General features: G+C 40.4%; 2 protein-coding genes and 1 non-coding gene across 4 annotated transcripts; 2 read left to right on the top strand and 1 right to left on the bottom strand.

Annotated features, from left to right (window-relative positions):
* Positions 1-48,906: 48,906 nt before the first annotated feature.
* Positions 48,907-123,079, top strand: AAGAB (alpha and gamma adaptin binding protein). Of its 2 annotated transcripts, none has more exons than XM_036736989.1 (11): positions 48,907-49,010; positions 66,801-66,991; positions 67,132-67,228; positions 67,612-67,701; positions 72,739-72,822; positions 96,731-96,813; positions 98,808-98,901; positions 104,981-105,085; positions 108,667-108,716; positions 109,382-109,473; positions 122,770-123,079. In XM_036736989.1, the coding sequence occupies exons 1-10, from the start codon at positions 48,938-48,940 to the stop codon at positions 109,457-109,459; spliced, it is 945 nt and encodes a 314-aa protein (XP_036592884.1). In that variant the 5' UTR covers positions 48,907-48,937; the 3' UTR covers positions 109,460-109,473; positions 122,770-123,079. The 2 variants fall into 2 exon arrangements, with proteins under 2 accessions (XP_036592884.1, XP_036592883.1); XM_036736988.1 differs by lacking the exon at positions 122,770-123,079 and adding an exon at positions 111,656-112,689 and having other exon boundaries at positions 48,909-49,010.
* Positions 96,041-96,147, top strand: LOC118830441. Its single transcript, XR_005009076.1, has one exon. It is a non-coding gene; the product is annotated as a U6 spliceosomal RNA (small nuclear RNA).
* SMAD3 (SMAD family member 3) lies at positions 117,613-280,413 on the bottom strand. The gene is made up of 9 exons (XM_036736986.1): positions 279,688-280,413; positions 150,422-150,615; positions 150,093-150,227; positions 147,780-147,854; positions 142,440-142,490; positions 131,569-131,781; positions 129,121-129,258; positions 125,202-125,346; positions 117,613-122,676 (listed from the first exon to the last, which is right to left on the bottom strand). The coding sequence occupies exons 1-9, from the start codon at positions 279,891-279,893 to the stop codon at positions 122,553-122,555; spliced, it is 1,281 nt and encodes a 426-aa protein (XP_036592881.1). The 5' UTR covers positions 279,894-280,413; the 3' UTR covers positions 117,613-122,552.
* Between the last annotated feature and the right edge of the window lie 7,945 nt (positions 280,414-288,358).

Genomic DNA, 288,358 nt, shown 5'->3' with positions numbered 1-288,358 from the left:
TTAAAGAGATTTTTTAGAGGAGTTGATTTGAGCAGGATATTGTTCTAAAATCAAAATATTATATATGACTTCAAAATATATATGATTCTCTTCTTTTCCAGTGGAAACAGTAAGAGTACCATGTAAATGGAAACTATTAGATTAGGAGTCGGGAGAGCAAGGTAAAAGTCCTGGCTCTACAATCAGGACTGATGGAGTCCTAATAGAGCTGCTTCCAGCCCCAATACTCTAACTTCTTTATAGCCAACTGTACCTACCTAGCCCCCTGCCAATGTCTTAACTTCTTCATATATGTCTCACTGCTCACTAGAACAACAGGTTTGTCCCTGAACTCACAGTTCCCCCAGAAACAGCAGGTATGTCCATGTGATGGGAACCCAGCCACTGCCTCTACTAGCTACTGCCCCCAGACCCACTCCCATATATTTGAACAGATGTGCTCTTCTTGTATTCAATCACAATCACATCATCCATCTATTCCAAGACAGGACCACAATACCTAACTATATCTTGACCAGACAGGACCACAATAGCTAGGCAATTGGAGGGGCAGCATGGCCAGAATGCTTGATCACCAAACTGTAGAAGGGACCCACCCTATGATAGTGCCTGCGCAGTTCCACTGAGGCTAGGACCCCTCCTCCATTACCTAATCCCTTAACAAACTCCTCCTGCCTTTTTAATATTAATCATATTCCTGTATTCTATGTAAATTTCTGTTACGTAATTGCGTCTTACCTTATAAAAATTCATCTTGCTTTTTCTGAAGCTGCTGGTTCCTCTTGGAACTTAGCCCATTTCATGAGAGGCGTCAATCTCAATAAATGCCTATACTTGAATTAGAGGTGGTTTGACTCTGAATTCTTTGAGACGGTTCCACCACAATATATCATGAAAACGCAACAGTTTTTGGCCCTAGGTGGGCAGAGACTAATGTATGTAACTTCTTATGTATTGTGAAAGACCTGGCTTAACAAGGCCAAAGTCTCCCACTGCATCCAGGTCCATTGCCAGTTGTCCTGACCTATATCTTGCCCCAGACTCCAATTACTCCGGAGGAGAGAGTAAAGCTGATGACCTTGCACAGCTCTGCCTCACTCAAATCCAATTCACTTGCAAGTCAAGATATCTCCCTCCTGATGCCATTTCTTTGACAACAACAGGGGACTTTAGATTGTGAGCTCCTTGAGGACAGAGCATGTATTGCATCTCTACTCCTTAGTACTGTGCTTTGCACATAGTCAGTTCTTAGTAAATACTTCATTCATTCATTCCATCTCACTTAACTTCTCTGACCCTCAGTTTCCTTACCTGCAAAATAAGAATAAACTTTGCACAACATTGTCTGTATCTGGAATGTCATGAAAATAAAAAAAACTTCCCAAGCTGTAAAATTTCATGAAACAAGGACTTGGAGGCAGTTCAAGCTTCTACTCCCAGTCCCTCAATCATAGAATGCTGTTTGGAAACACAGCCTCAGTTGATCCTGAAGGTCAACTTGGCGCTCCTTTCTGACTTTTGGTGTTAATGGGAAACACTGAAGGAAAAAAAAGAGATAAGGACTGGAGCTCTGATTTCATTGGTATAGCAAACTCTCAGATAAGGAAATTCCTTCTACCAAGACAGATCAGCCCATTCTCTGTAATTGTGGTCTTCAAAAATTTCTCCTCCATGGAGAAATTAAATGACTTGTCCTGCATCACATAGTCAGTATGTATCAAAGGCAGGCCTTGAAACCTAGGCTTCCTGACTTCAAGGAACAGCTCTTGATCTACTCAGGGGTGGGGAACCTGTGGCTTTGAGGCCACATGTGGCCTTCTAGGTTCTCGGGTGCAGCCTTTTGACTGAGTTATAGAACAAATGCTTTTATTAAGGATATTTGTTCTGTGAAGTTTGGATTCAGTCAAAAGGCTGCCCTCCAGGACCTAAAGGGCCACATGGGGCCTCAAGGCTGCTGGTTCCTCACCCCAGTACGCCAACCTTAAGAAAAAGGCTACCTTATAAATTTAAAGCAAAACCCAACTCAGAATATGCAGACCATGTCTAATTCTTCAAAATGTAGGCCTACTTTGACAATTCTCTATGTGATTGAAATGGAAAAATATATCAAAAGGACAATAATCCCTTGAGGACCTAATAATCTTTATCATCTAGTGAAAATAGCCTGGACAGCAAAGGCTGTGGTGCAGCTACCACATGAAGACAATAATTTAAGTTATTTGCCTGTAATGATTAATATTTTAGTTGCATCCCCAAGAGACTGGGAGAAATATACAGTAGTACCTCAGTGGGTCTTTGAAACTACATATCTTTCTCCATAGAAGACCTAATCTCTAGTGGAAACGTTGCTGTGTAGCCACAATGGTTTATCTCTCCTATTCACTTCTTTTCTTTATTACTTTCAGTATCCTTACCTTCCTCTTTCTTTCTTCCATTATTGCTGTCCTTCATCACCTTTTTCCTATTACTTCAATTTTCCACTCTCTTCAATTTGCCCTTTCCCTATTCTAGTTAATACTTCATTATTTTCTCATTCAGTTCAATTCAACCCAATGAGTACCTTTTTTGTATATCCTACACGTCAGACTCTACATTAAGTACCAGGGGGAATGCAAAAGAAGTAGAAATCAAAGCCTCTGATTTCAAAGAGTTTATAATTAAGTTGAGGAAAGGTAAGGTATACAAGCAGGCATTTGAAAGTTGTCGTTGAATCAAACTGCATACAACAACTAGAGAACAGAGACAAATAACAAGCAACATAGTTCAAATTATAGACATAAATGCTGAAAGTCTACAAAGTATGGGATAGCTAGGATGAGGCAAGGAGGAACATATTATTGAATATAAAAAAAAATTAACTTTTTCTATTCTTGTAAGGTGAGTTTGTTCAGCAGGCTTCTCTCTGACCGATTTCATCAACATACTTCTCCCTCCAATAGTACCAGCATGCGTGTATATTTGTTGGCTCCTTCCTGAGGGGGCATAGTCAAATCCTGGTTGGTTTTCAGTAACTGGTGCTATCCCACTTTCAAGGTGGCCAGGACTCAGAAATAAAGTTTCATGTCAGAAGATCTGCCTTTGTTGTGTTGGCCTATTAATTTTTTTCCTCCTAACTTTTTCCTTGTACCTTTCTTCTCAAGGAGTCTTGAGGAACAAGGGAACTCTGCCTCCCTCCAGTTGATGGTGACATGAGAAAGAAGCATAGCTCTCCCCTCCCCCAAAATGGGTGAATGCTTCCAGAAAAAAGGCATGATGCAAATGGCAAAACAGGAAGGAAAAAGGGTTGAAAGCAATTTGTCACTTTCTTTTAGAGGCTGACAGAGGGGTGGCTTTTTTGAAAAGCGTCTGTCCTCCTGAGTCCCATCCAACTAATTGTCTTGGGGATAGCTCCAGTCCACTGAAAACCAATCAGGAGTTATCTACGTCTTCTTAACAAGATGCTAATAGACATATGGGTAGGTCTATATTTAATAAGGTAAATGCTTTTGTGTCCATGTTTCATAGGGGAATAGATGTGCTCAACAAATTGATTGGGCAGGTGTGGGGGGAGTCTCTTGATGAATCCAATTATGTCCTTGTCTGTGTTTGGCATCAAAGCTTTTATTCCTATGTGCTTATGACTTTGGGGGAGCCAATGAAAAACAAGTGCCAAGGGATTATAGACTATTAGAAGTCTCATACCTCTACATCATGAATAAAGTGAGTCATAAGGTGCTGGTCATGGCAAGATTCTAATAATAATATAAAAATTAAAATGGAATCATTTCAAATTTCAAAAAATTGAAATTGATTCTGTTCAAACAGACAGGATATGACTAGCTGCCAATGTGGGAATCATTTCCGAACCAACTGTCTGTATACAATGCAACTTGTTAGAGCTAAAATAAGTACCAAATTAGCAGAATAAAAATGTACAGATGATATGAGATAACTCTATGATTGACTGAGACTGAATGAGACAATTCTAATTTGACATATTTGACCAAGCTGCTGATACTAAAAACATGGGATATGGACGAAATAACAGACATTGGCAACCTATCTCCATTTCCAAAGGAATTTTGACTATTATAAATCTATTAATACAAAAAGGAAACTTAAAGCAACTACCTCACCCAGCTAATACTTTAATTCTTCGTCAAGCAAATATATATAGCAGTCAATGTTAACACCAGTTTTAGAGTATAAACTCTGTTGTAAAAATTTAGGGAGGTAGATGACAGAAGATTAGGAGCAATATCATTACATAAAGCATCAAGAAGTGATAGAGGGAAAAACAATCTTACATTTGGTTTGGAGACAGGCCCAATTAAAAATAGCTAATATTTAGAGAGTGCTTTAAGGTTTGCAAAACATTTAACATGTTATCTCATTTGATACTCTCAACAACCCTATGAGGTAGGTGCTGTTGTAATCTCTGTTTTACAGATAAGAAAACTGATACTGAGAGAGAGGTGAAGTAATTACCCAGGGTCACATAGCTATTAAGTGTCTGAAACAGGATTCAAACTCAGGTCTTCCTCTATAGGTCCAGCATTCTATTCACTATACCATATTGCTACTTATTAAGCCAGGTCATCCTGAGTAGGAAGGTGGACAACAAGCACATGAAAAATGTAAAAACTCAACGAAGATTCTTATTAGAAATTCTCACTATGGATGACATGGAACCACCAAATCAATACTGTAACATTGGATACCTCCTGAGGGCAGATTCAAGATGGTGGAATGAAAAGTCATAACTGCCAAACCTCCCCCAAAACCACTCATACAAAATGACCACAGAAAACACCAAGTAGAATGCTGATTGAGAAGTTCAAGAAAAAGTTACAGTGAACCATTTTTCCAGTCCAGGAAAACTTAGGAAGACTAAGAGGTCTACAGACACTAGGGAGGAGGCTAGCTAGGACTGTAGCAAAGAAGAAGCATAGCATGGTGGAAGCTTCACTGGCTGTGGGGCTGGAAGGCAGCAGCAAAGCCCAGGGATGATAAAGGGACTGAAGACATAGCAAGATGCCAGCAGACTCGGGAATAGCACTGGGAATAGGATCAGGTGCCATTTGGCAGCTCTGTCACCCATTACCCAGTTATGGATTGCATTCCTAGGCTGTAGAGGAATGGTTACAATCATAAGGGAACAGAGAGGCCCTATTGGTGTAAGGACCAGAGTGCAGACCAGGAAGACAGTGACCAAACTTCTATATGAATCACACAAAATTGGAAGCAGCAAAAACCTGAAGGCCCCCAAATCAAGCTATGGAAGCAGAAGGTCATAAAAGATAGAAGCTCAGGCCAGTCATCCCTCCACTCAGAAGTGAGCAGAGCCCAATTCTAATATAAAGTTCAAAATCAAGTAGACTGGAAAAATGAACAAACAACAACAAAAAGAACCTGACTGTAAAAACTACTATGGTGGCAAGGGAGCGCATGAAACAAACATAGAAGAAGACAATTACTTGAAAACATTTTCAAGCAAAGCCTCAATAAAAAGGCAGATTGCACACAAGACCAAAAAGAATTCCTAGAAGAACTAAAGAGAGATTTTTTTTTAAAAAAAGCAAAAAAAAATTTCTTAATCAAATAAGAGTGGTAGAAGGAAAATTGGGAAAACAAATAAGAGCTATGCAAGAAAATTATGAAAAGAGAATTAACAACTTGGTAAAAGAGACACAAAAAAACTGATGAAAATAACTTTTTTAAAAATCAGAATTAGTCAAATGGCAAAAGAGGTTTGGGGCAGCTAGGTGGCACACTGGATAGAGTGGCAGGCCTGAAGTCAGGAAAACTTATCTTCCTGAGTTCAAATCTGGTCTCAGACACTTACTAGTTGTGTGACCATCAGCAAATCACTTGACCCTAATTTGCTTCAGTTTCCTCTTCTGTAAAATGAGCTAGAAAAGGAGATGGCAAACCATTCCAATACCTTTGCCAAAAAAAAACCAAACCAAAAAACCAAATGGGAGACTTCCGGGAGCCAAGATGGCAGAGTAAGAAGTAGGTAGCTCTCACTCTTCCTTATTGACCTCTGAAAGCCCAGACAATATCACCCCAGGAAACACCCTGGAACAGCTGAGCCAGCAGAAAGACGGGGTATAGCAGTCTTGTAGCCCAGGAAGTTTGGGCGATTAATGGGAAAGGTCCCTCTCAAGGCATCCCAGAAAGCCAGTTGTAGGCCTCACCTCAGCAAACTAGTGGGAGATCTTGAGCCCTGGGGTGGTGGAGCAGGCAAGCACCAACACCAGGACCCCCTGAGTGCCTTGGCATAGGCAGGGGAACCAGTAGACTCCATCTTGGAAAACCACTATGTGTGCTGGCAGGCAGGCATGCTCCAGCAGCCAAACCTCCCAGTGCTTCAGTACAACTCCAGGAAGCACAACTCCAGGAGGCACAGCTCCAGGCAGGCAGGCATCCTACAGCAGCCAAGTCTTCCAGTGCTTCAGAGCAGACCGGGTAAGCAGGCGTCCTCCAGCGGCCAGACCTCCCACTCCACCCCAAGAGCTTCAGTATTGCTGACCCCCACTCAGCACCAGGTAAGCTGCCAGACTCCTACAGCCTCCAGCTGCCAGCACCTGAGGTTCCAGCATACAAAGCCAGTGACCTGGTCCCAGGCCCCTGGCATAAGAAACTTGGGTCAGTGCCCCCTGTGCTCCAGCAGAACAGCCCAACTTTAAAAGCTAGGAAACAGGCAAACACAATGAGCAAAAAACAGAAACAGACAATTCTCACTATGGGGACGGGGAAGATCAAGGCACAAATTCAGAAGAAGACAACATTGTCAATATACCCACATGCAATATCTCAAAGGGAAACATGAACTGGCCTCAAGCCCAAAAAGCCTTCTTGGAAGAGTTTAAGAAGCATTTTAAAAGCCAAATAAAAGAGAGGTAGAAGAAAAATTGGGGAAAGAAATGAGAGGTATTCAAGAGAGAATCAATAACTTTGAAAAAGAGGGACAAAAATTGACTGTAGAAAACAAGTCCTTAAAAAATACAACTGGCCAAATGGAAAAAAAAAATTAGCAAAATCCAACATGATATTGTTAACAAGAGACACACTTGAAACAGAAAGACACAGAGGTAAAATAAGAGGCTATAACAGAATCTATTATGCTTTAGTTGTAGTAAAAAAGGGAGGGTTAGCAATCATGATCTCAGACAAAGCAGAAGCAAAAATAGATCTAATTAAAAGAGATAAACAGAGAAACTACATTTTGCTAAAAAGATACCACAGACAATGAATTAATATCAATACTGAACATGCATATATGCATAACATCCAAATTATTGAAGGAAAGCTAAAAGAGTTACAGCAGGAAAGAGACAGTAAAACTATACTAGCGGGGGACCTCAATTTAACCCTCTTAGATGTAAATTTAACCATTAAAAAAATAAATTAAGGAGGTAAGTGGAATTTTAGAAAAGTTAGATGTGACCATCCTCTGGAGAATACTGAATGGGAATAGAAATGAGCACACCTATTTCTCAGTTGTGCATGGTACCTTCACAAAAAAATTGACCATGTATTAGGGTATAAAACCTTCACAGACAAATGCAGAAAAGCAGAAATATTAAATGTAACCTTTTCAGACTATAATGCAATAAAAATAACATTTGATAAATGACCTTTGAAGCACAGATTAAAAATTAATTGGAAAAAAAAGAATGAATCAAAGAATAAATCATAGAAACAATCAATAACTTCATTAAGGATAATAACAATGAGACAACATACCAAAATTTGTGAGATGCAGTCAAAACAGTACTTTGAGGGAAATTTATATCTCCAAACACTTAAAAGAGAGACAAAGCAGATCTACAAATTGGACATGCAACTAAAAAACTAGAAAAACAACAAATTAAAATCCCTCATTAAACACCAAAATATAAATTCTAAAAATCAAAGTAGAGATTGATAAAATCAAAAGTTAAAAAATTGAACTGTTAAATAAAACTAGGAGCTGGTTTTATGAAAAAAAAACCTGGTAAAATCGATAAACTTCAGTTAATTTGACTTAAAAAAAAAGAAAACCAAATTATCAGTATCCATAATTAAAAAGGTTTGTTGGTTGGTTGGTTGTTGTCCTTTGTTCTCGAAGAGGACCAAAATGACATCACTATGCTAGAGTAAAGTTTTAGTGTGTCTGACTGTGGCTGATCAGACCAATATGAGCTTGGAATGCTCACAGGCTGGGCACAAATAGTTGGTGTGAACATTTGGGGTAGAGTCTCTAAATTTGCACATTCTGCATTTCCCTTGAATTGTTCCAATTCTGCTTTGCTAATAGAGCACCACACCTTCTTTGATGTGAACACACCATGCTGAGTGGTCCTGTGCACGTGTCTCCCATGTCACACAATCAATTGCAAAGTTCTTAAGAGAGATCTTTAGAGTGTCCTTGTATTGCTTCTTCTGACCAACATGTGAATGCTTGCCCTGGGTGAGTTCTCCATAACATTGTCTTTTTGGTGAGTGTACATTTTGCATATGAACAATGTGGCCAGCCCATTGGAGTTGCACTCTGAAGCAGAGTTTGAATGCTTGGCATTTTAGTTTGAGAAAGGACCTCAGTGTATGGTATCTGATCCTGCCAGGCATCTTCAGAATCTTCCTAAGACAATTCAAATGGAAGCAATTCAGTTTCCTGGCATGATGCTGCTAGACTGTCCAGATTTTACAGGCATACAATGAGCTCAGCACAACGATTCTATAGACCTTCAGTCTGGTAATCAGTCTCATACTTCTCTCCCATACTTTCCTTCAGAGCCTCCCAAACACTAAGCTAGCTCTGACAATGATGTGTCAACCTCATTATCGATGTGTACGTCCCTGGGAAGTACACTACCAAGGTAAGTGAACTTATCCACAGCATTCAAAACTTCTCCATTTGCTGTAACTGATGGTTCCACATAAGGATGGTGTGTGTGGTGGTGGCTGATGGAGCACCTGTGTTTTTTTGGTGTTGTTAGGCCAAAATTAGCCAAGCAGCAGAGAATCGATCCATATTTTGTTGCATCTCAGCCTCAGAGGGTGCGTTGAATGCACAGTCATCTGCAAACAGAAAATCATGCACCAACACTCTCTCCACTTTGGTCTTGGCCTGTAGCCTTTTCAAGTTGAAGAATTTACCATCAGTGCAGTAGCTGACCTTGATGCCCTGTTCATCCTCATTGAAGCATTTGACAACATGGCTGAAAACATCATGCTAAAAAGTATGGGAGCAAGCACAGTCTTGTTTCACTCCACCGGTGAATGGAAAAACACAAGAGCATTGTCCATAATCCAGAAGCCAGGCAAGCATGCCATCTTGAAATTGATGCACAATGCTGTTGAACTTCTCTTGGCGGTCAAATTTTGACTTAATTTTCCATAAGCCCTCATGTCTGACAATATCAAAGGCCTTGGTCAGATCTACAAATGTTGTGTATAGACTTCTGTTCTTTCCTGGCATTTTTTCTGGAGTTGTCGGGCAGCAAACACCACATCAATAGTTCCTTGGCTCTTTCTAAAGCCACACTGGCTCTCAGGTAGATGACCATCTTCCAGGTGAAGGATCAGCCTATTAAGGAGGACTCTGGTAAGAATCTTGCCAGCAATGACAAAGAGATAGAGCCACCTGTGATTGTCACAGGACAATCTAGTTCCTTTACCTTTATAGAGATGGACAATGGAGGCATCCTTGAACTCCTGGGGGATAACCTCCTCTTGCCATATAACTTGGAAAATTTCAGTCAGCTTTTGTATGAGCAATGGACCCATTACCTTGTAAATCTCAGCTGGAATGGAATCAATACCAGGTGCTCTGCCACATGAAAAGAGCCTAATGGCATTCAAAACCTCTTCTTCCAGCTGAAGAATTAAAAGGGTAAATGCACAACCAAAGAAAATAAAACCAAAGGAATTATTAGGAGAGATTTTATCCAGCTTTATGCCAATAAAGCTGACAATCTAAATGAAATGGATGAATATTTACAAAAACATAAATTTCCCAGCTTAATAGAAGACAAAATAGGAAATTTAAATAACCCTATTTTTAGAACAAGCTATAAATGAGCTACCTAAGGAAACAAACACCTACAACCAAATGGATTTACAAGTGACTTCTACCAGACATTTTTTAAAAAATTAATTTTAATACTATAATATTTAAAAAATAAGTAAAGAAGTTCTACCAAATTCCTTTAAAGACATTAACGTGTTTTATATTTAAACCAGGGAAAGGAACATCATAGAAAGAAAACTATTGACCAATTTCCCTACTGAATATTGATGCAAAAAATTTAAATCAAATATTAACAAAGTGATTACAGCACTTTGTCGCAAAGCTCATATACTATGATCAGGCTATATTTATGCCAGAAATTCAAGGCTGGTTTAATATTAAGAAAACTATAACTCTTCTTAACTGTATTAATAACAAAAACTACAAAAATCATATAATCATATCAATAGATGCAGAAAAGGCTTCTGACAAAATACATCACCTATTCTTATTAAAAACACTAGAAACCATGGGAATAAGTGAGCTTTTCTTAAAAATGATAAGTAGAATCTATTTAAAAACAAGAGTAGGAATTATCTGTAATAGGGGTAAATTAAAAGCCTTTCTAATAAGATCAGGATGAAGCACACATGTCCATCATCATCACTATTATTCGATATTGTATTAAAAATTTTAGCTATAGCAATAAGAAAAAGTTTGAAGAAATAGGCAATGAGGAAACAAAACTTTTTTTACAGATGATATGATACTATACTTAGAGAATCCTATAGAATCAACTAAAAAAACTAGTCAAAACAATTAACAACTTTAGCAAAGTTGCAAGATACAAAATAAACCCACACAAATCATCAGCACTCCTATGTATTACCAGCAGAAAGAAATAGAAAGAGAAATTCCATTTAAAATGAATTCAGGCAGTATAAAATACTTGGGAGTCTACATGCCAACACACACACAGGAATAAAACATTTTTTCAAACAAATAAGGACAAATCTAAACAACTAGAGAAATATTAATTTCTCATGGTGTAATGGATGAAATTTGAAATAACTGAGGAAATAAAGGTTCAAGCTTCTGACCATATCATTTTATTAAGCAATGCATGCCAACTGCATAACATCGGGACCAGACCACTGCAGCTTGGCACTGAACCCCGACTATAGGGAGAAAGAGATCTTTATGCATTAAAAGAAAACAATTAGCAGAATATAAACCAGGATACAAGTTTAGGTAATTTGATTTCTAACTGGAAAAAAGATTAGGGACTTTTCAAGTTGGAAGAGCAAGAGAGAACAAGTACAATTCCCTGATATCAGAAAAAGAGGTGTCCTATTCCCCCAAGTATCTGTTTTTAATCAAAGGAACAACAAAACTGCTTGACCAGTACTGGGCAAATTTTCAGATAAGATATATGGGTTGTCTGGGATGTATAATTGTGAGAAAACTCCTTATATCAATTTTCACATCCGAATGGGTTTCTGGTCAGCATAACCTACCCAGGTCCTTGGTTAAGCATTAAGCAAATCTGGCCTCAAAGCAACAGGCAGAGGTCATCCAACTTCCCAACCATGGAGGGCTAGGTTCAAACAATGCAATAAAGTTTCCTCACAGTTTCCACAATTGATTAAAATTTTCTCAAAAGACAGAAATTGGACTAGACTCATAATTGAACAGAAAAGGAACTCAGCTAGATCTAAAATTGAGTCACAAGATGAAATTAGTGTGGTTCACTCAATTCCTATAATTGGAAGAACAAGCCTATATAATAAAAATGACAGTATTACCTAATTAATTATTCAGTACCCAATCAAACTACCAAAGAATTACTTTATAGAGCTAGAAAAAAATAATTTTAAAATTCATTTGGAGGAACAAAAGGTCAAGAATATCAAGGAAACCAATGGAAAAAATGTGAAAAGGGGGGCCTAGCAGTACCAGAGTTCAACTATATTACAAAGAATAATCACCAAAACAATTTGGGACTGCATACAAAATAGAGTGGTTGATAAATGGAATTGATTAGGTACACAATGTACAGAAGCAAATGAGCACAGTAGCCTAGTATTTGGCAAACCCAAAGATTGCAGCTACTGGGGCAAGAACTCACTATTTGACAAAAATTGCTTGGAAAACTGGAAAGTAGTCTAGCAGAAACTAGCCAGAGACAACTATCTCACACCATATACTAAGAGAAATTCAAAATAGGTACATGATTTGGACATTAAGGTGATATCATAAGCAAATTAGGGGAGCATGGAAAAGAAATACTTGTCAGGTCTACAGATGGGGGAAAGTTCATGACCGAACAAGAGATAGAGAGGATCATGAGAAGCAAAATGGATAATTCTGATTACATTAAATTAAAAAGTTTTTGCAAACAAGACCAATGCAGCCAAAATCAGAAAGAAAGCAGGAAGCTGTGGAAGATAAGGGAGTGCCTGTATCAAGTACCGAAATTCACCGAAACACTGAAAAAAAGTCCTGTTAGAAGTGACTCTCAAAAATCGATTTTGCATTGTGCCCAACCCATCCTTCTAGAGCATCTTCTACACAGTGGACAAAAAGGATTATGGTTTAGTGGAAAGAGCAGTGGGTTTGCTATCAGGGGTCCTGAGTCTGAACCCCAATTCTGATGCCACAGGCAAATCACTTAGCCCGTGGGTCTCAGTTCCTTCATTTGAAAGATGGGAATAATAATAATAATACTTGGACTATTGCCCTCACAGCATTGTGGAAATAAAAGTGACTTGTAAACCTTAAAGTGCTATAGACATGTATAGACAGTAGTTCTCATAATAAATATTTGCTGAATGTGCTAATGAATATGCACACAATCAGCTATTCTTAATGGTAACAACCATGGCAGATCTAGTGTAACTTAGAATTTAGTGAGTCTTTTTTTTCTTTATAAAATTTGTAAATAAGCATAATAACCATCAATAAAAACATACATGCACACACAAAATAAGGGACAAAGTCTTACATAAAACCCTTAGCCATACAGCAAAGTTAAATGAAATTAGCACAAATAAACGAAAACCTGCTTGTTCTCTATTTCCTCCCAAGTTCACTTAAAAGTTTTGCTATCTTTATCTTGGTCTTTTTTATTTAACAAATATCTATAGTCATAGACCAATCTGTGTATCTGTAATTTGTTCTGGTTCTGCTGATTCTGAACTTGGTTCTGGCTTCAGTTTCCCTCTATGTATTGTGCCAAGCCCTAACCCCACAGATTACTTTGCTATGCATATCTTGCTTCTCTCTTCCCATAAATAAGTCTAACTAATTTCTAGCTCCTATTACCTACTTCTGTAACTCCAATGCCAGGTGCATTATGCCTGAATATAATGCTACTCCCTATTCTAAATCTCTATATGCTCTGTTGCTTGGTAAAATGTACAGTGTGCCTAATGGTAAACTATTTGCAAAAGAGTAACACGATCAAATATTCACGGGGTTGTATTTCTCAATAAAACTTCACAATGTGCCGATCTTCTCTTACAAGATACTCTCAACAATTTGATGTCGATGCTGAGCAATCAATTATTATGACAGTTTCTTAGAACTCAGACCACAGTGCAAAATGAAAAAGCAAATGCACAATAACTATAGGATGTTTTCTCCACTGTAACAATGGAGCTTCCGTAATTGAGCTTAAAGGCTTCTTCTACACTCGCTACTTAACAGAAATCTCTTCTTTTCCTCTCACTGCTTCTCTGCTTTGTTCTTTCTTTTCCTCCAATGCCAACACAGCAGGGAAGAAGGATGTCGATTTCTGTGCCATTCTGAAAAGTGCTGGTACAGATGTTATTCACCCTTCTAATGTCAATAAGCAAGCAATGCTTGTTAATAGTACCATAAGCTGATACCATGAGCAGCTAAATAAAGTCTGTGAAAGTTAACACCAACAGAGAAATAAAAACACTTCTTTAGCAAATGAGAAAATATTCCAAGAGCCATTTTAAAAAAAATGGAATCCTTGGCAGAGATAATAACTGCATATTCTTTTTGACAGATTGGTTTTGAAACCCAATATAAAATCATTTTGAGAATTTTAAAGATAATTTGTTGCATATGTATTTTTAAATATTTCAATTGCTATTATTATTAACAAATTGATAAAGAACCTTAGGATATGACACATAATTAAATAGCCATTCAACCTTAGACAAGTCACCTAATTTCTTTCCCTCATCTATATTTCCCTAATCTCCCTTATTTCCCTCATCTATAAAATGAGAAGGCTGGCCTAGGTTAACACTCTAAGATTGTTTTCAGTGCTAAAATTCTAAGATTCTATGAAAGTTTGCCAGAGAAATTTTATGGAATCCCAAGAAAAAGTGATTTAACCTCCTTTCAAATACTCAGGCCTAAAAGGAACTAAGCCCACGAGCCTTCTGTGATGACTTGGCTAAGGCATTTTTCACATTCCATCTGCTAAAGAAATGTGGTGCTGCCTCTGAGGCATCTTTCCCAATTGTCTCCTGCAGGTTGAGACCCCAAAGGGGCAACTATACCAGGTGCAAGGTACTCTGTGAGTCCACGCTCCTAAACTATAGCTCATGAGGCACCACCAATGGCTTTACCTTTACTAGTCAGTCAGAGGACAATTGACTCAAAACATTCCCCCCATCAGCTGGGGGACCCCTTCCCACAAATAAAGATAGCATGGACACATGCATAGGGTACACTTGTAGAGTGGCATGCACTTGGGTAATATGTGGCCAAAGCAACTCACAGCTCTGATAGTGCAAAATGCTGAAGTTCTTTCTTTATCTCAAGGTATCCTCATGTTACTTCATCTGGGTACAACTCTGTTAGGCAGCTGACTGAACTGCCTAGGTCAGCTCTTCCCTGAAGCTCTACTCCTTTCTGCCAAAGATGACTCTCAACTACTCTTGATGACTTCCAATTCACAGGTAGATTCTATTCCACTGGTACTTCCATGGTAGGAAAGCAGGGGTTCTTAAAGAAATCCCATTTCTCCCTCACCAACCTGTTCTAGAAGGCTCCTAAGAGCTAGCTGTCTCCACTGACTCCTTAGAGTGTGTTTTGAACATAGCCAACAAGTGAATTTGGTTTTCTTGAATATGAAAATTTATTACAAGTAATTTTCCCAGTGTGATGGGGGAATGGTACAGAAAATAGATTTCTGTTAATTATTTTTAAAAGAAAAACAGCCTACTTTAAAATAGGGTTGGGGAGTGTAGATTTGGAATGTTATATGCACTTTCAAAAGGGCACTCTATTGTTTGTTGTTATTCAGGCATTTTTCAGTTGTGTTCAACTCTTCATGATCCCATTCTGAGGTTTTCTTGGAAGAGAGACTGGAGGGGTTTGCCATGTCCTTCTCCAGCTCGTTTTCTAGATGAGGAAACTGAGGCAAACAGGATTAAGTGACAAGTCCAGGGTCATACAGTTAGTAAGTGTTGGAGCCAGATTTGAACTCAGAAAGGTGAGTCTTCCTGACTCGAGGCCAGGCTCTCTACTGTGCCACCTAGCTGATCCCACTTTATTATTAGATTTGCTCAGTTGTTTCACTTTGTTATAAGAGTTCTCACAGTGATCTAGAAACATTTGTAATGTTAAAACAAGTCAATAAAACTTTTTTAAAAAGTTGTTTGTTGGGGGGCGGAGCCAAGATGGCAGCTGGTAAGCAGGAACTCGTGTGAGCTCCCTACCGAGTCCCTCCAAAAACCTATAAAAAATGGCTCTGAACCAATTCTAGAATGGCAGAACCCACAAAACAGCAGAGGGAAGCAGGGCTCCAGCCCAGGACAGCCTGGATGGTCTCTGGGTGAGGTCTATCCCACACGGAGCTGGGAGCTGGGAGCTGGGAACGGAGTGGAGCAGAACCCAGCCTGAACGGCATGGACCATCCAGACCAGAAGCTGGGCAGAGGGGGCCCTAGCGCCCTGAATCAGTGAGCTGGGGCAGTTACCAGACTCCTTAGCCCATAAACACCAAAGACTGCGGAGAAGGTTAGTGGGAAAAGCTGCGGGGAGTAGAAGGAGTTCTTGGTTCAGCTTCCAGCCCCGGGGGCAGCGGAGGTGGGGCAGCTACAGCTGTTGTTACTTCCTGCTCCAGGCCCACCTGGTGGGAGGAATTAAGTGGCGGATCAGAGCAGGAGTGCAACAGCCTGCTGAAGATCTAAGCCCAGGCCGGGTTGGGGGTTGGAGAAGGAGCAGTGCTGGTGTGGCAGAGCTGGCACCTCCCCCCCAAATGTGGAACATAGAACTCTCTAGTCTACAAGCAGTCATATCCCACTGAAAAACTCAAAGGTCAAGTTAGTTGGCTGGGAATATGGCCAGGCAGCGAAAACGCACTGAGATTCAGTCTCAGACTTTGCATTCTTTCTTTGCTGACAAGGAAGACCAAAACATACAGCCTAAAGAAGTCAATAAAGTGCAAGAGCCTACACCAAAAGCCTCCAAGAAAAACATGAACTGGTCCCAGGCCATGGAAGAGCTCAAAAAGGATTTGCAAAAGCAAGTTAGAGAAGTAGAGGAAAAATTGGGAAGAGAAATGAGAAGGATGCGAGAAAACCATGACAAACAAGTCAATGACTTGCTAAAGGAGACCCAAAAAAATACTGAAAAATACACTGAAGAAAACAACACCTTAAAAAACAGACTAACTCAAATGGCAAAAAGCTCCAAAAAGCCAATGAGGAGAAGAATGCCTTGAAAGGCAGAATTAGCCAAATGGAAAAAGAGGTCCAAAAGACCACTGAAGAAAATACTACCTTAAAAATTAGATTGGAGCAAGTGGAAGCTAGTGATTTATGAGAAATCAAGATATTATAAAACAGAACCAAAGGAATGAAAAAATGGAAGATAATGTGAAATATCTCATTGGAAAAACCACTGACCTGGAAAATAGATCCAGGAGAGATAATTTAAAAATTATTGGACTACCTGAAAGCCATGATCAAAAAAAGAGCCTAGATATCATCTTTCAAGAAATTATCAAGGAGAACTGCCCTGATATTCTAGAGCCACAGGGCAAAATAGAAATTGAAAGAATCCATCGATTACCTCCTCAAATAGATCCCAAAAAGAAATCTCCCAGGAATATTGTCGCCAAATTCCAGAGCTCCCTGATCAAGGAGAAAATACTGCAAGCAGCCAGAAAGAAACAATTTGAGTATTGTGGAAACACAATCAGAATAACCTAAGATCTGGCAGCCTCTACATTGAGAGATTGAAGGGCTTGGAATATGATATTCCGGAGGTCAATGGAGCTAGGATTAAAACCTAGAATCACCTACCCAGCAAAACTGAGTATCATGCTCCAAGGCAAAATATGGACTTTCAATAAAATAGAGGACTTTCAAGCTTTCTCAGTGAAAAGACCAGAACTGAATAGAAAATTTGACTTTCAAACACAAGAATCAAGAGATGCATGAAAAGGTAATCAAGAAAAAGAACAAGAAAAAGAAATTGCAAGGGACTTACTAAAGGTGAACTGTTTTGTTGACATTCCTACATGGAAAGATGATGTGTATGATTCATGAGACCTCAGTATTAGGGTAGCTGAAGGGAATATGCATACATATATGTTTATGTATATATGGGTGAATATGTATATATGTATATATCTATGTGTGTGTGTATATATATATATATATATATATATATATAGAGAGAGAGAGAGAGAGAGAGAGAGAGAGAGAGAGAGAGGACACAGGGTGAGTTGAAGATGAAGGTAAGATATCTAAAAGAAATAAAATCAAATTGAGGGATGAGAGAGGAACATACTGAGAGAGGGAGATAAGGAGAGATAGAATGGGATGGATTATCTCCCATAAAGGTGGCAAGAGGAAGCAGTTCTGTGGGAGGAGGGGAGAGGGCGGATGAGGGGGGAATGAGTGAACATTGCGATCATCAGATTTGGCCTAAGGAGGGAATACCATACATACCCAATTGGGAATCTTACCCCACAGGAAAGAAGAGGGAAGAAGATAAAAAAAATGGGGGGGATGATGGAGGGGAGGGCAGATGGGGGTGGAGGTAGTCAAAAACAAATACTTTCGAAAGGGGACAGGGTCAAGGGAGAAAATTCAATAAAGGGGGATGGGTTGGGAAGGAGCAAAATATAGTTAGTCTTTCACAACATGAGTATTGTGGAAGGGTTATACATAATGATACACATGTGGCCTATGTTGAATTGCTTGACTTCTTAGGGAGGGTGGGTGGGAAGGGAAGAGGGGAGAGAATTTGGAACTCAAAGTTTTAAAAACAGATGTTCAAAAACAAACAAAAATGTTTTTGCATGCAACAAGAAAGTAAGATACACAGGCAATGGGGCATAAAAATTTATCTTGCCCTACAAGAAAGGAAGGGAAAAGGGGATGGGAGGTGAGTGGGGTGACAGAGGGAAGCGCTGACTGGGGAACAGGGCAACCAGAGTATACGCCATCTTGGAGTGGGGGGGAGGGTAGAAATGGGGAGAAAATTTGTAATCCACACTCTTGTGAAAATTAATGCTGAAAACTAAATATGTTAAATAAATTTAAGAAAAAGTTGTTTGTTGAATTATATCAAAGAGGCAAAGACAATAATTGAATCCCTCCACATGCCTACTCTAAGTAGTGCCTAGCCATATGCAGGGATACATTCTGGGCGTGATTGGCTGCACTCAGGGCATCAGTATGCTTGGGAAGATGGGACTCTGTGGGACAGTAAGAGTCAGAGGATGTGGCTTCAAGTCCTGTCCTTTTACTTACTTCTTGAGTGATTTTAGGACAATCACTTAACTTCTTTGGGCCCCAATGGATTCCTCAGCAAAATGAGGGTTTTTAACTCGATGACCTCTATTGTCCCAGCTCCTGATCCATGATGCTGCTGTAATCTCTCCTCAGCAAGAGCAGTCAGAAGCCCATCTCTTCTGTCCTCGAAGACTAAGATCTGAAACTGAAAAGTCTTCACAGCGCCCCTGAATCCAGGAAAAGCCCAGTACTAGACATGTCCCTGACCAATACAAGAAACTCAAGAAAAAATTACTCAAGGGCAGTTGAATGCCCACCTTAGCCAAGGAGGAATTGAAGCTTTGACTTCACTTGCGATAGCCTCCTACCCCAACCCGTGTTAAAATTCACAGGGAAAAGGGTCAGTTCTTACCCTTTACAAACACTATGGTCCCAACCACTACTCTGTAAGGGGCCTATGGAAGCTCCTTTTGAAAAGGCCAGTTTGGGCTCCTGAGCTGCCTCTAAATCCAGTGAAAGTTCCTGAACCACCTCAGGTACTGCTTGAGGGCAGTGACCATGCCAGAGCCCTCATCATTAATCTCAGAAACATGAGCCCCCATTCCCTAGTTCTGCTCAGAATGATAATAGCTGACATTTATAGAGGGCTTTCAAATTTAAAAAGTGCTTTGCAGACATTACTCTTCTGATATACACAAACTATAAGTACTGCAATTATTATCATCTCCATTTTACATTTGGCAAGGTGAGGTGACTTACCCACAGTCACATTGATGTAAGTATGTTTGGCAGAAATTGAACCCATCTACTGTGACTTCAAGTTCTATGATCTGTCCATTTTATAAGGGGGGGTCAAACATTCAGCCTATAGTACTCCTGAATGTAGCACCAGCCAGATTACAATGTCAATTGGGAAAAATTTAACAAAATCAATAAAAATGCAACAGAATATAGATGTGGACACGATTTTCTAAGTCAATATGTGGCTGCAGGGATCCTGATGTAGAGCTTGGCACCCCATTTATCTTTGAGTTTGACACTATCTGATACACCTCCTTCTCTCATGGAGTTCCTTCTCTATAGCCTATTATAGAAGCTTCACTACTTTGTCAAGTGCAGCACCTTCATTTTTACAAATTAGGATACTGAGACTTAGAAAGGCGAAGTCATTTGCCTAAACTAAGTGATAGCTAATTAGTGACAGTATTTTTCAGTCGTGTCTTTGTGACCCCGTTTGGGGTTTTCTTGGCAAAGATACCGGAATGGTTTGCCACTTCCTTCTCCAGCTCATTTTACAGATGAGGAAACTGAGGCAAACAAGGTGAAGTGACTCACCCAGGGTCACACAGCTAGCAAGTGTCTGAGGCCAGATTTGATTGAACTCAGGAAGATGACTAGAGGCCTGGCACTCTATCCACTGTGCCACTCACCTAACTGTCCCAATTAGTGGCAAAGGGGACACTCAAATCTAAATCCTCTGCCTCCAAAATGAGTGCTATTTGTACTTTCCTAAGCTGTCTCACCAAAGCCTCAAGTCAGACACTGGAGGAGCTCACAGTGGTGTAACCCAGATTTGGACCATCTACCCAAATGAGACTTCCCTTCTTTCTATTCTCTCTTTGATATATTTTCTCCTCCCTTTCCCTGCTGAAGCAATAGTCTTTCCCCCTTTTACCTGATGGTTAGTGCTGTAGTTTTGCAGGCACCCCTAGAAACACACCTGTCTCTCATCTACCAGATAGCCTAGGCCACCAGGTAGGATAGGAAAAAGGATTAGACCTGTGATTTAACTGGTAGAGGAAACTCCTACTCCCAAAGCAAGTCAGCACCTCCCCTGAAACCTATGGTCTTAAAGAGTTACCTAAAGCATGAGAGGGTAAGTGAATTGCTCAGGGTGACACAATCCATGTGAGGTAAGGCACTGCAATAGCCTAACAGACCAGAAAATCTGTGATGATGCCACTCTTTGTCACTATCTGGTATCATTGGTACTCAGGCCCTGGAGGGCCTAAAAAAAGGTTTCCAGCCTCAATATGCTACTTGTGTTAGACTTCTCACAAGCAGCTCTGGTTGACTCAATGAAGGGACACATTGACTACTCTAGTCCTCCCTACTTCCCAGACATATAGGTCCTGTTGTTGAATTTAATTTGTATCTGTAAATCCCTATCTGTAAATACTATTTTACAACCTTTGGGACTTAGCAATATAGTTAGCATATATATATATATATATATATATATATATATATATATATATATATATATAATTACAATCCCCCAAAATGGTACACATACACCCTGAGAATACAGTATTAATTTCAGAAAATATTACCTACTGAAACTGAAATGAATAAGAATACACATTAAATGGAAGAGATTAGCTAGATATAATAGAAGCCCACCCCCAAGAGATGGTATTTGAATGGGTACTTGGTGGAATTTAGAATTTCCTAAATCTAGTCAGGGAAACTAGGTTGCCCCCTAATTTTTTAAAATTTTAGTTTCATGTTATTTTTATTCTGGACTTGACAAATGCCAAATAAAATGAATATTATAAGATGAATTATAGAAAGGAAAGGATTATACATGAAACTGAGTCTCCATTAGGTAGAATAAACTGTACATTTTTTTCCCAAAAGAAATTCAATAACAAATATTGGGATCCAATCCCAATATTTGAGAAGCAGCTGGGAAAATATACAGAATGTGAGAATAGGAAGGGACCTTTGAGGTCACCAGTCCATTCCCTATATTTCACAGACACAGAAAGTGGGGTCCATAGAAGGAAAGTGACCTCACAAGGTCAGAAAAATAGCAATTGGCAGAGCAGGGATTCAAACACAGATTTTCAGATTCTAAATCCTGGGTTCTTTCCACTGTAGCACAGTCTCTACTAAATACTGCTCAACGTAATACTATAGCATTAGCGAGGGGATGGTTTACATCAACTCTGGCAATTGTGAGGATTTATCTAGTGCTCTCTAAGGAGGAGAATTCTTTTTTTCAGCCTAGTAAAGGCATGTACGAGGTGATGGGTCATGCCCTGCTGGGTAAATATATTCCTATAACGGAGATGGGTGATTCAGACGATCATGGCACGGTGACACCGTGACTAAGATTGTCCAATGCCCTTAACTCTCTTACTGTACTCCCCAAACAACATTCTATTTTTTAATCTGGTTTTTCAACTAGATTTTCCTAGTGGGAAGAGACTAGGCTGACTGGCTGATTGAAATAACTGGTCCTCTCAACAATTACATTCCTCACTGTCAGTTAATGAATTGACATTCCGGTTGATCAGTCAGTTTGTCAGCTAGGTTTATGTAAATTAATTCCCCAGAGCCTGATACCCTCTGGGTGGACTCATAAAATCGAGTTTCTGAACCTTCCAGATTGAGGGCCAGATCCTCAGTCTAAGGTGGCCCCACCAACATATTGCCAGAAAGCTGAGGGTGATAGAAAGACATTTACTTCTTCCTAAACTTATCTTTCAATTTTTAACAAACTACCTGTTAGAAAATCTCATATGCAAAAATATTTCAGGACTTTTTTTCTTGTTTTTAGTTGATTCTGGTGTTAAATTTAACTTTATAACCCTGAAAAGGTCATGTTCTATAAACAAAGTACTGCATAATTTTCATAGCATCAATGATCTGGAACTGAAAGGTACCTTAAGGGCCATCTACTCCAATCCCCTAATTTTGCAGATGAAGAAATTGAGATCCAGGGACTTAGCCAAATTCATCTATGTCTTCTGACTCTGGTGCTAATGTATTTTCCACTGTCCTCAGATCTTACCTAGTATTAACTGATCGACCTAGAAATACTGTCATCAGGAACCTGGATTTTGGCTAGTTTTGCTAAAAGTTAATATTAGTCAAACCTCAAAGCATAGCAATCTCCCAAATCATTAGAAACAAATTATGTTCTGCAAATGTGTCATCATTGATATTATTATAAAAATTAGCACAAGTTTTGCCCTAATGTTTTCTTATATAAAACACCTAATGAAATAAGTGGAACTGTGAGCAAAGCTAGGGGAATTTTGCCCCTTACACAATAGGTCAAATTTAATTACTTTGTTTTAAGTAAGTAACTTAATTACTTGTCTACCTTCCAAACACTTTGGACCAGAGATGTCCACAGTAGTGAAAGAAGTTATCTTTTTCACTATTAGATTACATTAATTTGTACTATAAAATGTCTATTTTACTTACCCTTTAGAAGGTTGTCTACCAAATATTTCAGTATCTTCAATAGGCGTAGTTAACACACGGTGACTTATGGTACTTAGATAACTCTCAACATGTATCTGTTATGGAAAAGTCAAAGTTTTGAAGATTATAGTGGACTTTGAGATACTCTACTCAGTTCATTTACTTTCATTAGGTTAACACTCTGAATCTTGTAATTAAGCCAGAAGACAGGGCATCTAATGCTTTTCACTGTGTTTATTACATGCCTAAGGTAATATTAGATGACTCAAGACCAAATGACTTTAACTACCCTCAAAAGGGCAATAAGAAACTAAGAGCCAAGCTTGGTAGTATCTTACTACACTTCAGAAATGGAATGTATATAAAAATAACTGAATTAACCACTTCTCTGAATTTACTAAGTAACATAGACATGAAGAAGTTCCTTTCCCTTAGAGTGACTCCAATATAAGCTTTGTGCAAGCATCTGAGGAAAGATTTGGCCCTTCGGTAAGATGTCCTTGATGGCCAATCCAATGTCTCCAGCTGTGTCCAGAGCCCTAACACTGTAAGGTTAATTTAGTACACAATGTATGCATTAGGCTACTAGGGCTAAAGTATACCCCACATTTCTCACAGTTAGCAAAGACTCAGGAGGCAGTGTGATCATGTGGATAAAATGGCATAGGAAAAGTATGGAGAAAGGTCAGAGTGATGGGAAATAAGAGTTCTGGCAGAAAGATGGACATATAGGGATGTCCTTTGAAAGAAGGCTTCCTTCAGTCCCTGTGTCCTTCCCTTATCAGGACAGTGTTCCTATTGCTTAGTTTTCCCAGGACAATCCTGATTGTAAGAAAAGAAGATGCTTTGCAAAGAAGGCTTTGCAAAAGGAATTTCCTTTGTCAGGCTAGATGTTCCAATTTTTTTGTTTGGAAAATATAGTCATTATACTCATAGTGGTCATGTGAAAACTGGATTCTATTCTGCCCTTGGCTCTATGGGTAATGCAGGGGGGAGCTTTACCATCTGCCTTGGTTTTCTACTTTAAATTGGTGCAATGATTGCTTCTTACCTACTTGACAATATTATTACTGTTGTTATTATATTATGAAAATGAATGAATTGTCAGCAGACTGCTTAAGCTTTTGGGAATAAAATGAGTACATAAGTAGCACTGTTGTTATTGTTTTGTTTCTATATCTTAGATGAAGCTATTGGAAACTCATTTCAGTGTACTGTAACAAGCTCTATTGGCCAGGGAACTTATGATAATTAATTACTGGGATGGAAGTTTTTCATGATGTGGCAGGGACCTAGAGGTCACCAATATTTTTAGAGTCATTACAATATACTGTGTTTGGATGACTTCATGCCAATTGCCTTGATGCAATGTGGCATATACAGGGTCAGGAATCTGACCTAAGATTTCAATGGTATAAAAAATTACCAAATGAGGAAACACCTGCTACTCTTATAGGTCAGCACTTTTTCTGCAATTTATTCTATTAGACAAGGGTTCTTAAATTAGAGAGGGGTTCATGAGCTTGTTTTTGAAAACAGCATTTTGATAACTATTTTCCAATATAATTTGCTTTCTTTATAATCCTATATATATTTTTTGCATTTAAAAACGTTATTCTGAAAAGGGGTCCATAGGATTCACCAGTTCGCCGAAAGGGTCCATGACGTTAAAAAGGTTAAGAATTCCTTTTAGGGAGCTGCCTAGAGCAGTGGTCTCAAACTCAAATAGAAATGTTGCTATTGTTCAGTCATGTCTGATTCTTTGTGAGCCCCATTTACGGTTTTCTTAGCAAACTACTAGTGTGGCTTGCCATTTCCTTCTCCAGCTCACTTTACAGATGAAGAAACCGAGGCAAACAGGGTTAAGTGCCTTGCCCAGGGTCACACAGCTAGTAAGTATCTGAGGTAGGATTTGAACTCATGAACATCCTGATTCCATGCCCAGTGCTCTATCCACTGCACCACCTAGTTGCCCCCAATAGAAATGGGGGCACTAAACTGTATAGAAGGATCCCTGCTGGTGCTTATTGACTTAGAAAACTATGTATTAATATTATCTATGTTTTATTGTATTTTTATTTATTTTGTTAAATATTTCCCAATTACATTTTCATCTGATTTGGCTTCAGTGCAACTGCTACTGGTCACATGTCGACACCCCTGCCCTAAACCATGGACATGTTTAAGTGACTTGCCTAGAAACAGACAACCATTATGTGTCAAAGGCAGCACTTGAAACCCAATCTTTATCCGTTACTCCTCACTGCCTCTCATAGTATGTATGCATAATATTAAATAGGATATATATGATATGCAATATATTATATAATGTATCATAGAATAATTATATATTATTATACATTAGGTATAGTACATAGTATATACAAAATATTGTATATATTAAATATTAATATATACACATATTTTATGCATATAAATTCATTTTTTCCAACTTTTTGTACAATTTTATTACATCTGCCTGAGATAAATGGTGAATTTCACAAATGAGGTTTTGCCAGATTCAGGATAGGGAATGACTTGCTGGCCAGTAGATGGAGCTGTGGTGGCATCTGTCCGCATTGCTTGCATTGAGTGACAGATAATCTATGAGTAAGAGTCAGTGTTCTGTGGATGGCACAGGAAAGGTTTCCTAGTCTGATCAAGGCTTGGTGGTATGTGGTAGAACAAGGAGGGAGGTTGGTATGAAGAAATTTAGGCCAAGACAGGTGACATAGAACTAGGAATGGATAGGCAGAGGTGGATTAGACAGGTGGGAATGTGTTTCACACCAGAAGTTCAAGCCATTTCACCCATCCAAGTTCTTGGCCTTGAAGATCAATCAGAAGAACCTATGTTGCTTAAGTGTAGGGGAAGTGTATAATGACTCCACCTCCACAAGACTTGTATATTATGGAAGGGAACTTGTTTATGCTGTGGTCAGTTGTGGTGCTACTCACTTGAGTGGCTGATTAAGGGCAGAAGGGCAAAGGACTTTTGGTGGTGAAGATAGGGCTGGGAGAAGAGTATATTACATCAAAGTGTAGGATATCATAAAGTAATGTTACTAGGCCTAGGTCATGGTTAGAATTAGGGTGGAGTTCTCTCCCAGATCATGTCTTCTTATTCCTTAGAGAAGAATTACCTAGTGATAAAACATGTGCAAGGTTGCAGCAGGGCTAGGTCCAATTTAGGTGGGGACACAGTGGCTTGAACATAAAGGTAGAGGGATCCTCTGTAGCGTAGGCCTTCTGGACAGCTCATGTGTCAGGTAAGGACTGGACTAGACAACTTAAGATCATAGATTTAGAGCTTCTTTATTAGTATGAATTTCCAGTGGGAAGAGTAGAATGTCTGAATGAACTCCTACCTAAGGTTGATATTGAGAAATTCTTGGAGCACCTGGGCCTTGTCTTCGGACCTGGTATATGTACACACAAAATTAGCTCATTGGCACAGTTGTGCAAGTATGAGCATATAAATATTTGAGTTTTGAATCTTATGAGTGATGTGGCCAGTCTTAAGGGTTGAATTCTTTAGCTTCTAACAATGGTAGGGTCAATGTTGGCCCTACATGCATGTTCTAGATGAGAGCCAGGTCACCTCTGGTGCAGGGCTTGTTTGTTAGCCAGGGGATGAGAGGGAGAGCAGTTGTTTCCATAAGGTCTGTCTAGGCCACAATGCAGAAGGAAATTTCTGCCAAGAAAACATTCTCTGTCTGAAGAAGGGGCTGTCATACCATTCCTAGTTGTTCTGGCTGCAAAGAAGCCATGAAGAGGTCCCTAGGGCTAGCCAGTGGGACATGACAGAAGAGAATTTCAAAGATCGGTGTCCAGGCTGAGAGTTCAGTTGACCCTCAATGTGTGGTCCCTAGAACACAGGTGCTTCTATCTTGGGTACATGTGGCCCTGACAGGCTCATTGGGATTTGTCTAGATCTAGATCTAGATCAAGATATTTATTACAGGCTAGGTGCTGAGCAAATAGCCTGAATGAACTCATATAGTATAGGACTAGTCTCTGAATGAATGAGCACTTATTAAGCACTGACTGTGTGTTAAACGTTGTGCAGAGTTGTGGGGACACAAAATGAGACACACCCTGCTCTCAAAGAGTTCACGTGCTAATTGGAAAAGAAAAAATATAAAAGGAAGTTAAGGGGCAGGGCATATGGAAAGAAAGAGAAGTCCTAAGGGTTCAACAATGGGGCAGGTAGCAAAGCCCAGAAGTCCTTCAACTACCTCAGAAGACCATGATAGAAGGCTTTGATGATCCTCTTTTGGTGGTCTTCCATCTCTCTAGAATGAAAAGAGTTGCTGACTCCAAAATCAATCAAGCTGCATGAGCAGTCAAGCATCCTTAGATGGATTCTGGGATGGCCCAGGAGTGGAGTAGGAGTGAAATAGGGGAGTAGGGTGCCCCTGATGATGCCTGGTTTCTGCTGGACCATTCATGGTCATGCTATTTTAGAATCCAGATCTGCCAGTGAGCAGCCTTCTTCCACTGAAGGTGCTCAAACATCTCCCAAAACTCACTGATGGATTCTTTACAACAGCCAAGTCAGTACGTGTAACATGGTCCAGGGGTCATCTTTTAGTTAGTTGATAGGAATTCCAAATTCAGCAGCTCTAAGCAGAATTCAGCAGGCCTTCATTCTACATCATCAATCAATCTATAAGCAATGAGAGGCACATCAACCGGGAAGCTCAGCAAGATGGCTATGATTTGATGATGCTGATTGGCCAGGATGAGGTTTTTCTAAGCACCCTAGGATCCCATGCCTATGCTTCAGTTTAACATGACCAGGCTCCAGATTCACTGCCTCCAACAGGGGTAAGAGACCATAACAGACTATGCCAGCTCCTTTTACCAGACCTTAATGTCACCTAGTATGGAATGACCCTGCTTTAGTAGATCAACTCTGGATGGTTTTGTTATGCCCCTCCTTGATGAATTATCCTAGCACAGGTAGATGCTAACTTGCCTGAGTCATCCAGAAATGTTCCAATATCCCAGCCTTTGCTTATGACTGTAGCTGTGGCAGCTCCCTCCAATGTTAGCCCAGGCAAACCTCTGTAAATGTCTTTCAAGACTTTTTGGACTAAGAGCTATTGGTCTGTCTTAATGACATCCCCATCCACTCTTAGGACCTTACCTAGCATGGCAAATTGGTCCAGGCTTTTTTATTCCAAAATCTAAACCAGTGCTACCTATCTTCCAAGTTGGAAAAGTGCCCATTTCACAGGGAGAAGACAGACTGTCTAGGGCACATGATAAATTGGTAGGGCATCTATATGAATTTCTGTTAGGTAGGTGCCTATGTTGGAAGATGAGATCCCCCTCCCCATATTGTAGACTCCTATGACCATTTTATCTCCAGGTTATATATTCTGATCTGTTCAACAACAATAACAAGCATTTATTGTACCTACTATGTGCCGGCACTATACAAGATGCTGGAAACATGTCTGGGCTTTCTCTTAGAGACCAGAGGTAGATGGTATAGTCAACAATGTTAAGAAATGGTTTAACCCAGTTCCCATTTTGATCAGTTCAGACCTACAGAAACAATTCTTTGTGAAAAGTGATAGATCTGGTGATGTTGTGGGCTACACTCCTCTCTCATTATACCTCCACCTTGTCTATATTACTGCAATATAACACCTACAGAAAGGAACCTTGTAGGAGAAGAGGAACAGACGACAGTCAAATCCATATTTGAGGCACTCCCTCATCATCAGCACTGACCTTAAGAACTTCTAGCACATTGAGACTGCCCAGAAGTTTAACCAATGCCAAAGAGTTTTATTATAAGTTTTAGAGCTAGAAGAAGGCTTTGAGAGCAGCTTGTCTATCATTTTATGGAGGAGAAAGCCGAAATGCAGCAAGGTAAAATGGTTTCTCCAATGTTGCATACTTCATGAACAGCAGAACTTGGATGTGAGCCTAGGTCTTCTGACTCCATGACAAATCCTTGCTTCATTACACCATGCTGTTACCCTTCTGCTGGACATTTTTTAAAGGAGATTCAATTTTATCATCACTTGTGTGCAAGGAAGCCATAGTATATGGGTTGGGATGCTTTTGAGAAAGCCAGAATTTGTATGCCTGTCATATATCAGCCACCCCAATGGGCCCTTGTGCAGACCCTGAGTTTTGCTACCACTCAACTTCAACCAGACATACTAAAACTGATCCATTAGTGGCTGGTCAGAGGTACCTATACCTAGGCCTAGCTGTCCAACAACCAAAACAGCAAGATTCCCACGTGCCTGTATATTCCCCTGGTTTGACGAGAAGAGCACTCCATCTCCACCATAAGAGCTTAGAAATGGACCAGGCAGGCATGCTGTGGTAAGAGCAATATCTGTCATGAAGGGTAGGATTTTTCTTAAAAGATATTAAAAATGTCTTTCAGTCCTAACTAGCTGAGGAAACTATGTCTTGGAATCCAAGACTTGGACCATTAACACAGCTTCCTTCTGACTAAAGTAAAATAGCTCATGAAGAAGCAGGAATTGCTCTCCCTTAGGCTTGGCCAGCACACCAGCATGGCCAACATAGAGGCATGGAAGTTGTAGTCAAGTGATTCAATGCTATATCCTTGCTGAGCCCATTGGGTTATTAAGAAAACTTCCTTTTGTTACCTGTTAGGTGCTCTTAGAGTGTCAACTTTCATTCCAATTCTAAACCTGAAACACTGGGCCAGCCTAAATCAGACCCAGCCTTTAACTCTTGTTTTAAATGTCCCATATGGTCACTAGACTTTACATTGCCCAGAAATATGAATCAATGTGTTCCAATGTCTATAGTGTCATGAGTTATATTATGAACAAATCCTTTATGGGAAAGCCAGGAATTCTGTTGCAACCCTTATCAACTACCCATAGTTCCTAGTTGGAAGTAATAGTAGACATTATTATAGATATGACTCAACTAGAGGGGCATGATGTCATTCGGACACCCTAGTGTCGGTATCATATGATACTCTGACCAAGATGGCTAACTTTCTTCTCCAAACTGAGCCTCCCACTACTCCAGAAGTCACCAACTCACCTATTTCTGTCTGTCATTTTCTGGTTCTTTGGCTTTTCCTGGTAAATCACCTTTAACTAGGATCCCAATTTTATTTTTGGACTATACCATTCATGGCACTGCAGATAAAGATTTATTTTTCATAGCATATTAGCCATAGTATCATTCTGCTTACCATTGAAAAAAATCTATTTTCAATAACACGGTTCATTCATCTAAACAGGTCCTTTTTTATGAACCATGAGTTCTATCTCTGGGTTTTCACTTTATTTACCCTTAAGACCACAATCCACTCAGTGACTACTTGGATGAATTCTTTCCTAGCCAATTTGGAGTACATATTGTGGGCAGCCAAAGTGGTGTACCAACAAGAATCTGACTGCTTTCATACTTTCAGGGAATCTTGAGGTGCTGGGTATCAGCCCTGGCAATTCCTCCACAATCCCCCATGAATAGTCCTTCTATTAAGGAAAACTGGGGACCTGAGTGAGTCCTGTGGTCTTACATGACTAGGAATATTCTGCTTTATTACATCATGCTTACCTTTCTGATGGACATTTTTAGTAGATAATTTAGGAGACCTGCACATGCTTCCTGGCTTCCCCAGTCCTTTCTGTGACAGGATTAGCTCAACCCTGAACTACACGGTGCCTGGAAGATACTAAGTGTTTAATAAATGCTAGTTGTTGGATGACACCCTCAGAGATCTTAGAAGATCAAGAAGATCCTGAAAATACTATACTCACAGAGGTGATAAGGCTGCTTCCAGTGCCTAGTATTCCAGTTAGCTATTTAGTCCTGAAAAAAAGACATGGGAACTCATTCACAATGTCAGTTCCATGGCTTTGGCAGAGGCCTTTCATCAGTGCTATCCTATCAAGTCATGACCTTCACTCCCAAGGAAGGATAGTGTTCTCAGTGATGTTAAAAAGAGGATATAGGAATAAGGATGTTAGACATACTGACCCACAGCAATACTAACACAACAGAAAGAGCAAGGGTCATGGATAACTTGCTAAGAACACTGCCTGGTGCAGGGACATTAAATGTGACCACCCATCATCTTGCTAACATGTACTGCTCCACATTTTAAAGCTTTGTCTCTGATAGGCCCTTTGCTGAGTCCCTGGTTTTGATATCTCCTTGTCCTTTGGATTCAGTGGTTAGATGTTTTTTAGCTTGGTTTAGTTTTTTAGCTTTTCCTATAACCTCTGGTTTACTTTTCCTGATCACAACTTGCAACTTTTTTCCTGGTGGTTGGGGGGAATTGGTATCCATTGATTCTACTGATTGTTCCTAATTACTGGTGCTCATTGGTCCCATTCCCTTGGAGGCCAGAGAGTCAACAATTCATGATAATTGGTAACTGACTGATTGGTAAGACTTTGGAGAAGATGGTGGCTGAGATCCACATGAAGATTTTCTAGGTCAACATTCAAGACAAAATAGCAGAGGTACTGAAGAGACCCAGCTGAGATAGGTGTGGCAGCACCAAAAAGGAGCACACAGGTAAAGGTTTATCGATCAGGAGGAGATGTTTTTCATATGGAGAATTTAAGCTAAGGACTAGATAGAGAAGGAAACTTAATGGAACAAGTCATGAAGCAGACAGGGTTGTAAGAAGCAGACAGACCTTCCATAGCTTTGTAACAGCAATTTGAAGGCTGTGGTAAAGAGTGTGTCTGGACTGGTTTTGGAGATAATATAGGAGGGTGTTCCAGGATGAGTAAGTTTCAGTGGTTCTCTAATGTTAGATGACTCTGCTTTACTTTTTAAAAATTCCCTTCTGAGGTTAAGTTGAAGAGTGGTGAAATGATCTCCCGATGAACTGGGGCAGGATCCCTGAATTTGGCTCATCCTTGTGGAGAAGTCTCAAGAAGTTGGGTTGCCTAAATTTCTACTGGAGGCCTTGGAATTCATAGTGGAGGGCAGTGGAATGTCTCCCACAGTAATGAGGTCAGTATGTTTTTACCTAACAGCAATATGGGCACTGGAGATTTCTTTCTTCAGATGACCCTGGGAAATATAGTTTAGATGAGGTATGGAAAACTGAGATTAGACTAAAACTACCTAGATTCAAGTCCTGATTCTACCAATTATCTATGTGACCATGAGCAAGTCACTCTACTTCTGTGGGCCTCAGTTTCCTTAGTTGTAAAATCTGGAGATTGGAATAATTATTTCTATTGGTCACTGGAATTCCAAGAAGGGAAGAAAGTGTCCTTGAGATAAAGTCAGTAATAGGAGTGGTAAGAAAGGGTGTCACTGAAGCAATCAAGGTAATGAGCTCAAGTGGCTAGAGAAGGAATGGGAAAGATATTTGTTGGTTGTTGAATAATTTAGCTATATATTAGAGAATTTATGTTTTGACCTGTTCTGCTTTTATGCGCAAGATGGCACTGCCCTGCTTTTTGTGATTACAGAATTGAATAAATCACTGAAAAGGATATCAAGGGCTTAGTCTTATCCTGAAGAGATAATCTAGGGAAGGGGTTCTTAACCTGGGATTGGTTAACTTTAAAAAAAAGTGCGTGTATTTTAAAAAATAACGGTACAATTGGTTTCCTATGTAATCCTACATATTTTATTTCATACATTTAAAACCATTATTCTGAGGAGTCCATAGGCTTCATCAGACTGCCAATAGGATCGATGGCACAAAAAAAAGAGATTAAGAACACCTTGTCTAGGGGCTTAGGAATGGGGCATTAACTATGGCACCCAACAGATAACAGAATCACTGTTCTAGAATCATTGCCTTTATGGTTTTCATTAATATGTAGTAAAATAGGGAAAAACCCAAAGCCAAGATGACAACTATTTCTACTTCAATTTTTTTTAGCATCTCTACCAGAGTTCCATAATTGTTTGATTTTCATAATGTATCTACTAAGTGGGACAGTTAAATCATTAAATTTCACAGCATAATTAGTTTTAACAAATAGCAGGATATGTTCATACAGGATTTATGGATCTGTTATGATTAGTTCACATTAGAGCAAAACTTTTTTGACTTAATTTTTATTATAGCTCTTTTTTCACAAAATTTTTAAATTGATTTTTAAAATGATTGCCTTTGCATTTAAAAAAAAGGCAACACTCTGTACCCCAGTCTTTGTTAGTGTGTACAGAGGTTCTTACATATGAACATTTCTGCATATTTGTAGTAACTATGTACAGACTGCTTTGGGTTCTCCATTTCCTATTTATATATATATATATATATATATATATATATATATATATATATATATATATATATATATATATATGTACACACACACACACACACACATATATATTTGGAGTATATATTGGAGCATACTGGGAATATGTATTATATATATTTTCTTGTTTTATTATCTAGGCATCTGTAATGTGGTAGAGAAAAAGCTGACCTCAGCTTCAGGAAGGTCTAGATTTGAATCCTACCTCTTGGGGCCCCAGGCAACCAACTCCCCAAGACCAGAAGTTTCAGGATGGAATGGATCTACACAGGTAGAGAGAGCTTCCTTCCTTAATTCCCTTTGCCAGTGAAATCATAGGTCTCTAGTCCAAACTATAGCTTACATATATGCATTTTTCATTTTTAATAATATAGTGGTTATCTTTTAAATTTTTCTCAAATCACCCTTAAAATACTTTTTATAGAAATTATTGTTAGTGTATGATTTTATATTTTTATGATAAAATATCATAAAGTGACTTAATGAGTTGTTAAGGAAGATATCAGTCAGATTAGTATACTTTGGTATCATATTGGGCCCTGGAATTATATAAAAATTCTGTTTAACTTTTTTTTAAAGGGACTGTCTTTATGATTTTAAAATTCATATTCAAAATATAGATTTACATACTCTTAACCCCATCTTGGTTCTTTCGATTGCTGTTTCAAGAGCCTGAACATCAACAAGGTCTCCTTTTCCATCATGTGCAGAGTGTAGCTCTCTCTTTAGTTGATAAAGGTCTTCTTGAACCTGGAGGCAGAGAGAAACATCAAACATTAGATGTTGAAATAATAGAACTGTTTTCCAGTTAGGACACCTCAGGTGCATGCATGCTTGTATGTATGTGTATTTAAGGTTTGTTTTAGGTAACTTGGATTAGTAGATGAAATGAAACAGCCTGTATTTTGTAATGGTGCTTAGAACCATAGTTGCCCTATACCCAGATCTGAATGAATGTTGAAATACTAGTCCTGTTACTAGAATTCAGTACTATGAAAAATGAAAATGTCCTAGCAATTGTACTTTTTCTTCCCTACCCTGGCTCTATCAAATGGCTTCCCTTGTCCACAGGTTATCACTACCTCTAAAATAGTAGATTGGAGGCCATGAGAAATTTGGTCCTTTGCAAAACTTAAACTGGAAAAATCTAGAGTTCTATCTGACAAAGATTAAGTGCCCTTTACATACAAGGCACTGTGCTATGGACTGGGGACAAAAGGACCAAAGTGCACTAATTGCTGCTTTCACGGACCCTCTATTCTAAGGAGAGATGATTTATGAAATTAGTTAAGATTAAATGACCACTAGCCTGTTAAGATAATAACTCACTTTCTTTTTACAGTGCTTTAAAATTTACAAAGGACTTTCTTGACAACACTATGAAATAGACATTGTAAATATTATTTCCTCCTTTTTACATATGGAGAAACTAAAGGTCAGAAGCTAACTGATCAATCTTACACACATGCCAAATGTCAAACTCAGCTTTTCTGACTTCAGATCCAATGCTCTTTCCCTTGTACCACCTGCCCTCTGTCATCATTCTCTGTGTCTTCACCAGCCAATTTACCAAGTAAACTATTTTGTATGAACTCTGTTATCTGATTAGGATCCTCAAAGGTTGGTTTAAGAAGTGAGAGGTAGCAAGCTTCTAGTGAGGAAAGGGAGAAGAGTCATAGGAACTCATTGAAACAGAACAAAACAAGAGGAAAAGAATAATGCATTTCAAAGGATGTTTTAAATGTATGGATGGGGCTCATTACATTTCCTTCCTCGGTGGATCTTTTCTTCTTACTGCTTGGCAGAACCAGTGCCATCTGTTGAATATTCAATGACCTGTTTTTATGGAGTCAGAAAGGAAAATGATCTATAAAAGAAGTTAAAATATTTTCCCTCTTTAATGTCTTCCTTTGATTAGTATATGCCTTGGAAAAGGTAGCCAACCTCCTCTTTGGTGTCACGCAAACTTGGAGTGAATTAGGCCCAATGGTATTGGATATCATGTGACTTTGCACATTTATATTAGAAATGAAACTTCGAATGAATAAATACAGATGGCACTAATTATTGTATGGGCTGCTGCCACAAGAAAAACATTTTGTTATGCAAATTTATGAACCTAACACCTGTTTCAGCAATAGTCACACCAACAACCTACAAACTAGGTTCCTAAAGGCATTTTGAAACATTTACCTTTTATGTATTAGTGATTACTTGATTCACATATTAAATCCAACTAATGTCATTGATTACTACCTAGTGCTCCTGCAATGTCAAGTATTCAGAAGATCTGAATTTGCCTCTTCTACCTACAGGCATCACAGACTTGGAGACACATCTGGTCATTTGTGCTCGGCACAAAATGGCATTAAGTGACACTTCAATGCACAGACTGGCACTTGTACATACCACTGCTTGCAGGCACCAAGAATGAAGGTATTAGCATCTTTTGATCATTTTAGCCAAATTGTTCCTGCTGCAGGTGAATTTACGCTCTCTGTTATGCATACATTTGAGAAATCCAAATGAGACAGTGCCAAGGCGAGTTATACCTAAGACCTACATTTTAGATGCCTCTTTTTGTGCACAAATAATTTCCTCTTTGGAGTGTACACCTTCAGGTATTAATAGACTATTTTCTTATTGCAAGGTATGCCTGTTTTATGCCCCTGCTAAGCAACCTCCTTCTCTTGTCTGATTATCCTAATGCTCTGCCATATGCTTATTTATGTACCATCCAAGAGAGTGACACAAGGAAGAGACAGTCTGAAAGTAGAAAGCAGTGAAAGGAGAAAAGAAAAAGGAAAAAGCTAGAGTTCTTCAGAAAACTTCCTGGCACATAACAACTGAGTACAGCCGCTGACTGCAATAGTAGAATGGCAGAGATTTGTTGATTGTAAATCAAAATGAACTCAATCAAATTTAAAAAAACATTTATGAAATTTCAATAATATGCAAGGTAACATATGCTAGGAACTGGAAATAAAAAGGCAAAAACAAAACAGTCCCTGGCTTCAAGGAATTTACTGTTGGGGTCACACAATGGGTAGCAGATGAGTAAATACAAGGTAACTTGAGGATGAAGAAAACCCCATCAGCCAGGGAGATGAGTGGGAAAGGCTTCATAGACATGATGGTACCAGAAATGAACAGGAAAGGAAGATAAGGATTCTGTGGAGAAAGTGAATTCTGGGTGTGGGGGCAGTGTGAATGAATACATGGAGGTGAGAGAAAGATTTGAATTCAGAGCTTGGCTTGTAGTCCATTTTGGTTAGGGAGCATGAAGGGGGGAAACACGAAAAGATAAATTGAAACTAGGTTGCTTTAAATGTTTAAATGAAGAATTTATACTTTATTCTAGAGGTAATAGAGAGCCACTCAAGGTTTTGGAATATGGTAGCCACAACTGGACCTGGGACTTAGGAAGATTGTTTTGGAGGTTGCTATAATAGATCAGACAATGATGACGTCAGTCTAAATCAAACTGTATACTGTATGGCTGTAGACTGTATAAATGGTGAGAAGAGAACAGATTCTGAAGAATGTTTTGAGCCATGATTTGTCAAATGTTTGGATATAGGAAATGAGAAAAATGGAAGACTCAAGATTTGTCTAAGGTGATGAACTTGGGGGTTGAGAACATGGTAGCTTGTACTGTATTTTAAACAGAGGTTTGTGCTGCATCGTATTAGTTTCTTGACAGAAAAAAGGCAGTTTAGCGGAGGTGTAGGCACAGGGGAAGATAATGAGTTTAGCATTGACATGTTGAGTTTTAAATGCCTGTAAGACATCCAGGTGAAGATGTGGGACTATAATGCTAGTAAGATAAAGATATATAGATTTAGGAGTCATCTGTGTAAGGATGAAAAATGAACCCAAGGGAATGAATTAGATCACCAAGGAAGGAAGTATGGGGACAGGAGAAAAATAGGCCCAAGAGAGAGCACTGTTGGACATGCATGATTAGTACATGGGTGATGACCTAACAAAGGAGACAAAGGAAGTGGTCAAGTAGATTGGAGGAGAACCAGAGAGAGCTAGTGTTTCATAAGATGAGGAGTATACAGGAAGATGGAAGAATGGACAGTGTCAGAAAGGTCAAAGAGGATGACTACTAAAAAAAGGTTAGCAGTTAAAATCATTGTTAAACCTTCATTTTTGTGTATAACGGTGGTGAAGCCACATTGTAAAGGTTTAAAAAATGAGTGGGTAGAGGAGGCAGCAAGTACAGATGAATCTTTCTTGGAATCTGGAAGTAAAAAGGCGTGATATAAGATGATAACTTAAAGGAATGTAAGGGTTAAATGAATACTGTTTAAGAAAGGGAGAAACATGAGTATGTTTGCAAGAAAGGAGACAGTAGGGGATGGAATCAAGGACAAGAGCAGAAGGTTTGTCCTTGGCAAATTAAAGAAGCCCTTCTCCTCAGAGAGGCAGCCCAGAAGAGGATAAGTAAAGAAGTAAAGGAGTTTTTGAGATTTTCTCATTTCTGATATCCAGTCACTTGACAATGGAGGAAGAAAAGGAACTCACAGAGACCGTGTTTAGGATGGTACTGGGGGCTTTAAAAGTGGAGAAAGTTTGGAATAACTGCTGTACAGAGTAAGAGAGTAAATCAGGGAAGAACAAAAGGGTTTCCATATAGTAGTTGAAATCACATAACATGCATTTGTAATGAGTCAATTGTCATGGTTGCATGACTTCCTCTAGTAATGTTTAGCAGCTTGGGAGTAAGAGCAGAGAAACTGGATAGTGGGGGTGACCTAGGGTTGAAGATTAGCAAAAGGGCAAAGGACTCAAGGATGGAGGACAGTTTTGAGTTCAACTGGTTAACTCTGTGATAGAGATTGTATAGGGAAGAAAATGAGGCCAGAGTAAGAATAATAGACCTGCAGGTCTGGGAGAAATGGAGGGAGCTGAGATTTCAGGAGAATGAAAATTAGTTTTAGGAAGAGTGAGGCAAAGAGAAAGATGCGCAAACATGATTATGATCAGAAAGGGCAGTCTTAGAGTTCAAGATTATGGAGGTAGAACATTTGGGTCTAAGGGGTAACTGCCCCCATGGGGAGCTTAGGTAGAGTGTGTTGGAGCTCATGAATGGAAGTTGATGAACTAGGAGAGTGAGGTGTTTGATGTAATATTGGAATATGGTAGGTTGTATTATATTACAAACAGAGGTTTGTGTATTGTCACTAGCTACCGAACATTACTAGAGGAGGTCATGCAATGATACCAATTCACCCAAAGTCCCTAAGTATGAAGCCAAGAGATGGGAGGAAGGACGAAGATTGTAAGCCATTTCTAAACTTGAAAAATTGGAAAGGGTGACCTGGGGGCTGGTAGATAAAAGTAACAAGGATATGTGCAGGGACTGAAGAAGAGCAGGGCTGAACTGGAAAGAGATGAGAGTACAGGGAGATCTATCAGAGGAATTTGGTAGCCACATCACAGGAGCAGTCCCAATTGATTGAGTGTTCAATTGATTGGAGAAGAGAACAAAACAGTGTTAAAGGGCACCGGGAAGTTTGTGTGGTAAAAGAGATCTCAGATTCTAGACAACACATAACCCCTTCACTCTATGGATATTCTTCACTACAGTCCCAGTTAGGAGACTGGAGAACAGAGATGGTGTTAGTGGCAATGATGACAACATCTCAGTGGGGTTGAGTGGAAAAAGTACTGGTTCTAAGGTCACAGGACCTGGGTATAAATCTCACCTCTGACACTTACTGACACATGACTACATGTCCTTGGGCAAGTTACTTAACTTTCATCTGAAAGACGGTGCAGTTAGATTAGATGGACTCAGGCCCCTTCCAGTTCTAAGTCTATGATTCTATAATGCTCAGCAGCAGCAGCCACCCTCACTTAATCTAAGCCCTTCTTTGGGACCGAATGCCAAAGGAGTTGTTTTTTGTTTTAAATGGTATTGACAGCTATGATCCAAGAAATGTAATTTGGTAAAAAGTAATGGGTAGCTAGAAACAGTCTAAAATGCCTCACTTTAGGAGCCCCAGAACAGGCCTGGTAAACAAGCAGATTATGGCAACAACTGCAAAGAACTGGCTATATCAGTTTTAGTAAGCACTGAAGAGATTATGCTTTGTGTTTCTTTTGGAATCAGTCAAAAATTATGTGTGGACAAAATACAGGTAGATCTTCCTATTGGGATAAAAGGTAAAAGGATTAAAGGCATGAATCTCCACTGTCAGAGACTGAAGAGCACAGCAGATGACACCCTAATTGGCTCTTGATTGAGATATTCCTGGGAGATTCGGGGGCAATGCATCCCAGTGGAATTGCAGAAACGAAGAGTGAAGTTGCTTCAGTAACTGAGCCACTGTCTCATGGTATGAAGGTAGAATTTACTTAGGGGATGGAAGGAATGAGAGCCAAGGATAACTGGTGGACAAAAAATTTGAAGCCATCCAGAACAAAGCCAAGAGGAAAGCCACTGGGTTCTGTAAAGGACATAGACAAGAGTGTCCAGGATAAGAAGGCATGTGTGGGTTGTGAATAATGATAATAGTAACAATGACTAGTATTTATATAGGACTTTAAGGTGTTAAAGCACTTTACAAATATCTCATTTTATGCTCACAACAATCCAGAGAGGTAGGTGCTATTATTATCTCCCTTTTACAGATAAGGAAACTGAGGCAGACAGCAGTTAAATGACTTGCCCAAGATCACACAGCTAGTAAGAGCCTGAGGCCAAAGTTTTACTCCAGTCTTCCTGACTCCAGCAATAAGTTGAATGAAGATAATAGACAGTTTAGAACAGGCCTGGGAGCTAAGAATGTTTTTTATATCTTAAAAATGAAGTAGTACAGAAACAAGCAGTGGGTCAGATCTGGGCATCAGGCCACCCTTGTTCTAGAAAGCAGGACCAAATCTAATAAGGATTTGAAAATAAGAAATTTAAAGGAGAGAAATGTAAATGGTTCTACTCCTGAGTTAGAAAAATCAACTTTACTAGTACAAGATGGAGAAGACATGGCTACACAAAAGTTCATGCAAAAATCATCTGGGGATTTTAGTGATCCATAAGCTAGGTGGCGCCATAGTGCACAGAGTGCTGGGTTTTAAGCCAAGAAGACTCATCTTCCTGAGTTCAAATCTGGCCTCACACACTTACTAGCTACGTGACCCTGACCAAGACATTTAACCCGAGCTGCCTCAGTTTCCTCATCTGTAAAATGAACTGGAGAAGGAAATGGCAAACCACTGCAATATCTCTGCTAAGAAAATCCCAAATGAGGTCATGAAGAATCAGATACGACTGAAATGACAGAACTCCAAGTTCAATATGAATAAGCAGTGTGACACGGCAGCAAAAAATTAAAGTGAGGTTGGGTTGTTGAGTAAGGAAGTTTGAACCCCAATTCTGCCACTTTCTCCCTTTGTAACCTGGGAAAAGTCATGTAACCACCCTGGGCCTTAGTCTCCTTACCAGTGAAATTAGCGCTTTGGACTAGATGACCTCAAAGTCTTTCAACTGTATCGACCTTTACATCTCTGAGCCTACACTCCCACCATCCTTTGCCCTGGTCGGATCACCACCTTTGGAATTCAGTTCTAGGTACCCTACTTTAAGAACACTGACAAAATGGAGCACATTCAGAAGGGGGAGCTGAGGATGGAAAGGGAAATCACACAATTTCATATGGAAATTCATGGAAAGAAATGGGGATCTTTGGCCTGGAGAAGAAAAGACAGGGTTATGTATTTGCTGTCTCTTAAGCATTTGAAAGGTTACAAGGCGGAAGACTTGTTTCGCTTTGACTACGAGAGCAGGTACTAGAAGCAGCTGGTGGAGAGAAAGATGTAAATTTCATCTCATAATAAAGAAAACTGACCTAATGATTAGAACTAACAGAAAAAAACAACGCGTTGCCTCATTCAGTAGTGAGTTCCCTGTTGTTGGAGTGTGTACAAATACTTGATGATCACTAATGGGGATGTCACACCTGCTCAAATCTAAAGGGACTAGATTACATTTGAGGTCCCTTCCACCTCTGTGATTCTATGATTCTAGAACATTAGAGGAGACCTTTCACTGGAATGTCACAGGGAAAGGAACTACCATGCTCTCTCTGGTCCCTTTTCAAATAGACCCTTTTACCATATTGAAATTCTTTTTGTCAGCCATTATCTGATTGTTTCAGCATGATGATATTTAACAAATCACTTATTTTGTGGAGTTTCAATATTTTTACTGAACTTAGAGATGCCTGGTTTAAAATAAAAAGCTATTATCTATAAAATCTCTATGGAATTACGTTCTTTTCTTTTTTCATCCCTGATATCCCCCTTCAGTAAAGCCACAGCCCACATAATATCTTGTTGGTACCTCTCTTAGGCACTTACCATGAATCGTAGTTTATGTGGTGCATGCATTATCTCCCTACAAAGGCAAGAAATCCAAACATTGTTTTGCCCCCCAAAAGTTTAGCGCAATACTCTGCCTTTAGTTTATAGGCACTTAATGAACATTAGCTAAATTGAACAGAACTGAATTTGCTCCAGAAGTAAACAAGGCTAAACCCCTCATTGTCAGAAAGGGCCCCCTGGCTCTATATCTGTGACTACTTTTCTACATACCATAGATCTGAAGGTGAATAGGATCTCATTTTACAGAGAAGGAAATTGAGACCCAAAGAGTTTAAGTGACTTGCACAAGGTGATATAAGCATAAAGTGACAGGCTTTGAACCCAGGGCCTAGGACTTCAAAGACAGTAATCATTTCATTGTAACACATGATTAAGTCAATAAACATTTATTAAGCATCTACTGCTTGCCAGGAGCTGTGCCAAACATTGTCACATTTCTTTTTCTCAGTTTTATTCTATTCACTTTCATTAAAGGTAGGAAGGGTATGTTTGAGTTGTGTAGCACTCACCTCTGAGAAACCTTAACCCCAGATACCTTAGCCAAATATTCAATCAATCAATAAACTTTTATTAAGAATTACATGTCAGATACTATGCTAGGGCACTGAGAAGATATTGATGAAACAATCTGTGCACATTAAAGTATAAATAGAAGGTAATTGCAGGGGGAGAGGCAGCCACAGCTGGCTGTTGTGGAGGGGGATCAGGGAAGGCTTCATGCAGAATGTACACATGAGCTAAGAGACAGAGATGAGGTAGTGTATTATAGGAATAGGGGATAGCCTGTGCAAAGACAGAGATGGGAGATGGAACATCATGACCACCAGTTTGATTGGACCATAGAATATGTGCAGGGAAGTAATATATAATAAGTTTGAAAAGGTAGGGTGAAGCTCCATTGTGAGGGGCTTTAAATGCCAAGCAGAGGAGAGACTATTGCTGCTAGTGATAAGGAACCACTGGAGTTTATTGAGCATAGGCAATGACATGATAGTTAGGGCTGTATTATAGGGATATCACTTTGGCAGCTATGGAGGAAGGACTAGAGAGGGGAAACACTTGAGGCATGGTGACCAATTGTTGCTGTAAATGAGGTGAGAGGTGATGAGGGCCTAACTGGACAAGTGGAGAGATGGAAATGCATATGAGAGATATTGTGGAGTTTGGACAGACAACACTTTATAACTGCTTAGATAAGGCAGATGAATGACAGGAATAAAGAATAAACTGAAATTGTGAACTTGAATGATAGGGGAAGATGATGGTACCATCACAGAACTAGGGATGTCCGGAAGCAGGGTAGGCTTCGGGGGGGGAAGCTGTTTGGGATATATTAAGTTTGACATATCTATGGGACATCCAGTTCAAAAGGTGTCATAGGTGGTTGCTTATGTGGGATTTGAGTTTAGGAGAAAGAATAGGACAGGATATATGTAGATGTAAGAGTCGTCTGCACCAAGATGATAAACGAAACCATGGTGGATGCTGAGATCATGAAGTGCAGAGAGAAAAGAGAAGAGGAATGAGGCCAGAACCTTGCTGATTAGCCTAAGAAGTAGAGGAATTAATCAAAATATATTCTAATAAATATTTGTTAGATAAATGCATCAAGGGGCACTAAGTGATACAGTGAATAGAGCACCAGTCCCTGAGTCAGGAAGACCTGAGTTCAAATCCAGCCTCAGACACTCACTAGCTATGTGACCTTGGCCAAGTCACTTAACCCTGTTTGCCTCAGTTCCTCATCGGTAAAATGAGCTGGAGAAAGAAATGGCAAAACACTCCAGGATCTTTGTCAAGAAAACCCCAAATGGGGTCATGGAGAATAGGACATGACTGAAACAACAACTACTAAATGCGTCTAGAGCCAATTCTTTATCAAGCCTACATTTTTTTTTAAAGATGGTAGTTTCTGACAGAATGAAAGAACTGCTTTGGATTGCTTTAAGTCAACTATCGATTTCAATATAAAGTAATTCTTTTGCAGTTGTGCTAATCCCTAGTTAACAGTTGAATGGAAAGAGCATCTCTGAGAGAAGGATATCTAATGAGAACAAAAGTGAAATCTCTCAGGATCAACATAGGAAAGTATCTGTTGAACATCAGAGAAAAGTTTAGTAAAAGGATGACCCAGCAGTTTTTCCATGATTAGACCACAAGCATTCACTATTCTACTTAATGATCTCAACATTTAAGAGCTATTGTAACTAAATTAAAATCTGACTAATTCAGACTAATTTGGAGAGGCCTGTTTAAATGAGTAAAAACTTGAATTACAGAAATTTTTAAAAGAAGTGGTTTTATTTCTTTCAAGTAAATCATTAGGTCAAATGCATGTAAAATAATATTGCCTAGTAGAGATCTATACAGGAAAGTGTTTTTAATGAACAAGAATGCTGTGTGAGCAGTGTATTGCATTTAAATGAATTTTAAAACTGTATACTTCTTTGTGGATTTTGACTTGTCATTTCATTGGTGTAGCAGGATCCTGCCCAGGATCACATAGCCAAGCCAATACCAGGACTCAAACCCAGGCCTTTCTGACTCTGAGGCCATCTCTCTATCTACTACCAAAAACTGCTTTTTATTCTTTTAAGCAATTTGGATGGTTCTTCAAAATTTTCTATGTACCCTTGACTTATATATGTATGTGTGTATATATATATAGAGAGAGAGAAAAGATTTGTTAAAAAAAATAGTAAACTTCCATTCAACCTCTCTTTGAATTTCACAAAATCTGGAATAGTAGAAATAGAATTAATGAGGTTTAATTGTATAATCTTGAATCATTTTAAGGCATCCCGGAATTCTGGAAATCAAAGAGACTTCAGAGATAATCTAGTCTACAATATATGAAAAATCATGGAAAATGGGAGAAATACCACAAGATTGGAAAAGGTTAAAAGTCCTGATTTTCTAAAACAAGGGAAGAGAATAAAGTTAGCAAACTATGGGCCAGTGAGCTTGACTTAGATTCATGAAAAAAAATCTAGAATGGATTTTTAAAGAAATGCTTAGTTAACATGTAGAAAAGAAAGCAGTGATCATAAATAGTCAATATAACTTCATGAAGAACTGTGTCAGACTAACCTCATTTCTTTTTGTGACAAGGTTGCTAATACTAGAGATACAGGTTACCTAGATTTCAGGAAAGTATTTAATAAAGTATTTCATGCTCTTCTTGTGGAGAGATGGAGATGGGCTACTAGATGAAAATACAATTAGACAGAAGCAGAATGAGTTAAGTATTGGGATTAAAAAGTAATTGTTAATAATTGTTCACTATTCACTTGGGAATGGCTCTCTGGTAGTACTTCAGAGCTCTGTACAATCCTTTTGCTGTTTAATATTTTTATCAGAGATTTTCTGAGGGCAAAAATTGTGTGTTTATCAAATTTGCATATGACACTGTAACACCAATGTTACTAGCAGCTGCTGTGGAGATATAAGACCAACAACACCAGCGCACAGGAGGGCTGCTAGCACAGGTTCTTTGATCTGCTTTTCTAAGGAAAGCAACTTTAAGGGGTTTACAATCTCACTTTAATTAAATATACGTATATCATTCACTTAGTTCAGGGGGAAAAGTCAGCACTCTGAACTTCGGAGAAAACACAGAAATTACAGGCAGAAATTACATAAACAGAGCAAATAACACAAATCAGCAGACAGGGCTTCTGTCTGTCCATAGCAATACATATTTACCAGAGTGAGAAGCACCAACATCTGGGTTTTCAAAGCCGGGAGAGTTTCTTAATAGCTACCCAGTCTTGTCTGGCGAAATCACAGGAATGCTCTTCCAATGAGTGAGCCCCCAAAGCAAAATGCTAACCTCAGAGTATATATACGCTTCTTCAGGGTCAGCCCATAGGTCACAACCATGTGACTTGAAGTCATGTGACTTAGGCTTTCTTGTGACTTAAGCAGGTCATCAAAGACTCTTGATTCAAACAAAGGCAAGTCTCAATCAAAGGTACTTGATAACCAAAAGAAAAAAAAGAGCAAAACAAAAAGTCCCACTTTGCTTGCCATTATAGACACCAAGTTGGGAAAGGAGGAGTAGCTAATATTTTGGATGACTGAATCAGGATCCAAAAAAGATTCTGAAAGGCCAGAACACTGCTGTCCGAATGACATGAAATGAAGTAGGAATAAATGTAGCCTAACATTTGCATTCTAAAAACCAACTTCAGAAGTATAAGATGGGGGGGAGGGAAGTGTGTTAGAAGACAGTAATTGTTTCATAAAAGTCCAAAGGTTTTAGTGTGCTCCATGCTTAATATGAGTCATCAATATGATGCAGAAGCCAAAAAAGCTAATGTGGTTTTGGGCTGAATCAAGAAAGATGAAGCATCCAGGAATACGAAGATTATAGTTTGTCTTCTACCCTGGTCTGACTACATCTGGAGTATTGTATTCAGTTTTAGAAGCACATTGATAAACTGGAGAGCATATACAGAGGAGGCCAATGAGAATGATAATGGCTTTTCAGTCCCTATGATTTGAGGACTGGTTTAAGGAATGGAGGACGTTGGGGTTGGAGATTTGGGTAAGACAAAACTCTTGTCAAGTATTTAAAAGGCTGCCACGTTGAGGAGGGAATAAAATGTTTTGTTTGTCCCCAGAGGGCACTCACAAGAAACTGATAGTAACTATAAAGTGGCAAATTTAGATTCATCAGAAAAAAAATTTCCCAACAATCAGAATGTTCAGAAGTAGAATCGTGTGCCTCAGGAGGTAGTGGGTTCCCTCTCGTTGAAGGTCTTTAGGTGGAGACTAGATGAATGCTTGCTGAAGTATCTTCTTGTGGGTTGATAAAACCTAGGAAAAGTCAAGCTGGGCCCCACGTTTTAGGGAGATCCATGTTGGCATATCTGAGAATAGCATTAGGTATTTCAAATGCTTAGTTATGATAAGAGATTCAGAGCTGGAAGGAATCTTCAACCAGGTCTTTTTACAGATGAGGAAACTGAGGCTCAGAAAAAGTAAATCCCTTAATCACATGGCTAATAAGTATCAGAGGTGGGATTTGAACAGGTACCCTTCCTTATCCTTAAATTCAGCACTACGCTACAGCCAAATATCAAGTTATATGGAAGCTTGTGGTCATTTCACAATATAAACATATCAGATAAACTGTTTTACTTTTGTTTTGGTCTTGTTTTTTTATTTCACTGGTGCAGGGAACTCCATGTACGGAAAATGCCCCCCACTGAAGATCAACCAGTCATCTATAACTGAATTTTACAGCGTTGCTGGGGATAATTAAATGATTTGACCATGGTCGCACAACTAGCATGTGTCAGAGGAAGAATTTTAAACCAAGTCATTTTGATTCCAAGGTTGAACCACTTTCTATTAACACTTAGTTTTATTTCAGAAAATGTTTATTGAATGCTTACTAAGTTTGGCACTTTGGGTACAAAGATCAGCTTCAGTTCCACAGGCTAACACTTGGGCAACAGAGTTTAGTGTATACAATCCTAGACTGGAAATAAGAAGACCTGTGTTCTTTCACCAGGTCTGTCACTAATTTGCTGTGTGACTTTGGGCAAATCACTCAATCTTTCTGGGCCTTAGTTTCTTTATCTGTAAATAAAGGAGTTGGGCTAGATGGTGGTTCTTAGTTTGGGGTCCATGAGCTTCAGTTTTAAAAAATTATTTTTTGATAACTATATTTCTATATCATTTGTTTCATTTATAATTTTATGCATTTGGAAAAATTACTCAAAGAAAGGAATCTATCTATAGGCTTCACCAGACTACCAAAAAGGGTGTATGACACCCACAAAAACAAAACTAATAAATTCTCAATTTCCAACTTTAAAATCCCACAATTCCTCTGACCTTGAGTTACTCATTTCTTACCCTAAAGTGACCCTTCATTTAGCCTGAGTAGTTGTAGTTTTCCCATAACTGAAGCATTATGATTCCTGCTACCAGCATAGTCTGAGCTAGATAACTGAATGCTTAGAGTCTATGACTGTGACTAAAGATTACTTCTTTAAAGTAACTTAAACTAAGTTTCCTCTACTGTAAAGTGGGAACAGTAATAGCACCCACCTGACAAGGTTGTTGTGACGATCAAATTAGATATTATTTCTAAAATGCCTAGCTAGGATAGCATCTGGCAAATAGTAAAGTGCTACGGAAATGCTGTTTTTAACTAGAAGTTATGATGCCTCCTAGGAACCTGCCCCCTTGCAAAAGTGCCTTGTATTTATTTTGAATTTACTTATATGTTTACATGTTGTTTCCTCCAGACAATGTAAGATCTTTAAGGGCAGAAACTAGTTTATTTTTGTCTTTATATTCCCAGTGCCTAGCACAGTGCCTGGCACACAAGCATTTAATATAGGCTTGTTGGTTGCCACAATAGTGGTCCTTGGCCCTGCTGCATCTAATGCTGTTCTAACTCTTCCCTCTAGACCCCTCACCCCTTTTCAAGCTTGTACACTTCTAGATGGGTAGCTAGAGACCTGCGGTAGAGGTCTAAAAACCCAGCAAAAGGGGGGATTTTTTTCAACTTTAAATATTTTTTTTTTTGCTCAATATCGAAAAGGAAAAAAATTAACCCCTTTTCTCTCTTTTCCTTTTCACCCTCGGCTGAATCTCTAAATATACCAAATATGACTATAAGCGAACTCTGTAATACTCTTTACTTTTTTCATACTCACTTTTATACAGCGCTTTGAACTTTACTAAAGCACTTCTAAGTTTATTTTTTAAAAACTAAGTTGGTTGGGTTCTGCGGACTAGGGTCCTGGTTGGAGTGCTGGGGGATACGTGCGCCGGTGGGATTGGGGAACAGGGTCCTCCAGTGTGTGTCCGTGTGTGTGTCCACACCGGGAGGCGCGACTCTGGGTGGAAGCACCCGTGGGTGGGTACAGGGACGTTGAAAACTACATAGAAAAGTCCTTAAGGATTGGAGGGCGGTGTTGGGGAAGGGGGAAAGGGAAGGATTGGAAAGGGGACTTTTTACCACCTTCACTAAGATGGTTCCGATAGGGTCGCGAGGCCCAGTTTCTTCAGCCATGGGAAAGGCGACGAAAACGGATTCAGCTTTCGAGGCGCCTCCCCAGAGTAGGGGGGGAATAAAAAAAAAAGGGGGGGAGGTGTGCGTTCGTTCCCATGGCAACGAAACGCGCTTCCTAGTCCATTCGAAACCACCGGAAGGGGGGGGGATAAAGGAGGAGCTTGGACGGTGGACTCTCCTCGCTTCCGGCGGGGGGGGCCTCGAGCCCCTGCCATTCGTTGGGCGGCTTCTCCTCACACCCCTCCCCCCGCAAGGTGGTGGAGGTGGTGCGGTCCAGAGCGGAAGTGGCTCTGTGAGCAAGGCGAATCGGGGAAGGCAGCGATGGCTGCCGGCGTACCCTGTGCGCTTGTCACCAGCTGTTCTTCCACCTTCACCGGGGACAGGCTGGTTCAACGTGAGTAGCCGGGCCGTCGGACCTCCCTCCCAGACTCCTGGGGTACAGACAGGCTCTGGGCTGGGCCCTGACTACCCCCGAGGGAACTTCCCTCGCCCAAGCCCAGGAGCCGGTCCAGGGCCCCTGACCCCAATGCCCAGCTCAGGCCGCGGTCGCCTCCCCTTGCACTCTCTCAGGGCCGTAGAGATCGTCCTCGGGGCGCTCCTCCGGCCGTCTCTGTTCCTTCCGTTGCTGGCTGCCTCGGTGCCTCGGTTCCCCGGTCCTCCCTCTCTCTGCCCCGGGGAGGGGCTGGCCTGGGGGAGAATTGGCCCCACTCCCTAGCTACCCGAAGGGGACCACGTTGCCTCCTTTGCTCCGAGCTGGGATTGGCTCTTCCTCGCTCCAAACTTCCGAGTGCGGGGTCGCCTCCTCCTCTAGCAGCAGCTCCCTAATTAATGAAGCTACTAAGTGGCCATCGATAATGAGAGCTAACAAGGCGGAGCCCTGCCTTCTAGTCCTTATCCTGAACTGCAGGAGCACTGTGAACTGGTCGAGTTTCACGGATTAAAAATATTAGGGTTGGAGAGAACCTTTCCTGGTTCTTCTAAGTCTGCCTTCGTCTTCATTCATAATCATCTTTAACATTTATATAGTGCTTACTATGTTCCATGCACTGGGCTAATAAGCAGTTTACAGTTACTGTCTTATTTGATACTTAAAATAACCCTGGTACGATTACCATCCCGTATTATAGATGAGGAAACTGAGGTGAGGTGACCTGTCCAAGGTCACACAGCTAGTAAGTGTGGTCAAATTTGAACTCAAGTCTAACTGACTCCAGGCCTTATACTCTGTGTGCTGCACCACATCAGATTAGGAAGATTGTGATTTGTCCAAGGTCACACAGACAATCCAGTTGCCCCCTACCAAGCAGTTCACTGATATCCTCAATAGCTCAAACTGTATAATAAAGCAGAATTTTTTGGCTCTGATTAAAACCAAAAATAGTTTAATGGAGCAGACTAGATGATCAGAAATAATGTAAGAGCAAACATATTGCCTGAATGGAAATGGTCAAATAATTTTTATAAAAAATAAGAGAACAAAAAGAGCTTCCTTTCACAACTAAAGTTAGAAGGAGAAACTTTTGCTTTTTTAGAGTTGGTAAGGATCAACATCCTCATTTTAAAGTGGAAAAAACACATTCAGAAATGAGAACGTATATGTAGCAGATCAACATTGAAAAAATTTAGTTGGAAGAACAAAAAAAGATCTAGATTCTCAAGGGAAAAAAATGAGAAAATGTAAAAATAAAAGCATAGCTTATTTTACTCAATCTTATCAAAGATTTAAAACTGTGTTTTAAAGAAACATTTCTACAATAAAATAATTGAAATATTAGAACGCTTTGCAACAAAGAAACCAAACCACTAGATGGAAGACACAGAACCCTGTGGCTTTATTCACACAAGACAAAACACTCAATTTAGAGGTTAATTCAAAATAACACATACACTTTCTACTCAAAATGCCTCTCAGAAGTCATAAAACTTAATTAGTTGAAATCATTAAACACGAAAAGAACATACAACTAAATTTTGTTATGATTTTGTCTAGGTAACTAAATCTGTAAATAAATTTTAGTAGTGTTCTTTTTTTGTATTTTGTGTTGACACAGGCCAGCCAAGGTACATGAATTTTTCCAATTTACATCTCCTGCATTTATTTCTTTGGAGAGTATGTTGTAGTTGCATTTATATAAATAGTGTGTATATCTGTGGGTATAGGTTAATTTCCAGATACTTTATAAATTTTGTGGGATTTTTTCCATACTATTTAATCCTGACTTTTGCTAATATGGTAAAATAGATAGTTAGGTGGTACAGTTTACTGTGCTTAAAGCACAGTTAAATGCTTGCTAGCTGCAAGTAGTATAGAAATGCTAGTGATTTTTATGGATTTGTTTTGTAACCACAAATTTACATAAGCAATTAACCAGTGTAGCTTTGCTGAATCTCTGGGGTTTTCTTTGTACAACCGTCATGTCATCTGCAAATAGAGATAACTTTGCCTTTTATTTTCTGATATTTATAGCTTTAATCTTGTTATATTATTAGAGCCAGTATTTCTAGGCCAATTATACATGGTAGTGGGAAAAGGGGGCATCCTTGCTTTACCCCTCTTTCTACAATGAAAGCTTCTAATGTTTTGCCATCATAATGAAGGCTCTTAGTTTAGATATGTGCTTTTAATTACATTAAAGAAGGGTCATCCCACCCATATCTATGTTTAAGTTTTTTTTTTAACTATTAAATGAATACTGTATTTTGTCAAAGGTCTTTTCTGAAGCTATTGAAATAATTTTGTGGTTCTTATTGTCTTTTTAAATGATTAATTGTTTTCCTGTCATTAAGCCATCTTTACCACTCTGATGTGATGCTGATTTGATTGTAGTGAATTTTTTTCTGGACATATTTCTGTAATCTTTTTGAGAAGATTGTATTTTGCATTAGTATTCAGTAGTGAAATCTGAGTTATGCTCCTTTCTCTGCTTTGTCTCCCTTGGTTTGTGTATCAGGACCATAGTTTTTCTTATGAATGGAGTTTGGTCACATATTGCCTATCTTTAATTGTGAGAATAATTTTTGTAGTGTGGGCATTTTAAAACTTGATAGAATTTACTTATAAAGTCTTCTGGTCCTCCCCTTTAGCAGTTTGTTTATGACATGCTTTGTTTCTCTTTGTGACACTGGATTGTTTAAAATCTCTCATTTTGTTCATTGATTTTATACACACACATGTACACACATATATACACGTGTGTGTATATATGTACACACATATATACACTGTGTATATATATGTGTGTGTATGTATTTTAGCTACACACCTACTTCCTTTAAATTTTCTTTCTTCTTGCCATGTAATTGTTCATAGTAGCTTCTGATAATTCTCTTCCTTTACTTTGAATTTATTTTGAATTTACCTTGTTCACTTTTTGTTTTTGTAATGTGATTTTCCCCTCTTTCTTGATCAGATTATGTACTCATTTAATGACTTTTCTTATTCTTTAAAAAAAAAAAGAAAATGACAGTCACTGGTGTCATCATTTCTGTGGTCCTTTGATTTTTTAAGTTTATTTCCCCTGTAATTTTCAGGATTTCTTTTGTAATTATTTTTGGTTTGTCATCTTGTTTATTTTTTAGTTTTCTTAACTGCATTCTCTGTTCATTGATCCTTTCTTTTTCCATTTTGTTAATATAAATTTCCAGAACTATAAATTTTCCTCTCTAAACTGCTTTAGTTACATCACATGAGTTTTGGTTTGTTACTTTATGGTACCATAGTCTTTAACATAAATATTTATTGTATCTATACCTTCTTCTTTTATTGACTCATTCAGTATGTCAGACAGTATGTTTCCTTTTTAATTATGTTTGTTATATTAAAACTTTTAAACAACCTTTATTGTTTCTGCCTTTTTTATTTATGATTACTTTGTGCCCTGATGCATGATCCCTTTTGGAAGAGGATGCTGATAAATATTTACATTCTTTAATATTCTCATTCAGAAGTGGCCATATATTTATTAAGTCTAATTTTTCCATCAGTTTCTTCAGCTTTATATTTTCCTTTTCATCTTTCTGTTGAATTGATCCTCTTTTGAGAAAAGAGTGTTAATATCTCCTACTCTTATGTTACTGTCAGTGCTATTTTGAAATTAGCTTTTCTTTTAGGAACTTAAACACTGAGCAGTTTAGGTACACATATATTTAATAATATTATTTTTTCATTGTGTTTGTGGCCTTTTAGGATAATGTTGTTTTCTAATCTCTTCTGACATTACCATTTTTTGTTCTTTTCTTATTTGAAGTCATGATCGCATCTACTTTTTTTGAGTCCTCTGAAGCATAATAATGGTTTTTGTTCTGATCTCTCATTTTTATTCTACATATGTTTGAACATTTTAAATGTTTTTCATGTACAGCAAATTGTTGGGTTTTAAATGCATTTCTCCATTCTTTTTATTTGGGGGAATTTAATTCATTAACATTTAGAGTTATAACTATCAAATTCATGTTTTCTTCCATTAAATACTTTTATATCAATTTCCCCCCATTTTAAGTCAGCTTTTAATCTTTATGTTTGTTTTTGCTTATACTCATCTGATTCTGACCTCTTCTCTAACCCCCTGCCCAGATCCAAATCCTTGAATTTATTTTTGTGTTCTTTTTTGTGTTTTTTTTTTACTTTTCCCAAAACAAGAAATGACGGTTTTAAACAATCCATTCTCAGAAGAAGAAATTGATAAAGCCATAAACAAACTACATTGCCCAATTCTTCCTGCGCTTCCATCTCATCTCTATTTCAGTTATATTAATTTGTAGTGCATCTTTCTCAGAAATGTTCTACTTCCATCCCCTGAATTCTTCATTCTTTTTGGAGCAGAGGGATGCAGTGAGAAGTACTCCATCACCCCATTCCAGAGCCCACTCCTGTTACTTGCCTTTTTTCTCATATCTTGCTCCTTTCGATGTCATACCATCCTCTCTGAACCTGTCACTTCCCTATCAGTCTTTTCTGAATCCTGCCTGTAGCCCCGTCAATATCCTCTTACATATTAAGGAGTTAGAACTGTCTCATAGAGAAGCTAATTCTTCTCCCTTAACTCTTCCTCCCCTTGCAGAGATCAGTTACAAGACCCTTTTCTCGCCCCCTTCTGCTTCCCTTGGAGCAATTCTTAGTGTTTCTAAAGTCTTCCTTTTCTGTTGGAGACTCAACTACTACGTTTTCTTCTAATTACTTCCCCTCTTGAGTCTTAAACAGTCTTTACCTGGGCCCCTACATAACTCTTTCCTTATTGGAGAATTATTCTTCCATATTATCCTATCCTCTAATGATTTACTAATGAGAATGACATTTTCTCCCTTTGAAATGTTAATTCACTTCTTCCTAGCTTCCAGATTTATCTCATTATATCTTTTACTCCTTAGATTATTTGCATTTTCAGTGTCTCTCAGCCAGTGAGGTTTTTGTTTGTTTTTAGGAAAAATCAAGTTGCAAATATAGACTTGGTCTTGTCTAGCCTCAACTCCGTGAAAACAAATATTTCACTTCTTAGTCTTTCATTTCTATCTGAAACTGTTTAACTTTGTCCTGTTTGGTCAGTTTTCATGTTGAATACCCTGCATACTTCTGGGTTCTTTTGGAGGAGTGACTCAAATTCTTCTTCTTCATAAATGTCCAGATATTTTCTTTGATGTTTAGGCTCAGCTTTTCAGAATATTCTGTTTTTAAAGGTGTCAACCAATCTTCTTTGCTTTTTTAGAATTTCATAATCCTTTTTTTCCCTTTGATTTCTTGAATAAGTAAAGAATTATTGTGGAAATTGAGGGTTTTTCTCAATAGAAAGGATATAAGCCATCATCCAGTCCAATCCTGCCATTTTACAGATGAATAAATAAAGTTGCAGACAGGTTAAGTGATTTGTGCAAGGTTATGTAGCTAGTAATGGCACCACTAAGATTAAATCCAAGGCTTTTTCCCTTTCAGTGTCTTATATCCTATGAGGAATCCCATTTGAAGATGATCCCTGGAGAGTCTTTTTTTGATTTTTTAAATATGTTGCACCAGTCCAGTGACTATAACCACTGTACATCTGTAAAAGATGGGTAATAAACCATATCCCTTCCTGTCTCAGTGGGATGCTTTGAGAATTGGTGAGATAATACATGTGAAGCATTTTAAACTCCTTAGAGATTAGAACTACATACATTCTTGGTTGTGGTGTAAGGAACCACAGTAGAGGATTCTAGAGAGATCACCTCAAAAAAGACAACTTTAAGACTCTTATCTTTAAAATGCTTAAATTTCCTTTTTCTAGGTGGTTTAGACCTTTGTAAGTATTGAACAGAAAAATAAAAGTTCTTTACCCAGAATATCCATGTTTAACAGAACAGTATTCAGTTAAACAACCACTAGTCTTTGACAACATCTGTATTTTTATTTTTACAACTGTGTAAATATAAGATAGAGGCAGCATTACTCTGAAGTACTTCTTATTGTCTAGAACTGATGTTTTAAATCATTTATAGGCGGAAAAAAATACATTGTGATACATAGCATAAAGGAATATTAAATAAAAGAGTATTAAGATCCTATCAGCTTTGAGAGCTAATAATTCTCTGTTTATAGTTTGTTAGATTAGGATATACATATATATGTATATGTATGTATATATGTGTATGGAGGTGGGGTGTGAGAGAGAGAGAGAGCTACTTCAAGATTTTCAGCTTTTTATTAGTTCTTTGTCATGGTTAAAGATGAACACAAAAGTATCAGTCCTCTTATCTCAATTATACTTAATTTACTTTTCCATAATTCAGATATGAGCTGTGTTTCGTAGTTGGTAATTTGCTTGTTTAAAACCCACAATGCATTTCCTATAGAAATAAGGTATATATTGTGATTAGGTTCCTCAAACTTTAAGACTATATGCCTGTATGTTGGATTATTAAATATTCAATAGGTTTAATAGATTTTGTGAGCTGGCCTGGAAATGTAAATCATTAATAATATTGTTCTTATGAATAAAATGTTTTCTCTAGAAGGAATACCGTTGGTTCTTCTGGATTTAGGGTGATGTTACCCTGAGTAGCACAGGCCAGCCCATCAGTATATAAACTGAATATTTGTAAACTAGGGAGTATCTCTACGTGTAAAAGATTTCATAACATTTTAACCATGGAAACCTTTTCATTTTATAGGTGGAAAAATTTTGTAATCCAGAATATGGTTTTAGCCAAGATCACATATCAATAGACCAAGGAAGAAGTCTGTGGATTTTTCAACTGCATGTCTTTGCTGATGTTCCTTTTTGTTTGCCTTGGGGATACAGAAATACTTTTTTTCCCCTAAATAAAGTATCTTATTGTATTGTGGTACTACTCCTGCCTTTGATTAATATGATTATTTCCTCCAGGACATAAAAGAACTGACCAGCATGAGAAGCCCCCAAGACTACAAGAGTTGTGGTCATGAAGTTCCTTAGTTGATGATCTAAAATATTGGGATGTTGAGCCATTAACTTTCTAAAATTTAAGAAAGGAGGGGGAATTAATTGTTTAGCCTCCTCAGGGATAAAATAGGTTTCCCAAAATGTTAGTATTGACAGTACCAATGTTGTAGGAGAGCTTTTACTGGATTCTTTGCCAAGCTTTGAAGGAATTGGGGAAAGAATCATGGAGTAGGAAGAATGCTGGAACCAGAGCACCAGACCTCCTATCCGTGCCCTCTCATTATCAATTTGACTTTACAGCAGAGACTTACCCTCATTGACCTCAGTTTCCTTATTCATAAAGTGAAGAGTTGGAAAAGTTGGCCTCTAAGTTCTCTTTCTGCTCTAAATCTGTGACCTGTGATTATGAATATCATTCATTTTTGTCTTTGTATCCCCAGTAGTTAGCACAGTGAACATAAATGCTTGTTGATTGACATTTCTTTTTAAAGGGAGATCAGGGTCTTCTACGGCAAATAGAGAGAACTCATATTTTATGTGAAATTGTTTTTGAGTATAACAGTAAGGCTGTTTGGGCTGTTTGAGATCAGCTCCCTTTTATTTTTTGGGGGGGGCATTACCAGTGAACTATATTATTGTCCTATATTAGGTGGAACCATTTGTGAGGTAGAATGTTGTATCTTGGATGACTACAAATTTGTCTAGACATAGAAGTTTATTTTTGTGCAGTTATTCAGCTTGTATTTGTGTAGCAAATGGCAAAACCTTTTAGAAAATATGTCATTTTGGTTTCAGCAACTTGCTCCCTTCTTCCTCTGTATAATTCCTCAACAAATAATGGCACTCAAGCAATGAAATCCAGTGTACAGCTGTTTAAAGAGAGGTTAAGATGCTACATAAAACTTTTCTAGCAAGAATAAAATTCTGGAGATGAGCATTGCATTTGTATTGTAGCCAGTGAACACACACCAAAAGTTATGATGCTCTTTTCAGGCTTTATGTTGTTTACGGTTTACTTGTAAATAACTTATTTTGGAGTTAACTTCATATTTAAAACTGGAGGACCAGTTCCACACAGAGATGAGAACAAGTAGCACGAGGCCTTGGATCAAAATCTACATGTTCTAAAATAGAGTAGGAAAATTTAAACGTTTTGTAGAAAAAAAAGTTTACACAGTCGTACTGATAGAAGGGAGTTGTCATTCCCATCTGTTCCCCAGGAAGAGTTATAAGATTCATATTAGAAAATGGTTTATGAATAGGGTGTTGGACAAGGTGTAAGAAACATTGAGTTCTGGTTGGTTTTGACCATAAACTGGACCCAGTGTGCTTGGGGCAAGTCATCCCATCTCACTGGGGCATCCTTTCATTAGTAAAGTGAGCAGGCTAGGCAAGATCAAAGCTGTCAGACCTGAATTAAAATGTAATTGTAAAGTGTTTAACAAAATAAAAATTCAGTACAATGTAGATAATGTTAATTTGTGTTTTTCGAACTCAACCCTGCAGCCTGTGGGAATCTATTTGAGTTTGATACCTCTGGGCTAAATAGATGATCAAGCTATAAAATTCCATGAATATAGGTCCACTTGTAGCCCTGTAATTTTATTCAGCAATCAGGGCTTTCACTGGGTGTTGACCCATCTTAGTTTCAGAGTGGTCTCTGATAAATTAAGTCTAGGGAGGGGGATTATGCTCCCAAGAATCCTTATTTTCTTCTGGGTTTGGCTCAGTTGCCATCTTCTTTCTGAAGCCTTCCTTCTCTCATGGTAGATTCTCTCTCTTCTTCATCAAATTATCTCATTTATATATCTGTGTACATATTTCATTCCCTCCTCCCCCCATTAGTAAACATTAAGTGTCTACTATGTGCCAGGCACTGTGCTAAGCTCTGGATCCACAAAAAGAGGCAAAATATAGTCTCTGCCCTTAGGGAGCTTACAATCTAACTGGTGCAATTTTTTGTCTAACCTTGAAAGGCATTGTGTACTGGCTAGATGACTGGTCTCAGAATTAGAAGATCTGAGTTCAAATTCTACCTTCAATACACTGTGTGACCATGGACAAGTTATTTAGCCATATGGTTACCTAGGCAACTTTTCTAAGGCTATAAATTGCATTGCATCCTGCATCCTGCCATGTAATTTATAGAATTGCAGTCTGCATCAATTCATAAAGTTCCTAGGCCAGGGAGTTCCCTATACCCATAATGGTAAAATCATAGGTCAGGGACCTTCATCCCTGCCTGCCCTCCCACCCCCCCCCCAAAAAAAATCCTAGTACTTAGCTTAGGATATCTTTCTTGCACAAAGATGCTTAAAAAAATTGATTAATAGTATAGAGAGAATACAGAACATAATGTTCATATTTCAGTTTGTACCACATGTATTTACAGGTTCTTTGAAGCAGTGTATGGAAATCTGTTGTAGAAACTCCTTTCATCAACCTGACTATAACCTATCTTTGACTGCTTGTTGATTTGACTTGGCAGATTAAAAGGCGATATATTAGGGAGTTTCCTGGTGTATTAGCAAGGTAGTAATCACAATAATTGTCAATATTCCTATGTGGTTCTATATTGCAAAATATGAGACTCTCCACATAGAAGGTAGAAGAAGTAAACCATTTATTCAGACACCAAAGAACCAGATCCCAAAACCAGTAAGCCCAATCCATCAGAGCCCCAAAGAATTCAATATACAATATCACAGCATGGAGCCTCGCTGAGGCCTTCCCACAAATGCACTCACGGCACACCACGTGTCTGTTCTTTCCTTCAGCTCTAACTACTGTCTCCGAATTTCCTGTGACACACTTTTCCTCTCAGCAAGCTCCTCCCACCACATGTGACTTAGGCTTCCTGTGATGTAAGCAGGTCACGTGGCCTATTAACTATACCTGGAGAACATACTTTTGAGGTTAAGTGATTTGCCCAAGGTCATACAACTAGTAACTGTAAGAGACTGGAACAGGACCCTGGCCTTCCAAACCACTGTGCCTCACTGAATTGTTGAAAAATGTATCTTAAACATGATTGACATGCTTCAGAATACGTGTAACATTTGTTACTTATATTCTTGTCATGATTGAGAAGAAATTCTTTATAAACTATTATTTGAGAAGAAATTCTTTATAAACTGTTATTTAGGTGATGATTCCTTTGTAAAAATTAGCATCAGGTTTTATGGTTCCATTTTTTTCCATTATGCTATCTGGCCTCCAGATAATCACTCATTAAGGGATCTCAAAGCTTCTAAGATGATTGTGTACACTTGTCCTCCATAGGTTGATACATTTTTACTTTGTTTTTAGGTGGATTTGATCCCTAGAAAGTGGCTAATTCATAGATGTGTTTCTAGAAATAAAACTTTGAATTGATAGTGAGGTGATGTAAAACTTCTCACTGCCCTTCAAAAATTATGTGTATCACTTTTTAAGACTAACCAGCTGAGCCTAGCTCCAGACGGCCATTGGGAGAAAGCAAGCAGAGAAACACTTGATTGGGTTTCTTGTGCTTCAGTTTTTTAAAGTTTCTACTATGGCACAGCAAGCCCAAGGGTATGTGAAAATCTGAATTCAAAGTGTGACCAGGGAGGGAAGAAAGGATAATTAAATGCTGTAAACAAAATCAAAATCTCACTCTCATTGTTAATGCAGTGTTGTGGTTGATCTTTGAGGAGTTCCAGTGTCAGGAAATTCAGTTATTTTCCCCTAAACAACTGTAATACTGCCTCATTGATTGATTTATCATACAGAGAGAAACAACATACTACATACATATGTACCAGGGGAATAGGTTATATTTACTTTGGGAATCACAGCTTTGAATTGCCTGACATTTGTCTGTGTAAAGTCCCAAGCATAACATTGCATCAAGATGGTTTGGGCTTTTAAATTTAAGTCCTATAAAGTCTCTTTACCTTGCCAGCAATATGATCTCTTCTGAGCCCTCTGGGAATAGTCTGTTAGTTAACAACTGCTACAAACTATTAGAAGGGCAAGATATTCCCAAGTGACGTGCTCATGAAATTGTAACTCTGAAGTTATGACTATGCCTGCAGTGATGCGGGTCCATTATTGTTTTTAAAGGCCTCTCTACCTGTACTAAAGAGAGTTGTCAGTTTATAAAGGATTTCAACATTGTACAGCCTTTACACCAAATCTGTATTTTTCTCCGCCTACTTCCTCTTTTCTTTTCCTCATACCTAATCTCAGATTGTGCTGCTTGGCATTTTCTTGTTTGTTTTCTCCTTTCTCTAGTCCAAGGAAAGGATTTGGGGGTAGGGAGCAGGACAAGAAGGTGTTAGCTTTGCGACTACTTCAGTGCTTCATCTATCTACTTTGTTTCTCTGCTGTACCTTCTTATACACCAAAAGCATTATGTTTTGAAATATGACTTCTTACAAACACAGCAGCTCTGCACTTGATAGAGAGGAGAATTCATGCATTAGGTAGGAGGATTGAACTATGTAGGTTCTGAGGTCCCTTTCAACTTTAAGCCTCCTTTAAGTATAATTACCTTCTTCAGTGGGTCCATCTTGAGTTGTGGCTAGAGATAACAGTCATTACTCAGGGTTAAAAATACATTTAACTTTCAGCTCTGGTCACAATAGTAGAGCAAAACAATTATATAAATTTGATTAAGATTAAACACCAGTTGATTAAATTTGTACTCTATATAAGGCATTATACTATGCTGGGGATGTAAAAACAAAAACTCAAACAGTTCCTGCCCTTTAGGAGCTTGCCTACTCCAGGAAGCATGACATATGCACAGCTTAGAAAATGCAAAGGAATTTTAGGAGTCAGGGTACACTAACAATTGAGAGCATCACGAAAGATTTCCTAGGGCTAGTGAGGGTAGAAAATGAGCTGAGCCTTGAAGGAAGGTAGGAATTCCAAGTCAATCAGTATTTTTTAAGTACTTGCTATGTACCAGGCACTGTGCCATACTCTGGGGATGTAAAGAAAGGCAAAAACGGTTCCTGCTTTTGAGAAGCCCACAGTCTAGTGAGAGAGACAGTATGCAATTTACGGTAAGCTAGAGAGAGTGAGGACTCAAGTATGACGGACAGGAGGTTGTGAGCCTAGGTGACTGGGAGGATAGTGGTAGGTATAGGAAGATGGGAGGGTTTAGGGGGGAAAGAGTTCTATTTTGAACAAGTGTGACTCTCAAAAGGCAAATTATAGTAGGGTAGTGATTCTCTAAGTGGAGAGAATTGATGGGAGAAATGTTAAGGAGGTAAAATCAACAATACTTGGCAACCGATTGGCTTTATGAATTTTTGGAGAGGGAAGTATCGAGGAATTGCCAAAAGTATGACCCAAAATAACAGCTCTTCCCAGGGTCACGTAAATTTAATTTGAGAATTGCTACTTTTTTCTCCTTGAGGGAAGTAGGTAAAAATAGATATCAGATCATGGGATTTTTTATCTAGATGAACCTTGGAGATCATCTCCTCTAACCCTGTCATTTTACAGATGAGAAAATTGCAGCCCAGAGAGTTGTCATTTGCCCAAGGTCATACGGCTAGTATGACTTTAGAAATCCTGGACAAAAAAAGGTCTTTTTACTTCTAGTCCATTTCTCTCCTCCCACATCACTTTACTTATCTATCTGTTCTGTGAATTCACTGTAATTCCACCCTGTCTTAGACTGTTCTGAGCCAAAGATTTTTTTTTTCATTTAAATGCCTGCTTGGGTGTGGGGGTGGTGGGAGCAATTAAATATTTTTGTTTAAAAGGCTTTTCTTTTAAATGAAACTGAACACTGTATAATTATAATGATCAAGCTTGGCCCTAGAGAAGAGGTGAAAAATGTACCTCCCTTCCTTTTTTGCCAAGGTAGGGGACTCAAGTTGCGTAGCATTGAATATACCAGGAGACTTTATTGATGTATTGCTTAATTTTTGGAACTGCTTTTTTTCCTCCTTTTGGTTTTTATTCTTTGTTAACAAGGGATGATTTTGGAGGGGTAGAGAAGTTGGGAGGAATATTTTCAGAAATGAAAGTGATACAAAGACATAAGACAACAAACTTTTTTAAAAAAAGATTGTTTCTAGAGAATAAGCCAAAATGAAGTACTAGAATACAATTCTCAATTTAATCTTCCTTTCTAGTCTCCTGGATTTGGGGTCTGCCTGGGGTCAACAGGAAGTAAGAAAGTAAATTGGAGTTGAAAGCAAAGAAGCTTGCATCCCTAACAAGAGCAAAAGGTTAGCTCTTGGAGACAGGGGCTGGTTTTTTACTTTGCCTTTTACATTTCCATTACCTAGCATAGAGCCTGGCACATAGAGTAGGTGCTTATAGGACTGGATTAGAGAATGACATATGGCCAAATAATTTGTTTGACCATAACTTGAAAAAGTTTTATATTTTTTGCTAAAGCCAGAACAATAATTCATTTTTTATTAACTATGCTACATACTATTTTACATGGTAGACTAACGTTTTCAGTAAGATTGACCAAGTTAATTATGACAACTGGCATTTACCCAATATTTGTCCATCAAAAAATGTGTGTGTGTATACGTGTGTGTAGAGAGAGATATAGATCTCTTTCTATGTGCGTATGTATACCCATATGTGTGTGTATATATATAATATATATATACATTCACATACATACACATATGTATGTGTATGTATATCTCTTGGCTCCACCAGGTGGCTGCCAAGCAATGTCAGATGAAATGATGTACTATCATGGAAAAGGTGCTGCAGTAGCTTAGGGTCGTGGAAATGTCCCCAATTTTAATTGTATACATCAGGGTTAACCATTCCAAATTTAATTTAGGGTAGGACAAAAGTGAGACCAGGGCATGTTTTTCTAGCAAGTCTAGTCAAAATCCTAAGAAACATGACTCATTTTAGACAGGTAAACACTAGAAACCCACAGGTATAATTTGGAAGACTGATCCCCGATTGGTAATTTTGCCTGCAGGTTCACATGTCCTGGTGTGTTGATCCTGGTTGCTATTTTGATGTGCATAGGATACCATGAAGGACATGACTTACTTTTGGATTAACTTTAATAGTTATTTTTATTAAAATTTTGTTCAGTTGTGAAGGATCTGGTCCTTTCTTACCTAAAGGACAGTTGGAAACCTGGATTTTAACCTTCACCTTGTACTAATTAACTGGGTAACCTCAGGCCAGTCATCAAAACTCTGTTATCTGTAATTTCATAATCTGAAAAATGAAGAGGATGAACTAACAGATCTCCAAGGGTCTCTCCTGGCCCTAACATTTGTGATACTGTGGTTTTATGATTCTAAGTCTACATGATCGTTTCTGACTGTTTGAGTGACTTTAATTGGATAAGAGGATTTTGTGGTAGTGGGGAAAACAAATACCCAAAACCAGTTAGCAAAGTTGACTGAGGAAAGAAAACTGTTCTTAATGTAGACATTTATGTTTGCTAAATTACACCATTCTTGATGGTATTTGGAGGCAAGAAGAAGTAAAATAAGATACTTCTCACTATTCTATCCATAGTCCTAATGTGGCACAGATGTGATCATAAAATCCATATGCAGCTTCACTATTATAAATTTCTATTAGAAAGAAAATATTAAGATAAAACCTGATTAGTAAATTAAGCTTTTAGCATGTTTTAGGCAGTACAGTGTAATAGAAACAACTGTATTTTGTGATTCCCTTCTCCCAGCTTGTTATCCTTACCATTATCTGAGTGTGTTTACAAGTATAAATAGAACTCTATAGAGAATCTATCTTTGTATTTAGCTAATGTATCTATATACATTCTGTTCTAACAGAGTGTGTATGTGTGTGTGTGTGTGTGTGTGTGTGTGTGTGTGTGTGTGATCAAGATGAGATTTCTGTAGGTCCTATATTTAAAAAATGGATCTACCAACAACCTGTGCTCTGAAAGTCATCAGTAAAACACCATTCTTAAATCAGTAGTCAAGAGTAAATTGTGCAAGAAACAGCTTTATTTTAGTGGATGGAGGATTACCTTGGAGTCAAGAAGACCTGAGTTTAAGGCCAGCTTCTGAGACATACTAGCTACATGACCAGAAGTTGTCACTTAATTTCTCAGTCCCCTGGTCAGTTTTCCAAGACAGTAAGTTAAAGACAAGTTGCAAATCTGGATTGGTGGAGATAGTTTCCATATCGGGAATTCTCTGTAGAGATGCCACCACAGTCCCAGACCAAAAATATATTAAACTAATACACCATATTGAGAGATACTAAGAACTTTTTAGTCATTACATCACTTCTAGTTACTGAATGATGTGGGCAGACTGCCAGAAATCCATTTAATGTATATGAAGTACCAGCTCAGGAAACAGAGAGTTACTGGTTTCGTTAAGTGCTGAGAAGAAATGTTGTTTTGCCAAACAGATAAGTTAGCGGGTTAATAAAAAAAAAATTACCCACAGAGGAAGATTGATTCCACTTGAGTGAGTCTTCTTTTTTTTAACCCAACCTAGGACAATTTGCTTTCCATATGTATATACTCTGAAGTGTGTATCAGTGGTGTAATAGTTATCTCTAAGAAAAACAACCACATATTGCTATACCACCTGCCTGAGGTTTGGAAAATTAGCATTGAATGTAGTATAGACTTTGATCTAGGGATTTTTTTCTCTGAGACATTTACATGAAAACAGAACCTTTGATTTTAATAACTCATCTGTTCCTACTGCTTATTTCCCACCTGAACTTGTCATAATCCACCATGAGGGACATTGCAGCTGGTTGCTGTGGAATTGATTGACACCAAATAAAACGTTATGACTTCAGATAGAGATTAAGCAGAAGGAGCAGATCATTTCTTAAAGATGTGAGGGTAAATTCTCCCTTTTCAATGCATGCATAAACCTTTTGTTGATAGTAATAGGAATCATAGCCATGGATTTAGAGAAAAACAAATAAAAATAACCCTTTAAGAATACTTGGGCTTTAACCAAGAGTAAAAAAGCAGACGAGGGAGTAAAATTCAAAATAGAATTGTTTCAGAAGAAAAGGATGTGATTTTCCATAATATACTGACAATTTAGGAGATTTTGTCATGAGTGAGGTGATGTTTCCTTATAATAAAGGCAATATAGTATTAATCCAAATGTAGAATATGCTACTTCTCTAATCCCTTTTCTACCACTGTTCTCCCCCCACCCCCCCAATCTGGCTCATGTGGAATCTTAGCATAGCCTAAAATCACAGTCTTAGTAGTAGATAGAAGAGAGGATAATAACATATGTGGAGATGGAGAACAAGAGAATGATACTTTTAAGTAGCAAAACTAAAGACAGCAGTGATATTAGAAATAAAAAAAGATAAACGAATGTACTAGTGATAATTTTATAGAATTTTTTTTAGTGTCTAATTTTTTTCTTTTCAGAGGGATCTCATTTTTGAGGGCAGCCTATATGGTAATGGTATGGACCAGCATGACATATGTAGCAAGTGAAAGAACATGTACCTTTGATTTATTCCTTGCCCCTTTCTGAAGTGTATTGTCAACATCTCTTTTTCATTCTCTCCAAATCCTTTCACACTGTGATAAAGAATCAAAACGTTAGGAGTTTTTTAAGTGCGTATTCTTATCTCTAGAATTTAAAATTTAAGTCCTGATACTAAATATCCAATATATTGGGAGAGTGAAGAGAGCTTTCTCTTTTCAGAGTTCTTCATAGCTCAGTATGGGTAAAAAGTAACAATTTTTAAAAATTACTATATTATAACTGTAATTTTTCTAATGATTCAGCTAGTGGTAAAATACTATTTCTGTGCATTCCATAACCCACCTCTGTATTTTTTTGTTCATCACTCGCATCACTGTATGTCCTGAGGCTTTTTTCCTTGCCCTAAGGGCAACACAATAAAAGTTATTTCCTCCTCACCTGTGTATTTCTGAAAGGATTTAGCTATATTAGAAATTGTTCATTCCATCTTCTCAGAGCTATATGCTATGCCAGAAATTGCACATTTAAAATTTTACTTACAGTATCTTAGTGAAATAAAAATTTTAATGAAATTTTGTTTTCAGAGAAACTATGAATGTACATAAATCTAAATGAAGAGGCATCTTATATTTAATTAGCTAAAATATATATAGGCAGTTAGCCCAAGAAATGTGGCCAGATCACCTATTTTAGTAGCAGTTCACTGTTAACCCTGTATTTACTGCAGTTTGCGAATTAGGTCAAAACATTTACAAGCTCACCAGAATTGTTACAGCCCTCCTTCCATAAAGTTCCCAAATAGTAGAATGAATGAAATTAGTGTTCTTTCTCTTCTGTTCACCTGGCATAAATCATTGTTCTCTCTGGTGAATGAACAGATGGCTGTTTGTAAGACTTCTCCTCCTATCACTGTCTAGTATGCTCATCATTATTGTTGCATCTGTAAATACTTGTTGGTGAAAAAGTCATTAAGTTAAATAACATCTCACCATTGTTACTCATTATTTTCTCACAGTATAGTGAAAAGAGAACTGGATTTAGAGACAGGGAGCATGAATTTATGACCTGATATCACTCTTTATTAACTGTATGAATTTGAACCAGCCTCTGCATTTCTCTCTGGTCTCACTTTCCTCAGCTGTAATATCCTCATTTAGACATGATGATTGCTAATGCCCTTTCCCATTTTAGATTCTATGGATATACATTAAGATCTACGCCCCTTTGAATTTATGTACAAAAAGCCCAACCAAAGTACCAGTTTGGTTAATCCAGTGAGTTTGTAAATTATAATATTTAAATGTGATAATTTGTATTGGTTTTATAATCTACATTTTAACATTTGAATAATTTTTTCTTTTTCAGATATTCTTGGAACAGAAGATCTTGCTACAGATACACCTGCCAACAATGGTGTGAGATTTTACCCCTGGACTATTGATAACAAGTACTATTCTGCAGACATCAATCTATGTGTGGTGCCAAATAGATTCCTCGTCACAGCTGAAGTCGCAGAGGCTGTCCAGGCTTTCATTGTTTACTTTGACAGCACACAAGTAAGAACTTGTATTTTCATGGTCCCTATAAGAGATCTTGTTGGCTTATTTGGTGTTCTTTATTTTTTAGTGGGGATGGGATGGGAGCCGCCTTGATGCAAACCATCTTTTAATGTGTGCTTTTTGATATTTTTCCTAAGAAATCTGGTCTTGACAGTGTTTCATCATGGCTTCCATTGACAGAAGCATGGCTACCGGAGGTGATGATCTTGGTTTGTGACAGAGTGTCTGAAAATGGTGAGATGCTAAAATAGTACACCTTGCCAATTTCTTGGTATGCAGAATATGAGCATTTCCTTAAATTAAAATGCTGCATAGTATGTTGAAGGCTTTATATTTCTGACAGTTTTTAGCTAGCCAAGGGCTTTTTCGAGAAGTATAAAGTATTTGAAAATGAACCTTTTAAAAAATTTTCATTCAGAAATCTTTAGTTTCATTTGTATGTATGTAGACAGATATATGTCTGTATAGATCTGTATCTATAAATATAGATATATATGTAATTTCCCCATTTTAAAACTTGTCATTAAGGAGGAAAATTAGAGAGGCATAAAGCCTGTACTTTGGTGGCATTTAGTGTTTTATCTTCATACACATACTATTTTTACTTCTTTCTTTAGGTATAAACCGACCAAAAGCTCAAGAATGGTGCATCCAGCATGGCTTTGAGTTGGTAGAACTTAGTCCAGAAGAATTACCTGAGGAAGATGGTAGGTGGTTATAATGTATGTCTGCTTCAGTAGAAAACAATAATCTAAGCTAGAGGCATGAGAGAATATAAATACATTCTCTCATATGGCAAGAGTCCCAATGAAAATCAGAAAGCTTTCTTCATTTTTAATCTGTTTGAAAGACTTATAATAAATAATAATTCATTCACCTGACTGTCAATAATTTTCATTTTTTTCAAAAAGTTCTCTTGTTTAGGCTGAGTTCATGTAGTGGACACTTTCTTACCCTTTTCACAAAAAATGCTGAAGTCTGCCTCTTCATAGTGGGTTTTGTTGAACTGAAGTTTTTTTGTTCTCTCATCTCAATCTGTAACAGCCGAGGACTGAATTCCTAAAGTGACCCTAGGACTGTCTTACCTACTGATTTATTCTTTTGGATCTTTGGGGCCAAGCAAACTTAGCATTGTTTCTCTGAGGTAGTAGCTCTGGTTAAAGGAAGTTCTAGTAAAAAACATGGATTCAAGGACACATAGGTTTTGGACAGTGTAGGAAGTTGGCTCTTCTTAGTATCCAAAGGAGTATTTCATATACTACTGTATCATCAGATTTTAGAATCTGTATTTTCATTATCATCCAAAAATATTTCTTGGCTTCCAACTGCATGTAAAATACTATGCTAGTTGCTGGGGATAGGAAGAGGTGCCAATGAGTAAGTTTAGCTGGGATACTAGAGTAGCATGTGCTAACTGCCAGGTGAGCAACATGGATAACAAGCACTTGAGATCAGGGCAGGAGGTACTCTTTGTGGAGGGGTCTAATAAGGCTTCATTGTGGAGTCAGGGGTTGAGCTGGACTTAGAGAAAGGTAGTTCTTAATTGGAGCCAGGGGGGAGGAGGAGATTATAGATAAGAGCAGTAGGAATAAAGGTAAAGGAACAGAAATGGTCCTGGTGAGGAGAGGACAGAGAAGAAACCTGTCTGGCTGGAATAGCTGGTCTTTTAGAGGAGCAGTGTCAAATGAGGTTGAAGAGGCAAGCTGGGGCCAAGTTATTGAGTGTTGAATAACAGACTAAGGAATATGTATGGGATCATACAAACCTCATTAGTGTTCTCGCTAGGGAGTTGGTATGAAAATAGGTGTTTCTAGAATCTCTCTCTACCCCAGTTTATTTTATGATGTTTTCCAAAATTCCCTCTCCTAGAGAAGGAAGATATTATCAGATGATAGAAGTACAAAACTGAAATGAAAGATCTAGGCTATTTTTCTCAAATTCTAAAAAATATTGAAGATGGACATTAACAAATAAAGTGATACCTTCTTTGTTCTTTTTAAAGCCTCCCTGAACATGTGTTCTGTTATTAAAATGTGAGTGTTTCTTCTTTTGGAATTTTATTATCACACTAACCTCAAGACTCAACATCTGTCTTTTCTTATTTTAAAATATTTTCTTTTTAAATTTCAGTTCATTTATACCATACCCTGTTTCTACCTAAAGCTCTGAGCTCCCAGTCACCTTAAAATTAATATCAACTCTAATATTGGAAACCAAACCCTAACTTTCTGGTTCATCCATCACATATGTAACTGAAATGACATTGCGTTTAGAAAGCTATGTAGTTTTAGTAACATAAGTCTAAAGAGAGGAGCTTCTTTAACAGGATAGCTTCGATGGGCTGGTTTAATTGTGTTGCTAAGGTTGCATCTATACTAAGCAGTAGTACTGAGACTAATGACCATCCAGGATGTTGGGGCTTTTTAGAGGGGTCATTATAAGTGATTGTATTGTCTACCTTCCCAACTTCCTCAAAACATTTATAGAAAGAGGTATAAAACAGCCTCAGCGTTTCAACAACAAGCTGAAATACCTGCCTTGCCTTTTGTGGCTATAATAATCTACTGCCTAATAGTACAAATGGCTCTCAGCTTTCAAACCACTGTGGCTTTTTGTTTCTGATTTTTACTGTTTTTGTTTTGCTAATCATCTCATATATTGGTCCCCTGGTGTACTCACTAGGTCTGAAAGTACTTACTAATGCTGAGAATGTTTGCAGTGTGTCAACTGGGGATATTATCAGACCTGTATAAACTTCTTCGCATGGTCAATTTAAGCCATTTTTTGCTACTCTCCTACTCTTCCAGTCTCCTCTAGCTTCTTGAATGCTAGGATTTGACGAATTTCACAACTACCGTGAATAGACATAAGTTTTATATTTTGTGAGATGTCTGCAATACCCTTTTCAGGAACAGATCTTTTTGAACTTTTCATTATTGCCTTCCTAGTAACATGGTACTTAGGTGTCTTTTTCTCTTGAAAAGGTAGTTTTCCCTTATTCTTTTCTAACTCTTTACATCTTTCAAACATTAACCAATTTCTTCATAGAAATAAAATATTAATAGGGATCTCAGAAGTTATTTAGTCCTACATCCTTTCCAATATAGGAATCCTTTGTACAACATTCTTGAAAGATAGCCATCGAGCTTTTGTTTGAATGCTTTTAGCTTTGTGAGGTGGTTCATTCCATTATTAAACAGCTGTTTGTTAAAGTTCTTCCTTGTCTTGGCTGAAATTAGCTTCCTCCTAATGGTCTTGAGTTTTGGCTCTGAAACAGAAAAAAAAGTCTTTTTTCTATTCCAAATGACAGTCCATCAGCTATTTGAAGACTTTCATAATATTCTGCCCACCACCCTGTTCTAACCTGAATTTTTCTTCTTCGAGGCTAATTAAGCACATTCCTTAAAACATTATTTCTAACTACTTGACCATTATGGATGTGTTCTGTTTTTAAAAGTATGGTGTCTGGCGCTGAATGTAGTATTACAGATGTGGTCAGCCTATCAGTGAGTGGGCTTATTATCTACTTTAAACTGAACAATATTTATATTGATTCAGTCTCAGATTGTATTAGCTTTTTTAGCAGCAGCATCTCTGTTGGCTTCCATTGAGTTTGTGATCCACTGAAACTTTTCTTTTTTTCCACTTGAACCACTGTCAAGCTAGGCCTCTCCTAGTCTATCCTTAAGCAGCTACTTCTTTTCAAACCTAAATAACAGGTCTTTACATTGCTCCCTGTTACATTTCATCTTCTTAGTTTGGACCCATTGTTTACATACTTTTAAGATATTTTTGAATTCTTCTAAAGGATTAGCTTTGTGTCATGTGTAAATTTGATTAGCCTATCTTCACTTGAGGCTTTGGTAAAAATGTTGGGCCAGTAACTGAACCCTTTGGCATGCCGTGCCATTAGAGATCTCCCTTCCTGGCTTCTCTTTTTGAATATGGGTCTTTAATCACATGGGAACTCTTTCAAATGTTAGTCTTTTCTTTCTACAATCATGAAATTGTAAATCACTAAAAGTATAAATATTTCCATTAAATTAGCTACTTTGTCTTTGTTATCTAGACCATAACTTCTTTTTTTCTTAAAGATATACTTTATTGATGCCTTTTGTTTTTACATCATAGTTTTTCCTATGCACACATGCAAAGTGTGCCTTCTGTTAAAACAGAAAAAAACAGTTAAGTTAAACCAACTGGCACAATGCCCACATCTGGCATACTGCTTAGTGGTCCCACATCAGTCAGTTCTCATGTCTCTCCCTACAGAAGAGCATGTGTGTTCCCTTGTCTTTTCTCTGGGACTGTGGATGGTCACTGCGGTTAGTCCAAGTTCACCTTCTGTGTTTAAGCCCTTCTAGTTGTATGGATGTTCTCTGGGGCTGCATTTTAGCCTGTATTGGTTCATACAAGTTGTCTCATGTTTCTCTGAGTTCCTTGTCTTTGTCACTTCTTATGATGTCGTAGTAGTTGGTTTACACTTCTGTGCCACAGGTTTTTCAGCCATTCCCCCAGAAACCTAATTTCTGCCAAATTGCTTTTCAGCTTTCCCAGTAGTTGTCGTAAAACAGGGGATGCTTCCCCAAGTAATTCATTTTAAAGTTAACAGCGTCCTAATGAAATGTGGCTGTGATGACTTGTCTCATTGTTTAAAACAGCATCTCTCAGTACCTTATTTTTTGTTTATTGTGTCCTTTTGTTTGTTTGTTACAATGACAGGTTCTAGTGACTTTACTTGCCATATTTTAAATGTTTATTTTCTGATCAGGAGCACTTTCCATTACTAAGTAGTGACCAGCTAGGTGGTGTGGTAGATAGAATGCTAAATCTGGAGTCAGCAAGACCTGAATTTGAATCCATCCTCAGACACCGGTTAGCTGTGTGATCCTGGGCAAGTCATTTAACCTGTCTGCCTCAGTTGCCCCATCGGTAAAATAGGGGTGATAAAAATATACCTCCCAAGGTGGTTGTGAGGATAAAATGGGGTAATATTTGTAAATTGCTCTGCAAGCCTTAAAATCCTATGTAAATGTTAGTTATTATTATACTATTATCATTTATTTCTCTGAGAATCTATTGGATTCATTGCACTATACTAGACATTTAGGTTTACTTACTGGCTGGAGGACAAAGTCCCTACCTTCAAAGACCCCTCAGTCTCTAGACAGTTTTTATTATTGCTTCTGTTACTATCTAAAGGTCCCAAAGTCCTGGGGGATAGCCGTCTTCCATAGAACATCATCGTCCATCGTGGGCCAGTGGAGATGATTATTGTTGTCGTTCAGCCATTCGTTTGTGTCTGACTCTTTGTGACTCTGTGGACCATACTGTTCATGGGGTTTTCTTGCCAAAAATACTGGAGTGGTTTGCCATTTCCTTCTCCAGTGGATTGAGGCAAACAGGGTTATGTGATTTGCCCAGGGTCACACAGCTAGTAAGTGTCTGAGACCGGATTTGAACTCAGGTCTTGGTGACTCCAGATCCAGTGGTCTATCCGCTGAGCCTTCTAGCTGCCTCACAGAGGACTATACCACATGAATCAGTTTAGTTTATAGAATAGTCTTGTCAGTAGTGGAGTAATCTCTAAATTTGCTCCACAATCAATGAAAAGTACCAATTAGATTTACCTACATATTCAGCATTTGCTGGGCACTACTATGTAGAAAGTACTTATGAAAGCTTTTTTAGTTATATGTGTAACATAATTTGAGTAAAATGTAGTTTTCTCCTCCTTCAATTAGATGACTTCCCAGAGTCTACCGGGGTAAAGAGAATCGTACAAGCCTTGAATGCCAATGTCTGGTCGAACGTAGTAATGAAGAATGGTAAGTAACTGCACTGAAAGGAGTTGTTATCTTCTATTTTTGGATCTATTAAAAAATGATGTCTTTTAATTTTTCTTACCTGTTTGGATAAGAGAAAGTTTAGCTCCACTCTGGTCCAGTTCTAGACGGGACAAAAGTAGCATTTCTAAGAGCTTTTTTGCACATGTGGTATACTTGTATGTTCATTCAGCAAATACTTCTTGATCGCTCATGTTCAAAAGTTTCTCCGTGCTGGGCCCTGAAAGAAATTCCTGAGAAATGTGAAATCGGTCACAATAATCTAGAAGCATATAGTCTGAGGAGACAAGGCATAAATATAAACAATCAAGTAATGATACAATATGGTATAAACTAAATGCAAAACCAAAAATGTTGATTGTGAATGTGGTAGTTGAGAGAAAAAAAAATGAATAGAGGCTGGAGTAGTCAGGGAATGCTTCCCAGACCTCTTGATCTGGACTTTGGAGAATAGGTGAAGGGGTGGGGTTTTTTTTTTGTCTTTTTCTTCCTTTTTCCGTCACAGCCTTTTGTCAATATCCTTCCCACTCCCCCATTGAATCTGCCCTTGTAATAAAGAAAAAGTCAAACAAGACCAAACTGCTCAGAGTAACTGAGTCTGACAGCATATGCTGTCAGTACCCTTAGTCTTTCTCTTCTTTATTGAGGGGAGAGAAGTATTGCATTTCTATTTGCTGTGACCAGGATTGTTCATTGTATTTAATCTAAGTTGAATTGCATTTTAGTGCTTTCATTTATATTTTATTGCAGTTATTGCATCTATTTTTCTCTTGATTCTGCTTTGTTCTCTCTGTATTGGTTTATATAAGCCTTATTTCTTCCAAATCTTCACGTTTATTGTTTCTTACCATGGAGTTGGTGGAATTTTGATTAGTTGAAAGGAAGGGTGAAGAGATTAAGAAAAGTCTTGGCATCAAGAAAGAGCCTAATCTGTTTGGGGAATAGAGTAGATTGCCTCTGTGGAGTTAAGGCTTCCTGCTGGGGAATGGTAGAGATAAGGATAGTAGCAGGGTGAAGATGAGAAGAGGGAAAGCCTTGAATGCCAGAATGAGAACTTTGAACCCTGTCCTAAAGGAGAGGAGTAAGGTGTTATACAGGTTTTGGTAACATGAAATGACTGTTTTAGGGAGCTGAGTCTGGTAGCCCTATGTGAGATTGAGTAGAATAGGGAGAAGCCTGTAGGCTGGAAGCATGATCCCAAAGCTGCTAAGGGAATCTGAATGTGAGTTGAAGCAGCCCTGGCCTAAGGCAGTTTTAGTGGAGATGGAGAGAAAGGGATGATTAGAGAAATAATTTTGAAGTTATGAAATGCCTGGCTTGTCTAGGGCATACCAGCCTCCTCTTTTAGTCTTCTTGTGATCTTTTCCCATCGTACTCTAGTAACCTTTTTCGTCTAGTACTGAGTTGCCTTTAAATGTATTCTGTGCTACCAATAGACACCAGAAGGGAATAAAAACCATTTTCCTTTGCACTGGAAACCCTATGTAAAAATTTAATTTATTAAAGGAGATAATCTCTTTTAGTTTTGATAAAATGTCTGCCCCATATCCCAAGGACTGCTTCTAGTTGTACAACTAGAGTGCTTCACCATGTTCTTCAGAGTGAAATGAAACTCAGGTTCTTTCAGCTAAATTTTTACATGGGATTACAGTATGCCTGAGGTCTCTTCTGTCTTCTGAATTTGTTAAAGCTCTGTCTGGCACAATGTAAGTGTATCAGGATTGAAAATGAAATGAACCTGCATCAGGCTTTCTTTATATGGAGGAGTGCTAGTTTCCTTGATAATCTTTTTGAGTTTTGAGTTGATTTTTTCCTTAGCTTCCACCTACTTTTTTTTTATACTGATTTTATTGATTTTCAAGTGCATATAAATTTTTGAGGTACTGAGTCTTTGTAAAAAAACACAACATAATTTTAAAGATATAATTGTGTTTTTCTCCCAAAATGCTCCATTCTTTTTTTTTATTATGAAAATGGATATTTGTATGAACAGTTAAAGAACAAGTTACTTAAGTAACTTCATGGAAATCTTTAACTTTGCAGTCTGAGAAAATATAGGTTCTAGAGTCCTATAAAACCAGTTTAGGCAAAGACCAGACTGATATACAAAATTCCAGTTCTATTACATACTTTAAAAACTTAATTGCCATGTCAGGTAGCACTGAAAATACAAAAATTTGAGTTTTCTATCTTTGCAGTTTATTGGGATCTTAATTGCTATTGAAAGGGAAAGTAGTGCTAAATCAGAATATTTAGAGTTAATTCAAAACTTGGAGACAAAGTGGCTTCCTGCCTACTTTCCTTCTCCTTTTCCTTGCCACCAAATGAAATATATGTTTAGTAAGACCCAAAGACCAATTACATGTTCCCTGAATGAGGATTTGTGGTTTAAGGGAGAGGCCAGCCTGATTCATTAGAGGCTAGGTCTAGTGGTTAGTTTTTTCCCCTAGATTTTTTCCTTCTCTCCTATCTCTTTATATATAACTTATATGTAAAATGCAGACCTGGAATAGAATTTAGGTTATAGGATATCCTGTTTTTTCATTTTTAGTACCATTAGCCCAGAACCTTAAGGCATTTTATTCTTAAAGCAGTGTTCTCCTTAAAATTGTCTTGTGAAGAGTCTCTGACGACTCAAGTTCTAGACCTGGTTCTGCCACTGAGTAGTATTGTGCCTTTCAGCAAATCTTAGATGAACTTCGTTCTGCCCCTTCTTTGTCCCCTCTCTCCCATCTCCCTCCCCTGCTTCTGATTTCAGATCCAGGTATGAATGTGAAGTCCCCAGTTTCATTGCTGAGCCATTTGTTGCCTCATATAGAAAAGAGTGAGAGAAGAGGGTCAGTGGTATTTGAGCTGACTGAAACCTAGAAGTTCAGGCCACTAGATCCTGCTAAGAAATCAGTCACAGCAAGAAAAGTGACTTAGAAATTTCGTTCCAGTGTATTTGAACCAAAATTCATTCTCTCATTTCCGTTTTCCCCTTCTCCTTAGTCCCAGGAAATCAAGGGACTCGGTCATGTAACAAAAGTGAAAAGAATTGGGTGGGAAGATTGTATTCAAAATTCAGTTCCATCCACGCAGATTTCTGTTGTCTAGAAATGTCCCTAGCCTCAGAGAAGTTGGAAATGAACTCTCTGATGGAATGGTGGCTTTAAGGAGCAAGGGTCTAAAACCCTTTCCAAGCAGACCAAAGAAAATGTCCACCAGTTCCGTTAACCAGTGTTCTTATGAGTTTCTTAACTGTTAGGGCTATTAATTCTTACGCCCCTTCTTGTTGAAATAGGTTAGTACCCTTCCCCTAGAAAATCTTTGACAACACATTGATCCCTGATAGTCAGGCCCAACTTAGTTTGCTTTTCAGTTTGTATGCTTTACATATAGTAAATGCTTAAGAAATGCTTTTTCATTCATCTAACCTCACATTGTTTTCTGTGAAATATCCCCCCTTCCATAGGCCATATTCTCCAGGGATCCAACTTCTAGCTCTAAATTCTCTGATCCTGTGACTAAAATAATCTAGGAAATTAACTGTTAATCACAAAAGATTGGGATTTAAAGGGATTTTTAAAAAAATTTATTTATTTAACATATTTAGTTTTCAGCATTGACTTTCACAAGAGTTTGAATTACAAATTTTCTCCCCATTTCTACCCTCCCCCCCACTCCAAGATGGTGTATATTCTGGTTGCCCTGTTCCCCAGTCAGCCCTCCCTTCTGTCACCCCATTCCCCTCCCATCCCCTTTTCCCTTCCTTTCTTGTAGGGCAAGATAAATTTCTACGCCCCATTGCCTGTATATCTTGTTTTCTAGTTGCATGTAAAAACTTATTTTGTTTTTTGTTTTTGAACATCTGTTTTTAAAACTTTGAGTTCCAAATTCTGTCCCCTCTTCCCTTTCCACCCACCCTCCCTAAGAAGTCAAGCAATTCAACATAGGCCACATGTGTATCATTATGTATAACCCTTCCACAATACTCATGTTGTGAAAGACTAACTATATTTTGCTGCTTCCTAACCTACCCCCCTTTATTGAATTTTCTCCCTTGACCCTGTGCCCTTTTGAAAGTGTTTTGATTACCTCCACCCCCATCTGCCCTCCCTTCTATCATCCCCCCCCCCTTTTTTTATCTTCTTCCTTCTTCTTTCCTGTGGGGTAAGATACCCAATTGAGTATGTATGGTATTCTCTCCTCAGGTCAAATCTGATGAGAGCAAGATTCACTCATTCCCCCCTCACCTGCCTTCTCTTTTCTTCCTACAGAACTGCTTTTTCTTGACACTTTTATGTGAGATAATTTACCCCATTCTATCTCTCCCTATCTCCCTCTCTCAATATATTCCTCTCTCATCCCTTAATTTGATTTTATTTCTTTTAGATATCTTCCCTTCATCTTCAACTCACCCTGTGTCCGCTCTTTCTCTCTCTCTCTCTCTCTCGCTATATATATATATATATATATATATATATATATATATATATATATATATACACACACACACATACATATATACATACATACACATCCACTTATAGATATATATACATAAACATATACATATATATGCATATTCCCTTCAGCTACCCTAATACTGAGGTCTCATGAATCATACACGTCATCTTTCCATGTAGGAATGTAAACAAAACAGTTCAACTTTAGTAAGTCCTTTATGATTTCTCTTTCTTGTTTACCTTTTCATGCTTCTCTTGATTCTTGTGTTTGAAAGTCAAATTTTCTATTCAGCTCTGGTCTTTTCACTGAGAAAGCTTGAAAGTCCTCTATTTTATTGAAAGTTCATATTTTGCCTTGGAGCATGATACTCAGTTTTGCTGGGTAGGTGATTCTAGGTTTTAATCCTAGCTCCATTGACCTCCGGAATATCACATTCCAAGACCTTCGATCTCTTAATGTAGAAGCTGCCAGATCTTGGGTTATTCTGATTGGGTTTCCACAATACTCAAATTGTTTCTTTCTGGCTGCTTGCGGTATTTTCTCCTTGATCTGGGAGCTCTGGAATTTGGCGACAATATTCCTGGGAGATTTCTTTTTGGGATCTATTTGAGGAGGCGATCGATGGATTCTTTCAATTTCTATTTTGCCCTGTGGCTCTAGAATATCAGGACAGTTCTCCTTGATAATTTCTTGAAAGATGATATCTAGGCTCTTTTTTTTGATCATGGCTTTCAGGTAGTCCAATAATTTTTAAATTGTCTCTCCTGGATCTATTTTCCAGGTCAGTGGTTTTTCCAATGAGATATTTAACGTTATCTTCCATTTTTTCATTCCTTTGGTTCTGTTTTATAATATCTTGATTTCTCATCAAGTCACTAGCTTCCACTTGCTCCAATCTAATTTTTAAGGTAGTATTTTCTTCAGTGGTCCGTTGGACCTCTTTTTCCATTTGGCTAATTCTGCCTTTCAAGGCATTCTTCTCCTCATTGGCTTTTTGGAGCTCTTTTGCCATTTGAGTTAGTCTATTTTTTAAGGTGTTGTTTTCTTCAGTGTATTTTTCAGTATTTTTTTGGGTCTCCTTTAGCAAGTCATTGACTTGTTTTTCATGGTTTCCTCACATCCTTCTCATTGCTCTTCCCAATTTTTCCTCTACTTCTCTGACTTGCTTTTCTAAATCCTTTTTGAGCTATTCCATGGCCTGGGACCAGTTCATGTTTTTCTTGGAGGCTTCTGTTGTAGGCTCTTTGACTTTGTTAACTTCTTCTGTCTGTATGTTTTGGTCTTCTTTGTCACCGAAGAAAGAATGCAAAGTCTGAGACTGAATCTGGGTGCGTTTTCGCTGCCTGGCCATATTCCCAACCAACTAACTTGACCCTTGAGTTTTTCAGCGGGGTATGACTGCTTGTAGACTAAAGAGTTCTATGTTCCTCATTTGGGGGGGATGTGCCAGCTCTGCCACACCAGCACTCCTCCTTCCCCAAGAACCCCCAACCCGGACTGGGCTTAGATCTTCAGCAGGCTGTGCACTCCTGCTTTGATCCGCCACTTAATTCCTCCCACCAGGTGGGCCTGGGGCCGGAAGCAACTGCAGCTGTAGCTGTGCCACCTCCGCTGCCCCCGGGGCAGTGGCCGAACTGCAAACTCCTTCCACTCCCACAGCTTTTCCCACTAACCTTCTCCGCTGTCTTTGGTGTTTGTGGGTTGAGAAGTCTGGCGACTGCTGTAGCTCCCTGATTCAGGGCGCTAGGGCCCGCTCCGCCTGGCTCCTGGTCTGGTTGGTCCACGCCACTCATGCTGGGCTCTGCTCCGCTTCGCTCCCACCTCCCAGCTTCATGTGGGATAGACCTCACCTAGAGACCATCCAGGCTGTCCTGGGCTGGAGCCCTGCTTCCCTCTGCTCTTTTTTGGGTTTTGCAGTTCTTGGCTCCGCCCCTAAAGGGATTTTTAATGGAAAATATCTAGTTTAAATCCCTCATGCAGTAGATGGGAAGCTAAAGGCCCAGAGAAAGGAAGTGGAAGAACTCAGGACTCAATTCGAGGTTTTCTTACTACAGTGTGTGTGTGTGTGTGTGTGTGTGTGTGTGTGTGTGTGTGTGTGTTTATTAGCTGTATGGGCAGGTCCCTTAACCTCTCTGGTTTCATTTTTCTCATATCTACAGTGAAGGGGTTGGATTAGAAGGCTTTAGTGAACACAGTGAAGCTAAATGATGTGCCTGGGAATGCCCAGCAGAACCTACTGATTTCATAGACTTTGAAACCCCTCAGACTTGCTGTTTAAAGAGACTGATTAGGGGCAGAGCCAAGGTGGCAGCTGGAAAGCAGGGACTTGCTTAAGCTCCCCCCCCCCAGGACCCTCTAAACACCTATAAAAATGGCTAAGAACAAATTCTAGTGCTGCAGAACCCACAAAATAGCAGAGGGAAGCAGGGCTCCAGTCCAGGACAGCCTGGGTGGTCGCTGGGAAGGGTCTATTGCATGGAGCTGGGAGCGGAGTGGGGCAGAGCCCAACACAGGCCTCACTATGACCAACCATACTGGGAGCTGGGCGAAACAGGCGTAGGGCCCTGATTCAGTGAGCTGTGGCAGTTACCAGACTTCTTAACCCGCAAACACCAAAGACACCAGAGAAGGTTAGTGGGAAAAGCTGCTGGGACAGAGTGAAAGGAGTTTGTGGCTTTGGAGGTGGTGCGGCTCTGAGGCTGCTTCCATAGCTACATCTGCATTTGCTTCTGGCCCCAGGCCCACCTGGTGGGAGGAATTAAGCTGAGGATTAGAGTGGGAGTGCAAAGCCTGCTTTGCCCTGCCTGGATCTGGCCCGCAATCCTGGTCGGTGGTTCTTGGGGGAGAAGGACTGCTGGTGTGGCAGAGCTTGCCATGTAGAAGTAGCTCTGAAAATAGCAGCACAGCCCCTCAAGCTTGGGACAAAGTACTCTCCACTCTACAAGCAGTTGTACCCTGACAAAAAGCTCAAGGGTCAGGTAGCTGGCTGGAAACATGAACAGGCAGTGAAAACGATCTCGGATTCAGACTCAGACTTTGGAGTCTTTTTTTGGTGACAAAGGATACCAAAACATACAGCCAGAAGAAGTCAACAAAGTCAAAGAGCCTATATCAAAAGCCTCCAAGAAAAATATGAATTGGTCTCAGGCCATGGAAGAACTCAAAAAGGATTTGAAAAAGTGAGTAAGAGAAGTAGAGGAAAAATTGGGAAGAGAAATGAGAGTGATGTGAGAAAACCATGAAAAACAAGTCAATGACTTGCTAAAAGGAGACCCAAAAAATACTGAAGAAAATAACACCTTAAAAAATAGACAAACTCAAATGGCAAAAGATCTCCCAAATGCCAATGAGAGGAAGAATGCCTTGAAAGGCAAAAATAGCCAAATGGAAAAGGAGGTCCAAAAGACCACTGAAGAAAATACATATCTCATTGGAAAAACCATTGACCTGGAAAATAGATCCAGGAGAGATAATTTAAAAATTATTGGACTACCTGAAAGCCATGATCAAAAAAAAGAGCCTAGATATCATCTTTCAAGAAATTATCAAGGAGAACTGTCCTGATATTCTAGAGCCAGAGGGTAAAATAGAAATCTAAAGAATCCACAGATTGCCTCCTGAAAAAGATCCCAAAAAGAAAACTCCTAGGAATATTGTCATCAAATTCCAGAGCTCCCAGATCAAGGAGAATACTGCAAGCAGCCAGAAAGAAACAATTGGAGTATTGTGGAAACACAGTCAGGATAACAAAAGATCTAGCAGCTTCTACATTAAGGGATCAAAGGGCTTGGAATATGGTATTCCAGAGGTCAATGGAGCTAGGATTAAAACTAAGAATCACCTACCCAGCAAAACTGAGTTATCATGCTCCAAGGCAAAATATGGATTTTCAATAAAATAGAGGACTTTCAAGCTTTCTCAGTGAAAAGACCAGAGCAGAATAGAAAATTTGACTTTCAAACACAAGAATCAAGAGAAGCATGAAAAGGTAAACAAGAAAGAGAAATCATAAGGGACTTACTAAAGTTGAACTGTTTTGTTTACATTCCTACATGGAAAGATGATGTGTGTAATTCATGAGACCTCAGTATTAGTGTAGCTGAAGGGAATATACATATGTGTGTGTGTGTATATATATATATATATATATATATATATATGTATATATATATATATATATATATACATATATACACACACAGAGGGCACAGGGTGAGTTGAATTTGAAGGGATGATATCTAAAAAAAAATCAAATTAAAGGATGAGAGAGAAATATATTGAGAGAGGGAGAAAAGGAGAGATAGAATGGAGTAAATTATCACATAAAAGTGGCAAGAAAAAGCAGTTCTGTTGGAAGGGAAGAGGGGCCAGGTGAGGGGGAAAGAGTGAATCTTGCTGTCATCGGATTTGACTTGAGGAGGGAATAACATACACACTCAGTTGGATATCTTACCCCACAGGAAAGAAGGAGGAAGGGGATGAAAGGGGGACAATAGAAGGGAGGGCAGATGGGGGAGGAGGCAATCAAAAGCAAACACTTTCGAAAAGGGACAGGGTCAAGGGAAAAAACTGAATAAAGGGAGACAGGATAGGAGGTAGCAAAATATAGTTAGTCTTTCACAACATAAGTACTGTGGAAGAGTTTTGCGTAATGACACAGGTGTGGCCTATGTTGAATTGCTTGCCTTCTTAGGGAGGGTGGGTGGGGAGGGAAGAGGGGAGAGAATTTGGAACTCAAAGTTTTAAAAGCAGATGTTCAAAAAACAGTTGTTTTTACATGCAACTGGGAAATAAGATATGCAGGCACAGGGCATAGAAATCTATCTTGCCCTATAGGAAAGTAAGGGAAAAGGGGATGGAGGGAAGTGGGGTGATAGAAGGGAGGGCTGACTGGGGAATGGGGCAATCAGAATATATGCCATCTTGGAGTGGGGGGGAGTGTAGAAATGCGGAGAAAATTTGTAATTCAAAATCTTGTGGAAATTGATGCTGAAGACTAAAAATATTAAATAATAGAAAAGCAAAAAAAAAGAGGAAAAAATAAATAGAATACACTTAATGTTTATTGAATTGAAAAAAAATAAAAAAAATTAGAGAGACCGATTGGGGGTGATTATCAAATCAGAGAGACTTTGAGTTTATTTGCTTATTTCCTTTAAATAAACTCTTCCTTTAAGAAAGTTTGTCTGGAATGGTGATGATAAAGCCAGACTGACTTCACCCCTTTGTCCCTCCACTTAATCCAAAGTACAGATAAGCCAGTTGAATAGTTAATGTAAGAAATATATGTACATTACTAATGAGTGATGATATGTCTTGTGATGTATAGTTTTACATTATTCCTTTAGTTGGAGCCATAAGTGATTATTTTACTATTTAATGCAAGTACTAGGATTTCCTCTCTTCCCAAACACACTTTGCTACATTCATACTATAAGAGCAAGATGGGCTCTGCAGTTTTGCCAGCATTTTTTCTCCATCAGGAGATATGTTCTTTTTTGGCAGAGATATTGCTTTGGTGGCACCTTGTAAAATCTTAGTTCTTATGCCTTGTGGCTCTCCTAATTTGTACAATTTCACAAGCCAAAGGACCCAATCACATGCTCAGTTTGTTACAGGAGGAAATCTCTAGATATCATTGTGTATTTTGTAAAGGTCAGACCTTCTTGAGAATTCTGCCTGAGTTTCCACTGTGTAATAAACAGATTATTACAAATGGTCCAGGAAATGAATCCAAGTTAGAACTCCCTTTACAACTTGACTGTGCTTTTGAAGAGAAACTCTCTACATCAACTTACCCACAGTATGACCTTCCTTTCAGATTTCCTGCCTTAAACTTCCTCCACCCAAAAGTCTTCTGGCTGCTACTCAAGGGGAGGAATGTAGATAAAATCTAAGCTGCTAAGTTGAGTGACCCACAACCACTATTTGAGTCTGTGGGATGGTTTGTGGTCAGAGGCTGTACACGAAAGCCAGACATTTGGTTCTCTGTCTTTTATAATTATGATGATGAGAATTGTTTTCACTGAATAGCTTTCACAAAAAGCCTGGGTCATAAAAACATCAAACTAGTAGAGGAGAGAATAAAGCTGTAATTTCCTGTTATTGTGCAATCCAAAGATACTTATTGATCACCCACAATATTTAAGGTCCTATTCCAGGTCCTATGCAAAGAAGTCTGAGACATAATTTCTGCCCTCAACGAACTTATAATCTAGTTTTAAAGATGGAACCAAAAAAACCCTAACAATAATGAAAAGTACCTTATTTAAGTGCTAGAATGGGAGAACCATTAGATATCAGCAGTATACAGCTGCTGTGGATCTCAGACAGCTCCCGGCCCAGGCTTCCCCTTTCAAAAGAGGAAATGTGACCCAGAGAAGGCATAACTCCCAGAGGAGCCCTGGTCAGTAAGGTCTGAGGGTATCCAGTGGAGGCTCGGAATTGCCAGCACATAGAGCAGCCAGAGAAGGCTCTGCCCTGCTAGGCATAGGACTGGAGCTAGAATCTGAAGGTTAATGATTTCAAAATGCATGTGGCAAAGGGAAAGGTAAAGGAAGGACCATAGGTGCAGAATATTAAATTCTTGCTCAGATTTGGTCACGTTGGTTTGGCTTAACTTTCTTTTTTTCTGTTACAAGGGAGCATTGTATGGCAGAAGATGGGTGGCATATCAGGAAATTATTGTAGTCGGGGTGAAAAACAAAAGGCATTAGTAAAGCTTCTTTTTAAAAATGGAAAAGGCATCACTGCTGATTTCTACTTTGTTAGACTAGTTGGTTGTAGGTGATCAGCAGCTCCTGCTGCTGATCACCATATTTTGTACTATACTTTGCGTTGCCTACGGCACCTCACATAGAGTAGGTGGTCAGTAATAAACATTTTTTAATAATTTGTCAGGTGCGTATCTTAAGATCACTGGATTTATTGTCAGTCGTGAGTCCTGGATGTAAATCCTAGCTCTGCTCCTTATTACTTGTGCTACTTGGGACAAGTCACTTGCCCTCTCTGGGCCTGTTTCTTTATATGTAAAAAAGGAAACATTTGGACTAAATCATCTCCAAGGCCCCTTCCATTTCTAAAGCCTATTGTATTTATAAAACATCATTCTCTGGATAGCATTTTCCAAAAGAGGATTGCCATTTTCCTCGTTTCTTGCTCGAGGTCACAAAACAAGGCAATTGACTGTTTACAAAAACAAGAAGACAGGATTTTAATGTCCTACCTTTCAAGGATATTATAAGGACAAATAGCTACAGCATGCTTTAAGGTTTTTAAAAATAAAATTTAAAGAGAATAGCAATTTTTAAAAATTTCATTGGTATGTTTTTTATATCACCTTCATTTCCAACCGTTTCCCTCCCCAGTCCATCCCTTATAACAAAGAATAAAAAGAAAGTTCTGTAAAACTAACCAACACGTCATCTGACTGTGGGTGGCATTATGTATAGTGCCTCACCCCGTAGTCCCCTACCTCCCCAGTGAATGGAGGAAAGTGCATTTTCCCGTCTCTTCTTCCGGTCCAAGGTTATAGACAACAATCAGTCTCATTTTTGTTGTTATTCTTTCCGTTTCCATTTGTGTATATTGTTTCCCTGTTCTTCGTGCCTTCCTTTGTATTAGTTTGTCTTTTCCCATATTTCTCTGTTCTTCATTTTTGTCCTGTTTTACTGTTCTTAGGTCATAATAGCATGGTGCCTTGTACACAGCAGGCTCTCAGTAATGATCATTTCATAGGCAAGGGGAATAAAAATGGTCAGTAGTGTGTAAAGAAGTCTTCAAATGAGGAAGTCACTTTATTGTTTCTTAACAGAGTGGCCTGTGCCCAATAAAGCCATTGATGAATGCTGTTCAAGTTCAGATCTTGGTAGATGAAGTTTTGGTATTTTAAATAAACTCCGTTTTGAAATGCTGCCACTCATGTATATTCAATATTTTTAATTGACGTGATAGAGAAACCCATCTACTCCTATTAGACTACAATGTCTACAGACTACAAGGCTTACTACACGATGTTCTCTTGTAAGCAATAATTGCAGAGTGTTGGGTTTCAAAATTCAGTTTATCTAGTATTGTTTGATCCACTGTGACTCTACTAGGTGAGGATTAAGTAGGATTTGTGTGATAGAAATGTCTGTTTTCTTACATAGTTCCTTTATTTTAGGGTTTTCTTTTGTTTTTTTTTTCAATGCTAGAGAGTTCATATTTTGTTGATATTCCATCCCTTAAGTACAGTGGCAGATGTTAATTTCCTGATCTAAGATACTCTTGTAATGGAAATATATACAGTGGCAGTAAGAAATTTAATAACAAAAAGTTCTAGTAGGCCCCTTTCCAGTACTGATTCCTCTCAGAGGCTTTTAATACTATTTTATTCAACCCCATTTTATTAACCTAATGGTTTAGCAGAGAGCTCTCATGATGTAGGGGGTTGTAGTGTCAAATGGTAACCCAGAGTCAGGAAAACCCGGGTTCAAATCCTGTTCTGTCACATACTGACTTGGCAATCCTCGGCAAGACATTTAACCTCTCAGTGGCCCCAGCAAATAAGATTCGTAAGTGACAGAGAAGATGCTGATCACACACACACTCAAAATTATATAGCATAATGTGACTATTTTGGAGGGGAAAACTTTTATTTGGATATATAAGTTCTAATAGGTTTGTTTAAGAAAAACAACCTCATTACTTCATGGTTACACCTGGTATGTCTCAAGCCAAACAAAGGCTTCTCTCCATTCCTGTCATTAAACATGCTTTGCTTATTAATGAGATGAACAGAGGAAGGAGGGTATATCATGCTTTCATGAATCAAAAATGATGTGGTACAACTAGACCTGAAAACTAAGCCTATCACTTTGAATAAAACCTTTTTTAACAGTGTTGTTCAAATTTTGTCCTTTTTGAGTAATTTTTAAAAAATAATTGGGTCTTCTTCTAATCCTCCTATGACTTATTTTTAAAAAAATTGTTTCACTTTGCCAGGCAGTATAGAATGTAGGATAAGATTTTTTTTTATGTGAAAGTATAGGATTCTCTAATGTAGTGTGCTAGTTAATTCTCTTCTGGTAGAGTACTTTATTAAAGGATTCAAAATTATACTTAAATGTAGGCCCTTTTCTTTCTCAACTAATATTTCTTTGTTATGGTCAGTATTAAATTTGGTCATAGTTATTTTGTGGGTTGGAAAAAGAACATGCCAGAGGCAACAGTAGATTATAAAAGACAACCTGGAAAGACTTTCATGATCTGTAGCAAAGTAAAGTGAGCAGAACCAGGAGAATATTGTACAAAGTAACAGCAATATTGTATGATGTTCATCCATGAATGACTATACAATGATCTAAGACAATTCTGAAGGACTTATGATGAAAAATGCTATCCATCTCCAAAGAAAGAACTGATAGACTCTGAATGCAGGTTGAATAATACTTTTTTAAATTTTATTTTTCTTGAGGTTTTGTGTGTTTTCTTTCACAACATGACTCATGTGGAAATATGTCTTGAATGACTGCATATGTATAACCTATATCAAATTGCTTGCCTTCTCAATGAGGAGGGGTAGGGTAAGAGATTGAGGGAAAGAATTTGGAACTCAAAATTTTTTAAAATGAATGTTAAAAATTGTTTTTACATGTAGTTGGGAAAAATATTTTTAAGAAAAAAGATTATAAAAGGCAGTTCGGGGAGTGGGGTACGGAAAGAGGCAAGAGGAAGAGAGAAGGAATGACTTTTAATTGTAGAAGAAGTTGAACTCCAGTTATAAGGACAGCAAGTAAAGGTAAAGATAAAATATGACTCTGGAAGATTTTATAAGATGTTGTGGGTGTGCATTCTTGATATTCTAGGCCAACATCCATTGCACAAAAATTGAAATGTAAGGCTTTGAAATTAGTACCGTTTGGTTCAACCATTCTGAAAGAAGTTTGGAATTATGCGCCCAAAGCAATTGAACTGTACATACCCTTTGACCCAGCAATATCACAGTTAGGCCTGTAACCCCTCCCCTGCCCCCCCCCAAATATATTTTTTTTTAAAGAGAGAAGGGACTCATATGTACAAAAATATTTATATCAGGTGTTTTTGTGGTGGCAAACAATTGGAAACTGACAGTATTCACATCAATTGGGGACTAGCTGAACAAGTTAGGGTATATAAATGTAATGGAATACTATTGTGCTCTAAGAAATGGCGAAGGGAATGATTTCAGAAAAACCGAGGAAGATAGTGTACACTGATGCAAAGTGGAATGAACAGACTCAGGAGAACGATTTATATGATAGCAATAATATTTTAAAGAACAACTTTAAAGACTTATGAACTCTGATAAATACAGTGACCAATCCAGAGGGCTCATGATGAAACATGCTATTCATATCTTGATAGAGAGATGATGGACTCAGAGGCCAGATTGAAAAGAGTGTGTGTGTGTGTGTGTGTGTGTGTGTGTGTGTGTGTGTTTGTGAGAGAGAGAGAGAGAGAGAGAGATTGATTGATTTTGGCTGGGTATGGGGAGACACGGCTAATGCAAGAAATATTTTTTGCTTTACTGTACGTTTGTAACAGTCATTGTTTTTCTTGCTTTCCCAGTGGAAAGAAGGAGAGCAGGAGGGAGAAAATTTGGAGCTGAAAATAAAATTGAATTGAAAAAGAAAGTAGTATAATTTAATTTGGGAAAGATAAGAAAAAAGCTACAACCTAAATGTGAATATAATGTGGTAAGCACTTAATAAATGCTTGTTGGATTAGACCAATAGAGTAAAAGTTTAATATAAGTAAATACTGCCTGTATCCTATAGCCAAACTTCAGACAAAAAGCACTCTTTACCTCTCCGATTTACTTATCATGCATTATTTAGCATGATAGCTATTTGTATAGGTGTCTTATCCCTCTACTAGAATGTAAATATCCTGAGGATAGGGAGGGGTCTTACTTTCTTAAAGTATGGAAACCTTATATTTCTCTTTCTTCTCTCTCCATCTCCCTCTGCTGTCCCCAAATTCTGCTTGTCTCTCTGGTCCAAGCTAGTCTTACATGATTATAATGTAAGGAAGAAGGGGATCTTTTGGCCCGTTTTTGATGACATAAAATTGTAATGATATTTCCTAAGCAAAATGGAGAAGGTGGCATTGTGCCCTACCTTATCTCATCATTAGGGGGATCAGGTTTCCAAATCCTTTTTTTCCTTCAGAACACCAAAGAAGGAGGTAGCTTTAGAAATGAGCTGTCTTATTTAAACAGTGATTTTCAGTACTTTTAGAGAGTGATGATCCTTTCTACCCTGGATGTATGAAGTCCTAGAAACCCAGAAGTATTTGGGGAAGTTTGCTTATTTGTTTTTGTTGGGTTGTTTTTTTTGTGTTGATGTTTTTAATTTCTGGGAACTTTTTGAGGGGTCTCAATTTAGGAGAAATACCCAAAATAGTAATTTTATAAGAAAAGCAGGTTGCATACAATGCTTCTTTATTTTCCTAAGCATTGAACCAGGCATCACAAAGACTACTTTCTAGATCCAGCCCTGCCATTAGGTCACTATGAAATGAGAGTTGGAGCAAATTATCTCAAAGGGCCTTTCCAGTTACAAAATTTTGGGTTTCATTTTTTCTCAAAACTTACCTAAAAACATCATGCTTCTCTCCCCACCTTTAGTCTACACAGCACAAAATCTTGTTTCTGACATTTTCTAGGAGAAACCTATTCAGTGGCTAGCATTATTTGATTTCTGTATTATGCTATTATATTTTTATCTGCAATTTCAGTGGTGCTGGTTTACTAGACTACCAGAACTGAATCAGATGTGTTTATAGGACCAGGGTTAAGATACTTACTACCACTTCTTCCATAATAATTTGTTTGGCATTGCTTATTGGCTTTGCCTTCCTCCAGCCCAGAAGTTTCAGAAGAATCAATTGAGGAGACTGATTCATTCCTTCCCAAGCTAGTAACCTGTGACATCAATAAAACCATAGATAGTAGAGCCAATTTCAACAAGTACCTGCTACAGAAATAAAACCCTTTTAGTAAGGATGAGATTTCCATGCCCTAAACGAGAGCACAGAGGAGAATGCTCACAAACAGGAAAAGGGGTTTGTGTAATTCCCTTTGAATAGAAGAATTGTTTTACAGTGTGTTCACATGGTTAGCACTTTTGGTTAAACATTGAGCTGATGAAACTGAAGTCCTACATAAACTGCAAGTGTATAAAATTTTGTTGGCCTCTACAGTTTTCTGAGCCTGGAGCTCCATGAGTGGCATAACATTAATGTGTAGTCAACCTGCTTTTGTGTTAAACAAAACCTAATTCTTTCTCTAATCTTGATAATTTGCAATTTTCCTTGCTTTCTTAAAATATAAGCAGTGGAACATAATGGACTGTGTCTTTTCAGTTGACTAAATTCTCCATTATTTATAAGAAAATGCTGAGAAAAGTCCTTTTGGCCTATTGTAATTGTCATGAGGACTGTAAACACTTAGCTGTCAGCGTGAGCCTGTAATGGGTTCTGACATTTAGTATTCTCCTTTTTTTCTGCCACTGTTTAGTAATTTTTAAATTCTTAAAACTATAGCCAAGGGCAGCTATTTAATTCATCTTTGCTCTACAGAATCATATATTGTTAGAACTATAAGGGACCTTATAAAATCCCCTAGTCAGTCCTTCTAATTTTATTAGATGAGGAAACAGAAGTCCGGATAAGGAAACTAATTTGCCCAAGGTCACCCAGCTGGTTGGTTAGTGGCATAGCAGCCCTGTAACCCAGACTCCTGATGCCAGTCCAATTCATTGTCTGCTGTGTCATCTTCCTATTTCCATAGACTATCTGTAGTTAGACAATAGTTATATATCATATATGTTTTTTTCATGGACATCTCTCAGACTGTTAGCTTACATGACATCATGAATTGTATCCTATTCTACCATATATGGTGAACTAGCAAATAGCAAAGGGAGAAAATTTAAGCTGCAAATGGGGAAGAACTTTTAAATTAGTTTTGAAAGTTACTCAGATTAAGCTAATTCCAACAACAGACACAAAGGCTTTCAAATAACATTTGCATGATGCTTTTTTATTCAGATAACACTTTTTAGTCTGAAGAGCATATAGTATGTTACACGAATTTTCTTACCCAAATTTGCCCTCTTTATAAAATCCCCTGAGAGTCACTGTATATATACACACACATTTTTTTTTCCCTAAAAATCATGAACAGATTATTCCAAAATATGTTGTAACTTGGATAAAACACCTTTGGGGTTTAAATCAGCAAATATTTATTAAGTGCCTTCCATGAATCTGATCATGAAAAATACTAGTCCTGGGTACCTAATCCAGCAACCTGTTTTTCAGCTCTCTGAGTATATTCTTTTGTGATGAAATTTCAAAGTGGCCTCCTTGGCTATCAAGGAAATAGGTGGTGAATTTGTTTTTTAAATTTTATTGATATGTTTTATTTTACATTACAAACATTTAGAGATTACCCCTACTCCATGAAAAGTCTCTTGTAACAAAGTAAAAGTTAAGTAAAACTTATAGTATAGTGCTCTCTTCTGAGAGTACATACATTTCACATCTGTAGCACCGTTTACCTCTCTATCTTTAAAAAATTAAGAGAAATCTACTTTATCTCCCTCCTACTCCTCACCACTTGTATAGAAAAAATGAAAAACAAATTTCTTCCAATAAACATAGATAGTTGGCAAAACAAATTCCCTAAATGTCTATCTATGTGCAAAAATTTTTCATTCTAATTCTGTACCCTGAATCTGTCACCTCTGTAATGGAGGGCATATTTCATTCTCAGTCCTCTGGAATCATAAATGGTCATTGTATTGATCTTAGTTCTTACAGTTTTCAAAGTTGTTTGGTTTTAGAGTGTTGTTTTTATTGTATAAATTAGTCTCCCAATTCTGCTCATTTTGTTCTTCATTTTATAAAACTCTTCAAAATTGTTTATGATCTAAGGATATGAACAGGCAGTTTTTTATATTTAATTTATTTAGTTTCAGTTTTCAACTTTAATTTCCATAAGTTTTTGAATTTTCTCTACCTCCCTCTCCACTCCCTCCTCAAGATGGCATGCAATCTGATATGGGCTCTACACAGTTGCATAGAAGAACTACATAACAAATAGGAGGAGCCATGAGAAAGAAAACAAAACAAAACAAGAGAAAAGAATGCTCTGCATTCTGACCCCATGGTTCTTTCTCTGGATGTGTATGGTATTTTCCATCATGAGTCCTTTGGAAAAGTTTTAGGTCCTTGCATGGCTGAGAAGGGCTAAGTCTATCAAAATCAGTCCTTGCAAGCTGTAGCTGTTACCGTGTACAGTGGTCTCCTGGTTCTCTGTTCACTTCACTCAGCATCAGTTCATTCAAATCTTTCCAGGTTTTTCCCAAAGTCCGCCTGCTCATCATTTCTTCTAGCATAATAGTATTCCATTACATTCATATACCACAACTTGTTCAGCCATTCCTCAATTGATGGGCATCCCTTCAATTTCCAGTTCTTGGCCACCACAAAAAGAGCTGCTATAAATATTTTTGTACATGTGGGGTTTTTTTCCCCCATTTTTATGATCTCTTTGGGATAAAGCCCTAGGAGCAATATTGCTGGGTCAAAGGGTATGCACACTTTTATAGCCCTTTGGACATAGTTCCAAATTGCTGTCCAGAGTGGTTGGATCAGCTCACAGCCCCACCAACGATGAATTTGTGTTCCAACTTTCCCACATCTCCAGCATTAATCATTTTCTTGTTTTGTCATGTTAGCCAATCTGATAGGTGTGGTGTGGTACCTCAGAGTTGTTTTGATTTGCATCTCTCTAGTCAATAGGGATTTTTAGAGCATTTTTTCATATGACTATAGATAGCTTTAATTTCTTCCTCTGAAAACTGCCTTGAACAGGCAGTTCTTAAAGAAGAAATTTGGGAATCTTAACAAAGGGGAAGGAGGACTGCTACTTTTTGAAACAGGGAGTAGAAGGGGCATACAGAAAGGCAATATTATCATTGATAAAGACAGTTATGGGTAGAACCTGGTAGAAATAATTCTGCAGAACTCATTGCTGCCTCACTTTTCTCTTTTACGTATCATTTTAAAGCAAAGATTTGGCATTGACGGAACAGTGAATAAGGAATACCAGGAAAACTTGCTAGAACTTCATCCTTATTACTTCAGCATTCTCTGTAAAATGGATATTCATTTGGAAGTGGACAATGTGCTTTAAGTTTTCAGTCATTCATTAAATAGCAAGCATGTTAGGCACTGAGACAAAGAGAGGAAAAAAAAAAAGCTTGGTAACCAGCAGGGAAGATATTAATAGCACAAAGGAATATGGCCTCCAAATTAACTAAAAGAATCCAGACATCTATGAAAAAATATTGCAAGACAAAGGAAAATAACTCGGCACCTAATGAGTCAGGGGACCCTGTGGATTTTCAAGAAAACAGAGAAATCAGAATTATGAATGCAAGATTTATGGCCTGGAGAAACTTGAATTCACGGTTGAAAGTCTTGCCAAAAAAAAAAAAAAGACAGGACAAAAGAAAAAATAAATGATTGGGAATGTAAAAGCAAAGGACAGTTTGGAAGAAGAGAAGAAAAAAGCAATAATGTTAAAAGAAAACTTTCTCTCTAAACAAGCAGAACATTAATCTTAAAGACAGGTTATGTAGAGTGACAACTTAGGCAGTATAGATCTCCCAGAAGAATATGACAGATCAAAAATATTGAACACCATAATGCAAGAAATAATATAAGAAAACTGCTCAGAACTTCTGGATGCAGAAAACAAAGTACTAATCAAAAGAATCCACATACAGACTGTCTCCAGAAAAAAGCCTGAGGCTTCAAACTCAAAGACACATAGTGTTTAAACTAAATAATTTCATTGACAAACAAAAAAATTCTGCATGTGATGAGAAAGAACTTCATATATAAGGAAAGGAAATGTGAATGACCAGCAGAAAGCATTGGAAGAAATGCAACGTGTTCAGAAAAGCAAAGGAGCTTGAGACACAGTCCAAGGTAACATAACCTGCAAACCTGAGGTTAACAATTAATGACAAAAGATAGGGGTTCAGTAAAAAAGATGTTCAGAGTATTTCAAGAAAAGACCTGAACAAATTATTTGCTTTTTAATTACCCCAGACAACAGATATTCAAGAAAGGCAAACATATATGACAAGGTCAACAACAACAAAATAACAGCATATTTCTTTCTAAAAGTACATAAGAAGACAAGGCTGAAAGTGGTGGTCAGATAAAATTGGTGGAGATGTGTAGTAAACCACATAACATCCCACTTAAAAGTGAATCAGTGGTTTTTTGGTAGGGCTAGATTACAGAATGAGAAGGTACATAAAAAGGGGGAAGGGGGTGGAAGGAAGATAGGAATGTGTAATGTACCCTAATCAATTGGTAGAACTCACTTGTAATTCCAAAGGCTAACAATGAAGAGAAAATATCTTCTGTAATCTCTCAGGAAGAAGAGAGCCTAGAGGACAATGGGAAAAGAAGCAAAGGGAGGGTTTGAAACGGAGAAATAAAGAGGGAAGTCTTGTTTCAGTGGTGGGAGGGGGTACCACTGATGAATACTTCCATTGGGAAAGGGAGAGATTCTGTAAAGGGATATGGGGACCTTATAGTGGGAATAATCTTCAGGGATTTAGTGCTTAGAGAAACAACTCAGCCTGCTTCAGGAGAATCAGAAGAGGAATCAGAGCCCCTGGGGTCAGCTTACACCCAGACAAGTATGAGGGAATAGAATCAGGGAGAAGATTTCAGGCCAAATGGGGAAAAAACGACCATGCGGAGGGCAACGGTTAATAATATATTTCACAATCAGGGACATAGGAAAATTTCTACCATGGGGCAATACCCTCTTTTTCACTTGCAGAAATTAGTATTTCTAAGAATGAGGTACAACAGAAAAAGTGGGGCAAGGGTCAAGATCTACAAGGCAGTAAGATAGAAACTGTTTAGGAGAGAGAACATGTAAATAAGTAAATCAAAAACTTTAATTTTGTCAGGAATACAGAGACTAAAGAATGACTAAGTAAGTACAAGGCCCATGAATAAAAGTCTCAAATAGACAGAGAAGATAAATAATGAAGTGAATGAGGGAAAGAAATGTGTTTTTAGAAAAAGGTACAGAAAATAAAATTTTAAAAACAACAAACAAAACAAGTAGAAGATAGCAAGAAGGATTTTACTTGACTACTTACTGAGAGGGGAAGAATTAATTTACTAGATAAAAGGAAGAAATAAAAAAGAATAAGTTAAGCAAAATTCTAAAACCTAGGGAAAGGGGTAACAAATGGGAGGTGTACAGCTTGAGGGTAAGGGGAAGTAAGCCATTGGGAATAGAGTTGCCTTAAAGTATATTAAGCTAAAATAACTGAGGAGATAGTACTTTGTTTACAAAGGAAGAGGTCAGAATCACAACACAGGAGGAGAAGTATTAAGAGACAAGTGGAAGAAAACATAAGCCTAACTCATAACTTTAAATGAATTGGATTAAATAGTCTGATAAAGTGAAAAGGGCTGGTAGATTGAATAAGAAAACAAAACCCGACAAGTCTTTTGCTTAGAAAAACAAAAGACACACACAGAATAAAATTAAGGGGCTGGAAAAAAAATTTACTATTCATCAGGTTAATCCAAAAACGTAGGAGTTACAGTCGTACTATCAGACAGCAAAAACAGAATTTACAAAATAAAAAGAAATAAGGGAAATATGTGAAAAGAAACCATAGACAGCAAACCAGTATTAATATTTAACTTATATGTTCCATATGCCTTAGCATCTAAATAAAGGAAAAATTAACAACTATCAGAAGAGAGACGGTAATAGAAGAGCGGCAGGAGATTTTAACGTCCTTCTCTCAGTTTTGGATAAGTCTAACAGGAAGTTAAGCAAAAGAGAAAATATAGAATTGAACAAATTCCTAGGAGTAGTAGAGGTAAAAGATGAATGACTTCTAAATAGGATTGCTTTTTTCATTACCACATGGAACTTGTACAAAACTTGACCATATAGTAAGATTCAGAGATGTAAACTGATGTAAAGGCAAATAATGAACACATCCTTTACAGACTATATTGCCCTAAAAATAGTAATCAGTTTAGGGAAAAACAAAAATTTCTGTCTTTAAGGAGTTTACATTAAGTTAATATGACATATCCTCAGATATTCAGATTGATTTGTAATCTCATAGATTTAGCTATTTCCCCTCAAAATTACAGATTGCACCTCAGCCTCCTCATGTTGTATCACTCTTATCTTTGTCCTTCCATAAATTTGCCACAGTCAGGTCCACTCAACACACTGGGGAGCCCTCCTGGTTTTTCCTGAAGTAATAAGGTTGTTCATCTGTCACCTCTCATTTCGTGTTAAGCCCATCTTCTCTTCTTACCATGTTTCCCTGATGACAACTTTTACCATTTGTACTTTAAGGTTCCTCATTGGCTATTTGGTCTACTTACACCCATCATCCATTTCCCTCCATGTATGCTTTCAACTCGTTTTCTTTGTAATCTTTGAAACAGAGAGATATGCAATATATACAAAATAAATTTTTTTGGTGGGTGAGGAGCAGTAGGGATAGGTCTTATATGTGTTGTGGCATTTGAGCAGAGGCTTGAAAAAGCCAAGGCTTCTACAAAGTAGAGACAGAAAGAATGCATCCTTCTTTCAGCAAGGAAGGGGAGGTAGAATGTAATGTAAGGGATCAGCGAGAAGGCCAGTGCAGTGCTTGCTTCAGCAGCATGTGTACTAAAATTGAAGTGATACAGAGAAGATTAGCATGGCTCCTTTGCAAGGGTGACGCGCAAATTCGTGAAGCATTCCATATTTTTGATAAAAAAAAAAGCCCAGTGCAGCTGGACCCACCTTGTGGGAAATCAGAGAGGACTATAAATGAGAGAGAGAGGAGAGAATGAATAGCAAAGCCCTTTGGGGAAGGGAGGGAAGAAGGAAGAGAGATGGAAGGGTTGCCCTCAAGAGGTTGTAAAGGCAGATAACTTTTTTTTCTATCTCGCTAGCATAGCCCATTTTCTGCCTGGATTCAAATTACTGCAATATAATGGGACCACATGTGTTCTTTTTCCTCTAGCATTTTGATGGTTTTAAGCTTAGCCTTCATTGGCAATAAAAATTTGACTTCATGAAATGAAACTTTCTTAAAAATAAAGGACCTTTCTAAATCCCAAGAAAAGCTGTTCTTTGGTATCTAGGTAAACCAAATCACCCACCATGTATTGCTTTCCTCTTTGTAGAATTGTGTGATTAATGATGATTTATGTGATTGATAGTGATTGTAGTATTCTCTCTAGTTTATCCCATTTGGAGCCTTTCAGATAATGAAATATACATTGCTACCTTTAGTTGTTTAATACCTTTAACAGTTGGAGTTTTCAGTAATATTTTTTCCCCTTTCAGAAAGAAACCAAAGCTTTGGCCTTCTCAGTTCATTGGCTGGTGCAAACTGTAACCTTGGGTCAACTGAGAACCATCACACCGAAGTAAAGAGTAATTCTTATTTCTTTTATTTCCTTTGCTCTTCCCTTTTGTTCTTTGTTGTAAGGTTATTTGTCACATTTTCTTTCTAAGAGAGAGTTGCCCATTTAAAAAGCAGTTTTGCCATTGGAGCAGAAAAGCAACTAAAGAATTCAAAGACCTAGAGATATTGCTTAGTGTTGGCCCGAATCTAGCTTGACCCTCATTAAAAAATAAGCCAGACTTTAAGGGCTCGGATTTATTCATTGGTAGTGATCTTTTCCCAAATGCAGTGCTTCTTACTGAAGGATCTTAGCTTTTCCAACTCATTTACTCCTCTTTTTGTGGTACCCTGATCTAAATTCAGCAAGCATTTATTAATTCTCTTCTGTGTGCCAGGCCTGTAATTGTATCAGTGGTGGGAACATACTCTATCAATAATTTATAATCATAGAGAGGGGCTTAGAACAGTGTTCTGTATCACAGTAAGACAGACCCTGTGCTAAGTGCTAGATAAACAAATGCAGACATAAAACATACGCAAGCTGTATACAAAGGAAATACCAAGTAATTTGGATCAGTCAACACCTCCTGTGGAAGGGGGATTTCGGCTGAATCTTCAGGAGGAAGCTAGGGATTCCAGGAGGTTAGTGGGAGGAGGGAGAGCATTCAGGTTCTCGGATGTAGCCTGTGCAAAGACAGAGGTGAGAGGGTTGGATGTCATGTGGGTTAATAGCAGGTAGGCCAATTTGGCTAGAGAGGGAGTCTGTGAGGGAGAATAACACAAACATTTGGAAAGAAAAGTTGAAACTATGCTTTGGAGGACTTTAAATGACAAATGGAGGTGGTTGTACTTTGTCCTAGAGGAAAGAGGGCAGCCATTGATGCTTTTCAAGCTGTACCTTAGGAGCATCAATTTGGCGGCTGTGTTGAGAATTAATAGGATCACAGTTTTCGAATGGGAAGAGAACTTCGAGCTTTGGTAGTTCAGTGCTTCTTAAATTTTTTCCACTCGTGACCCTGTCATTACTTCTTAAACTGTGAATGATGACCCCATTTGGGGTCTGCTGCCTCCTCATTTTTTGCAGGTGAAGAAACTAAGGCCACAGATAGTTTGGAGAAGAAAGAGGCTGGAGGCAGGAAGACCAATTAGGAGGCTATTGCAGTAGTCCAGGCAAGAGGTGGCAAGTGCTTAAACAAAGGAGGTGGCTATGTGAGTGGAGAGAAGGGGATGCTACAGATTTGTGAGTCATCTGTCTAGAGATGACAGTTGAACCTGTGAAAGCTGATAAACTCATGAAGGAAGAAAGAAAGAGAGAGGGGAAGGGGCACCAGATGGAGCCACACATAATAGGTAGAGCATTCCAGTGAAAGAGACTGAGAAGACTCTCAGATCAAACTTATAGGCCTTTATTGAGCACCTGCTATGGGGAGCTGTGGATGATACAAAAGAAATGTAAGGTGTAGTTTTTGCCTTCAGAGAGTTTACAGTATGGTTGGGGAGATTTTACAAAGGACTTACCTCCAAGATCATTTCCAACTTTCCCTGTACATATCTTGTAGGTATGTAATTTACATGTCTGCATCATTAGAATGTGAACTCCTTGAAGTCAGGGACTGTATTTGTCTTTCTTTGTATTCCTAGCACTTAGCACAGTGTCTGGCACATAGTAAGTACTTAATAAATGCTTGTTGACTTGGCTTGGCTTGACTTGAATTTACTAGAATGTTTTTTCTTTCAGTTCCAAGTTGGTCAAGTTATAAAAGATATTTTGAACATTTAGTAGGTCATTTTAAAATTTGTAATTGTCTATGTGAAGGTATTAAGAGTTCTAAATTAAATTTTCTTTTAAAACAAACAAAAAAAATTGTTTTTAGAGACCTGCATTCCTAGATATTTTTTTTTATGATTTCTCATAACCCATTCTCACCCTTCTAAGAAAGTCTGGGAATTCAGATGTGAATTTACCTGAATTTTAATTCTGAAGTAACACATTTATTTTTTAATTGTTACCAACAGCCTCATTTGCCTGTAGGAGATGGGACTGAATGCTGCTTTGACCATCAAGGTAGTGCTTCTAACACAACTGATTCTCAGGTTGATAGCATTGTAGGTAAGTCTCTTCCTTGGCTACTTATAGAAGCAAGAACCCTAGCATACCCAGGATGACCTGCTAGCATAGGTTTTTTGATCTCCTTTACTAGGAAAGACAGCTTTTAAAGGGGTCAACAATTCTACTTTTAATTATATTCACTAGTTCAGGGGAAGGGTCAGCGCCCTGAACATCAGAGAAAATACAAGCAAAGAAATTAGCGTAAAGACCAACAGACAGGTCTCTGACTCCCTGAGTCAAAGCAATATTGCTATACACTTTACATACACCACTGGATGGAGAGACCATTTACATCCGAGCATTCAGGGGGGTCTGAACATAGAGCTACTCAGAGTCTCGACCAGGAAATCAAAATGTCCTTCTCATAAGCAAGCCCCCAAAGCAAAATACCAACTCAGAATATATATACACTTCTCAGAGCCAAAAGGCATCACAACCCTCGTGACTCAGTGCCTAGTCAGCTTAATACAAAAAGATGTGAAAGCCTTCCTACAAGCAAGTCTCCCGTAAGCAAGCTTCCCTTAATAGGCTCAATGTGAGGCCTATTAACAGGCGGGGAAGATCTTCATATCCCATTAACATTATAGCTACCAAGAAACACTTCGTTTAGGTTGGTTAGTTTGGAATAGGAATATTGCTATAAATCATTGACAAAGAAGTTGATTTTAAGTGAGTAGAAGAGAAGAAAAATGAATTTAAGCCCCATTTGTAATTATTAGAATCAGAAAGAGAGGAAATTGTTAGCAAACATTTAGCTGCTGTTCTGTTGGTTTTCCTGGCAGGAGTCTAGACAATAAAAGAGACAAAGCCCATATTTTGTCTAACATTTGATGAAGTAGTATATTTCAATGTTTTTTCTTTTTTCTTAAAGTGAAACAATAGCAGTAATTCATGATTTTGTTGGTGATAACACATCTCCATAGATTTAATGCTTTGTACTTTTGTAGATACTCTTATCAACACTTTGAAGATGATGAAACTAAGGTTCAAGAACAATAAGTGATTTGCTCAGTCACATTAGCGTTAGATCTAAAGCTAGAACATGGGTGTGCTGATGTATAAATTTATTGCATATAAGCTATAGGATAGCAGGGCATAGTATGAAGTCAATTATAGGTGTTTTTTAGTTAGAGGATTTCTCATGTTCCTTCTTTCCCTTTAGAAGTTGGGAGGTACTCATGTGCTTCTTGAACTAACTTAGCCCCTCTCAAATGCCTTTAACTCTTCTCTGTTAGAAATAGAAATTTATTTCTCAGTTTGCAAATGAACTAAAATATAAGCATACCTTAATCTTCTATGAGGTGTGATTCTCTGGCCACTATGGAGAGCATGAGAATGTTGTCTTAGAGCAGGCCTGCACAGCCTTCAGCCCACCAAAGCATTTCCTGTACATACAAAGGATGTTTTCCTCTGCATTTTTTGCAGGCTGCCTGAAATTCTTTGGCATGCTGCAAGTGGCCCGTGGGCCACAGGTTGTGCAGGCCTGCCTTAGAGTAAGAAAATATAGTTCCCTGAAACGATAAAGTCCCATTTGACCCAGGCAATGTCCCTTACTCTGATGACCATTTCCTTCTGAAATTTAACCAAAATTATCTCCTGAAATTTAATAAACCTCTTTTGCTGACAAACATTTGATTTCCAGTAAAGATAGAATAGTCCAAATAGGTGGAGTTTAATTGGATGAGTGATTCCTTATAGGTGGAGAAGTCTTCCAAATCTTCCTACTGATGGGTAACATCGTACTGCCTCCATCAAGCTCTGGAACATTGCAGTGCTTTTTAACTGAGATCCATAATCACTTGAGTTTGGTCTAACCTCTCCAAGGGGAAAAAAAAAAGTATAAATATTATAAAGATTGTCCAGACATTGATCTGCAGTTAAAAGGATAATTCATAGAGTTGGTTTATCGGTATATATATTTTGGACAGCAACTGCTCATGACTGATGAAAAGGGCCAGAAGCAAATAGGAAGAAGAAAATGGGCTGAATTGTATTTGGGAAATTATACAGTGCTCTCAGTGATTACAGGTTTTTCCCTGAAACAAAAGTTCACCTCCTTAACACCAATATTCTTCCAGTAATGTACTTCCTATGAAACACTATCAGCGAATTTTGAAATATCAGACTAAAAACAATAAAAGTTGTAAGTTGCCAAATAGCAATGGAGATTCATGTGGTAGGTGTGAATATACTACAGCATATCACTCATGAGGAGCTGAGTCAAGCTGATAACCTGGGTGAGGAATAAGCTTTTAACAATCCATGTGCTCCATTGGTACTCAGTCACCACCACCACCACCGCCGCCGCCACCACCGCCACTACAGATTTATATAGCACTTTTAAAATTTTCAAAGCACTTTCCATATCAGATCAAATGAGATGATGAATAGAATGGCAAGAGATTTAGAAGAAGGCCCCTAGTATGTTAGGAGAACATGGGCAAAAGTTCCAAAGAATGCACCCTGCACCTTTGGAGGGATTAACTATGATTAGTGCATTCACAAGCCCATCAAATTATATACCTTTACATATATGATCTTTTCTGATTACGTTACAAAAAATCCAAATAGAATTTAATAGTGCATACAAAAGTCCATCATAAAATCATTCAACACTTAATCATAAATAGGCTTTTTATGTAAACGAGAAACAATAGCAAAAAAGGGAAGGGAGTGAGGGGAGGCTGTGATGAAAGAGAGAGCTTAAAAACATAAGGGCAGAAATAAGAAGAAAAGAAAGTAAAAGAACATTTGAACTGATCAGTAAAACTAGGTAGGTACTAGTTCTTTGGAAAGATCATGGGTGGGGTGGCAGGGAGGGATCATTAATAAACAATGAGAGAGAAAATTCCACTTGGCAAAATTACAGTCGAAAAAGGAAAGATCACAACAAATACAAAAGCAGTTAAGCATGTTATTAAAGAATACTACACACAGCTGTATTTTAATAAGTTAGGCAACATAAAGGAAATCGTTGATTATCTATAAAAATATAAATTACCAAAATGGATATAAGTATAAAATTAATTCAAATAGAACAACCTTGGAGAAAAACAAGACAAATCATTAAAAATGATCCTTCAAAAAACCACCTGGATCAGATAGATTCACAAGTGAATTCTTTCCAACCTTCTAAGAACAAATAATCTCTGTATTAAAAAGATCATTCATAAATAGAAAGATGGAACACTACCCTCAATATTTTTTATGAAAAAATATGGTGTTAATTTTTAAGCCATTTAAAAGGAGAATTGTAGACTAATTTACCTAGCATGATAAAAAATACTAATTAATGAAATATTAGCTAGTAAGGTATTACAGTATAGTTTTAAAAATATTCTTCATGACCAAATAGGGCTTATTCTATGAATGCAAGATTGGTTAAACATCAGAAAAACTATCAATACATAACATATAAATAAAAGCCTTCAAAGAAATTATGATTGCATCTGTGAGTACAGTGGAGTGGGAAGGGAAGGCCTGCCTTTGCCAACCATTATGAAAAGCCTTTTGGAATTAGGTTAAAAAAATGTGATTAAAATGCCCATTCCTCTTGGCCCAGTAATTGTGCTTTTAAGCATATACTTTAAGGAAGTTAACGACAAAAAGGAAGTTCCCATATATACCCTGCATCTCCATAGTGGCACTTTTTCTTGGTAGCGAAACTTGACACAAAGAAAATGCTTACCAGTTGGGGAATGGCTAAACAAACTGGCACCTGAATGTACACCATAAAAAATGATGAATATGAAAAATTCAGAGAAACATCAAAGATGTATATGAACTAGTACAGAGTGAAGTAAGCAGAACCAGAAAAAGTATATATAATGAATGTAACAATATCAACAGAAATTGAATGCTGTACAATTATAAAGACCAAGATTAGCCTTAGAGAAGAGAAAATGCATTTCCTTGTTATCTTTGCAGAGGTGGGGGGACTATGGGTTTGGGATATTGCAGAATTGTCAAATAGGATTAATGTACTGATGAGTTTTTTTCCTCTTTAAAAAAAATTTTTGTTACAAGGGCTGTGATAGGGGAGAGGGTGAGGATCTATTCTGAAATAAAAGTTATGTGAAACAAAAGATATCAAAAATTAGATTAAAGCAACAATTTTTTTAAGGCCTTGGATTTTTGTCTTTTTACCCAAACCTCTCACAGGAAGCATTTCTCAATCCCCTCAGTTTCAGTGCTGTCTCTTTTCCTGAAGTCACTTTTTCTTTATCTGTATATAGGTTGAATTCTCTAATTCACCATCCCATAGTAAGTGAAAGCTCGTTGAAGGCAAAGGTTTGTTTTTTTGTTTTGTTTCTGCATTCCTAGCACTAATAAATGTTTGTTGAATTTAGTTAGATAAAACCCAACATTCATTCATGAGAAAAATACTAAAAAGAATAGGAATAGGATTTTTCCTTAACATGATAAGAAGTATTCACCTTAAGCCAATAGCCAATACAGTACACAACGGAGAAACATTAAAAATAGGTACAAAATAAGGATATGTGCTTTTATTGACATAGTATTGGAAACTTGAATAATTGCTATAAAACAGGAACTGAAGTTAAAAATATTACTGTTTGCAGATGACATGATAATATATTCAGAAAATTTTTCTCAACTAAAAATTAGTGGAGATAATAAATTAGTATAGCATGGTCACAGAATAAAAGATTAATCCACATAAATCTTCCAAATTCTCATATACTAGCAATTAAGATCAAGAAAGCATCATGAAGAAACCCCATTTATAGTAACAGAAACCCATCAAATAGATGAGAATTAACCTGCTTAGAAATACAGATAACTTATGTAAGAACCACTGTAAAGCTATAATGATGGGGAGAAAAAGGACCTAAATAATTGGAGGAACATTCAGTGTTTATGATTGGATTAGATTAACATTATAAAAATGACAAAACTTCCCAAATTAATGTACATATTTTAATGCAGTGCCAATTAAAGTATGAAGTAGCATCTTCATAGAACTGGATAAAATAAAAATTAAATTTATACGGAAATATAAATGGACAACAATTTCAAGAGATATGTTGGGAAAATGCTGATGAGGGTGGGTCACAAACTACTAAACTTTACAACATATTATAAATTAGTAATTATCAAAACCATCCAGTGCTGGGTAAAAATAGAATAAAGATAGCACACATCCAATCAAATATGTGTTTTATATGTCTAGTAGCTAAAACTTAACACTTATATAGTGCTTTAAGATTTTACATATATGGAAAGACTTGTATGAAATACCCCTTCTACAGGGATTCTGTACTACAGCCTGGAGTCAATGGACCGCCAAGGGGTCAATGGATAGGCTTCAGGGTCCATGAACTTGAATGGGAGAAAAAGTCACATCTTTATTTTCACTAACCTTTGATTTCCTGTGTAATCCTATGTATTTTATACACTTTAAAACATTCTGAGAAGGGCTCCATAGACTTGACCAGAATGCCAAAGGGGTCTATGACACACGAAATGTTCAGAACTCCTGCTTTAATAGAACATAAGCTTCTTAATGACAGTGACTGGTTTTCTTTTGTCAGTGTTTAGCATAGTGCCCTATATGTCATAAGCATTTAATAAATACTTGTGGAATTGAATCGAAATAATGCAAAATGGGGGCAAAAAGAACCAGAACAGTTATACAAGGTACACCACTACCACCATCAAAGAAGTGAGGTGACTTATCCAGGGTCTCACAGTGGTATTGCCAGGGGTATTCACCCCAGATTACCTGAACTCAAGCCCAGTGTCATTTCCACTATAACATGCTGCCAGAAGGAAAATGATCTTAAACCTTCAGGTGACCTAGAGGTTTCATCATGATGTACTAAGGATAGCTATTAGGAAGAAATCTATTCAACATAGAGTTCATGAGACTCAAGGGAACCAGCACAACCTTTTCTCTGGAGGTTCTAAAGGTTTATTGATGTGAAAGGATATCACTCTCATAGTGCCTGAAGGGAATGTGGTGCTTTTGTTTGTTAGGAACCTTTTAGCCTTAGAATTCTGTGCATTTGCCATCCGTGAAATCTTGCATTAATATTCTCACAAACATTCCTTTCAGACCCCATGCTAGATCTGGATATCCAAGAGTTAGCTAGTCTCACTACTGGAGGAGGAAATCTGGAAAATTTTGAACGACTATTTTCAAAGCTAAAAGAAATGAAAGGTAAACAAAAATATGTTATTCTGAATATCTTACTTTTATTTATTATGAATGTACTTCAGTCCCATATGGTTGAAAGTGAATTTACCACCATGTTTCAGTCTCACAGAAATATCATATAACTGACTTTTGTATAAGACTATGGACCCTTGGTTTGCATTTATGTGTGTGAAATCCCAGCCTCAATATTGCACCAAGATGGCTTGAGACTTTAAATGTAAGTTAGGTCTTATAAAAGTCTTTCTGCCTTGCATCATTATGATCTATTCTGTGCCTTCAGAGAATAGTCTGTTAACTAACAACTGCTATAAACTCTTCCAAGGGGTTGGACCCTCCCAGATGTCATTCTCATGAAATTTTAACAATGGCTAAACAGACCATTACATGGTCCATTTTTTAAAGGTCTCTTTTTACTTACAGTTGCTGTTAATAAAAAGGTTTTGCTATTGTATCCTTTCTCCAAAATTCACATTTTGCCTCCACCAACTTTTCTTTTTTCTTTTTTACATACAGACACACACACACACACATACACACACACACACACACAGAGATAGATAAATTTTTTCCCTCAATTACATGTTAAAACAGTTTTTTAACATTTGGTGTTTTTTTTTAGTTTTGAGTTCCAAATTCTATCCCTTCTCTTCCCCCCTCCCTGAATTGGTAAGGAATCAGATAGAGGTTATACATGTGCAATCATATGAAACATTTCCATGTTAGTCATTTTGTACAAGACAACTGAAATTTAAAAAAGAAGAAAGTGAAAAATATCATGCCTCAGTCTATTCCCCTCCACTGTAAAAGCTCTTTCACATCTCTCTTATGTGAGATAATTTACTCCATTCTCTCTCTCCCTTCTCCTTTCTCCCAGTGCATCCCTCTTTCTCACCTTTTAATTTTATTTTTTCAGATATCATCCCATCATAGTCCTCACACCCGTGCTCTCTATGTATACTCTTTCTAACTGCTCTAATAATGATGAAGTTGTTACAGTTACAGGTATCATCTTCACATGTAAGAATGTAAATAATTTAGTCTTATTGAATCCCTTATGATTTCCCTTTCCTGCTTACCTTTTTATGCTTCTCTTGAGTCTTGTATTTGAAAGTCAAATTTTCTCTTAAGCTCTGGTCTTTTCATCAGGAATGCTTGAAAGTCCTCCATTTCATTAAATGTCTATTTTCTCTTCTGAAGGATTATTACTCGGTTTTGCTGGGTAAATGATTCTTGGTTGTAATCTTAGCCCCTTTGACCTCTAGAATCTTATATTCTGAGCCCTCCAATCATTTAATGTAGAAGCTGTTAAATCTTGTGTTATCCTGACTATGGCTCTGTGATATTTGAATTGTTTCTTTTTGGCTGCCTGCAGTATTTTCTCCTAACCTGGGAACTCTGGAATTTGACTATAATATTCCTGGGAATTTTCATTTTGGGATCTCTTTTCAGGAGGTGATTGATGGATTCTTTCAGTTTCTTTTACTCCCTGGTTCTAGGATATCAGGGCAGTTTTCCTTAATAATTTCTTGAAATATGAGGCCTAGGCTTGCTTTTTTTTTTTTTTTGTCATGCCTTTCAAGTAGTCCAATAATTCCTAAATTATCTTTCCTTGATCTATTTTCCAGGTCACTTGTTTTACCAATAAAATTATTTTACATTTTTTTCTGTTTTTTCATTCTTTTGATTTGATTTTATTGTTTCTTTAATCTCATGGAGTCATTGGCTTGCACTTGCCCAATTCTAATTTTTGAGCAATTATTTTCTTCTGTGTGCTTTTGTACTCCCTTTTCCATTTGGCCAGTTCTACTTTTTAAGGAATTATTTTCTTTAGTAAATTTTTGTTCATCTTTTTCCATTTGGCCAATTCTTTTTAAGAAGTTCTTCTCTTCAGTGGATTTTTGTGCCTTCTTTACCAAGCTGTTGACCCTTTTTTCATGATTTTCTTGCATCACTCTTAATTTCTTTTCCCATTTTCCCTGTCTCTCTTATTTGATTTTTAATATCCTTTTTGAGCTCTTTCAAGAATTCTTTGGGGCCTGAGACCAATTCACATTTTTCTTTGAGGCTTTGAATATAGCTGCCTTGATATTGTTGTCTTGTTCTGAGTTTATGTTTTGATCTTCCCTGTCACCATAATAACTTTCTGTGATCAGGTTCTTTTTTTTTCACTCTTTGCTCATTTTTCCAGCCTATTTCTTCACTTTTAACTTTATGTTAAAGTTGGGGTCTGCTCCTGAGTGGATGGGGGCACTGTACCAAGCTTCAGGCTTTTTTGTGCTTCTGTTTCCAGAGCTAGTTCTGGAGTCTATAAGTTTTCAGTTCGTCCAAGGTGGTATGATTTAAGGAGAGGTGTGGTCACTGCTCTCCTGGTGTGTGCTCTAGACTGTGAGTACTCTTTTCTACCCTGGAATTGTGACCAGAGTCTTCACTCCCCTGTGGCCATATGCTGTAGTGTGCTAGTGCTCCTTCTTGCCCTGGGACTACAACCTGGAACCACATAAGGGCAGTGCAGGAGAGTCTCTCACCCAGTGCCATCAAAAGGTCCCCTTTAATCTCCTGACCATTTGTCCAAACCTCTTAGCATTTGTAGGCTGAGAGCTGCTGAATCCACAGCTGCTTGATTCCTGGATTTTAGAGATCTCCTGTTTGGTGGCAACATTCTTAACCACATGGAAGTGGTCCATGATGTCTTATGCCCCAGAGAAGTTAAGGAAAATGAATCTGGGAAAAAAGATATTTGGACTTAGCAATAAAGAAGTCATTTGTGACCTTCAGAAGAACTATTTCAGGAGAAGGATGGTGATGGAAGCCAGATGGCAGGGGGCTAAGGATTAAGTGGGGGCATCAAGGTTCTTAGGCATTTGCTGTGAAGGTGAGGAGAGAAATGCCAATATAGCTTGCATTCAAGGTCAAGGAAAGATTCTGGGGAGTATAGAGCCCAGGGGAGACTTGAGTATATCTTTAGGGGAAAGATGTGGTAGAAGGAAAAATTAAAGATGCATGAGAGAGTGATTGATGGAACAAAGTCATGGAAAGGATGATATTTGATTGAGGGTACAGGTAGAGTTCACCTTAGCAAGAAGAGAGGTCTACCTCCTCCTCTGAGACTGGAGGGAAAGGTAGGATAAAGGAGAAGACTTTTAGCAACTTAGCCTTAAGGGATGGAAGGGAAGAACTGAAGGAATTCATGGTTGTGTGGCCTCAGTCTTCTCAGCAAAGCAGTCATCTGAATGAGCGGGAGTCCCAGTAAACAAAGGAAGAGCTCTGTTGCATGGAGCTAATATCTGTATCCCTTCTCTTCTTTTTTTTTCCCTCTTCCCTCGCCCACCACACACTCATTCACTCTTTCTCTCTCTCTCTCTCTCTCTCTCTCTCTCTCTCTCTCTCTTATTAACAGAGAATAAATAAGCTATCTTCATCATTACAATCTGGAAAACCTAGAGGTCTCAGAGTTCGTAGCTTTAATGTTTGCACGACAAACACAACTCAGAAAGTGGCCTTATGTCTTCTGAGGTTAGAACTTCATAGTCTAAGGGGTTTCTTGTGCTGTTAGATTAACTTCTTAAATTCTGTTTCCTCTCTAGACAAAGCAGCGACTTTGCCTCATGAACAAAGAAAGTTGCATGCAGAAAAGGTAAGATCAGGCAGCTATTTCTTAAAGCTGTGCTGGGTTTTAGGATAATAATTAAGTTACACATCTGCTTCCTCAATAGAAGAAAAGTTCTGCTTGCAGATTTTGCATATTGATTAAGAACTTATTCATTACTTGCACAATATCAAAGCATTTGTTACAGTAGTCAAATCAGTCTTAAAATATGTATCATTTCTTTGAACTTGAGTGGGTGCTGATGTAGCCTGAACAAGAGGCAAGAGATTTTCTAACTGGCTGGCGTCTTCCAGTTGTTGGATTGTAGGATCATAAAAGGGCTAGAAATGTATCTTAAAAGTCATTGAGTCCAATTCCTTCATTTTACTGTTGAGGAAACTGAGGCCCAGAGAAGTAATGTGACTTGCCTAAGATCATGCAGCCAGTAATTGGCAGAGCTAAGAAATAGAACTCAAGCTTCTGGCTCTAAATGCTTTGCCTTTTCTACTCTATCACACTGCCTCCCAATAAGGAAAGGGCTTTTTCAGAGTCACACAATAAAGTAACAGAACTGGGATTCAGACCCAAATCCTTTGACTTTAGATTTACTGATCTTTCCCCTGTACCAAAGCCTCATATCAGTTTTGAAGTATTAACATATGTATGGCATGGATTTACCTGTTAGCTGTAATTTTTAAAACTTTTCTCCACAGGTGGCCAAAGCATTTTGGATGGCAATTGGTGGAGACAGAGATGAGATTGAAGGCATTTCTTCTGATGAAGAAAACTGAGCTTCTTGTGTCTGGTTAGTCCAGATGGTAACAACACACTTTAGTTGTGTTAAGGGATGTCAAGAGCATGGGACACTGCAGAGGTGGGAGACGACAGATGCAGGTGTTACCTACGTCTAGCCCCAAAAAAGAGTTCCTCCCCATCCTTGCTGTTGGGGAGCAGTGAGGATAGAGCAGGTGATTGCAATTCCTTGGGGGACATTTAGGATCATCAGGAAGTAGCCAAAGCACTATTGTAACTGTTAAGTCACCTAGGGCCTTCCCTCCAAGACACCTTCCATGGACATGGAAACCCAGAGAGGCAAGCTCAGCTGTGTCCAGGATTCAGGTGCTTCCTGCTAGACAGACTTCTGGCCTTATGGCTCTCATCATTTCTCATACCTTACTGATATATGCTTTGGGGAGCTGAGAGTGCCCAATGCCACAAGCTCTACCCCTGAGAATACACCCCACATGCCACAATGACCAGAGCGGGAAAGAACAAGCCACGTAAGCCCCTCCCTACTGTGGCTCAAGCTCTCAGCTTTCCACTAACTCTCAGGCTGTTGCCAGACTCCTCTCACTCTTCATGCACACACCACAACTGCCTTTGCTTTGACATTCCTGCACTCACCACACCCAGGCTAGTTTCCAACTACCTTCAAGCCACATATACTTGTGTTCTGTCTGCTTCCTGATCCCTTCACCATTCCCCATGGAATTGCAATCACTCCTTCCCATCCACTTCTGGGATGGTGAGGGGTAGAGGAGAAACCATCCCATACAAAGGACAACTGTGTCTGTCTTCCCCTCTTAGCTCCACAGCAGCCAAAGCCTTGGCACTTCCTGGATGGACCCTGTTTTGTTTTGCTGAGATTCCCATCATCTTGTTGACCATCTAGCCAGTATAAAGGGTTGATTGTTGGTCTTAATAGTAGTTTACAGAAGGCTCTTCTCCCTCAGAGTCTATTATAAGGGAACGAAGAGTATGACAATTAGAAGTGAGCTTCCTCCAGATGTACTTTTTGTTCTAGAGGAGTGGGAATTAGCTACAAAAGCTCTTGCCCATGTAAATGAGTCAAGCCACTGTGGGCTATCCATTCTGTCATAGCAACAATCTCTGTATTTCTATTCAGTTAACCATTGCTCTTGAGTTTATACCATCACTTCCAGGACTTTATCTCCTCTCATTTTCTTAGCTGGTTTTCAAGAACCACGCTTACTTGATCCATGATGTCTTTCTTCCTTTTGTGAAGTGAGAAAAGAAAGGAGACCTTGTGTTATATTGGTAATTAAATGTAAGGCAGCTCTGACCTTACTAAGTGGCACATGGTTTCATCTCTTAACTGCAAATTTACAGAAATGTCTGTGGATTCTGCCTTTTAAATGTTTCACTCCTTGTAACTAAGCTAATACCAGAAAGACTACTTTGGACAGTGTGGATTTTACAGAAAATGAGCAGCTTCATTAAACACCCAAGGATGGAATAACCTTCACTACTATTGTGTTTGTGTGACAGAGAGACAACTTTCTGAAGTTTCTGAATGGGATTTTAAAGGGCATGAGAGCAACATATGAATGTCGTTGCCCCATTATCATCAGAAAGATAGAATGGGATAAGTATTTTAGTATTTCCCCATGCAGATCATCTCCTGCTACTGATGATACCCAAAGCAATGTTGTCACCTCGTATATGCTTACAGATAAGTGATGTATCCCATTCTTTCTGGCTAAGAGCCAAGCTAAGATGTAGAGTAGTGACAGTGGACGGTAGAGAGGAGATAGTATTAGGAAACTAATTTACAACAAATTCCTAAGCACCATGACTTCAGGACCTTGACATTTCCTATGAACCTTCCATAAATAGCAGCTCTTAGTGGCCTTGTGGTTTTTATCCTGTGAAAAAGGTCAATATGCACCTTTGACTGGAACAGTACTGAAGGGAAATCTCCCAGAGGAATAGAGAGTTTGTGAAAATCATTTTTTAAAAGGCTCCTTTTGTGAATTACTCATTATCAGCGTGTGAGAGTAGTGAGTCTTAGTCTACAAACTGGACTTAAGAGAAGTAGAAGTTTGCTGGTGGTGGTTGCCCAGGTTGTAGGTCCAGGCCTGAGAATGTTCCAGAGGTGAACACAGCCTGGCATCTAGAGGAAACCTAGGCTTGATCACACACAGAAGCAAGTCTGGCCCTCACACATCCTCTTACACATTCTACAGAGACTGAAATGAGGGAGCCATAAGAACAGGACAACTCCAGCATACAAGACTGTCCTGCAGCAGCACTCTCCCCAAAGTGAACTGCCAACCACAGAAGAGACTGTGACACTCTTGGTGTTTCTTTTAAGATGATTTTGTTAGCCATTCTCTAAAGAACATTGACAAAGTCCAGCATGAAGATGGGAAAGGAAGTTGGAGAATTTTTTTCTCCTTACCACATGATAAAGGGAATTAGGAAAACAATTAGGTTATATGTATTAGGGAAAATAGATTGGAAAAAGCTGTGAACTTGATTTTGTAAATTAAACATGGCTGGATTGATTAAAATGAATGTTGTTTAAGAAGTCTATTAATGTTTATCAGGTGCTTTGGGTTGGGGTTGGGGGCTCATATTGTCACTTTATACCTAATGCTGGAGCATTGCTCAAAATGGACATTTGTATTAAGGCAGTAATAAGAACACATGGATTTCCCAAGACCTCAAACATCAGAGGAAGTTTGGCTCCCTTCGGGGTATCCTGAGTACTGGTAACTTACTCAGGACCCCTTGAATAGCAATCAGGTGAAGGAGTTTGTGTCTCCATCACCTCTGACAGTTTCAAATTGCAGTTGGCATGTCCATGTGACTTTTGCCAAGTATAATTCATCAGTGATCTTAAAGTAAAAGAGCCAACTCAAGGTTCAAGTTTGGTGGCCTTGTTTGGAAAGATGAGAGTTAATAGTGTTGGCAGGGCGGGTTGGGGGGTGGCGACAAGAGGGGATCACATAGATTTTGAATGTTTACGCTGAGAACGTCAGGTTTGTAATAATTTGGAGTTAATGCAACTACATATATTTTTGTATTTTGGAACTCTCACTTGGGGTATAAGAAGATTGACGTCACCATTCTGCTTCCTTACTGTTTATAGATTTAGATGATTAAGTAACATGGAATGTAGTTCAAAGGCCTAAGCATACACTCTACTTGTAATCCTCAAAATGTACATAAGGAACACTTTGTGTTCTGTCTGGAAGGCATAAAGAACTGAAAGAAATATTTTGCAGTGACTTGACTCTTTGTATTGTCCTCTACACCTCACCTTATGCCCACTTCTGCGAGTGGTAAAAAAAAATGAAGGGATCTTCAGCTTTGCTCTCCTTGTGGAAATAGGGCTTGTAAAAACTATTGTTGTGGTAGATGAAAGCACCACGATACATTCTGAACTTTAATGTCCGCTGACGTGGAACTAAAATTAGGATACAGTTCACTGAGGTTGAGCTGTGGCACATTCTGGTTAATGAAGACTGTACCAGAAATATTATTGTCTAGTTCCCAGTTTTTTTGGAGGATTGTCATATGATTAAGTAAATATAAGACACCAGCTAGGCTGAGAAGGCAACATGGTGTAGTTGAAGAAACGATACAAAGAGAAGGTCAGGAGCCTCGGATACCAGTTCTTTCATTTGCTAGCCTTGTGGACTGGGAAAATCAAAAGGAAAGAAAGTGTGGTACGGTGGAAAGTGGGATAGATGTAGAAGTTGGGACTTGGGTTCAAATTCTGGCTTATGCTATAAACTACCCGTGTGATCTTGGGCATATCACGTAGCTTTTCTGGGCCTCAATTTCTTAAGCAGTAAAGAGGGGATAGACTGACCTCAAAGGTGCCTTCTATCTCTGAATCTGATCCTGTGATCTTAAATGTCTGTGATTTAGTGGCAGGAGTAACACTAATATGGTGGCTAAAAATGACCTGAAGCTATCTTAGACTATTTTTTTTAAAAAAGAATGTGTAATAAAAGGGAGCTGCTTTGTACTTGTGCATACAAGTCCAGGTGCCACATTTTAAGAGAAATTGATAAATTGGAAGATATACAAAAGTGCATGAGCAGGATGAAGGACATGAACCATATTACATGAGAAGTAACTGGGAATGTTTTGCCAAGAGAAGAGAAGACTTAAGGCAGACTTAATAACAGTCTTCAAATATTTAAGGGCTCTCATGTGGGGAGGGAAGGTTGGATTTATTCTGTATATGGTAGAAATTACAGAGAAAAAGAATGAGAAAGAATCATGAATATTAGTAAAATATTCTAGCAGTTGGTGCGGTTTTTTAAAAATGGATTTTTTAAAAGCAACTTCCAGCAGCAATATTGGCATTAGTGAATAGTCAACCCAATCTTACTTTCTATGCCTAAAATTAATGTACACAGTAATGACCCTAAGGCACTGTAATATCCTGCAGAGATCATCCATTCCAAGCCCTTTGTTTTATAGGTAAGGAAATTGAGAATTGTAGATCTTGTAACTTATCCAGGATCATGTACTTTGTAACAGGAGTCAAAATCAGAACTTTGGCCCTTTGGCCCAAATCCAGTACTAATTTCCAGAATCTTTTTTTCTCTATTGAAAATTGGGCTTTCCACATTCATTGCATTCATAGGGTTTTTCTCCACTATGAATAATACTGAAAAGTGAGAATAAACTTCTGAGAGAATGCCTTCCCACATAAAAAAAAAAAAAGAAAATTGGGGAATTTGACCTTCCCTGGGGTTCTGTGATTCATCATCTTCCGTGATTTTTCTAAGATGGTTGGTAGTGGTTCACTAGTGATACCTACAGATTCCTTCACTACCCCATCTAATTCTATCACTAATCCTATCCTTATCCAATTCTAATTTCTACCGTATCTAACCCTAACTAATTCTAGTTCAGGAAATTCAGTCATTTGAATTACAGAAGTAATTTCTTTCACCTCACTTATCTTGGCCTTTATTCCTCTGTAATTATTTCTTTCTATATTTTACAGTTTATAGCTTGTTCTCCTTAATAGACGAGAGTCAAGTAAAATAATTGTTGGGATTATTGGAATAGTGTTTACTCTGTGCTAAGTGCTAGGACACAAATACAAGCCAAGTAAGATGGTACCTGATGATGATAGAGATGAGCTAGTCTGGGATCTTCATTTTATAGGTGAGGAGAGCCATCTAAGCAGATTAAGTGGTTTGTCCACATTTACACAAGCTGGGATTTGAACCCATGTCATCCGATTGTGAATCTACTGCAATGTTGACTCTGCTGTCTTGTAATTCTGTCATCTGACCCTAGCAGTAGGCTTTGTTCTTCTTGTTCCAAACATTTCTTTAAAAGTCTTTTACATTTTTTTAAGGATTGTTGATCTAGAATTGGAAGGGATCATAGTGGTCTTGATCAAGTTCAACCTTGTCATGAGGAAACTACTGAAATCCACGGTAAGGAACTTGCCCAAGTTCGTACAAGGACAGTCAGAGATGGGATTTGAACCTAAGTCCTCTGACTAATGAGTAAGGGCTTTTCCATGTCTGTAGGTCTGACCATGTCATCCCCCTCCTCAGTAAACTCTAGTGGCTTCTTGTTTGTTACCTCTAGGATCAAAATAAAATGTGCTCTTTGGCTCTTAAAGTGCTTCATAACAAACATGGCCCCTTCCTTTCTAGTCTCCTTATACTTCTACTTCTCTCGATGTAATCTGCAGTCCAGTGATACTGGCCTCCTTACTGTTCTTTACACAGTATTCTTTCTCCTGACTCTTCATTTTCACTGGCCATCCCCCTGTCTCCATTTCTTGGCTTCCCTAGCTTCATGTCTCAACTAAAAGCCTCATATTCTGTAAGAAGCCTCTCCTGTTTCCTTACTGTTACTGCCTTCCCTTGAAGATTCCTCCGTCTACCCAGCATGTTTCTTGCATATACATAGCTTTCATTTTGTCACTTCAGTTAGGATGAGAGCTCCTTGAAGGCAGGGAATGTTTGCCTTTCTTTGTATGCCTAATGCTTACAGGTTCATGCCATTCTTTTTTGTGTCCTTTTAATGTTTTGTACACAGTCTTTAAAATTATGAGCACATTGGATAGTTCCCTATGAAGCCACATCAGTCTTTCTAAATGTTTCCCTTTTCCTCTCATCAGGATCACTTACGGTGGTTTTGTTAGCATTTTCGAGAGTTTCCCATATCTCTTAAATCATCTTGCCTCTTAGAGTGTCCCCAAAGAATCATGCCAAGCATTTCCCTAAAACTTCTTGAAACCTGGTTTTCTAAATTTTAGGAGAGATGCTAATAACAAAGCAAGCATTTACCTGCACATTCACCACCTTAGTAAGATGACACGGCCATTTTCTTCCAAGGCTTTCGTTCCTTTCACTTTACCACCTCTTCTTTGTTGATCAGAACTAATTCCATAATATCGGTAACTTCCTGATACAACTTTGTGGAAAGTGGGACTTTGAGCAAGTCTTGAGGAGTTTCCCCTAGCCAGCTCTTGCACACTACCTTGTTATTATTGTTCACGCATCTAGACCTTTAAATTTGGGCATTTACCCAAGCTTGTGTGTGTGTAACACATGTTTCATTCCTTGTACTCTTCTGATGCTTCCCAGTTTTAAGGAATGGATAATTAAAGTAGGAAGTAGGAGTTGACTAGCACAGTAGTAATGCCATATCTCAGTTCCAGACATTAATGATTTGCAATACTACCTTGTTTTCTCTTTAGAAAAGCAGAGTTTCCAAATCTGTACTTAGTTGTTATTAATACAGCCTTGGATTACAAGCATGGGGAAAAACAAAAACAATTTTTTTCTAAGTCATTTTTGGCTTCCTGTCTCCCTTCAAACCCAAACAACTCTCTTACCCCTTTAAAAAAAGGTGAAACATTTACAGGCCAATTAAAGCTATACCTAGCGGTCAATATATTTGGCAAGAGACTCTAGAAATCTAATTAACAAGCAAATTCTCTCAGTTTAGTATCTCCTAGTATACTCCTTGCCTATGAGATCTCTTAGCCTTTGACCTCTTTCCCCCATCCATTCCTGTTTGATCAAGTGGCCATAATGCTTTACTATGAAGGAAAGTGCAGTTAAGCCTAGGCACTGATGTATGGTGAACACTGGCATTTCATTTCAAAGGATATTTTCATCAGGATCCAAGATTATGTATGAGAATCTATGGCATCTTTGGTCTTGTGTACCTGGCCTGAGATTTATAAGGCCTCACACCCAGGTAATGGAATATCAAATCAATCAAAGCCATTAAAAGAGAGCCTACTTGGTGTCTAATGTAAGTTCTCCCCCTCCAAGTCACTAAGATCCAAAGCAGGAGGTATCATTCATCACCCAGCAAAGCTCTTAGGAGAACTGAGAAGTAAAAAGAATTCAAATATCTCTTTCCCACTCTTATTCTTTGAAAAACATCTCCTCCCCAAAAAACAAAACAAAACCAAACCAAAAAAAGGAATTCTTGTCCTACATTCTCTTGGGATGATTTAAGAACCATCAGAGTTTAAAATTCTAGCTCCAATCCTTTGAATTCAAAGTAAAACATTGGAGGAGCCAAGGGATGGTATAATAGACGAAGGTCCCATTCAGCTATATCATTCTATAAACCAACCAAAGGCCGTAACCATCACTGAAGGGTATTGGGAATATGTTCAGTGAGTTGTTTACAATGCTGTAAATGAATTTCCAGATGTAGTTTCCAAATAATTGGGTTTTTGCATACTGGAGACACATCAAAGCGCCCTACCATAGACCCAGGTGGGTCTGTCCAAGTTAGTAAACCAAAGGAGGGAAACAAGAGGTGCTGTGAAAAGCTCAATCTGCCCTTCACTGGAAGGTGTGCCTATTAGAAGTTTTCCGTACTAGGTTCATAAATGTTGAGGTGAGCAGAGGTCTTTCTCATTGGGTAATGAATGGGGATGGAAAGTCAGGCTATCATTTAAACTTCCACTGCCCAGATGCCAGGTATTTGTACCCTTAGTATATAAACATTTGCTATAGATACTGCACACAAGTGTATGACAGGACAGGACTAGGTACATCTTTATTGCTGTTACGTTTCCCCTTCTGCTTCTCCATAGCATTAGAGCACCTATGATTTTGGGCAGCTACTTTAAAACGCTTTCCAGCTAGAGATAGGGGCCCACAAAAGAATGTCATCAACAGATCAGTTTTTTTTTAATGAACAGTTTATTAGAATGACAATTAACAGTTTCATATCATAGAGGGAGGGAGAAGGCATACAGATCTTTAACAATAGAGGTACTATGCTTAACAAGCAGGTGCTCTTTTCATAAGAATAAAAAAGTTAGAAAAAAAACTCTAAAACACTAAGTACATACATGCTCTTAACATAGCTATTAAAAGGCCAGGCTTGGTTGAGAAGCAAAGGTAATGAACACACACAACCGGCCCCCAGCTCCTCCCAAGAGTCAGTCACAACTTGGATATAACAGCAGAGGTGGGTGAAATCCGACTGTGTTGGCCATCTCCAACCACACACTGATAAAAGGCTTACAATAGCCCTTCAGCATGAAGGTGGTACAAGTCATTGGGACACTTTGAGCCTCCTTCTTCCCAGAAGGCTCAGTGCAGAGGAACCCATCTAGAACAATGGCCACAGTCCTTTACTTGGGCCAGACTCCTGCCCACTCTTGTTTACTACTGTCAGTATCCAAGTCTCCTCTAGGAGGCTTTTGGGGGCACCTGGTATAAAACCACCAGACCATGGAACAAGGCTCAGGACTGTCTAAGCTCCCAGATTTTCACAACCACTACTTGTGGTAGAAAGGCCTTTTCAATTCTCTCCAGAAATTAAATAGTTATGATCCATCTGAATGTTCTAAGAAGTTACTACATAAATATGAAAATACTGATATGCTAGAGTACAGTTCACTTTATCATACAAAAAGAAAAATTAATTACTAATCACTGAGAATTTTGCAATCCAGTTTAGATCATGACAGGTCTGTTTTTACCTGATTGATAGGATTTGATTCCCAGACAACTTTTCAGAAACACATTTTCTCCATTGATTTCATTCTCAATTCAGTGACACTTATCTAGATTGTTCTGCAATTGGCAGGGGCCCCCTAACAGTAAGATTTCCTTCCTTCTGGCCCCTTCCCTCTAGAACAAGTAGTTAAGATCCTTAAAACATTTCACAGGAGCACATTTCTGAGCTTTAAAAGGGACTTGAGAGGCCATTGAGTCCAACCTAATGTACAGATGAGAAACCACTGTGCAGTGACTTGCCTTATTTCTGTGTTGTGTTTGAATTTTCCTTTCCTAAATTGGGAATACACCTATATTTTGATGTTCTCCTTTCTCAGCCTGTCCCTCCTCTCCTTTATCTATCCAAGTTCATTCTGAAGTCAAATTGCAACTTTGGAACCATTTTTATGATGGAACTAGAGTTAAAATATATGCTGCCTCTGGACAATGTAACATCTCCATGTGCACTTTTGGGGTTCCTTCCCATACCTCTCAATTCCTTTCATCTCTCAGCCTTATTATTCATGGGAAGAAAAGTATAGCCCTTTTAGGAACTCTATAAGAAGGAAGTAGACTGGCCTATTACAGATGATAGCCCTGAAAAGAGAGTGATCCATCAAAAATTCTCATAAATGTCACCTCATATTGCTGAAGCTAAGAATGAAGTCAGATGTTTGTATCCTTAGCAGAATTACATGCACACTATTGGGGGGGGGAGGGGGAATAAGGGGATTGTGGGGCACAAAGTAAATGTACATGGGACTAGAAAATAGCGAAACACTAGAAAGTGGGGTGGGGCACAGCGGCATGAATAACAGTACACACTGCAATTCAATTTATTAACAATAATTTTTAAAATTCAATTAAAAAAACAGTATGCACACAAGGACAACTGTAAAGTCTGCCAGCAGCCCTGCCCTCGTGTGTCATTAACTCCTATTATAAGGAGGATCAAAATACCTGTCATTGACTAGAGAATTGTAGCAAAAAAAAAAAAAAAGTCTGCTCTCCTATGAAGCCTGCCAAAAGGACAGCCAATTGAGATGATAAATCCAGTACAGGCCTGTAACACAAAACAGGCTGGGCCATCTACCTACATGTGTATGCTACAGGTATCTTAAGTTACAAGCTATAGTTGTAAGGGATGAGAAGGGAGTGAAGAGTGGGGGAAAAAATAAAACTCTTTGGAGATACTGACTACAACATTTTATGGCCCACTGCCCCTTTCATTAGTGTCAATATAAACTGCAGAATCGTGACATATGTACATTGAGAATATAATAGGGGAACACCATCCTTTAAAATGTTACCTGTACAAAATACACGTAAAACTGTGCAACACAATATATCCAACTGTTAACAGTCTCCAAACTGTACTCTTCCCTCAGCTCTATTATTCTTTAAAAAAAAAAAAAAAAACAACCGAAATGTGCAAAAGTCATTCACACATCAGATATTCAAATTAGGAAAACTTTTTGTCAACTGAGAAAGCTGAAAGAAGAATGAATACAAGTATTTGAGTCCCCAGGACATCCTTTACTTCTAATGATACTGTTCCCAGCCTACCTTTCTGTAATTAAATTGATTTTAAGAGATGATGCTCAGGTTTCCCCTCTATAGTTTAATCTTAAAAGGGGGAGAAATAACTTGGGGGAGTTCTTTTTTTAAAAGCTAAAGATTTTGTACTATTCAGAAGGAGTTGCCATTTGGGTTAAAATTAATGTAATTACCCCATGGTGCTACAGTTCTACTACATCCTACAGATAGTCCCCAAATTACTGTTTGGACACTTCCCATAGGTGAACTGTGTCTGAGGGCACACATGGGCTGAGAAGGTAGAGAATAGCGGTGCGAATAGAAACTAGAGCCACAAGTAAGTTGTCGGCACCTCCCTGCTAGGACAGAAGAGCAGCTGAAGAATGCCAAGGCTAGGGAGCTACATACGGCTTTTGAAAGGCATCATTGAAGCCCCGCTAGAAAATGAAATGAAAAGTACATGCCACTAATTTCATGTCACAAACACGAAGCACAAACATAAGATACCTAAGCCCCTTCCTGAATTGGTCAGAAAGCTGGCTTTCTTGTTTCTTTATCAGACATGAACCCTGATATTCTGTAGTGCCTACTTCTCTCCAATGAAGCCATTGGATTAAATCTTCTCTGGGTACCACTATAGAAGAACCTCTTCAAGATGACAGGCACAAATCTTTTTAAAAGTTCCTTTATCACCAGCCTTCCTAAGCCCTTTGGGGTCTATGGAACTCATGTGTAGAGCTGGGAACTCATCCGCCATTGGAGCCCTGTTCCTAAAGCACCCTGGACTCCTAACATTAAAAAATGGCACATTTGAGGTTTTTGCTTAGCTGAAATAGAGATTTCCCTACCCACACACCCTTACCTGCCTAAATAAAGAAGGATTTCCATAGGAAATCCTTTTTTTTTTTCCCTGACACAAATCCATGCAAAAATCCTGGATGAGACATTTAAGATGGCAATAATCAGACAGCAAAGAATAAAGTATGGATTGCAGATGACAGTTCAGTCTCCTGTGTGCTACAAAAGGTCACTGAGAGAGAAAAGGGGTTCCTTTTTTCCAGTTGAAAGCATTTATTTATAATAGTTTATTCAGCTAGGTTTCTACCAGCAAGAGTGCTTATTCCACACTCACTGCTAGTGTTGCTGCTGATCATCCACAGATATTAAGACAACAGATCCCTCTACACTAAGCTTGTTATTTTCTGAGGTGTAAGATTTCAAAGTAGCCTTTTCTATACTGATGCTCGATCTGAGATGCTAAGAGATGTCTGGTCAATTCACAGCCATGAATTAGCTTCCAAAGGGTTGGGTTAACGTCTCCCAAAGCTTGGGAAAATTTCACCTCCAACAAGTAATGGCTGCAAAAAGTTTACAGCTCCTGCCTCCTCCTCCTCCTCCTCCTCCCTCTCTCAGGGACTTTCCTGTCAATGTATGAACTGAGGAAATTTTTAAAAAATAAACATTTAAAAGAAGATACGATAAAATGTTAATTTAATTAATGCAACTGACTACATTAAACAGCAATGGCCAAATGCATCAGGATATGGAGTGAGCTCTTGCAAATGACTGGAAACCCACTCAGTGTAGTGCTGTTTTAGCCAAAAACAACTACTGCAGTATTAAAAAGTCATGACATGTGTCCTTTGCTTCATGTAAATAGTTAACGTAATTCAAATCTCTTTGAGATTAATGTGATAATATGAACTATACATCGCATATGCACAGAACCTAGACTGGTCTTTCCAACTTTTTAAAGTAAGAAACAAAAAGTTTAGGTGAGTTGTGGAAGGGGGAAATGGTTCTGACCAACTTTCCCCACCACTCCCTTGTGCATGTATCATTGTTTCCACTGCATACACTTGCCTCCTTTCAGTTAGTGTGCAGAGAGGACAGGTAAGACATCAAAGGTGGTCTGTCCACAGTACAGCGTGCTGAAGAGACAGGTCTCAGGAATGCTCAGCTGAAGTGTCCTTTTCTTGCCAAACTGCCTGGAGAGTGGGGTGGGAAAGCCGCAGGACACAGTCCCCCTTTCCACTGCAAACCCAGCCATTTCCTCCTAGCGATGCCTTTTAAAGATGAGTTTCTATTTTCCATCCTAGACAGATGGGTATTTCTAATCAGATGGTGACCCCCCCCCCCCCCACAGAAAGCCATCACTGAAGGAGGACAAAGGGGATGGGGAAAGGAAGGGAGGAGAAAGGGGGCCAATGGGGGATGCAAAATACCACCTTCCAGCTTCAAGACAACTGAACCAAAGTCTGTTTTCACCAGTATGATGAACATGTGCTTTGAATTGACTCTACAGCACCTCATGCTATGAGCCAAATTCCTAACCTTGATCTGCAGAAGTGGCCGAGTTGGATAGTTATTTTCAAAAACTACCTCTGTATCTGGTTGACTTTTTAAAAGTGTGTCAATATCACTTTGGTTGAGGAGAAACGTTTCTTCTTTGATAGCTGTCAGTTAAACAGGCTTCCCATTTTTAATGAGTCTCAGATTTTCCCACCTCCCTCACCACCCCTCCCACCACCACCACCACCAGCACCTCTACCCTCCCCATTCCCATTCCTTATGGATGTCTCTAAGATACACTAGAGCATCGGATGCTAGGGGAGCCCATCTGTGTGAGGACTTTATCCAGCCACTGGAGAGGACCATTCAGATGTAGCTCAATCCAACAGGGGGTGCTGGTCACAGTCTGTCTCCTATAAGAATAAAGGAAGGGACAAAGAAAGAGACTTTCAAAACTGAACATATCCAAGGGTCTCATCACAGTCCAAACATTTTTTTCTGCTTAGGTGACAGTCTTCTACAGGAATCCAGTCTTACCACACTTTGGACTCTGCTCTGGAGGGAGACGCCAACGAAACAGACTGAACTCCTCCAAAATGAACTGGGGGTTAGGAGGGGGAGGGGTATGAGAAGGGAAGCTCTATCTGTTAAGCTAATAACTCGGCAAAGAGCAGAGCCGAAAGTTACCTTCGCCAGGAGAATAAATTCCCATCTACCCAATAATCTCAGCAGCTGCTAAATGACAAAGGTTCCTACGTCTCTGACTTACCCCCAAACCTAGGTTCGAGACTGAGTGGGGTATGGAGGTTACATCCATCAATCTGATCCAAGTATTTCAGTCATTAAAACAAACTGCCTGTCAGTTCTAAAACTGGCACTCAAGTTCCCTATTGCACTGAAACAATTCACGTCTACTGCATTATTTTGGAAATTCTTACGAGGACTCAAGTAGAGAAACCCATGGAACAATTACTGGAAAAAATCAAGGCACGCCACACATTTCTTTTCCCCAAAGCACTTTCTAAATTGGTGCCGAGAGATGACGCTACTCTGAGGCGAGCTCCAAAAGACTTCCTCTGAGCTATAGCTGTTTGTTAGGGATTAATGTGGTTGCCAACTAAAGGTGAGAAGACTAGGAATTCGAGCCTTCAGCTGCCTAAATAAGAGAAGAGTTGTAACCTAATTCTCTTCTTGGCATGTCTACAGTAGGAAAGCAGAATTGTTCTGGGAAGGGGCCACACCCTCAGTCCCGTAGACTAAATGGAGTTGGCAGTTGGTGGTGACGGGGTGTGTGTACATGTGCCTGTAGGAATGGGTGTGCTGCCAGTGTCCTCTGTATACTAATATGCTACCTTTGAGGGAAGGGCTTTTGCTTTCCAGAGCCTTTCCCAAGTACACCGGGTTAAAGCTAGTGATGGAGCACCAACCCCTGCGAGGACTCCCACTTAGAGGCACTATCTTCCTCTCTTAGTGTGAAGCTTTGACCAAATAGAATGGGTCTGGAGAAGAACACAGATCATCAACATCCCCTGTCTGCCCCCTGAAGTCAAGCTCAGTTGTGTCTGGGGAGCTGCTGCAGACACAAGAGAAGCAAAGCTGAATTTGAGCTGGTCATTTTCTAGCCTTGTGTTATTTTTCTACCTCGCATATTACCCCATGTCCACATTTCCAACTCCATTTCATCTTCCACACAATGTTTCTTTCTGTCTTTATCCCTACAATCCAAACTGCTGGCAGCAGAGGGGTTTCACCTAGGTTAATTCTCCATCCTGGGTTATTTTTTAAACAGACCTTTGGGCATTTTGCTAGAAGAGGAGTTAGCCCATGGAATGGATGAGAGAAAAGCTCACAAGGTCTAGATACTTTGGTTGTTTGAATGGTCAATTATCTCCCATCTTGGTTTACAGAGGGACCCCAGAATCAAACATTCACAATAATCAGTTCCTTGCACAAGACATGGTTCTGTGCTCTGGGCCACTGGGGAAAAGAAAGGAACCAGCAGCTAAGGTATGGTAAACTCGAGATGAGGGATTGTACTGACTGAAATACTCTAATGAGAATCTAACTTTCCATAAGTCATGCTCATCTGGATTTCATTATAAGCTGTGGCCTAGAGCCAATAATAAAATGGGTTTGGCCAGGGTGCAGAATGACTGCAAAACAAAATGGACTCCAAACATCTGGAAAAGTGAAGAGAAGCAGAAGAATGACTTGTGAGGCACTGGCTCACAAAGCTGAAGCTTTGGTCCCTCTGCTGTCTGTTCTGAGAGATGGGGACTGGAAGGAGGAGGACGGGAAGCATAAAGAAGGGGGAGAGAGCTCTGCATATGTGGGAATGCCTGTTGATAGGCTTCAAAAAACCCATGAATTTTAGGGTCTAAACCTGAACAATCTATGGATCTAGGAGAAATGTAAAGCAACAGACTGCACACAAAGGTGACATTAATTGGCTTCTTGTCTGGAGAGCCACCTTAAGAAGCATGCAGTTCCTAAGCAGTTTTATTTCTCCCTTTGCAAATGCTAAGCCCACCTTCTTGTCACCCCTGCTTCTCACTTTTCACATCCTTCTAAGAGCCAGAGATTATCCTCTCAGTGTATTCAGTTTTCTTGACTCTAGTGCAGAGGGGCCAGGCAAGGGAAGGTTAGAGAAACACCTAACTTGTTGGTGACAGGCAATTTTAAAACATTTTGGGCAAAATGTTGTCCAAGGGGAAGGAACTAAGAGTCAGGAGGTCTTAACTCTTGTCCCACTATCTTCATGACCTTGGACAAATCCCTTCTTCTCTCAGGGTGTCTGTTTCTTCAGTAAAGTGAAGGGTAATGAACTAGGTGGTTTTCTTAAGGCCCCCACCAACTCTAACATTCTAAAATTTTACAATTCCCTCTTGGAGATGGGCAGCCCTGAAAGATAAAGCCCCAAACCAAAGAAACTCCTGACCTGTATTCAGCGCCCCAGCCTTTGACAAAGCTCATGCGAATGGTGCACATCCGAGTCAGCTGGTACACGGCCTCAAAGCCCTGGTTGACAGACTGAGCCAGCAAGGCAGCAAACTCCTGGTTATTGAATATCTTCAGGTTGCATCCTGCCAACAAAACCAAAATGTTATCTCTTTTACTCAAGACAATTGGGGCTGAATCTTCTTCCCTACCACATAAACTTTAGGACACCCAGAGTGTAGCAAAGAATGGCCTGGAGTCAAGAAGACCTGAGTTCAGATCCAGCCACCTGAGATGCTAGGTGGCCGGCAGCAAGTCACTTAAACCTTCCATCTGCCTCAGTTTCCTCAGCTGTAAAATGGAGATAATAATTAGCACCTCAGGGAGGTGGTGAGGACCAGAGGAGACACGATATGTGATACAGCATGTAACGTATTGTGCCAGCACAATGCCAGCACATGGCAGGTACCACATACACAGTTAAATCTCGGAGGTGGTGAGGATCAGATGAGACACTATATGTAATATTGCATGTAATATATTGTGCCAGCACAATGCTGGCACATGGCGGGTACTACATACACAGTTAAATCTCCAAAATATTTTACTGAAAAGTTGTTACATGATCAGTCTTAGGTTTTGTTGTGTGTGTGTGTGTGTGTGTGTGTGTGTGGAGAGGGGGAGGTGGGTGCTGTAAAGTATAAAATATAGTCCCTACCCTCAAGGATCTGACATTCTATTTAAGGAGACAAGATACATATATATATATATATATATATATATATATATATATATATATATATATATGAAACAATTAAAGAAGACATGAGAATGGAATTAAGGCAGTAGGTTGCATTGTAGAAAGCACTGTGGGGGTTCAGAGGAGGGAAAGCTCATAATGGGCTGGAATGGTCAGAGAAGGCTTTATATGGAAGAAATGGGCCCAATCTCTGATTTGGATTTGCATCAGTACAGGGGATAGGGGAGGAGGAGGGAGAGGCATCCAGGAAAATAAAATCATTTATGATGAGCTCCACTTCTGCAGAAGACAAAAACTTTGTTGCTGGCCTATAGATTCTCCGCAATATTCCATAGTTCAAATCTAGCCTCAGACATTTATTAGCTGTGTGACCCTGAGCAAGTCACTTTACCCTGTTTGCCTCAGTTTCCTCACACATGAAATGAGCTGGAGAAGAAAATGGCAAACCACTCTAGCATCTTTTCCAAGAAAACTCCAAACAAGGTCACAAAGAGTCAGACACAACTGAACAACAAGTGAGACAAGAGGTGATGAGCTTAAGACGGAAGGGGCATCTTAAAAGCTGAAATGGGCAGCTAGGTGGTGCAGTAAATAGAGCATCGGCCCTGGACCCGAGTTCAAATCCAGCCTCAGACACTTGACACGTACTAGCTGTGTGACCTTGGGCAAATCACTTAACGCCAATTGTTTTGCCTTCCAAAAAAAAAAAAGTTGAAACAGTAGTGGTGTAAAGTCCCTTCCAGGTCCCATTAGAGTGCGAGCTCCTTGAGGGCAGGAACTGTCTTTTGCCTTTGATTGTACCCTCAGTGCTTAGCACGGTGCCTGGCACACAGTAGGCTCTTAATGTTTACTGATTAATTAACTGATAAATCCATGATCCTCTGATGTTCACTTCTGGCTGAGATGCCCAAAGAAAGCTTCAGTGGAGGAGGCAGCATTTCGTGCAGCTAGGAGAGTGTGGGTGGAAATAACCTAGAGACCAGAAAACTGGAAGCATTTTTTTAAAGGGTCAGTATGACAGCTTGGCTGGTACTTACAAATTGAATTCAAGTGGCATTAGGACTTGATCCTGTGGTCCATGAGCCACTGGAAGATTGACTTAATTAAACCTTACACAAACTCAAGAACAACCAACCCTTTACCTGGTTTCCAAGGCTTAGTATGCTGACAAGAGAACCCACGAATTTCTCTGCCCTTCACAACATGGGGACAGAGAAGTGTGTAATTACACTGGAACAACTCCACTCGAGGGATAGGAACAGCAGATAACAATGAGCACAGTGAATAGGTTTCAACATCGCTTCAGCTGACAAACCAAAGCAAGTAGCAGGACCAAAGTCCATGCTGATCTAGGGGTGTACAAGGAGTAGAGGGAAAGTGAAGCTTGATGCATCGATAACTAGGAGATTTTATGCTGTCAGCAGGGAAAGCTGGCTCTGTTCATATGCAAACTAAAATGGTAACACAGGGCTCCAAATTAACAAAGGAAGAAACCTGGCAGATGGGCCCTTAGTAGCTTCTGTTTCAACACAGCGAGCTAGAAACCTTCTAGAAGTTGGCCAGACACTGGCACCAAGAGAGCAGGGATGGGGGTACAGGGTAGGAGAAGGGGTGTAGGGGTGTGTGTGTAATTCTTTAGTTAACTGAAGAAGTGCATTTAATTTATTTGCCATAAAATGAAAGATCTCTAAAAAAAAAAAAAAGCAGTTTTAAGGATGCAATTAGAAAAGGCTGAGCAAGGGGGAAGGGGAGAACTACCACTGACAAAACCTCTTTTTACTGAAATAGTCTTTTTTTTTTTAGTATCAGGAATATGTAAATCAGAGAAAGAAAAATGAATGGTAGAAATCCCAAAGGGTGAGAAGCAATGTTGTCAGACAGAACACACCAAACTTTCATCTACTAACCAACAGTATTGGGAGCCCTCCAGTCCATACTCACCCCCTTCCCCTTCAAGAGGAAAACAACACAACAACAAACAGGGGAAATAAAAACTGGAAAAAGTTCAAAGGAAAAGAGATCTGGGAGTTCTGAGTTGGAAGGTACCTGGAAAGCCCTCTACCAGACCAAGAATCCCTCTCTAACTTTTCTCTGATATGGGGAGGGGGGCACCTAGTCTTTACTAGGGATGAAGAAGGGCCAAGGGACCCACTGATTCCAATACGATCTACTCTACTTTCTGAAAGCTTGTCCAACGGAAGTCTGTCCTTACAATGATCTGAAGTCGGTATCTCTGTTGTTCAGTCATTTTTCAGTTGTGTCGTACTCTTTGTGGCCCCAGTTTTTCTTGGCAAAGATACTGGAGTGGTTTGCCATTTCCTTCTCTAGCTCATTTTACAGATGAGGAAACTGAGGCAAAGAGGGTGAAATGACACCCAGGGTCACGCAGTGTCTAATATTTTATTTGTACTCAGGTCTTCCTGATTCTAGGCCTGGCCCTCTATCCACTGTGCCACCTAGTTGCCCTTAGTACCTCTACAACTTCTGTTTTTTCCCTTCACTTCTGTTTCTGCAGTTGCCACAAATTCCAAGTTATTCTCAAATTTGCACTGCAAACATTTTTCTAACTTGCCTGTTTTCTCTGACTCCTGACTTAATTCTTTTTCTTCAAATCTGCTAATACCAGTACAAAAGGGGAGGCAAAAATATATGCCACAAACTGAAAGTCAAATATCATAGGCTGTGAACAAGGGAAACACATGGTAGAGGGCTGGGTTCAGAGGCAAAGGAACTGCGTTCAAATTAAGATGGATCTCCAGCAACCAGCCTCAATTTCCCCTGAGTTACAACCTTGTTCTCATCCAATAAGGTACGTGGCTAAGGGGCTCTTGAAGGCTAATCAGCAAAAGCCATATATATTAAAACTCAAAGTAGATTCCATATAGCCTGCATTGTCAGCAAATAATAGTTATTAAGCATCCCTGGGGCACGTGATACTGTGCAGGCCACTGTTTAAAGACAATTAGGTAAATGCCACTTCTGCCCCTAAAGAACTCCATGAAAGCAACCAAGGAGACCCCGAGAAGGTGGGATCAATGAGGAGACAGCTGCGCAAACACAAACAGCAAAGAGAGACTGAAAAGTCAAGAAATGACTCAGATACCCCAGGGTTCTCAGAATAAGGGTAGGGAGCCAGCAAGGGGCCTGTAGGCTCCATTACCTGGTGGAATCTTGCAGACGGTTGCCGGGTGCCAGCCATAGCGCTGGTTACAGTTGGGGGACTGGACAAAAATGGCACTGTCACTGAGGCATTCTGCAAAGACCTCCCCTCCGATGTAATAGAGCCGCACTCCTCTCCCTACGGAACAAACACCAGTGGAAATATTGAGGCTTCCAAACACCAGAGTTCAGTGTCCAAAGCACAGCCACTGTCCTCCATATCAGTCTGCAAGACAAACTGTGATTATGAATGTTCATGCTCAGAGTAGCAAGTGTGTGATCTCACCACCTTCCTCACCCCACTCACACATTCAATTAAAGGCCAAGGGTGGCCTGGGCACTTTACCCCCCCCCCCCCCCCCAGAATCTGAACAAGGCCCACAAAAAAAGATGGTGACTGCCCTGCAAATGTCCAGCTTTTAAGTTTCACTTCTGCCCCCTCCCTGAAAGGAGAGAAAAAGATGAGAAACAATTGAAACCATGACTGAAAAGAATGGACAAGGTGACTTTTACACAGGTATAACCCTAAAATTAACATACCACCCTCTGAAAGGTCTCAGGCAAAAGAGAAGCTCAGTTCACAAAAAATAACCAGCTCAGAAACAGAAATGGCTTTCTGGACATCTTTCCAAACTGGGCGGACCTTCCCCAACCTTCCAGGTTCCAACCCTCTGGCTTTTAGGTAGTGACTACTGAATCTGATCACATATGCCTCCCTCCCGACCCCCTGGAAACTTAAAAAGAAACTTTCCATTAAAAAAACCAACAAAAAACTTTCCATAGGCTTAACATACAATTTTCCATCTTGTTTTAAATTCACCCCAGATGGACAAACTATTTTTAAACTTGTTTCAAATCCAATTACGTAAAGCCTCTAACATGCTTTCTCTCTCTCTCTCTCTCTCTCTCTCTCTCTCTCTCTCTGTCTCTTTCTCTCTCTCTGCGCCTCTCAACAGTGATATTCCTGTAGGAAAGGGTCACTATTTGTGATTTGTGTTCCTTCAGAAGAATAAGGAAGAGATCAGAGAAGTAAGCCCTAGGCCATGTGCTGGGGCACTAAGCATATCAAAAATGATGAAAGCTGGCATAAAGTAAGCTTCATGTACCCATTCTGCCCTTCCTATTTTCACCACTCTAGCTTTGTCATTTCAAATGCACTGATATCTAGAGGACGTAGGAGATGCTGACAGGTAGGACAGTAATACTGTTATCCCTTACACGTGGAGAGAGCTAGGGGCTCGTCACCTCCATGATCTGGAAAAATCCATGTAAAATATTTTGGCCCTCTCTGTACTAGAGAAGAAGCCTGAATTATTATGGTATTAAAAGATTAAATATGTTGATGTGATACAATACTATACATATATTTTATATATTTCTGAGTTTATAAACCTTTTCTGTGTTGTCTGCTGGCCTTTGAGTGTCATCTGTGGCTTCTGTATAACTCCCCCAAGATACCCATTTAATTTCTTATGCTGATCCATGATATATATATTGAAACCACAATGGGGAAAGTCACGATGTGGAAGGGATAACTGTATAGTGGTTGGAGGAAGGCAGATGGGCAACTGTGCTGCCTGAGTTGGGAGCTAGAGAGGAGTATGGGAATAGAGATACTAAGGTCTAGAAAAATCAAGTTGGGTTTTTTTTCCCTTTAGAAATTGTGCTCACATATTAAAATGTTTTCCCCAATTTGGCTTCTTTTCTGTCTGCCTTCATATCTCTAAATATAACAGTAATTTTACAACTAAATCAAATTATACACATGCATGATACATTTTATGTTTCTCAACTAAGTGACTATGTCTGTAAAGAGTGAAATCATCACAGATTTGTAGCTGGAAGGGCCCTTAGAGGTCATCTAGCCCAATCCCCTTATTTTATAGAGGGGGAGAAGTTAGGTGACTTTCCCAAAGTCACAAAATATAGAAAGTGTCAGAGCTGGGATTTATACCCAAGTCCTTTGACTCCAAATCTAAAATTCTTTCTGCTGCAACACCATGTGCGTCACCTGCTGCTTAAAGAATAAACCCCCCAAAAAACAACCCAACCCATATTGCACACATTTACATTTTTCACCATCATCTATTTCTTCCCCCAAGATAAGTTCATTTGTTTCCTGCCTTCAAATTTTTCAAAAAAAAATTTCAAAATTTCCAGAAATGTTATATCTTTAGGTAGAAGTATCAAGGAAAAGGAGGGAAAAGAGTAGGGAGAGAGGTAGAGACAACATCAGTGAAGGACTATCCCTAGGGAACAATGGGGTATGAGGCTGGAAACATGGTCAGAGGAATTGATGTTGCTTGTACTTTCTCAAGGAAGGAACAGTGACCAGGGCATTCACTTCCCCCTGCTCCCCAGCAAACACCCCCTCTGCGCAAGCCTCCTGGGGACAGACAGCTCCAACCTACAGTGGGAAGGCAGGCAGGGAAGTGGGGGATGTATTTACCAATGTGTCGTCTGGTGAGCTCCACGGCTGCGTTCCTGTTCACATTGGACAATAAACCCAGGCAGAAACGCTCTGAGTTGGATGGGTCAGTAAAACCATCCACTGTCATGGAAGGCTGAGAGGCATGGAAAGTCTCCCCCACTCTCTGGTTCAGCTCATAGTAGGAGATGGAGCACCAGAAGGCCGGCTCGCAGTATGTGACAGGCTGCAGATCTGTACGAGATATGAAAGGACACAAACAAGTCATTGGATAGTATGGCCACTATGAATCACTAAGAAAGTAAAAAATAAAAAAAATGCGAAGACTTGTACAAAGTAATGGAAAGGGATGAAAGCAAAACAGGAATACTATGAAAATAATGATGATAATCACAAAATCCAGAGAAAAAAGGAGTTTTTCAAAAGTTCAGAAAGAGATACAGAAATTGAATGATTTTGTAACTCTTATTGAGATTAATGTGCACTTTCCCTTTAACAAACTGTATTTGGAAAGTTTAGAAATTCACAGACAATCTGTTTTATTTTTGTTTGCACGTTTGAATTTTTTTTGCTGCTGGTTATTAAGTTTATACTTAATTATGAAAGAAAGAACACTGATAATTATTTGATAAACACTTGATAATCAGGAGACCTGGGTTCCACTCCCAGACTTATCACCAACTTGCTATGTGGCCTTATATACACAGCTCATTTAAAACCCTCTGGGCCACTTTCTTCACCTGTGAAATGGGGATAAAACTTGTCTCACATAAAGTCATCTATTGTTGTAAGGCTTGCATATACTCTGTCAATACCTTTCCTGACATAAAACTTGCAAAGACCAAATGAGACAATATCAGAAAAAGTTCTTTGAAAAGCATAAAGTATGCCACAAATGTAAGGTGATATTAGGGAAAAGATATCGATCTCATTTATCAGATAGTCTTTTAGCCTATAAAGTCTCATCTGAAATAGTGCTTGAAGTATACTTAAAGGTAACACGTTACTGGTTAGAGAAGTGGCCCACCTAATCGGAGAGGTTACCAATGTGTGCCACCCCTGGTGGAGGGAGATATGGTAGTTGGTTACACTAACTACTCAATGTAGTTAGTGTAAAATTATCCCAGCCTTTCTCAAAAATCACCTCCTAGTTGTTCTTCCAAGGTTCCCAAAAGTTATCCACACTCATTTCTTGCCCAAGAAGAAATTTAACTACTCTGATGGCCTTTTCCCTAATGTAGCTCCACCTTACCTATCTCAATTCATTTCTTCCCAAATCTCATGTTAGAATCCCTGGATTTGGGGCAGCTAGGGGCCACAGTGAATAGAGCGCCAGCCCTGGAGTCAGGAGGACCTGAGTTCAAATGCGACCTCAGACACTTGACACTTACTAGCTGTGTGACCTTGGGCAAGTCACTTAACCCCAATTATCTCACCTCCCCCCTCCAAAAATAAATAAATAAATAAAGAAGAATCCCTAGAGTCTTCAGAGCTCAGCTAAAGCACCACCACATGAAGCTGTTCCCAATCACCAAAGTTGTTAGTGTCTCCCCCCTCAAAAATCACCTTGAATATTTATATATACCTATATATTTCCCAACTGTTAGTACCTTCCCTCCCTGTCTCATACTTTACCTACTTTAAAAAATATTCTATACATGCTTATATATTTACATGTTGTCTCACCCAATAGGATGTAAGCTCCTTGAGAATAGGGATTGTCTCATTTTTTTTTTTTGGCCTTTTATCACAGTGCTTAGCATAGTAGCTGGCATATGTAGTAAGTGCCTTAACAAATGTCCGTTGATTTTGATTGGCAATTATGAAATGCTTGTTAATTGATTGATTGCTTTAGCCAGGCTATCCTCTGCACTTTTCCCAGGTCACAAATGAGCAAACTACTGCCCCTGTATGTTGATTCATCCTGATCCTTCCACATGGATGGAATGTGCTTCCTTCCCCTCCCCCCAAATCAACTTATCCAAATCCAACCTATGCTTAAGAGACTGGCTCAAATTCCACATCCACCATGAGAACTTTTCCATTTGCTCAACCCCTTAATGACCTCCCCCTTCTATGAACACTTGTAGCATGAATAGTCTGAATCATTCCAATGTATCCTGCCTTAAATGGGATTGGTAAAATAATAGGAGAGAGCTGAAACAAATCTTAGCAGTCAGTCTAATGTCTTCATTTTACAGACAGGGAAACTGAAGCCCGACCTCAGTCCTACTAGAGGACTTAAGTTCAGTGACTTACTTGCCCCAAATCTTTCAACTTGTTTGCAGCTGAAGTGGTGACTGGACCAGATCTTCTGAAATCCTTCTCTAATAAGAAAATGTTCTCCAGGATAGCCTCATAGTATTTCCTCTGTGTTTGACACCGTCCCAATTGGATCCCTGAAGACCTGGGCTATATCTTACATTTCTTTTAACCTGCTAACTGTCCAGTAGCATACCTACTGAATAAAACTAAGTTCACTGAATCTCAGAGTTGGGAATAATTTCAGGGGTCATCTAGTCATTCCTAAATAAATATCCTCACTAAAACATCACTGACAAATGGTGACCATCCAGGCCTTCAACAGAAGATCTTCAAGGAGGGAAACACACTAGATTCCATGGTTTCCCATTCTACTTTTAGAGAGTTTTCACTATTAGGAAGAGTTTCCTTAAATTTGGTCTAAATATACATTTCCAAAACTTCCACTCACGGTTCCTAGTTTTATTCTATGGGGCCAAGCAAAAGAAGTCTATTCTCTTTTCTCCATGATACACCTTCAAATGCCTGAAGACAACTATCACATCTACACTTTAATATTCTCAGGTTCCTTAATTTTCTCTTAGTTCCTTCAACTGATCCCCACATGACTTTGAGGTCCTCTATCATATTCATCACCTTCCAGCTTACCAATGCCCTTTGTAAAGTGTGGCACCCACAAATGAATACCAGATTCCAAATGTGGTGTGAGTAGGAGAGGGTATGAAGCTCTCACCTTCCTAATCTGAACATTACGTGTCTCATAATGCAGCCTCAGATTGTGTGTGTGTATGTGTGTGTTTGGAGGCTGCTTCCCTATTGGACTGACGACCATATTGAGCTTTGAATCCACTAAAACGCCTGCAATCTTTTTCAGACCAACTGCTAAATCCCCACCTCATACTTGTACAGTTTTCTGAAATCAAATGTAGGACTTTACATTTATTCTTATTCAACTTCTTATTTTACTTGGACCAACACTCTAGCCTATTTTTCTCCCTCTATGGATACTGACTGTCATCCAGTGTATTAGCTATCCCTTGAAGCTTTGTGTCATCTGCATGTTGGATAAGCCTACCATCTGTGTCTTTATCCTAAACCATTGAAAAAACGTCCAACAGCACAGGGCCAAGGAAAAATGCTCGGGACGCTCCACTAAAGACTTCTTTCTAAGGTGACACGAACTGATTAACAACTATTCTTCAAAGCCAGCCATTTAGCAGTTCTAAATTCAAATGAATATATGGTCATTTGTCCTTTGACATTTCATCTTGTCATAAGGATGTCATAGTTTGATCAAATGCTTTTGCTGAAATCTAGGTAAACTAGGTATGTAACAGATTTATTCTAATCTATCAGCCTAAGGTCACTGCAAAATGCTATGTGCCATAAACAGTGTTTTTCATAAAGGTTCCATGAGAGGTTTATTTTATCTTACATTTAGGTTCTCTGTTCTATACCACCTGATTCTGTGATGGTGGCCTGGCCGTGAAAGAACAAGAGAATTTCACCCTGGCTAAGACTCAGGTACTAGCTTCAAGTCTTCTTCTCTGCCCCCCCTATAGCACATTCTTACCCTGGGGGAAATAACCAGACTAGAACATAAGCCCTAACCCCCTTAAAAGCTTTAAAAAACTAAAAAGTGTGATTTGGAAAAATATTCCAAACCAATTAGGGTCTGAGTATATGTCCAATGGTTACAACTTCATGGATTGCCAACTAAAGATAAACAATTTCATTCCTAGTGCAACCGGTGACTCCAATCCATTCTGTATACCTAAAATCTCATGACATGAATGGGAAAAAGTATATAGGAGTTAAAAACCTGGGCTCTCATTTGGGACATATTGTCTCACCTGCTGGAATGTAAGCTACTTGAGGGCAGGAATTATTTCATTTTTATTTTTGCATAGTGCCTGGCACACAGTAAGTGATAAATTGCTTGTTGATTGGCTCACTGGTTCTGACACTGACTATATGGTCCTGGGTATGTCTGTTCTTTCCATGGCATCAATATGGAAAATATAGAGTCATTCTTGTTCCATCCCTATACCTTTCCAAGGATGGAGTAAGGTGATACAGTTGTGATATGAGATGGAGATTCTTAACCCTTTTCATGTCATAGACCCCTTTTGCAGTCCGGTAAAGGCTATATACTCCTTCTCAGAAGTTTTTAAATGCATGGAATATAATACATGGAATTATAAAGGAAATCAATTATATTGAAAAAGGTATAATCCTATTCCCCATCCAAGTTTATGGACCCTCTGAAATCTATCCACTGATCCCTTGGGAGTCCAAGGACCCCAGGTTAAGAATCCCTTATGTTAAAGTAAGGCAGTCAGAGCTTTCTGATGCTGGACTCCACTGGGAACAGTGGAGGTCCAAGGAGTGGGGAGAGGCAGAGGTAGTGGAGAAAGGAACCTGCCCTGTTAGCCCTTTGGGAAGGAGGAGGCAACAGCAGCATCCTCTGGAACTTACAGCTGGTGGTCTGTCTTCCAGGGAATGGACCTAGTTGGCTCCGTAGACAGTATGCCAAACATGGTACTTGTTATTTAAGGATCATGATGAGATAAGCTACTTTCTAAGCCATGCCTTCACCAATATGTAGATTATATTGTTTTGGAAATTTAATTTAAAATGGCTAGTGATTAATGACTTTAATGCTCAAAGTAGCCCAATTCTAGGAGAACAGACACCATGGAGAGCAGGGGGAAGAAGGGGAATCCCTCTTTCACCTGACTTAGTTCTCACCCTAGCTCTGCCTCTTAGTAGCTATGTGACCTAGAGCAACATTCCGTCTCTCCAGGACTCACTTTGCTCGTCATAAAAGAAGGGGATTGGCCTTTCTAAGGTCCCTTCTGCCTCTGTGATCTTGTGGTTTTGTGCTTCTTGGCCAAGTTTAAGCATCTTTAAAACCAACCTGAAATCTCTAGTTCTGCTTGAACAGATCACCCCTGCTGGCCTAGCCTCAGTCCACTGAACCGTGGACTTCGGCCAATGGGGGAAGGGGAAGCATAATTAGTTCCTCACTGCCAATTAATTCCATTAAAGATGAAAAAGCAGAGCCAAATACACCCATTTCTGCTCCTTTGTTTGTCCCAGCACTGAAACAATGCCCCTCACCAATGTTAGTTTGAAGGACCAACAGTCTAGGACATCTCAGAATTCAGAGCTCATCATAACAGCAGCTTGAGTCAGTGGGCCCTCCCAGGCAGATCTGAGATCTCCGCCAAACATCTCTGCATCTCCCAAGGACATGTTGAACAGACAACACAACATCGTATCAAAGCAACTAGTGGAAAACATTTGTAATGCAGGAGCCTGACACTTAATTAGGAAGATGCCAGTTCTGGGGAGCTGTGTAGTTGAGCCAAAGAAAAGTTTGACAGCTGCTTTTTGAGATAGTATTATTTAGGTTAGTTAACCTCTGTTTCAAAACATGACCAGACTCCTAGAGAAGTACTACTCCCAGACACTCATGATGAAATTTTTCTTCTCTCCAGCACCCTCCTTCCTTCCCTCCAAATTATCTCCCCAGTACCTTGACTACTTATAGACTGACTTGCAGCCGACACATTTCCCCTCTCCTGGCTGCCCATTTGTGCCCCATTGATGCTAATTTATTCTGCCAAAGGAGAAGTGATGACTGGACCTACAATGTTAACAATGAACCACCCAAGCACTCTCTAGAGTGGAAATCACATGACTTCTCCACTGGGAACAACAGAGTGCCTTAACTTAGGGCTGGCCCTCTGCCAGGTTAAACTCACTGAATGACCTCAATATTGAGATCAGCTCTCACTGGCATACTCTTTGTGTTTTGTTTAAAGAAGAAAAAAAGAATAAAACCCAGAAGGCAACACTTGGCATCTGCAACTTTTATTAAAAACATCTGTAAATGAACCAAATCCAGTTGGGGCTGAGGGAGATGGAGAGGGAGGGAGAAACGAGGGAAATACACTATAAGATAAAACCCTAAAGCAACCAATGCACCAAGGACAGAAACCAAACTTGGTAGAGGAGATGGTTAAAAAAGGGGGGGGGGAGGCAAAAAGACAGGCCACTTCCATGTTCCACTTACTACTAGAACCTGGAATCCAACGCTAATCCATCTAGCAAAAGCTTGAAGAAATCCAATGACTTGATCAGAAGTAACATACTGTTTCTCCCTCCACCTCCCCAAACCCCATTTGTACCATTAAGCATCAAATCTTCTAAGCATCTATTCTCAATTATGTTTGGGGAAAGCCAAAGTGGAGAGCGCTGACCAGACTTTTCCCTGATGGGACACTGAAGAACTCTGGCTAGGTGCACGGATACCTTCACATCACTAATAAATTGCTGGTTCGGAGTATTAAATGGTATCTAAATTTGTTCAAAGCATTAATACGCATTCCTAAAGTTCCCCAGGAAACAGTCAGGGAACAACTTACTCACCTGGAAGGATTTTCTCAGGCAAGGTCATTAATCTTCCTCCTTTCTCTCCCATTTTTCTCTCCAATTATATACTCTGGAAAATCTGGATCTCTCTCTCTCTCTCTCTCTCTCTCTCTCTCTCTCTCTCTCTCTCTCTCTCTCTCTCTCACACACACACACACACACACACACACACCAGTTTTGTATGACAGCAGGAGAATCACATGCCATTTCCTCGTTGTCAATCAAATCTGACAACCCTTCACTAAGCGCCTACTATGCTTCAAAAGACTTGTTGCTAGGTTTCTGACATGCTCTACTGAGATCACCACACCTTCAGTTTCCCTACACAGTGCTGTGATGTCAGACAGTTCCCTTTGATTCAGGAAAGTAGACATGCCGGGTGGACAATTAGTGTTTGAATGGGGAGCAGAATAGAGGTGGGTGGTAGGGATGTGTTTAAGCCACCTCAAACTAGATCTTGAAAGCTGACTAAGTTTTCAGTGTGGGCATTTACCCCTTGGAAATGAGCAAACTCTACAAATCCAAGGCTTAATTTGTTGTTTTGTTGATTGTCTAGACTTAAGGAAATGGTGGAGAAAATGGTGCTAATGCAGATTAAATTTTAAAATGTTACACTTACATGTATTTTCTCTCTGAAGAGCTGGTTGTTAAACATTTACCAGCACACTCTTGAGGGGAGAGCAATAACCAGGACAGTCTAGGACAGGGATGGGGAACCTGTAGCCTCGAGGCCACATGTGGCCCTCTGGGTCCTTAATTGTGGCCCTTTGACTAAATCCAAAGTTCACATTCACAGAACAAATCCCCTTAATAAAAGGATTTGTACTGTAAAACTGGAATTCAGTCAAAAGCCGCACCCAAGGACCTGGAAGGCCACATGTGGCGTCGAGACTTAAATGTTCCCTACTCCTGGTCTAGGAAAACTGCATTTTCCCTCACCTCCTCATAAAAATAACTGACAACTTCTGGTTCTGATGGGGAGAAGAAAGCAAAGGGAAAGGATGGAAGTATACAAAGTAGGTATTTAATATATACCTACTGAATTCATGCTTTGGAACTCCTAGTAAGTAGCAGGATGGCTTTAGGTATTGGGGTGGGGGGGAATTTCATTTAATGTCCACTCTCTGTACCATGAATTTCTTTGATGACAAAAAAATTGGCACATGTTAAAGTGAACATTCAAACTTCTGTCAGACAGAGTAGTGGAGAGGGCACTGGATTTGGAGTCTAGGAGATGGGTTTTGAATCCTAATGTAGACATTTATCAGTTGTGTTACTCTTAACCTCTCTGGGCTTCAGTTTCTTTACCTATAAAATAAGGGAGTCTAATTGGATGTCCTTTAAGGTCTCTTCTGGCTCTAAACCTGTGATCTTGTGATCTTAATGCAGATATACAGGGCACTATTTTCAACCCACAAGTAGGACACACGAAGAAGATCATAGGATCGTGATTCAGAGCTGGACAGGACCTTCAAGGTCATCCAGACAACATAAAACTAATTGTTAGAATATCTTCTGTTTTTAGATCAATGTTACTCTGAATTTAACAAGGCTATTAATAACTTGATGAGTGAGAAGGATGTGTTAGCAATCAAGAAAGCGTTATACTTGAGAAGAATATTTGTTGCGACAATTCGCTCTATAAAATGCTTCATTTTCCCCTTTGCTTTGAGAAGCCAATATTTTGGGAGACTGTTCCAGTGTCCATCCAGACATCCATCAGGACACCAAGGCCTACCTGGCATATGCATCTTATCATTTCCTCTTTTACACTATTTTTAAAAATTTGGTAACATAACTATGCTGGACTTCAGAATCACTAGGAGAAAGCCCAAATTAGAAGTAACAGAACAACAGAACCCATAAAAACATATTTCCTCAGAAATTATTATATTCTCTTTGAGCCACTGTATTTATTTCATTATGAGAATACTGGTTATTAACCCTTTGCTTCCCTGTCTCTTCAACTTTCCTAAGTTCACTCAATTGACCACAGAGAGGACTAGGACAAAAAATTTTTTTAACACTTTTTTTAAAGAAAAGAAATAGACACCAATTAGTTTATAAACTCGGCTGATATGTGATGTCATGTGATGTTGCGAGATATGATATGATATGACATGGTATAACATAATGATTCTGCTTTATGCATTACTTAGGGCACTGAGTGATTCTACACCTGTAAAGAACCAACTTTTTGGTCATATGACCAATTTAGACTAATCTTTAATGTTTCTCACATAAACGGAACACACATGCTATGTGGGACTAGCTTTCAATATCACTTTTTTTATCTTCATAATCCCTTGCACTGATTTGCAGCACTCTAGGGTTCCACAGAACAAAAAGAGTTGAAAAAATATTGGACAAAATGTCACCAGGTCCCCTCCAATCCTAACACTTTAAATGATTTTCCTTCTACAATTCCGTTTTCTGCACATCGTGGAGAGAAATTCAAATTAATTCCTTCTTGGAAATGATGTGAGGAAAAAGCTAGGAAAAATGACCCTCTATAAATCACTGAGTGGGCATCAGTCCTCCCAATTTCTCCCAAAAAACAATGGCTTTTTAATTGTATTTTTTTAAAAAGTTAACAAGCACTTATTAAGTACCTACTATGTGCCAGGCACTGTGCTAAGTACTAATAAAATCCCAAACTCTGGTGAGCCAGTGCCAACTTGCTAAACTGTTTTCCCTTCTTAAAGAACTGATCTCCATGCATAGTGTTAAATATTCACGACTTAAAATTAAAACAGCAAGACTTACAGACTAGAAGCAAAGAGTCAAGTTCACAATCTCTGTCTTTAATTTCATGGGCATAAGATAGCTTCTAGTCTGGAGAGTTTGTTTTTAATAATCTTACAGTCCTTTCACATCAGGAATTTGATTTTCCCTGTGCAACGCCCAACACTAACAATGAAATCATTTGCACAAAGAAGTTAAACCATATCCCTGTCATATTTTATAGAACTCAACTTTTCAGCCCGCCTTAAACTTTTTTTTTGAGTATTTGCGTGGAGTTGGATTAAAAGAAGTACACATCTGTATTTACCTTCATTTACCCCTCCACTGTCTTCCCTTGCCTGGTTTTCAAGTGTCTTCCTCTACTCTAACTTATAAATATTAAGTCACCACACTCCCCCCATGATTAATAACATTATGAATTTGATTCCAATTGAGATCCAAAGGCCAGAGTAACCAACTTTCTAAACCTGGAACCAAAGCCTTCCTTCCTTTCTTTTTCTCCTTCTTTCTTTCTTCTATTCTCTCCCTCTCCCTCTCCCTCTCTCTCTCCCTCTCCCTCTCTCTCTCCCTTTAACTGAATAACAAAGAAAAATTTGTCTTGCTGGTTTAAAAATATCTAGTAAACTGACTCTTCTGGAACCAAACTGGTAGGATTTTCTCCCCCACCTCTAAACCTGGGGTCCTTAACCTTTCTGGGTACTCTCTAGTGAAGGCCATGGACAGGCATCTTCTCAGAAGCATGGTTATTGTTGTTGTTGTTTTAAAGTAATTGAAGGAAATGCTAAATTTTAGTTAAAGGTTAGTAAAAATAAAGATTGCCTTTTTTCTATCCAAATTCAAGGACTCCCCTAAAGTCTAAGAACCCCTGCTCTAGATTTTCAGAACCCAAACATCAGTATTCTTTCTGAGGCCTAAGTGAAGTGATATCACATTTGATTTGTGCCCGTGGATGAGATCTAGTTGAGTTTTTACTAGGCAGGGTTCCCATGTGGGATAGGCTCTATTGTGTATATCAAAAAGGATCAAGAAAAATGCTTGCACTCTGATGGAGGGAGAGAGGGCTGTTGGATTAGAGGGATTTGTCTAAATGAACCCAGAAGAGCTTCCTAACAGCTCAGGAGGAGGAGGAGGAGGAAGAGGAAAATGGGCTATGGGACTACAAACCACACACCTCTGCTTGTCTGGCTGCACCTACCCATTGTGGCTCGTTATGCCCAAGAGAAATATAACCCAACATATGGTTTTCTTTCCTAGAACCCCAGTTCTCAATTTTCCCACTTCATGTATGACCCTAGAATCACTGTAACTTGAAACCTTCACGGCAATTGATTAAAACAGTTGCACTGGCGTAGAGTACATGAGCCTTTCATCACTATGGCTCTCCCTGGCCAGTCAGTGGGGGTCGATTCATCTAAGCAGAAATCAAGGAAGGAAGAAATACTTACCCAAATTATTGTGTGCGGGGGACATAGGATTTGGAGATAAGTTTGGAGAACCTGCAAAAGCAAGACAGTGCTGTCATTTCTCTTTTCAGAGTTATTCCACATCACTCTGCCTCAAGTACTCTATATTTCAACCAAGATGGCCTGCCTGCTGCTGTTCTCCATACACGATAGTCTGGCTCCAGTCTCCATGCTTTTGTGTAGACTGTCCCCATTATCCAGAATGCTCTCCCTTCAGTCTTTTGGAACCCCCAGTCCTATTCAAGGCTTAGCTCCAGGGCCACTTTCTACAGGGTACAACAAAAGTCTTGGTGCCATTTTACAGTATCAAAGCTTCAAATGGCACTAAGACTTGAGATACCTTGTCTTTACTGATCTTCCCAACTGTTAGCATTCCACATGCCCCACCCCCCCAACACTTTGTGATATGTGTGTATAAATACATGAATATACACATATGCATCAACATATGTGTATTTATTTGTTGCAACAACTCACCCTATAAAATGCTTCTTTTTCCCTTTTCCTTACAGAAGTCAGTATTTTGGGAGACTATTCCAGTGCCCATCCAGACACCCATCAGAACACCAAGGTCTGCCTAACACAGGCATCTTGTCATCTGTGTGTGTGTGCGTGCGCGTGTGTGTGTGTGTGTGTGTGTGTGTGTGTGTGTATACACATAAGAGTATGTGTAGGCATGAAATACTTACCTAAGTGATACTTAGCTAAGATTTACTTATCTATGCATATATTCTTCCCCTCTAAGTAAAATATAAGACCCCATTGGGCAAAGACAATTTCTATTCTTGTCTGGACGTCCCCAGAATGTAGCACAGTGCCTAGCACATTGTAGATGTTTAATGAGTTACCAGCTGAATTGAATTGTTTGAGGTCAGAAAAGAGCAATCTTTGAACATTTAACACATATTATAAAGGAACTCAGGATACATGACCTCTGCAGCTCTAACTGTAGGGTACTTTTCTTACATATACAAAAGGGAATTCTTATTGTTCACTGCTGACAAAAGGAATATGAAGATTAGATGGGAACTTGCCCTCTTCTTTAGCAGCCCATACATACAGGGACCATATTTTCCAAACCAAAAGTCAGAACACATGGTCAGACAAAGGATATTCTCTTTGCAAAGACCTAGTAAAAATATACTTTTCCCTGCTTGAAATCAGGACTGTTACAGAAAATGCAGAACATATGGTCACCATACCCATGCACCCAGTCAGCCAAAGGCTGGATTAGGAGCCAGGTGGGACAGCAGCCCTCTCAATTATCCACAACCACAGCTTTTGATTGGTTGGCCTGCCTGGTGTACTAAACACTATCGACAGGCATCTGGAAATCCCAATCCCAATCTCAGGTTTCAGAAAACTCACAAACTTGCCCTAGAAGACGTATAACTGAGTGATCACACTGGAATGCGGCACATGAACTCACATGTACACACACACACACACACACACACACACACACACAGATGAACAAATCTAAACCCACTCCTCTTAACCCTACTTAGACTTCATAAGTAAAAAAATAAAACCAACAAAAATCCAATTCCAAGGTCATATCATAATAAAGTAATACTGCACTTCCAGGTCTTGAACATTGCTCATTCGTTCCTAGAATTTAGGCAAAGTTACTTTTTTTTAAACAAAATTATTTAGGACAATTTTATTCTATGCCTATTCAACCCTATGATGATCAACTGAATGTTCTTCCCTGACTTCCTAGAGTCCTTACTATACCTATATGCCATCATAACTGCCTTGGACTGTTGTTTTCCTGTAGGGTGGGCTCACCTATTTATGCCTTGAGGGCAAGGTCTGTGTTTTATACTTTTTATGTCTCCCATGGTAATGTACATAATAAAAATTAAATATCCATTTTTTGTTGTTAGATCAATAACATAATGTATGCCAACACCACCACTAGTTTAGACCATGGTGGGCTAGGGAAGAATTTGAACTTTCCTACTTAGACTTAGTATGTAAGCTCCATAATGAATACCCAGTCTAAATACTTAAGACACCCACTAAGGGAGGGGCCCTACTGTGCTCAGTAGATGTGTTCTCTCAATGTGAGTACCTCCCAAACTCTAGGGACATGAGTGATGTCCTTTGATGAACTAAGGAAGATGCAAGGGCATCATTTTCCCACTGTGATGACTCTTAAAGAGTGAAACTGATGACCAGGGACAAAGGCTTGAGATAAGAAGAAAACAAATAGTGAGCTAGTTTAAATTCTTCCTGAAACAAGGTGTATCAAGCAGCCTGAATCATTCTGCCCCAGGGCAAACCCTGCTTGGGGAAGGCTGTGAGAATGGTCTGAAATGGTTTGGATGTGGTCCTACCATGGATGGACAAGACAACTCTGGCTGAGTGTCTACCTCTTCATGCATCAACTGCCTAGAAACCAGGCCCTTGAGCAGCTAGTAACTAAAGTACCATCTAAACTGATTTTCTTATAAGCAGCTTCAAGCAGAGAGTAAAGAATGAAGGTGGGGGGGGGCGGGGGGGGGGGCAAGGAGAGGGACCTACTTTCTAGTGCTGTTTCCATACAGTCATGAAAACAGCTTCCAACTTTGGCAATCATTAGTTTTTCATATGAGCAACAGGGCCCTCTAAATACACTGAGGGAGGTGTGGGGGGTGGGGGTGGGTGGGGGAGGATGGAAGGGATTAGGAAAAAGGGATTAAGAAATGAGAAGCCAGGAAGAGAGGGCAAAATGCAACCACTACTCCCAAAAGGGATTTTTAAAAATTTATTTTTAGAAAAATAACTATTCTTCAAAAATGAAAAATTGCTTTTGAAGTACGAAGGAAAGAATAGACAGTCAGAACAAATGTGACATTTGGATATATGTTGGTTAGTGAGGCGCCTTATGTGCCAACATTTTACAGCTGTAGGCTGAGAGCGGTCACTTAGTATTTCACTCAGGGCAGGCTTTCTATGCATTCCAGATGTTGTCCACACTGCCAGGTAGGGAAAGCACTGAAAATCAATGGTGTCAAGATGCCTAGCACTAGATTTTTTCAAGTAAACCCATGCCTGTCCACCTCATCTGAGTTACTGTAGCAAAACAAAGGTAATTCTCCCTCCTCCTTCTTTTGGAAACCACACAGAAAGCCAGCCTCTTTTCAGTTGTGCGTAAAGAAGGGTGACTCGGCAATGTCTGGTCTCTGTGTGTGTGCAGAAAGCCCAGGCACGCCTGCCTTTATTAGGATATGACATCGACTTGGCTCCATCCCCTTGTATAACCACATACAAAGCAAAACACGTTATATGTGGCAGCCGAGGTTCAATTCAAGAAGTTGCTGGCTTAGAAGCCAACTCAGCCCCATTACAAATGACATGGGAACATCTGGAGACGTGGCTCAAGCAGAAGAACTGGCCTGAGCTCCTCAAGTCAGGAATACAGGAGCCAATCCAACATCTTCCTTGCTTGGTCACTACATGAAACACGGTTTGTTTAGTAACTTATCCGACCTCATCTCCCACTATTGCTTTATGGGAACTCTGCTCTTACCAAGCCAGCCTCACTGGTTCTCCCTGCTTCTGCCACTCTCGCATGTCATTCCCCTTGTATGGAATAGGTACCAACCCTCCCTGCTGACCACTGAAATCTTTTGCAGATAGAAGGAAAGGGGGAAAATCTGGAGCAGGACTAGTCTCCATCAACTGGAGAATAGTTGGACAAACTCTGTATGTGGATGTAATGAAATATTACTGTGATAAATGAAATGATGAAAGAGAAGTCAAAGAAACTTGGGAACACTTGCGTGAACTGAAGCAGATCAAGGCAGAAGGAAGAAAACAAATTACACAGTGACCTCAGCAATGTTCCAGAAAACAACTCTAAACAAATCAGATCTCTGGTCTATGAAGTGATGGGTCCTGACTTCAGAATTCTAACAAGGAAGCATGCTTCCCTCCTCTCTGTAGAGGTGGAGGGCTGCAGGTGTGAAATGGGGTGTTTATGATCAGACATGGTCAATATGTCAGTTTTTTACTCAACTGTACTTCTTTGTTATGACGAAGGATTCCATGGCAGGTAAAGGGGAAGGGAGGGAAGTGTCCATTGTGAAGTTGATAAAGTTTTTTTAAAGCATCAATAAATGTTTTGAAATTAATTTTGAAAGGAATATTTTTACACCCTTCAGTATCCATTTTAAATTTCAACATCATTCAGTCAGATCCTAGCCTGTAGTGAGCCTCCAGACTTTGAGGTTAAAACAAATTGATTTGATCAAATCCACACTTCATTCTAATGGAAGTGAAAGAGAGCCATGGCTGTGGATGATAAAAGAAAGTCAGAAAATTGAAAAATGGCTGCATTTTATTTTATATTTTACATTATTTACTTTGCATTTTTATATTCATTTTACTTTAAAATGCAGAGACATATACACCCATGCATATGCAGGTAGGTGGAGCAGTGGATGGAGTACGGGGCCTGGAGTCAGGAAGATTCATCTTCTCAAGTTCAAATCCAGACTCAGATAGTTCCTATGTGACCCTGGGTAAATCACTTAACCCTGTTTGCCTCAGTTCCCTCATCTATAAAATGAGCTGGAAAAGGAAATGGTAAACCACTCCAGAATCTTTGCTAAGAAAATTCCAAATGGAATCATGAAGAATTGGACATGACTGAAAAAAAAAAAGACTGAATACTCATGCAACTGAATACAGACATGTGTATTCCCAAATACAGGGGCTTTTAGCCTTTTTGTGTGTCCTGGACTCCTTTGGTAGGCTGATGAAGCCTAGGGACCCCTCCTCAGAATGTTTTCAAATGCACAAAAGTAAAATAAAACATATAGGATTGTAAAGGAAACCAATTATGTTGAAATAAAAATGTAATTTTTCCCACCCAAGTTCACAGACCCTTCCCCCTTAAATCTATCTACACACTCCTTGACATGCCTCAGTCAGCTTTCTAAGATGGCTATACACTAGTTACAGATTTGCATCTTAGGAAGGATTGTTCCATATTTCAAGTTCCCTATGTCAGTGAAATCTACGTCTATGCAGACCTCCTCCCTCTAAAATCTACTTTAGTAACACTGACCCAGTGGGGAGCTCCTTCACATTCTTTGGAATAGAACAATTAGACACTATGTGGCATCACTGAAAGGGTAAGAGTAACAAGACCTCAGTTGTAGTTTAGGCACTATCACTAATTCTCTATGTGACCTTGGGCATGTCATCAGTAAATGGGGTGGGGAAGAAGGCTGGATTAGCGTATCTTTTTAGGGCCTATCTAGTGCTGAAATTCTATGAAGACTTACAATCAAATTATGCAGCCAAAAGTCAAACCTCACAGTGACTGACCTGCATCCATGCTGTGGTTCATCTGGTGATCACTGGTTTCTCCATCCTCACTCAGGTAACCAGGGGGTGGGGTTTCTGGAGATCAAAAAGCAGAGGATGGGGGAGGTATTAATTGAGCTCAGTATCTTGGAAAGTCTTAGGGTTCCACATAACCTGGTTTACAATGCTTGACCTTTTAATCTAATGCTCCCCCGACTCCTAATGACAGTGGAGCCAGCAACCCATAGTGGGACCTGGCGACATACTGCTCAATGTCTTGAGCAGCATATGGCAGCTCCCAAAGGAGTGTGTGCTGAATTGCATTAACATAAACTGGCTTAAGCTACAGTAAGCTGTGTATATATTCTGTCTCTCCAACTAGATCTTAAATTTCTTGCTCATTGCTATTCCTCCTATCTTGAATGTTTAACTCTCTAAAGATCTAAACCCAAACTGTCCATCCTTCAAGGCCAAATTCAAGAACTGTTTCTTGTAGGAACCTTTCCCTCATAATCCCATCCCATGGTCTCTTCTCCCACCCTTTAAATTTGTATAGTTTTTTGGTCTGTACCCCTCACCAGGCACTTAGCATGTACTTATGTTACCTTATTCGTTATTTTAATGTTTATTCATACACATAGAAATCTTCTGATGCATCTATGTCTTGCCTCCCCAACTAGAATAAAAGATTCTGCATGGAAGGATTCATGTCTTACATGTTTCTTTGCATTTCACACAGCACCCAGCAGAGTAGGTATTCCAAAATCTGCTGAATGGATGAGGTAAGAGAACTAAGGATCTGAAAATGGAAAGCCAGAAGATTCTGATGATTTCAGTGACCAACCTGACAGCAGAGATTGCTTCACTTTTTGCCTTTGTACACCCAGGGTTTAGCACAATGTGAGGCACATAGTAAGCACTTAATAAATGCTTGTAGACTGACTGATTTGCTTGACATTGAACCAAGCCCAATGTGCATTAAAAGCAATACTCAAACCTCCCTGTGCTGAAGTCATATTCTGGTGGCTCATTTGGGTGTGGAAATGATCCTGGATTCTCAAAAGGCTGAGCCAATGAAATACAAGCTTGGGCAGGTCCTCACTAAGCTGAACAGGCTTTGAACTTGACCTGGGTTGGACTGATATGTAATGGGCAGCCTGGCTAAAGTCAGAGAGGCTTATCTGCAAAGGCTGACCACCAGGTAACAAAATGTTTGGCCAGAGTAATTCAGACATCTTGCCTACTAAGCTGCCCAGAGAGGACAACATGCATTGATATGAAATCATGGGTCTCCTGAATTAGTGAATGAGCCCCTCAAGCCTAAGAAATTTAAACTAACTGGGGGTGAAATAAAACTGGTCTGTAAAATCTAGTCCCAATAAGCCTTTCCAGTCTTATTATACCTTACTCTGCTAACATGCACTCTTCGATCTAGTGACACTGGCCCCCTGGCTGTTCTACAAACAAGACCCTCCATGTTTCTCTGGCTGTTGCCCATGCTCTCCCTCCCCTGCTTCATTTACTGACCTCCCTGTCTTCATTTAAGTCCCTACCAAAATCCCACCTCCTACATGAAGCCTTCCCTAACCTCTCTTAATTCTAATGACCTCCTGTCATGTCCTATTTATCCTGTGTATAGCTTGCTTTGTATTTATTTGTTTGCATTTTGTCTCTCTCATTAGATTATAAGCTCCTTGAGGGCAGGGACTACCTTTTGCCTCTTTTTGTATTGCCAGTGCTTAGCACAGTGCCTGGCACGTAGCAGGCACAGTTTATCGATTGATTTATTGTTCTCTTCATAGAGAATGCGGTCACTCACGAGTCCATGGAGGGGTTTTCTTTAACTCCGCTTCTTCCCGTCTCCCTCCTCCCCTCAGGCCTGTAGTTTGGAAACCACTATTACTCATCCCCATCACAGAGAGCACTTGCATGATCAGAGACACCCTGAAAACGGTTTGGCAGGAGGTAGGGAGGTAGGGCTAGAGCTATACAAATGCCGAGTTTTTCTATTTCCATTTCCAAAATAAATGACTGCAAAAAGGGAAAGGTCTATACCATTCCTCCCTGCCAAGAAAAGCATCATTAGTGCTCGTAGAGTTAAAGGGAGCCTGGCCCCTCCCAATGGAGATGTGGTTATGAGTCAGCCAGCCAGCAGGCCAAGCATTTACCAAACAGGAGAGGATCAAGTTGGGGGTTGGGGGAGAAGGGGAACTTGAGGGGAAAGAAAATTACAACTTATTTCTGTGCCATATCACCCTGGCCCATCTCCCAAGAGCTCCAGGTTCTTTCCCCAGCTGGCCAGAGCACATAAGCAGCCCTCTGGACGGTATGTACCTGGAATGTAATTGCTTTGGGGTTCAATCCCTGCAGGGAAGTTTGTATTCTCTGGAATGGAATGGCTGTAGTCATCTAGTGGAGGGAACTCGGCCGGGATCTCTGTGTGTCTTGGGACCAAAACAGGAGGTAGAACTGCACGGGAAACAAAGGAGGATCAGGGAATGAAGAGGAAAGAAAAGTGGGAAGGAGAATTTAAAGCACACACACACACACACACACACACACACACACACACACACACACACACACACGGTATCTCAGAAGTAGTTTCGACATCGTATCTGCAGGAGCAGAATTCCACAGTTTCCCCCGTCCCCTGATGGTACCTGGTGTTTCTACTCTCTGGTAATGATAGGGATTCACACAGACTTCATCCTTCTTCATGTTGAAGGCAAATTCACACATCTCCATGGCCCGGAGCTCATGGTGGCTGTGAAGGTCTGGCCATCGCCAAAGGCGGCAGTAGATCACATGGGGCAGCCCTTTGCGGTGAGACACTTGCAGTCGGCCATCCAAGGATCTGTGCAGGAAAACGAAATGGCAATTAAGACAGGCTTGGCCCTTCTCAATTTGTGGAGGTTTTAATTTCTCAAAAATCAATCAATTAATAAGGACTTATTAAGCACCTACTAATCACTAGGCTATGCATAGAAGGAGGGGGGGGGAGGCCGTAAGGCAGGGAGCATCTATTTTAAGCTGGGATAAGGACAGTATGCCAGGATAATGTAGCACAGAATGCTGGATTTAGAGTCTGGGGAGCTGGTTTCAAATCCTAGCTCTTCTACTTCCTTCCCAGGTAAACTTGCAGCAAATTATTTAATCTCTCTAGGCTTTTGTTTCCTCATCTGTAAAGTGAGAGGAGTCAACTAGATGCCCTTGAAAGTCACTGGCAGGTCTAAATCTATGATTGTGTAAGTCTATATGACACAGACACAATGTGGTTGGGAACAGACACTCATTTCACACACTGACACATATTAGCAGGAGATGGCAGTTAGGGAGTACAGCAGATGGAGTGCCAAACCTGGAGTCAAGAAGACTCATCTTATTGGCTGTGAGACCATGGGCAAGTCACTTAACCCTGCTTGTCTCAATTCCCTCATCTGTAAAATGAGCTAGAAAGGGAATGGCAAACCACTCCAGTATCTTTACCAAAAAACCCCAAACAGGATCATGAAAAGTGGGACACCACTGAAAATGACTGAAAAACAGCAGAAGGTGACATCGAGAGCACACAATTCTACAACAGCAACACTGAATGAGACTTTAGAGATAATCTCACCCAAGACTTTCATTTTACAGATAAGGAGTCTGAGGCCCAGGATTTGCCCAGGGTCACATGGTGGGTGGAGAGGGCTCAAATAAACCAAAACGATAAAAATGAAAGCTAAAATAATAATCAAAAAAAAACCTTCCACATTCCAAAAAATAATAAGCTAAGTACAAATGCTGTCTTTAAGTCCCAATCGATAAACTTTTTATTCCAAGAATTTACTGTGTGTTAGAACACACACAAACATAGGGTTTGATTCTGAGATGGAGGACAGTCAGTTAAATTTTTTTAGAATTTAAAAACATTTGCAATAAAGATCAATTGAGAATGAATTTCTGTAATCCTGCAGCCCCTAGGAAAGGCTTAGGAAGCAATGGGGACATCCTAGTGTTAAGACAGAGAACAAGGAAATCCAAACAAGACTCCATTCTTTACCCTTGGTCATTTCTGTCAGGCTAAATATCCTACAGATAACCAGCCCCCTCCTTCCTCCTGTGAGTGGATATGTTTGGTAGTTTAGCCATAAAAGCTGTTCCGACCTGTGACCAAACACTTCTGGCTACCCCAGCTGTCCAAGGGTGCATGGCTACTTTGATCTCAACAAAACAGTGGTGAGTCACTGTGCCTTTAAAACAAGATGAAACAAGGCTCTACTATCATTGAGAAGTCTGTTCTAACAACATCCAAATCCCACCCTTACCAGAAGGCCCATAGCCAATGGAGGGTTGGGGGGATGGGTGTGTGTATGTGTAGAGAAATCTTATTTTTAGACTGCAGATAACTCTTTGCTTCTGTCCTTTTGTTATTTGTGGTAGATACACATTCCTCTTACCAACTCCAAGCAAGAGACAGAGCCCACCTGAGATGGAGGACGAGGGAACACACACACACACACACACACACACACACACACACACACACACACACACTTTTAACAGCTTGAAGCTTTAATAGCTTAAAACCACACTGAGACTTTGGGGATATCCTCTCTATGTTCATATTTACTAACTTCGTGTTTATGCTGTTCATATTTCTACGTGCATTTGTAGAACATCAGCTTTCTGCAAGAAGCGACTGTTTCATTCTTCACATGTGTATCCTATCATTTAGCACGGTGGCCGGCAGGTAGTAACTGCTCATTGTTTTCTTTACCTGTTGATTGAGCTATTGCAACCCCTCTAAAGGAGATCATGTGGCTGGTAATTGTCACAGCCAGAAGTTGAATGAATCTTCTAATAGCAAAAACTAGTATTCATGTACTGTCTTTACTGCATGTACTGACACTGTACTGGTGTGGATAGGGGTGAGAAGAGCAAAAAGGATTTATGCCACCCCCTGCCTTGCGGGGTTGTTACTTGTGTAGGACTTATGTGATCCCTACCAGACTTTAAGTCTTTGAAGGCAAGAACTGTTACCTATCTTTGTGTACACACACACACACACATACACACACACAAAATATATTACATACAAGAGACACAAATAATTGTTAAATTAATGAATGAATCATTAATGGCTTTTGCTCCCTAGAAACTTTACTCTGGCTGGGAAGACAACAATAAAGTATGTGGGAAAAATGTGTGTGTGTGACAGAAAACATCAAACAACATATATAATCATATATAAATACATAATTAATAATTTATGTATATGTAAATTTTTCCAATGTCTCTACTGCTGTTGTTGTTTGGTTGTTTTTCAGTTGTGTCTGACTCTTCATGACCCCATTTAGGGTTTTCTTGGCAATGATACTGGAGTGGTTTGCCATTTCCTTCTCCAGCTCATTTTACAGATGAGGAAACTGAGGCAAACAGGGTTAAGTGACTTGCCCAGGGTCACACAGCTAGTAAGTGTCTGATTTGAACTTAGGAAGACGAGTCATTCTTCTTGACTCTTGGCTCAGCATTCTATCCACTGTGCCACCTAGCTGCTCTCTATCTGTATACAGTCTCATAGACACTCAAGCAGCTAGGTAGCATGGTGGATAGAGCCCTAGACCTAGAGTCAAGATCTAAGTTCAAATCTAGCCTCAGACACTCACTAGCTTTGCCTCAGCATCCTAATCTGTAAAATGAGGAAAACGGCATGTACCTCCCAGGGCTGCTGCAAGTATAAAATGAGATAATATTGGTAAAGCACTTTGCAAATCTGCAAGCATTACATAAATATGAGTTGCTATTGTTATCTCCTTTCAATAACATTACTGGTAGATACAACCACATGCTCCCTCTGTTGGACAATGAAACCTTAGACGAAGGGAGCAGGTCTGTGAACATTTTAGGCGTGATGACAATGGACAGACTAGGAAATGTGAACAGTGAATGAATCACAGCAGTGGAGTTCTTCCAGTCATGGAGATACATAAATGGAGTGTGCAAGGAGAGAGAGGATGGAAGTATTCAGCCTGGCCCATTCTCTTTTAAAAAGCACCAGCTCAGCATGTGGATTAGGGCAATTGACCATCACATTTGCTCTTTGGACTATGATAATAGCCTGAGAAAAGGGTTGGCTGGACAGCTGCAACCTCCCTGCAGGGGGAAGACTGATTCTTCCTTGAATGCCTGCTACCTGTTTACAAAGTCTATACAGTGAAAAAAAAAAAAAGGGAGGAGGGTGGGAAGAAGCAGGTGCCAGAGAAACAACTTGGAGGCAGAAGCTAACACAACCAGCTCCCAAAGGGGGAGGAGGGTTAATGCACCCAATATTTTGTTTAAAAATATTTTTAAAGAAAATTGTGAGAAAGTGGTGGGGAAGGAAGGGGAGGGCAAATGGATCTTGCCTTTCCAAGGGGCAGAGGGCTTGTACAACAAAAAGGGAGATCAAGCAGAGCCATCAGCCCTGGGTAAATGCTTGATATCTTTCCAATAAAGGGTCCTCAGGTCTTATGAAGGGCAAATTGGGTATTTATCTGTTTTATGGGTTCCAATGAACCAAGTTGTTCCCATGTCACAAAGGCATGTTTAGACACCAATATTATTTCAATGGTTCAATATGGCGTCATATTGTAGAATGTGACCTAAAATGTATCCAAAGTATAGGTGATCCAAGGGACAATCAAAAGATGCATTACCAGTAGGTGTAGCTGAGCTTGCTACAAATGACGATATGTATGTGATAATTAGCAAAACAACCATCATTCTGGATATATATGACCAGAACAGGAGGTGGGCCAGTCATGTATCAAGAGCTAAGGATGACAAATGGGAGTGTTATGCTTGTATCCGGGAAATGAGTGAGTGAGTGATGAATGGCTGAAGAAGCATTTATTAAGCAGTTACACAGTGTGCCAAGCACTAGATCTTAAGCCCTGGGGATACAAAAGTTTTCATGCTCCCTACCCTCAGGGAACATAGATTCTAATACAGGAAGGCAGCAGATATTTGGGAGTGGTGTCCAGGAAAGGGTATTTTGGTTTGGAAAGTTACAGAAATGGTGAGTGGAGCCCTAGGTAAGTAGATTGATCCACCCTTTCCTGTAGCAATAGAAATCTTGTTTTGATTGTAGTTCCAGAACTAGAGGTGGGGGGGGTGGGGAAGGGAAGCAGAGTAAGGCTAGAGACTAAAAAGAGTTGACTGGAGAGGGGATGATGAGAGGGTACAAAGCAAGGAGCACACCTAGCTCCAGTGCCAAGAGGCACTCCCCACTCAGCAAAGCAGGTCCTCAGGGCAGGTTGAATTCTGGAGCTAAAAGGCTTAAGTCTTTCAAGAGTAAAGGATTAAGTCTCTGGTCTGCATGGACAAGCAATGAATGGGCAGACCAACAGAAAAGGATGGACAGGGACTGAAATGGGTAAGACCGAGGAGATGAGTTATGGTATATCCCAATGGAAGTTGTACCCATGTTAATGGAATCACAGGTTATCTTATGTCTCCCCAATGCAGATCAGCAACTTGTCTATAACTTCTAGTCTCTAAGAGTTTACTGAAACATTGAGAAATTAGGTTGTTTGCCCATGGTCAACCAGCTGGTAAATGTCCAAAGTAGGATCTGAACCACTCAAAAAACAACTTAGAATCCCAGAGAGGTCCCCTAGTCCATCCCAACAAGGAGTCATACAATGTCTGTTCTTGAGAACCTCCAGTGACAGAACACTTATGACCTAAGGTGGCCCATTTCACTTTGTGAGAACTTATATCCAGCCACAGTCTACCTCGACAACTCCTACCATTCTTAGTTCTACTATCTGGGACCATGCCAGAAAAATAAAATCCCACTTCCCCCTGAGAATACCTTAAATACTCGAAGACAGGCACCATCCCAGTCTCTAGGCTGAATGTGCTTAGCTCCTTAGAGTGACCCCCGCCCCCCACCATGGTTTCAAGGTTTAAAGTTGCCCCACATTCCTAGTCACCATACTCTGGGCATGAGGTTCACATCGTTGGTGTTGTTCAGTCGTGTCTGACTATGACCCCATTTGGGGTTTCCTTGGCAAAGATACTAGAGTGGTTTTCCATTTCTGTCTCCTCATTTTACAGGTGAGGAAACTAAGGCAAACAAGGTTAAATGACTTGTCCAGGGTCACACAGCTAGTAAGGATCTGAGACCGGATTTGAACTCAGGTCCTCCTGACTCCAGGCCTGGTACTCTATCCACTGTACCACACAGCTGCCCCAGATAGAGGCAGAGACAGGACAAGAACACAGGTCTCCTGATTCCCACCCTTTCGAACAGGCTATTACACTATTTCTACCTTACATCACACAGATTGGTAATCAGAATATGTGGTTGGAAAAGTAATCATGCTTTGTATTTGTAGGGCACTTTCGACTTTTTAAGAACTTAAACACAGGATGACTTATGGTCTTTACAACAACCCCATGTCATAGTAAGGCAGGCTTTAATATCCCCATTTTACAGATAGAGAAATGGAAGCTGAAACTTGTATGGGGTTCCTCTAATGAGTTAACCACAGTGGTGTGATTAGAAATTGGGTGACTGGACTTTGAAAGCTTGTCGCTTCCACTATTCTCACTCCCAGTTGCTCCTTATAGTTTCTAGCATATGGCAGAAAAGGGGAAGAGCACTATTAATCAGAATTCTGTAACTAAGATCAAAGAACACTTCCAAAAGCCAACTAGTTTATTCCCCCACATTCAGGCAGGAATGTAAGCTAAGATGACAGGGAGAAAAAGATTTCTTTTGTTCTCAGAGTTCTCCTGGGAGAAGGGTCCTCAGGCCTCCTAAGCTAGCACCCTCCTTTTTCCTTGGGTCTCATGATCCCCGGCGACAACAGTGGTCCTGGTCCTCTCTTCTCCACATCCCCCCTCACCCATGAAACACAATAAGCACTCTAAAAAACTGGAACAAAATGGGAGTTTCAGTGACTGGATTTAATTTAATTGATGCATTTTTTACACACTCCCAGAGGCTGTAGGGGAATAAGCCCATTTTAAATAAATGCCATAAATAAGGCAATACCTTACTAATGATATTATAAACATGGTCTGCCGCAGAGATGTCTGAGTTATGACCAGTCTTCACCTCCTCATCATCCTTTCTCTAGTGAACAAAGTTTCTGGGTCTTAATAGTGATATTTCCCCAATCCTTCCTTCCCACCCTCCCACCTCCACCCCTGGGAGCTGTCCAGTTAACCAGGCTTTGGGCTTCCTGCCACTTGTGAACCAAGACCTCTTCCCACACCCAGTGGCTTCCTGGCTCGATCTCTCCTTCCAGCATCCTTCTCCAGCAACTCCCTCAAGCTCCTTTAAAAGGAGGTTTTAATCCTTCAAGATATTCTCCACCAGCCGGACCATTTCCTGTGGCAGGAAATTAGGTTTCCTCCCATTGGCTCCTACTGGGACCTGTAAAGTGTCCCAAAATGGTGGTAGGACCAGCAGCCAAGGATGTGGAAACACCACACAGGCCAAAGCAGATGGTGAAGGTGGAGTCTACTGGGCCCTTCTCCAGAGGGATTGGGGGGGGGGGGCGGTGGAGAAAAAGAACAGGGATAAAAAATTGTCCTTCAAAGCTATGTTCGGTTCCATCCTAAATCCAGCTGGCCTATGCTATCAGTGATGAAATGAGGATCATTAAGTTACCCAAGGTCGTTTTAAAGATGACTCAGTGCACTTCTTGGGTTTAATATCATGGAAAGAAAAGTGAATTTGGAATCTGAGAACTGAGATTCAAATCCCACCTATGTGACCTTGGGCAAGTTTCCTCACATCTCTGGGCCTTGGTTTCCTTATCTGTGCATACTTAAGGAAGTGGACTAGATAAACTCTAAGGTCTCTTTCAGCTCTAAATCCAGAATCCTAAAATCCTTTGGTAATGGAGCCAATGGGAAAGGCTTGGAAGCAGCTTCTGGGTAGATCTATCACCCAGGAAAATCAGTGAGAACTAAATGAATTCCTATGAGGTGTGACCACATCTCATAAAAAAAAAAATTAGGGGGGCAGCTAGGTGGCACAGTGAGTAGAGCACCGGCTCTGGAGTCAGGAGGACCTGAGTTCAAATCCGGCCTCAGACACTTGACACACTTACTAGCTGTGTGACCTTGGGCGAGTCACTTAACCCCAATTGCCCTGCCTTTCCCTCCCCCCTCCAAAAAAAATACTAGAATATTCTAATGAGCTTTTTTTCTTTCAAAGAAGCCACCTTGTGGGGCAGCTAGGTGGTACAGTAAGTAGAGCACCCACCCTGGAGTCAGAAGGACCTGAGTTCAAATGTGGCCTCAGACACTTGACACACTTACTAGCTGTGTGACCTTGGGTGAGTCACTTAACCCCAATTGCCCTGCCTCCCCCCCTCAAAAAATAAAAACAATAAAGAAGCCACCTTGGGAGTGGGGGCAGGAGGGAAAGGGCTGTGGACTTATTCCCCCAAGCTACTGCTCCAAAATGTCTTAGGAATGCCTCTTTTTAGAAACATAGAACATAGACTTGGAGCTTGAAGGGGGCACTGTTGTTCACTGTTCAGTTTTTTTCAGTTGTATCCAACTCTTTGTAGCCCTGTATAGGGTTTCCTTGGCAGAGATACTGGAGTGGTGTGCCATTTCCTTCTCCAGCTCATTTTACAAATGAGGAAACTGAGGCAAGCAATGGCTTGCCCAATGGTCACACAGCTAGTGTCTGAGGCTGGATTTGAACTCAAGTCTTCCTGACTACAGGTCTAGCCCTCTACCCACAGTGCAACCTAGCTGCCCCCTTACTATACCATGCTTACTTTTTTTTTTTAATTCAGTTTTTACTTCTTGGAAGATCAATGAATTAGCAAACAGTTAGGTGGTACAGTAAATAAAGTGCAGAGCCTGAAGCCAGGAAGATCTGATTTCAAATGTGACCTTGGACATTTACTAGCTCTGTGACCTAGTGAGTCACTTAAATGCTTTCTGACTCAGTTTCCTCAACTGTAAAATGGAATAATAATAGCACCTGCCTCCCACATATTAAATAAATGCTAGCGATTCTTTTTGGAAAGTACAGCAGACAGGGAGAATATGGTGATAATCTTCAGTTTTGTAATGTTGATGGAAACCCTTAACTATTAAGGTTTTCAGTCTTCCAGTTCATCCTGCCCTCAAAGCCTGCATATCATTCATTTGTGCATTCTTAATGTTGGGAAGTCTTCATACTTTCTGGTAGATAATGATGTTTGGCAAGAGTCAAAAGTCATTTGGACAGAGCCAATCTGGTGATCAGACTACAGAGTTCTGCCTTTGGTCCAAAAACATAAAAGACAAGAAGACTATATTTCTTATGCAACTTATAAACTCAGGTCAACAAACAAATATGAAGCACCAGCTGTATGCAAGGCACTGTTTTAAGTGATGGGAACAAAACCAAAGGCCACTCCTCCCAGGGAGATCATGTTATCCAAAACCATCCCCAGATCAGTTTAACACAAGGCAGAGTGTGATGGCAGCAAAAAGGGCTCCAGACAAAGCGATCTGGTGAGATTTAAAGTGGGAGAGAAAAGGAGACCTTTGAGGTCATCTAACTTTGCTCCCCTCCATTTTACAAATGAGGAAACCGAAGCTCCGCAAGGCTAACTTGCCTCAAGTTAAATGGTCAACAAGACCCTTGACCCCTACTGCAGGGCTTGTCCTTCCTTACTCTCCAATATGCCTCTGAACCAAGTTCAAGGGAACTGTTCTATCAAGTATACTTCCTTCACATATATTCAAGATATCCATGCTTTCATGATTGGGAGCAGCCTTTTCACCCACATGGACTACAAGTCCCCCATAACTTTATAGAATAGTTTTGATGGGCAGAAAAACTCCTCACTAGGAATGAGTGAGGAATCTCACTAAAGAGGTGCCCAACCTTCTAATGATAAGCCTCTCCACACTTAGCTAGGCCAGTTCTTTGCTGGCCATCAAGAGGCCATTTTAAGGCTCAAACTCAAAGCCTTTCTTGCTCAGCACATCCTGCCAAAACATGGGCCCCAATGGTTTAGACTTTGAGAGTCCAAGGCCACTTCCATGCCACAATGAACTATCAGATTGAGATTTTAGTCAAGGCTTCTTAATCTATAAATTTCTTGTATTATTTTTATGTTTTGATAACTGTATTTTATATAATTGGTTTCCTTTGTAATTCTGTGTATTTTACTTTATGCATGGAAGAACATCATTAAGAGAAGAGGCCCATAGACTTCACCAGACTGACAAGGACCATATGACAAAATAAAGCTTAAGAAACCCTTCAGTGTAAGGCCAACAAATAAACTTCATTTTAAAAGGGGAAAAAAGATCTGAAATACTTTCAGGAGATGACTTTCTTCAAGGAGCAAAAATATCTGGCTGTGGCTTTAAGAAATATGAATCGATACTTGTGCACTGATCCATACAGAGGCTGTGCCAATTCACAGGGCACAGAGAAAGCCATCTGTTCCAAAGGCAGGTGTGGCACGATAGCCCCTTCTATTCCCTCTTCTTTTCACTTAACACTTCTGGCATCTTAACAAGGCTAGCTTCTTTCTATAAAAGCTGGGATTCTGGAGTTTATAAAATCCCTTTTCATAGTTTGCTGACAATGGCTCATATAAGAATATTCCTGATTCTTTTCTATCCTTCTGTAAACCAAGTCTCTATTATTATTTTTAAAAGATGTATTCCCCCCCCCCCACCTCCACCTCATTCCCTGCAGAAAGGATATTCACATCATGACAGAATTTGAAAACTGGAATAGGAACTCTAGAGTTCCTCACATCCGAGTGCCTCCTGTTACAGAGGAGGAAAGAAAAACCCAGGGAGGTAGAGGCATTTGCCCAAAGATAGAGAAACTCAGATCCCCTCCTTCTGAGGACCAAAGCTCTTTCCACCATGCTTTGCTCATGTATCTTTTACCCAAGTAAAATGAACTAGCCACTCATCCATTATGAGTAATGCTAAGCTATGCGGCCCACATGCCCCTCTGGCAACCAAAGCTCAATTCTCCCTGGGAGAAAACACGTCTGTCTTTGTGACTCAGGCCTTCTAAGATGCTCTTAACTCTTTCAGACTAGTAGGGGCCCATTCAATCAACAAATATTATCACAGGGGCATAACATCATAGGTTTAGAGCTAAATAGGACCTCGGAGACCATCTCTATCAAAGGACCTAACTTTACAGATAAGGAAGAAAACTGGGTCTAAGGGAGGGGAGGTCAGTCAGTCAATTAACATTTTTTAAGCATTTCCAAGACAATTCCAAAGGGCTCATGATGAAAAATGTTCTTCCACCTCCAGAGAGAGAACTGATGAACTCAGAATGCATAATGAAACATATTTTTTCACTTATTTTTCTTGCTTTTTTTGCAACATGGGCAATAAGGAAATGTTTTGCATGACTTCATATGTATAATGGGTATTAAGTTGCTAGCCTTCTCAATGCGCAGGGGAAGAGGGGGAGGGAGAGAACTTGGAACTCAAAACCATACACACAAACACATATAACACCTTCTGTGTGCCAGGCACTGTGCTAGGCACTTTACAAATATTATCTCATTTGATCCTTACAACCCTGGGAGGTAAGTGCTATTATTATCCCCCTTTTACAGGTAGGGAAACTGAGCTAGGAGCAGTTATGTGACTTACTCAGGATCACACAGTTTATAAGTGTCTTAAGGCTGGATTTGAACTCAGCTTTCCTGACTCCAGGCCCAGAGCCCTGTAAATTGTACCACCCAGCTGCCTCTAATTGGGAAAGATGCCCTGTGAGGCTCCTTCAAGCCCCAGACCTATGATTGCTTCTGATGCTGTGTCTGGGTTGCTTTAACTGTGCACTCCCTCTCCATTATGTACAAGGTACATTGTGACCAGGGTCCTGTAGCATAATGTACTTGGTTATATGCAGTAGACTTCTCTAAATGCCCTATTTACTACTGGTAAAGATACAAAAGAGACTGAAGATACAAAAATTAAGTCCATTTCTATCCAACACAAATTTCAGTAAAAGGAGGTATTAGGAAATGTTCAACAACAGGCTTGCAAGATGGGGGATGGACATGTACTCAGACACATACTTGTGACACCTTTTTAGGTTGAATCTATATTATTAACCTTTTCTCCATCACTTTCTAAATAATCTTAAATAATCAATTAAACAATAAATCAAGCTATGATTTGTAGCATTTGCCTAGTTCTGAGGTGCTCGCACTGGAAATTTAACAATTGGATCTCAAAAGCTGGGTATGAGCAGGTTCTAGAACATCACACAACATCGCATCTAGACCATCATCAACAACATACTCAACACCAAGGCCCCTCTTACCTTAAAGAGAGCTAGTCTTTTTTTGGTTGTGCCCTCCAAGCAGTTTATGGAACACACAGTCCTTGGTTGACACCGAGCCTGATGCCATCAAGAAAGTAACTGCTGACCCTTGTTGAGCGCCCTGGCTTTTGTTTTTATCGAGCGAAAACATCTCCAGGCCTTTGGACACAATTTGGATAAAGCATGTACTTTCCCAGAATCCATGCGAGAGCTGGGTAAAAAAATGACCCTCGCACAGCATAAACTCCAAACTCAAAAGCTGAGTGTTCCATCCTTCCCCCTCTGCAGCCCCATGTGAGCTCAGCATCTTTACCTTTTCCAACCCCTTGGACACTTAAGTTCAGTTGCTCAAAGCACAGAAATAAAACTCCAGTGAAGGCATGTACACATATACCCACACACGAACTCCACAGAACACAGGCTGTTAATGATTCCTCAGTCCATACCTAGTACTGAAGCCAACATTTTGCCTTGCCCTCATTAATTATGCACTACTTTTTTTTCAGTTTTGCTTTAGAGACAAAAGAGAAATATAGATCCCCGGTTTTCCCAGAATTCCCCCACTTGCAAGACACTTGGTTTACTCTCTGTAATTTGTTACTCCTAAACTTGGTTGTCGGCCTCTTTGTTTTTTCTGGCCAAGTCCAAAGCAATGCTCAAGCAATTTCGATTTAGGGTTAAGGAATCATTTCTCACTTAGCAGACTTCCAGGAGGGCTGAACCATTCCAAAGGTACTTAAGGGGTGCTCTCCCCCTTTCACACGTGGGCCCTATGCATAGCCAGTCACTTTGGAATCTATTTTTCAACTACTATTTCTTTCTTTCATGCTACAGGGAGACAGAGGATGATTGAGGTAGGGCCTCTACATCTTTCATAGAAATGTCAACTGCCTCACTTCCATGCTTGGTGAGAAAATGCTGTCTAGGTACATAAATCCTTAATTAACCTAATGCTCAGAACAGTTCTCTAGTTAACTGAGTAGGATATAGACTTAAAGCTGGAAGATACTAGAGATCATTTTGTCCAATCTTAGTATTTTACAGATAAAACAACTAATTCAAAGTCATTACCTTGCCCTTACACACACACACACACACACACACACACACCACTACCACCACCATCACCACCACTTCAAAGCTCTAAAATGTAATTCTATGCCTGCTCCCCACCCCGCTTTAGTAAGTGAAATAATTTGAACACCACTTAGCATTCATTCTTTTGATGTCATCTGCATGACTGAAGATCACCTAAACACTGAACTAAGATTCTGAAGAGCTGGATTCTAGTTCTAATGCCACAAATTATTGTGTGACCTTGGACAAATGACTTAAATGTCTCTGAGCCTGAGTTTTTTGACTTTTTCAAGCCTAGCTGACCTAAGTTGGTCACCAGCCCAATTTGAACTATATCCTTGAGGACTGAAAGAACTACAAGAACTCAGCCACTGTTTGAAGATTTGAAAGATCACAGAGGGATAGCAAGAGCTGGTCATGCCAGATTAATTTTATTTGCTTTTGACAAGTTTATTAAACTGGTGGATCATGGGAAAGCTATGGATATCATTTCTGTAGATTTTTAGCAAAGCACTTTATATTGTATCTCATGCCATTCCTATAGAAAAAGATAAGATGCGGGCTAGACCGTAGTGGGATTTGAAACTGGTTGGATGCCTGGGAATTAATGTCACCTTAGAAGCAGGTCTCCAGTGCAGGGCTTCAGGCACCTGCTGGCCATGTGTTATTTTAACATTTTTTTATCAGTGACTTAGATAAAAGTGTAGATGACAAGATCATCAAATTTGTGTAAGACACAAAACTGAGGAACAGTTAACACAATGAATGACCGACTTAAGATCCAAAAAAAGACCTTGAGAGGCTAGAACATTGGGTTGAATCTAATAATATGATATTTAATAGGGAGCAGTATAAAGTAATACAGTTGGACCAAAAAATTGACAAATGGGGAAGGCAGAGTCAGAGGGAAGGATTTTAGAGGAATGCAAACCCTGACGGGGCAGCTCGGTGGCACAGTGGATAGAGCTCTGGGCCTGGAATCAGGATGTCAAGAAGAACTAGGTTCAAATGTGACCACAGACACTTACTAGCTGTGTGACCCTAGGCAAGTCACTTAACCCCTTTTGCCCCAGTTTCCTCATCTGTAAAATGAGCTGGGGAAGGAAATGGCAAACAGCTCTAGTGTCTTTGCCAGGAAAACCCCAAATAGGGTCATGAAGAGTTGGACACAACTGAGGAACAACAAACTCAGCAGGTTATCAGTGTGATATACTAGCCAGCCAATCAATCAGTCAGTCAGTCAAAAAAAAAGCTAATATAGTCTTGGACTGCATAAAGAGAGACATAGCTTCCAAAAATAAGATGATAATTCTGTTGTAGGAAGATGAATGGATGGGTGGATGGATAGCTAGATGGATGGACAGACAGATGACAAATGGGTGGATAGACAGACAGAAAAGACAGACAGATCTGGAGTGAGCATTTATTAAGCATATACCATATGTCAGTTACTATGTTAAGCAACGGAGACACAGGAACAAGAAAACAAGACTGTCCCTACTCTTAAAGAGCTTATGGGAAAACAAAACATAGAGGGAAGTTGGAATGGGAGAAATGGGGGAGAGAAGAAGGATACATAAGCAGGGACCAGGCAGCCAGTTAGGAAGCAGAGCAGCCCAGGGTGGTACTGGGGCAGCATGCCAGAGGACTGTTCTGTCTTGTTGGACTATATCTGGAGTGCTAACCAGTTTAGGAGGGACATTGATGAGTTGGAAGACATCCAGAGTGGAGCAGCCAGAGTGGTGAATCCTCTGCTTTTAATTCATGTCATAAACGGATTTGTTAAAGAAATTGCAGGTGTTTAGCCTGAACAACAAAAGATTTGGGAAGGTGGGAAGGGAGAGAAGAACTCAAGAATCTGCCTGAAAGGCTGTTATATGGAAGAGGGATCAGACTTGTTCTTTCTGGCCCCAAAAGGCCTAATGAGGAAGAATGAGGGGAAGTTGCAAAGAAGAAAATGTAGCTTTGATATCAAGAAAAACATCCTAATAATCAGAATTATGCAAAAGCAGAATGGAATGCCACAGGAGGTAACGGATTCTCCCTCACTGGAGGACTCAATGACTACTCATTTATCTTGTAATAGGGATGCTGGGGGAGGAGGAGTGGATTGGACTAGATGGATGCTGAGCTTCCACCGAATGCTAAGATTCTGTGATGTCCCATGTGAAACATGAAGGTAATTCCACCTTCCCTAGTCAACAAGCAAGTTTTTTGAGAGGACCAAGTGAGCCGTAACATCAAAGTGCTTTCAGAAACATAAGAGGCAAGAGCAATATAACACTGTTGTCCAAGATGGTCAACATAAAGCAGAGAAGGTGCTGATGTTAGCAGCATCCACATCTTCTATGTTGATCTAGGGGCTATTGACATGAAGAAGTCTAAAAACAGTTTTGGGAAATAGCACCTTGAGGTCAGCTGCCAATAACTGAACCTGGGACCTCTGCTGTCTCAAAGGCTGCATGTTTTACTTGATTTTCACTAGATTCCTGATTTTCATGATTTTCTTCTCCTAAAGATCAAGCAGTGGTAGAGGGGTGGGTGGGAAGGAAATCTTGTTAAAGTTTCTAGTTCAGCATGTTTTAGTTCATTGAGGTTTTATTAATATATATTTATTATATATATTTATATTATATTATATATAAATATATATTTATAATATATTAATATAATATATTTATTAATATATTTCACTGATCTAAAGCAGCAGCACATGCAAGAATGAAGCCACCAGAAATGGTGGCCATCCTATGGGATAATATGACTTAGAGGTCATCTAGTCTATGGCTTTTTTTTTTATCCATGAAGAAACTGAGGCCTCAGAAGATGAACTGATATGCTCAAAGTCTTTCATAGGATCATCAATCTAGATCTCAAAGGAATCTTTGGAGGATATCTCATTCATCTTAAAGATAAGGAAATAAAGACTTTTGTTGTTCAGTCATTTTCAGTCATTTCCAACTCTTCATGACCTCATTTAGGATCTTCTTGGCAAAGACACTGGAGTGGTTTGCCATTTCCTTCTCCAGCTCATTTTACAGATGAGGAAACTGAGGCAAACAGGGTTAAGTAACTTGTCTACGGTTACACAGCTAGTAAATGTCTGAATTAGATTTGAACTCAGGAAGACAAGTCTTCCTGACTCCTGGTATTCTAGTGGCCAGGGGTAGGGAACCTGTGGCCTGGAGGCCACATGGGGCCTTCTAGGTCCTCCAGTGCAGCCTTTTGACTGAATCTAAGTTTTACAGAACAAATCCTTTTATTAAGGGGATTTGTTCTGTGAAGTTTGGATTCAGTCAAAGGGCCACACTTGAGCACCTATAGGGCCACATGCGGCCTTGAGGCCGCAGATTCCTCACGCCTGCAAGCCAATAAAAACCTAAGGAAGTTAAAATTACTTCCTCAAGGTCACATAGATAGCAAACATCAGATATGGTATTCAATCCCAGGTTCTCCAACTCTAGAGTCAATGGCCTTATCAGCACATTACTTCAATGGTATAGGGGAAAGGCTTGATTTCAAATCTAATTACTGCTACTTCTTACTTGTGTAACCTTTGGTGGGTACTCATCTGTAAAATGAAGGGGTTTGACTAGAGGATCATGCAGGCCCCTTCCAGCTCAAAATCTTATGACCCTAAGTCACAGATCCAGGATTTAAACCTAGGTCTATGAGTATTAAAAGCCTACAGAACATTATTTTGGCTAATTTGGCCCTTGAGAACTGTGTTCTAAACAGGTTTCTAAGTGTTTTAAGCAATTTCTCCAATGCTATAGTTTTGCTTAGTCCATGAGAAGCTGAAAATGTGATTTTGTAGAAGTTTAATACTGATACTTTAATAGCTTCTATGGAAACAGCTCAACTTTCATCATGGTCTCCCACTAACCTACAAAAGCACAAAAACATAACAATCTAAGCCAGAGTTCTGTCAAACTGAAAGTAAAATATACAGAAAATTGCAAAAAAAAATTAAAGAGAATAGGTTTGAGGTCACAACTATAGCCCAGAAAGCTATTACTATCTCTGTGCCTGATAGTCTGACCTCTTCTCCAGTGCCGAGACCTGGGGTCTAGCTCCTCCTACCAACTGCTCATGTTCCTGGCTAGCGGGCTTGCCCAAGTCCATGTGAATTGTACCCAGGTGACTGCTAGGAGGGAGAAAGGGGACAGGCAGCTGCCACCAGAGGCTGTCTCAGCATGTACAACAGACCCATATGCCTTTTAGGCAGGTTCTTTGTGGAGCCTGCCAAAGTACATCATGCCTCCTCCCCCTCTAGCAGGGTCTAGCCCTGGTCTCACAACATTCTTATTGTAGCTGAACACAGGGTCTTCTCCTCTTCCAAGGGGATGGTGGGTAAGCAGGCAACCTCATGCCTTCAAAAGAGTCAAGTGAAAAGAAAGATTCCAACTTATCTGAAATCATCTTGAAACACACACATGACACTCAAGGGGTTTTCTAACATAAAGGCTATGAGCGACACTGGGGAACTGAAGTCAGGATATTCAAAAGAATGGAGTTCAAATCTGGCCTCGCACACTTCATAGCTATGTGACCCTGGGCAAGTCACTTAACCTTTGTTTGCCTTAATCCACTGGAGGAGATGGCAAACCATTTCAGTATCTTTGCCAAGAAAATCCCATGGACAATACAGTCCATGGGGTCATAAAGAGTCAGACACATCTGAACAACTAAAGAATGGTGAAAATGAGCAACAGCGAATCGGAGATCACAGGGGTATCTTACAGGTGAGAAAACTCAAGGCCTGGTGGGGGGAAGTAATTTTGTCCAAGGTCACAGAGGTGGTTTGTTGCTGATGCAGGAGCAGCAGCAGCAGCAGCAGTAACAGTAGTAGTAGTAGTGGTGGTGGTGGTGGTGGTGGTGGTGGTAGTAGTGGTGGTGGTGGTGGTGGTGGTAGTAGTAGTGGTGGTGGTGGTGGTGGTAGTAGTAGTAGTAGTGGTGGTGGTGGTGGTGGTGGTGGTGGTGGTGGTAGTGGTGGTGGTGGTGGTGGTGGTGGTGGTGGTGGTGGTAGTAGTAGTAGTAGTAGTAGTAGAAGTACCAGCAGTAGCAGCAGTAGTAGTGATGATGATGATGGTGATGAATCACACTTCTCTATCACTTACAGGTTAGAAAACACCTTCCTCATGATTTAAGGCATATAGTACAACTATTCCTATCATTTTACAGGTGAGGGAAATGACCGTCACTTTCCTCAAGCCCTTTCACAAAAGGAGTTAAAACTAGGTCTAGTGACACCAAGTCCAGTATTCTTCCTACTACACTGTAGAGTTGTACTGTATTTGGAATCGGAAAGACCTGAGTTCAAATTCAGCCTCAAGCATTTACTAACGTGGGACCCTGGGCAAGTCTCAATTTCTCTGTGCCTCTGTTTCCTCATTTGCAAAATGAGGAGTTTGGACTTAATGGCCTTCAAGGTCTCTTCTACCTTTAAGTCTATGCTCCTATGATCCTGGGACCTGAGGGACCCTGTTTCAAATCTCAGCTCAGCTTCCTACCTTCCTGGTATGATCCTAGATAAGCTGCTCGCCCTTTCCTCATTTGTAACAGAAGCTGGACTGCACAGATGTGGTATGGTGGAAAGAGAACTGTATTTGGAGTCACCGGACTTTGGGTTGAATCCCCAACCTGCCAGGTGTCTGAGCCACCCCATGTTGCCCCTATGGAAAATGCTACTTTCTTTCCTGGGTGAAAAAAAAAAACCAACCACAAAGAGAAACAAAGAAGGGAAGCAGGTCCCTGGGGCTGGAGTACAAAGCTCTGAATAGCCTTCTCAGGCTCCAAGGTTCTACTTTCCCTGTTAGAGGATGCCCCTCCCCTTTTCCCCCTTCTTATTCCTAATCCCATTGCACCCTCCCCCGCCAAAAAATAATTGGTCAAAATTTCTGGTAATTAGTGGGAGGGGGAGTCATACTTTTATTGTGCCCACGCCCAAATCAATGCCTTTTATGCACTTAAAAATGTTTTTTTTTATAATGCCAAAGAGTCAGGGGATGAAGTGAATCAATGTGTAGTAACTACTTTTGGGTCTCGAAGGGAAGGTACCACATCCAACTAGGGTCTGGTTCCACATTCGTGGAAGAAGTGAATACACTGCCTGGCCTCTTGGAACGTCTGATGTCGGCTCATCGGCATTCTGCTCAGTGGATCTGACCCTCTCCTCCAAAGCCACCTCTTTCGGATCCACACCCTAGGCTCAGTCCTGCGGCCTACGAGGATGTCCCCATCAGTTCGGGGCAAATGCTCTTGGCTCGGACTTTCATTGCATGGTCTAAAAGGGTTCCCTTCCTCTGTCACAGGTAGTCTGAAAAGCAGTAATTAAGCTCAGCTGGAACAGAAACCTGTCCAGCCCGAAGGCCATGAAACATTGCTGACACTTTACGGGGTTCTGTTGTTGTTTAGAATGAGCTTTGAGGGAATGATTAGTTGCTCTGCAGCATTGCACAAGGGCAGAGAAAGTTCTTTCTTTCTAGGTCAATATCCTAGCCTAGGGGAAGGAATACAATTGTAACTTCAGGCATGAAGTTCTCCCTGACCCTCAAAAGTTTGAATAGGAACGTTTTCACTTTGAGGGGTAAAAAAAAAAGAGGCCAGCAGAAAGGAAAAGCATCTCATAGATTTATAGAACTGGAAAAGTGAATATATATATATATATATATATATATATATATATATATATATATATATATATATATATATATATATATATCTCAATACCTTTTTCTCATTTACAGTTAAGCCTGTTTACATTACATTTACACTTAAAGCCTGGAGAAATCATGTGACTTGCCTATAGGCAACAAAACTAGTTGGTGGGAGAACCTCAGTTCCAATACAGGTTTCGTGATGAACAACAGGCCAATGTTCTTGATGCTTTTTTTTTAAAGCCCAGATGAGTCAGCAGACATGTATTAAGTACCTACTATATGCCTGGGCTGTGCTAAGCACTGAGTACTGTATACAGAGAAAGTAAATCAGCAAACAACAACCCCAGCTCTCAGGGAGCTTACAGTTTAATAGGCTAGACATGAAAATACCCATTTACAATCAAGCTATATACAGGATAGATGGAGGGAAAGTGCTAGCATTAAGGAGAATGGAGAAAGGCTTCTTGTAGGAGGCAGGGTTTTAGCTGAGACGTGAAGGAAGCTAAAGATGCTGGGAGGTCGAGAGGAGGGCGGAGGGGATTCCGAGAATGAAGGACAGCCAGTGGAAATGCCCAGGTCCAGAGGTGGAGTGTCTAGTTTGAAGACAAGGAGGCCAGTGTCTCTGGATCATACAGTACATGGTGGGGTGGGGAGGAGGGGTGTTGTTTGTAAAGCATAAGAAGACTGACAAGGTTGGAAGAGGTCATGTTATAAAGGGTTTTGAACATCAAATAGAGGGTTTTATATTTAATCCTGGAGGGAATTAGAGAGGCACTGGAACTTACTGAATAGAAGATGACATGGTCAGACCTGGGTTTTAGGAAGACCAATTTAGACAGCTGAATGGTGGATGAACTGCGGTGGGGAAAGACTTAAGGCAGGGAGATCAAGCAGAGGATCCTTGATTTTATCCATATGGGAAATTCCCAAGGTGGAAATTCCTTTCACTTTTGCAGCTCAGCCATCATCTATCACTTATGAGTTGGGGGAGAAGAGAAAGCGAGGTAATGAGAGATTAAACGATACCATCCCCACCTCCAAACTCCAAATTTCTATTAGTCACCTAAAAAGAAATCCAGCAGAACCTGAGAAATCATCTCCCTCACAGCTATGATTTCACATGGCTTATCTGGTGAAGAACTTCAATATTTGTTCACTTCCCAATGCAAACACGTCTTCTTACAAGGCTCTTAGTCATTCTGGTTTTTTGCTTTCTTCCACAAAGCTGAAATGATCATTCTGGCACTGAGCTGTCCCACTTACTCGCCCTTCTTTTCCCAGGGCATGTTCCCAGCCTCTTGCCTCCCTGACCCTAATCAGGTTTTAATGAATTGGTAAAGGGTGAATCACTTCCTGTGGACAGACTTCACGTTTGGGGAGTAGGTTTCTTTCTTCTTTTCTTTCTTCATACACAAGATTCTCACAGTGTTTCTGGGTTAGATAAATGGAACAGGGCAATGATGAGAAAGAGTTACCTCTTTCTATCAAAACAAACCTTGAAGTTTCCACAAAGAGTTAATAGAAAGTACAAGCAGGATATTCCTGTGGAGGAGTCGGGGTAGGCGGGGAAAAGGAGACAGAGAGAAGAGGAAAAAAAAAGAGGTGAAAAGGGCAGATGAGGAGGCTGTGCACTAATTGTACTGCTTCAACTTTCTTATTTATGAGTCACTTGCTGCAGCAGAGAAACAATTTCAGAAATATTATAAACAGAAAAGCAAACTGTGTACCTCAGTGACCGGAGAGCTGAGACATCAAACTTGAGGATAAGAATTCACTAAAGTTAATACTTTACAGCCACAGGAGCTAAGAAATCCTAGCAAAAAGGAGCATTTGGAGTTAAGACACCATGAGAGGAAGTAAACATCTAATGCTTATTGTTTGACCCTTCCCCATCATAGAGTGTTCCTGAAACCTTCTGAGTTCAAGAACAATTTAAGTTTGAATATAGTCAATGCCCAGATCCCTTGGATTGACATAGTATGGTGAAGAGGGTGCTGGGATTGGGCTTGGGCAGAACTGGGTCAAAAATCCCAGCTGCGACACTCACCCAGTGGGGGGTGGGATCGGGGCAAACTATGTCACATCTCAGAGACTCAGTTTCTTTACGTATAAAGTGGGGATAATATTATTGACAGGACCTATTTCACTAGCTTGGTGTCACATTATTTGTATTAAATATTATTATTCCAGAAGAATGTAAATTCATTGGGGGATGGGACAGCTTTTTGATCTTGTCTTTGTCTACAGTGCCTGGTATATACATAGTACCTATTTGAAAAACATATATTGAATTGAATGCTCATGTCCCTGTGAGTGGGTTACTCTGTTTTTGTGTATGGTGGGACGAGGACCCCAGGACCATAGGGTTAGAGTTGGAAAGCTTCTTAAGCTAAGGCCAATAGCTTTATTGTACAGGTGAAGAAACTTAGGCCCAGAAAAGACAAATGACTTGGCAAGGGTCACACGGGCAGCCACATGAGTGGAATTCGAATACAGGTTCCTGACTTTCCACCGTACCCCACTCTTTAAGACCAGTGTGGTTTTGCTGCTATAAAAAGTGATAACATCAAATGAACTTCTCTTTACATCCAGAGACCAAACCCAATAAAAATGCAACAGTTGGACCTAACCAGATGCCAACAGACACCGCTCAGTGAAATTCTGGTTCAAACAGTCCAGGATCACCAAGAGCAAATACACCTTCCAGTTTCTGACAAACTTTACATGTTTACCTAAGTCACTTTTCCATATAAGATAAAAACTGAAGCAAAAATATACTATATATTCAAATCCGCCTCTGGCATTATTATTCTGAGGACAGTTAAACAATGAATAAGGATGTTTTCTTTGTTAGTGGTACAGACTTCCTATTGTACTTGAGCACAGGCTACTGGTTCACTTAAGCGAATTCATTTTATTAACATCAAGAAAAGGCTCTTTGTAGGTAGAATGGAATCCTAGATACTGGCAAGGGGAATCAGGGAAGGAGGATAACCTGACAAGCACAAATAATTTTATTAAAGATAGGGAAGCATTTTATAATGTTTTAAGCAAGGATATTTGTGTCATTTAACCTTTCTAGGCTTCACTTCCCATAGTGAATCTTTGAATACCTCAATGTCCATCCATTGGTATATAACTCAAACAAAACTGGGAACTGCATGATGACTCAGAAAACCACAAATTAACATTTTCTATGTTGTATTATATTTTAAAATTTATTTTGTTAAACATCCTCAATGACATTATAATCTGATTCCAAAAGCACTCAGGAGTTTTGCTGGTTACTGGAGGCAAGTGTGATACCTCCTTGTCTATATCACTTATCTAGGACCTGGATTGTTGAATAACTTCTCAGCTCAATTAGATTTTAATCTGGGGAAAGTAAGGATGCTTTTTTTCCTACTTCTCTAACCTCCCTCACAAGACCCAGGACAGTACTTTGCAGAGATTGGGTATTCAGTAATTATTTGTTCACTAGTTGGCTTAAATAGCCTTCTGGAAGGGGCCTTAGTGGTAGAATATTAAGAAAGATAAAAAAAACATTTACATAGTGCTTTACAATTCACAAAGGACTTTCACACACATTGTCTGATAGTGGAAACAGCCTAGACTAGAAAATTAAGGCACCAGACTGCCAAGGCAACTGCTGGCCTCAGAGTCCCAGAAGATCTTGGTTCAAGTCACACCTTTGACATATATTAATGTGCTGAAGGGCAGAACCAGAGTCCAAAACTGTCTCAGTAGTCTAGAATAATGGGCAAAGTATTTTAATTCTTCAATTATTTGAAGGATTCGGTTTATTCTGTTTAACCCAAGAGGGCAAAAAGTTGCAATAGGAGGGGTTATAGAGAAACAGATTTTATTTTGATACTAGGAAAATTTTTTAACAATGAAAATTGCCCTGAGTTGAATGGAATGTCTTGAGAAGTAGTGAGTTTAATAAAAAGAATTAGCGTTTATATGGTACTTTTCAGGTTTGAAATAGTATCCCATTTGATCCTCACAACATCCCCATGAGATACTCCATCACTAGAAAGTGATGGTCTTCAAACAGAGGTGAAAAATGATCACTTGTCAGGGAGGCTGGAAAGAGAATAATTATTCAAGATAACCTCTAAAGTCTTTTCCAAACTCTGGGGTTAAGCATAAATCATGAGCTGGAAGAGGTCTCAGAGGCCTTCAAGTCCAATTCCCTCATTTTACAGATAAGGAAACTGAGGCCAGAGGTCAGATGATTTGCCTGGGGTCATCCAGCTCTTAAGTATCTAAGGTAGGATTTGAATCCCTGTCTTCTTGATGCCAAGTCCAGTGTCCTATCCACTCAACCAAACAGCCTCACAGACTTAGGATAACTTGTTTCACAGAATCAGCCCTAGTCAGTAGCATTTTATGGCAACAAGGGTGCTAGCCGCGCCCCAGCCCCTCCCAATACCCGCTCAGCAGATGGCAGAGCCGTGGTGTACGACAGAAGCCACAAAGTGTTTCCAGGACCTAGAGATTCCCACCATGCCACCATTGTGAGGTATGCCCTTCCTTCCCACCCCAGGAATGCCCTTGGCCTTCTGCTTCCCTCCAGATGATCCTCTGACCAACAATGCAAAAGCCACATGCTGACTGCTCTCCAGACGGTGATGCCCCCATTGGGTGTTGCAATGGCACAGTGCTGGATTTGGAGTTAGAGACCTCGTTCAGATGCCAGCTCTGCCCTCTCTCAACCTGTGGGACCTTGGGCATCAGTCCCCTCATCTGTGAAATGACCTCTGAGGTCCCTTCTTGCTTTAAATTACTGATCTAGGATCCAAGAGAGAAACACCAACTAGTTGCTTTTTGTGATTCTTTTTGTAGCTTTTGGAGAAAACTTGATTTCTTGTTTCTTTAACTCACAGCAATAAATAGCTAGTCTCTTTAATCCCATACCTTCCTCCAAACCTCTCAAGGCATACCATAATCCTAGAATAGTCCTTCCCTCACCTCTCATTTTAGGGCAGCTAAGTGGCCAAGTGGATAGTGTGCCTGGCCTGGAGTCAGGAAGACCTGATTTCAAATCTGGCCTCAGACACTTACCAGCTGTGTGACCGGGACCAAGTCACTCCATCCTGTTTGCCTCAGTTTCCTCACCTATCAAAGGAGCCAGAAAAGGAAATGGCAAACCACTCCAGAATCTTTGCCAAGAAAACCCCAAAACTCAAGAAGAATCAGACACAACTGAACAACAGAAAATCCCTCTCATCTTAGTTCTGTCATTTATCAAAAAGCAGCCTTCTCATGGATGTCATGAGTCTCATCTTCTTTAGAACTAGTTAAGAGCAAGAAGGGACTTCAGGAGTCATCTAGTCCAAGTCTCTCATTTTACAGATGAAGAAACTGAGGCCCAGAGAAGTTGTGACTTGCCTAAGAAATCTACTTTCTCCTCTCTAAAGCCTTCCCACACTGCAGAGAGAGAGAGACAGACAGACAGAGAGAGAGGGGGGGGGCAGAGAGAGACAGAGAGACAGAGACAGAGAGAGAGGGAGGGAGGAAGGGAGGGAGGAGGGAGAGGGAGGGGGGGGGAGGGGGAGGGGGGAGAGAGAGAGATAAGGAGGAAGGAAGGAAGGGAGGAAGGGAGAGACAGAAAAAGAGAGAGAGAGAGAGGAGGGGGGAGAGAGAGACAGGGAGGGAGGAAGGGAGAGAAAGAAAAAGAGAGAGAGGAGGGGGGAGAGAGAGACAGGGAGGGAGGAAGGGAGGGAGGAAGGGAGAGAGAGAGGGAGGGGGAGGGGAGGGAGAAAGAGAGAGAGAGGAGGAAGGAAGGGAGGGAGGAAGGGAGAGAAAGAAAAAGAGAGAGAGAGGAGGGGGGAGAGAGAGACAGGGAGGGAGGAAGGGAGGGAGGAAGGGAGAGAGAGAGAGAGAGAAGGGGGAAAGAGCTAGGGAGAGAGAGAGAGAGAGACAGGAACGGACAGAGGGAGAGAAAAAGAGAGACAGAGAAAGAGAGAGACAGAGAGAGGCAGGGAGGGAGGGAAGAGGATACTTCTTCCTTGCTTTCCCCTCTCCACTTAACATCCAGGAGATATAGACAGTGTTAACTCCCTTCAACAACTGCTTCCCAAATGCACTCACTTTGACAAGTATGAATCACACCTGAATTTACCTACTTATGTATTCTTCAGACAACAGCACAAATTACTATTTGTAAGCCTCCAGCACATGGGGTAGAGTCTCTCCGACAAGAAGGACGAGGCACGAAAAGGCATGGGTGGGGTGGCAGATGCCCAGGTGAGTTGCATGCCCTGCACTAATGAAATCACATGTAGCTGTTAAACACATTTGCTCCACAGTCTTTAAGTCTCCCTGCAAGTTTGCCCACGTCACTGTGATCCTACCTGGATGCTAAGTTTCAGGGGGCAAGGACCTCAGAGCTAAGGGCACAATTCCAACCCGATTCTACTATACCCCATTGCTCTCAAAGAAAATTTTCTTTGCAGAAGTGGGGGTAACCACCCTATAGATTGGCCTCACATACATATACATATATTAAATATACCTTCATACAGGGTCTCAATGTGTTAGCTTTGTTCAATCAACCAACAAACATTTCTTAAGCATTCGGTAGTTACAAGGCACTGTGCTAAGCATCGGGGATACAAAAACAAGAGTGAAACAGTTCTTGCCCTCAAGAAGCTTCAATTCTAATAAGGGGGCTAACATATACATACATTACATAAAGAATATAAGTAAAATGAAGAGAAAATAGCTTGGAGAGGGGTGCCCCAGCAGCTCAGGGGACCAGGAAAAACTTCAGGAAGAAGGTGGACCACCACTCAACTCTCTATTGCCTTCGGGATCAAATATAAAATCTTGTTGGGCTTTTAGAGCCCTCCAAAACCTGGCCCCTTCCAATTTTGCACCCCTCCCCCCAAACAGTCTTGGGTAAAGAGACACTGGCCTCCATGCTGTTCCTGGAACTAGACAATCCATCTTCCATCTTCATTGGCTGTCCTCCATGCCTGGAAGTCTCTTTCCTTCTCATCTCTGCTTTCTAGATTCCCTGGCTTCTTTCAAGTCTCAAATAAAGACTCGCCTTCTGCAAGAAGTCTATCCTAACCTCTTGTAATGAGAGTGTCTTTCCTCTGTGAATCATCTCAATTTATTCTATATATAGCTTGTTTGTACATAGTTGTTTGCATATTGTTTTCCCCATTAGACAGTGAGCTTCTGGAGAGCAGGAATTGTCTTCTGCCTTCTTTTCTATCTTCAGTACATATGTGCCTCGCACATAGTAGGTGCTTAATATGTGCTTGCTGACTGACTGACTTAGGCCTCAGCTTCTTCATCCATAGGATCAGGGGATTGGACTAGATGGTCTCTGAGTTTCCTTCCGGTTCTTGTTCTGTGATGCCATGACCCTAATTCCAAGGCCACTTCCCATCAGGGTGACCCTGGACTCTCTCAGCCGAGCAGAAGTTCTAACAGGTCCTATTAAGGAAGAAAACCTTTGCTGAGGGCTCATCTGTATCATCTGAACACTAACCTTACAAAGTACAGAAAGGCTCATCACCGGGAAGCTAGGTGGTGTGGTAGATAGATTATCAGGCCTGGAGTCAGGAAGACCTGAATTCAACTCCAACCTCAGACACTTACTAGCTGTGTGACTCCAGGCAAGTCACTTATCCAATGCTTGCCTCAGTTTCCTTTAAAATCTTAAAATGGGGATAACCTATCTTCCTATCTATCTATCGGAGCACCTATCTTCCAAGGTTGTTGTGAAGTTCAAATGAAATGATAATTGTAAAGCACTGACCACACAGTGCCAAGCACATAGTAGGTGCTATATAAAAATGTTAGCAAATATTATTATAATTGGGAAGATTTTTCAGTCATAGAAACTCATAAAGACCATCTGCTAAGTTTAGATCAGCATGGACAGAGGAACTCAAGGCACTGAAGCTGCCAAATCTGAAAAATTTCATGTTTCATTTCCCAATTAGGTTAACAACTCAAACAGACAAACAAAAACCCAACACAAATCCCACCCCCCCCCCACACATACCACATATACACACAAAAAAGGTTGGGGGAATAATTTTTACTCCAAAAGAAAGTTCCCAAGAGAGGTCACTTACTCTCATCTCTCAGATTAACACACCACAGACTGCTTTGGGTAACCTTCATGATCAACCACTACACCAAAACACAACTCCAGTTTTTCTTCCAATCCATTACACTCAGTTCATGAGATGGATCTATTCTGAAAATCCTTCCTACCCAGATGCATGAACTTCCTCTCCATAGCCCAGAGAAGGACAAAATACCACTGGAGGATGGTGTGTTTGGTAGCAACACAACTTTTGGGGCAAGAAGTGAATCACTAAATTCTGAAGGAAGCAGCGAAAGTGCTGGTGTGGTGGTGGTGGGTGGGAAATAAGGGATAAGAGGAAAGAAGATGGCAAAGCTACTAGCCTAGGGGGATGGACAACAGTTGCTGATGGCAGAAAAGCTCCAAGGGATCTTTTAAGATGCCAACAAGTAATTATCCACAGTATGCCCCAAAGAAGCTCCCTACAATAACAAAATACCAAGGTAGTGACCCAGGAGTGAGTCAGGAATCACCTAGCTCCCTGAATCACTAAGGTAACTTCCAGCATTACCTGGGGTTTTCCCAAGAGGGGCCAGGAAAGGGAAGGAGGGGGAGTGTCTGTCTCCTCTCCTAGTATGTACTCAAGCTTTGCCTTGCCAAAAGCAACCAACCAGCTGCTGGCTCTCCCAAAGGAAAGATAATCCCTCATTTTTTCCTCCCTCAGCTATGTAAACGGTGATATTTCTTTAACCTCCCCCTCCCCCCACAAAAATTAAAATACAATAGGAAAATACTATGGTGTGACTGAGTGACAAGATCCCAAACATTTGGGTGAAAGTCATAGAGGGTTCCCACCCTTTCCCCACCACCTGCCCCATGACTAAGCCTTCAGTCTGCACTCCCACTCAGCCTTCTGAAAGAGCATGCCAGGAAACTAACCATCTCACCCCAACTCACACCAAATACAACCATCACAACACCTCTAGGCTATTTACTAAAAGTCTGCACTGCCTGTCTGCTCTGTGGACAAAGGGATACCGTTCTGACTCTAATAATAAGACAAAGGCTATATTTTCTAGCTCCAGTCCTTGTAGGTTTATTGTGTAAATTAGGAGCCTGGTAAGGCCCTCCTGACCCCTTTGGTCTTCTTAATAAAGGGTTAATCCAGGGCTCATTTATTAGGTGTAAACTTTCCCAGCCTGAATACTCTTTGCTGTAAGAAGGAGACTATAAGCTTGACTCTCTAGAAATTCCAAGGCTTTTTCCCTTTGATTGAAGGGGGGGGCGGGGAGGGAGAGAGAGAGGGAGAGGGAGAGGGAGAGGGAGAGAGGGAGAGGGAGAGAGAGAGAGAGAGAGAGAGAGAGAGAGAGAGAGAGAGAGAGAGAGAGAGAGAGAGAGAGAGAGAGGGAGGGAGGGAGGGAGAGAATGTGTGTGTGAGTAGAAATCCTGAACCCCAAAGTCTTGTCTAGAAAGTCTAAGAATTGTCTATAAGCCTAGAAGACTATGTAGGTAGGTAGTTCACTGGAGAGGGAAGAACATTTTGATTGTCAATGGCTTCAGGTGCAAGTCTTTATACTGTTTTGCTTTTGTTGAATTAAATAAAACATCATAGACTTCATGTCTTGTTAGCCTCAGTGCTTGTAAGGGAGGCAAAGGGCCCCTTTCCTTTTATCTCAGAGACCCAGACACATGTCAAAATCTGCTATGTCCAGAGAAAACACTGAACAGAGGCATGAACCAAAAGATAGACTGTATGAGGAGTCCCCAGATTGAACCCAATCCATGTAAATGCAGTTTTGGTTCTGGGCCACTGGTTTCATTTTTTTCTGTTTTATTTTAAAGAAGTGGGGAGGTAGAGGTCCTAATGACATCTTGATCAACCAACCATGATTTAAGGGACATCTACTAGATGTATGGGACTTTGATTGGCAGCTGCAGTTCCTTTAAAGGAGACAGAGAGCCAAGAACAGAAGCCAAAGTCGTATTTTAGACTTGATGTATTCAAAGTTAAAAATCTGTCCCACAATACATCTGCTATCAGTTTATCTTCTGGTTCACATACTGCCTTATGCTATTAGTCCCTCTTTCTCCTTCCTTATCTTTCATTTAATGCAATAAGCAACACTGGGCTGCTGACCCAATCTTCCCACCAAGACTGAAGTAATTGTTTCTACAGCAGGTCTGTGACTGAGGTATGGGGTCAAGGCAAACCCTATTTTCAAGCACCCATTCCCTCACCACCACAATTCACTCACAGTCTTTGTACCGCGCCCCCCCCCATTAGTATAACATTCCTGCATATAGCCCAAAGTACATTTAAGAAACTCAACAGCTGTGGACAATTTATTTTACGTCTATTTTAATTTAATGGTACAGGCTGCTCTGAGAGCATGCTGTGAGATGAAAAACTTCCTCCTTTGACCAGCTTTTGCCAAACACTCCCCAAAATCCACCTTCAAAGCTCTCTGATAGAGTTTCTCAGAAATAGACAGGCATCTTTGCAGTCCTGTAAGATGGCTCATGGGATCTGGGGAAACTGAGAAGGAACAGAATACATACAGCTTAGCCAAAAGGCTCACCTTCTCCCACCCTGTTTTATTCATATCAGACTTTCCCTTTATCCAGCCCATGGCAATTTTACTGATTCTCCCTATCTCTCCCTTATTTTTTCCTGGACATCTGCTAGACATTCAACTCAGCTACTTGTTTGTTATAAAACTTTAGTCTTAAGCCAACACCACCACCCTTTGTGTTTGGGGTCTAGTAAAGAAGAGGGATTGGTATGTTTGTTTTTTCCCCCATGAAAGTGCTCAGTCTTTCCCTATAAGGGGCAGGAGGCCTGCCATGATATAAACTAACAAATCAGTGATTTCATCCCCATTTCCTGGCAATGGAGGAGTTGGGGAGAGAGGGGGGGGACGGGAAATTCAGCAATGTTTAGCCCTCTCGGAAGATAGCATCAGGCTTTAAGCAGCAACAGCAGCAAAGGCGAAGACAGGGCCCCACAGTTTTTGCAAAGACAGTATGCTATCTGATTCTATAAACATTATGGCTGGGTCATGTGTAGAACGAGCTGTTACTATTTAACTGCAAGTGGGGCCTCATAAACAATCAGTTATTAGATGAAGCATGAAATATCCCCGCAAAAATTTCAGGCCAAATATACTCTTGACAAACATTTCATCTTACTGGCAATATTTAAAAAAAAATAAACTTATAAGTAAAAAAAAAAAAAAGCACCCCAGCAACAACCAAAAACAACACACATCTCCACAAGTCTCTCATTAACAAAGCACACATTTTAGCAGATAATCCCACATGTCCAACTGCTCACTGAACATCTCCACTTGGATGTCCTGCTGGCACCTCCAATTCCATATGTGTATAACTGAACTCTCTAATCTTCCTCCCTCAACATGTCTCTCCTCCCAAGCTTTACTTCTGTTGGGTGCACCAACCATTTATACCTATGTCAAGAATTACCCAATTTGGAAAACTCAGAATCCTCTTTTAGCACACTGTCTGGCACACAGTAAGTACTAATTAAATGCATATTTCCTTTCTTCCTTTAAACTTTCCTTCACCCCATAAATCCAATCAATCATTTGCCAGGTCAGGTGGACTGCCATGGCAGCTAGGTGGCACAGTTGATCAAGCACTGGGCCGGGAGTCCCGAAAACTCGAGTTCAAATTCAGCCTCAAACACTTATTCGCAAATCACTTAATCGTTGTGTTTCTCAGTTTCCTCATCTATAAAATGCCTCCCTGGATTGTTGTGAGGATCAAATGAGAGAATATTTATAAAGTGCTTCCCTAGTCATTGAGGCTCTTGTTACTTTCTTACCTAAACTACTGGAATAGCCTCTTAAGTAGTCTCACTGCCTCCTCAGTCCATTCTTCACACAATCTTCCAAAACAGGAAAAAAAAAAATCATCCCTTGCATGGATGCAGCCATGTCAACCTCAGTTCCAAAAAGCCTCCAGTAGCTGCCTATTAGGGATGAAATTTGGTTAAAGTACAAAAAGAACTGGCTTTGCAATTAGATCGCCACTTACTACCTGGATGACTTTGGGCAAATTGTTTAATTTCTCTGTGTCTCAGTTTCCTCATCTATAAAAAGGACGAAGGTAGACAAGATGATCTCTATGTCTATTAGATACCAGTCTGCGTCTAGGGCCCTCCACAATCTGGCTGCAAATATCTTATTTTATTCCATGCTTCCTGCACACTATGTTCACATAATACTATACTCTTAGCTTGTTTCCTGATGGTGTACTGTCCTCCTGTGATAATGAATATCTCCGAAGGTCGTCCTTCACGCCAGCACCTTGATCATGCCGGCTTTTTCTCAGTCTTCCCCTTCCTCCAGGGACCTCTCCCTGAAAAGAACACGGAACCACGGCTGGAAGCCGGAGGAACTGACAATCTCCCCCAAACTCTTCTCAACTCCCTGCCTCACAGATGTACAAAGTCTAATACAAATGAACTTGAGGCCCAAGTTGCAATCTCTTTCTCACTTCTTCCCTTGACATCTCCTTCTTTCAAGGTCCAGCTCAGGGACCACCGTAAAGCCTTCCCTGATTAATCTCCTCCAAGTAAAAGTAGGATCTAATTCCTCAGATTCCTCTATTGCATTCTGCCTGCATCTCTCCTCGTCTCTATCACACTGCCTCCTATCTAACATTTGTGCCCCTGGTCTAATCCCCCTCATAGACTATTCTACGTCCCTTGAGGGTAGATTGGTTATATCTTCTTATACGCAGCTCTTGGCTCTGTCCTTTGCATAGAGGAGATGATTAGTAAATGTCTGTTGAACTGAATTTACTGAAATGAAAGTGTAGCATTTATTTCCAATGCAACATTGTACAGCAAACCACATCTCGACAGTCACTCAATTCACCGGCAATTATAAAGAAGACAAAATCCCTTGGGCCTATTCTTTTTTTGACTGAAAAAGCATTTGATTCAGCAGAGCAAGATGTCATCTGGAAGATTCCAACAAGGAATCTCCCTGCAGTTATCAAAATCATGTAAGATTCCACAGAAGGTATGACAACAGAAGTAACTTTGTTCAATGACCTTCCCATTGTTCAGAGCAAGTTTAGGCATAAAAAAGGATAAGGAAGTTCACCAAAGGTGTTTGTCATTATCGTGGCAAATGTCCAACCCAGAGTCCAAATGGGAGAAAGATTCTCTATGGATGATGAAGTCCCCCAGGTGATGTTTATACATGACCCTGTGGTGACTTCACTGAGCCCTGGAACAGCAAAGCCTCCCAAATGATAGCCACAATTACCCAGAAGACTTTCCCCCAACTATCCACACAGGAAAATCGAGCGCATAAAGAATGACTATTGGCCGGGCAGTAGGATGGACAACCCACAGAGCTTGTTCACCAGCATATATTTCTCAGAAAGATATTAAAAATGAACAACGAGCTGGGCCTAGAACTAAAGGGATTGCCTCTGGGAACTTGTGCAGTATTTTTAATCACCCTAAGTTTCTTCCTAAAAACAAAGGCCCATCTTTTCTACATCAATATTCTTATAGTGATGCTATATGTCTGAAAGTCAGGAAAAACCAGAGTCTCCAAAGCATTAAAGTTGTGGGTCACCCAAAGGGCAATGGAGAAACATGTGCACTCTGCAATATATTACCAACACAATTGCATATTTAACTGGATTTCTCTTAAACAAAAGGATTTTTTTTCCCTTTGGGAAGGGGGAGACATTGGGACATGACAGCAATGAAACAAAAGGGGAGAGAAGAAATCAAGAATACACTTTTCAAAAGAAAAAAAAAGATGCATAGGAGAAGCCGGGGAAATGACTTTGTACTCCAGCCACCCTCCTCCTAAGTAGCGGCTCCTCTTCCTCAGACCCCACCCAGCACTCTACCTCCTACCTGGGGCTATTCACTCAAGGCTAATATGAGTTCATCATATCTAGGGATCCAGGATCCACCACACCCCACACCCCACACTCCAGCCATCTTCCCACCTATCCCTCTCTTCCAACCCAGCTTTCTACCTCTTACTCTGGAAGGAAATGAATACAACAATATCATTACTAGAAAGGCCATGTTCATTGATTGCCCTATGACTCTACTCACAATCCCTGTGACTCCCCAGACCTAAGTACTCTTCCACGGCCAACACTTCCCATATGTGTTGTCTTCCCTTATTAAAAAGTTTCTTGCACATAGTGACTTTCTCTTGCTTTTTATATTTGTATCTCCAGTACTTAGTTAATATTTTATCAGGGAGATATATGACTGGAACAGAATGGAGGTTGGCTGTTACTATAAAAGCAAAAGATAACCAATGAACAGCCTATGTGATTAGCTTCCAGGAAATGCTACAAGGTGTTTGGAGAAGAGCCTCGGAATACTGGTTGAATTCCTGTGGAGAATGTATGGGGGAACATGGACAGTAGTCTCAAAGGAAAAGAAGGTAAGGATGGGCTGTATCCTGAAGGGAGTTCTCTCATCAATGAGATTTCAGATCAAGGTACAGAAGTACTCCACACCCAACCATGTCTCCCTTTAATATCTGGATGAAACATTCTGGTGCAAGTTAGCAAATGAACAATTTTTAAAAGCCCCCAAAACCCATATAACTACACATCAGTGGACTAATCTCTATTTTTTTAAAATCAAAAGTGCTATTCATGTTAGCAGCACAACTAACTGAAATTTACTTGAAAATTAAAAAAAAAAGGTTTCTAAGCAAGCATGGCAAATATGCACACTAAAAACCCCTGGGAAAGAGTGTTGATGGCAAATTTTCAACCTTACCATCTCAGCTTTTTACTTATATGTAAAAGTTCTTATTTTTGGATTAATGACTCTGATCATACTGTGCAACTGATGCCGTTAACAACAGCACCATACACTGATATGGAGCCTCGAGAGTCCCAGTAGCCCAAAGTACTCTTTACCGAATCAGAAATTAAAATTGATACACAAATGGCAAATGAGGGCTTATTTCCAGGGTTCCTCCTCCTCCTCCCAGCTGTCTTGGGGTGAGACACAACAGCTGTCAAACAGCTGCCTAATATGCCTGCAGGAGGGACCCAAGCCCTGCCAGGAACAGCACCTCAGCTGCAGAGAGAAGTTCCAAATGAGGCAGGATGTCCCTCCACAAGTTCAAATCCCAGGAATGATAAGCAAACCCCTAACTTAGTTCAGTTCAGTCCAGTTACAACACTAAGCATCTGCTAGATTGTAGATAAATAGTTTAGATGAGACAGTCATATTCTTTATATTATGGTTAATTGTGTATATCTAGTACATGGATTGTAACCATAATATAAAGAATATGTAAATGATTATGAAAGGTGCAAGCAAAGTGCTCATTATGTAAAGTCCCTATGGGGAAAGGTTGTTACTGGCTTCAGATGTGAAGTTTGAATCTGGCCATCCTCTTGGCTGCTGAGGTTTGTTCTTGCATATTAGCTTAACATGTTCCTTTTGAATATTTGCAAGGAACATCTTTAACCCATATAAACATACCGGAGACCATTACGACTCCCTCCCTCTCCCTACCCGGGTCTCTTTGTCTTTACTTACAAGTTAACTATGAAGCCATGGTTGCCTAATATAGGGCTTTTGAGGTTGAAGCCTCCAAAATACCTCTTCTACCTCCAGAGCTTCCATCACAATAACCATTTGTTAAAATCCCCTCCCCTTTCTTTAAGGCCCCTTTCCAATTCCAGCTCCTTGCTGAAGCCTTCTCTGTTTTCCTCACTTATCTCCCTCTTTGTCCCTCTCATCCTGAGATGAAATCTTTTTATTAAGGGGATTTGTTCTGTGAAGCTGGGATTCAGTCAAAGGGCCACGCTTGAGGACCTAGAGGGCCACATGTGGCCTCAAGGCTGCTGGTCCCCACCCCTGTCCTAGACCCTCTAGGAGGTACTATGTGGAAGTCAGAGGGTTCAGGGAACTCAATGTGGAAGACAGCTAACATAAATATCGAAGGAAGGAAAAACCCACCCTTCAGGTGAATCTAAGAGGGAAAGGGGCAACACTAAGAAGAGGAGTTGGCAAAAGACCACACACACAAAAAAATGAAAATTAAGTGGAATCATTCCTGAAGGAAAAATGCATTTCAATCTATTCACTCATTTATCTTCAAAAATTGTGTAGAAACATCAAGTCTGGCATTACAACACAACAAAAACAACAACAAAGAACCATGCCTCACAACAAACTGTTGTGAAAATAAACATCATCACAGCAGCAAGGAGGGCAGCTTTGCTTTCCCTTGCTCACCCGGCTTTCGGTCACTTTGCCTGAGGGGCTTTCCACAGCCAGATTTCTGGCACAAGCCTCTAGAAAGATGGTCAATAATTAGCTCAGCCTAAATCCACCACACTGATGGACTTGCGTAAGATCAGCTTGAAAGGAAGTACAGGGAAGGAGAGAAAGCCAGGAAGACTTGGGCCAAGTCTTGATTCTGATATATGATGACCACGTGACCTTAGGCAAATGATTTCACTCTCAGTGCTCTAGGTAATTGTCTAAGGCTGTTAAGTTGCTAAGGAGGTGCCCAACAGTGTTAATGCAGAGATTTTCTGTTGATCTGGGAGTTTCCTATACCAAAGAAATTACAAGACTGTATGGCAGCTAGTTGACTCAGTAGATAGAGTGCTGAGTTTAAATCCAACCTCAGATACTAGCTATGTGACCCTGGGGAAATCACTTAACTGCTGTCTGCCTCAGTTTCCTTACCTGTAAAATAGGAATAATAATATTCCAGGGTCGTTGTGAAGAACAAATTAGATATTTGTATAATGCTTAGCACAGTGCCTGGCACTTAATAAATGTTTGTTTCTTTTCCTTTTCCAGATTTGGAGCTCAAAAGAACTAGACCTTACAGATAATCTAATCCATTCCTCCCCCCACACATCCCATTTTACATAAGGGGAGTGTGAGACACAGAGAGATTCACTTATTTTACCAAAATTTCATAAGCAGTAAACTGTGGAGCTGAAATCTGGGTTGTAGTCATACGAATTCCAAATCCAGAGCTCTTTCCACTATACCCTGCCCCTCCTTGAAAGCTACAAGATGAAAAACTTGACTGAGTGTGAAACTGGTCTCTGTTGTACTCCTTAGATCCACCTAGCTTACAACAATGTTTATTCATAGGTTCCTTGCATGTTTGGTTTTCACATGGACAGATTCCAAACTTTGTAGGTTCCCTATCTTCAATTCAATTCATCTCCATTCAATCCAATCCAAACCTTCCTCTTGCACATGTACCCTACAAAAGAATGCATCCACACAGTCAAAGGGAAAGCCTGACCTTCACCCACTGTAGATCATTGGCCACTGAGCAGACCTCAAAGATTCATAAGTAAACTATAGGCCTGCTCTGAGAACAGAGGAGGCATCCCTATAATTTATGTAAACAATTGCAGGCCTCTAGCCAGATGACTCTGCAGGCTGTCCCGAGGGAGATCTGAGCACCAGAAGGCCAGGGAGCAGTGTGACCTGACAGAAGAGAAAGGTCAGCACTATTCCATGCCAAAAAGACACAAAGGATATTGGGGGGAAGGGCACATAAAGAAAAGAGGATAGAAAGAGAAACAAGAATTGGAAAAGACAGCATGAGGGGGAAAAAGAAAAAGGGGGAACATATCCAAAACTATTTCCCTATGGCCATAATGCCAGTCCAGGAGTTCCCAGCCTGTGGATTGTGGGAAGCAGTGTGGAATAGGGGAAAAAAACAGCAACAGTGAAGCTGGCACCAGATGACACAGTTTTGAATCCTGGCTCTGCCATTTCCAGAGGCAGCTAGGTGGTACAGTGGATAGAGCACTGAACTTGGAATCAGGAAGCCTCATCTTCATGAGTTCACATCTGGTCTCAGACACTTACTAGCTCTATGAGCCTGGGCAAGTCACTTAAACCTGTTTGCCTCAGTTTCCTCATTTGTAAAATGAGCTGCAGAAGGAAATGGCAAACCACTCCAGTATCTTTGCAAGGAAAACCCCAGATGGGATCAGGAAATCAGACATGACTGAAATGACTGAACAACAACAACCTATATAAGTTACTTTATCTCTGCAAGCCTCAATTTTGTCACCTGTAAAGTGAGGGTTTTGAACTAGATAGCTTCTAAAGTCCTTTCTATCTCTATCATCCTAAGCCAAGATACAACTGGAGTACAGCAGAGGTTTATTTTAGGATATTGAAACAGAAATGAACTCCCAGGTGGCAGCCCATCTCACCAATATCCACTTTGATTATTCTAGGATCTCCTTACCATGCCAAAATTGTGCTGGGCTTTCTTTCTCTACTCTACTACAGGTATGGTGTCCAGGGTCTTTTCCTAGAATGTCAGGGGTTGCCTTGCTTCCTCAGTACAACTTCTGTCCCATTCAAATTATGTATCTGTCTCCTGAGACAGTAGGAGCTGGTGACAATATCTGGACTGAGAACTGAGAACATACTAGCTGTGATGAAAGAAGGCAGATTTATGGCTCCAAAAGGATCCCAGGCAAGAAATTATATCGTGCTTAAAAGGAACTAATTAGGCACCCCATGAAGGAAGAAAAGGTCCTCAGTCACATACATTCTCTAACTTGAGTCACTTTAACCAAGACCCTGTATGTTCTTGTAGGATAATATTTCAGACTTTTGGGAGGATGTTTTGTACCACCTGTACTAACTTATGACTATAGTAAATACTGTCCAAAAAGCTTGTTAAATCTGGTTGACTAATTGAAACCCAACCCATAAATATGGGAAGCGCACCAGTTGGGGCTCATGAGCATTAGAAGAGCAACCCATAACTCCCCAGTGCCAGCCTTAAGGCTCTGAGGGGATGGAGTAGTGGTTATGCTCTGAGAAATTGATTCAGTAGGAGTAGGAGTTGAGATATAGCAGCCCCAGAGCATGTGCTATATTAATCTACTAGAGACAAAGTCTGACTCTCCAGGCAGTAGGACCTAGTCCAATAGCTCAAACAGCCATAGAATTTCATAATTTAGAATTCCTTCACAAGAAATCTACGTGTGAGGTAAATAATACAACTATTGTTGTGTCCATCTTTCAGTTAAAGAAACCGAGCCTCAGGGAGGTTAAATAACTAGCCCAAGACCAAATGTTTAATAAAGTAGCAAATCTAGGCTTCTGAATCTGGGTCCAATACTCTTTGCACTACCTGACACTCCTTTCTATAATTGTTCTGTAAAAGAAAAAGTCCTCAGGTCAAGCTCTCTCTGTCTCTCTCTCTTTGTCTCTGTCTCTCTGTCTCTCTTTCACTGTTTCTGTCACTGTCTCTATCTCTGTCTGTCTTTCTGTCTCTCTCTCTCTCTCTCTCTCTCTCTCTCTCTCTCTCACTCACACACACACACACACACACACACACACACACACACACACACACTATCCCCTGGGCTGGAATTTCCCCAAGCTCCAGTGTTGTTTAGGTACCACAAAAACATGAGGCATACAAGCAGGAAAATGAGACTCTGTAACCCTTAACTATCCTTTCAGACCACTTGAAAATATGGCCAGATTTCCCTCCCAGGCAATACTGGAATGGAAACATTTCTTGCTCTACCTACATTCCATCACTTCAAGCCAAGGACAGAGCAGTGAGAACTCCTAGGAGCAGAGGCCACAAACAGCTGGGGAGCCCAGTGGTCATGGGTATTGTCTCCCTCCCTGATTTAGCTCAAGGATCAAATGATCCCCTACCGCATCTTTAAAAACCTATGTTTGGGAGGGCAGAGGAGGAGGGAAGGCAACCAAATTAATATTTAGCTTTCCTTAATAAAAACTTTGGCAAGAGCAGATACAATGTGTAACTGCCTAAAGGCCAGGCAGGAAATCAAGTATTCCTGTCTTGATACTTTATACGAAGACCTGATGTAACTGGATACCAGGAGAGTATCTGAGGTTTATTTTTCTTTCCCTAACTCAGGCTTCCTGCACATTTTGAAAAGAAGAAACAAAGAAAAATACCTAATATCTTTGCTTAAAACCTTGAAGGCCTTTACCCACTCTCTACACACTGTAAACACCAACCACCCTGCAGCAGGCCTCTACTCCAAGAAATTGGGAATGATTTTTAAGTTTCTGTTTGGTCCTTGCCTCATATATGTCCAAGATAACTTTATTGGGCAACATGGGGCTAAACTAGCAAGGCATGGTCTGTGTCTGAAGGCCCTTCCAAAGCTCCAGCCTCTTGGAAGGTCATTTTGTGAGTGGACAATGGAAAGACCAATTCGCTTTGAAGTCTGCTTGGAATCTGTGACTTGGAATCAATGGCTTAGCCACAGATCAAATTCTAACAAAGACCGGAGGGAAAACAACCTTATTTTTTTTTTAATGATGTAAAATACTTTCCCTTACGAATTCAATAAGAAATATGAGTTTGCTTCAAAGGTTTAATGAGAAAGACTTTTAAAACACTGGGAAAGGCTTAAGGTATTTATGAGTTCTCTGTTGGACTTTAGCCTGAGCCACTTTCCTTCATTTGGGCAAACACAAATTCCTCTGTCTACAATTAGCAGCGTGTGTACAAATAGCTACGTGTAAATAGCCCCGGGTGGGCATGATGAATGGGGAGAGGGGAAGGCAGGGAGAGCGGGAAAGAAGATCCAGCCCTACAGGTTAGAATTCCAGCTCACCAGACAGAAACAGGCCTGGGACTTTTTCTTTTATGAGAGATGTTTACTTACTTACTCCAGTTCAATTGTCACAGGGAACCACTCATAACTTCCTCACAGTTGGATAGGCTCTAACAGGCTTGACTCCCAGCCGGGCCCCTCCCCCGGACATTAGTAGAACATCTCTATTCTTAGGTTTTTCTACCCTCTGAGGTCTGAGGCACTGATGTCATGAACAGGGAATGGAGTCCTTGGAAGGGGGAACTTGAGCAGATGTCAGATGAGTAAAGGATCCGGTCCATCCATGTAGGGATTTCCTACAAGACCAGCCTCCACCTCCAGAGTCCAAAAACACTTTTCCCCCTAGTCTGCAAGCTGCTTTTAAGGCAGACACACTCATCTTTTTTGACTGGGGGTAAGAGGTGGGTGGGGAGGGAAGAATGATGACAAAGGAATGAATGAAGTTTGTGCTGCTTGAAGATCTTCCTAGGAAAAAACTATCACATTTAGTTCTGCTTTCTGCATCCTCTTGGGAAGGGAACACGGAGAAAGGCTATTAGAATAAGTTACAGCATTCCCAATCTGAATCCAAACTCTGCAAACATAGGCAATTACTCATGGATACTGACTGTGGCAAACTGTAAAGTTGGTCACATTTTTAGGAGCAACTCCTTCCCCCAGCTTCAGAAACATCCTCATGGTCTCTAGAATAGGGCCTTCCCCACCAAGTCCCCAATAAAACCTGCTATCTAAAAGGAAGCAGTGTGGTGTAGTGGAAAGAAGACTCATTCTAGAGACAGAGAACCTGGGTCTAACTCCCACCCTGGACAATTCCTGCCTCTATGACCTTAGGCAACTCAACCTCCCTGGGCCTGTTTCCCCATATGTAAAATGAAGTTCTACTAGATAGCCTCTGAAGTCCCATCCAGTTCTACATCTATGATCCTGTGACCCAGGTTCAAATCCCACTTCTATTGCTTACTACCTATGTGACCTAGGACAAGTCAACCTAACCTCTGTAGGTCTCAGTTTCCTCATCTACAAAATAAAGGAGCTGAACAAGATGGCCTCCTCTATCTCTTCTAGCTCTGAATCTATGATCCTATAATTTTAACAGTGGACAAAGTCAAAAGGAAGTAATAATGAGTTTCAGATTCAATTCAAAAAGTTTTTATTGAGTTCCCACCATGTGCTAGGCACTGTGCTAAGTGCTGGGGACCTAGATACAAAAATGAAATAGAACTTTCCCACAAGGAGTTGCATTCCACTGGAGGGAAATGAGGCATTCATAGAAAAATAAATGAGAGAGAGAGAGAATGTGAAAGAGAGAGAGAGAGAGAGAGAGAGAGAGAGAGAGAGAGAGAGAGAGAGATGAGCAAAGGGGAAGAAGACCCTTCCTATAGGATATGGCATGAGACTTGAAGGGTGCTCTGAGTGCCAACAGGCAGAGCCCAGCAAGAACATTCCACACAAAGAGGATTGCCCATTTAAAGGCACAGAGGGAGGGGATGGTGTGTTATGTACCAGGAAGGCTGGTTTAGCTGGAATGCAGAGTGTAAAAAGGGGGAGTGTGTGACATTAGTCTCAAAAGATAGGTCAAAGCAAAATTGTGAATAAAGGACTTTAAATACCAAGTAGAGGACTTTACAAAGAGCCACTGAAGCTTCTTGATGTGGTCAGACTTTAATCTGGCAATTGTGTGGAGAACAGACTAGACCAGCAGTTCTCAAAGTGGGGTCTACAAGGTCCTAGGGATCCCTGAGGTCCTTCCAGGGGATCCATGAGGTGAAAAATATTTTCATAACAGTGCTGAAATGTTATTTGCCTATTAAAATACACCTCCTTTTCCCAGTTGCACTTCTGTGTGAGGCTGGCCTTCATTTACTTCAACCAAAACAACAAATCCTGACAAACTGAATGCACAAGCAGATGAGAATCCAGCTCTCTTCTATGAAGCCAGACACTAAAGAGATTTGCAATAATATGTAAACCAATGCCACTCTGCTCAATACTTTTTTTTTGTTTTGAAGAATTCATTTTTTTCATTAAGATAGTTACTAGTGTTATCATTTAATGGCATTTTTGTTATTTAAATGAATAAATATATTTTTAATTTATCAGTTTTAATTTCTAATATGGTAAATACTGACATAATGCATATAAACAAAAGCTCTTTGGGCTCCTCAACAATTTTTTAAAATGTAAAGTAGTCTGGAGACCAAAAACTTTGAGAATCACTGGATTAGAGAAGCAGACCAATTAGAAGACTATGCAACAGTCCAAGTAAGAGGTAATGAAAGCCTGAATTAGGGTAGTGGCCTTATGAAGGGAGAGAAGAGGAATGGCATGAGCAGTCTATGCTGTTAAATGTTTAACAATTGGCTCTCTGAAAAAAATATACTCACAACACCCTTTTAAGAGTATAATTTCCAGTTTATAAATGTTCTCCACCAATTTCTTAAATATGGACAATCAACAAAACAAATCAACAAACCCCAATTTTCCAGTTTTTTTCCAATTTCCAATGAATAAATAAAAGCTCACAATGAAAATTTAACAATCAGCTCTCTTTAACTGCCTGCAGCTACCCTTAGATATGAAAGATAGTACAGAGAGAAAATTGATTAAGATGTGGCAACTGGATATTACACTGGATATTGGGCAGAGAGGTAGGAAAAGTGATGACTCCCAGGTTTTAAACCTGGGTGATCACAAGAAAGGTGGTTCCCTCAACATAAACAGGAGGAGGCAGATTTTAAAGGGAAGAAAATGATTTGTTTTAAGTGTGTTGAGTTTGAGATGCTTGTAGGACATCCAGACAGTGATGTCCAGCAGGCAGCTAGTGATAATGGATGAGAACTCAAGAGAGATGAGAGGTGGATATATGCGTCAGGAATCATATACATAGACATCATAATTGTAACCACGGGTGGGAGATCATAGGATCACCAAGACAGAGACTAGGGAAAGGGGGCCTACAATCCACACATGAGGAGTAGGGATATGGATGATACTCCAGCAAAGAACCAGAGGAGAACAATGTCACATAAAATGAAAAGAAAACAGCTAAGAGAAGATGGTAGCCAACAGTGCTGAGGTCAAGAAGTATGAGGACTTAATGAGGAAAACTGGATTTTAGTGATTAAGAAATTATTGGCAACCTTGTAGAATACAATTTTAGTTGAATGGGGTAGGGGCAAAAGCCAGATAGCAAGGGGATGCAATTAATATAAAAAGCTTTTGCTAAGAGTTTGGCAGTGAAAGGGAAAAGAGGATAATAATTGTCCTCAAGAGTCTGAGCAAGGCACGCACACTCAGCTCTGTCTCTATGTCTTTGTTAATCCTAGGACACTAGCTTGAGAAGCCTAAAATTTCATCCAATAGAGAAGAGCCTTACAGGAGAGCCTTTCTTTGCCATGCAGGCAGAAGTTATTCCTTACACTTCTGAAATTACCCCACACAATCATTCAGAAGGTCCACACTAGGGATTTAGATGCATTGCCCAGAAGTGTTTCCTAACTGCTTCATCGAAACCAACCTAAACCAAGGGTTTTCTTTGGCCTTACGCAAGAAGGTCAAAACAATGACTTCTAGGACAGAAGAGCTAGTGTTTGAACCGCACAGATTCTCCAGGTACAAAGTTGGGATATTCTTGGTCAGTAAGCATTTGAATTTGGAGACACCTCACCCGTTTAAACAAGAACCACATCAATCAGTGTCAAAAGTTAGCAAAACCACACTTGATTTGGGAGTTGCCCAACAGATCTCCAGGGGTAGAAGGCAGAGCAGGCTAGGGCAAGCGGAAGGAAGTGCAGCTAGATAAGAGCAATTTCCAAACAGGCCACTGGATTCCACTTTGTCGAAATCTCACACACCCCAGTCCATGTGGTAACAGTGAATCATCATGGGCAAATTTTACTGACACCCCAATCTGGGTCATGACTCTTCACTGGATTCCAAAATAAACTCCACCTTCACCATGAACTATTCAAGTGGCAAAAGCTGTCCGCCCCCTCCCCTCCTCCCCACCCCTCAAAGAACAAATATTAGGCTGTAATTCATTCATTAAATGCCTGCTATGGACAAAGCACTGTACCGCTGAGTGCTAAGAGTTATCTACAGCACATCTACCCTCAACACATTCTGGAAATACAGTACTACTCTTTGAGCAAGGTGTACTCCATGCTATGGCTGTGCCTTTGTGAATGCTGTTCTCCTTTGTTAGAGTTGCTGTTCAATCATTTTTCAGTTGTGTCTTACTCTCTGTAACCCTGTTTGGGGTTTTCTTGGCGAAGAGAAACTGGAGAGGTTTGCCATTTCCTTCTCTAGGTCATTTTACAGATGAGAAAACTGAGGCAGACAAGCTTAAATAACTTGCCCAGGGTCACCCAGCTGGTGAGTGTCTGAGACCAGATTTGAACTCAGGAAGATGAGTCTTCCTGACTCCAGGCCTGGCACTCTATCCACTGTGCCACTTTAGCTTCCCTTGCCTATGTTCTCCTAAAATGGCCAGGGAATCCCACCACCTCTATGAAGCCTTTCTAGTCCACATTGATTGCCTCTTACTTGAACTCCTATAGCACTTACTTTATTGTCTAGACCTCTCATTATGCACTTCCCACATATTGCCCTTGCGTAACTGTAGCTCCTCTCCCAGAATAATAAACTTCAGCAGGAACCTAGTAGTACCATGAAAACAGAGGGCATTAGATATTTGTTGATTGACAGATGAAAAGAAATGATCCTGGGGCATCCCTCCCTCGCAGTCCCCCATGCCTCTCCATCTCTGTCCCCGGCTTCCTTCAAGTCCCAGCTAAAATCTCACCTCCTATGGGAAGCCCTTTAGTACCTTCCCTCTGCTGATTATCTCCAATTTATCCTGTGCCTAGTGGATTTCAACACAGTAATTTGTGTGCTATCTCCCCCATTAGACTGCAAGCTCCTTGACAGCTCCTGGCCTTTCTTTGCAACCCCAATGCTTAGCACTGTGCCCAGCACACAGTAGGCACTTCATAGTGTTTATTGATGGACTGAGGTAGAAGAGAGAAAAAGAGAAAAAAAGTCAACCAACCTAGAGAAAAGGGAATTCCAATCCTCTGCTTCTCTCCTCCTTTCCACCCCTCTCCTCCTCACCAAAGATATCAGAAGGAGAAACTGCTAGTAAGAAACTCCAAGAACTGAAGGAAGCTCAGCGTCCTGAAGCAGGTATATAAGAATGAGGTAGTGGAAACAATCCCTGAGGTTGTTTAACCTATTTCTCCAGAAGTTCTGCCTTATATCTTTCTTAAACTTCTCTTGCTCAGAAGAAGCTCTCTTCATCAGAAGCCCTTCCCAACTTTCTCCTTCATTTCCACCTCTTCTAGCACCCCAAAACCCCTAGTCCCTGACCACTTCCCCTTCCTCCCACAGAAATAACAGCCAGTCCTAGGCACTATTCACATGCACATATGGGGCACTTCAATACATTCACACATCAAGCACTTAATAAACGTATGAGTTGTTAATCTTCTGCAGCAGCTTATCTAGGCCGGGGTGGGGAACCTGTGGCCTCAAGGCCACTTGTGGCCCTCTAGGTCTTCAAGTGTGGCCCTTTGACTGAATTCAAACTTCACAGAACAAATTCCCTTAAGAAAAAGATTTGCTCTGTCAAACTTGAACTCAGTCAAAAGCTCACACCTAAGAACCTAGAAGGCCACATTCAGCCTCGAGGTGCAGGTGTCCCACCCCTGAGCTAGCCTATGAAGCCTGCCTAGGAGCCTTCAATCAGACACACAAACACACATACACACACACACACACACACACACACACACACACACACACACACCCCCCTAAGGGAAATTACATCACCATCACCTTGGGTCAGATCAGCTCCATGAAGGAGCTTTCCGGAGGCCTTTTCTCAAAGCTCTCCAGTAGCTCCATAGCATTTTGTACATTTGAGCTGACTGAATCGCAGACAGCCTCTGGGAGCAGTATTATCCATTCACTACTAATTAACCACAAGCTGATTTCATTCTCAGAAGCAGCTGATTTTAAATGTATTGTGACTGGGTTTGGTCCTGGTTACTGAGCTTTGGAAATAACCAGGCTACTCTAAAATGCTAAAATAAAAATAGCATTAAATCGGTGACTATTATGGAATCTCAGTAGCCATTAAATCCAACTGGTACCTCAAAGACAATCCCCTCCCTCTACAACATGCCTGACAACTAATCATCCAACTTCTGCTTGCAGACCTCCAGTGACAGGGAGGTCACTGTCTCTTGAGGCAGCTCACCCTACCTACAGGACAGCTAGAATTGTTCTGCAATTTTTCAGAACATTCAGCTGAAAACCTGCTTCTCCTCCATTTATCCTCAGTGCTCCTGGTTCTGCCTCCTGGAACCAAGCAAAATGATGTTTTGCTGTAAAGAGGAGTAATCTTTTATCACCTCCTTTTTGTCCAGTATTCAGATGAGAACAGGTCTCCAAGCCCTTGGACATATAATAGAGTAAACCCTGCCCAACAGTTCCCATATTTCAAACAATGTGTGCTATGTGAGACAGAAGCATTTGGCCATCTGTCAGTATCTCCTTAGGTGCCAATAGCATTCTTCCTTTCTTTTTTTATTTTTATTTTCAGTTCTAAATTCTCTCCTCCCTCCAGCCCCTCCCATACCCTTTGAGAAGGCAAGTAACCAATGGGATTCTTGAAGACCCAGGTCTGGGTGCCATCCATCATCTCCACACACCTTCCTTAATCCACACCTGCCACCTCAGAAAATGTTCTCTCTTGCCTTAGCTCTCCATGAGCATATTTTGTATTTCTTGATAATGGGGCATGTTGTCTTTTGTCTAATTGTATAATATATACATCTCTGTTTTATCTTTCCTACTAGACTCAGGTTACAGAGAGGCGGGGTTGTGTGTGTTCCAACTCCTCATGCTTTACTAGATACGTTTGTGGCTTTGGCAAAGTCCCTTCGTCTCCCTGAGCCCTGGCCAACTTCCTCACCTTTAAAGCAGACATAGTAATGTTGCCCATCTCATTTCTCCATTCTAAGGGCCACTGCCCTAGTTCAGGTCCTCTCCTCACACCTGGACTACTGCAATAGCCATTCTAATTGGCCTCCTGCTCTGATCCTCCCCTCATCCCAATCTATCCTCTTCTCATCTGCCAAAGTGATTTTCCTAAATTGTAGGTCCGACCATGTACCACCTCCACTTCCAAATTCAATGAATTCCAGGAGCTTTCTATTTCGGACCCACACACTCAAATAGAAAGTCCTTTGTTTGGCAATTAGAGTTCTTTGAAACCTGGCCACTTCCTCCCTTTCCAGGCTTCTGACACTCAGCTACCCTCCACACACTATTTGAGTTGGGTTTTAAAGGATGAGTAGGAATTAGATGTGCAGAGAAGTGGACAATGGCATTGCAGGCATATACAAGGAACAAGTGGAGCAAAGGCAAGTGAGTGGGAAAGTGAAGAACCAACCGTCCTGGTATGTTTGCTACTCCTTAGATATGATGCCTCAGTGCCTTGGCATTGGCCATTCCCCATGGCTGAAATGCCCTTCCTCCTTACTTCCCTGGCTTCCTACAAACCCTCTCTCCTGCAGCAGGCCCTTCTCCTAGTGTTTTCCCCTGGAAGGTTACCCTCCCTCTTATCTGTATTTATCTTTAATGTACATATTTACATGTTGTTGCCCCATTCGAATGGAAGCTGAGAGCAGGGCCCTTTTTATCTTAAGTGCCTAGCACAGCCTATGACTGGCACGTGCTCCTTCCTCAGATATCCTTTCTCACAAGGCTGTTGCAAGAAAAGCACTCTGGAGTTATTACTCATTTGGTCATTATGTTTACTCCTTGAGAACAGAGACTTAATGTTCATTTCTGACTCTTCTCAGAAGAGTTGAAAGGCTTAACATGTGTGAAGTTTTAAAGGCTGAATTTGAACAGTCAAAGGAGATTAGTTACCCCACCTCTGAAGATTGTTCCTAATCACTATCTTCAGGCTGGCCTCTACTCCGGACCCACGTCTCCAGATGCATTTCTGGCATCTTAACTTGAACGTCCTACAGACAATTCCAACTCAACACATCTCAAACCAAGCTTACTGTCTTGATAAAGCCCACTTCCTCTTCCCTTCTTCCCTCCCCTCTTCTGTTGGCACCAACACTGATCTCCTAAGTCCACACGATCTGGGGTCTAGATTTGAATCTTCTTTCCTCATCTCAGTTGCCAGGTTCTTTTGGTTCTACCATACCGCAACTCAGCAATATTCCTTTGCTTTCTGTTCTTACGGCCATAGCTCTAGTGCAAGCCCTCATTCTCATGTGCCTAGACTATGGCCACAGCCAGATGGTTCTTCTGGTCTTCACTTTCTACTTCCACATGATTCTCCACCAGGTCCTTATTCAAAGCCTTTGTCACTTGTTAGAACCCATCAAAACCTGTGGCATGTAAGACTCCAGGGTTGCCTCTACATAGAGATTCATGGGGCCCTTTGGGCAAAAGAAATACCTAACTGCCCCTACACTAACCCCAGATTACAGTATTTTTAAAAAACTTAATTTGTCTAACATGTATATATATGTATGTATATGCACATATACCTATGTATATTCTAGAATTTACAGTCAGCTGTCAACTCTTAGGTTCCATTTCTAACATGCAGGAGCTGTAAACCTAGATAATCAGGAATGCTATAATCTTATATAAAATAAGAGCCAATAGTTTCTAAGGCCTGAGGTGCTATCCTGTGAACATGAGTGTATGGACGTCATGGCTGGGTTTTGGGTTGTTGTTCTTGTTGCCAAGAGACCTTTTTTCATTGTCTTCTTGGTTCTTTTCTATAATGGGTATGTATAATTTAGGATCATAGAATAATAAATTTAGAGCTAGAACAGATCTCCAGTGATGGACTAGGTGCTATCTAGTCCATCCCTGAGAGGTTAAGTGACTTATCCAATGTCATGCATGTGTGGTAATGACTACTTAAGTGACTGTCAGATAAGTGTGACATTCTTTAAGTTTGTTAATTAAATCCATTGTTCAATTGTTTTCTTTAAATGTTTTTAAATGCATTCGATAATGTATGGATTAAAATTAAAATGAATATTTCTCATGCCAACTCCGTTATTTATATAATTAGAAGATGCCTGATGAGGTATTTTGATTCAGTTTTACTGTGATTTAAGAGGGAGGAAGCAAATCTGTTGAATGCTATGTGTAACAACCTTTTTTTTTTGCAGGGGGGAAGGCAGGGTAGTTGGGGTTAAGTGACTTGCCCAAGGTCACACAGCTAGTAAGTGTGTCAAGTGTCTGAGGCCAAATTTGAACTCAGGTACTCCTGACTCCAGGGCCAGTGCTCTACTCACTGAGCCACCTAGCTGCCCCTTCTGTGTAATATCCTTGAAAGAAATAGTTAATAGAATTGCTGTCACTATGAAATAAAGGTGTTTTGACTACTAAAAAAAAATACTTAACTGTTCTGTTTTGAGTATTTAAGGAGAAAATTTAAACTATTCTGCAATGCCCCTGTGAGTCGGATGCAGCACATTGATGCAGTTGGAGAACCTTGGGGACAAGGCTTTATGAGTGGAGGTATTATTTGTATTTTACAGATGAGGAAACTGAGGCTTCTGCTGAGATATCTTCCATGCCTTCCTACTACCTACCAAGTAAAGTTGTAATTTTGTTGCCTGCCATTTAAAGAAAGTCTGGAACAATGTGGGGCCACTCAACCCTTCCAGCTTTGTGTCATCATATTCTCTCCATGGTAGCCAGACTGGACACTCACCCAATGTCCTGCTTGCTCTGAACTTTTCCCACCTCCTTGGCTTTGCTAATATTGTTCTCCACCTTTCCAGTCTTCTTACACTTTACTTCCCAAGAAGTACTCTTCGATCCAGTGACCCTGGCCTTCTGATTGTTCCACAAACAAGATGTTTCATCTCTTGGCTCTAGGCATTTTCTCTGTTTGTTAGCTACTCTTACAACTGATCTCCCTGACTTCCTTTAATTCCCAACCAAAATTCTACCTTCTATAGGAAGTCTTTCCCAACTCCTCTTAATTCTAGTGTCTTCCTTTTTGTTAATTATTTCCTAATTTATCCTGTATATAGCTTGGTTTCTATATATTTGTTTGAATATCGTCTCACCCATTAGGTTGCATGCTCCTTGAGGGTGGGGATTGTCTTTTTTCTCTTTTTGTATCCCCAGCATTTGACAAAGGGCCTGGCACATAATAGCTGCTTAATACATTTTTATTGATTCATTTTCAACAAAATCTCTAATCACAGAGAAATAAGGAGGGGCTCTGCTGCAGCACTAGAGACACAAAATATGATCTCAATATTCCGGCAAGAGAAGGGGTTGAAATCTTCAAGAGAAAAGCCCTTTTTTCCCCTATCTCTAAAATGAGGATGAGACCACCTACTCTACCTACTCCATAGAGATGGCTGGCAGGACTAAATGAGGTACCAGGTGTGAAAATGTTCCCTCCCCACCCTTTAAACATAAAGCACTATACAAATGTGAATTATTGCTGCCATCAGAGAAGTCTGCCAAAGACTAGCATGAACTGAGATTTTTTTAGAATTTTCTTTCTCAGAGCAAACAAAAATGTTTCATTTTCTTAATTTGGATCCTTAGCTTTCTCTGGTTTCCAATGCTTATGAAAGTCACATGGAAGAAATTTGATGAAGTAGACAGACATAGAGACAGTCAATTTGTTCTTTCCTTCCCAAGGTGACAGATAGTTTGAGGAATAACTATAGCAACAGTTGGCCCTTATCAGATAACTGTTATGGATTTTAATTCTTTGCTTTTTTAGAAAGATTACATAACACCCCCCCCCCTTTTTAATTTGTAGTTAATTATAAGGAAATGAATTTACTTTGGTTTTAGGGTTTACAAAGAGAAGATACTAATGGTTTTGTAAATTAATTTCAAATCTAGCTCCATAATTTCTGGAAATAAGATAATATTATCTTTCCTTATGATTGTTTTTAGAGGAGAATGGAAACAGAGCCCATCCCCAGATACTGCATAAAAAGTCCAATTAAGTTTCTCTTGAAAAACTGCAATATTATATTGTCATCCAGGGCAAACTTACATTACAGTATGAAGGATTATAGCCATAAACCTAAAAGGACTCAAATGGGCTAGACAGAACAACACTGGGTTGGCAAGAGGATAGACAAGCATTCCTAAGGGCCCATTTCCATTTTTTACCATCGGTAATTCTAATGAGCTCAGCAAGTGTCATTGAGCTCATCCTTCCATTAAGTGGGTTTGTAAAAGCACCCTGTGTGGAGAAGGGGAATGAACACCAAAGTATGTACGGAACATTTTGGGAAAGGGCTGTGTGTATGTGTGTGTGTGTGAGTATGTGTGTGGGGGTGCCTTTATGTATTACCCCCTGCATAAAATGATTAGCTAACGGTCTAGTCCTGCATACTCCCTGCAAACTGGGATGGCAAGAGGGTCACAGAGTCTCTCCTGATGGCAGCCCAGTGTTTAGGGAGAGAGTACTGATTAAGGGAAACAATACTGGATGTTGGAGCAGGGCCTACATGCAAGCCTCTGCTCTCCTGATTTAACTCTCAAGCACTAGGCCTCAGTTTTGTCATCTGTAAGGGAGAAATAATACCTCCACTAATAAAGCCTTTTCCCCAAGGATCTCAAACTACGCACCAAGGTGCTGCATCTGACTCACAGGGTCGTTGCAGGATATTTTAAGTCTTCTACTTAAATACTTAATAAATAGAACAGTTAGGTATTTCTTTTGTCCTAGGGACCCCATGAATCCCTAATGTAGAGAAAATGCTGGAGTCTCACAGGCTACAGGTTTTGGTGGGTTCTAACAAGTGACAAAGGCTTCAAATAAGGACCTGGTGATAGCCCAGCTAAGTTTGGAGAGGTTCTTCACAAGAGTCAGTCATCGGGTAGTTCAAATTTTGGGGGTCAAAGCAACCAATGAAGATCATTAGCTAAGGAATGGGAGGTTGTGATGCAACAGTGCCCACATACATGAGGAAATCATTGTTTAATCAATCAATATGCATTTATTAGATACCTGCCTTGTATGCCAGACATTGTGCTAGAGTCCAGGGGTATGGAACCTGAGGCCCTGAGGCCACATGTGGCTTTCTAGCTCCTCAAGTGTGGCCTTTTGACTGAGTCCAAGTTGCACAGAACAAATACTTTGATTAAGGGAATTTGTTCTGTGAAGTTTAGATTCAGTCAAAGGGCTGCACTTGAGGACCTGGAGGGCCACATGTGGCCTTGAGGCCACAGGTTCTCCACCCTTGTGCTAGATACTGGAGTGTGCAAAAGTAAAAATAAAGCAATCTTTACTCTTTAAAAGTCCAGTAGAGGAAACAGTGTATACATATAAAATAAGTACAGTGCAATATGGGTGGAAGGGCACAAGCAGCCTGTTCTAGAAAGGCTTCATGGGAGGATGTAGAGGATGGCATTTGCCCAGAGTCCTGAAGGAAACTATGGATTCAAGAGCTGTAGCGAAGAGGATATATTTGCACTTGAAGAGGGATCAAGGGCTTAAGCTAAAGGGATGAAGCTCTAATGGTGGAATTTCTTGCAAGAATATTTTTAGTACTTGAACACATATACAGCCAGACTTCACAGGTTTATTGTGCACATCAAATGAGAACAAGAGTACAAATATAGAAATGTCAGCTATCAATATTATTTTTATTATTATGCAGTTTCTGGGTGTCTGGACCACAGTTTATTTCCTTTCCCACCTACAAAAGGGCAAACAGGGCAGGTTAACCCAACATCCGTGCTCCACTGGCTTTTGAGTGAGTCATTTATGAGCTTATTCATAAATTCATTTAGATATTTGAGGGCCAAAAGTTCAAGGCACTGTGGGAGATACCAAGAAGATAGGTCCCTGCCCTCATGGAACTTCCAATCTGGTTACAAAGGAACCTACCCAGACAACTAGAATACAGGGCAATACAGTCATAGCCCAGACGAGGTCCTTTCTCCATAATGCCAAAGTCTTCAGAAAGACACAAGATCTGACAGAAACACTGTTTGGGAGTATACTTCTTTGTAACATTGTTTCCACGAAACCAAGCACTCCCTGTAATCTCATTTTCCCTTACATTGTTTTTACCAAACCAATTAGTAACCATTTGGCAGGGCTGTATCTAAACTAAGTGCCACAAGCTTTAAATTATTTTATTTATCATGTATCGATTCTCTGTTGCCTATAAATGTTTTCCACTCTTCTCGAGTCCCTTACTCGTCTAGATGCATATTATATTTGACGGATGATTTCCATCTCCTACTTTATGGGTTTCAAAGCCATCTCCATTTACTTCTGACCCATCCTCTCTTCTTTCCTTTTTGGCTCAAAGACTTCGCCTTTCTCCTAATCTTTCTCCTTTTGCTCCTGATCTTATATCTTCCTACCTCTTCCCCTACCTTGCTCCACCAATCTTCCTTTGTCTCTCCTATATCATCATGCAGTTTATTGCATGAAGCCTAGATTCCCTAGCCTGTCACTCAAGGAACTCCACTGTATAGAGGACCTTTTCATTTCCCTTTCACATATTTTACATACACCAATAAAAATGAAGTACATACTGTTCCCTTAACACAACTCATATTTCCATACATTTCTTACCCATGTTTTCCAGGATCCCCTACCTGTCCCCATGTCTACCTCCTGAAATCTTACTTTGCACAGGGGTATTTGCATTCTTCATGGTACAAAGTCTTAGGCTAAAGAGATGAAGTTCTGACAGTAGAATTTCATGCAACAGCTACTGAGTAAGTAGTAAGTAAGTGAGTTGGGAGCCATGGGCAGGGGGGGGGGGGGCGTGGATAGCAATCTTCCCAGCTCCTGGGACATCACAATATAAAGTAGATATTCTAAGTAGGAATTCTGCACAGTAAGCACTCCATATTGATTGAATAAATGAATTCCTGAAAGTGGTCTCCCTGGTTTTGTAAGGGCTTCCCAAGAAAAAGGTTACCAAGGTTGTAGCTGCCTGGAGCTAGAGTGTAATTCATAATACATAATGAGATGTTCATAATTCCACAACTGCCAGGGACAAAAAGGGGCACAGCTCTCTCACATAATCCTGCTGTCCACCTCTCTGCCCATATACTTCATAGCTGCCTCTCACAAGAGAGGCTACCTCTTAGCCAACCTCACTAAGGCTAATCCTAGCTGTTTTTCCAAGACAACTGTAGGGTAAGATATTCTCTCTCTCTCTCTGTCTCTCTCTCTCTCTCTCTCTCTCTCTGTCTGTCTGTCTGTCTCTCTCTCTCTCACACACACACACACACACACACACACACACACACACACACACAATTCAGAGTCACAATTCTACATCCAACTTATGGATGACCTTTGGCTATCATGTTATTTTCCTGAATTACATGGTTCCCTTCAGACTTCCTTGACCACTCCAGGGCCCAGGGATTTCTCTCTCCCCTGAATTCACATGGGACTTACTATCTATAGCACCCAGGGGGAGACAAAGAAACACAAGATACTGTCCTTACTCCAAAGAATCTATTTTAGTCAAAGCTGTTGCTGGGCCCTGAGCTGAGCTATGAGTTGCCACTAGATACTACCCAGGGTCCCAGCACCTACAACATCAATTGGAAGAACAGTTCCGGTTTTGAAACCCAGGATCTGCCACACATCTAGTGGTGTGACTTTGGGTAAGTTATTGTGCCTCTCTAAAACTTTTGTTTCCTCATCTGTAAAAAGAGGTTGGAACTAGATGGTTTCTAAGGACCCTTCTAGTCTAAATCTACAACCCTCTGTTCTGAGTTTGAAGCCTCGTTCTGAGATTTCTCAATTGCAAATCCTTTGATCTTAGCTTTTTCATGCCCATTCTCCTCCCTCACCAATGTCATAGAAAGCTTGAGTTAGGGAATGAAAAATTCTCCAAAGAGAAAGTTGGGTTTCCATGACCAAAACCATGGATTACACAAAGTGTGACCCTGGGCAAGTGGTTTAGCCTCTCTGTACCTCACTTTCCTCACCTGTAAAAAATGAAAGGGCCTCTGAGGTGCTTTCAGGCTCTAAATCTCTGACTATGATATGATATATGATATGAAATGTCCGGTTTGTAAAAGAGAAAACAGTAAGGGAGGTTTGTTCTTTTCTGTACACAGGTCAAAGGAACATTGAAATTTAGGAGAAGTTTTTGTTCATTTTTTTTCCTATCAACCTTATTGCCTATGAGTAGAACAGGCATATAAAAATCCTATCAAAAGACTGTTCTATAGGTTTGCTACTCAAACTTTTGTTTAAAGTAAAAGGTTCTGTTTCAGAATCTCTGAATTGACTGAAGTCTTACTGGTTAATCAAGGAAGGTTGTTCCAAGGGCAACATGAAAGAATGAGCAGCTCAGGACCCTCAAATATAAAGGGTCTATTTCCATGACTAAGAAACAAAACAAAAGAAAAAACCCTATAGAAAATACACTGATTTTTTTTCGCCTTGAAAGTTTTCTCAAAGAGCCAGACACGATAAACCACAAAACAAAATCCACACATAGCTACCCCTGCCTGGCCAAAGATCAGTTAGTTCTGGGTGAGTTAGGCACATTTTAAAAGTGGTGAGTGATTAAGGAGGTTGCTTTTATTTTTCTGCCTCTAAACTTCCTGGGGGGTTTCCGACAGGATGAGAAGACTAGTGGACATTGTAAGGAAGCTGATGAGACTTTGCAACTTCTCAGCATTACGGAGTTGCCAGTGGCTTCAGGCCCTTGGCTCTCACCCATTCCATTATAAACAGCATGGGATCAAGAAGTTCCATGTTAAGACAACTAACAGACATTGATAACTAACTAATGTGTCATATTTTAAGCAATGAAGTGGATGTGAGCTAAGTGTAAGACATAGTCCCTGCCTTCAAGGAGTATGCAGTTTAGTTAGGGAAGACAGGAATGAGGGCTCATAAGGACTAAGAGTTCAGAGGAGGGAGAGATCACTGGGGACTGCAGTAGCTTGGGAAGTCTTCATGGAAGAAGAGGACTTTGATTTAAACCTTAAAGGATATATAAGACTTGGAGAAATGAAGAGGAGTGGGGCTTCCCAACTGGGTATGGAGTCAGGCCAATTAACCCCTTAACTTTCTCAGATTCCTTAAAAAAGAAAAAAAAAATTTTTTAACCACATAACTGTTTTTAAGGGAGAGGACGGAGTGAGAAATAAAATGCCTGGTTAGACATTTTACATTAGCCCTCAGACAGTGTAAATATTTATTTTTTCATTCATGAGCCTGGCTTTCCGAGTATGTTCCACAGTTCTCCTGTTTGGCCAGTATTGATGAGGTCTGGTTTTGGTTGGAGGCTCCTCTAAGGGCCTGCTTTGCTTTCTGAACAGAATCAGACATGGCACTACGTATATTTGGAAATTTAATGAATACTTGGGGGGGGGGAGAATCTCACTTTCTTATAATGCACACAAGTATCATAGATCTCAGGAAGTAATGATATTTTGCACATCTCTGTTCAAGATGATAGAAATAAGGGCCTTTCTAACCCATTTGAAAATATAACTACTGAATTTAAAGGAAGAGTTGCCATAGGGGGAAAAAATCAGAATCCCAGAATGTCAGAGCTAGAAGTGGGCCTCCAAAGCCATCTTGGCCAACTCATATCTGTACAAGAATCCCCTCTATCCTGTCACTGAATGTTTGAGGCCTTCCAGTGATGAGGAACTCACTACCCCTCAATGCAGCACAGTCCACTTTTATTTTCATGTTTGAAATACCTACTCTGCATACTCTGTGCTAAGTGCTATAGGACACTCTATGCCAGGGAAGAGGATGTCTAAGATGTGGTCTCTGACTTCAGTTGCTTATAACACTGCTGGAGAAATACAATGTAGTTCAGTATGGTACAAACAGCCAGACATACAGACTCAGTAAAGTTTATGGACACGGGAGATCATTGTGGGCTGGAATCATTTGGGAAAGCCTTCTGAAAGAAGAGGGGCTTGGCAGATACATGAAGGGGAGCTGTAGGACTCCCTAATGGAGTGTGGTGTCAGAGTCATGCCTTAAGCATTTTAGCAGATAGAAGAGAATCCCAGGACAGAGCCCCAGCCCTCAAGGAGAGGCCTAATTCCAGCTCTGCTACCAGCTGTGTGACTTGGTCAAGTTATTTCCCTTCTCTAGGTCTTAGATTCCTCCTCAGAAAAAATGAAAGAAGGGAGCGTGGAAAGACAAAATAATTCTTCTAGCTCTAATATTCTTTGATTGAAGAAAAAAAATCAAACGTACAGTTTTAGGTATAACATCCTCTGCATACAATTGCCTACCAAATATGTCTTCAAAAAAGAAAGTTACTCTACATTTTTCAGCTTCCATGTAACCATCACTTCCAGGGGAAATGTGTTCTCAAAGGGCAAGCCTCCCCCACAGGTGGGTGGGGGATGGGGGGAGGTTTCCTAGTGAGGTAGACAACCATAATAAATTATTTTACCTCCAGCAGCTATAACCCACATAGCTCCCAGCAATGACCCAACTCCAGAATTAGTCAGCAGCTAGGCTTTCTATTATACCAGTCCCTCCTACAAGAGGGACTTCTTTCAGGCTTCTAGTTCCCCCTCAACATAATTTGGTGATGGTCTGTTATTTTTAAAACAATGAACAAAAACAAACCCCATCATTATCCAACTTAACAATTTAAATGATAGATAAATTTACATATTCTAGGTCAGACCATCATGGGTTTCCAACATGCGTACAATTGCTGGAAACATTCAGCTAACATTTCTTAAGTTACCTACCATATGCTAAGGACTGGGAATACCAAGATAAACAGGGCACAGAACCTGCCCTCAGGAGCTTATGATAGAGTATAGAAGATTACATTCATGCGAAACTGATATAAATCAAATTATGATCCAAGCAAGAAGTCCAAGCAAAGTCCTCTGACAGAGTTGAGCAGAAGAGATCAGTTCAAGGAGAACTGGAGGGAGAGGAGAGGGCTCAGAGGGAAGGATTCACAGGGGAGTTGTTGACCTCATAATGGGAAAGTCTGTAGAGTCCTGCAAATGCTGAATTAACATTGTCTTATTCATCTTCCTATTTGGGGGCAGCTAGTGACCCAGTGGATTAAAGCGCTGGGCTGGGAGTCAGGAAGACCTGAATTCAAATCAGACCCCAGACATTTACTGCCTGGGTGACCCTGAGCAAATCACTTAACCTGTTAACCTCTATTTGTCCCAGGTTCCTCATGTGTAAAATGGGGATAATAATAGTACCTACCTCCCAGGGTGGTTGTGAGAATCAAGTGAGGTAATAATTACTATGTGCCTGGCACATAGTAAGTGCTAAATAAATGTTAGCTATTATTATCCCAATCTACAGTTAAATCATAGCTAATGAGGCCCAAATTATAAGGTCAACAACTGTCCTGGACAATTAACTTTTTAAAAAAAAATAATACCACCTTACATCCCTTTTGGGTAGTTAATATCTTACTGTTTTCAAAGACCTTCTACTCATATCATCTCACTTGATGATCCTAAGTATTTGTTTTTGTTGTTTAGTCATTTTCAGTTGTTTCTGGCTATTTGTTAGCCCTTTTGGAGTTTTTCTTGGCAAAGATACTGGAGTGGTTTGTCATTTCCTTTTCCAGCTCATTTTACAGATTAAAGAAACTGAGGCAAATAGGGTGAGGTGACTTGCCCAGGGTCACACAGCTAGAAAGTCTCTGAGGTCAGAGTTAAACTCAGGAAGATGAGTCTTCCTAACTCCGGGCCCAACACTCTGTCCACTGTGCCACCTAGCTGATTCTATGTGTGTGTGTGTATGTGTGTGTGTGTGTATGTATGTGTTTGTGTATATGTATGTATATATGTATGTGTATGTGTGTGTATGTGTGTATATATGTATGTGTATATAAAATATATGTATATGTATGTATATTATTCCCTTTTTACAGACTAGGAAACTGAGGCTCAGAGAGGTTAACTGAGTTCCACAAAGTCAAATGGCTGGTAAGTGGTGGAATAAAAACAAGGAACTAGGTTGCTTGATTCCTGGCAAGGCCATAGCTTCACCATGCTGCTTCCCTTGACAGAATTCTTAAAAATACTCAAGAATTTTTAAAAAATTCAAGTTCAAATATTCTGTCCCTTCGTCATGGGATCACAGATTTAGAGTTGGAAAGACCTCAGAGATCATCTAGGATACAACTCTCTTCAATTGCTAATGAAATTCAGTGACTTGCCCAAGATCACACAGGCAGGAGGTGGCAAAGCAGGGTTTGAACCCTCTTCCTGTGACTCTGGCACCAGCATTCCTTCCATTATAACACTCTGTCTCCCACAGGGTTTATTAAGTATTGTGAAGTACCTCAAAGGCATCCTTTGTGCCCACAAGGAACTCTCACCCTTTGGAGCTGAAGGTATTCTTTTACTATTATACTAATAACCAATTATTAAATTGGGATCCAGGGTTTTCTCCTCAATTACCTCATTAAAGCCCAGCTCTTGTTAAAAAGTCAGTCTCTGAAGGATGTGACTGATTGATGAGATTACCCTTACCCTCTAGGAACATGCTCTTCAGTCTTCAATCTACCTCACCCAACTAGGAAACCTAATTTCTGTTTAGAGCATAAACAGAATCCAGTCTGAACGAGTTCTCAGCCTGGGGAAAGGAGCCCCTGTCCCTGTACCCTTCCATTACAGTTTAGCTGATGAAGGAGAAAACCAACCAAGAGTGGTTTGGATGGAGACAGATTCCCTCGTCCAGATTGCTGGAGGTGACTGAGTCTCATGATCAAGCCACATTCTCAGCAGGTGGAGCAGAAGACTTCTAGCACACATTACCATTAAATGTCCACCAATCAGGGTTGATTTTCACTTGTCGGGGCATTCCCTTTCAAAAAGAGGATTTAAGGCTTTCAGGCTCTCCATTACCAAGAGAAGCCACTGACCATCAATTTATTGACTACCAGCTAGCCTGATTAACAAATTGATTTTTAAATACCTAGAAACTCTTGGGGTTATAAACTCCTGGGGTCTCTCAGGGTTTTCTCATTCACCACTGGGCTATAGACAAAGTAGAACCTTTGTTTAAAAAATATATTTTGCAACTTGAAATTAAAGGTGAGTAGAATGCTGAGCCTGGAATCAGGAAGACTTGTGTTCAAATCCAGCCTCAGATATTTACTAATTGTGCGACCCTGGGAATATCACTTAACCTCTGTCTGCCTCCATTTCCTTGTCTGTAAAATGGGGAGAAAAATAACACCTACCTTTCGGAGGTTGTCGGGAAGTTCAAATGAGATAATATTTGTAAAGCACTTAGAATAAATAGTACCTGGAATATTGTAGGTATTTAATAACTGCTTATTTCCTTCCTTCGAAGCAAAAAAAAAAAAAGCCTCCCAGTTCAGAAAGGGCTGATGCTGGAGAGTCAATTAAGAATTCAAAAGTGCTTTGATAACAGGATGTGATCCATCATAGGACCTGAAATCATAGGTCTCATTAAAAAAAATTCTAAAAAGAAAGTGAATAGTGATACATACTCAAAAGGATTGCTGTTCGTTTCTTGATCACAATCTTTACTCACCTCCATCCCTGGGTCCCACCTCCTTGGCATGCCTTATGGGTAGCTGTTGCATGCCCACAAAAACAAACATGCCAGAGATAATGCACAGGATGAAGGGGGCGCACCCACACCCGAGAAACATCCTCTGCTCCTCAGAGATGAAAGTCGCTTGAGAAAAAAATAACACCACAAAAAGCTCCCTTCCATGTACAGGAGAAAGTACAGGAGGCAGAAGAGCAGGCAATCACAGGTATGCCACTAGAGACTTTAAGGCCGACAGCCTGCGTCACAGCAAGACAGGAAAGAGATGGCTGTGAATGCTGAGGCTATGTGGAAATCCCCAGCAGGTCTGGGAGCTCCCCACGCTGGGCTGTGACTCAGCTAGGCTCATCAATAAGCTTTGCTCAAACCTCCTTTGGTGGAGGGAGATGGGTAAGGGCAAATGGTCTTTCTAATAATTTTCACATAGGTACAATACAACCCCACTGTAAAAAGGACTTCAATTACTATGCCCAAAGGGCTATAAAACTGTACATACCCTTTGACCTAGCAATACCACTTCTAGGTTTGTATCCCAAAGAGATCATACAAATGGGAAAAGGACCCACATGTACAAAAATACTTATAGCAGCTCTTTATGTGGTGGCAAAGAATTGGAAATTGAGGGGATGCCCATCAACTGGGGAATGGCTGAACAAGTTGTGGTATATGAATGTAATGGAATATTATTGTTCCATAAGAAACAGCAAGAAGGTGGGCTTCAAAAGAAACCTAGAAAGACTCAGATGAACTGATGCTGAATGAAGCGAGCAGAACCAGGACACTGTACACAGTAACAGAAACCATTGTGTGATGACCAACTTTGATAGGCTTAGCTCTTCTCAGCAATGCAAGGATCCAAGACAATTCCAAAAGACTCTTGATTAAAAATGCTATCCACATCCAGAGAAAGAACTATGGAGTCTGAATGCAGATGAAAGCATACTATTTTCTTTTTTTGTTTGTTTCTTCTTTCTTGTGGTTTTTCCCTTTGGTTCTAATTCTTCTTTACAATATGACTAATATGGAAATATCTTTAATATGAATGTATATGTATAGCCTATATCAGATTGCATCCCATCTTAGGGAGGGGGGGAAGAGAGGGAGGGGGAGAAAATTTAGAACTCAAAATCTTATAGAAATGAATGTTGAAAACTAAAAATATATAAATAAAGTTATTTTAAGGGGAAAAAAAAGGACTCCACTGGTATAAGAATATGAGAATTTGAGTCCAAAGGCTTGGCTTTGAACTCAAGCTCTGCTAGCTGCACTGGTCAAATTGCTGCCCCTCTCTGAACTTTATTTCCATATGTGTAAAATGAGTGGGTTAGTGGTGTCATACTCAAATAGAAACGGGCCTTTGAGCCATACATAAGGATCCCCAAAGGCCACACACTGACTCCAAAAATGACATATTAACATTATCTATGTCCTCCTGCATTTTTATTTATTTTGGTAAATATTTCCCAATGACATTTTAATCAGGTTCCGCCATACTTGGGAACATTGGGAACATTCCAACTTTAAAAAGTCTGTGACCTTAATGGACAAAAATGAAGCTCTCTACAGGCATTCAAAGCCCTTCACAATCTGATTTCAATTGACTCTCTCAGTTTACTTCCCACCATTCCTCTATGTAGCTTATGCTTCAAATAATTCCCGTACACACCTTCAACATTCTACCTTGATCAGTCCACTTAAACTAACCCCCCAATCTGGAAAACTTAATCCAGCCGACTCCTTCAAGGCCCTGCTCAAGATGCAGCTCCCTCTGTCATGAGCAGTTATAGTTGTGGTTCTTGGTGTTAATACACTAGTGTCTGTGTGTGTGTGTGTGTGTGTGTGTACTCATTCACCACTTACCACAGAATAATAACAATACTAACAGGGCCATAGTGAACATTTCTATGGAGCTCACTCGGAGGCAGGCACTCTGCTAAGTGGTTTACAATTATTACTTCATTCTATCCTCAACCCGGGAGGTAGGGGCTGCTTTTATCACCATTTTAGGGATTAGAAAACTGAGGCAAACAGACTTGCCAGGGATCACAAAGCTACAAAGTGCCTGAGGCTACATCTGAACTCCGGTCTTCTTGACTCCAGCCCTAGCGCCCTCCTCAGAGGCATTTAGCTGCCTACTTACCTTGGAAGGCAGGGTAGTATAACGGAAACAACATTAGCTGGGTGACCATGAGTAAATCATTTAACTTCTCTTTAACCTCTCAGTTTCCCCATCTATAAAATGGGAATGCTACCATATATGACACCTAGCTCACAGGGCTAAGGGCATCAAATGAATACATGTAGAGTGCTCTCCAAATGTCAGCAATGATGACCATATATCTACATAAAATAGTAACAATTATTTCTATGGTATATCATATAATACATTATTACAAGAGAGAAAGACAGCATGACACAGCAGATAGAGAACCGGCCTCAGAGACAGGAAGATGGATGTTCAAGCCACAACTGCCACTGTTGACTGTACAGCCTTGGGTAAATCACTTGACCTCTCCATGCCCTAGGCAGCTGGATAGAGCAATGCATGGAACATTGGACCTGCAATAAGGAAGCCCTGAGTCCAAACCTGGCCTCCAACATTTACTGTGACCCTAGGCAAGTCACTTAACCACTGCTTGCCTCAGTTTCCCAATCTATAAAATGACATATTAACAAGTTGCTATAAGGATTAAATGAAATAATATTTGTAATTTGTTCTTGGGCTGTTTCAGTCATGTCTGATTCTTTGTGACCCTATTTTGGGGTTTTCTGGGCAAGGATACTGGAATGGTTTGCCATTTCCTTCTCATTTTACAGATGAGGAAACTGAAGCAAACAGGGTTAAGTGACTTGCCCAGGGTCACACAGCTAGGAAGTGTCTCAGGCTGGATTTGCACTCAGGAAGATAAGTCTTCTTGACTCCAAGCACAGTGCTCTAACCACTGAACCACCTAACTGCCCTAAACTTTAAATTGCTATATAAACACTAGCTTTTATCATTCTCAAAGACTAAATATAACCCGCCCACCTGAACTGGTAGAGAGAGTTCCCTCATCCAGGAATGACATTACAGGTCCAATCTCTTACAAATTCCCATCAATTACAGAAACAACATGGAACGTGCAATATCACATTGTATGTAGTATAGGATATAGCCCAGTACAGTGGGTAGAGATCTAGCCTTGGAGTCAGGAGCACCTCTCTGCCATATCCTGGCCTTGTAACCCTGGATAGGTCCCTGAGCCTGTTAATATACAGGTAAATCTTGTTGAATAGAAAGAGCTGACCTACAATGGTGAAAGATTCTCCCCTGAAACTTCCTCTACTGATGAAATCACAGTTTTTACCCAAAAAGTATTTTCTATCTTATATGTTGCCTCCCACAGATAAACTCCTGGAGGACAGGAACCATATCTCATACTTCTTATCCTTCGCTGTCCTGAACATATCTCCTATATTAGTACATGCATCTTGTTGATACATACATACATACAAGTAAAATGTATGCTGTTACTTTTTATCTCCAATATTAGCCACCAACTGTGTTTCCCTGGAGCTGTCAGAACCTAATACTGCCTCAATTCGCCTTGATCAAATGGAAGAACTGATGGCAGGTAGTAAAAGGCATGATTTTATTCCAATTCTTCTAGAATTTCATCAATATTAAGTAAAAAGAAAATCCAGGTAGGAAGATGAAAAAGTCATTCATCTCAGCTCAAGGAGATTCTAGGGGGTGACTGGGTCCCTCTCAAATTTCCAGGAAAAAAAAGAGACCTGTGCTATATCACTTGATTGAAACTCAGAGGGAGTGAAGTCTTTCCCAGTCAGAAGCTCTCCTCAATCACTTTCTCCTTTTCTTGATCCCAGACTACTGTAAGCTCTTCAAAGGGACCAGTCTACCCTCAATCTGCAGCATGCCTACTCTCTTCCTCTTATTGGTTTTGTAGAAAAACTTAGCACCAACAGCGTGCTGATAAGTGTTTAGCAGCCAACTGGCTCTCTTGGGGGAAAACGAATGCATGGACGCTTTAGTTGAATCTGGATCATTAACATTATTTTCTCCATCCCTTTCTTAAGTCTAGACGATCACCAAAACAAAACTCAAGTCTTGATTTGTACTTTGCTGATTTCCAGGACATAAAGGCTCACACTGCAAATTTAACCACTGGTAAGAGCTGGATGCAGTACACTCTTTCTTACCACACATACAACCCCAGTAAGTATTCCTTCTTTCTGTTCTTTAAGAAAAAACAAACTGCCCCACAGAAGAGGGATTAAATCTGTTTTTCTTGGCCTCAGGGGAGCAAATAGGCAAATTTAGACTAGGGAACATAGATTTCACGGTGGAAAGAACCTCATAGGCCATCTTGTCCATCCCTTAATTATACAGATGAGAAAAATAAAGCCCAGAGAAATTAAAAGACTTGCCCAAGGTCACACAGATAGTGTCAGAAGTCAGACGAACCCAAGTACTATTCCTCCTTGAGCCCAAATCTATTCCACTACCTCCCTAATATGCTTTAAATAATTAAAATCTTCCCAACAATTAGAGCTATCAAAAAAATGGACTGGGCTACCTCAGAAGGTAGTAGGCTGCCGATCACCAGGGGTCTTCAAGCAAAGGCTGCATGATCAGTGGTCACATAGGCAGCAGACAAGTTTCAGTATGGTTTGGATTATTGGCCACGTATTGGCCATGGAGATTCCTTCCAATTCTGAAATTCTGTGATCTGCATTAATTCAACAAATATTTATTACTTACTCTGTGCAAGGCACTGTGCTGGACACTATGAGGATTACAGGAATGACTAAGCCATAGTCTCTGTCCTCAAGAAGCTTACAGTCTAGTAGGCACAAATAACTATAATACAAAGCAATATGGGTAAATGTCATAAGAAATGAAGTTCTACAGGAGGTCAGCAAAGTGAGAGAATATTTCAGAAATAAGAGAGGGCTTAAACTAAAATCCCGGCTAGAAGTCTTTCCCAACTCCACTTAATTCTAGTGCCTTCTCACTGTTAATTATTTCCTATATATTCTGTAAATAGCTTGTTTTGTATATGTTCATAGGTTGCCTCCCTTTTTTGTATCCCTAGCGCTTAGCAAGTGCCTGGCACATAGTAGGTGCTTAATAAATGTTTTCTATTGATGAAGGTGGGGACATTTGAGCTAGGCCTTGAAGGCTAGCCCATTTTAGGCTCAAAAAGGTTGAGAGGTTTGCCTGGGATTACAATGCTAGTGAATAGTAGGGCTAGGATGTGGACTAACTGTGGGAAGTTGGGGAAGTCGCTTCTTTTGGCTTCAGCCATAAAATAAGAAAGATGCCCAAACCCTGCGCTTAACACCTCAAGAACCATGTTGGATCACAGAACACGCATCATACAATCACATCCAGAAAAGCCAAGAGTAACCATGAGCCTACCCACCCAGGATTCTTACAGGCCCTTCTGCCAGCTTTGCCCACAGGAAACCAAAAACAGAACTAAGATGAAGGATTAGACTAGATGACCTCTGAAATCCTTCTAGCTATGTGATTCTGTGAAAATGGACCAGATTAAATGGTATTAGGGTTGATGAGCTGCAGAAAAATGAAGTTATGGGAAACTAGGTTGGGTTAATCTAGGAAGACTTCTTGGAGGAAGTGAGTTTGGGGATTTCCAAACTCTCCACAGCTATTTTTGAAGACTGATGTTGAATTAATACTCCCCCTCTGTCTCTTTCATCTCCCAAATCTGATAGGCTATCACCTTCATTTGCAAGATTTTCAGAGATAATTTAGAAGAAAGATAGCTAGGTAATTCCCCAAATGCCCTAGAAAATACAACATCTAAACAAGCTTATTGAATACATATTTTCCATTCATTCAATAGATTAAAAAAACAACCCACAAAGTCTTCATCACTTCCTACCTCTGAGCATTTTTGTGTAGATCCAAGTTTACCTATTCTCCACAATTCAGCTCATATCCCATCTCCTACATGAAGCTTATCTAGCCCACTCGAGTCCAGTGATCTTTGGCCTTCTTCTTCATTGTACAAGCCTATCTTTGCTCATCTAGCACCTGCCACACACCCCACTTTGCGTAGCTAATTGTCTTCTCATGTGTATATATGTTTTGTCTCCCCAGGCAAAGAACAGCACAGCATTCTGTAGTTTTTCCAAAGTTCTTTCACATGCATTATTATCTCAATTGATCCTTACAACCACCCTGTGAGAAAACAGATGTTATCACCCCCATTTTACAGATGAGAAAGCTAAGATTCAGAAAAGGACAAACCACTTGTCCAAGTCAGCTGTCAGGATATCATGCTTCGATCAGCTGTCTTCTTAAAGTGCCCCTTCTTCCTCTATGACCAGCAGCCTTGTTCCCTTTCGCTTCTCTCTCCACCCTCCCCCACACTGCCATCATCAATATGATGGACAGAGAAGCCCTTCTCTTTTATAAGGCAGAGATCACCTATGTCTGGGTGGTCCTTGAAGTAGGGTGCCCAGCCCAGAGCCAAGCACAATTAGGGGCTTTACTATGCTGAGGCAGTGGCATCAGTTCCATGACAGTCTGTCCAATTTATGTCTCTTGCTCAGAGACATACACTCTGGATTTTTCCATTGGGCAGATTCCAGGCACTTGGACTCAGGCACTGTGGATGAGGAAAGGTGGGCACTCTCCAGGGTTGGCAAAGCAAACTTAATTTCATTTTTTTCCAAGGCCATTGCCATCCTTCAGATCACACACACACACACACACACACACACACACACACACACAATTCAGCATTCTACACATTTCAAATGGCTTTCAAGAAGCTTAATAGGAATTGTAATTATTTCAAAAAAGTAAGCAATAACAGAAAGCCTGGGCCTTAAATTTGTCAGAACTGTCTGGGTTATTCACCTACCTACCATCATATTTTAAGTACCATGAATAAAAGATATAGAGACTTCATCACTCCAATCTCAGAAGTAGTCAACATAATTTTCTAGCAAATGATAAGCCTGGGGCTTTTATTATATTATTACTTATTATATAAGTTTGATGAATGAAGAGGTCTCCCTCCCCCTAAAGAAAGAAAGGACACAAGAAGATTTAAGAAATATACTCAAAATCAACTTAATCTAAAGTGTTGCACATTTATGAGCCCAGAAGTTGCTCAAGGCAGCTAGGTGGAGTATTGGATAGAATGCTTGGCCTGGAGTCAGGAAGACTCATCTTTGTGCATTCTAATCTAGCCTCAAACACTTACTAGCTGTGTGATCCTGGGCAAGTCACTTCATCCTGTTGGCCTCAGTTTCCTCATCTGTAAAATGAGTTGGAGAAGAAAATGGCAAGCTAGCCCAGTATCTTTGCTAAGAAAACCCCAAATATGGTCAAAAAGGGTCAGACATGATTGAAAAAACCTTAACAATAACACAACGAGAAACAAGACAAGTGGAAGGCCCCTGCCCTTATTTTTACCATCTAGTTGAGAAGAAAGAACACTCATACTTAAGAGAACAAATAACAACTAAACTGTGTGGTTCAAACTAGAAAGAAAACTTCACGTGACATAGTCCATGCATGTTTTTGTCTCTCTGTGTCCTAACTCTAATACTAGAGTTAAGTTCCTTCGGGACAAGAAGAGTATCTTATGCTTCTGTATCTTCCCCCCCTCCCCACCCCTCAACCACTACACTACTACTTCTACCTAGCACCATTATGGAGATGTGAATATTTGAAGAATGGGGAATGAATTTGCACTTAAGGAATAGATGATCAGAGACAAGAAGAGAGAGCAAGATGGACTGGAGAGTCTGAGATACTTCCTAAGAGGAGGTTACACATACAATTTACAACTCAGGTTAGGGCAATTCAGAAAATACACCCAACATTATTCAAAAGAGAAAATACTAATTTCATTCAAATAGTCCTTAGAGACTGCCACTGGACTAGGAGACAAGGGACTTGGGTTCTAGCCTTGGTTCCATCCTAACTTGATTTGGGACTTAAGACAAATCAGTAACATCTATGGTCATTTTATTTTTATCTGCAAAACGGAGGATGGTGGGCTAGATCAAGGATTCTTGGACTTCTGTCAAAGAACCTTCTGGCAAGTCTGTGGAAGTCTCTGGAATCATCAGAATGATCTTGTCTATAAAAATAAATATATATGTATATAGAATTACAAAGGAAACCACTGACGTTGAAATACAGTTATGAACATATTAATTTTTTTTAAAGTTCACAGACCTCAGGTCAAGAACCTTTGGACTTAATATTGTAATCTGGGAGAAACATATCATTGTTGTTCAGCTGTGTCCAACTCTTTGTGACCCCATTCAGGATTTTCTTGGCAAAGATACTGGAATGGTTTGCCTTCTCCTTCTCCAGCTCATTAAAGATGAAGAACTGAGGCAAACAGCGTTAAGTGACCTGCCCAGGGTCACATGGCTAATAAGTGTCTGAGTCCAGATAGGGCTTGTACACTATCTACCTACCTAGCTATCCCATATGTGTGTATGTATACATGTTCCCTTTCTCTCTCTTCTCTCCTCTCTCTCTCTCTGTCTCTCTCTCTCTGTCTGTCTGTCTGTCTGTCTCTCTCTCTCTCTCTCTCTGTCTCTCTCTCTCTCTGTCTCTCTGTCTCTCTCTCTCTGTCTCTGTCTCTCTCTCCTTCTCCCATTTTGCTTTCAAAATATTGACCTGTCTTGGAGTTGTAACTTTTTGTCCTTTAGACATATGAGTACAGAGTAGCTGCCTTTTGATGAATTGCTTGCTGGATGAGGAGAGGGCTTCACATGCTAATGGGGGTGGGGGGTAAGGATAGGACACCAGCTTGAAGCCAGCTTCCCCTTCCTGTTCTGGGTAATGACTTTAGCAATCAGAAGAGGCAGCTCCCAGTATACAGGGCATGAGACGCAACAGTAAACAGCACAGAAGGTCACACGAAGTTCAACTCCAAAGTTTTCTCAGCCCAGTGGGTTTTACTCATCCTGTGAATATGAAGGGCTACATATGCATGCATGCGAATGCATCATAAAATAATTCAATGTCTCTTGCCTAATTTTCTTAGCCTCGCATTAACATTTCCCACCACTACTGGTGAAATTAGACATTCTACTCACTAAAAGGCAGGAGCACATTCCAATCCTTGGTAGGAATTTCCAGGAAATGTTTCATATGCAATCATCAAGGAATCAGAGAATGTTAGCAGCAGAGCAGACCTTAGAGACCCTCCAGTTTAGTCTAAACCCCATCATATTTAAGAGATAAATAAGAATTCATAATTAATTAATAATTAAGACAAAACAGGGGGGGGGCAAGGAGGTAGAAGGTCATGTCTGGGTTTATACATCTTCAAGCAAAGCCAAATACCTCTCAATTTTCCAAGACCCTCGAAAAAGGGTCATTTTCTGTCCAGTACAGATTCATATATGAAACAACCTTATAGACTGGGGAACTTTTTTTCCAGTGACATGGATCTGTAACTGATAAGTCCTACAGAGTTGCCAGAAACACTAAAGAATGCAGCAGTGGCAGCAGCAGCAGCAGCAGCAGCAATATCTAGCATTCAAGTGTTTTAAGGTTTGAAAAGGACTTTACATAACTTATCTCATTTGGTTTTCACAACAATCTATAATGTAAATGAGGTAATATATCTATTTTAAAGATCCGATGCCAACAGGCTACCCACTGTGCCACCTAACCGTTCATGGTCACACAGTTTTTAGAAGGGCTAGGGATGAGATTTGAACCCAAATTCAATCCCAATCCAGCCCTCTACTCATGCTAAACTGCCTCTTGGAAGATCCTCTCACAGAGGGAATTTATAATGGAAAACAAGGCTTGCAAATAAATTAGTCTGGGAATTCTCCAATTGTGAAATATACCTATGTACACAGATTGATCCATTTAAAGTAGCCTAATTTTAAGTGTGCCCTGGTTTCTGTAACATAGTTAAGGTTCAAACAAAACTAATGAAATAAGGTTTTTCTAGGGCCACTCTGTGGATTGAGCACCAGGCTTGAAGTCAGGAAAATATGAGTTTGAATCTAGCTTCAGCCGCTTACTAACTGTGTGACCTTGGCCAAGTCACTTGATCTCTGTCGGCCTCAGATTCCCCAATGATAAAATGGGGATAATAACAGCACCTACAGGGTCAAATGAGATAATATTTGTAAAGTGCTTAGCACAGTGCCTGGAGCACAGTAGGTGCTATATAAACGTTAGCCATATTTAAGAGTAGAATAATTTTTCAAAGAATGATGAGAAAGACTCTGGAGCAAGAATCAAGAGACTTGGCAATCCTGTTTCACCCACTACCTCTCTAACCTTGGGCAAATCTAGTCTCTGGATTTTTATTTTCTCACCTTTAAAATAAGAAGGCTAAACAGTAACTCCAAGGCTCTACCCAAATCAAAAATTCTATTTCAAGTTGGAAATATAAGCAAGCATAGAACCATAACATGAATGATTCTGTCTGGACACCACCCATGTGTGAAAATGTTAGTTATTATGTTATTGAAAACTTTTCTGGAAAGGTCACAGAGGAGCATCTCTATAGACCATCCTTAATGAGGTCAGCTGTGTGTGTGCACCTCAATCTATCTTTTCTTCCCACATTAAGGCCATCAATCAAGAATGCAATGCTAAAAGCCCAAATCTGCAAAGTCTGCTTGGATCAGGTTACCACTGCTTTATTATTTTTCATTCCCAGGGGAGAAATCAAAGTTTTTACTTACTTATGTACCTTTTAGAAAGCAAAGCTGTCATTTTCAATAAACTAATTCTTAGGTTACAAATTCTCCGAGGAATCCACAGACCAAATGCTCTGTTTGGAAAAACCAGTCCATGGAAGGGAAGATCCACTTAACTCCCCTAGCCAGATCAGAGCTGCTATTAAGTCCCTCAGTGATTTGTGGCAGCTGGGGGATGGGCCATAGACAAAAGCCACAGACCATAATAATAAAGCAACCTTACCTCATTTTGAGCAATTGCTGGTACCTCCTCCCCACCCTCAACTTTAAAAACCAAAAAGAATTGCTCACAAAGACTGGCTCTCCCCTCAAAATGGAGTGTGGTCAAGTGGAAAGACAGAGAGCCCTGGATTTGGAGCCTAAAGACCTGGAATCAAATCCTGATTTTACCATTTACTATCTATATCAGTGGTGTCAAACTCAAATAGAAACAGGATCACTAATCCCTACTAAGGATCCCAGAAGTTGCACATTGACTTAGTTTTAAAACTGTAAAGTTATTGAAGGTTTTTTTTTGTTGCTCAGTCATTTCAGTCCTGTCTGACTCCTCGTGACCCCATTTGGGGTTTTCTTGGCGAAGATACTGGAGAAATTTCCCATTTCCTTCTCCAACTCATTTTACAGATGAGGAAATTGAGGCAAATAGTGTTGAATGACTTGCCCAGGGTCACCCAGCTAATTAGTATCTGAGGCCAGATTTGAACTCAAGAAGATGAGTCTTCCTGACTCCAGGCCCAGCACTCTATCCACTGAACTGCCTAGCTGCTATCTATCTATATATACTCTCATAGACACCCCCAAAGCTAGGGACACAGTAGATAGAGACTTCAACCTAGAGTGAGGAAGACCTGAGTTCAGATCTACCCACCTAGCTGCTTTATTGCACTTTTATTTATTCGGTTAAGTATTTCCCAATTACTCTTAATCTGTTCCCTTTGCTCTGGGGTGATATGAGGACCTCATGGGCTTGACATCTTGGATCAAAATTAGGTTGGGCAAATTACAACTTCTCTGGACCTCAGTGTCTTCATCTACAAAAAGAAGGGGTCCCTTTGGGCTCTAAATCTATGAACTCATGATACACTGACCCCCTTTCTTAGCTGAGGCCCAAGGCCAGGGGTAATCTCTGCCCAAAGGGCTACAATAACACAAAACAACACTTGGGGGGAAGAAAGAAAGAGAAATGAGGAATGGCTAGGATAGATTTCAAAAAGAATCATCCTTGTTACAGTGGAAAGAACACTGGCTTTGGTATCAGATGAGGTGGGTTCAAATCTCACTTCTGATATTTAGTCATTGTGTGACCTTGGGCAAGTCACAACTTTTCTAGGGTTTCAGTTTCCTCATCTAAAAATGAAAGGGTTGGACCAGGTAACCTTTAAGGTCCCTTTCCTCTCTCTCCCTTTCTCTTTCTCCTCCCCGCCCCCTTCCCCCCCCCTTCTCTCTCTCTTTCCCCTTCCCTCCTTCTCTCTCCCTCCCTCCATCCTATAATTAAAGTCTATGCTCAGAGTCTAATAGAGAGACTCTGGACCTACTAAATGAACTCTGCCCCTCGTATAAGTCCCTACATCCTCTTGTAGCTTTCTTGACAAAGGGTTCTTGAAAAGAAACTGAGGGTAGAATGCATTGGAAACAAACTGCCTTCATAGTGATGCTTATGGCTGGTCCTGAGCCCACCCAAGGTAAGCAAAAGATGCTACTGTTAACATGCAAGTACTGGCAGAGAACAGCCAGTGGCAGCTGGCACTTTAAATCCCCAGCTGTGGTATTAGGTGGAGAGAATTTCCGGCTCGCCGATGCCCCACAACATAAACGACATTCTGTTTCCCCTCTCCCAGGCTCTGACTGTGAGGAAACCCTCTGTGGCTTTTTCCCCTTCTCTTGAGATGCCAAAATCCATCACCAACACAAGACACTCCTTCTGCTACCGGGGTGACTAACATTTATCATTTGTATATAAAGTAGCCATTATTCAAGCACATGAAAATTCCACCCACAGCAAGACCCACAAATTAAACAAACGCCCTTCTCCAGGCTGTAGCATGCCTCTGCATTCCATAGCTCTGAAGAAGAGTCCCCTTTCAGTCAATACTGCTTTTTTCCCTTGCCTGTTAACTTTCTTAAAGGCCTGGCTCCCCATCGCCTACAGATTAAAATTCAAAATTCTTATTGCATAGTTGTAAGGCTCTCCACGATCTAGCCCCAATCTCTCTCCCTGCTACACAAACCAAGCCTGGACTATATGAGCAATCTCCTCACTTTCATGTCTTCATCCAAACCCCTACCCCCCTTCTCAGAATGCCCTCTTCAGAATCACAAAATCAAAGAGTTCAAAGGGAAATCTCAGCCTATTCAAATTCCACCCCAGCACTCCGGGGATACTTCCAGGACTACCTTAGCTCAAACTCATCTCTCCCTCCTATGAATTTATTATAGTAAAAGCACTTGATTTCAACACCCTTGCAAGTTTTCAAAACCGTGCCTTACTTCTCTCTGTCTCCCCCAGCACAGCTCCTTGTATATGGTACTGTAGTTTCTGTTTTTAAATTTAAATTTTTATTGATTTTTTTTAATACCACTCTTATTTCCCATTAGACCCCTCTCCCACCCACTCCCAGAGAGCCAGCCATCCCTATAAAAAAAGAACAGAAATAGGGGAGAAAAACAATTCAGCAAGATAAACATACTGGCCAATCTGATATAAAGGGAGTGTGCCATACACATGATCCCCTAACTCTGCAAAGAAGGGAAGGAAGTGCATTCTTACATCTCTTCTTTAGGGCTAAACTTGGGTCATCATAATTTTATAGCAATCAGTTGTTGTTCCTTCCATTTACAATGTGGTAGTCATCATGTATATTGCTCTCCTGGTCCTGATTCATTCTGCATCAGTTCATAAGTTTCTCATTGCTTTGCTATATGCACAGTACATTCTTACTATTTATTGAATGAGAGATTTGGCCTAAAGTCATATACCTATTAAGAGGAAAATAATGGAATTTTAGCACTGGAAAGGACCTGAGTGATCTTCTAGCCTAGGAATTAGAACTCAGGACTAGAATTTCTAATTGTTAATACACAACTGTCCCACAATTGATTGTATATTATCCTACACTAACAGTGTAAGTGTGCTATCACTTATAATATTGTTTCTATAATTAAACAACGTGACCACAGCTAATACAAAAATATTTTAATAGTGATCTCCCCAAACTATAGGTAGGAAAGACATAGTTAAACTGATGAAGTCAAATCCAATTTTCATATACAAACAATATCATAATTGGAGATTACATTACTAACCAAGGATATTATTTAACACTACATTTAATCAACTGTAATACAGGATACATCTTTCTAGAGCAGTGGTAACAAACCCAGATAGAAACAGGCCACCAAACCATATGTCAGGATCCCTGTGGGCTGTATATTTATTTAAAATATAATGTTATCTATATTTTATGTATTTTTATTTTGTCAAATATTTCCCAATTATATTTTAATCGAGGTCCAACACTCTGGGGAGTGTTGTGGGTCACATATGGCCTAAGGGCAGTGTAAGGTCTGAGGGCTGCTCTTTTGACTCTTCTGTTCTAGAACATACATAGAAAATAGGAAGTAAACATTATGCTTTGAAATACATATATGTGTGTAAAACAAATGGGCCAACATATTAAGAAATCACACAAAACTGTACTTAATAAGATATTATATCATAGTTTAGAATACAAAGTCCTCTCCTTCTAACTTTGGAATTCCTGCCTTGGTTTAATTATAGTCAATCACAAACAGAAAGATTCACCCAATCAAGATCATGGAATTCAGAAGTGCTCCTTTCTTGTAGATTTTGGTAGGCATCTGTGAAGAGGATAGGAGGGGCAGGTGGAAGGATTTAGGGTCATTTAATAGGTTCTGAGAAATTGATCCAGAGGCATCTGTTTCACCAATTCCTTTTCCTGGTTGTAAATTTCCCTGCTGCAAGAATGTGTAGCATAGATCAAGTTGCTAGTCTTTCTAAAATCTTTCTGCTTTCTTGAACTGACACCTCATCAACATTAGAAGTTTCTCCTTGCATCCTGTCATATAAGGCATACTTGTCCTTAAAAATATACAAACAAACCTCTACTTGCACTTCATTTCATCCTTTGATCCCTCAATACATTACTGGTCAATCTCTAATGTTAAAAAGCCTCAGGGCTTCTGCCTGAATAGTGCCCATATTTGCAATTCACAATCATAGCACATGGAGTCCCTCTTACCGGTGAGCCTCCTCCTTCTTTCTCCAGTCAGTAATATGTGCAGGAAATATTGCTCAAAAAGATAAACTAGATGGAGACTTTCCCAAGTAACCAAGATGCACACCAGCCTGTGACTTCACATTGCTCCTTGTTAGATCAGTAATGGAAGGAGTGGGAGCATCTTATTGGTGCTGCAATGTGTGGACTGCTCTTTAGGGGTTATACTAATCTTCTGGATTACTCTGAAGATAAAATTATTTCCTATCAGCACAAAAAAAATGATATTGACCTCTTTAAGGCAAAGGTTCCGTAAACTGTCTTGAAGCTGATAAAAGAGAATCCTGAAGGGTGCTTAGGGAACTATCTGGGGTAGCATTCTTAATGTTCAATATTTCACTCTCCCTTGGCCTCTAGTTGAGTTGGGCATCAATTCTGTCTGAAGGTAGAGGGAGAATCTGAGGGAGAAGGCAGATTGATTGCTCAGAGACCTTCCTCTGATAGATCAAAAATCTAAGAACATGGCTTCAGGTTCTGGCTCCTCCTCTCTCCCCTTCTTCCCAACTGAGTCTGTGTATTTAGGCATAATGTTCTAACTCCACTGTTTACCAGCTATGTGAATTTGGGTGAGTTGTTTTTCTTCTCTAGAACGGTTTAGCCATCAGTAAAAGAAAAAAGAAAAAAAGAGGGCTGAATTAGATACATTATAAGATCCCTTCCCAGGTGACAGTATCTTCCCCACTCACAGGGAATTGCTCTGTATATGTTTTGAATTATTTTTTTGTTTACATACTGTTCTCCCTTCCCCCATCTCTACAAACCAGAATGTAAGTTCCTTGAGAGCAGAGACTATTCCTTTTTGTTTTCTTTGTATCCTCAATGCCTAACACTGAGTAGGTGCTTAATAAAGGCTTAACTAAACAAAACCTCCGTTTCCCCATCTAACAAATGTGATTAAAATCACTGTGACTAGGAAGGAAATTCTGTGCTCTAAAGTAACCCCCTCATCTACTGAAGGAACAGCTTCAGAGCAATGCAGTAACTTAGGACCCAGTCTGATCCTGAATCCACAAAATCAAAGCCTTTCCTGTGTCAGCCATCAGAGGCACTTACTTGTAGATATGTTTTGTAAATGGAGAGACAGTCAAATGCTGATGAACTAGAACAAAAAAAAAACCTTGACCTACAATGAGACTAAAATGTCCATACCTTTTGAGCCCAGAGGTCCTATTAGAAGGAGGTCATTAATAGGTATTAAGTCCCCATATGCACCAAAATGTAGAGCAGAACTTTTTTGTGGTAGCAAAGAATTGGAAGCAAAGTAGATGCCCATCAATTGGGGAATGGCTAAACAAATCATGGTACATAAATGTAATGGAATATTACTGTACTATAAAAATTATAAATATTATGAATACAGAGAAGCACAGAAGAATCTACATGAAGTCATGCAAAGTGAAGTTGGCAGCACCAAGAAAACTCTATATGCAGTAACTACAACAATGCAAATGGAAAGAACAACCCCCTGCCCCCAAATAATCAAAAGTGAGCATTGCAAAATTACAAAGAATGAGCATGACTCAAAAAAAGAGATATGAGAAGATGCCTTTACACCCTGCTCCCCACTTTGCAGAGATGGGAAATCCACAGATGTAACATATTGGCATATATTTTCAGGCATTTTCCAATGTATTATTGGTTTTGATCGTTTTTTCTTTTTTCTTTTATTTCATTTAAAAATATTATTCATTATGTGGGATGGCTCTCTGGGAGGGGGAGAGATGCTGCAGGGAAATTTTGGTGAGGTAAAAAGATATTAATAAAAATTAATTTCTAAAAAACTTTGATCCTGGAGAACTGATGCTGAAATACACCTCCCTGCTCTCAGAAGAGAGGCAGGGGGCTCTGAAGAGTTTTATTATAATGATTAGGGTGCAAAAACAAAAAAAATTAATTTTTTTAGAGTTTTCACTTTATCAACCATTTTTTAATGGATTGGGAAATGAAGAACCATTTATTAGGTACTCACTGCATGCAAAACACTGTGCCTCTTTAGTGTAGAAACTGAACGCAGTTCAGTGTGGTGCTACCTCCTCACTCTCACTCAGGATAAAGAATAAGCAATAGAAATGTTTCATCTGAAAGAAGCCTTGAATCACATGGCAGCAGCTACTGAGTTCACCCTGCTCAGCAGACTGGCAGGACCATTACAGTGGCTGATTCCCCTATTAGGTGCTACAGAAGGAATTGGCAGCTCTATACATCTCTGTAAAACTCTCATTTCCCACTGTCTGACACACTGGCCATCTGCCCAGATTTATTGATGGCCTACTCTGTGCAAGGAACTGCTCTCTCTTATTACAAGGGAGAGAGAGGATATTTAATACAGCAGCCAACATGGTCTCTTGTCCTCCAAGAGTTTAAAGTCTAACTTGGAAGATGCACAGATGTACCATCCATAACAAAGCAGCATCTTGTATTGTCAGTTAGGCAAATGCTAAATGACTAATAGGATTATTGTAAGAATTCATTTGGGAGAAAGACATCACTATGGAGAGAAGGGCTTCAGGAAATGACTGTGTCTTCAGCTGGAGGGCAAGACTAAGAAGAAATTAGGTCAGTGAGAAATGGAGAGAGTAAAGTCCTGGGGATTACAGGACCAGAGGACCCTGAAAATCACCTGGTCCAATTCCTTCATTTTAGAAAACAGAAAACTGAAGCTCAGAAACTTTCCCGGGGTAATACTAATAATAAATATCAAAAGGCAGAATTTGAACCCAAATCTTTGCTCAAAATCCAAGCGTATCAAAGTGATGAGACCAGAGTGGCTGAAGCAGGGACTTCTGGAAAATAAGGCTAAGAAGACCAGCTAAGGACAAACTGTGGCAGGTCTTGAATGCCTGTATTAGATTTTTATCCTGTAGATAATGGGGTATATGTAGTTCCCTTAGTAGTCCAAACCTGCCACCCAATAAATCAATCTACTATGCTCTGTCCAATGGGACTTAGCAGCAGTTGCGTAATACTTGTGTTATGGAGAAGAAGTGATCATTCATATGACAGCCCATGTACAAAGACCCACAAACATGCACATGTCAGACTGACAGGACCCTTAGGCATCTCTTGGGCATGCTTGAAATTCACATAAGTTGAAGGTCTCTGCATTTATAAATAATTTCTGCTGCTTAAGAAAAAGTGGGTGTAAGTAAGCCAAGCTTTCAAAAGCGCCACATTTCACACATTTTAAGTGGTTTTTCACACATTTTTAAGTGAGTGTGGGATTGCTATGTGTGAATGCAACTTGAGTTTAAAAAGGGGAAAAAATAGTGGTTAAACTTGACTGTCTTCTGCTTTAGCTTTCTCATGCTCTCTCTCATCCTCTCTCCTCTCCTTTCTCTTTCTCTCTCTCTCTCTCTCTCTTTCTCTCTCATTACTCGCTCTGAACAAAACTGAAAGCTCAGCAGTGGTCAAAATATATTCATATAGCAATTAAAAGGAAGATGAGGCTTTAGGAAAAAAGATGCCTCCAGAGATTGCCTTCTTGTCCCACTTATCAAGTAGGGAATCTCATCTCAAAACACTTATAATTGAATGGCCCCTAAGAATATCTGCATCAAGTCTGACATAGCCTGGACCAATAGAAACATCCACACATATGCAGATGGGAGAGAGCAGGAAGGCTAGATGTTTCCTATCTGGTCATCTACCAGGGGAAGTCATCTTCATGGCTGCAGCACATGTACCTTCCTGCCTATGGCTCTGGGAACAGTAATCAAATCAATGCTACAATCCTGCTACTGTAGGAAAGAAGGTGACCCTCTACTGCCCTATGGTTCTATTCAAAATTCTCCTAACTCCCCAGGACCAAAACTCACTTCCTTGACCACTACAATCCTAAATGTATTGTCCCAAATTAGAATGTGAACCCCTTACTTTGAGTATAAAGACTATCTCATTTTGTATTTGCATCCCCAGCACCTAATACCGTGCCCAGCACATAGTAGGTGCTTAATAGATGCTTTTCAAATTAATTCACATTTAACAATTTGAGACTAACCTATCACCTTCATCCCTCACTGCTACCAACAACACCACTGCCTCCTTCCCCTAAGAGCCTCCTGTCAAATAAACCGAGGAACAGAAGGCTAAATTCCCCCTCCTAGAAACCAGAGGCCATAAAGCAATTTTGCCAGGGAAAAGCCTGCTCATTGGACACAGGTGATTGGAATATGTTTTAAATTTTTTTTTAATATTTAAGTCACCTGATTTTCACCTCCTTTCGAATTACAGAATACTAGAGGTAGGAAGGACCTTGGTGATCCATCCAGTCCAGTCCCTCACTTGATAGATGAAGAAATTAAAGTCCAAAGAAAAGTAGATAACTTGACTAAGATCATGCAATTAAATTATAAGCTCCTTAAGGGCAGGAATGATATATTTCACTTCTTTAAACCTCCGCTGTATTCTGTGGTATTTAGCACAGTGGAGTATGTGTGCATGTGTGTGTGTGTGTGTGTGTGCACACGCGCATGCGTGCAACTTAATCATTATCTAATGACTTCATACATAGATTTGGGGCTAGAAGGCCATTTAGTCTAAACCTCTCTTTTTACAGATGATGAACTGAGGCCAAAAGAGATTAAATGACTTGGCCAGGGTCACAGAGATATAGTGTCTGGGATAAGATTTAAACCAAGTTCTTCCTGATTCCAAATCTAGCACTTACTACACCATGCTGACTTGACAGAAGGTATTTCTGTTAAATGGAGACCCAAGTTTCAAGTGCTCAAATTCCTCCTAGACACGTAAAATTCTAGACCCAATAAACAAAGCCTCCCAACCACAACATTGGTAAGTTCCTGAAACCAGTTCATATTTCTATTGTTACCATCTGTCTCTCAGTCTTCCAAAACTCAGGCCAGCATCCCAAATGCTTAGTTAGTATAGTCACGAAAAAAGTCTCTAAAATTCTGATTCTTTATCCATAAGTAGGGAGACAAAGAGACTTTTTTCCCTGGTCAAAATAGAGTACCATGTAGCCAAAGGTTGTGCATTTTGTTCATATGTCTTTTTGTTACTGACAGAGATCTATAACAAAGGCAGGAATTGGGCAGAGTATAGAGGGTAACAATCTTGTTTCTGCCTAGCTTTCATTATGGTTCAAATTCACTTGCATAACAGACCCAGAAGATTAGGTAGAGGGAAGGAAAACTATGACGCCATGGTTTCATAGTCCTGTGGGAGTTTCTTTGGTAAAGTCTGCTGAAATTGGTTTTGAGGGCACAAGATCCCTAAAAGGAGTTAGTGGGAGTTAAAAGAAATTTCTAACCCTAAGTCAAACAGCTATCTGGGATAATGGAGCATATCTAGACACAAGAAGTTTAGAGAAGTGACTCAGTCTTAGCTTACAGAAACTGTGCCTAGCTTTTGTTCTGTAGTCCCTTATCCATGTGTGGTGACTCGACTAGGTATCTGCTGCCCTACCTGCTTTCAACTCCATGTAACAAGATACCTCAACCTTCTGGTATCTGATTCCTTTTGTGTGTTGTCTCCCTTTTAGACTGTAAACTCTCTAAGGGCAGGGATTGTCTTTCTTTTTATTAACTGTATTCCCAGAGCTTAGCACAGGGCCTGGCTATAGTAGGCACTTAATAAATGTTTATTGATTAGATTGGTTTGTTGATTCATAGCCTCTGGCTCAGCCTAAAGATAAATCAGACTACCTTTATCAGGGAAAAGCTTTCTAGATGCTATACTTTAGCAGCCAGGACCAGAAATGATCAGTAGGCAATCTCAAAGAGAGAACATTAAGAATCTGGTAGCAGAGAGAAGCTCAGCAACCATGTACCCATAGATTCCTAGAAGTGATTAGTAAGTGCCCAGCAGTAATTACAACACCAGTAGTGAGCAGAGAAATGATGTCCAGCATAGCAGCAGTGCTATGACAATATTGGAGGACATCAGCAACTCTACATCACGAGAGGTCTAAGTTGCCCCGTTCACATGTCTTCTATATGTATACCCTGACTACATGAGTTCTTGACATGTGCCTTCTCATATGTTCTCTGACTATACTTGTCTCTATGTGTATACTCTCCTTATGGGGTCTCTGTATGTGGAAGGAATCTTGTCATTTTCTTCACTATGTTGTTCAAATAAATGTATGAATTAATATGTCCTCTGCCTGGTAAAAGTATATACTCTAGTGGGGAGCCTCAAATCTTGAGTAGTTTTTCTGAGGGGCCTATATGTGAAAGAGAATGCCCCAAGGAATAAGGATTAGGGCACACATTTAATTCAATTAATAGTTTAACTGACCTGAAACTACTTCATACTCTATTTACACTCACTAGAAAATTATAAGGCAGCTAGGTGGTGCAGTGGTTAAAGGTCCCAGCCTGGAGTCAGGAAGACCTGAGTTCAAATCAGACCTCAGACACTTACTAGCTGTGTGACCCTGGGCAAGGCACTTACCCATTTACTGTAAAATGAGTTGGAGAAGGAAACAGCAATCCACTCCAGCATCTTTGTCAAGGAAACCCCAAATGGGGTCACGAAGAGTCAAACACGACTGAAAAATGACTGAACAACAACAAAATTATGCTGTAGTACTAAGGAAGAGAGAAGAGAGCATGTTTCACATAGAACTGCAAAGAGAAACAGACATTGCCACTAACATTTCATACCTTCTTTTAACACTCAAGCATTTAAACAGTTCAATGATTTCTATCCACCTAAGTTTTGGACCAGAAACACGTCTCCAAGCTGCAGTTTCATTTATGGTCTGACAGGGCCAATGGTGTCTGAAACTACGGTAAGCCCATATCAGGTACTGGAAAGCTTCTCATTTCTTTCAATGTCAGATGTTCACAGTCATTTAAAATGAAAAAAAAAATAGTGTCACATGGTAGGCCTTCGATTAAACACCAAACATGTCTATTTACACATAATTAGTTCCTTTTTGAAGGATGCTGAAAATGAGTAAGTAGTACAATTAGAAGAGTTCAAGATGGACACACACACACACACACACACACACACACACACACATACACACTCTCTCCAGAGACCAAATGTTTCTTCTGAACAGCTGTGGGGCCCTCTAGTAAGAGGACAAGAGAGTTCACTCTTAAGCAATGATGGGCAGTATGGGACGCACATGCTCCGCATACAATGAAATCAAGCCAGGGCAGGAAGCAGAAAAAGCCCAACTGAAATGAAACAAGATGCTCTAACCTCATTAATCCAAACTCCATTCATTCAGAATCTGGATAGAAGAAAAATTCCAAAATATGCTCTTCCTCTGTGAATTTTCAGGATCATCGATAAAAGGAGTGTTATGTTCTTCCCCCTTTCCCTCAACTAAATCAGACCAAAGGCTCCATAAATTAAAGATCTTTTCAAGAGGTTTGAAATTTCTGGGCCCAGAAACTAATTCTCACAAATTAAAGGACTTTAAAATTTATGAAAGATTATTCTGTGTCATAGATCTACATTGTAAAATTTTGTTGATCAAAGAAACACTTACTAAATGTACCCCATTTGCTGTTTTAGGTGTTAGAAGAAGCAGACACAAAGCTAAATAATTTGCAACTTAGACCTTCATGGGGCTTATAGTTTAAAGTAGGTAGATACCAAGATGCTACAAAGTAGCTATAATACAAAATGAGATTGTGATCAATGTATGATACGTATCAATGCAAAGTGTTACAAGAGGTTTGAGGAGCAAGAGATTATTTCTGGATGAGATTGGTAAAGCATTCCGAGAGCAAGTATACCAAAACAGCCTTGAAAGACTAGTAGGATTTCAATAGGCATAGATAAAAGAAGGGAATGTATTCCAGGACCAAAAGTTAATTTCAGCAAAGGTTTGGAGGCAGGTCAGTGCAGGGTGGAATTCAAGTAAGTAACCTGGTTTGGCCAGTTTAGGACAGTGTATGTGAAGGAGAATAGCGTGAGATAAAACTAGAAAGTTAATTGGGGCCAATCAGCGGAGAGACTTGATAAAGAGTCTGGAGTCTGTAGACAGTTGAAAGCCTAGGCAAAGGTGTCGAGACTAGAAAGATACGGAAAACAAAAAGGAAATTACTGCAGTAGTTTGGATGAAGGGTAACACGAACTATAACTGTTACTGGGTATGGGAAGGAAGGGATGTATATGAAAAGCATTGTGGAGATAGAACCAATAAGACTGGATAACAGAGTAATTAACTATGGGGAGTGAGTGAGAGTAAAAAGTAAGAAAACGGTTGAGGCTTTGGGCTAAGTGGCTGCAAGATGGTGGTGCCAATACAACTTTGACAGTCCAGACAGTCCCAGATAAATAAACCCTAACATTTAACATCCTCCCTCCTCCAGATGAGCATATTCACTTATCAAAGCCACAATTCCCTTCCCTTCTTCTCCTTCCTGTACCATTGCTTCCTCTTGTGTAGCCTAAGACTACCACCTACTACGTCCCCACTCCTTTGACTACTTCCACAGAAGCCTTAGGAGTCTCTCTTTTCTATGGCACCTCCATGAATGACAGGTTTGAAAGAGGAGTTCCCATGGTCACTGCCAATTGTTATCAGGGGATATGCGTTCCTTGAACTCAAGATGAGTTCCCCATCAAAGCAACAGTACAAAGGATGATCAGGCTCTGCGGGATTACAGGCATTAATTTAACTACATTTTGGCTTGAATCCATTCCTATGTTAACTTGGGAATCAATTTTTTTTAACAATACTGTTTTCTGAGGGCAAGTGACATATACTAACTTTTGGAATATGAAGAAACAGGAAGAGGAAAAGGAAGAGAAGGAGGACAAAAAGAAGAAAGCATTTACATAAGCCTTTAAGGTTTGCAAAATGCTTTACATATATTATTCATATTTGTAAGAAGCTGAGAGCTTAACTGTACATATAGTTAACCTTGCTGCTCTATCTGAAAGTAATTTCTTTTAACATATTCAAGAGTTCTTCTTTTTCCACTGTCAGACTATTTCCTCTATTTCAAACTCAAGATTTTTTTTTGCAAAAATCCTGTTTTACAAAAATCCTAATAAACCAACCCTGGAAAATCTACTGATATCTTCTCTAGGATGAGTAGTAATCAATAATGAATGAGTATTAACGCATGTTATTTACAGGGGTGCACCTCTCCCTTTAAGAAAATTTAAGACAGGAAAGTGAATTTCCACAAAGAAATTGGAGGATAGCTTCAGTTTATGAAATGGTTTATAACAACCTTCCTTTAAATAGCTAGCTTTGCTCAAACATTTAAAAATACTTTAATTCACAAAAATCAAATCCACATTTTTAAGTAATACATCTTCTCTACCTTCTGCATTAAGTGAAGTACACCTCTCAAGTTTGACTCCTTACGTGGATTTCATGAGAAAATAAAATGGCGGCTAATGACTTCTAAGGTCACAGACATGGAAGGCAGTTTTGGGCACAAGTCCTATTGGCCAAGTTACTTAACCTCCCCTGTTCCCAGCTGCCACATCTGTAAAATGAGAGGTTTGATGACCTTAGCAGTACCATTCTACATCCTATCATCGACATCTGTAAAGCATTTAACCACTCTGCTCTATCTCCACAGGCAAGTGAACTACCGTCAACTTATTCTATCACAGGCCATCAGACTGTGCTTTTCCCAGCTCACTTCAGGAGCTTGGAAAATGTCTTCCTCCCCCCTCCCTGAAAAAAACCCCCAAACATCTAATTTGGTAAATTAAAAAAGCACAGTCCACTTAAACAATAGCAATCTGCTTCCCTCTCCTGCCTCCTGCCCCCTTCCTGCCCCTACAGTCAAAGTGAGCCCTCTGAAATGCTCCGTCAAAGTAGCTTGCTCTCTTCTAACTCACGTAACTTGTTTTCCTTAATTAGCTCACTGTGGCAAAAGAAAAGCATGAGCCCCACCCTAAAAATGAGCATATCTGAACCTCAGCTATACTTTGTGGTTTGCTTCTGAGCTGCCGACGGTTAACCAGAGTGACAGGACCGGTGAGAGGGAAGCAGAGGATGAGTAAGAGGGCACTAGAGAATTAAGTGGGCCCTGCTTCTTCATCGCCATCTTAGATTCCCCAGGTTCCAAAGTTGGGCTTCTTTGAGACCCCTTATTAACCAAAGAAGCTGTAAAAGAAAAAGGGCAATAAAAGGCCACAGGAAGGATGAAATCCGAATAAGTGTCTATGTGTGTCCGTGTGTCTGGCTTGCTGAAATCTGTATCCCCAGGGCCTATTTAACCCAATGTCTGACATAGAGCAAGTCCTTCACCATAATCATCATCATCATCATCACCACCACCACCACCACCATCATCATCACCATCACCACCACCATCATCATTAAGGAAACCATACCTTCTCCTACTTCACATATCCTTGCCCTCTAATGTTTAAGCACATATTTTTGTCCAGTAAGTATTTTGTTCAGACCAGGTATTTCACTAGTAGAGTCAACTTAGGTGATATAGTGGACAGAGTACCAGAACTGAAGTCAGAAGGACCCAAGTTCAAATGTGACCTTAGACACTTACTAGCTATGCGACACTGGGCAAATCACTTAACCCTGTTTCCCTCAGTTTCCTTATCTGTAAAATGAGCCAGAAAAGGAAATGACAAACTACTCTAGTATCTTTATCAAGAAAACCTCAAGTGAGCTCATGAAGAGTCAGACATGACTGAAACAAATGAATGACAACAAAAGCAACTGAAAATTGCCTTCACAAATGCCAATCAGCAACTCTGTCATTTATCATCTTCAAGAACTGCATACCACTGGGTGATTAAATAACTTGCTCAACATCACACAGCTAGTTTCAGGGTCATGACTTGAACCCAGGTCTTCCTGACATGAAAGTTGGTCCTCTCTCTAACCATTACCCCTAATCTGCCACTCAGTTTTAATGACATAGGCTACAAACCATCATTCTTACTCTTCCTTACCTGACCTGAACTAGAAATTGGCCATTCTGATGCCCCTTCTCCCTCAATTATTTTCTGTTAAGATATCTTATAAAATTCTCTGAGCATGTCTAAATATTCCAAGCCCTTAGTCTGAGCACCATCTTGGCGAAATTTAATCCATGCGATGGATTTCTTTTGCATCTCACAGAGACCAATCACAGAAACTTAGTACTGATGGAGACCTTAGAGACCATCTCATTCTTTCATTTGGCCTTATACTTAAAGAAGCTGAGGCCTGGAGCTGGGTTTTCTCCATGGTCACACAGCTCACTAGTCAGCACCCAACAGTAAATGCTTTTACATTGCTTACTCTTTTCCCCATCCCTACTGTCCTTAGGCTGGCTTGTTACCTCTTTCTCCTCTTCCCACCCTACCCCCACAGCCATGCTTCTCTTCCACCCATAAAAATTCAATGGTACCACCAAAGAGGACTCTAAAAAAATAAACAGGAAGGTAAGCTGGATCTGTTTCCTTCCCCTCTTTAAATGTTTGAGCTGTAACAGGGTAAAAATGCTTCCCTTCATGTTGGTGTTTGTTTATGCTGCCTTGCATTGAGGCTGTAAGATCCTAGGAGCAGACACCCAGTCTTTTTTAGATTAGCTTCTGGCCAGTGCCTAGTAGGAAAACACAACCATGTGTTCACTTAATAAATATTCCTTGATTGTTCATGAGGCCCAGATCCATGCTCTGACAAAGCTAGGCTTATTCTAAGGAAATAGAGTGGGTGTATATCCAGAGCCAGGAGAAGGGAGTGAAATCTCCACCAACAATCCAGGTTAGCTTAACATCCTTTGTTGGGTTTTCTCAGGTCATCATTTCCCTAAGAATGAGCATCACAGTATAGCTGAAAGCATACTGGTCCAGGAGATAGGAGATGGATAGATAGATAGATAAATAAATAAATAAACAGATATAGATATATATTGCATGTATGTGTATATACATACATATGTACATAGATAAATATTTTCGGTCTTTTTTCAGTCATGTCCAACTCTTCATGACCCCATTTGGGCTTTTTTTGGCAAAGATCCTGGAATGGTTTGCCATTTCTTCTCCAGTTCATTTTACAGATGAGGAAACTGAGGCAAACAAGGTGAAGTGACTTACCCAGGGTCATACAGCTAGTGTCTGAGGCCAAATTTGAACTTAGGTGTTTCTTACTCCAGGCCTTGTGCTCTCTCCATTGCACCGCCTAGCTGCAGTAGATATGTTGTATGCACTTTGACATATCACTGCATCTCCATAGATCTGTTTCCTCTCATAGGAGTTGGACCAGATGACCCATAAGGCAGCTACATGATGCAGGGAATGGAGCTCAAGTCTTGATGTCAAGAAAACCAGAGTTCAAATCCTGCCTTAAACACTTACTAGCTGCATGATCCTGGGCAAGTTACTTTTTCTCACCTGCAAATTAGGGATAGTAACAACACTTACTTCCACTGGTTGTTGTGAGGATCGAATACATATGTAAAGTGCTTTGCAAACCTTAAGAGTAATCTAGAAATGTTAGCTATTCAGATCTAAATTTATAATCCTAGGATGAATCCGATTTGGTGTCTCATACTATTTATACCTTCTAAGGTGTTTGGGAAGAAAGTTCTTAGAGCAGGGGTACAAGACTCCACGTATATCATCTCCTTCTGTCTTTTTATTCACATACGGCTCAGGGTAACAGAGTTTACCACCCAGTCTCATGACATAGAAGGAATGTGTCCTAAGGACTCGTGACTATTTGCAAAAGGTTTAGAAGTTGCCAGAGGAGGCATGGCCAAACCTGGGCCAGGCAGGAGAACCTAGTCTCAAAACAATGGTTTTTAAGGTTTAGAGTTTCTAGGAGGGTCACAGATGACTTTGAGTGATACAGGCAGACCCAATCCCCCCATCAAAAAAATCTTTAAGGTTTATTGTTGAAAAAATGCTGAGTATAATCAATTATTATAGTGACAACCTACTCAAGCTACAAGGTACCCCTTAATACTAAATAAGGGCAGCTAGGTGACATAGTGGATAGAATGTCAGGCTTGGAGTCAAGAAGACTCATCTTAAATTCAAATCTGGCCTGACACACTTACCAACTGTAAGACCCTCAGCAAGTCATTTCACCCTGTTTACCTCAGTTTCCGCATCCATAAAATGAGCTGGAGAAGGAAGTATCATTGCTAACAAACCCCAAAAGGGGTCACAAAGAATTAGACACAAGTGAAAATGACTGAAAAACAACAACAGACACTAAATAAATTAATAATAAACTCATGAATAAAAGCCTCAAAAAATCAACTGGATGGTTCCCTCATCAATATCTTCAAATGTCCCAATTCAAGCAAACATCAACCATTTTTGAGTCCATTATTACTTCATAAATAAGGAGAAAGAAGGAAGAGAAGGAAGGAGGGAAAGAGGGAAGGAAGGGAAAGAAAGAAAAGGGAGGAAGAAAGGAATGAAGGAAGAGAAGAAGCGAGAAAAAGAAGGAAAGCAGGGAATGAAGGAGGAAGGATTGTGACTTTATAGGTTTCCCAATAAAAAGGATTTCACTTTAGTTAGTTGCAATTCGACGGTCGTTTAAATAAGGATGGAATAGAGACTGAAACTGTAATTTCATTCATATATGGAACTCCCACATGATGAAACTCCCTCTACCAATTCAGGTCAGCACCTTCACTTCAACTTATAGTCTAGAGAGCTGCCTAGAGAACCAAAAGGTCAAGTGACTGGCTCAGGGTCCCATATCCAATATATGACAGAAGAAAGGCTTTCTGCTACCAAGGCCAGCTCTTCATCCATTAACCTTACATCACCTTTCATAAATAAATAAATGTTTCCTTGAGACACCTGTTAAGGATGCATGGCCACATTCCTTCAAGAATGGCACAGTCCAATGTGTTTTCCTAAATGCTTGTAAAGCAGATTTTAAGTAATTATAATCTCCAGATCTTTCCTGGCTACATTAGAATAATGTATATTTATTAAGTTAAAAGCACCAGTCCTGTTACCCACACAGTTATCTGCAGTCATTACTACTTGCCCGAGCAAGCCTTATGTTCCATGTAATCATATTCCTTCTTGCCTCACCAACCTTCTCCTCGGGGTAGCAATTTTGAGCATAGCTTGAAACAATAAGATCATTTTGTGCTGAGTTTACCTTATGAAAAGAATATCTAAAAAGCTCTTTGCTCCACTTTGGTGGAGTCTGACGTGCCAGATCCCTCAGGACTCTTAGAGAAAAACCAATCATGAAGTTCAGTGGCTTGCTCTTCTGTCATCAATATCCTCCTACTGTCTGTACAAGACCAGGATGGGTTTACATATTTTCCAGTGGCTTTAATTTGCCAGGGGCACAATGTCCTCCAGAGCATTTAAAAGAGCATAAGGCAGGTTGGGGGTGGGGGCAGATTTTATATACCACCTGTCAAACCTATGCCTAAGATCAAAGTTTACTTCACCAGAATCATTACAGGTAAACCATTCTACTCTCCCTAAAGTCAAGTCATTACTCAACTGTAGAAGGGCCACCCATTTGTCTAGGAGGTTGGTTTTTCAGACGGGATGGAGGAGATGACTTCTTTCCTCCAGCCAGTATTCTGGGCTTTAATTTTCATGCCTGTAAAAGGGGCAGGAGAGGAGGTATGTAGGAAGTCCCTTCCAGAGCTAACATTCTATGATCCTGGATTTAATGGCCAAGAGAGCTGCCTGCACAGAGGCAAACTTCCCAGCTCCCACCTATCTGCTACAGGAAGTCTAAGATTCACACTAGAATGGATAAGGACAAATAAATCTCATGAGAAACTACAATAAGTGACTTCTTCTCCCTTCCTCAAAGAGGACCAGGACATCAGAAAGGTGACCCTTCTACCTCAGAACTGTACAAAAAAGGCAGCTGGGAGCTGACAGGCAAAGAGTAAAGATGATACTCAAAAAAGCCAGTTGCAACACACAGGCAAACAAGCTGGTAGTCCCATCAGAAACAGACCACAGACCCATGTAGCCTGCAAGGCTCTATGTCCAGAGGCAGTAAGAGCAACAGGCTAGCTGACTCCAGATGGGTCAGAAGGAGTGGAGAAGGGCAGGAGCAGTAGCTAGACCAGGACTGCTCAAGTGCCTGGAGGTGCAGGATTCTGAGGTTCCTTGTATTCCATCCTGAAATGCCATATAGAGCATTCTAGACTTTAAAAGCCAGGGAGGGGGCAGTTCTCCAAGAAATGGAGCCCAACAAAAGGCCCAGATAAGGAAGACCAAACAGGGCCAACCACCATACAGAGAAGCATAGTAAGGGACAAAATACAAAGCCCTAGTTCAGGAACAGCCAGAGACATGAGTGAACCAAAGAAGACACCAACCAGTACAAAAACCAATTGCAGATCTAGGCATTCTCCCAAAAGGAGAAACTCCACAACAATTATAAGCAGAGACTTGGGGGGAAAAGTGGATTTTCCACAAGGACTACATGAATATCTAAAAGATATAAAGCGAAAGATAAAAAAGGAAATAAAAGTTCTAGAGGAAAGAATTGTAAGGAGATATAAAAAGCTTAGAACAGAAAGTGGTAACCCCTAACCCAAGTAAAAGACTCCTTAAAAACTGGACTAGACCAAACAAAAATCAATGACTTCATAACATCACAAGAAATATTAGAATTAAAAAATATTAGAATAAAACCAAAAGATTTAAAAAATAGAAGAAAGTGTAAGGTATCTTCTATGAAAAACAACTGACCTGGAAAACACATATAGGAGAAGTAATCTAAGAAGACTTGGCCTCCCTTAAACCCTAATTTTAAAAAAAACAAAACCTTGGACATTTTTCTTCATAAAATCTGAAATGAAAACAGCCCAGATCTATTAGAATCAAATGGCAAAATGAAAATAGAAAAAAAAGTTTTACCATTCACCTCCTGAAAGAAATTTGTTAAGGGGAGTTTGTTAAGAGCTTCCCCATTAGTGAAAAAAAATTCTGCCAGCATCCAGAAGGAAAGAGTTTAAGAACCAAGGAACTATAATCAGGTTCACACAAGATCTAGATGCTGCTACTATAAACAAGGAAATCTTGGAAAACAATATCCCAAAAGGCAAAGGCTATAAATTGTACCAAGAATAACTTGCTGCAAAACTGAGTGTAATTCTACAAGAGGAAAACAAAAGTAGACCTTTAATGGAATAGAAGACAAACACTTGTGAAGAGGACACCTGTGAAATACAAACAGAAGAGTAAAAAGAAATCTAGAAAGGTAAATTTTTTTGAGTAATTGGAAAAGGCTGTGTGATGATGACATTCCATCTTCTGACTCTGCCTTTTCACTGGCTCCTGGTTTCCCTGATTTCCTTTAAGATAGGTCAAATTCCACCTTCTGCAGAAGGGCTTTCCTGTTCTCCCCTCCCCATTCCCACTAATGCCTTCCCTCTGAGATTAAGTTATATTGTATATATACCTTGTATGTGTGGGGGGGGGCAGGGGGGACTAGATAGAAAGACAGACAGATAGATATAGATATATGTATATAATTGTTTGCTTATTGTCTCTCTCATTTGAATGGGAGGTTAAGGTCCATGTTTTTGTCTTTCTTTGTTTCGCCAGCACTTAACATGGTGCCTAGCATACAGTAAGTGCTTAATAAATGCTTGCTGACTGACAAAAAGCTAACATTCTAAAAGGGGGAGAAAAAATAACTGCCCATTCAGAGCCATAATGTCATCAAGGAGTACTAAGGGAGTTAAATAAGAAATAAGAAAAGCAATATGAAAAACAGGTGTCCTGGGATAGATTGATTCTGTTCTCAGAGTTTTAAGAGGGGAAAAAGAAGTGTAGAAAGGAAGAAGATGGGAGTGGAACTTGCTATTTCTCATAATTAGGCTGCGTGAGAAGAACAGCCTACAAATATGGAAGGGGTGGGGGAGGAAAGAATTAGATGGACTTCACTCTTACCTGAAACACATAAAGGAGAGTTGAACCCAACCATGCACACCAATACTCATGCATGGCCACAGAGTCTGGTGTAGAAATACATCAAACTCAGCTGGGAAACAAACAGGGATGGCGAGGGAGGCCAAGTTAGGGGACAGGCTAATCCCAGGAAGGGGATAAACACAACTGAAGCAAACTTTGTGATTCAAAGTGGGGACTAAAGAAGGGGAAGGGGAAAAGAACTAGAACTGTAGACTGAATCTCAGACAAATGAGGAATGGCTGAACAAACTGTGATATAGGAATGTAACAGTATTATTGCTCTCTAAGAAATGATGAAAGAGAAGACCTCAGAGAATCATGGGTAGTAGGAACTGATGCACAGTTAATTGAGCACAAGGAGGAGAACAATTTATACAAGGACAACAATACGGTAAAGAAAAAGCAACTTTGAAAGACTTAAGAACTCTGATCAATGCAATGACTCCATGCTTCCAAAAAGCCTAAGGTGAAGCATGTTACCTATCTGACAGAGAGGAGACAGACTTGAGGTGCAAAAGGAAGCAGATATTTTTTGGACATGAACACAAGGAGTTGTGTGTGTGTGTGTGTGTGTGTGTATGTGTGTGTGTTTTAAAGATAATTTCTTTCACATTTTAATTGAGGTGGAGGTGGGAGGAGAAAAGGGATTAGCAATAGCTATGCCAAAAAACAATATCATTGAAACACTTTTTCTAAATGCACAGAAGAGAACAAAAGGAATTTGGGAGGAAGCACAGACAAGCAGGGCAGTTTTGAAAGTTAACGTGGAATTTATTATATACTTTTTAAAAAAGCAAGCTGTATGAAATGGAGATAGAGTGACACTTTCATGCACAATCCTCTTTTCTGTGTTCCACTGAGGGAGAGAGAGAGAAACAAACAGACAGAGACAGAGACAGGCATAGAGGCACAGAGACAGAGAAAGCTTCCTAAGGAGGGCAATCTGTACTCCATTATCACCTCTGACACATCAATACTGGATAGATCTTCAAGTTAGTTATTTAATTCCTCAGTGCCCCAGAATACTGTTAGAGACTAAAAAATTGCAGAAGGGTGGCCAAATCTACATTGGTATGTCAGTCAGTCAATAAATATTTATTAAGCACCTATTATGTGCCAGCCACTGAGCTAAGTGCTAGGGATACAAATACAAAAAAAAGATGGTCCCAATCTTACAATATAAGGGGGGGAAGACAGTACACAAAAGGAAGTTGAAAGGCGGGGAGGCAAGGTACTCAACCCAGGAGCATGGTACGTGTATACAAGGAGTAGGTCCAGCCTTGGAAGGGCTGTCAATCTGGCATTAAGTGAGGGGAAGGGAATAAATATACATATCTACATACATACATGTGTATATATGTGTATATGTATGCATGGATGCATATATTATATATACATATATGCCACATGTATATACATACATGCATACATACATACATGTATGCATGTGTGTGCCAGGCACTGTGCTAAGCGGCTTTTACAAATACTATTTCATTTTATTCTCACCACAACCCTGAAAGGTTGGTACTATTATTATTATTCCTATTTTTACAGTTGAGGAAACTGAGGCAGACAAAAAGTTAACTGACTTGTCCAAGGTCAAACAGCTAGAAAGTGTCTGAGGCAAGATTTGAACTCAGGTCTTCCTGACCCCTGGCCAGCAGTTGCCCAAGTCAGAGAAGTGGTGTATCCTGTAAAGAACACTGGACTTGGAGTCAGGACCACCTGGGTTTCAATACCAGCCCTGACATTCACTGTGTTTCCATGAGCACATCACAACTTCTCTGCAACTCAGATTCCTCATCTGTAAGGTGGGATGATATGCGTAGACATGGTCACAGGGTTGTTGTGAGATTCAAATGACAACGTATGTAAACTGTTATTGTTGAGTCATTTCAGTCATGTCTGACTCTTCATGACCCATTTGGGATTTTCTTGGCAAAGATACTGGAGTGGTTCGCCATTTCCTTCTCCAGATCATTTTACAGATGAGGAAATGGAGGCAAACAAGGTAAAGTGACTTGCCCAGGGTCTCACAGCTATTAAATGTCTGAGGCCACATTTGAACTCAGGTCCTCCTGACTCTAGGGCCTGCACTCTATCCACTGCACCACCTGGTACCATTGTCAGCTGTCATGACCATCCTAGGCAGACTGTGGATATAGATGAGTCATGCTACAAATGAATATTGAAAAATGCCGAATAGCCACTACATTTAATCAATATTTTAGGAATTCAGAGAGTAGAAGGATTTGAGAAAATTGGAGTTAATTAAAAAAGGCTTTATAGAGGAGGGGATTTTCCTTAAGTCCAGGCCCAACTATGATACATTCCCCTACTCAATAAACTCCAATGAGTCCCTATGGCCTCTAGGATTTAAAAGAAATTCCTCTATTTAGTTTTGGAAGCCCTTCACGATCTGGCCCCAATCTAAATTTTCTAGCCTCGTTATACACTACTCCTCTTCCCTCAATAGACAGACCAACCCAAATGGACTTGTCCCTACATGGCCCTCTGATTCCTGTCTCTCTGTACCCGCATGGGCCGTCCCCCACATTTGGTATGCACATCAGCTCAACTATGCCTCATAGAATGCCATACTTCCTTCAAAGTTCAGCTTAACATCTACCTTCCACACTGCCTTTCTCACTTCCCCAACTGCTACCATCCTCCCTAACTCCCTTGCATTTATTTTATGTTTGTTCTGTACTCACATATACATGTTGTCTGCCTTAATAGACTGCAAGCCCTTTGCAAAGCATGAAGTTTCACTTTTTTCGTCACTGTATCCCTTTCTGCTTAACATTATGCCTCACAAACGGAAGGTGCTTAATAAATGTGTATAGATGGACTGATGCACTTGAGTTGGCCCTCGGACAATGGAAGTCTTAGTCACATGTAGCAGACAGGGGCCAGTAGGGTTTTGGTAAGGGGAGTACCAGGCTCAACCAGGAGAAAAGGATCAACAGTGGAGAGAAGACATTTGCTAAGCTAACCCACAGTGCCACAGGTGGCATGAGATCTCACAAGGATGCCTGACCATTCTTCAGTCACAGACTAGAACTCTTCATCATCCCCTGACCACCCCCAACAAGTCAAAAGAAGACTTCAGAGAAATCAAAAGTAGCTACTCAACAAGAAAAAGTGAGAGGCCCCAGCCTACATCACCACATCAATGTCTGGGCTCTGTTTCTCCACCCAATGCTGGGCAACCAAACATAGGAAGAGAATTACCATCCCAGCATTCCTATAAACAGCTCATCTATCAAAGGCTGTGGCCACAGCCACCTAACAACTCATTTGAAGCCTTATCTGGTAGCAGAGTGACTCAACCCACTCAGGAGGCCAATGCAAACAGTACTATGTGCTTCTAACAGGATAAATAATCTACTGTTTGGGGAGAAGAGACCTAGGCAACAATGAAAATCACATTTACCCATCTATATTTGAGGCAACAACCTCTCTCAATTTGGAGACCATCACCGTTCTAAATAGTACTATTTAAATAATCTAAAAACTGGAATTCTTAGACAAACTTTTCTGAATTGGGTGGGGGACCAAGAGGGTAATAGAGAGTAAGATAGTGAGAATAATAAGAGGCCGATTGAGGACTAGAAGGACTTTGTTCAACCACACCTCCCAAGTGTTTGTGGAAAAAAGGGAGGAAGGGGCTTATTTTTCCAATGGGGTGTATGTGTGTGTTTCCTAAGAAGCACAATTAAACCCAAAAGAAACAGACTCTGAGGAACCAGATGGTAACAATACAGTAAATTATACTGGATTCCTGCAATGTAACTCTAAAAACCATGAAATAAACAGATTCTCCTCCAGTGAACTAAAGATTGAGCATTGTCAGTGGCAGATAATCTAACGTTCAAGATGGGGAGGATTCTTGGCCTTAGACCAAACACAATTTGGTGGTCTGTTAATAATATTGTAGTCTGACAACATACATAAAGTGTGCCTGGGAAGGGTTACTATTTTAATGGGATACTTTCAAACAAAGATGATGTAAAGAACTATAAAGGCTCTAGGAGGGTGGAGTCCAGGGCTTTGGGGGCAAATAAAGGACTATTTTCCAATATCATAATCAAAATGACTCAGTGGTAGTGTTGTGCTTATCATCAGGCACACTTCGGAAATCATGGCTAAACCTATGATAACTTAAAACAGGCTTTATGAATGGCCATAAAAAACTTGTCCAGCCGAAGTGAAGAAACCAGAGTCCAGAGGTAAAATGACTTGCTTTGTTAAAAATAATAATAAAATAAATAAAATAAAAAATTACCCACAGGGAGGTTGTGACAATGCTCTTAAAACTCTAGAAAATTCTGAAGTGCTACCTAAGTGTCAGGCAGTTCTATAGAACATGCAGTCAGGAAGTCCTAGGTTGAAAGCCCACCTCTGACTTAAGAGTAGCTGTGTGACCAGAGGCAAGCTGCTTAACCTCCCCAAGCCTCAGTTTCCTCATTTGTAAAATGGGGATAATAATATCTGTTGTATCTACTAATAGAGGAACAAACGTGATCATGCATACAAAGTGCTTTTTCAACTTCAAGCCCTTGAATTATTGTTGTTGTGATCTCCAGAGTCTAAAGTCTGACAATCTATAGGCTATACGAAGCAAAAAACAGGATGATTAATAAATATCAATAAATTGCCACATTCTTTTTCCCTTTAGAAGTCTCCAGTCTTTTAAAAAGTCACTATAGTAATATTCAATTAATCATAATGTTTAGAGAATTCAAAATGGTGCTGAATTTTCTGGTTATTTAAGAGTTAAGCAAAAAGCTGTCTTTGTTATAAGCTTTGTTACCAGTCTTTCACAGAGTTGGAAGGGACCTCTGAGACCATCTGGATCAATCCACATCTGAGCAAGAATCCCCTCTGACAATATCCACAACAGGTGGGCATCGGCCTTTGCCCAAAGACTTTTACAGAGAGAAGGAACCCTCTCCCCATCTCACTTCCATACAGCTCTTTGTTTTCCACAAACACTTGGGAGGTGTGGCTGGACAAAGTCCTTCTATTCCTCAGGCGGCCTCTTATTATTCTCCAAATTGAGAGAGGACTTTGCCTCAAATTATGGATGGTTAAATGTGACTTCCCGTTGAGTCACTTGCTACCAGATAAGGGTTCAAATGAGTTGTTGGGCGGCTTTCTGAGGTGAAGGCCATGACCTTCCCTGCCCCCAGCCCAATCTGCCCCTCTGAACCTTTGACCCATTGCTCCTTTTATAGTTCGGTTTTCAGGGTCCAAGTAGAATGAACTTGAATCTCTCTTTCACAAGATAATCCTTCAAATACTTAAAGACAGTTATCATGTCCCCTTAGTTTATAAAGAAACATCCATAGTTCTTTCCACCAACAACTGGAAGGCATCAGCCTGATCCTCTTTGTCAACATCCTTCTTCAAACACAGAAACCAGAACTGGATGTGTTGCTTTCCGTGTGGTGCGGCCTGGGCACAATGGGAGGTGACTTCTCCTGTTCTGAATGCTATACATTTCATCATTCAGCCTAACTTTGCACATCCTTTCAGGCTCTCTCTTTTAGGACCTAGTAAAGAAAAGCTTCCTCCTCTTGACTAATGAAGACTGGATTGAATTAGGTCATCGTTCGGAACATCATCTAAGGGATTCGAAGCATCCCAAGTCCAAGGACTGTTTGTGCCTTATGTGGGCTAGAGCCCCACAGCTCTAGCTAAAGGCTGGACTCCTGGCAAGAGCTCAACAATTATCTGCTGATTAACTGCCCTATAAACACAAAGAACTAGAGGATTAAGGCGAATCTGTAATATCCCTGGGATGTAATAATAATAATAATGTTATAATGGCATTTATAAAGCACTTTAAAGTTCAAAAAGTGCTTTCAACTGTTACCTTGCTGTATCCTCATAGCAACCCTGAGAGGTGGGTGCTATCAAAATTATCCCCATTTTGCATGTGTGGCAGCTGAGGCAGAAGTTAAGAGACTACTCATCCAGGATCCCATAACTCAGGGGTGGGGAACATGCATCATACTTGAGGACCTAGAGGGCCACATGTGGCCTTGAGGCATAGCTAGTAAGCATTTGAGGCCAGATTTGAGTCCAGGTGTTCCTGACCCCAGGTCCTATCCCACTTAACTACTCTAAAAGCTAAGATATGAATGGGTGGGTGGAGTTTAGGATTTCTATATTTTAATTTTCTAGCTAAGTGGCACAGTGGATAGAGTACCAGCCCTGGAGTCAGAAGGACCTAAGTTCAAATTTGACATCAGACACTTACTAGCTACGTGACCCTGGGTAAGTCACTTTACCCTGTTTGCTCTCAGTTTCCTCATCTGTAAAATGAGCTAGAGAAGGAAATGGCAAACCACTCCAGTATCTTTGCCAAGAAAATCTCAAATGTGGTCATGAAGAGTCAGACACGACCGAAATGAATGAACAAATATTTAAATTGCCAACTTGTTTTCATTTGCCTACTACTGACACAGCATGTAACACAGAAGAAAAACTATTGCTCTTGGAGTCTAGAGAGGCCTGAGTTAGAATCCTACCCTTAACACTAACTGTGCATCTAGGGCCAAGTCTCTTAAATCTCTCTGATCCTGCTGTGCAAGTTACCCCACAGGGTTGTTGTGAGATCAAATGAGATAACGTATGTTTTGTGCTTTGTAAACCAAAAAAGCAGAATGTTGGGCGATAGTTATCATTTATTGTTGTTGTTCAGTCATGTCTGAGTCTCTGTGATCCCATTTTTGGGGTTTTCTTGGCAAAGATCTTAGAATAATTTGCCATTTCCTTCTCCAGCTCATTTTACAGATGAAGAAACTGAGGCAAACCGTGTTAAGTGACTTGCCCAGGGTCACACAGCTAGTAAGTGTCTGAGGCCAGATTTGAACTCAGGAAGAGGAGTCTTCTGGATTCCAAGCCAATGCTCTATCCACTGAGCCACCTAGCTGCACCAATAGCTATCATTACTATAAAAGTAAAGTGTCAAAAACAAAGTATCCCCATCAGTAAAAATGAGGGATTTGGCCTCAATGATCTCTTGGGTCCCTCTCCTGCTTTGAGATCCTAGGACTCTGGTCATAAGCATTTGTAGATGATGCACTCCAAGTGTCATTCTCATATTTTTCATGAATTAGAATGATCCCATCCTGAGTCAGTGCAGAAAGACAGCTTATGAACCAAAGAAAAACCAAGCCTTAAGCATGGACCACTGCTAAGGCCATATGGTGAGCAGGCTGGCAATAGCTTCCCCTGTAAATCACAAGTGTCTGTTGACCACCAGTGTCTTCCCCCACGTGCCTGTGCAAATCTGATCCAGGTTTTCACGCAGGGGACCCATAAGTGTCAGGCAAAACCCTGTCTCACACCAGCAGAACAGAAGTCCTGGGAAAAAAGAAGTCACATTGAGAAGGCATGACTCTCCCATGGCATCGGAACTGAGCCTGATGAAACCGGATAGCCGGATCACCCGTTGTATCACTGATCGTACAGCTTCAATCTCATTTCCCCATCCATGGTATCCTGCTGCTGGGGCTCAAGTATCTTCTCCCATCCTTCTTCAATCACTGTCAATGTTTACTGCCCCTCTAAAGGTATTCATTCTACTCTTTTCTCTGGAAGTTTCAAAAGTAGAAGATGAATTTATATTGTGAGGTTGCAGGCGAAGAAGACTATTACACCTAAAAGAGAATCCAAAGCAAATATCTGCTTCTGAACCACCCCCTAGGACTCTAAAAGGCTCTACCAAGGACAAAAACATCAAGAGTTTGATCACAAGGCTGAGAAGGATGGGCTACACTTGATTTTCAAAGTCTGTCTCCTCACTCCTTCCCTCCTTCCCTTCTCAATTGTTGGAGATAGTTGTTCCAGGATGCTCATTTTACAAGAGAAAGCTGACTTTCCTTTTCAAACATTCAGGCTTGCTTACTTTTCATAGAAAGCTTTGTTTATTTGTGGCCTTCTGGGAAACTGTTTAGAACAGGTTCAATGCTGACCTGCTCCCTCTTTCTGAATTCATTGGTGTCTTCCTCCCTGGAAGGAGGCACCTGTGACAATGCTCTGTGCCTACCCCAGGGTGGCCTGCTGGCTGTTAAAACTAACATTTCTCTCCTGCCTATTTGCTTTCAAATGCTCTGGTCCCAAGCTGCAACAAGATGGTGCTTCCCTTCTTATCCTAAGAACAGCTGCTGGAGTTAAATGAGAGGATTCTGAAATAGCCTTCCTAGCATGACTGAAATAAAAGTGGTGTGAAAAAAAGAAAAACACAGCCCATGTTTCCTTCACTCCCGCCCCCAACACACGGGCTCTGGGAGAGCTTGCCTGCTTTTGTGGGTTCCCCCCATACCCCAGGGCTTTTGCCCCCCCTCAGTATCTCTCCTACCCTCTCTCTTCAACACTGTTTTTCATTTCTCCACCTCTAACACATAAAACCTTAGTCATAGCCCATCCAAGGAGTGGGGGGAGGTTGGTATTTTTCTTCGTTTTTTTGTTTCTTTGGGAAATCAATGCTATTTGGGTTTGGTTTTTGTTGTCATTTTGTTGTTTGTCTGTTTTTCTCATTGGTATTTGCTTTTGCCACGGCTCTATAGCCCTCTAAAAGATTAAATAAGAAAACGACCCAAAAAAAGAAAGTGAAATTTTTCACCAGGTTATCTGCCAGTTGGGGGCAATTTTTACATGCCAACACTGACGTACACTGAACACTTTTCAACTCCACGTACTCGGGAACAGTTATTCCCAGATTTAGAACTCTGATGACCTGGGCCTGGCAAATGGTGGCTTTCATTCTTGAACAGAGAGGCCTAAAAATAGGAGAAGCAGGAACCAAGAAAACAACCCACTTCTGAGTGCCCCCCTTACCCCCATGAAAAAAACCACAACCAAAGTAATAATCCTTTCTTGTGATTAAGAGTGAACACCTACCAGGCCAATCATCCCCACTGTGCAGAGACAAGGATTCAGCATTTCTAGAATGACAGTTAGTATGTACTTTGAGAGTCTTAAGTTTTGCAGAATGCTCTGTATTTTCCCTTTTTTTTCATTGAGCTCGGGAGCTATCCCACTTCAGGGCTCACAAACCAGCCACCCCTGGCAAACACCAAGAACGCAAATGCAAACCACAACTTCCAAAGGTCTTGGCTTATTTCTCCTGTTCCAGGCACAGCTGGCAGAAGGGAACGGCAAAATTATTTCAAAGCACAAAGACCATAAACACAAAATTAAAAAGTAAAGTTAAAAAAAGGAAGGGAATGTTTACTGGAAACTTAGGTGCTAGTGCCCAGAAATTTGGGGTCTCTTAAAAAAAAGGTATATGTCTATAGATAAAACATTCTTTCACTTCCTACCTTAACTTTATGCCTGCCACCCTAACTTAATGGAGGAGATTACAATCATCTCCTGATCAGAAATAACCTGGAAGAATCACACACACACACACACACACACACACACACACACACACACACAAAATTATTTAGAGCTAGAAGAGAAAAGCCATCTCTAACAACCTTTCCCTTTACATATGAGAAAATGAAGGCCCAAAATTAAGTGGCAGGTTAAGTGATTATTATATAGATAATAAGTAGCAGATCTGGGATTTGAACCCAGGGCCTCTGACCCCAGAGTCAATATTCTTTCCACTGCAATACCAAGAGTTTTACCCATAACATGAATGAGACTGCTTATCTGACATCTCAGAACCTATTATGGGGCAACAGTTAACAGATTAATGCTACCTTACTCCCTCCCCCCCCAAAAAACATTAACAGCAGCCCCCAGAGACCTCCAGTTACCAGGCATGTACATGTACATATACATATACATGATGTTCAGATACATATCTGAACACTGAAGCATCACATAGTGCTTTTGGTCTAGGAAGTTAAGACCATCCAAGTGAAACTAGGAGGAAAATTAAGGTGGGGAGATGATTATCATCAAAGCAGGAATCTAGCAAAGACAGAATAAAAGGGAGGGGGGAAGGGGAAGCCACAGGAACTTTTACTACCAAAAGCAGAAAGAGAAGGTTTTAACAAGGGGCCCAGACATAAAGCCCCACCTTGCCAGCAAGAATATTCCCAAGGAGCACTCCCAAGGAGTACCCCTGAGGGTTGCTATAACCAGGATAACTGGCCTACTGTTGGAAAAGGGGGTGGGGGGAGGGAGGAATGGCCTGCTTGTTTACCAGCAGCGCATCTCAGAACAAAGAAACCACACAGAACTGTGGAAGGTGCAAGTTGTAATTTGTGTTAGTTGGCATAAACCTCCCTCCACCCACCCAACTTCATCACTGCCCATTTGCTTTTAGGCACACCTGTTCAAAGTCCTCTTGGGCCACTCATCTCATTGCTCTAGTCTCTTCTCTGAATTTCTATCAGACAGATAATCTGTAAAATTATGTTGGCATTTTGCCCATTACCATCTTTCACACGACTACCTCTTGCCTGCCTAACTAGAGAGTAGGCTTCTGGAAGACAATCTCTCTGCTATCATTGAATTAGCTTAAATATCACTTAATATTCACTAAATATCACTTAACGCTTCCTCTATGAAGTCCTCTTCTATTGATTTGGCTGACAGGTGAGTTCCCTTTGTAGGCTCTGAAGGTTTAGAGATGTAAGGGACCTTAGAGGTCATCTCATCCAAGCCACTCTTCTGTCAGGTAAAGAAATGAAGTATATGGTTTCCATGGATACTCTCCCTTGTAGCTACTCCAATTGCATGCTCACCCTTGTTCTCCCTCATGACTGCACTTAACCCTGGCCTGAATAGAATGCAAATACTGAAATGTCCTTTCACATCTTGAAAATACTCTTTATTCTGTCCTCTGGGGTGTGTGTATGTGTGTGCGTGCGTGCGTGCGTGCGTGCGTGCGTGCGTGCGTGCGTGCGTGTGTGTGTGTGTGTGTGTGTGTGTGTGTGTTTGTATATGCATGCACACACATGTATGGACTTACATCAGGGTGACTTTTTACATTAGGGTGTCTTGGCTTATGTGCTCCTTAACAGAAGCGACCAGTGCCCAGCACAGTGTCCATAATAATCAAGCATAAAAAGGATTCTGATATTGATGATGCTGAGAGGCGTAGTATAATCTGGCAAAATAGATCATACCTTCATGGAAACACATATCCCCTTCCCTACCTACTTCTCCTCCCTGCACACACACACAGACACACACACACACACACACACACACACACACACACACACACACACACACATACCCTTCTCTCCTCCCTCCCAAAACATAAGCAAATACAGTGGCTTTCAACCCAATTTCATGGAGCCTGAGTTCAAGGTGATGGGAGTATTTCATGGGTGTGTCTACTCTAGCTCCTTCTAGGGCCTACCGCAACACAACATTTGGGGATCTCTGAGCTTCCAAGATAGGGAAAACCAAATAAAGACAGCTTCGTAGCCCCACAAATTTCAGAAAACCAAAGCCACTGACTTAGAGACAGGAGGAAACTGGGGCTCCAAACCTCATCTCTACCATTCACCTACAGTGGTGATCACTGAATTAATACTCCTAGAACCAAAAGCTTTCCCTGTCCTCCCCCTCCACCACCACCACCACTCTTTTCTCCTCTGAAAACCACTATCACTTTCCATACAGAACAGATGCTTTAACACCCAGCCCACAATCTTACATAAGCACATTCAGCAACGAAACCAGCTAAATGAAAATTGTTACGGGAAGAGGGGGCAGGAGACCTGGCACCTAACACATGGAGTGAAACCAACCTCAAACCACCCTTTCTTCTCACCCCTTACTGTAGGGCTCCAATTCGTATTCCCAGCAGGTAAGTTCAGTCATTCTGAAACTACCTAGATGGCTGATCAGCCATTTTAAAAATGTATACTCCACCTGTAGAATTCACTGTATGAAAACAATTTTAAAAGATGCAGCTCTCAATAATTCATATCAACATTTATTAATACTCACCACAAGAAAGGTACTGTGCTTATCCAGAGAGTTAGAAAGATGGAAAGAGCTCATGTCTCTGCCTTCAAAGAATTTGTAATTTACCAATTTACAACATACCAAACAATCTACTAGTATGTAACTTTAAAAATTTTTTTAAAATTCGGGTCCAAGATTTCCTATACACTTCAGACCCTCACAACTGCTGGTACCTCTTCTCCTCCAAATTGCAGTGTGTTTATTTTGTATATAATAACATTCGCATATAGTTTCCCCTGAGAGGAAGTTTCTTGAAGGAAATACTGTTTTATTTTTTTTTTTTGCCTAATATACAGCAGGCCTTTAAAAATACTTTTTACTTGACTGTATGGTACTCTCACTGAGGAAAATTTCTCTGTCAATATATTGTCTTAAATTTAAGATGAACAATTTACAGCCATAACGCAATTTAGATTAGCAATTTATAATTTGAAAGATCTGCTTGGGAACAATAAGAGTTTAAATAAATTGCCTGATTTCCCATAGGCAGTATATGTCAGAGTTGGGACTTGAAATAATCCAATGAAAGCCTGGTCAAGGATAGAGAGCAGCAGTTAGCCAAGACTTAAGTCTCAACTGCAAATCTGACTCGGTCAACTGGGGTCAGATAATTTGCTCTGCAATGACTCAGTTTTCTCAATAAGGTTCACAAAAGAGATAGACAACAACACACACACACACACACACACACACACACACATAGAGCAGCCAAAAGGTAAAGCAGAAAGATTCTTGGATCAAAAGCCCTTTGTAAACATTGTTATTTCATCACTATCTTAGCAGAAACCACTTCCCACATTAGCCCCAACATACGGCAACTACTTAGCCCACAAGAGAGCTAGAAATATGACCATACTTCCCTTTTGTAAGCAGGATGGTAAATATCTGACAGGCAATGGTAAATACTGGAGACCACTAGTAGAGAGAGGAATTTAGGACACATTCCATTGGCTATAAGAATCATGGATGCCCCTGGGCCGCTAGTGAGCCTCCTTTCTCCATGAGAGAGTAAATCCATGAAGATACTGGAAGCTTTCAGGAGCCAGCAGCAGCAGCCATGCCAACCTCATACCAGGGAGGAGCAGAGCTGGTTTGCACCCAGACTCACCTGGCCAAAATCCTAGAAATTCAAGAAAAGGTTTTCAAAGAAAGCAGGTTCTTACTTCAGTTACCTGCCTCTCAAAAGGCCACCCAAACTCTTCATCAATAGGAAGGGGAGCCAGATAGAATAAGAGAATGTTTTTTTTAATTAAAGTCTACTTCTCCCCAAAGAGATGGTAGAGTCTGGGGGCAAGGGATGCATGGATTGCAACTTGAGCTGAATAGTAAAGCTACCACAAATAACCTGGAAAAACTCATTTTACTAGCCTTGAGATGAACACCAAGTCTTCTCAGCCACCCCAGTTCCTCCTATGTTAATTTAGAGCTAAATAAAAGCATTAGGCCACAGGTACAATAAGGAGTTTCTCTGGATTGGTGCTAGTAGACAAGGTGGAAGTTCATTACCAGACTATCATGACATAAGTGCTCTGTACCTACATAAGGTACTAGGAGAAGACAGGTAAACAATGTGTGGACTAGTTAAACATTTCTTTACCACTAAACATTTCTGGAATTCTAATTTTTCCCTCCAATGGTAAGACTTTCTGAGAAAAATCCACGCCAAATTCAAAGCATCCAGGGAATGCAAAAAATAATGCAAACTTTAAATGCTAGCAAATTTCAAAGCTAAAATACTGAAAGAACCCTTTGAGGGGAAGAATACCTTTAAACTAAGCACTTAAGATTCCCCCCCTCCCACCTCACCACCTCAAGAAAGTTTCATCATCACTTTGCAAACAGGAAAATGAAACTTCGAGAGGCAGTGGGGTAGGGTTGGGAGGACTGACATGACTGGTCTAGGGTCACAAAACATGTTACTGACAGTCATAGAAACCAGGTGTCCTTTTACCCCTCCTAAGCTACCCTCCTCCCTCACTCTCCCTTTCTCCCATCCAGTTCAGAAGGCTTATTCAAGATCTGTCCCATAGTATAGAAAAATCCCAAATCCCATTCCCTAAATACACATGGATTTAAACACCAAGGATTAGAATCTGGGGCCAATGTTATGTTTCAAAGGTTCGAATGAACAAAGGGGAGCTTCTTAGAAGAAAGGTTCTTTCATCAATGTTGCCTTTTTAACAGGAATGAAGTCAAGGCTTCTACATACTTCCAAGTCCCTTCTGAGTTAGACATGAAGATCCAGGCCAGGCTATAGTAAGGAGGATACGGTTTTATTCTGTATCCACAGTTTTGCATGTAAGAACACTATATTGTCTCATCTGTTAGTCTTGGGATCCTAGATTGTTAGAGCTGGCATAAGTCTCAGAGATCACATGGCCCAACTCAATCAAAGGAGACAGTGTGATACAGTGGGAAGAGCAGTGGCTCTGGAGTCAGAGAAACTGCGTTCAAATCTTGACTGATGTGTACTAGCTGAGTGACCTTGGGAAACAAACTTCATTAGTCCTCAGTTTCCTTCTCTGTAAAATTAGAGAGTTAGACTAGATGGCCCATGAGGTCCCAGCTAGTCCTAGAGGTGTGATTCTTTGCTATGTGCTAGCTAGAATGGAAAAAAGAGGAAGGGAGCCCATTAGGTTATTATAGCAATCTAGACACGAAGTGATGGGGTAGGTGCAAACAGTGAGAAGAACGAAAAGAAAGAAGACCGACAAAGGAGAAGGCTGAAATGTATCTGCATTTCCCATTACTCTATCATGAAGCCTCGATTGGAAGCTCTCCAAGGGCCCTGATCTTGATTTAACCTAAAGTTTGTATCTTGCCCCCAACTCATCATAGTAGGAATCTAGTAAATGATTATTGAATTGACCCGAAAGAAGTGACCTGTTCTTCTGTTATTGTTCGCTCATGTCTGACTCTTGGCGACCCCATTTGGAGTTTTCTTGGCAAAGATACTGGAGCAGTTCGCCATTTCCTTCTCCAGATCATTTTTACAGATGAGGAAACTGAGGCAAATAGGGCTTACTGACTTGCCCAAGGTCACCCAGCTAGTACGTATCTGAGGCCAGATTTGAACTCAGGAAGATGAGTCTTACTGACTCCAAGCCTGGCATTCTACCCCCCCCCCCCCCCGTGCCACCTAGCTTTCCCAGTGACCTATTCAAATAATGCCTAAATGAGTTTATCCTGACCCTTCACTCCACCCCCCCCCCTTCACTCCCCCATGCACATGATACCACTACATATCTCCTTTCTCTCTATAGAAAAGGAGGAAATGCCTCCTGTTCTATTTATATAATGAGGCAAGACCAACAAAAGGGGGCAGTTTGAGCACCACAGTAAAAGCTACAATTCTCCAAGGGATAGTCAACTTCAGTCCCAATTTCTATTCTACTTTTCTTCTAACTGCACTCTTTAGTTTCTCTAGGCTCCCATGGGAATTCAAAATGGTCCACGGCAGCTATGTGGTTGTACTAGTAGCTGTAAAAGGACATCTCTTTAAGCAGCAATACACACAGAGAGAAACAGGTATGCAATGAAAAAACTCCTCATTATTGGCTGCTGCACTCCATTTTTCTTTTTGGTTTGTTTTTGAGGAGGGGGAGGACAATGGTGTGTATTTCAATCAATACCATATTTAGGCCGAGGATCACAGAAGGAATTTTGGGGCTCCTAGTCTAACTCCCTCATTTTATAACGAATGAACTGAAGATGTAAAGTTATTTTCTCAAGGTTACACAGAGGGAGTAAGCAACAGGGCTTGGGATTCAAATCCAGGTTCTTTGACTCATTCCAGGATACCAAAGCTCCTTGAGAAAAGCAACTTTTTAGGACTTCAGGTAAAATTTGGTTTTGAAGGAGCAGGGGAGCAAGATGAAGAAGGCAAAGATAGGAAGGGTAAAAGAAGAAGAATTAACTAGGCAAGTTTTACCAAGTTTTGTGAATTCAACTGGAGTAAGAGGAGTTATTTGGGGTCATATGCAGGTTCTTTAATTACAGGGTAGAAGTCATCCACAAGCCCATTGGCGTGTTCCACTCACTTACCACAATCATAACAAAGGTCAATGCACATGTTGTAAGGGAGTTGGGGGTGGGGAGAAGATGACAAGAACTTGGGGCAAGTGGTTTAGCAACGGCATAAGAGGGGTGGGGGGGGCAGGGTTAATTGCCTTTGTTTTTCTTCCTTCCTCTGATCTTTCCAAAATTCTTTGCAGGGCAGGAGTCCAATAAAATCTCGCTACTTACTCTGCCAAAAACGTTTAGGGGGGCTACAGCTTGGATAAAAATAGTGTTTTTTTTAATTAAAACAGACAAATCAAATTAAACAGTCTGTCATTCTAAGATGAAGAGAGTCAGTGCTGATCATTAATTCAACTTCGCAGTTATTAAGCACCTCCTGTGTACAAGAGCACTGTGCTAGTTACTGGGGTGAGAGACAAAGTTCAGATAAAGATACAGTTTCTGCCCTCGTGTTTATTTCCATTTGGTAGGGAAAAAAGACATACCCTAACTAATGACTTGTGACTCCCCTGAGAAAACTACCCTCCAGACAAACTTGTATACAACCTGCACCCCCAGCTTCGGTGTTTTTGAGGCTGTCCCCCAGGCCTGAAATGCTCTTTCCTCACCTCCACAGCTGCCAGGAAACCAAATTTCCCTTCAAAGCCCAGTTCAAAGACTATTCTTCAACAGGCCTGTGCTGACTTTTCCGGTTTTTAGAGGCACCACTCACCTCCAATAACTGTGTATTTATCTTGCATATACCCTGTATGTACTTACCTGTGAAAATGCCATATCCCTCAGTAAAATTCGAGTTCCTTAAGGATAGCTACCAGGAGACTTCTATATTTATAGTTCCAGTATCTAGTAGAGGGCCCAGCACATGTAATTCAGTTGTTTTTCAACTCTTCCTGACCCCATTTAGCATTTTCTTGGCAAAGATACTAGAGCGATTTGCCATTTCCTTACAAATGAGGAAACTGAGGCAAACAGGGTGAAGTGACCTGCCCAGGGTCACACAGCTAGTAAGATCTTCCTGACTCCGGGCCTGGCACTTTTTCCACTATGCCACCTAGCTGCCCAGTCCAGCACCTAACAGGCCTTAATAAATGCTTGCTAGTCAATTGATACATTGATTTGATAACTGTAACAATAACTGATATTTATATACCACTTTAAGGTGAATAATACATAGCTGATACATTAGAGGAATGCTAAACAAAGTACTATGTGAGATCAGAGAAATGAAAGATTGTTACTAAGTAAATCAAGAAAGACTTCAAGGGAAAAGCAGTGGAAGGAGGGGCAGGAGGAACTGGCCAGTGGGCCCAGTCCTTAAAGCACACTTGGATTTATCCTTCCCAGTGGGTTATACAGAGGATACAAAGATATTCCATGCCTGGTTCCAATCCAATATGTGGAACTTTGAAAGCCCATTTCCAGCCACATGGGACTGAGGGGCTGATACTGTATAATGACAAAGTTGGCTATGGGGCTAGAACTGATCATTCAGGAGGCACTGACCCAGAGCAGAGTTCACAAACAAACAAGGATAGCCTGAAGATTTCTCAGTCTCTTTTCCTTCCTGATATCAAGAGAAATAGAACTGCTATGAGCCACTGGATGGAGGGTAAGGATAGCTTCTCTGTCCCCACCTGGCTACCATATGCTTGTGAGCACATGACACTTCTGTTTATATTGTGTTCAGCCTTTCCTGATCTTAGGTGAATAAGTATCCTGAGATGAAATTGTCCAAATGGTGACCTTCTGAGTTTGGGAGATCCTAAGTTTTCATCAGAGACGGCGGAAATCCCATCAGTTGTCAGAGACAGTAGCAGAGTCGAACAGAGTGCTATCAGTGGACAAGGAAGTCCTGGGAGGGTGATGATGAAAGTCAGTAAACTGAAGGCGGTGGCATCTTCAGAGAATATAACCCTTGAAGAGAGAAGTTTGGTTGGGCTATGGACTCTAGAAAGGCACTGACAGGGCCCAGAAGAAAGCTACATTTAAGAGGAACTGTAAGAAGAAGACACAATGGGAAAAAGCAATTTCTTGGGCCAAAAGTTGAGAGGTACCTCTTTGCTACATGTGTTCTCTATATTTGTACTTTACTGCCATTTTACTCTAAATATGAGCCCACTGTATCCAGGGATCTTGTACGTTTAAGGGGAGAATGAACCCTTAGTTTGGGTGAGGGAGATGCTGTTTCTGTAACAAATGTCATTACCTTTTTGAAAGCTACATAAGTCTGGCTGATATTCAGTGTGTAGGGATTCACCAACAGGGGCTCAGAAATCTCTAGAATGCTGAGAAGGAGTAATAATCATTGCCTTCTGGGTATCCAGTCTTCCAATGGGAGTAGGGGTTGGGGAAGTATCTCCAACCACCCAGGACCACTACAGTAGCATGTGAGTTGGGCACAGAGATGGTAGAAAGTCAAAAGGCAAAAGAGGCAATCCAAACAGGGAAGGAAGGACATTCCAGGCATAGAGTAAAGTCAAAACAAAAGCACAAATAGGGAGAAGGCAAGAGAGCAGTCCACATGGTGTGAAAGCAAAGCGTCTTGACAAGGTGAAATGGCAGCTCACTGAACTTTATTTGTCAGGAAGCCAGTGAAGATTTCTGTGCAGAAACTCCTTCTCTTCTTTGCAGAGACAGGGCATTATGGGTGTGGAATACTGTATATGCCACAACACTCAGTTGACATGTTGGTTAGTTTTGTTGAACTGCTTTTCCCCCTCTGTTTCTCCTTAATTTTTTGATGCAAAGGGTAGCCCCCTGAGAAGGGGGTGGGTGAAGAGGGTGATATATTAGGAAGCAAAGATGATATAAAAACAAAAAGATATCAATATAGATTTTAAGATAATAAGTTTTTAAAATCTCATTTTGCAGAGCAGTGATATGACCAGATATGAGTCATACCAGTTCCATCTGTTAAACACTTAATGTGGTCTTTACTTCTTTTTCACGGAGATTGAATGGATTTGGACAAGTGGGAATTCCACATTAAGGGCATACAGTTGAGACACAAAAAGATTTACCTCCTTCCTTCCCTGGCATCAGAGGAAGAACAGGAGATCAGCAGTCAGAATCAGATCTCAGATCTCTGGGTTCTAGTTTCAACACTCACGCACTAGCTATGTCTACATGTCAAATGTCAAATATGTCTATCTGTCAAATCACTTAAATCTGGGTTTCTATTTCCTCATATCCCAAGCTTCCTAAATCCCTAACAATTGGGACTATTCAAAAATGTAATGGGATGCTGGGACTGGAGGGGATAAGGCAATGAATCCTCTAGTACTAGAGGCCAGATGACCCTTTAGCAGGGATGACATGGAGAAGTTTCAGGACTTGGACTGGAACAGATAGCCTTAGAAATACCTTCCAACATTTTATAGAACTAGTTCTGTAATTACCTGATGTTACCTTACTTCAATATTTTGAGGATGAAATAAAATAAGAAATACAAAGAGCTTTGGTAAAATCCAAAAGCTCTATACAAGTACAAACTAAATTAGTATAAAGTAATTCACTTTATTACTGGCTTCATTCAGTGGACCAACAATCAGTCAACTTGAATTTATTAAGCACCTACAATGTGCCAGGCACTATGTTAATTAAGCACAGGACAGCAGCCTCAGATTATAAAATGCTTAGAGTTTAACACATTTCTATGCTGTACAGAATACACCAATTCAGGTGGACAGAACTGTTGGTGAATAAACTGAAATTTGTATCAGGAAGTCTCAACTCCAGTTTGGAGAGTTGAGCTTTCATGTTGAAATTTGGCCTCCTTGGACCACAGCAGCAGCAACAGCATCAAATATTTACTAAATACCTCAACCACCTGCAGAGAGGGTAGTGAGGTGGCATAGTGGATAGAGCACTGGACCTGGAGTCAATAGGAACTGAGTTCAAATGTGGCCACAGATAGTTACTAGTTGTGTGACCCCAAATGGGGTCATGAACTCAACAACATGGTAAGCATTAGCACATGGAGATTCAGTTCAATTCACTAAACATTCATTAAGCACCCACTACGACAGTGTGCTAGATGTTGAGGTCTCTGGTGACAAAACAATAGCCAATTCCAAGGATGTTAGAGCTTAGATTCTCCTTCAGGTAGAAGACAGCCCCCAGCCTTGAGGAACTTAAAGTCTAGTTGGGGAGACAGCTCAAACCCATAAAGATAAATGGGCACAAGTTGCTGAAACAGCTCGGACCTGCCTGTAAAGATAAACTGCAACATGGAGCTTAATTGATTGGAACAACGTAGAGCCCAATGGTTAAACTCAACACCTGCCACCCCAAGACAGCTTGTCGAGTATACCTACCTCTCTCTATTCACAGAGGCTCATCACCAGGTTAACTGCAGGGTTAGAGTTGCTAGTGTTTTCCTTTTTGTCCTTGCTCAGTCATGTCCAACTCTTCATGACCCTATTTGGGTTTCTGTTTGTTGGTTTTGGGGGATTTATTTTTTGCAAAAATAGTGGAGAGGTTTGCCCCTTTCTTCTCCAGCTCATTTGACATATGAGGAAACAGAGTCAGACAAGGTCAAATGACTTGCCCAAGATCACCCAGCTAGTAAGTATCTGAGGCTAGATTTGAACTTGGGAGTCTTCCTCATTTCAGGCCCAGCACTCTATGCACTGTGCCACCTAAATGACCCTCTTTTACTTTCTGAAAGACCATGGACTACATCCAAGAGGGAGCACCCACACCTATAGACATTTGATGTATTAAAGTAACCATTATCAAGAACCTTAGCAATTAACCCAAGCATTTCTACTAATAATAACATACTCTCTGTATGTAGAATGAGTTTTCTTAAGTGATGGTAAGTAAAACCAGATTTCAACCAAGTTCAGAGAGTCTAAGGCAGAGTTCTTATCCTGGGGTCCATAAATCAGAGTCTATGGACAGTTTTCATGGGATGTGGGAAAAAGTGAACACTAATGCATTGTTGGTGGAGTTGTAACTTTGGATAGGAGACAAAATTACACCTTTATTTTCACCAACTTCTCCTTGAAATTTAGCATTTCCTCCAATTACTTTAAAAAAGGACTCTGCGGAGTCTGTAGGGTTCACTAGACTGCAAAAGGAGTCCATGACACAACAAAAGCTACCAAGAGGGTTTGTGTCCACTTCCAGACCTGTGATTTCATTAGGGTAAGGAGTTCTCCAGTTAGGAAACCTCTACTAATGCAGATTGAGAATTAATCTGCAATTTAGTCTTAGAGAACTGTGTAGGGAACTGAGAAATTAAGTGATATGCCCAGGGCCATACAGCCAGCCTCTAAATATGTATCACCCCTGGGATTTGAACCCAGATATTTGAACTCAATATTATCCATTAGAACATGCTGCCTCAGTTTTCAGATGAAGAAATTAAAGCTATCCATAGTCATATGAAAAAATGCTCTAAATCACTGTTGATTATAGAGATGCAAATCAAAACAACTCTGAGGTACCATATCACAATGATAGATGCTGGAGAAGATGTGGAGAAAATTGGAACGCTAATGCAATGTTGGTGGAGTTGTGAACTGATTCAACCATTCTGGAGAGCAATTTGAAACTATGCCCAAAGGGCTATAAAAATGTGCATACTCTTTGACCCAGCAATACCACTTCTAGGGCTATATCCCAAAGAGATCATACAAATGGGAAAAAGGAACCACATGTACAAAAATATTTATAGCCACTCTTTTTGTAGTGGCCAATAATCAGAAATTGAGGGGATGTCCATCAACTGGGAAATGGCTGAACAAGTTGTGGTATATGAACGCAATGGAATACTATTGTGCTATAAGAAATGATGAGCAGGCGAACTTTGGGTAAACCTGGAAAGACTTGAATCAACTGATGCTGAGTGAAGTGAACAGAGAACCAGGAGAGCATTGTACACAGTAACAGCCACAATGTGCAACGACTAACTTTGACAGACTTATCTCTTCTTAGCAATGCAAGGATCCAAGATAACTTCAAAGACTCATGATGGAGAATGCTGTCCACATCCAGAAAAAGAACTATGGAGTCTGAATGCAGATTGAAGCATATTATTTGCGCTCTCTTTTTTTTCTTTTTGTTTCTTCTTTCTTGTGGTTTCTCCCATTAATTCTAATTCTTTACAAAATGACTAATGTGAAAATAGGTTCAGTATGAATATATATGTAGAGTCTATATCAAATTATATGCCATCTTGGGGTGAGAGGAGGGGAGAGATGGGGAGAAAATTTGAAACTCAAAATCTTATGGAGCTAAATGTGGAAACTAAAAATTAATTAAGAAAAAAAAACAAAAGAACATGCTGCCTCTCAGTGTATTTGTGGCTGTGAACTAGATACTTCAGTAACAGTACAAATTTCTAGTAAGGGGAGAACGACATTCAGAGGTTTGAATCTAATAGTGAGCCAGCAACATAGACCAAAATTCACTAATAATTATCCAATTCTCTCCTTTATTTTTTATTGGTAGTTTTAATCTCCATTATCATCTCTTAGTAATAAGCCATCCAGTCTATTTATTGGTGATTTGCCCAGTCACACAGCTAATAAGTGTCAGAGGGTAGATTTGAACTCATAAGGATGAAATCTTCCTGATTCCAATCCCAGTACTCTATCCACTGAGCCACCTAGCTGCCCTCAAAAACCATTAAGGCCCAAATTTGGATCTAGTGATCCAAAGATTAAACCACCCAAGGTTTTTATGAAGAGAAAATGAGATATTTGTGAATTGTACAGCACAGGGTCTAGCACATAGTAGGTGCTACATAAAGGTGCTATTATGGTTATTATTAAGTTATGGATGAGACGAGCTAATCTCTCCAGTTCACACTCTCTCTTCTGTGCTACAGAAACAAGGACTTACAGCCATAGCAATATCCAAGAGGCTGGTATCAAAACTGATTCTTCCTATTCCCACAATTAAAAGCTAAATCCTGGAAAATAAGGGAGCAAGGGGACTGCCATTAACAAGAACAGTCAAACAAAAAACTCTGCCTTTCTGCTCTTAAAATTTTAAGGCACAGGCAGCTATATCAACATAAAAACATGAGTCATGGCACTTCTCCTTCTGAATCCCTAAGAGTCCCCCTCCTCCTTGGTGGCACTGATTCATAAAAGTTTGTTTTCAATACATTTATTTTTAGCCACTTGAACAATTAAAGAAAGGATGGGTGGAGGTGGGGTTGGGGTAGAAGGGAGGGCAGTGCCACCTAAGAATCTGTATTGTTTCCCTTGCAATATTTTGATTGGACCCCTTTTTTGCAAGTCAACATTTTACGCATATTAATTCAAAAAACATGTATTTAGCGCCTACTGTGTGCATGGCTCTGTGAGGACCTGCAGGAACACCTTCATACCAACAAGTCCACGAGCCTAATTTCAGACCCATAGGAACCACTCTTGAAATCTGGGGCTTTGTTTCCTGCTAGGGTTTTCTGGGTTGGGTTTTTTGTTTGTTTTCTTTTTTTTTTCAGTTGAGGTATTTGAACACTGATAAATGGCAACAGCCTTGGGGGAGGGGAGACCCAGGAGCAAGCAAGGTTGTTGTTGTTTGTTTTTAAATTAAAGGGCTAAGCAAGATCAAGCTGCTTTCACTCCACACCACACCTCTCCAGGAGAACCAGTTTTTTAGTCACATATTCAGAGGGAAGAGGACATCTATGAAGCAGAGGAAAAAAGCCCACAGCAGGGAAGGTTCTAATCAAAAGGAAAAACCTGATTTCCATCATAAGCCCCTGCTTTCAGCCACTTGCAAAGACTCAAAAAGTCCTTCCTGGCTCAATTATTCTCTCTTTGGTCTCAACCCAAAGGTGATTTTTAAGGGAAAAAATGCTTTTGGGCATTTTTCAGTTCTGACAGGGTAAAAACAGATTTTTAAAAAAAATACCCAAAAAGCATTACTATTTTTTTTTAAGTTCAGTAAAAAATGGTTATACTGAGAACTACAACTTGGCAGGGAAGTAACGGGTGATGTCACCTACTCCTCGGCTGGTTGTGGAAGCTGACTGACTGGGTCTGTAAGCCGGTGGCAGGCCTAAAGGACCAGCTCTCGTCCAGCACTGCTCACAGTCAGTGGACTACAAAGAATTTTGGACAATGCGACTGGTAGATTTACCCAGCAAGTGTTGCAGGATACAGGAAAAGTGAAGACTTCTGGGGGAAATTTTACCTTTTACATTTCCTCACTGATGTTTAAACTTGTAACCTTCATGCTGCCTTACAAAAGGCCTGTGCTTACGCAAGAAAATATAGCATTTCTTTATATAGATACATGAAAATAAATAAAGGAAGTGCTCTCGGTAAACTTTTTCACATGTGTTCTTTTTTCCAAATGTATCCTCTATGATGGCTGTCTCACATTTGACCATGTGGGGCATTAGTGGGTCATTAGTTTAAGAAAACTGTCAGTTCTTTAAGAAAATAAAAAACTGTAAGAAAGGACAAAGCTCATTTTCCTATAGCCAAAGAAACATATTCTGCTAACAATCAGAGGGAGCTGAATATTCCATTACAAAGTAAAATCTAATTAAGATTAATGTGGGGGGTAGGGGGGCAGGGAAAGAACAATCTGCTTTCTCTGAAAACTCTGACTTACAGTTTTGTCATTTCAAGTACACCCATTAATTTGCTCTAGATTGACAGTGTTTCTAAATGGAAGTATTATCTGGGTGTGGTAGTCCTCATAATCCTTACTACTACTGGGAGGCTGAGGCTGAGGTGGATCGCTTGAGCTCAGGAGTTCTGGGCTTTGGTGGGCTAAAATCAATGATGTGTCTGCTCAAAGTCTGGCACCCATACGGTGAGCCCCCCTGGGATCTAGCACTCACCAGGCTGTGTAAGGAGGAGTAAGTCAGTCCAGGTCACAAACAGAGAAGGTCAAAGCTTCCATGCTCATCAGCAATGGGGATCACGTCCTGAATGGCTGAAATATCTCCAGCCTAGGTGAGATAGGGAGTTTCTTTGCTGTTATTGTTCTTCATGACTCCATTGGGAGGTTTTCTTGACAAAGACACTGGAGTGGTTTGCCATTTCCTTCTCCAGATTATTTTACAGAAGAAGAAATTGAGGCAAAGAAGATTACATGACTTGTCTGGGATCACAGAGCTAATGGGTGTCAGGGGCCACATTTGAACTCTGATCTTCCTGACTCCAGGCCTGATGCTCTAGGCACTGTACCACCAAGTTGCTCCATGAGATAGGAAGACTCAGTTTCAAGCAGATAAAGAGAGAGTGACAGGCAGATACACACACAAACACACACACACACACACACACACATGCATGTACATATATACACACATACACACATATATATATACATATATGCACATATAGACATATTTGCACATACACATACACGTGTGAGTATATACATATATATATATATGAAAAATGGAGGAGTTAACGAATTCTTTAATTATTAAGAATTATTTGTAATTAGCTTTTCAGTTGTTTGCATATAAATCATCACATCTCAAATCCTTGGAAATAAGTTTAAGTACTTTTAATAAGTATTCTGAAATCCTGTTACACAATTTACCTTTATAGTTAGTGTGAATTAAAAAAAGAAGAGTTGTGAAGCAAACTTCAGCGTTTTATCTATATGTATCTGAACTCAAGACAACTCTACTGTGTTTCCATTTATATTGTTCCCAAGACAGAGATAGCTATCTAACTGATAAAATACACACAGTAAAAGCTCACCTAACCATGAGCTCAGTGAGGCACAGGAAATAAGCAAAAGACCTCTGAATGACCAAAGTAGATGTCATAAAATGTACAGACTTCATTCATAAGAAAAGACCCACAGCCCTTACCTTGGCACAGAGTTGCTTTATTCTTACTTTATATGCAATTCCAGCCAGCTTAATTAACCGGTTTCTAAGCCCCTCAATTGCAGATTTGAAGCCCGAGCTACTGCTGGGAAAGGGGCAAGGGTGGGGGATGGGGGGGAAAAGCTACTACCATCAGACAGAATGACAACAGGGAAAAGTAACAACTGACACATTCACAGCTAGGGAAGAGATTGAAAAACTATAAAAAATCAGACTCAGAACTCAAAAAAACACAGGCTTCTAGAGATCTTTTAGAGTGAAGGCAAATTCCCAAACATAGATCTTGAGGACTGTATTAAGGCAAAATTAAACGGTGCCATTATGGCAAAGGGGGAAAGACCATGGCACTTGGAGTTAGGATGCCTAATTTCAAATCCTGGATTTGCTATTTACTAGCTATATAACTTTGAGAAAATTACCTGTCTACTCGATGCCTCAGTTTCTCCATAAATTAAAAAGAAATAATACCTAACTCTAGGGTTGTTTTGAGGACAAGATGATATAATGTAAAGTATTTTGCAACCAATCTAAAGGGCTGTATATAAATTCTTCACTGAAATCTCACTCTAATAGAACATTACCTTGGGTTCTTCAAGTTTTTACCAGCAGAAAAGTTTCTGGCAGATCACTACAATGTTGAAAAGGATTTGAGTAAAGACATGGTAATCAACGTATGTCTTTTAAATCCATGATCTAGCTAAGTTTGAAAAGCTCATCACCAGAGGATGGAATTATCAGGTGACAATCTTTTAAGCCACAAGTGACTCAGGAAACTACTAAGGTATGGAGAAATTATAACCTGCACTCCCGGAGAGTATTCATACATAACAGATCTTTGAAATAGTATCATTATAACTTATTTTAATAATTTTGAGTCATCAAGAAACAGTTAAATTACGTTCTATTTTTTAAGATGGCAGATAAGTATGCAATATACTTCAGAAAGCTTTCCACCCAGATAGGTTAATATAAATAGTCCGATGCTTAGAAAGGCAAGCCCTCTGCTCTCTGGAAAAATCGCCTTTCCATAACAACTTCACTCCCTGGAGGTTCCAAAGTCTAGTAATATTCTACTGAGAAACACTATTTCTGGTTGCTACTTATAGCAGGGGCCTCAAATAATAAACACTGACTTCTGCATGCATTTTACATCATGGACTTCTGCCATATATTTGTCATTTCTAAAAACTGTTAACTATTTAAGAACCAAGGGTGTATCGATCCCCTAGTGAATGGTTTTCTCTCTCTTTATGCAAGAAACCCTTTCAACATTAAGAAGTAAGCTGAACCACCTTTCCTTCTTTGTAGAAGTGAGGGACTCCAAGTGTGAAACATTGGGTATGTGGTTAGACTCAATCTGATATGTTTGTTAGAAAGGATGAATGGCTCACTGATTATGGAGGCAGGAGCGAGAAACTCAGAAAGGACGGTGATGTGAAAACAAAAGATCAGTAAGAAATTTTTAAAAGAAATTGTATTGTCTCAATCCTTTCTCAGCTCTCTCCCAAACAGGCCACCTAAGGGAGGCACAATTTTTAGTACCAAGGAGGTGTTTTACAAGTTAGCAAAAGGGTTTGGTTGGCATAAAAACATCACATGTAGCGGTTATGATAGTAAAAATTGGAAAAGTCACTTTTTTCCTGAAATCTTCTTTGTTCAAACATTTGGAAGAATCAAGCAAAGTGATATTAGCCTATAATTGTTGATACCTAGGAGTCTGACACTGGTGGATCACTTGAGCTTGGGAGTTATGAGCTGCAGCAGGCTAAGGTGTCTATACTAAACTAACTAAGGAGGGGCTAATTCGGAGCAGGTCAAAGCTTCCAGGATCATCCCCAATAAGGCTGGACCGTAACTGGCTGTAGAACTTCCAGCCAGGAAGAGAGAGCCCAGTGCTCCCCCCAAGGTAACTGGAGACCTCTCTCCCCAGAAAACACAGCAATATCCAATTATTCCCTGGGATCATTTGCACTTGAGATGGGCTGAATGAACCTGCAGCTGAAGAAACAACAGACCTGCCCATAGCAACATAATCACCAAGCACTTCTTTGTAGTCAAGTTGGTGCAAGAGGATGCTCAAGCATCTGTAGAGGTTACAGCCAATCCACCTAGTTCTGCTCAGTTACAGCCAAAAAGGAGGGCTTCTTCTGCCTTTGCCAGCTATCTTTTTTAGTCTGTTCTCTTCCCTGTTAACCAATAAAATCAGATGTGGATAGGGGGTAAGGTATGAGTTGGGGGTGGGGAAGACAGTTACACAAGTACATCAAAGGAGGCAAGGACAAAAGTTAATTAGGACTATTCATGAGCCTTGTTGAATGGGAATATTGCATTCCAACCTTGGAGAATTTAATTGCATGGGGGAGGGGGAAGAATAAGATAACAGGGGAATAAAATCTGATTTCAATTTAATTCCAGCACTGCTTGGTCCTATTTATTTCATAGAGGATCTCATGCAGAATAATGCCATTACTGTGCATCAAATGGCATTAGAATCTCCTAATAAATTAACAAGTGAAAATTAATGGTCGCTCAGTCCATTAAATCTTGTTAATTTTATTTCACTTATAATAATACAGCAATCACAAGTTTACATTATTAAACCAATATTTATTTTTAAAGGACTCATTTTAATTGAATTCCTGATGTGATAAGCCTGAATCAGATTCTCTGATGTCATCAACATCTTATATTTCTCATCACAAGTAAATGGCTACTGTATTGTGGGCCTTTTCTATTGCCCAAAATAAGTTACTTTAAAATTAATGTCCTTGCAAAGAGGCCTTTTTTTGTTTGTTTTAAACTTACTATAACTGGGGTAAGAAGCTCACATATTTTAAAAGCACATTTAAGATTTCTCTTTCCCAAAAGAAAGCCTTGAACTAGGAATGTGCGTTATTATGAGGAAAGAACTGTTTCGCAGACCAAAATGAGATGTAAATATGAAAAAATTATGAAGGGGATGAAAAACTAAAACATAGAATTATGAAATATAATGCAAATGCATCATTTCTTAGAATCTCTGTCATGATTCTGTTGTCTTCGTGTCTAAAAATTATTTTTAAAGTTATCGGGCAAAGCCAGTGATGATTTACCTTGAAATTTCAAAAGGAGACACAAAAGCGCTATTTTAAAACCACCACACACTTCCACTAATTCTTACTATTCCCTCTATGTTTATTCAAATGCACTAAGGTAAGGATACCACCTTCCTTACAAACTCAGATCAACTGCCAACACATACAAAATTTACCTAAAAAATCAGAATAATTTGTTTAACTCAAATTTCTCCCAGCTCATAACTGCTGTCACTTCTTTTGTTTCAGATGACTTCTCATGTCATAGGGAAGACACACCATTGGAAAACCACACACAGTGGAAAAAAAAAAACCCACCTTATTTTTTAAAAAGTATTTCCTTCTCCTTATTTCTCCTTTGATTACTGTTTTATTAGTGTCTTGAGAAACCTCTTAGCTTGAGATGATCACAGGCCTAAATAGTTTTGCAAGAAAAGTGAACTTATGACGCGCTTACTCACTTAAGAGTACTTTAACTCTGTACTTTCCAATTAAAACCTAGATGCTGTTGGACAAATACTTTTAGTCTTCTTAAAAAGAACAAAGAAAGCTCAAACTCAGCCTAAGGAAGCAGAGATAACAACCACTGTGGGGAGTATGCTCTCTGGCAAGAATTTTAAAATTAGGAAAATATACAGAGACCACCAACCTCTCAAAGTATAAACATTCTTTGCTGGCTTTCTGGAGAGGAAGGGAGAGATTAGTGGATTAGAGGAAATGGACACTGTGAAACCAGCTACCCACTGACTATAGTAAAGATGCTGGTTGGACTCTTATGAGGGTTAAAACATTAAACTGATAAGCAACAAGCAGGTGGCCTGACTGGCAGACATCAGCAATTGAACTCTATTCCAAATTCTGGGGCAAATGAGGTTTGGTTCCAAAAGCCCAGGAAGTTTAAGGTGAGAACCAATCAATAGACATTTACTAAGTGCCTCGGAGTGGCTAGTGGCACAGCAGACAGAATGCCTGGTCTAGAGTAAGGAAGACTCATCTTCTTGAGTTTGAATCTAGCCTCAGACACTTACTAGCTGGGACCCTGGGCAAGTCACTTAACCCTGTTTATCTCAGTTTCCTCATCTGTCAAATGAGCTGAAGAAGAAAATGGCAAACCACTTCAGTATCTTGCCAAGAAAACCCCAAATGGCGTCACAAAGAGTCGGACGTGATTGGACAACAAGTGCCTACTTTGTGCCAAGCACCGTGCTGAGCACCGAGGATACAAAAAAAAATGCAAAAGACAGTCTCTGCCTTTAAGGAGCTTACAATCTAATGGAGGCATTAATATTTGGCATCAGGACTGTCCTCTCCTGGTTCTCTAATTCTAACCTATCCCAATCATAAGTTAGAAACACAGTCTGCTACAGAAAGAAAGGAACTGAACAGGCAGGAAATCAGCAGGCAGGGATTGAGTCCCATATCTGAAACTCAGTAGCAGGGCAACCTTAAAACTATCTATTCTGCCACTCTAAACTAATGATATTGAGCTACCTTTCTCCTAGGATGGTTGTGAGCACTAAATGATGACGATAATAGGCAGCATTATATTGTATTTGAGATTTGCAAAGCACTTTCCATGTTATGTTAATTGAGCCTCACAACAACTCTGCCAGCCTGATGGTATTATTATTTTCATTTTGCAGACTAGGACTCTGAGGCTGACAACCTGTTAAATGACTTGCCCAGGGTCACACATCTAGGGAAATCACTTTGTAACTGTGATGTGCCACATAAAATGTAAGCAGCTATTAACAAGACACAGCTTTCCTCTCTTCAGTACTTCCTGGTAGTGTTTGCCCCTTTGTAGTTAAGAAAGGTAGAGGTAGCAAACTCCATTGACAGCCAGGAAGTAGTCCTCAAGCCTAAAACTTGACAGGGAGGGTGGCACTCTAGGGATGAACCTATAAAGGGGAAGGCACTAAGTGAAGCCTTGCAAATAGGTGCCTTGTCTCTTTACTCAAGTATACTCCTCCTCCTCCCCCCCTCCACCATCATCATAGATAGCAGTTACATGATATTTTAAGGCTTATGAAGAACTTTAAAAATACTGTCTCTATCCTCACAACTCTGGGAGGTAGGTGCTATCATTATCTGTCAGCAGACAGAAGCTAAGTGATTTACCCAGGGTCACGTAGCCATTAAGTATCTGAACTCAGGTCTTTCTGACTCCAAGTCTAACACTCTGGCATATGGCACCACCTAGATGTCCCATTATAAACTTTGTTGGTTGTTCAATTGAATCTCATTCTTTGTGACCTTATTTGGGGTTTTCTTGGCAGATTCTGGAGTGGTTTGCCATTTCCTTCTCCAGTTCATTTTACAAATGAGGAAACTGAGGCAAATGGGGTTAAATGATTTGCTCAGTCACACAGCTGATAAGTGTCTGGGGCCAGGTTTGAATTCAGGTCTTCCTGACTCCCAGCCTGATGTTCTATCCACTATGCCACCTAGATGCCCCTGTATAAACTTAGGAAGAAGGTTAATAGAAAATATGAAGTGGGAGCTTATATTCTTTTGTAACTCACTGGGCAAAGGGTGGCCTGGTAAACAAGCTTTTATGACTGGCAAGGTCTTGGTAGTAGAATCATAGATTTGAGCTAGAAAGGAGGTAGAGGAGGACCCAGAAGTCACCTAGATCAACCCCATCATTTTATAAATGGGAAAGAGACCCAGAGAAGCGACTTGCCGAAGGACATACAGGTCATAAACAGCAGGGCCAACACTGGAACAAACAACCAATGTCCTTGTACTCCAAATTGAATGTGCTTCCTACTCCACCAGGCTCCTGAAGGACAAAGCTGAAATAACAGGAATCTTAACTGAAGGTACACATTAAAAGAGGTACTGATTTGCAGTCTGAAGTTAGATTTATTCTTTCCACCAAAGAAGATGGTGCTATAATCAAAAAGTGCCCATCCTTTGGAATTCTAAACAACTACGACCTGATATTGCACAGTAACTCATGAGCTTTTGCATAGAACTCACTTGTCCAAGCCAGAAATGTTACTGATAAAGTTGCCAGGTTCTCTCCCTTTATTTATATTTTTTTTTGGAGGAAGGAAGGCAGGTCAATTGGGGTTAAGTGACTTGCCCAAGGTCACACAGCTAGTAAGTGTGTCAAGTGTCTGAGGCCGGATTTGAACTCAGGTCCTCCTGACTCCAGGGCCAGTACTCTACTCCCTGTGCCACCTAGCTGCCCCGGTTCTCTCCCTTTAAAGGCAGCTGTCTTCTCTCTACTTCACGTTGCTCTGGCCATCACAGAGCAAGAGAGAGGATAAGGTCTCAATGGTGGCCTCAGACTCAGGAACACCTCAGTGCCATCCTGCCCCCAACACATGCTGGCCAGTTACCCTGGGCAAAGACAAGGCCTCTCCCTGCCTGCCCCCACGCAATTTTTCTAAGATAAATTTCAGGAACAGTTGCTAATCTGCTTTAGGAGAAGGCATATCTCACAAAGAATATTCCATCTCCCATCTCCTTTGCACAAACTGTCCCCATGCCTGGAATGTACTCCTTCCTCCATTGCTCATCTTTTCTTTAAGATGCATCCCAGGGACTGTCTTCTGCAGGAAGCTTTCCTCATCTCCTATATGACTAGTGCCCTCCCTCCTAAACTCTCTTGTTTTTTAATGACTGTGTGAATATTTGTGTTTGTCACTATAAGTGATGTACATGCTTTTATATATACTTGTTGTCCTATTCCCCTTAGAATGTTACTCATTACAAGTAGGGATTGTTTCTGATTATTAATATTTGTATTCCCAGCACCTAGCACATAGTAGGCCCTTAATAAATCCTTGCTGTTAGGGGAATTTGCTTCAACAGTAAAATCACAGGTCCAGACCCCTCAAGCAGAAAATAAAGAATAAATAGTGTCTACAGAAAAAATTTCTTTAAATTTCTAGGTACTAAAAAAGATCAGAATAACATAATGCCCACTTCTAGAATGTAGGAGTGAAAGTTGAGACCCCCTAGGACATGAAACTAGTTTTACAAACCTTTAAAGTACTGTGGTTGTTCAGCTGGGCCGGACTCTTGGTGACCCCTTTCGGAGTTGTCTTGGCAAAGATACTAGAGTGGTTTGCCATTTCCTTCTCCAGCTCATTTACAGATGAGGAACTGAGGCAAACAGGGTTAAAGTGACTCACCCAGGATTACACAAGTAGTAACTATCTAAGGCCAGATTTGAACTCAGGAAGATGAGTCTTCCTGACTCCAAGCCTGGCACTCTTATCTACTTTGCTACCCTTAGCTGCCCTTAAAGCGCCCAATATTATCTATAATTATTATTAGCTATTATTATGAAACCGGAAAATGTGCAAAGAACAGTATTGTTGAAATCAGAAAGAGAAATGTAACCTTGAGCAAGCTTGGGATCATCTGTGCCTCAGTTTCCTCATCCATAAAATGGAGATAATAGGCTAGGTATTGAAGTAGATAAGACTTCAGGACTTTAAATCCTGCCCCAAACACTACCTAGCTGTTTAACTCCAATTGTCACTTGACCTCTGTCTCCCCCATATTCCTCTTCTGTAAAATGGGAGTAACAGCACCTACCTCCCAAGGTTTCTATGAACAAAATGAGATAACATATGCAAATCTTTTCTACAAATCGTAAACGTGTGATATAAACACTAGTTATTATTATTACTATTTTCACAAGATATAAGGTGCTTTGCAAATCTTGAAGTGCATACTACATAAATAACAGGTCCCAGCTGTATACAATCTGGTTGTTTCTTCAGTTCTGTCACCCAGACCACACGTATGTCCTTAGACTGTGAGCTTTCTGAGGCAAATGCCCATGTCTTGTATAAGTGCTGCCAAGTGCTGAGACTGACTTCGTTAAAAGTGTGAGCAACCCTGGACTGGGAGTCAGGAGAACTCGGTTCTAACCCCAACTCTCCCACTAACTAGCCATGTCACCTAGAGAAAGTTACCTCCCATTTCTAGGTCTCAAGGTCCTAGTCTATAAAACGAGATCTGTTTGGATGATCCCTAAGATCCTTTCCAATGCCAGTATTCTATGATTCCCTAACAATGTCCCACACCCAATCAAGGGACTAGGTGCTATTTCCTTTTATTTAATTCTCCAGACCTCAGTGGTGAGGGCAGACAATTTGACAAGTTGCATGCAGATTCAGGTTAATGCAGGGCTATGGCAGACATGCTGCTATCATTAGATCTGTAGCCAATTACCTCCATTTTTAATTTTCTGCCCACAACCGACACAGCAGTGCTGTCTTATGAAACAAAGGAACCCAGAGGTTCAGGCACAAGATGCTGGCATGAAAAATCTAATTTTTTCTGGAGTGCATAGCAATCTTAACTCCAAGGAGAGCAGTGCCTGGGGAGAGATGGGAAAAATACAACTCCGCCACCCTATGAGAGTTTTCCATTCCAATCAACAATGCAAATCCAGGACGGGATTTTCCCAGGAATCCTCTTGAGACTAGAGGAGAGACAATGACTGAGTGCTTGAAATTCCAAAACCATCCTAGCCACATCAACTCCCTCTCACTAGAGCAGAGGTTATAGAGCTTTTTTGCATCATAGACTACTTGGCTGGTCTGAAGCCTGTGGACCACTTCTCAGGATAATGTTTTTAAATGCAAGATGTAAAATACGTAGGACTACCAAGGAAATGAACTGTATTGAAAATACAGCTCCCCCCCACCCCATAAAAAGGTCACAGACTCTAGTTTAAGAACCCCTCTGCCCTAGAGGACATTGGATGTCCCAGTAACAGTCTTGTTAGACAGTCAACTGCAATATGAGGTTTTCCTGAGCCTATGACAGTCAGACAACTCGAATAATAACTTCTCACAGTGGCAAGGGAAAACCAGTGAGGCAGGGTGATTGCAGAGCCCAAAAGTTAAAACGACAACAAGCAACATAAATTGTTACTTTCTAGGAATCTCTAATGCTTCAATTAAGAAACAGTGTTTTGTAAGCATCTCCTCCTGCCTCTACACTTACAGCAGAAGCTCAGACACATCCGAGTCAGGTAAGTGTGTGAGTGCTATCAATCTTCCTTGAGAAGTAATTACCCAGGGGTCCTGAAGGTAACAGAATCTGGGACTGAAACTCAGGTTTTGCCAGCTATCAGACCATGCCTACCGGTTCATTCAATCATTGCCGGACCCCAGTCCTGCAGTATAAAACTAAGCTCTAAAGACAGTATATCCTCTTTCTCCCCTTTATTGACTATATTTGCCTTAAAAAAAAATCCAAGTATGAACTTCATCGGTATTTCCAAATGAGGGCTGCTTCACATGAACAGATGCAGCATTGTGAAGACTGACCCAGTGTTAAGACAGCTTGGGATAAATACCCAGGCATTGTGAGTCTCCTTCACAGCTGCTCCAAGGCAGGTGGTGGTGAGAGGATACATCCTTGGGGCTGAGAGTGGCCCTGAGCTGATGTGGACGCTGGAGTCCTCTGCTGGCCAAGCCCAAGGAAGCCCAGGTAACCTGGATTAAATCAAAGCCCTGGATAGACCCAGTCAAGAGCAAATCCCCAGAGTTCCTTCAGAACAGAACCGACCCTAGAAAGGGGATCAAAAGGAGAGGCAGTGGGTAAATGGCTGCCTTCTTTTTGAATTCTTCCTCCACCTCCACCCACCCTCCCCCTCCAATTTACCAAAAAAACACTGAGTTCAGCCAAGCCTCTAGGGAGTCAGAGCCAGTCACTGACCCTTTCTATAAGCCATCTGTGAAACCCTCCCCATCTTCCCCTCATAGGGATGCTGTGAGCATAATAGACGGTAAACAGATGGGAAGGTGCTTTAGAAATAAAGACACTGTAGGAATGCATGAGATTAGCAGAGGCCTACTTTGTAGGCATCTTTATCATCAGAACTACTTCACTTCCACAGGGTGCTAAAGAGTTCTGCACCAACCTGAATCCTGCTTAAAAAGAGAAGCACAAACACCACCCTCCCGAGGACTGGCTACTGCCGGTCCCCCGGGGTCTTCCCTGTCGGTCCTGAGAGTCTGGGGAGAAAAGAAACAAGTTCAATACCAACTGCTTTCTTCTTCTATAAAGTCAATACATTATAATCTGAGCTGTACGTGTGCAGGAGCGGAGGGGGTGTGGGGAGTGGGGAGGGAAGAAACTGGCAGAACTAAATCTAAAAATACTCCTGAAGGAGGAAAAAAAAAACTAATCCCAAATGCAAAGAGAGAGAGAAGGAATCTGTCAATCACACGGGTCCAGGCTTCTCACCCACAACCCTAGCCCCGGCAGGCCCTCCCTTAGCTGTGCGGACTGCATTCCTTGGGGGGAGGGGGGAAGAAAAGACGGACAGGAAAGAAAAACGAGGGGAGGAAGAGACAGACAGACAGACAGAACCACCTATACTAGTGCGGGGAACCGAGGCCGAGATCGCGCCTGGCGCTGATGGGGAGGAGGGGCGCTCCACCTAGCCGGGCTAAACAAAGCCGGAGCCCCAAACAAACTTCCAACCCGCACTCACCCACCCCCGCCCCCCTACCGCCCGGGAAAGAAAGCCATACGCTCCAACAGCCAGCCAGGACCCCCGTCCCTCTCGCCCGCCACTAGTCCCCCAATTCTTTCCTCCGGGTTGATTTGGGCCGCGTGGAAACCCTAGAGTTTCCATCTTTGCAAAGAAGGTTTTGTTTGGGTACCTTGCCCCCGCCCCCCCCCAGCCCAGGCACACACACACACACACACACATACACACACACACTCTCTCACACTCACACTCACTGCCGAGCCCTCGATCGTGCCCACTTTTCCCCGTTTCAAACACAGACAGCGGGGCCAGGCCCGGGAGTAAGAAGCAGCCGCCGCCCGTGCCAGTGCTGGTGCCCGTGACCTGCACGGGCTCTGGCATGGGCACCCCCGTCCTCACCTGGGGATGGTGATGCATTTGGTGTTGATGTTCTGAGTGGTGATCGCCTTCTCCAGCTCATCCAGCTGCCCGGTCTTCTTGAGCTTCTTGACCAGGCTTTTGACCGCCTTCTCGCACCACTTCTCCTCCTGCCCGTTCTGTTCGCCTTTCTTCCAGCCCAGTAGACGCTTCACGATCGGAGGGGTGAAGGGCAGGATGGAAGACATGGTGGAGGTGGGCAGAGCGGGGCTCCCCCCGAAGGGGGAGGCAGGCAGGCACACAGAGAAGACGGCGAGCCCGGCCGCGGCCGGCCAAACTTCGCTCCAACTCCCTGCTGGACTCCCGGCGAACTTTCCTACCGGACCTCGGCGCCGCAAACCTCGGGGCCCGCGGGTGGCCTGCGCTCGGCAGCCCTCCTCCTCCTCCCTGAGTACTCAAGGGGAAGAGGGAAGGAGGGACGTAGGGAGACGAGAGTCCAGGCGGTGGGTGGTGTGGAAGGGCCACGAAAGCAGCAGGCAACAGCAGCAGCAGCAGCAGCAAGAGAAGAAAAAAGTTTGTGTTTCCGCACGGTGTTGCTGTTTGGGTGCCGCCTCTGGGAAGAAAAGTCCAGCCCACGAATCAAAGTTTGTTCTACTTGCTCGCTTTGATGCGCAGATCCCTCCGCCTTCGTGGCCTCCCCTCCTCTCGGCTCCCTGATTTCTTTCGCCCCCTCCCCTCCCCTTCCCCTTCTTCCCTCCAGGCCTCGGTGAGTGCGCTCAGGCTCCCGCCCCGATCCCAGTCTGTCTCTCATGCAAATCGGCGTGCAGCCTCCTTTCCAAGCGGCTGTCACCGCCCCCTCGCCGCCGGGGCTCCCTCCCCGCCGCCCCCAAACGCACCGCCCCCGTCGTCCTTCCTTCGTATCCCACCCCCCCTCACCCCGCACTCTAGGCTGGCCTCAGCGGTGGCGCCCTCTCCACCCTCTGCTCCCAGAGGAAAGAGACCAACCCTCGGTCCCACGCCAAACACACTCCCACGTGGGCGTTGGTGCTGCGGGGCGGCTCTCCCAAGAGAAAGCTGTAGCCTGCAAACCACCTCCCTCCCCCGCCTTCCTTTTTTCCTGCGAGGTCCCTCGCTCTGAGGCCACCTGATGACACGCAGGAGCCCCCGAGAAACCAGTGCTAAAGTCTGGGGAGAGAAGAATGAAAAAGAAGCGGGGGCAATACCGTAGCCACTTTTCTTCCAACTTGAGAAAACTTTTTTTTTTTAAGTTGCGTCCTTGCAGTTCAAGAAACTTTAGTGTCCTTGGGTGTCGGGGGTGCGCATTTTCCGCGCACCCTGACTGCCCTGTCTTCCTGTCCCCCAAAGCGACTCACGTACAGTACCCTCGTTACTCCAGTTAAAGCAGTCTAGTTGTATTCAAGCTATTTCTCTTTTATTCTCTTCGAATGTTTTATTTTGCTGGGGGGGGGGGGGGTGGCAACGCGATTTGCTCTTCCAGACCTGATTTTAAATCCCCAGAGTCTCATATTAGGATGGAGCAATCTGAAGACAGAAGAGAGGCTTAAACTTTTTACCTGTCTAAACTGAATGGGTGAGACCTTGAAGGGATCCTGGAAATCATCCAAGCCCCCTGGTTTTACAGAGTAGGAAACTGAGGATCCCAGAAAGATAAAGTGACTTGCCCAAGGTCAAGCAACCAAGTGTAGCTGGGTTTAGAATCCAGTCCCTTTCATTCCAAATTCAGTGCTCATGAATTTTGAGTCCCAAAGTAGTGTGTACCCAGGTTTAGGGAGAGAAATCCCTGGGAATTTAGGTTTTCAGAGTTATACTGAATGAGAAATGGGCAGTGAAGTGAAAAGACAGAAATACTAAAGGGGACGGAAATTGATAGAAGGGAGTCTGGAGCACAGAATTCAAGGTTCAAAATTAAAAGCACCGGCGAGATTGCACCCTAGTCTCCTTGGTTTCCCCGACGCCCCCCCCCCATCAACTCCCACACACAAACACACCAAGTGCCTTTGTATGTTTTTAATAGCAGGAAATCCTTGGGGTGTGTGTGTGGGGGGGGGGGGAGTTATCTAGGAAACCTGAAAAGGGTGCACAGCCACGAAGCCTGGAGGAGAGCAGAATCCACATAGCCGGCTAACCAGCTCCAGGGGTTCCTGAGGTCTCATGGTGGATGACTTAACACATCCTTGTTAGTTAGGCTACTGTTGCTCTGGGTTATTTCTCTCTACTCTCAGCCCTTTCCTAACGTCAACACTGTCCCAGCTGTGGTTTAGTGGGGGGAAAGTCCTGAACTAGAGGTCAGGACAGCTGAGTTTCTACTCCTAATTTCCCCACACACAGACTAAATTGCACTCCTGGTCTTGGATAAACTCAGTTTCTCATCTATAAAATGAGGGAGTTGGGTTAGATAATCTTCAAAGTGTGTCACAGCTCTAAAAGCACATGAATTTCTGAAAATCTACTCTCCAATACTTAGTTTTCCCAGTCTGCAAAATGGGGATAATAATCCCTGCCTCAAGGCTGTATGAGAATAAAATTGATTGCCTGATGGAAAGCATTTGCAAAAGCAGTAAATGTAGTGAAACTGTTAGTATTGTTTCATATTTATACCTCAATTCAATCCAGTGTCAACATTATAGCATAGGAATTAGCCATGAAACAAGGGACCAAAAAAAATGCAGTAGGCAAAACCACTACAATAGCCACATACCTCAATTTCCACCTTTTAATTTGCCATTATTAATAGCAACATTAATTCAATATACAATAAATCTAGTAAAATAAATTCGCATAACAATAAATACTTATGGGGGGAAGGGAGAGGCATTGATTAAGCACAAAATGGAAGAGTGAGCACTGTGTTCGAATTCCAGGAGGTGTTCAAAAAGTCCAAGACATGGGTTCTTTCTTCTAGGACCAGGCAACTGGTCAGGGAGACAAAGCATATACATATGAAGACAGTTAACGAATGAATGGAAAAAGCATTTATTAAGCACATTTGTGAAAGTCACTGTGCTTTGTGATACGGGATAGATGAGTGTTAGAGATGAAGTTCAGAGGAAGGAGGGAGATCACTCTTACCTGAGACAGCTTTGTGGGAGGAAGATGAGACAAGCTGAGGAATGTAAGAGGCAAAAGGAAAGGACATTACAGCCTGGAGGAAGGCATGAACAAAGACAAGTGGGAATGTACAAGCCATATTTGCAGGAAACAGGCAATAGATTTGTTTGGCTGTTGAGAAGAAATCAGAAACTCTTGCCATGAGACCTGCAGGTGGTATTTGTCCCATGACGATGAGGGCCATAAAGAAAAAGCCTCTGAAAGGCTCAGGTTTGTCCTGAGAACAGGTCAGGCAGGCAGGTATCAGAGTTAATATCATCCATTAATATTTTTGTCTGACTCAGCTCTGTGCTTAGGAGGAAGCTAGCTCAGGGGTGGGGACCTTTGCCCTCAAGGCCACATGTAGCCTTCTAGGTCCTGGGCACGGCCTTTTGACTGAGTCCAAGTTTTACAGAACAAATCCTTTTAAGGGGATTTGTTCTGTGAAGTTTGGATTCAGTCAAAGATCTGCACTTGAGGACCTAGAGGGCCACATATGGCCTTGAGGCTGCAGGTTCCCCACCCCTGGGCTAGACCTTCTAGAATCTATAGATTCAATCCTTGATCTCTAAGGCTACCTAGGTGATGCAGTGGATAGAGCACTGGGCCTGGAGTCAGGAAGACCTGGGTTCAAAATAGGCCTCAGACACTTACTAGATGTGTGACTGTAGGCAAGTCATTTCATGTCTGTTTGCCTCAGTTTCCTCATCTGTAAAACAGGGATAATGACCGTACTGACCTTGCAGTGTTGACCCTGAGGATCAAATGAGATAATGATTGTGAAGTACTTAGCACATAGTAAGCACTATATAATTTTAGCTATTAGTTATTATTGGTGTTTCACCACTGTGGATGCCATGGATGGGAGAAGATGTACATCCATGAGAGAGAAGAAGAAGAAACAGGCAATATTAGAACTGGGAGGCATATTAGAGAGCATTTAAAACAAGCTCCTCATTTTACAGATGAGAGGAAATGCGTAGTGAAAGATCGCTGGCCTGAGACTCAGTAGACCCTACAAACTAACTGTGCATGAGTAGTCCATTTCACTAGGACATACAACCGGGGGGTTCTTTTTTATTTAAGGCTAACGTTTTTTGAAAGTTATTGGACTCGATTTTTAAAAAAGGCTTAAAAAAAATTCATCACACAACCTAAAGAAATGAAAACAATTTTAAAATTGAACTTGATTTAAAAAATGCAAATTAAAACTAGGCCATGTACCATTTGTGTGCAAACTGTAAAAAGGACATATAAACAGTAATTTTTTAGAGACAATGAGGTGTGCCTAGGTATGCCTTGCTTGCTCTATATGCATGCTTACTCTTCTGAGCCTTCGATTTCCTCATCTGTGGGATAAAAGAGGTGGATGAAATGATCTCTATGGTCCCTTCCAGTTCTGTAATCTTTTAAATTCCTAAGCTGTTAGTTGGTGGCCTAAAACAAGGTCACTGACTGCAAGCCTGTGCTACTGGGAATTAGTGACAGAAGATTCTAGGCCAAAATAGACTCCCTCACTGAGGATAGTGACATGAGGGTTGTCTAGGTTTGGTCATACCCTGTTAATTTGCATCCAAACCCCTTATAACTTTCTGCCCTCACTATTCCACTAAAATTCCTTTCTCAAAAGTCATCAATTACCTCTTAGTCATATAATCCTTTACAACTTTCCTGGTATAATGGAAGGAGACCTATCTCTGAAATCAGAGGTTCAAATATCACTTGTTACCTGTGTGACCTTGATATACTTTTACTTGACTGCTTTGGAGCTAGATTCTCTTTCTTCCTTTGGTTTCTGACTATTCTTTTTCATTCTTCCTCCTTCTTGAATTGTTCCTTCTGTTTCCTCACTCAACCTCTTCCTGACTCCTTAAAGTCTATGTTCCCCCAAGAATGATCTCTCTCTCTCTCTCTCTCTCTCTGTCTCTGTGTCTCTCTGTCTCTCTATCTCTTGCTCTGTTTGTCTCTGTCTCTCTGTCTTTGTCTCTCTATCTCTTTGTCCGTCTGTCTCTGTCTTTGTCTCTCTGTCTTTATCTGTCTGTGTCTCTGTCTTTCTGTCTCTGTCTCTGTCTCTCTCTCCTTCATCTATTCCTGTGTCTTCAGCTAGTCCCTCTTACAAATAATTCCTAAATCTCTGCTCTTGACCCCTTTTCTGAACTTTGTATCAGCATCTCGAACCTATTACAAGACATTTCTAGTTAGATGTTCTACTAGCACCCTGACCTCAATATACCCTAAATTGAGTTTGTCATTTCCTCTCCACAACATGCTCCTACTTCTGACTTCACTGTTACTGTCTGTGGCACCATCATTCATTCACTCTGCCACAACTTTAGAGCTCCCTTTTACCACACTACTGGACTACCACAAAGCCTTCCTGCTTCTACTCCCTGCTCCCTACCAGCCCTCCTCCAGTCCCACTGCTAGAATAATGTTTTATTCATAGATCCAGTCATGTCAGTCCCCTGCTCAAAAAGCTTCCATTGCTCCTTACTGCCTCCTGGCAAAGCTCAAATTCCTTTCCCTGGCACATTCGAGATTTTCCATAATCGGGGGTCCCCCCCATCTTTTCAGTCTTATCTATGATTATTTCCCTCCACTCTCCAGCCAAACTGGAGGGGCTTTCTTCCTCCCAAACACTCCGATGGCCAACCTTTATGTTCCCACTTTTATTCTCAGTTTTCACTATGCTGGAATATTCTCTTTTCACCATTTGCCTATGGAACTCCTACCAATATTTTGAGTTTTTACTAATAATTATATCAAATTCATTCTGTAACTTTACAAACTATCCTACTTGTCTGATTCTTTCTGGCTTTCCTTTGGTTCCCTTCACTGGGTTAAAAAATAGATGTTTCGATGGTCCTCTTTTCCTTCTTTTTTTTCTTTTTTGCTATCATGGATTAGTAGGTGGTGAAGGGGTTAGAGCACCAGGCTTGGAGTCAGGAAGACTGAGGTCAGATGAGCCCTTAGGCATTTACTAGCTGGGTGACCTATAGTCACTTCACTTCTGTTTGCTTCTATTTCCTCATCTTTAATTATAAATATTATATTATGATTATAATAGCACCTGCCTCCCATGGTTGTTGTGAGGGCCAAATCAGATAATAATTGTACAGAACTTAGCACAATGCCTGGCATGTAGCAACTGCTATATAAATGTTAGCTCTTTTTTTATGTCCTACCCTCTCCCGCCACTCCTCCATTATTTAAAAAAAAAAGAAAAACAAAGTCCTTGTAACAAATATACATAGTCAAGCAAAACAAATTCCCACATTGGTCATGTATGAAAACATATGTCTTATCTTGAGTCCCTTTCTGTCAGTAGATTGGTCATAGACTAGATTTCTCAAGTCTTTCCAAGCTGCTTTTTTTTCTTTATAATATTATAATGGTATAAATTGTTCTCCTGGTCCTGCTCACTTCTGAATCGATTTATACATCTTTCAAGGTTTATGTGAAACCACCCCTTTCATCATTTCTTAACACACAATATTACTCCATTATATTCATAGGCTATAATATTTAGCCATTCTCCAATAGATGGGCATCTCCTTAGTTTCCAGGTCTTCACTACTTCAAAAAGAAGTAGTTCTTTTTACTGAATGCTATTAATATCATTGTCCAAATGGGTCCTTTCTCTCTTTCTTTGCTCTCTTTGGAATATAGGCCCAGTACCCACAATGCTTTAAGACCACTTACATTCTACTTCCTGCAGGAAATTTTCTCAAGTTAGGGAAGTGGGAGATGGGCATAGGCAGGGGGAGAAGTGGTCTCATGTTTTAAAAGGAGACTAGAGGAAAAATTTTAAAAATAACCTTGGTGTGGAGATATATCTAGCCATGACCCTGGGATGATTTGGGGTCAAGGGGATCAAGTTTGTAGTCAGGAAACTGCCTGTACAGGGAGCTAGTATGGTTAGGACAGAACTGCAATGTACAGGTTGCCTGTAATGACAGGATGAACAGCGTGGGCAGGGAGGGCTAGTCAGTGCCAAGTCTGAGCAAAAGGGCAGTGTTTGGAGGAATATTTTTAGGTCTCTCTCAGAAGATCAGTAATTGTAGGTTTTAGAGGGGTAGGGGATGAGAAGGCAGGATGGGGTGGGGGGGTGTCTTTATGAGTATATGATTCTGGGTTATTTAATTAACTGTAGGTGTTTTATATGTGTTTGTGTTCCCGTGTGTAGACATATGTGTTTATGTAGGTTTACCCTTCACACATGTTCTACATGTCATCTTGTAGACATCTGGCTGTGTTTGTATGTATCAGTGTTTGTGTCTGCTACTATGCATGTAAATAGGTTTTCCCTTTCCTAGTGTTCCTTCATGGGCTGGAGAAAGACGGCTTTAGCTCCTAGGGACTGGTTTATTGGAGATCACGTTAGTTAACTTCAGTAAAGTGGACTTTAAAAAACCCAACAAACAGCCAGCCAGGTTTATCCCCACTTCCACCCCAGGTGAAAAATGTGAATTCTGGAAAGTGAGTGGGAATCGGGTCCTCCTCTCCAGCTCCTCATTTAGATCCCACTGCTTGGGTCTGAGTAATTTGACTGATCCTATAGATATGAACAAAGGCCTGGGAGCTGCAGCTCTCTGTGGTCAGACGGATAGAGGGGAAGGTGTGGGAGCTTCCCACCTTTAAAATAACATGCATATATAGACTGGCGCATGTGCACACTGTCAGTTATAAGAAGCTCACAGTGCTTGCCACTCATGGAAACAGTCTGTGGGGATGAATCAAACTTTGTTTTGTCTTTCTTTTTTTTTTTAAGGCTAGGAAATATGAGAGAGAGAGTCACACTCCTAAAGTGAGAGCTGAGCACCCAAACCAAGAAATAAGAACACTAGTTCTTTAAAGTAAGATGTAACAACTATACCTTGGAGCCCAATGAATCCAACTCCCTTGTTTTGCAAATGAGGGGACTAAGGCCCAGAAACACCAAGTGATTGGCCAAGGTCATACAGAGAGTAAATATCAGAAGTAGGATCTGAACCTTAGTTCTCTGATTTCAGAGATAGTGCACTTTCTGCTGTACTAGGAAAGCTGCACAGGAAATATGGTCCAGTGGCATAAGCACTGATTTGAATCCTCCTTCTGATGTTTATTACCTGTGCTACCTTAAACAAGTATTTTTAGCCCTCTGGTGCCTGAATTTCCTCACATGTAAAAACTGACGGAGTTAAACTAGATGACCTCTAAGTGAATAATCTTTCAACCTTCTCATGCCCTTGCCTTGACAAACCCAAAGCAACTGTGATTTGGAAACAAAGGTTCTTCTCTTAAAGATTTCATCCCACGACTGAGGCAACAAGCCACCCATGGCTTCCCGTTCAGCAGGGTCCATCTGTGGGTATGTCCTTTGGAAGAAAGGGGAGTTTTCTGACTCACAATCCAAGCCCATCACTTGTCATTCAGTCACTACCATTTATACCTCTGACTCCTCAAAACTTTCAGTCCTGGAGAGTTCTCTATTGAAATGCAAAAGCCCCTGGGGTAGCTAGGTGGCACAGTGAGTAGAGCACTGACCCTGGAGTCAGGAGGACCTGAGTTCAAATCCAGCCTCAGACACTTGACAAACTTACTAGCCATGTGACCTTGGGCAAGT

The sequence above is a fragment of the Trichosurus vulpecula genome, chromosome 8 (assembly GCF_011100635.1).
Source record: "Trichosurus vulpecula isolate mTriVul1 chromosome 8, mTriVul1.pri, whole genome shotgun sequence".
Classification (NCBI taxonomy): domain Eukaryota; kingdom Metazoa; phylum Chordata; class Mammalia; order Diprotodontia; family Phalangeridae; genus Trichosurus; species Trichosurus vulpecula.
Note: the sequence above shows the minus strand (reverse complement) of the source record. Positions and strands in the feature narration are given on the sequence as shown.

What these genes read in the sequence shown, in the direction of transcription:
- AAGAB (XM_036736989.1), top strand. Translation starts at nt 48,938, where the DNA reads ATGGCTGCCGGCGTACCCTGTGCGCTTGTCACCAGCTGTTCTTCCACC. An exon ending in GAACGTAGTAATGAAGAATG is followed by an intron (nt 72,823 to 96,730) that starts GTAAGTAACTGC and finishes TTCCCCTTTCAG; the next exon opens with AAAGAAACCAAAGCTTTGGC. An exon ending in AAAGCTAAAAGAAATGAAAG is followed by an intron (nt 105,086 to 108,666) that starts GTAAACAAAAAT and finishes TTTCCTCTCTAG; the next exon opens with ACAAAGCAGCGACTTTGCCT.
- SMAD3 (XM_036736986.1), bottom strand. Translation starts at nt 279,893, where the DNA reads ATGTCTTCCATCCTGCCCTTCACCCCTCCGATCGTGAAGCGTCTACTG. An exon ending in GAACCACAGCATGGATGCAG is followed by an intron (nt 142,491 to 147,779) that starts GTCAGTCACTGT and finishes TTGCTTTTGCAG; the next exon opens with GTTCTCCAAACTTATCTCCA. An exon ending in CGTCTGCAAGATTCCACCAG is followed by an intron (nt 125,347 to 129,120) that starts GTAATGGAGCCT and finishes TTTTGTTGGCAG; the next exon opens with GATGCAACCTGAAGATATTC.